The 254,219-nt window shown below is 51.9% G+C and overlaps 86 protein-coding genes and 3 non-coding genes across 89 annotated transcripts in view; 43 read left to right on the top strand and 46 right to left on the bottom strand.

Moving 5' to 3' along the window:
- K460DRAFT_393537 (leucine carboxyl methyltransferase 1) overlaps positions 1-217 on the bottom strand; it is a gene marked incomplete at its 5' end in the record, with an annotated part of 1,302 nt that extends 1,085 nt beyond the window's left edge. Inside the window, one exon of the mRNA XM_040935941.1 lies at positions 1-217. This exon is cut by the window's left edge and continues 51 nt beyond it. Within this exon, the coding sequence (XP_040791024.1) occupies positions 1-217 (217 nt within the window).
- Positions 218-350: 133 nt separating this feature from the next.
- K460DRAFT_415015 (RPB5 subunit of DNA-directed RNA polymerase) lies at positions 351-1,503 on the top strand. Its single transcript, XM_040937713.1, has 3 exons — positions 351-502; positions 558-640; positions 694-1,503. The coding sequence occupies exons 1-3, from the start codon at positions 422-424 to the stop codon at positions 1,232-1,234; spliced, it is 705 nt and encodes a 234-aa protein (XP_040791025.1). The 5' UTR covers positions 351-421; the 3' UTR covers positions 1,235-1,503.
- A 1,149-nt stretch (positions 1,504-2,652) lies between these two features.
- Positions 2,653-10,406, bottom strand: K460DRAFT_308788 (uncharacterized protein). Its single transcript, XM_040930113.1, has 5 exons — positions 10,144-10,406; positions 8,642-10,075; positions 7,840-8,590; positions 7,412-7,779; positions 2,653-7,346 (listed from the first exon to the last, which is right to left on the bottom strand). Exons 1-5 carry the CDS (start codon positions 10,298-10,300, stop codon positions 2,848-2,850), a joined length of 7,209 nt encoding a protein of 2,402 aa, XP_040791026.1. The 5' UTR covers positions 10,301-10,406; the 3' UTR covers positions 2,653-2,847.
- A 335-nt stretch (positions 10,407-10,741) lies between these two features.
- K460DRAFT_277991 (AAA-domain-containing protein) lies at positions 10,742-15,004 on the top strand (the record flags this gene model as incomplete). Its single annotated transcript, XM_040928217.1, has 6 exons — positions 10,742-10,864; positions 10,914-11,157; positions 11,207-11,790; positions 12,355-12,674; positions 12,726-14,583; positions 14,669-15,004. The coding sequence occupies 6 exons, from the start codon at positions 10,742-10,744 to the stop codon at positions 15,002-15,004; spliced, it is 3,465 nt and encodes a 1,154-aa protein (XP_040791027.1).
- Positions 15,005-16,868: 1,864 nt separating this feature from the next.
- On the top strand, positions 16,869-17,561 carry K460DRAFT_403748 (uncharacterized protein; the record flags this gene model as incomplete). Its single annotated transcript, XM_040936661.1, has 3 exons — positions 16,869-17,191; positions 17,268-17,420; positions 17,477-17,561. 3 exons carry the CDS (start codon positions 16,869-16,871, stop codon positions 17,559-17,561), a joined length of 561 nt encoding a protein of 186 aa, XP_040791028.1.
- A 1,679-nt stretch (positions 17,562-19,240) lies between these two features.
- On the bottom strand, positions 19,241-20,255 carry K460DRAFT_75073 (uncharacterized protein). Its single transcript, XM_040938656.1, has 2 exons — positions 19,681-20,255; positions 19,241-19,630 (listed from the first exon to the last, which is right to left on the bottom strand). The coding sequence occupies exon 1, from the start codon at positions 20,208-20,210 to the stop codon at positions 19,683-19,685; it is 528 nt and encodes a 175-aa protein (XP_040791029.1). The 5' UTR covers positions 20,211-20,255; the 3' UTR covers positions 19,241-19,630; positions 19,681-19,682.
- Positions 20,256-20,430: 175 nt separating this feature from the next.
- Positions 20,431-24,244, top strand: K460DRAFT_393544 (uncharacterized protein). Its single transcript, XM_040935942.1, has 7 exons — positions 20,431-20,750; positions 20,805-22,199; positions 22,246-22,645; positions 22,693-22,997; positions 23,053-23,830; positions 23,881-24,042; positions 24,101-24,244. Exons 1-7 carry the CDS (start codon positions 20,697-20,699, stop codon positions 24,199-24,201), a joined length of 3,195 nt encoding a protein of 1,064 aa, XP_040791030.1. The 5' UTR covers positions 20,431-20,696; the 3' UTR covers positions 24,202-24,244.
- A 590-nt stretch (positions 24,245-24,834) lies between these two features.
- On the top strand, positions 24,835-25,742 carry K460DRAFT_353445 (60S ribosomal protein L19; the record flags this gene model as incomplete). Its single annotated transcript, XM_040931716.1, has 4 exons — positions 24,835-24,872; positions 25,008-25,277; positions 25,380-25,530; positions 25,596-25,742. The coding sequence occupies 4 exons, from the start codon at positions 24,835-24,837 to the stop codon at positions 25,740-25,742; spliced, it is 606 nt and encodes a 201-aa protein (XP_040791031.1).
- Positions 25,743-26,041: 299 nt separating this feature from the next.
- On the bottom strand, positions 26,042-27,949 carry K460DRAFT_415023 (TFIID-18kDa-domain-containing protein; the record flags this gene model as incomplete). Its single annotated transcript, XM_040937714.1, has 3 exons — positions 27,810-27,949; positions 26,276-27,737; positions 26,042-26,226 (listed from the first exon to the last, which is right to left on the bottom strand). The coding sequence occupies exons 2-3, from the start codon at positions 27,639-27,641 to the stop codon at positions 26,042-26,044; spliced, it is 1,551 nt and encodes a 516-aa protein (XP_040791032.1). The 5' UTR covers positions 27,642-27,737; positions 27,810-27,949.
- Positions 27,950-28,099: 150 nt separating this feature from the next.
- On the top strand, positions 28,100-29,384 carry K460DRAFT_384587 (diphthine synthase). Its single transcript, XM_040935502.1, has 3 exons — positions 28,100-28,300; positions 28,359-28,483; positions 28,534-29,384. Exons 1-3 carry the CDS (start codon positions 28,166-28,168, stop codon positions 29,132-29,134), a joined length of 861 nt encoding a protein of 286 aa, XP_040791033.1. The 5' UTR covers positions 28,100-28,165; the 3' UTR covers positions 29,135-29,384.
- A 284-nt stretch (positions 29,385-29,668) lies between these two features.
- On the top strand, positions 29,669-31,013 carry K460DRAFT_75210 (uncharacterized protein). Its single transcript, XM_040938657.1, has one exon. The coding sequence runs from the start codon at positions 29,812-29,814 to the stop codon at positions 30,892-30,894; it is 1,083 nt and encodes a 360-aa protein (XP_040791034.1). The 5' UTR covers positions 29,669-29,811; the 3' UTR covers positions 30,895-31,013.
- A 115-nt stretch (positions 31,014-31,128) lies between these two features.
- K460DRAFT_276298 (NAD(P)-binding protein) lies at positions 31,129-32,418 on the bottom strand (the record flags this gene model as incomplete). The annotated part of the gene is made up of 3 exons (XM_040928104.1): positions 31,129-31,865; positions 31,942-32,298; positions 32,382-32,418. 3 exons carry the CDS (start codon positions 32,416-32,418, stop codon positions 31,129-31,131), a joined length of 1,131 nt encoding a protein of 376 aa, XP_040791035.1.
- Positions 32,419-33,244: 826 nt separating this feature from the next.
- On the bottom strand, positions 33,245-35,005 carry K460DRAFT_275733 (uncharacterized protein; the record flags this gene model as incomplete). The annotated part of the gene is made up of 2 exons (XM_040928064.1): positions 33,245-33,876; positions 33,928-35,005. 2 exons carry the CDS (start codon positions 35,003-35,005, stop codon positions 33,245-33,247), a joined length of 1,710 nt encoding a protein of 569 aa, XP_040791036.1.
- Positions 35,006-52,022: 17,017 nt separating this feature from the next.
- K460DRAFT_75248 (uncharacterized protein) lies at positions 52,023-63,530 on the bottom strand. Its single transcript, XM_040938658.1, has 2 exons — positions 57,293-63,530; positions 52,023-52,444 (listed from the first exon to the last, which is right to left on the bottom strand). The coding sequence occupies exons 1-2, from the start codon at positions 63,414-63,416 to the stop codon at positions 52,428-52,430; spliced, it is 6,141 nt and encodes a 2,046-aa protein (XP_040791037.1). The 5' UTR covers positions 63,417-63,530; the 3' UTR covers positions 52,023-52,427.
- Positions 63,531-64,809: 1,279 nt separating this feature from the next.
- Positions 64,810-65,787, bottom strand: K460DRAFT_280968 (uncharacterized protein; the record flags this gene model as incomplete). The annotated part of the gene is made up of 2 exons (XM_040928453.1): positions 64,810-65,681; positions 65,733-65,787. 2 exons carry the CDS (start codon positions 65,785-65,787, stop codon positions 64,810-64,812), a joined length of 927 nt encoding a protein of 308 aa, XP_040791038.1.
- A 307-nt stretch (positions 65,788-66,094) lies between these two features.
- On the bottom strand, positions 66,095-68,280 carry K460DRAFT_278773 (uncharacterized protein; the record flags this gene model as incomplete). The annotated part of the gene is made up of 3 exons (XM_040928282.1): positions 66,095-66,291; positions 66,345-67,953; positions 68,008-68,280. The coding sequence occupies 3 exons, from the start codon at positions 68,278-68,280 to the stop codon at positions 66,095-66,097; spliced, it is 2,079 nt and encodes a 692-aa protein (XP_040791039.1).
- A 1,562-nt stretch (positions 68,281-69,842) lies between these two features.
- Positions 69,843-70,615, top strand: K460DRAFT_278132 (lytic polysaccharide monooxygenase; the record flags this gene model as incomplete). The annotated part of the gene is made up of 3 exons (XM_040928226.1): positions 69,843-69,906; positions 69,957-70,292; positions 70,347-70,615. 3 exons carry the CDS (start codon positions 69,843-69,845, stop codon positions 70,613-70,615), a joined length of 669 nt encoding a protein of 222 aa, XP_040791040.1.
- An 842-nt stretch (positions 70,616-71,457) lies between these two features.
- Positions 71,458-72,528, top strand: K460DRAFT_403759 (uncharacterized protein; the record flags this gene model as incomplete). Its single annotated transcript, XM_040936662.1, has 1 exon — positions 71,458-72,528. The coding sequence occupies one exon, from the start codon at positions 71,458-71,460 to the stop codon at positions 72,526-72,528; it is 1,071 nt and encodes a 356-aa protein (XP_040791041.1).
- A 209-nt stretch (positions 72,529-72,737) lies between these two features.
- Positions 72,738-76,796, bottom strand: K460DRAFT_278495 (ABC transporter-like protein; the record flags this gene model as incomplete). The annotated part of the gene is made up of 2 exons (XM_040928260.1): positions 72,738-73,447; positions 73,499-76,796. The coding sequence occupies 2 exons, from the start codon at positions 76,794-76,796 to the stop codon at positions 72,738-72,740; spliced, it is 4,008 nt and encodes a 1,335-aa protein (XP_040791042.1).
- Positions 76,797-80,731: 3,935 nt separating this feature from the next.
- On the bottom strand, positions 80,732-82,456 carry K460DRAFT_403761 (uncharacterized protein; the record flags this gene model as incomplete). Its single annotated transcript, XM_040936663.1, has 3 exons — positions 80,732-81,915; positions 81,967-82,053; positions 82,105-82,456. The coding sequence occupies 3 exons, from the start codon at positions 82,454-82,456 to the stop codon at positions 80,732-80,734; spliced, it is 1,623 nt and encodes a 540-aa protein (XP_040791043.1).
- A 3,589-nt stretch (positions 82,457-86,045) lies between these two features.
- On the top strand, positions 86,046-89,308 carry K460DRAFT_308827 (uncharacterized protein). Its single transcript, XM_040930114.1, has 2 exons — positions 86,046-86,264; positions 86,412-89,308. Exons 1-2 carry the CDS (start codon positions 86,119-86,121, stop codon positions 89,134-89,136), a joined length of 2,871 nt encoding a protein of 956 aa, XP_040791044.1. The 5' UTR covers positions 86,046-86,118; the 3' UTR covers positions 89,137-89,308.
- A 567-nt stretch (positions 89,309-89,875) lies between these two features.
- K460DRAFT_334625 (uncharacterized protein) lies at positions 89,876-91,430 on the top strand (the record flags this gene model as incomplete). Its single annotated transcript, XM_040930919.1, has 1 exon — positions 89,876-91,430. Exon 1 carries the CDS (start codon positions 89,898-89,900, stop codon positions 91,428-91,430), a length of 1,533 nt encoding a protein of 510 aa, XP_040791045.1. The 5' UTR covers positions 89,876-89,897.
- Positions 91,431-91,455: 25 nt separating this feature from the next.
- K460DRAFT_427622 (RING finger domain-containing protein) lies at positions 91,456-99,764 on the bottom strand (the record flags this gene model as incomplete). The annotated part of the gene is made up of 5 exons (XM_040938274.1): positions 91,456-92,163; positions 92,252-98,814; positions 99,220-99,268; positions 99,335-99,400; positions 99,532-99,764. The coding sequence occupies 5 exons, from the start codon at positions 99,762-99,764 to the stop codon at positions 91,896-91,898; spliced, it is 7,179 nt and encodes a 2,392-aa protein (XP_040791046.1). The 3' UTR covers positions 91,456-91,895.
- A 138-nt stretch (positions 99,765-99,902) lies between these two features.
- Positions 99,903-100,505, top strand: K460DRAFT_278020 (RNA binding protein-like protein Pym; the record flags this gene model as incomplete). The annotated part of the gene is made up of 1 exon (XM_040928219.1): positions 99,903-100,505. One exon carries the CDS (start codon positions 99,903-99,905, stop codon positions 100,503-100,505), a length of 603 nt encoding a protein of 200 aa, XP_040791047.1.
- A 356-nt stretch (positions 100,506-100,861) lies between these two features.
- Positions 100,862-101,140, bottom strand: K460DRAFT_280964 (uncharacterized protein; the record flags this gene model as incomplete). Its single annotated transcript, XM_040928452.1, has 1 exon — positions 100,862-101,140. A coding segment is annotated over one exon (279 nt), but the record flags the coding sequence as incomplete, so codon positions are not given.
- A 958-nt stretch (positions 101,141-102,098) lies between these two features.
- Positions 102,099-103,375, top strand: K460DRAFT_403767 (uncharacterized protein; the record flags this gene model as incomplete). The annotated part of the gene is made up of 2 exons (XM_040936664.1): positions 102,099-102,390; positions 102,444-103,375. 2 exons carry the CDS (start codon positions 102,099-102,101, stop codon positions 103,373-103,375), a joined length of 1,224 nt encoding a protein of 407 aa, XP_040791049.1.
- Positions 103,376-104,720: 1,345 nt separating this feature from the next.
- Positions 104,721-106,520, bottom strand: K460DRAFT_278380 (uncharacterized protein; the record flags this gene model as incomplete). Its single annotated transcript, XM_040928248.1, has 5 exons — positions 104,721-105,730; positions 105,794-105,836; positions 105,903-105,906; positions 105,988-106,388; positions 106,440-106,520. The coding sequence occupies 5 exons, from the start codon at positions 106,518-106,520 to the stop codon at positions 104,721-104,723; spliced, it is 1,539 nt and encodes a 512-aa protein (XP_040791050.1).
- Positions 106,521-107,709: 1,189 nt separating this feature from the next.
- Positions 107,710-108,432, top strand: K460DRAFT_375365 (uncharacterized protein; the record flags this gene model as incomplete). The annotated part of the gene is made up of 1 exon (XM_040934757.1): positions 107,710-108,432. One exon carries the CDS (start codon positions 107,710-107,712, stop codon positions 108,430-108,432), a length of 723 nt encoding a protein of 240 aa, XP_040791051.1.
- A 263-nt stretch (positions 108,433-108,695) lies between these two features.
- On the bottom strand, positions 108,696-108,784 carry K460DRAFT_t30. The gene has a single exon. It is a non-coding gene; the product is annotated as a tRNA-Asn (tRNA).
- A 114-nt stretch (positions 108,785-108,898) lies between these two features.
- Positions 108,899-110,413, bottom strand: K460DRAFT_334651 (NGG1p interacting factor 3). The gene is made up of 2 exons (XM_040930920.1): positions 110,271-110,413; positions 108,899-110,166 (listed from the first exon to the last, which is right to left on the bottom strand). Exons 1-2 carry the CDS (start codon positions 110,360-110,362, stop codon positions 109,119-109,121), a joined length of 1,140 nt encoding a protein of 379 aa, XP_040791052.1. The 5' UTR covers positions 110,363-110,413; the 3' UTR covers positions 108,899-109,118.
- Positions 110,414-110,582: 169 nt separating this feature from the next.
- K460DRAFT_280891 (bola domain-containing protein) lies at positions 110,583-111,271 on the top strand (the record flags this gene model as incomplete). The annotated part of the gene is made up of 2 exons (XM_040928444.1): positions 110,583-110,778; positions 111,096-111,271. 2 exons carry the CDS (start codon positions 110,583-110,585, stop codon positions 111,269-111,271), a joined length of 372 nt encoding a protein of 123 aa, XP_040791053.1.
- A 168-nt stretch (positions 111,272-111,439) lies between these two features.
- Positions 111,440-113,570, bottom strand: K460DRAFT_275521 (oligomeric Golgi complex subunit 6; the record flags this gene model as incomplete). Its single annotated transcript, XM_040928048.1, has 2 exons — positions 111,440-113,230; positions 113,277-113,570. The coding sequence occupies 2 exons, from the start codon at positions 113,568-113,570 to the stop codon at positions 111,440-111,442; spliced, it is 2,085 nt and encodes a 694-aa protein (XP_040791054.1).
- Positions 113,571-113,703: 133 nt separating this feature from the next.
- Positions 113,704-116,992, top strand: K460DRAFT_75765 (APG9-domain-containing protein). The gene is made up of 2 exons (XM_040938659.1): positions 113,704-114,706; positions 114,757-116,992. The coding sequence occupies exons 1-2, from the start codon at positions 113,904-113,906 to the stop codon at positions 116,663-116,665; spliced, it is 2,712 nt and encodes a 903-aa protein (XP_040791055.1). The 5' UTR covers positions 113,704-113,903; the 3' UTR covers positions 116,666-116,992.
- Positions 116,993-117,111: 119 nt separating this feature from the next.
- K460DRAFT_279945 (ribosomal protein L10e) lies at positions 117,112-117,886 on the bottom strand (the record flags this gene model as incomplete). Its single annotated transcript, XM_040928369.1, has 3 exons — positions 117,112-117,303; positions 117,355-117,780; positions 117,839-117,886. 3 exons carry the CDS (start codon positions 117,884-117,886, stop codon positions 117,112-117,114), a joined length of 666 nt encoding a protein of 221 aa, XP_040791056.1.
- On the top strand, positions 117,843-118,537 carry K460DRAFT_364487 (uncharacterized protein). The gene is made up of 2 exons (XM_040933016.1): positions 117,843-117,962; positions 118,018-118,537. The coding sequence occupies exon 2, from the start codon at positions 118,271-118,273 to the stop codon at positions 118,469-118,471; it is 201 nt and encodes a 66-aa protein (XP_040791057.1). The 5' UTR covers positions 117,843-117,962; positions 118,018-118,270; the 3' UTR covers positions 118,472-118,537.
- A 27-nt stretch (positions 118,538-118,564) lies between these two features.
- On the bottom strand, positions 118,565-119,143 carry K460DRAFT_275639 (L30e-like protein; the record flags this gene model as incomplete). Its single annotated transcript, XM_040928059.1, has 4 exons — positions 118,565-118,602; positions 118,658-118,721; positions 118,861-118,910; positions 118,963-119,143. 4 exons carry the CDS (start codon positions 119,141-119,143, stop codon positions 118,565-118,567), a joined length of 333 nt encoding a protein of 110 aa, XP_040791058.1.
- Positions 119,144-119,446: 303 nt separating this feature from the next.
- K460DRAFT_308875 (DNA replication licensing factor mcm2) lies at positions 119,447-122,554 on the bottom strand. Its single transcript, XM_040930115.1, has 4 exons — positions 122,462-122,554; positions 122,243-122,364; positions 119,959-122,192; positions 119,447-119,908 (listed from the first exon to the last, which is right to left on the bottom strand). Exons 1-4 carry the CDS (start codon positions 122,464-122,466, stop codon positions 119,663-119,665), a joined length of 2,607 nt encoding a protein of 868 aa, XP_040791059.1. The 5' UTR covers positions 122,467-122,554; the 3' UTR covers positions 119,447-119,662.
- A 106-nt stretch (positions 122,555-122,660) lies between these two features.
- On the top strand, positions 122,661-124,774 carry K460DRAFT_334673 (uncharacterized protein). The gene is made up of 3 exons (XM_040930921.1): positions 122,661-122,893; positions 122,947-123,001; positions 123,053-124,774. The coding sequence occupies exons 1-3, from the start codon at positions 122,805-122,807 to the stop codon at positions 124,619-124,621; spliced, it is 1,713 nt and encodes a 570-aa protein (XP_040791060.1). The 5' UTR covers positions 122,661-122,804; the 3' UTR covers positions 124,622-124,774.
- A 177-nt stretch (positions 124,775-124,951) lies between these two features.
- K460DRAFT_415046 (uncharacterized protein) lies at positions 124,952-127,200 on the bottom strand. Its single transcript, XM_040937715.1, has 2 exons — positions 126,692-127,200; positions 124,952-126,642 (listed from the first exon to the last, which is right to left on the bottom strand). The coding sequence occupies exons 1-2, from the start codon at positions 126,778-126,780 to the stop codon at positions 125,109-125,111; spliced, it is 1,623 nt and encodes a 540-aa protein (XP_040791061.1). The 5' UTR covers positions 126,781-127,200; the 3' UTR covers positions 124,952-125,108.
- A 594-nt stretch (positions 127,201-127,794) lies between these two features.
- Positions 127,795-130,115, top strand: K460DRAFT_276868 (kinesin family protein-like protein; the record flags this gene model as incomplete). Its single annotated transcript, XM_040928145.1, has 3 exons — positions 127,795-128,005; positions 128,055-128,464; positions 128,514-130,115. The coding sequence occupies 3 exons, from the start codon at positions 127,795-127,797 to the stop codon at positions 130,113-130,115; spliced, it is 2,223 nt and encodes a 740-aa protein (XP_040791062.1).
- A 59-nt stretch (positions 130,116-130,174) lies between these two features.
- K460DRAFT_427626 (NAD(P)-binding protein) lies at positions 130,175-131,731 on the bottom strand (the record flags this gene model as incomplete). Its single annotated transcript, XM_040938275.1, has 3 exons — positions 130,175-130,778; positions 130,833-131,406; positions 131,700-131,731. The coding sequence occupies 3 exons, from the start codon at positions 131,729-131,731 to the stop codon at positions 130,548-130,550; spliced, it is 837 nt and encodes a 278-aa protein (XP_040791063.1). The 3' UTR covers positions 130,175-130,547.
- Positions 131,732-131,835: 104 nt separating this feature from the next.
- Positions 131,836-133,905, top strand: K460DRAFT_415048 (4-coumarate-CoA ligase 2). The gene is made up of 2 exons (XM_040937716.1): positions 131,836-132,073; positions 132,129-133,905. Exons 1-2 carry the CDS (start codon positions 132,037-132,039, stop codon positions 133,772-133,774), a joined length of 1,683 nt encoding a protein of 560 aa, XP_040791064.1. The 5' UTR covers positions 131,836-132,036; the 3' UTR covers positions 133,775-133,905.
- Positions 133,906-133,994: 89 nt separating this feature from the next.
- K460DRAFT_t23 lies at positions 133,995-134,080 on the top strand. Its single transcript has one exon. It is a non-coding gene; the product is annotated as a tRNA-Gln (tRNA).
- A 358-nt stretch (positions 134,081-134,438) lies between these two features.
- K460DRAFT_t29 lies at positions 134,439-134,525 on the bottom strand. Its single transcript has one exon. It is a non-coding gene; the product is annotated as a tRNA-Val (tRNA).
- A 556-nt stretch (positions 134,526-135,081) lies between these two features.
- On the bottom strand, positions 135,082-139,483 carry K460DRAFT_75833 (uncharacterized protein). The gene is made up of 2 exons (XM_040938660.1): positions 136,266-139,483; positions 135,082-136,215 (listed from the first exon to the last, which is right to left on the bottom strand). The coding sequence occupies exons 1-2, from the start codon at positions 139,354-139,356 to the stop codon at positions 135,362-135,364; spliced, it is 3,945 nt and encodes a 1,314-aa protein (XP_040791065.1). The 5' UTR covers positions 139,357-139,483; the 3' UTR covers positions 135,082-135,361.
- A 2,616-nt stretch (positions 139,484-142,099) lies between these two features.
- Positions 142,100-144,057, top strand: K460DRAFT_75850 (TPR repeat protein-like protein). Its single transcript, XM_040938661.1, has 2 exons — positions 142,100-142,678; positions 142,881-144,057. Exons 1-2 carry the CDS (start codon positions 142,219-142,221, stop codon positions 143,612-143,614), a joined length of 1,194 nt encoding a protein of 397 aa, XP_040791066.1. The 5' UTR covers positions 142,100-142,218; the 3' UTR covers positions 143,615-144,057.
- A 649-nt stretch (positions 144,058-144,706) lies between these two features.
- Positions 144,707-145,954, bottom strand: K460DRAFT_353477 (uncharacterized protein; the record flags this gene model as incomplete). The annotated part of the gene is made up of 1 exon (XM_040931717.1): positions 144,707-145,954. One exon carries the CDS (start codon positions 145,952-145,954, stop codon positions 144,707-144,709), a length of 1,248 nt encoding a protein of 415 aa, XP_040791067.1.
- Positions 145,955-146,804: 850 nt separating this feature from the next.
- On the top strand, positions 146,805-148,598 carry K460DRAFT_403786 (SHMT-domain-containing protein; the record flags this gene model as incomplete). The annotated part of the gene is made up of 5 exons (XM_040936665.1): positions 146,805-146,945; positions 147,001-147,057; positions 147,121-147,214; positions 147,265-147,402; positions 147,454-148,598. 5 exons carry the CDS (start codon positions 146,805-146,807, stop codon positions 148,596-148,598), a joined length of 1,575 nt encoding a protein of 524 aa, XP_040791068.1.
- A 165-nt stretch (positions 148,599-148,763) lies between these two features.
- K460DRAFT_75922 (uncharacterized protein) lies at positions 148,764-149,549 on the top strand. The gene has a single exon (XM_040938662.1). The coding sequence runs from the start codon at positions 148,929-148,931 to the stop codon at positions 149,448-149,450; it is 522 nt and encodes a 173-aa protein (XP_040791069.1). The 5' UTR covers positions 148,764-148,928; the 3' UTR covers positions 149,451-149,549.
- A 98-nt stretch (positions 149,550-149,647) lies between these two features.
- On the bottom strand, positions 149,648-151,937 carry K460DRAFT_384618 (uncharacterized protein; the record flags this gene model as incomplete). Its single annotated transcript, XM_040935503.1, has 3 exons — positions 149,648-151,486; positions 151,537-151,827; positions 151,899-151,937. 3 exons carry the CDS (start codon positions 151,935-151,937, stop codon positions 149,648-149,650), a joined length of 2,169 nt encoding a protein of 722 aa, XP_040791070.1.
- Positions 151,938-152,350: 413 nt separating this feature from the next.
- K460DRAFT_375361 (uncharacterized protein) lies at positions 152,351-153,403 on the top strand (the record flags this gene model as incomplete). Its single annotated transcript, XM_040934756.1, has 2 exons — positions 152,351-152,701; positions 152,762-153,403. The coding sequence occupies 2 exons, from the start codon at positions 152,351-152,353 to the stop codon at positions 153,401-153,403; spliced, it is 993 nt and encodes a 330-aa protein (XP_040791071.1).
- Positions 153,404-153,793: 390 nt separating this feature from the next.
- K460DRAFT_384620 (uncharacterized protein) lies at positions 153,794-156,130 on the bottom strand (the record flags this gene model as incomplete). The annotated part of the gene is made up of 3 exons (XM_040935504.1): positions 153,794-155,598; positions 155,647-156,007; positions 156,065-156,130. 3 exons carry the CDS (start codon positions 156,128-156,130, stop codon positions 153,794-153,796), a joined length of 2,232 nt encoding a protein of 743 aa, XP_040791072.1.
- Positions 156,131-157,064: 934 nt separating this feature from the next.
- Positions 157,065-157,654, bottom strand: K460DRAFT_75983 (uncharacterized protein). The gene has a single exon (XM_040938663.1). The coding sequence runs from the start codon at positions 157,570-157,572 to the stop codon at positions 157,234-157,236; it is 339 nt and encodes a 112-aa protein (XP_040791073.1). The 5' UTR covers positions 157,573-157,654; the 3' UTR covers positions 157,065-157,233.
- Positions 157,655-158,099: 445 nt separating this feature from the next.
- K460DRAFT_364502 (uncharacterized protein) lies at positions 158,100-160,460 on the top strand. Its single transcript, XM_040933017.1, has 6 exons — positions 158,100-158,314; positions 158,366-158,472; positions 158,523-158,635; positions 158,688-159,112; positions 159,162-159,802; positions 159,856-160,460. Exons 1-6 carry the CDS (start codon positions 158,157-158,159, stop codon positions 160,278-160,280), a joined length of 1,869 nt encoding a protein of 622 aa, XP_040791074.1. The 5' UTR covers positions 158,100-158,156; the 3' UTR covers positions 160,281-160,460.
- A 1,146-nt stretch (positions 160,461-161,606) lies between these two features.
- K460DRAFT_250109 (uncharacterized protein) lies at positions 161,607-162,070 on the top strand (the record flags this gene model as incomplete). Its single annotated transcript, XM_040927377.1, has 3 exons — positions 161,607-161,624; positions 161,674-161,727; positions 161,786-162,070. Coding segments are annotated over 3 exons (357 nt in total), but the record flags the coding sequence as incomplete, so codon positions are not given.
- Positions 162,071-162,545: 475 nt separating this feature from the next.
- On the top strand, positions 162,546-163,209 carry K460DRAFT_415058 (uncharacterized protein). The gene is made up of 3 exons (XM_040937717.1): positions 162,546-162,625; positions 162,681-162,734; positions 162,789-163,209. The coding sequence occupies exons 1-3, from the start codon at positions 162,566-162,568 to the stop codon at positions 163,092-163,094; spliced, it is 420 nt and encodes a 139-aa protein (XP_040791076.1). The 5' UTR covers positions 162,546-162,565; the 3' UTR covers positions 163,095-163,209.
- Positions 163,210-163,386: 177 nt separating this feature from the next.
- Positions 163,387-165,951, bottom strand: K460DRAFT_364504 (FabD/lysophospholipase-like protein). The gene is made up of 3 exons (XM_040933018.1): positions 165,510-165,951; positions 164,890-165,457; positions 163,387-164,840 (listed from the first exon to the last, which is right to left on the bottom strand). The coding sequence occupies exons 1-3, from the start codon at positions 165,574-165,576 to the stop codon at positions 163,640-163,642; spliced, it is 1,836 nt and encodes a 611-aa protein (XP_040791077.1). The 5' UTR covers positions 165,577-165,951; the 3' UTR covers positions 163,387-163,639.
- A 930-nt stretch (positions 165,952-166,881) lies between these two features.
- On the bottom strand, positions 166,882-168,191 carry K460DRAFT_353486 (uncharacterized protein; the record flags this gene model as incomplete). Its single annotated transcript, XM_040931718.1, has 4 exons — positions 166,882-166,898; positions 166,964-167,854; positions 167,903-167,984; positions 168,033-168,191. 4 exons carry the CDS (start codon positions 168,189-168,191, stop codon positions 166,882-166,884), a joined length of 1,149 nt encoding a protein of 382 aa, XP_040791078.1.
- Positions 168,192-168,378: 187 nt separating this feature from the next.
- K460DRAFT_76095 (Allantoicase) lies at positions 168,379-170,037 on the bottom strand. The gene is made up of 2 exons (XM_040938664.1): positions 169,536-170,037; positions 168,379-169,471 (listed from the first exon to the last, which is right to left on the bottom strand). Exons 1-2 carry the CDS (start codon positions 169,642-169,644, stop codon positions 168,498-168,500), a joined length of 1,083 nt encoding a protein of 360 aa, XP_040791079.1. The 5' UTR covers positions 169,645-170,037; the 3' UTR covers positions 168,379-168,497.
- Positions 170,038-170,542: 505 nt separating this feature from the next.
- K460DRAFT_280924 (uncharacterized protein) lies at positions 170,543-173,077 on the bottom strand (the record flags this gene model as incomplete). The annotated part of the gene is made up of 3 exons (XM_040928445.1): positions 170,543-172,057; positions 172,103-172,875; positions 172,930-173,077. 3 exons carry the CDS (start codon positions 173,075-173,077, stop codon positions 170,543-170,545), a joined length of 2,436 nt encoding a protein of 811 aa, XP_040791080.1.
- Positions 173,078-173,773: 696 nt separating this feature from the next.
- On the top strand, positions 173,774-181,555 carry K460DRAFT_403798 (uncharacterized protein; the record flags this gene model as incomplete). The annotated part of the gene is made up of 6 exons (XM_040936666.1): positions 173,774-173,887; positions 173,962-174,425; positions 174,608-175,455; positions 175,659-180,743; positions 180,924-181,067; positions 181,137-181,555. The coding sequence occupies 6 exons, from the start codon at positions 173,774-173,776 to the stop codon at positions 181,553-181,555; spliced, it is 7,074 nt and encodes a 2,357-aa protein (XP_040791081.1).
- Positions 181,556-182,301: 746 nt separating this feature from the next.
- Positions 182,302-183,341, top strand: K460DRAFT_334723 (uncharacterized protein). Its single transcript, XM_040930922.1, has one exon. The coding sequence runs from the start codon at positions 182,479-182,481 to the stop codon at positions 183,250-183,252; it is 774 nt and encodes a 257-aa protein (XP_040791082.1). The 5' UTR covers positions 182,302-182,478; the 3' UTR covers positions 183,253-183,341.
- A 41-nt stretch (positions 183,342-183,382) lies between these two features.
- Positions 183,383-184,414, top strand: K460DRAFT_334725 (alpha/beta-hydrolase; the record flags this gene model as incomplete). Its single annotated transcript, XM_040930923.1, has 2 exons — positions 183,383-183,868; positions 183,922-184,414. Exons 1-2 carry the CDS (start codon positions 183,567-183,569, stop codon positions 184,412-184,414), a joined length of 795 nt encoding a protein of 264 aa, XP_040791083.1. The 5' UTR covers positions 183,383-183,566.
- Positions 184,415-185,603: 1,189 nt separating this feature from the next.
- K460DRAFT_76171 (uncharacterized protein) lies at positions 185,604-187,085 on the top strand. Its single transcript, XM_040938665.1, has 2 exons — positions 185,604-185,792; positions 185,858-187,085. Exon 2 carries the CDS (start codon positions 185,960-185,962, stop codon positions 186,854-186,856), a length of 897 nt encoding a protein of 298 aa, XP_040791084.1. The 5' UTR covers positions 185,604-185,792; positions 185,858-185,959; the 3' UTR covers positions 186,857-187,085.
- Positions 187,086-187,313: 228 nt separating this feature from the next.
- K460DRAFT_375375 (uncharacterized protein) lies at positions 187,314-188,338 on the bottom strand (the record flags this gene model as incomplete). Its single annotated transcript, XM_040934758.1, has 2 exons — positions 187,314-187,997; positions 188,054-188,338. The coding sequence occupies 2 exons, from the start codon at positions 188,336-188,338 to the stop codon at positions 187,314-187,316; spliced, it is 969 nt and encodes a 322-aa protein (XP_040791085.1).
- A 505-nt stretch (positions 188,339-188,843) lies between these two features.
- K460DRAFT_238274 (uncharacterized protein) lies at positions 188,844-190,091 on the bottom strand (the record flags this gene model as incomplete). Its single annotated transcript, XM_040927297.1, has 1 exon — positions 188,844-190,091. A coding segment is annotated over one exon (1,248 nt), but the record flags the coding sequence as incomplete, so codon positions are not given.
- Positions 190,092-190,648: 557 nt separating this feature from the next.
- K460DRAFT_384631 (uncharacterized protein) lies at positions 190,649-193,029 on the bottom strand. Its single transcript, XM_040935505.1, has 3 exons — positions 192,542-193,029; positions 191,432-192,492; positions 190,649-191,381 (listed from the first exon to the last, which is right to left on the bottom strand). The coding sequence occupies exons 1-3, from the start codon at positions 192,681-192,683 to the stop codon at positions 190,983-190,985; spliced, it is 1,602 nt and encodes a 533-aa protein (XP_040791087.1). The 5' UTR covers positions 192,684-193,029; the 3' UTR covers positions 190,649-190,982.
- A 149-nt stretch (positions 193,030-193,178) lies between these two features.
- Positions 193,179-195,449, top strand: K460DRAFT_308939 (SURF6-domain-containing protein). The gene is made up of 4 exons (XM_040930116.1): positions 193,179-193,304; positions 193,361-193,453; positions 193,510-193,928; positions 193,989-195,449. The coding sequence occupies exons 1-4, from the start codon at positions 193,287-193,289 to the stop codon at positions 195,022-195,024; spliced, it is 1,566 nt and encodes a 521-aa protein (XP_040791088.1). The 5' UTR covers positions 193,179-193,286; the 3' UTR covers positions 195,025-195,449.
- On the bottom strand, positions 195,390-196,780 carry K460DRAFT_308944 (NADH-quinone oxidoreductase). Its single transcript, XM_040930117.1, has 3 exons — positions 196,227-196,780; positions 195,890-196,155; positions 195,390-195,839 (listed from the first exon to the last, which is right to left on the bottom strand). The coding sequence occupies exons 1-3, from the start codon at positions 196,520-196,522 to the stop codon at positions 195,709-195,711; spliced, it is 693 nt and encodes a 230-aa protein (XP_040791089.1). The 5' UTR covers positions 196,523-196,780; the 3' UTR covers positions 195,390-195,708.
- Positions 196,781-196,925: 145 nt separating this feature from the next.
- K460DRAFT_353496 (acyl carrier protein) lies at positions 196,926-197,604 on the top strand (the record flags this gene model as incomplete). Its single annotated transcript, XM_040931719.1, has 6 exons — positions 196,926-197,150; positions 197,199-197,216; positions 197,271-197,351; positions 197,402-197,450; positions 197,502-197,540; positions 197,597-197,604. The coding sequence occupies 6 exons, from the start codon at positions 196,926-196,928 to the stop codon at positions 197,602-197,604; spliced, it is 420 nt and encodes a 139-aa protein (XP_040791090.1).
- Positions 197,605-198,070: 466 nt separating this feature from the next.
- Positions 198,071-199,303, top strand: K460DRAFT_281344 (vacuolar protein sorting-associated protein 74; the record flags this gene model as incomplete). Its single annotated transcript, XM_040928483.1, has 4 exons — positions 198,071-198,331; positions 198,389-198,635; positions 198,703-199,196; positions 199,253-199,303. 4 exons carry the CDS (start codon positions 198,071-198,073, stop codon positions 199,301-199,303), a joined length of 1,053 nt encoding a protein of 350 aa, XP_040791091.1.
- Positions 199,304-200,493: 1,190 nt separating this feature from the next.
- On the top strand, positions 200,494-203,350 carry K460DRAFT_427668 (SNF5-domain-containing protein; the record flags this gene model as incomplete). Its single annotated transcript, XM_040938276.1, has 3 exons — positions 200,494-202,272; positions 202,333-202,611; positions 202,662-203,350. The coding sequence occupies 3 exons, from the start codon at positions 200,494-200,496 to the stop codon at positions 203,010-203,012; spliced, it is 2,409 nt and encodes an 802-aa protein (XP_040791092.1). The 3' UTR covers positions 203,013-203,350.
- A 171-nt stretch (positions 203,351-203,521) lies between these two features.
- K460DRAFT_375382 (uncharacterized protein) lies at positions 203,522-211,561 on the top strand (the record flags this gene model as incomplete). Its single annotated transcript, XM_040934759.1, has 10 exons — positions 203,522-204,267; positions 205,157-205,248; positions 205,317-206,225; positions 206,350-206,566; positions 207,835-209,718; positions 209,897-209,990; positions 210,177-210,520; positions 210,572-211,126; positions 211,179-211,374; positions 211,439-211,561. The coding sequence occupies 10 exons, from the start codon at positions 203,522-203,524 to the stop codon at positions 211,559-211,561; spliced, it is 5,160 nt and encodes a 1,719-aa protein (XP_040791093.1).
- Positions 211,562-212,571: 1,010 nt separating this feature from the next.
- Positions 212,572-214,653, bottom strand: K460DRAFT_308959 (asparaginyl-tRNA synthetase). The gene is made up of 2 exons (XM_040930118.1): positions 212,935-214,653; positions 212,572-212,873 (listed from the first exon to the last, which is right to left on the bottom strand). The coding sequence occupies exons 1-2, from the start codon at positions 214,533-214,535 to the stop codon at positions 212,747-212,749; spliced, it is 1,728 nt and encodes a 575-aa protein (XP_040791094.1). The 5' UTR covers positions 214,536-214,653; the 3' UTR covers positions 212,572-212,746.
- A 377-nt stretch (positions 214,654-215,030) lies between these two features.
- On the top strand, positions 215,031-215,877 carry K460DRAFT_334759 (uncharacterized protein; the record flags this gene model as incomplete). The annotated part of the gene is made up of 5 exons (XM_040930924.1): positions 215,031-215,208; positions 215,291-215,401; positions 215,449-215,528; positions 215,578-215,664; positions 215,708-215,877. The coding sequence occupies exons 1-5, from the start codon at positions 215,138-215,140 to the stop codon at positions 215,875-215,877; spliced, it is 519 nt and encodes a 172-aa protein (XP_040791095.1). The 5' UTR covers positions 215,031-215,137.
- Positions 215,878-216,187: 310 nt separating this feature from the next.
- Positions 216,188-216,660, bottom strand: K460DRAFT_353504 (signal recognition particle, SRP9/SRP14 subunit; the record flags this gene model as incomplete). The annotated part of the gene is made up of 2 exons (XM_040931720.1): positions 216,188-216,583; positions 216,631-216,660. 2 exons carry the CDS (start codon positions 216,658-216,660, stop codon positions 216,188-216,190), a joined length of 426 nt encoding a protein of 141 aa, XP_040791096.1.
- Positions 216,661-216,798: 138 nt separating this feature from the next.
- On the top strand, positions 216,799-221,757 carry K460DRAFT_384640 (dihydrolipoyl dehydrogenase). Its single transcript, XM_040935506.1, has 9 exons — positions 216,799-216,880; positions 216,930-219,391; positions 219,683-219,795; positions 219,858-219,946; positions 220,002-220,081; positions 220,140-220,622; positions 220,670-220,891; positions 220,939-221,464; positions 221,516-221,757. Exons 1-9 carry the CDS (start codon positions 216,823-216,825, stop codon positions 221,605-221,607), a joined length of 4,125 nt encoding a protein of 1,374 aa, XP_040791097.1. The 5' UTR covers positions 216,799-216,822; the 3' UTR covers positions 221,608-221,757.
- Positions 221,758-221,919: 162 nt separating this feature from the next.
- K460DRAFT_375387 (uncharacterized protein) lies at positions 221,920-224,990 on the top strand (the record flags this gene model as incomplete). The annotated part of the gene is made up of 5 exons (XM_040934760.1): positions 221,920-222,052; positions 222,105-223,025; positions 223,074-223,413; positions 223,912-224,641; positions 224,718-224,990. 5 exons carry the CDS (start codon positions 221,920-221,922, stop codon positions 224,988-224,990), a joined length of 2,397 nt encoding a protein of 798 aa, XP_040791098.1.
- A 1,001-nt stretch (positions 224,991-225,991) lies between these two features.
- Positions 225,992-228,208, bottom strand: K460DRAFT_375388 (uncharacterized protein; the record flags this gene model as incomplete). The annotated part of the gene is made up of 1 exon (XM_040934761.1): positions 225,992-228,208. One exon carries the CDS (start codon positions 228,206-228,208, stop codon positions 225,992-225,994), a length of 2,217 nt encoding a protein of 738 aa, XP_040791099.1.
- A 1,917-nt stretch (positions 228,209-230,125) lies between these two features.
- K460DRAFT_364532 (protein transport protein Sec24) lies at positions 230,126-233,709 on the bottom strand. The gene is made up of 9 exons (XM_040933019.1): positions 232,929-233,709; positions 232,834-232,867; positions 232,752-232,779; positions 231,858-232,703; positions 231,199-231,809; positions 231,014-231,147; positions 230,829-230,959; positions 230,593-230,774; positions 230,126-230,498 (listed from the first exon to the last, which is right to left on the bottom strand). The coding sequence occupies exons 1-9, from the start codon at positions 233,600-233,602 to the stop codon at positions 230,487-230,489; spliced, it is 2,652 nt and encodes an 883-aa protein (XP_040791100.1). The 5' UTR covers positions 233,603-233,709; the 3' UTR covers positions 230,126-230,486.
- On the bottom strand, positions 230,191-230,470 carry K460DRAFT_364533 (uncharacterized protein). Its single transcript, XM_040933020.1, has one exon. The coding sequence runs from the start codon at positions 230,438-230,440 to the stop codon at positions 230,264-230,266; it is 177 nt and encodes a 58-aa protein (XP_040791101.1). The 5' UTR covers positions 230,441-230,470; the 3' UTR covers positions 230,191-230,263.
- Positions 233,710-234,029: 320 nt separating the features above from the next.
- On the bottom strand, positions 234,030-235,591 carry K460DRAFT_76691 (uncharacterized protein). Its single transcript, XM_040938667.1, has 4 exons — positions 235,410-235,591; positions 234,798-235,191; positions 234,623-234,748; positions 234,030-234,571 (listed from the first exon to the last, which is right to left on the bottom strand). Coding segments are annotated over exons 1-4 (999 nt in total). The 5' UTR covers positions 235,412-235,591; the 3' UTR covers positions 234,030-234,094.
- A 2,265-nt stretch (positions 235,592-237,856) lies between these two features.
- Positions 237,857-240,382, top strand: K460DRAFT_278312 (catalase-domain-containing protein; the record flags this gene model as incomplete). The annotated part of the gene is made up of 6 exons (XM_040928243.1): positions 237,857-238,166; positions 238,218-238,454; positions 238,529-238,944; positions 238,998-239,162; positions 239,212-239,386; positions 239,445-240,382. The coding sequence occupies 6 exons, from the start codon at positions 237,857-237,859 to the stop codon at positions 240,380-240,382; spliced, it is 2,241 nt and encodes a 746-aa protein (XP_040791103.1).
- A 566-nt stretch (positions 240,383-240,948) lies between these two features.
- On the top strand, positions 240,949-242,975 carry K460DRAFT_281012 (uncharacterized protein; the record flags this gene model as incomplete). Its single annotated transcript, XM_040928456.1, has 2 exons — positions 240,949-241,615; positions 241,666-242,975. The coding sequence occupies 2 exons, from the start codon at positions 240,949-240,951 to the stop codon at positions 242,973-242,975; spliced, it is 1,977 nt and encodes a 658-aa protein (XP_040791104.1).
- A 254-nt stretch (positions 242,976-243,229) lies between these two features.
- K460DRAFT_76644 (uncharacterized protein) lies at positions 243,230-243,932 on the bottom strand. Its single transcript, XM_040938666.1, has one exon. The coding sequence runs from the start codon at positions 243,670-243,672 to the stop codon at positions 243,268-243,270; it is 405 nt and encodes a 134-aa protein (XP_040791105.1). The 5' UTR covers positions 243,673-243,932; the 3' UTR covers positions 243,230-243,267.
- Position 243,933: 1 nt separating this feature from the next.
- K460DRAFT_76725 (uncharacterized protein) lies at positions 243,934-246,392 on the bottom strand. The gene is made up of 3 exons (XM_040938668.1): positions 246,325-246,392; positions 244,305-246,274; positions 243,934-244,145 (listed from the first exon to the last, which is right to left on the bottom strand). Exons 2-3 carry the CDS (start codon positions 246,140-246,142, stop codon positions 244,073-244,075), a joined length of 1,911 nt encoding a protein of 636 aa, XP_040791106.1. The 5' UTR covers positions 246,143-246,274; positions 246,325-246,392; the 3' UTR covers positions 243,934-244,072.
- Positions 246,393-247,290: 898 nt separating this feature from the next.
- On the top strand, positions 247,291-247,653 carry K460DRAFT_375393 (cytochrome b5; the record flags this gene model as incomplete). Its single annotated transcript, XM_040934762.1, has 2 exons — positions 247,291-247,467; positions 247,576-247,653. The coding sequence occupies 2 exons, from the start codon at positions 247,291-247,293 to the stop codon at positions 247,651-247,653; spliced, it is 255 nt and encodes an 84-aa protein (XP_040791107.1).
- A 2,820-nt stretch (positions 247,654-250,473) lies between these two features.
- K460DRAFT_76813 (uncharacterized protein) lies at positions 250,474-253,196 on the bottom strand. Its single transcript, XM_040938669.1, has 2 exons — positions 251,868-253,196; positions 250,474-250,850 (listed from the first exon to the last, which is right to left on the bottom strand). Exons 1-2 carry the CDS (start codon positions 252,805-252,807, stop codon positions 250,600-250,602), a joined length of 1,191 nt encoding a protein of 396 aa, XP_040791108.1. The 5' UTR covers positions 252,808-253,196; the 3' UTR covers positions 250,474-250,599.
- Positions 253,197-253,867: 671 nt separating this feature from the next.
- Positions 253,868-254,219, bottom strand: part of K460DRAFT_334779 (uncharacterized protein) — a 2,320-nt gene continuing 1,968 nt past the window's right edge. Inside the window, exon 5 of the mRNA XM_040930925.1 lies at positions 253,868-254,219. This exon is cut by the window's right edge and continues 487 nt beyond it. The gene's annotated coding sequence lies outside the window, so the exon portion shown is untranslated.

Below are 254,219 nucleotides of genomic sequence, written 5' to 3' on the forward strand. Positions count from 1 at the left end.
TCGCATATGGATCATGAAGATAGCCAAGCTCTACACAGCTCACCCTGCTCCCCGCAGCGTCTTGATCAGTACTCTTGACTGCATTGTCTTTGGCTTGGTCTCTTTCTTCGCTAGAGCTTCCCAGTCCACCTCTTCCACGTCCCCTCCCTCTTGGTGCTCCTCCGCGACGGTTCCCAAGGAGTGTTTTGAGGTTTGGGATTTCGTTTGAGGAGGCCATGGACTCACATTGTTGATGCACACAGCGGACCTCAGCTTAGGCGGGGCGCTAGTCTGTGAAAGCGCTAGCACAATCATGCATGCCAAGAGCTATCTGCGAGGCTCTGGACAATTTCTTTGACGCGACGCTTCTCATTCAACCTGCGCGACGACGAATCCTGTGGCCGTTTCTTTACCCGTATTTTCAAAGGCATCGGCAGCGAACATGGAGGGCGAGAAATATCAACCGAGTTTGATCCGCATGTGGAGAGTCTGGCGCACAGCGAAGGAGATGATGAATGATAGGGTTTGTTGCGCCTACGCTCTTTGAATCATGAACGAGCGCGCTTACTCTGTTAAAGGGCTATCTGGTCATAGAGGACGACATGACTTTGTCGCTCGAGGATTTCGCGCAGAAATATGCGCGCGAGGATGGAGAACCAGAGTGTGTACCTTTGGCACCTCCCACCTGGTTATTGTACACTGACCTTTTTCCAGCCGCTCGCGCCTTAACTTCTCCTGTCAACCTTCCGAAGAAATGCTACTCAAATACACCCCGGCCCCTACCAAGAAAGAACCCAACCCAACACCTGAAATCGGCACAATATGGATCGAGTTCAACAGCGACGAGAACGTGGGCTTGAAACAACTTCGCGACTACATGGGTCATTTGCTAAATGGCTCCTTCTACTCCGGCATCATGGTCACTGTAAAGCCTATGACAGGCATGGCGATCCGACTCCTGCGAGGCGCTACGGGAATGAGCGACGGACCAAAGGGCGGCGTCGAGGTCTTTGTTGAGCAGGATTTGTTGGTCAACATTACGAAGCACGAGCTGGTGCCTAAGCATGTACTGCTGAGCGCCGAGGAGAAGGATCAGCTACTTCAGCGTTATCGACTGAAGCAGACACAATTGCCCAGAATCCAGTCTACGGATCCGGTCGCGAAATACTTGGGGCTGAGGAGAGGAGCGGTGGTCAAAATCATTCGAAAGTCCGAGACGGCGGGAAGATATGCGAGTTATCGATGGGTTATATGAGGTCGTACAGATTAGGAAATCTTCACGCTTGAGGAAGGGAACGAGGCAGCCCTGCAACAAAGAGAACGGGTTAGACGCGGCGGAGATTGATCGGAAGCTTCGAATTCGCTGTGTCTGAAATGCGAAGTCCAGGGCTGTACTTCATTTGGCAAGGCGTTTGGCGAACAGAAAGGTCTCTCGAGACATGCAATTGCGAAAAGCAGGCAGGGATTTGTAGAAGCTTGAATCCACATATATGTATACCAGTCACAAAGCGCTTTGATTCCACCTAAACCACTGTGTATATGTCTGAAGCTCGGAGCGTGGTATTTGTCACACATGCGTTCCTTTGCACTGATGTACCCCTCTACCTACGACTATGACGACCGAAAGGCTCGATTGTCCAAAACTGCTAACCCTAGCCCAACACTCACGCACTTCTGTTGACTCTCCTTCAGCAGGATATCCTTTGCGTCAGTAATGCTCGTATGAAGACATAATCGCACCCAAGATAGCGTCATATTCTAATATAATTCAAGTCAAGTTCGACGAGTTGTAGGTCGTGAATGTGTGTCACCATGCCACCCATACCCATGCCCATCAGCCTGATCCCGCACACACCTTTCGCCTGAGTACCACATAGTAACGACTAAATCTGCTCGGGCAAGTCTCTACACCTCAACCTGCCTGATACAGTATCTACTCATGAAACCTGTTGAAAACTGCGCTCCAGCATTTACCTGATCAGTAAAAAGTCGCAGGATCATGTCAAGCACACAACAACTACCTCTTTCCTCGATAGCAATAGCATATGCAGCATCGTATACCATTCAGCGAGCAATGCCCTATTCGAGACTGTGGCATTGCTGGATTGGGCCAAGTGACGATGCACACCGATTAGTCTGTGGGGACGAGGGGGTGGTGTACTCGATCGGTTAAAGGGGCCGCGCCGCTCATGGGGCGTTTTCTCATTTATTGAAATCCTGTGGGAGCAAACATGTATCGTTTAGGAGAAGAAAAAATGGGCCAGTACATGAGTATAGCATGCAGTAAGACGTAAGACGTAAGATCTCGGTGCTCCGTATGCTACATCTGTCGTCGGATAGATGATTACGTCGCTTTCTCCGGGAGCTGAACTTGGCGTGTGCTGCTTATCGCTTGCTTCGCTCCGAGAATCAAGATTAGCGTGTGCTGCTTATGGCAATGTTTATGTCTTTCTGTGTTAGTCCAGCCTCACTGTTAAAACCTGCTGTAACCTGCTATGTGTCTAACTTCACAGAACCAGAGATAGCTCAGCAGGTAACACTAAGGGCATAGGCGCTTTTGAAATATTCTTAAGGAAAGTCACATATCATTTACGTCGGTTTTAGGGGAGCTAGGGAATTAGTCGTTAGGGAGGAGGGATGGCAGATGCAGTTCGAGTTATGATAATGAATGATCGCGCTGTATTGGGTATTATGCTAGCTAAACAGAGCGCCACGATTCAAGCAAAAATGTTGTACAGATATAAGCATGGCGCAAATGTTTAGTAACCGGTACAACTCCTACCTTGGATAGCCCACAGTCTACCCAAAGAGCAAGACCCACAGTATGGTAATAGAGTGAAACCAGTCGTCGGAACCGGTGATAGTAATCTAGTCGTCTTCATTCTCAAACGCCTCAGAAAGACTAATCAAAGAAGTGAAGCTGTCGGGATTCTCCTTCACGTTCAGAAGCCGTCGCTTGGGCTCGTCAAGGAGCCATGAAGCAGGAACTGATGCCATCTGACGGGCATTGTTCTTGATCAACTTGGTTTTCTCTTTGTCCGTCGAACTCGCCTCAGGCAACTTGATTGCCGACCTCGACGCGGTGATGCCGTCGCTGCGCCTGTGGCGATGCTCGAATACGTCCACGTCAATGGTATGTAGCGCTAGGACATGATATATGTGAACCTTCTTCTTTTGTCCATATCGGCGACTGCGAGCAATGGCTTGCACCATGGCCGATTCATACTCATACCGGGTCTTGGCCAACAGAGGGGAGACGAAAATGACATGGTTCGCATTAACCAAATTCACACCAGCTGCAGATTCACTGCCCAGATCCAGGATAAGGACCTTTTTCCGCTCATGAGGATCCTCGTTGGTCTTGAAGTCCTCCATCATCTCTGCCGCAGATCTGCCGTAGCTAGGAGAATGGTAGGAGATGTTGTAGGACTTAAAGACGTTTTCAAGGATGCCGATCGTCTCCTCATTTGGTGCGAAGACGAGGCCTTGATCTTCTTTCGGAATTCGTTTGATGATGTGAGCAATGCCTTCAAGCTTTTCGCCAAATCTTCCCTCGGAAGTGTGCTTTACGGTAGATCCAAGACGAGAGACCTTGATCAAGTTGCGGCTTATGCAAATACTGCACATTGGACTCACGCAACAGTCCTCATTAAGCCGTGCATTGAGACAATCCTCACAGGCCGTGTGACCACAACATGGGACAAAGTAAAGATGCTCCAAGTTAGCCGTTCCTTTACATTCTGGAGCGCTACACGTGTGCAATTGATTCTCTGCGAGGTGCGACGATGGGTCAACGAAGCTTTTAATTGTGGAAATGAAGCGCTCCGACCTCATTCTCATGAGCAATTCGGTGGCAGTTAGACGGAGTTCTGACAGTAGTCTCTTGGTCTCTTGCTTGGCTTTCATGCTCGACAGAGGTGTCAGCTCGGGAAACCCTTTTGGGTTTGGGGTTTTCGCAGCTTTTGCGAGTAGACCGCGAACGCGTTGCCTGGTATCCTGGTCTCCAAGCCAGCTGGTTTTGGCATCCTGCTTAAAGCAGTCGTATAGTTCTGTAAGTTCTTCGTCTTTCTTTAACCCTTCAAAACCGGCCATAAGTTTGAACAGGGCCTTCTCTGTTTGGCGACGCTGGTCTGATCGTTTTTCCATCATTGTATCTAGGCCTGACTCCCCATCCGACGTCTCAAAAAGAAGAGCAGATTTCAGGAGAGCCTCTTCAGCTGTTGCCGAGTGGTTCAGGCTGGCAATCAACCTCTCTATTTTGTCCGAACTCGATCTGTTGTTTAGCCTTTTAATCTGCATGTTCTGCGACTTCAAATGCTGTGAAAGTTCCAAGTAAATGGCACGATGGGCATTGTCTAGTTCAATCGGTACAAGCTTCTCGGAGCAGGCAATGTGCTGGAGTTCTGCTTCGTTTTGTCGGACGAATAGGTCCAAGAACTCCTGTGCGCGCTGGTGGCGTGCTTGGTGCCACTCTCGAGACATGACATTAGTTTGTGAGAGGAAATCTTCGACCAGGGTCTGGTCGCTCTTGCGTATCCTCTCCAGCGAAGCGGAGACCATGCCGTCGCCCATGAAGTACCGACCTAACGTGATACCAAGATATGACGCAGCTTGAGCCACATCGGTGAAATTGGCTAATGCAGGCGTCCCCGAAAGAACCCAACGCTTGTGTGCGGCAATCCTCTTGACACTCACCGAAGCCAACATGTTACTAGTCTTATTGTCGTCATTGAGATAATGATACTCGTCAACAACTATCCTGTTGAACCGGAACATATGCATCAAAGGCACAGGATGGCTTTCGGCCGCAAGGCCTGATGTTTTTCGTTTGAGCAGAGTTCTGCTCTTCGTTTTCGAGCCGTTCGCGTTGCGTGAAGCTGTTTGAGCCGAATCAAACGATTGGTAGGCACTGCCGTGTTGAATTTTGATAGGCAGAGCCGCTTGAAAGTCCTCATGCTGCAACCGCTCCTTCAGTTTGTTCCGTGTACATTTTTGGAAGTCCTCGAAGTTAGTCTTTTGAAGTGCACCGAGCTGACCAGAAATCTCGTCGGCAACACGGCTAAACCATGCATCAAATGCACGACGATTCGTGGCAGTCGGCTCTGGCATACCAGTGAATCGTGCGAGAGACGAAATGTACTCTTCTGAAGCGAAAACATTCCAGGAGAAAATAATAACCCTACTCTCCTGTATCTCCTCGATTGTGAGACCACGTAGCCTAGCGAAGCTATCCACTAGTAGGATATCGTAGCTATTGTACGTCTCTTCGCCCAGAAATTTCGCCAACTCGGTCAGCCATTGCGATGCAATGTGCGGAGGGCAGACGATCAAGGTTGCAGCTGAGTCAATGAGGGCGGGCAGCCCTTCGGTATGATATTTGTTCTGGCGAAGAAGTGCATCGGGCGTGTGTCGCTCAAATTCGCTCTGGATAAGGCCTATGATTGTCACAGTCTTTCCAAACGAAGGATGATCCGCAAGCATGCCTCCGCGAACCGAAAGAGTTATCTGTGCCCGAGCTTCCACCCTCCAGCCTAAGTCGGGGTGAATTGCCTCTTCCTGTTCGGTTATCGCAATGTTCATTCCAAGTTCTTGTTTCGTCATCCATAATAGTGACCGTAGTTGTGCACCACGTAAATATTTTGGGGTGGAGCATAGTGTAGTCGGAGTGTCTTTTGTGTTGCTCAGTAGGCGAAATCGAGGGAAAGGCACATGTGGTAATGCTTCATGACCTGTGACAAGTCTCCATGAGGTGATCACAGACCCGAGTTGAGCGAGTCTGCCGTGGGCACGGTGGACCAAAGATGATATGTTGATGCCTACCTGAATTTGTATTCCGCGTAAACTGTTGACAGGCTGGATCTGAAAGATCGGTGGTCGTGTTTTCATGGCACGTTCGAACTTGGCTGCAGCCTTACGGTCTTCGTGCGGTGTAGCCATGCCCTTCTCATTGACATTCCAGAGTATGCGTGGATATGTGGGTGCGCAAGAGCACTGCTCAAAGGAGCTCGTACCAAAATGCTGCCACGAGAATGAGGGAAGACGTTTTGCTTGCTCAAAAGCCCAGGAGTAGTCAGCGAAGTCATTCACAGGAAGGCTTCCGGGTAACTGAACATTCAGAACTATGACCGATTGCGAGCAGTCTTCTTGCGAGTGTTTGAACTGGGTTTCTGAGAGCACACTAGCTTTCACTGGAGGACAAGCCGATTTCAATTTCAAAGTAGCAGGCATCCAAGCGCCCGGAAGCGTAGCTCTGACGCCGCACGGAACGTTGGTTTCAAGATCCCATGGTCGCCATGAAGGTTCCAAGTGGGCCATAGATATCCGAGTGTCCCCGGAGTACTTTCGGGTGCAATCGTGACTGAACACAAAGCTATCGTTGTCGGGTGAACCTATTGGGTCGGGGTCGAGGAACATATAAAGAGCAGGAGTAGTCGATCTCTTGTACAGACTGCCGCATGCTGTTCCACAGTGCGCCAAGAAGTCGTACTCTCCGACGAGAACTTTTGCCCACTTAGCATTGCTGTGGATCTTGATTGTTTTTGGGACGGTTTCTGCTTTATGTTTTACTAGGCCAAGCCGGCTTTTCCAGGAACTACTCCGCTCAGCTGAGCCACTCATCTGAAGCGTGCAGTGTTCGATGGAAGGCTTGAATAGCTGCCATTGGGCGTCCAGTAGCGATTCGGTAACATAGGCGCGAGCAACCGGGCCTTTGAGCAATTTGCGCAAAGAGCTATTACCGGGAACGTCTTGACTGCAAGTGACGAATAACAGCCACTGAATATCATGACCACCAATGATAAGTTCTAGGCGGGCCTGAGGAGAGTTGTATGTGGCTTTCCAAGTGTTATCTTGTCTCGACAAGTCGTGAAGGCAGAAGTACTGCGATTCGATATTAGCTTCTACGATTCGATCCACGAACGCCCGCACTGTCTGGTCCCTTGTCCCCGTCTCATGAACAAATTGCTCTATGTCAGGAAATGCGTCAAACTTTAGTCGCGCTGGTAACTTAGGTCGCCATTCGTTGATGAACTTGAATGGGGTTTGTGATCGGCCGCCCTTTGCATACGCGGTGCCGTATTCGTGTTTTGGATTACCAGCGCAGTCTCCACAGGCTGTGTGACCACAGGCTGAACATCTCTGCACCGACGCTTTGCATATGCTCTTATCCCCTTCGCAATTGCATAATCGCGCGCTCAGTACCGCGTCCTGCTTCAAGTCATGTAAGTTTAGCTGCCCCAACTCTTTTGGATGAAGGGTCATTTGCTTCATGGTATGAGTCGTGGATATGACCGCTCGATTCGTCTCCTTGGCGGTTAGCTGAGGGGCGGATACGCTCTTCGGTCGGAAAGATTTCCATCCGCTGATGACTAAAGGTTGAGGTACGAAGTTAGTATGTTTCGTATGTAGTTCGTATGAGATTTTTTTAACGTACTTGCTGAAATAAGAGATGCACCAATAACAGTCGTGGACATAGCATTTCCTGCCAAGTCTTGACATTCCCTTTGAGTTTCTCCGGCAAACAAAAGCTTCTCCATGGGCATGCCTTGCAACATGAGCAGCTGCTTGCCATTAAGCGATTGGTGGCGATTGGTGGTGAACATGACTCCGTCTGGTGAGATACATGAGGAAATACCTAGGCTCGCTTTGAACCGGTCGGCATTTTGGCTAACATCCCAGATGAACATCTTGTGCGTAGAGTCGGCGTCGTTTTGCGCAGCCTGGAGATGAGCGACTTCAATAGCGTCGTAAACTCTGGATGATTGCGAATAGTAGAATTTCCGATCCGCAAAGTCGGGGAGCCTACATTCAAGACGTTAGTTTAAATACAATCCCAGGATAGGGCGTTCTGCGCAAACGTACCGATTCGATCCACTCTCGCTCCATCCTGTGAGTGTCCTCGAATGGCCGAGTCCTCCTATAGTACGCATTTTATCGTATCTCAGCCTAGACAGCGCCCAATCTGACTCAGACGCTACAACGCTATGCACACTAGACTCCTGCATCATATCGCTGGAGAGAAACTCCTCGTATGTGATACTGCACTGTCGTTGGAGTCCCTTTATGAGCTCCTTCCATTCGCCCACGGCTTTGATGGCAGCGTTCTTGCCTAAGCGACTTCGCTCCACGGCTATCATATACATGCGCTCTCTTGTCTGAGGAAGGTAGTGTTGCTTGCTATCTCGATATACCCAGCCCGCTTCATACCCTATCTTCGCCCAGCGAGACACAACATCTTCCCAAGTTGATATCTTGGCCTTAACATTTTCTAGGAGAACGATGCCTGGGCGAAATCGGTTTACATATGTGTACACGGCACGCCACGTATCGCCAGATTCACCATTGCTGTCGAGATCTTTTCCATTGTTGTTCATTCTCGAGAGATCTTTGCACACAAAGCCAGCAATGAGAATGTCGATGCCGCTCGGAATTGAAACTTCAGCGCCATAGGCGGTGGTTGCAGTCGTGACACCCTCAGGAATGAACTCTCGGATATCTCTAAACAGTATATCTGGCTGAAAGTTTCGCTCGATGAATGCCTGTTTAAAAACTTCTATTTCCGCAGAAAAGTGGTGCTTGAAGTGGATCGGGGAATTTCCGGTCTGCTCGAGAGCTGCGTGACAATTTAGTTGCAAATCCTTATGAAGTTGAAATGAAGACCAACCTTTGGACAAGAGCTCTAGTGCTATAAGGGGTGATTCGGTGCCAGAGCACATGGTAGCAACATTAATAACTTGCCCTTTCAGATTCTTTAGAGCTTCGCACAGACCAAGCTCTACAGCTCTAGCGGTCATATCTGCGAAGACGTCGTTGATGTTATTGATGGGTGGAAGATTTAGGTCAATTCCCTTGCCCGCCGTCTTTTGTGATGATTTAGCAATCGTTACTGGCTTGCGCGGCTTCGCGGAGGTCTTGGTCGGCTCCTCCTCGATGAGATCACCCTCCTCGGACATGTTCTCTTCTAATGTGTCCGCATCACTAGCGGTCAATGCTTCATCCCCAGAACCCACCAGCTCCAAGTCTGAATCCGCTTCACTCTCGTCGTCGTCTTCAGGGGCAGCATATACGTCACTGTCGTCGTCTTCGTTTTGGGGCCTTTGCTCTAGTAGATCATCTTCTAAATCAACGTATGACACCCTTCCACGGCTGCGGCGTGGGCGCGTGGTAGACCTGGATGGAGGAGAACAATCGCGGCCATGTATAGCTAGTTTGATGGTCGTTTCCGCTGTAGATTCGTCGGATGCAGGAGGGGATGGGAGTGTATCGCAGTCTACTATTGCGATATTATGCTCGTACTCATCCTTGTCATTGTCTCTAGCTGGGCCTTCGAAGCAGCCTTTGCTGTCCGCATCTGAAGCTACCTCCGGGTAATGAGTCTTTCCTACAGAAATTGTCTCCGACGTTGTGTCCTCCTCAGATGATCTGACGAATCCTTCATCGAGACGGTCATAGGAATGAGTAGCACCTCGGTTGTTGCGGAGATTGGCCGCGCGATGTTCGTTGGTAAGCAGATCTTGTATATCGCGTTCCTTTCGCAAAACCTTGCTCGCGCTCCCGGTAACAAGTGTCCGCGCAGGCACCGTCGCAATACTCACCTCCGCATTGCCATCTAGCTCATAGTCCATGCTCCCGTCTTCAGGAAAGTCTGACTGCTCAATCTGCTCATTCGGCCCAGCAGCGGTCGTCTCGTCGTTCTGAACTAGACGGTTGCTGTTGCTGTTTCTCCTGCGCGGACGCAGGCTCTGGCGCTGGTCCATGGTTCTCTTTTTGGGCTGTCTGCATTTGTCGGGGGTTTCATTCCGCACACAAGTATCACATGGGCTCCCCCCGTTGCAGTTCTTGAAACCTCTTCGTGTACATTGCGGACAGCGTGCCGCTATTGAGGCTGCCTCCTCATCAGTGGGCATGCGGCATTTCCCCTTTTTATCCCTAATGCAGCGCGTGCAGCGGTCATCGTGCTCCGCTTTGAAGCACTCGTATGCAGCGTTGCCTCCTCGTGTACGGCAGTGATAGCAACAGTCGGGTGGTACAGTATTGTCAGACACTTCCGTCGAAGCTAGGGAAGGGATCAACGTTGGCTTGAGGGCTCGAGGAGTAGCTAAAGTTTCAAGTCTAATTAGTCATTGATTCTGTTGTAGAGTAGGGCCATGGACGTGGACAACATACTCTGACTACGCGTCGCGTCGCGCTCTCGATTTGACAAATTGCACTGGGACCGTGTATCGATAGTCTTCTCGGGTAGAACGACCTCATAAGTATCGCTGTCTAAGGCGGGTAATGCAATGTCCGATTGGCGCTTTCGCTTTCGCAGTAATGGTGCCATTGGACAACTGAACAATTCGTACACCAAAACGCAACAAGTGCAACGCACGACGGAAGGGTTAGTATTACAATGAGATATGAGACAATATGGAAAAGCCAAAAGATCGAAGTGCGGCAAGGCAAGCTAGGGTATTGGAGTGAGACGCGTCAAGTTGTGGTCGCGCAGGGGCCAGAAAACACGCTAAGGATCGTAAAAGGAAGTAACAGTGCGTCGGACTAATAACTGACAGGGCATGCATAGCCGAGGCGAGCGGTTGAGATACCATATAAAGTAAGGTGTGTTTCTAGCAGAGCGCTACCTGTCCGTATATGCACGCCCATCGAATGTACTTGGTGGTGCCGTTGAGGATCCTCCTCGACCCGTCTTTGATATAAATACCACTGCAGAGAGTCCACTCCAAGCCAATTGTACCAAACCTTTCACCAGCGAGCAACACGCATAATGTTCAACAGGGAACCGATTCCGGTCCACACAAACAATGCCTTCGAAGACCTTAGCGGTGTGTCGACTTCAGCCTTCAGCAATCCATATGATGCGTTGATATCAGTATGCGGAGACGACTTGGTGAGAATTTCTAGCTCGGCACATAACCCACACTGAGTGAGCAATGCAGGTGCAGATCCAGTCCAAGTATAACGTCCATCGGGCCACTAGAAACTCCCAGCAGAAAGCCAAGTTGCTCGATGCGAACTTTGCAGGCGTCAGCATCGACCCCATTTTGTCGAGACTGAGCGACCCGACGATTGAGCCAGGATACGTAGACCCTCGACATTGTCTGGTCCTCTGGGGGCGGCCCACGGAGAAGATCAAAGCCCTAATCAATCGAGTACAGCAAGACTTGTTGACAGTGGCACCGAGTGAGTATCAACTTCTCCGCCTGGAGCAGTAGGGGCTAAGTTGAAGCAGATCTCTGGATCATGCCCCAGGATTGCCTACACATTACGGCACTGGAAGTCACACATTCCAAGACAGCGGAAGAAATACAAAAGCTAGTCAATCAAATAAAAGACAACGTCTCAGCTATCACAGAGTACACCTACAACCACCGTACACGTCTCATCAAGCCGCTCATTGGTTACGACGCGTCAGCACTCGCGCTGAGCTTCGTACCCGCAGCTGGCGAAGCGCTTCGTTCGGGTCGGACCAGCGAGGACGACAAGTTCACCTACCACCATCTTCGTCGAGATCTCTTCGGCCTTTGCCGCGATGCAGGCGTCCAAGTCGACTCACGATATGTAGTACCCTCAAGTCATCTGACCATTGGCCGCTTCATCGATCCCAAGGATCTTGCGGATGGAAATGGCTCACCAGATCCGCAGAAGATGCAGGCGTTCATAGCGAAGATTGAGGAGATCAATGGCTGGCTCGAGAAAGAATTCTGGCCAGAGAATAATGGCGGGACGATACCCGATGGGGGCGAGTTCAATGTTGGCGAGGAGGAAGGCTTGATCTGCCGAATGGGAAGACTATGGTACGGAGGTGGGGAGGCAGTGCATCGAGGAAAGGGCTATTGAAAGCTCATCTGGTAGTGTGGTAGATATTGACCTCGGAACTTGTGACTGGAAGTACCAGTATAGACATTCGACACTAGACACTGAAGACATTTGAAACAACTTGCGATTGTCCAACGTCACAGCTGGTCGTTTTGGGGAGCTGCGGTCCGGGGCTGTATTATAGATGGATAAATCCTTCGGGTCAATTTTGAGCCCAGGTAACTCCAGGGCTCTGCCGTTGGTTGTCGTGGCGCATGGTCGTGTCTCGAGGGAGGCAACATGCGGAGCGGAGGTCGCCCTGCATAGCGCGATGACATGTGGCTTGGCCTAAGCTCAACTTCGAGCTCACAAGTGATTCAGAAACAGCTTCGAAACAGCAACAACCTCGCTTTGTCTTGGTGATTCTATATCACTGTCTGTCGAACAGCATTCAACAATAATTACGCTACATTCCACCTGATTAGATTCCTCGTAACGTGTCCAGAAGACGTCCACGACCGCAAAAGTACACTAGCGGGGTACCGGTACTGCTGCCTCCTCAGTGTGAATACGTGGCAGAAGCTTCTGTCCCTAATTAAACATTCCTCTCTGCGGACTACGGCCTGTCCACCAAACATGTTCAACCGAGACCGTCTTCCAGGTCTTCCTGGAAGCTCCCCGCGACCTCCGCAGCGCAACGACGGCTATGCTAGACCACCGCAACAGCAACAACCACCGCCGCAGCGATCGCCCGATACGAGAATGGGAGGTTACGACGATAGACAGCCACCACCAGGGGGTCGATTGCCTGCAAGAGGGCCACAGGGCGGGGGTGGAGGGTCTGCCAGACAGCTACGACCCATCAAGAGCCCTGGAGGCAACGTCTACGCCTTCGGCAATCTGTGCGTACCTCAGGATACTTGACAAAGCGCATGAAATCTGACAGTAGCTAGTGTCGCCGTCTCACCACAAGACTTCCCACCCACACCCGATGGGTCCGACATCTACATACTCCTGAACGGCAACTACGTCCTCTCCGCACGGCCTACCCAAGGTTGTCAGCCAGGCGAGATCGGTCTCACAGACGCACAGCGAACATGGGCGGGCATCTCGCTTGGCCCCCAGGATATTGTCACGGTACAGCCATACGATGCGTTCAGCCAAAGTGGCGGGCAGTCGTATTTAGGTGCGGTGGAGGTGGAAGTCGGATTCGCCGCCAGAAAAACGACGGACGCGCCGTACGACCAGGATGAGCTAGCGACACAATTCAAGAAGAACTTTGAGAATCAGCTCCTCGCGCCAGGCCAACAGCTTCTCTTGGACGTCAAAAACATACCACTGAGGATGTCAATCAGGACCGTACAGCTAGTGGACCTTTCTATGGAAAAGTCAGACACTTCTGCGCCTCCTCAAACCGACCCACGAGCGCGAGGTATCCTCACGCGACATACACAGATTGACTTCTTCAAGGATGCTCGGACAGACATCAAGTTAAAATCGTCTAACAGGCGGCCTGCTGCAAATTCGATCATCCAACCTGGGTTCAAGTTCGAAGATATGGGCATTGGTGGCCTGGACAACGAGTTTAGCGCGATTTTTCGAAGAGCATTTGCTTCACGTATCTTTCCCCCGGGCCTGGTGGAGAAGCTGGGTATTCAACACGTTCGTGGTATACTTTTATACGGCCCTCCAGGGACTGGAAAGACTTTGATCGCGCGCCAGATTGGCAAGATGCTGAACGCTAGAGAACCCAAGGTCATCAATGGGCCTGAAGTATTGAACAAGTATGTTGGTCAGTCGGAAGAGAACATCCGAAAGCTCTTCGCAGACGCTGAGAAGGAATACAAAGAGAAGGGCGATGAGAGTGGTCTTCATATCATCATCTTCGACGAACTTGATGCCGTCTGCAAACAGAGAGGATCTGGCGCAGGTGGTGGCACTGGCGTGGGTGACAGTGTAGTCAACCAGCTTCTATCCAAATTGGACGGTGTGGACCAGCTGAACAACATTTTGCTCATCGGAATGACCAATCGAATGGATATGATTGATGAGGCGCTGTTGCGTGCTGGACGTCTCGAGGTGCACATGGAGATCTCTCTTCCTGACGAGTCAGGCCGAGCCCAGATCCTCAAGATCCACACCACCAAGATGCGCAAGAATGATGTTCTCGAAACGGACGTCAACGTCGAAGAGCTTGCTAAGCTTACGAAGAACTTTTCGGGGGCTGAACTTAGTGGTCTGGTCAAGGCAGCATCGTCATATGCTTTCAGCCGCCACATCAAGGTCGGTACAATGGCAGCCATCAACCCGGATGTCGAGAATATGAAAGTCAACCGGCAGGATTTTATGAGTGCTCTTGAAGAGGTAAAGCCGCTTTTTGGTGTTGCCGAGGAGGAACTGGGGAAGCGCTTACTACGCGGCATTGTCCACTTCTCGCCGTTTATCAACGACATTCTCGAGGAAGGCCGTCTCTATATCAACCAGGTTAGGAAGCCAGACTCGACGCCGATCCTTTCTGTTGCGTTGCATGGCCCGCCCGGCAGCGGTAAAACTGCGTTAGCAGCAAAAATGGCCATTGACTCGGGCTACCCGTTCATCAAGCTGATCTCACCTGAGGACATGGTTGGGTTTAGCGAAATGCAGAAGGTTCAGCAGCTCGACAAGACGTTCCGAGACGCGTACAAGAGCCCTCTTAGCGTCATCGTCATCGACAACATCGAGATGCTGGTTGATTGGGTACCGATTGGCCCTCGTTTCAGCAACAGCGTATTGGTCGCGTTGAAGGTTCTACTCGAGAAGCAACCGCCAAAGGTCAGTCTACATATCTTTAGCTCGAACCGCATTCTCGGACTACGACCTGGTTGCAATTCTAGATTTCGAAGCTGACGTGTACTAGGATCGCCGCCTGCTAATTTTCGCAACCACGACGGAGCGCTCTGTACTCACGCAGCTGGATCTTTTCAGCCGCTTCGACGCCGAGATTGCAGTACCAAACGTCAACACACAGGCCGAGCTCGCACACATCCTTCGGGAATCCGGGGCCTTCTCAGACAGTGACCAGCAACGTGCTATCGGCGAGATTCAGGAAATTACCGGTAGCGCAGAGGTAGGGGTCGGGATCAAGAAGATCTTGACCGGCATCGAGACGGCGAAGCAGGATCAGGACGTACCTGGCCGGTTTGCTAGAGTCATGTCGCGGGCTATTGCAGCGAACAGGGGCCTGCATACGTAAGGGCACAGCATCGGAGAAGTGGGCATGGAAAAGTGGGCCAAGGTAAGAGGTGCGTAGATGGACGGGATTGAAGCATGTTCAACATTCTTTCCGGGCCACACGCTTACCGACCTATGGAAGATGAGCAAGAGGGCAGCAAGACATGTGTACTAAAAGCATAGCGCCATCAGCCCTGTGGAGCTCGTTCGGCGCATAGTTTCTACGTAGGGTAGGCCCAATAGACTGTTCTGGCTTCCCATTCGGAGTAGACTTGGAATCTGGCTGACGCCTCCAGCTCGGGCGCTTTGTACAACGGCGCTTCCAGTAGCCTACCACTCCCACGCGCTTTTCGCATGGCTGCTCCTGACAGCTGTGACACCGGACCGGCTCGAGCAACGCCAGGTGAACGGCAATGCAACGGTGTTCTTACTGTACATGCTCGTTAGTTCTTACGTGCTTGCCGTGGCGTCGGAACAGCCTTCTGTTGGGATCCTGTGTTTCCTGAAGGACCACAAAGCATGGGAGATGGGTGTAGCCAACTGAGATGGAATCGCACGACACTAACTAGACGACTCGGTGTAGATAGTACAAGCAAGGCCAGTGTCAGAGGTTGAATCGCAGTCATGTCAGGAGATTGCGTGCATGGAAGAAGTGATCACATGGAGAAAGGTCGAGCTAGAGCAGCTCCTTCACCGCCACGCACTTCTGCAACTATGGTTGTATGCGTGGGTGTAATTGGGGACGTCTAGGTACGCCAGTGAATGTGGTGCGAGGTTACGCAGGTAGGCATCCAGACGCATGCCAAGTAGACTTCGCCAACACAGCCAATTGATTCCCCATCTACCCTGCCCCCAGAGGGCTGCCCGTGAGCATGACGCACTGGGGCCCATGGAGGGGCAGGAGCTGGCGGGGCGCTCGCCGGACCGAAACATTTCTCGACGACCCCCCGTCCACCATCATCATCATCATCACCACCACCACCACCACCCAGCAGACACGAGAAATATGTCGTCCTCTCTCACCCCCAAGCGCACTGCATGTCCCAGGTCCGGGGCCTTCTCCTCCCTCGGATACAAGCCGTGTCCGCCACCCCGTCTAATGCGCCCGGGCCAACTGCACTGCTCCTGTCTATGCCTAGGTCCCAGATTGCATGTTCAAAGGCGCGGGCGTGCTGTCGAGCCAACGCATCAACTTGACAACACTTAGCATGTCCGTCAGGCAGACTACCCATGCAGCTGCAGAAGCACCCTCGCTGCTTTTGCAAGACATTGGCGTCCGCGTCTGCTGCGCTTACCTTGTCTTGCTGCCTTTACCAAACGCCTTGATGCCGGCCATGGATGGCACTGCTCCAAGAACCGTACCCTTTGCCATTGCGTGCCAATTCGCCCCACTAGACCCTTCCTGCTGATCCGAGCTGAATATTTCCTCTCGCTAGCTTCTTGTTCCCGGCCAATTATCTTGCTTTGGCATTCACTGTCCCGCCGAGGCATCGTGGATCGGCTGCGGCCTATGCTCTGGGACATTCATCCAGCCCAGTCTAAATGACGCTTTCACGGCCGGCTCGAGCGGGAAAAGACCTCAGTGGACGTAATTTGATGCAGCTTCATCACCACCTGGGCGGGGTTACAAGCAGGAGCCGGCATGATGGGGTCAAGGCCATGCCCCGTTGCCCAGCATGCTCCCCGTCTCTCTGCCGCCAAAAGGTATAAAAGGAGGCCGTGATGCGGTTCAGCCAAGTTTCGTTTCTGATTCTCTTTCCTCCATCCATTTGCAGGCTCAACATCTTTACTCAATTACACCCATAACATCTTCGACCTTGAGTCAAACAAACCTCAGTCCACTCCTCACTTACTCAGCCACTAACCCATTCACCCCCAACATCATCATGGCTACACATGCCTTCTATCACTACCCCCAGGCCTCTTATCCTATCAACATGCCACAGAAGCCTGGCTACTACTATCCACCCCAGCACAGCTACGGACGCGTCTCAGCATCACCACCCGAGGCCCCGGATAGCGCCACCACTTCCGGCGTCCCGTCGTACGAACCATCAGCAACCTCTAGCAACTATGCTGGCAGTGCGAGCGATTACGAATCCACCAGCGGTGCCGCCAGCGTGGATCTTCTAGATTACATGGGCAACCGCCTGAACGGCTCATTTGATCCGGTGCCACTAGATCGTAGCCTGGCAAAGCAAGCGCAAACGTAAGTTCCGAACCCTTGAGCTTCTGATCTCGATCGCTCAAGAGGAGCTACGACATCAAAACTAACTTGCACGCAGATCCGGCGAATTGAACGCCAAACACCGCGAACTCCTCGAATTGCAAGCACTCGCCCAGCGAAGATTGGCTGGTGCACGATCAAGCTTCGCGGATGGTATGAGAGCCGCAAAAGAAGTGCAGAAGGACCTGCAGTGGACGCAGAAACGCGTAGAGTAAGTTTTGATTGAACGAATAGCCACCAAAAATCCAGAGGCTAATCCACTTGTAGTTCACTGAACGAACGGGCAGCACGCAAATATCCCGAGCAATACCAGTCTGCCCAGCGACGGTACCCAGCTCCTATCGACTACTAATGCTCAACGCCGTCAAACCCGCCTAACGGCATTGTGGATGATCACTATATATAAAAATCTCGGTCTTTCTCAAAATTCTGGGCGGTACACTTTCGCTTTACGATTCCCTGAACTAGTATCAAGTTTCCTACTGTCGCCATGCTTGCAGGATTCAATCATTCTCAAAGTCCGCTCTTACGATCTTGAACTGTCGTTCACGGTTTCCGCTCCACTCCGCTCCACCCTCGGCACATCGCCTCGCTGCTTTAGCGCCCACAAGCCAGCTTTCTTTTTCCAGCTATGTGACGCTTCGGCCCGCCGCCTGAAGCAGGCGCCGCGCGCTTGTAGGTGTCTAGCGAGCGAATAGCAGCTTTTATTGACGTCCAGGACTCGAAGCGTTGTGGCGGCAGGCGTAGCCCTTGGTCAGCGACTGAGTGCCAATGCGCGAGCTGGGTATCACTGAACTCCTGTGATTCGTCTGTAGGACGATGGGGCGTGGAATCGGAGATCTGGTCCTAGCACGTCGCGTGGTCTACATATCGTTTCCTCTGTTGTCCTCTTGGTTTGGGAACAGAATGGTTTGGGACTGGTGTTAAATTAGTAAGGGGTCTCGTGGCTGGTGACTTGCTGGTCCTTTGGTGTGGCTTTCTTGTACTTACCCATTTGTTGATATAACGGCCTATATTTTTGAGCACCGAAGTGACGGCTTCTTCTAGTGGAGTAGGTCTGTTCACGCGTAAATACTTCCGTAATGCAACTGTTCTAGCTCCACATTCACGTGGGATGCCAATAAAACCACTCGTGCTTGAACTTTGACTAAGCGTGCTGCTGTGATACCACCCTTATGCTGTGTTCCACAATCGGGTGCTAAAACGATGTCATGTGATCATTTGATCGGAACCTCGAACCCGCTTCAAGGTTTGAAATCAAGATTTTTCACTCACTGCGAAGTCGATGTAGTCAACTTACCCGTGCCGTGGAATATCAAGTACGACCGCAAAGTGCAGATACGAGAATATCATTCTTGACTAGGCATCGTGTTTGAAGCGAGTGAGTGAGACCAAGTACAACATTGACTCGGAATTAAGCATGGGGCAATTCAACAGTCTCTATCTGTGGTAAGCGAATCCAGGCAACCGAGTACACAGCATGCATTTAGAGTTTCAGGTAGCGAGATCAACGTGTGAGACGTACGTTTTCATAGGAAGATTTACTTCCAGCACAACACAACACGACACGACAGGAATTTGCTGCTGCATCTCCAATGTCCCTAGCAACCCCACCCACACCCATAGATGTACGTTGCATCCACGACAATCTTCCTATTCTCGCTTCCGTTTTCCCAACATCTCGGGTGTCGGAAGTCGTCGTCGCAGCCCAAGTGCGACTTTCGGGATACGGCGAGTGCACGCCGCGGAGCGAAGCGGTGAGTTCCTGTTGGTGTGTTTTCGTGGGACTACTTGGATGATCGTGGTAGTTCTGCAGCTAACACGGGCAAGGTGTGGGCCGGGGCGCGGGAACTGGGTGTCAATGTGAGGTTATTGAGATGCGGTCTGACATTGACAGATTGGTGGCGGGAACGGTGTGGGAGCGGAGAGCTGTGTAACATTGAGCGTCGGGATGTTTGCGAGCATCGGAAACGCTGTTGAGGCGGGGGTTCGCCTGATCTTTTTAGGCGCTTTGAATGCATTGCGTAGCACGTCGGGTTGAATTAACGTCGGCGATCATTGTTAGAGCTTGCATGGGGAAAAATTCGGCGGGATGGTGTTTGGAATAAGGTTACCCTGCGTGATTGCCACTGCAAGTAGCTATAGGCTGTGGTATCTTTGGGTGGCCGCTTCTCCCCCAATTCCAGTACATATTCTGACTCGGCTCTGAGTCTTTATTCCATCATTGCCTTGTGAGACTGCCTGCTTTAGGCGATAGCGTTTAGTTTATGAACCGTCAGACGGCACATCCACTTAGGCAAACCCAACCTCAAATGCTCCCCGAGCGCAGCTGGTAGGTACCTGTAGTAGATACATAGCAATTGTTAGAAATTTCGTGAGTAATTCGCAGGCCTCTGGTAGCAATGCTGGCTGTGGTACGTTCTTCTGTCACCAATTAGCTAAGCAAAGGGCGATTCAAGCTGAGAGCATACCTTCAGGTGCCATCGCTATTCTTGAGTCTCTCCCATGGATCCTCAACGAAGCTTGGGAGGAAATAAGCCGTGTCTCCATTCTCGGTTTGGACACCAAATCGCAGTGCATTCAGCTCCGCCCTTGAGATGGAAGGTCCACCGAATGAGACCATGTCCGTGGCTGATGAATCATGTTGAAGCGGCGTCATGATAGTATTTTGGGCAACAGGAGGCCTATCTGGAAGTGTCTGGGCACGAGCTAGAAAAGCGGCGAGACCTGGGGTTGCTGCTGCCTCTTGAGTGGTCTTCGCAATGGAAACAGGTGGATGCGATTGGGATTGCGCCGCTTGTTCCGTGATTGAGTCTTCGAAGGTCTCCTCTCCAGAATTTGCCATCTTTTTCGTCCTCATTCCTAGTTTGGTAGTGTTGGCGCCGCTTGACTCAACCTTGGCTTTGGGTGAGTTCGTGTGATCGAATTTCCTCTTCTTAGTGCCGCCAAAGGACGCGAAGCCCATGGCAGCTGCGATGTCGAGGTCTTCTTCTTCCTCCATGAAAAATGATTTTGAGCAATTCGTCTCGTGGGTTGCTTTATAGAGATATTCAATGTCGTTGATACGAGCAATTGAGGTATTCGAGGATGAGACACAGTAAAGTTATGTAAGCCAACGCTAACGGCTCAGAAACCAATCAACGGGTAAAATTACGTACATGGAGTGTCGTATTCCCTACGTCTGCGGACTTCTTACCTCATACGCTTCGTAGAGACGTCTGCTTGCTTGCTGTCTTCGCAATGACCAAATCTTCACATCACCACCTTCAGCCAATCTATAGCGACCCTCAAGCCTGTGATCAGGATGAGAGTTCCACGAATGTGGCTGAAGCTTGGCCCTAGCGCGCCCCATGTCATCACTTGCGGCGCATGTGCAGGGTTCACGACCGTGAGACCTTGAAGGGACGCTTCCGTGGCGCGTCGATCATCCTCACCTCGCCATGTCCTAGGTCGTCAACTAGATTCCGCTATCGTCGAGTACCTCACGATGAGTATTGACTCTCCGCAGACTCCGGCGGAGCGCCGCTTTCTGCGGCCTAGCGTAAGCCTGGCCCTCGAGCAGTGTATGTAGAATAGAGCTTACAATGAACCACAGCTACGGTCGGCAACAATGATACAGCCCAAGACTGGCGAGCGTGTCAAGAGAACCTTTACGCTACGGAGATCCTCCGCCCACCGCGCGACCGAATCTTCCGAGTTCCTACTTGCGCCCGGCCACTTTGATCCTGAACGACACCAGGAGTTGGGAAGGGTTGGATGGCTCATGGATAGCTGCAAGTACAGATGCCGACAAGTCTACGCATACACTAGCAGTCCGACTGGCATCGGTATACTCAAGTGCTCAATGGCTTATATACTTGGGTCACTGGCCACATTTGTTCCACAGATTGCTGGGCTGTTAGGCAAAAATGATGGAAAGCATATTGTGGCTACCGTTACTGTATACTTCCATCCAGCACGGTCAGCCGGCAGCATGATCGAGGCAGTGATATTGGCTTTCGCTGCGTTCCTCTATGCGGCCTTCATCTCGTTCTCTTCTATGGGTGTATCCGCATATTTTGGGAACCATCACCTACTAGTCCTTGGACATGTAATAGTGCTCATTGTCTTCTGCGGCGGCGGCCTGGGACTTGTGGGATGGACGAAACACAAGCTTGGGAGCCCACTCGTCAACGTGGCCTGCTCACTGACTTCGCTGGCGCTAATTACGGTACTGACTAAGGAGGGGGCCGTCCAGGCTGCTATGTTCTCATACAACAAAGTCTGGCAGGTTTTGAAGATGATCATCATGGGCTGTACAGCATCGGCAGCCGTCTCACTTCTAGTGCGGCCAACGTCGGCGCGAAATGAGTTCCGCAATACTTTCATCCAGTCGACTGATGCGATGGCTGAAATCCTTAATGGTATCACGCGTAGCTTCCTCTCGGGGGCTGAGCAAGATCTCAAGAGCGACTCATTTGTCAAGGCCTCAAACGAGAGCAAGTCGACGTTCAAAACACTCGTTAAAAACTTAGCAGAAGCAAAGTTTGAGCACTATGCTCTTGGTACCGAGGAAGAGTACAAGATCAACTCACGGCTCGTCAAGTGCCTTGAAAAACTTATGCAAAGCATTGGTGGATTACGGAGCGCTGCAGAGACGCAATTCACGCTACTTGCTCAATCGAACACGAACATAACACCATCGGAAAACGTACCTGGCAATGGCACCGTCACTTCATCCGTTTTCTCCGAACACACAATATCCCAAAGCCCTCCACAACTTCTCTCTCCATCTCTCAGTCATATGGAGAGGCGGACTAGTATCCTTGCCTCCATTGATGAGGTGCCAGAGGGTTCTGCTGAGGCATCCGCGTACGCTTCGGCAGACGTGTCTGATGACGAAAGCAGCCAGCATCACGACAGTTCTCACAAAGTTCCGAACTTTTTGCAGTCTAGTCTTACACCTGCTGATATGTTCTCCGTTTTTATTGCCCATTTGGGTCCACCGATGGTAAGACCAAAACATCTACATCCAAGCAATGTACTAAAGATGCTAGAAATCTCTCGCTTACACTCTTCGTGAGGTGCTCTCTGAGCTCCCATTTGGGCCTGGACCTGAATACCACATGGCTATAAACGAGCACTTCCGTCACAGCCTTGTTGACGCGAAGGTTCTGTTTGCAAATGCTAGGGGAGAGGCTCTTTCTGCCGTTTACATGAACAAGATACCGACGAGGACCAGCTCCGCCGCCGTGGCAGCTGATTTCGAAGAGGTCGCAGCAAGTTGCGGTTATTTCAGCTCATCGTTGCAAGATTTTGCCGAGGACATGGTGTCCTTCTTAGATATCCTTGAGGAGTTGAAGACAAATGTGAACCATTACCCGCGGCGAAGGACTTACACCTGGTTAAAGTTCTGGCAAAGTGGGCACAAGAAGAGGCAATCAGTTGATGATGCTGGTAGGTGTAGCTCCTTAAGCCCCATTCCTCATATTGACGATTATTAGAGGAAGGAAGCTTTAACGACGAAGGTGCAAACCAAACACCCGGTGGCTCGCATGAGATTCATAATCCCATTTATCGAAGATCCACTCGCGGCGATCCGTACAAGCCTGAAAATGAACAGCCGCTATCATACCGCGTCTGGGTGTCTTTGGCAGCTTTCAGGAGAGATGATCTGAAGTATGCTGTGAAGGTCGGCATTGGCGCTGTCCTCTATGCTATGTGGTCCTTCATAGAGCCAACGCGGGAACTCTATGGTCATTGGCGTGGCGAGTGGGGTCTTTTGTCTTACATGTTGGTGTGCTCCATGGTACGTATACAACTGGACGTTGCTCGCCGGTTCGATTGCTAACGTCCTATCTTAGACCATAGGTGCTTCTAACACGACTGGATTTCATCGATTCGCTGGTACTTGTCTCGGCGCCATATTTGCGATTGCTGCTTGGATTGCAGCCGACGAACATGCCTTCGTACTCGGCTTCTTTGGCTGGCTCGTATCCCTCTTCTGCTTTTACATCATCGTTGGCCAGGGCAAGGGGCCCATGGGACGATTCATACTACTGACGTACAACCTCTCCGCACTTTACGCCTACTCACTGTCCGTCAAAGACGATGAAGATGATGACGATGAAGGCGGCGTATCACCTGAGATCTGGGAAATTGTGTTGCATCGTGTCGTTGCTGTCATGGTCGGTTGTCTTTGGGGCATCCTCGTGACAAGAGTCATCTGGCCTATCTCAGCGCGTCGCAAAGTTAGGAAAGGAACATCCTTATTGTGGCTCAAAATGGGCCTCATTTGGAAGCGCGGCCCTCTCAAAACCTTGATGGAGTCAGACCAAAGCAATGCGGGCCGGATGTACTCGTACATGACCGAGCGCGAGGAGCTCGAGCTTCGGCGCTTCCTGAATCACTTGGAGACACTACGTGCCTCGGCTGCAGCAGAATTCGAGCTCAGAGGTCCCTTCCCAGATAAGAGCTTCAAGCTTATTTTGGGCGCGACGAGTCGTATATTGGACAGCTTCCACGCTATGAATGTAATCATCTTGAAAGATCTAAGGGCGACTGAGGGCGAGAAGGAGGTTCTGAAGTATACGAAGAAGGAATGGACAGAGCTGAGTTGGCGAATTAGTCACTTATTTTCTGGCAAGTCGCAATCACCCATCCGACAATGGCACTATGCTAACAATCCGTAGTTATGGCATCCTCTATGAAGCTAGCCTACCCGCTCAACGACGTCTTGCCAAACGTCGAACACACGAGAGATCGATTGTTAGCAAAGGTGTTTGAGTTCAGGCAGACCGGGCTTGGAAAAGTCATTGCCAAGGACGAAGATTACGAGTTACTGTACGCTTACGGTGAGTCACAAAACATTCTCATCTCATTGAATTAAGCAAGACACTAACATCAGTGTAGCTTTGGTGTCTGGGCAGTTGGCGCATGATCTTGGAATCATCGGACAAGAAATTGAGAAGCTATATGGCGTTCTTAGCGAGGAGGACCTAAAATTGCAGTAGAAGGTGAGTAAGAAGCTATAATAAACATCCGTGACTTCCCATCTACCATAATAAACCGTTCATGCCTGTGTTTACTGAATGTTTTGTGTCAATTGCGTAACTTGGGCGCATGTTTTGCCACACATTAGCCCGCGGTGCCTCTCGAGACGAGGGGTTTAGCCTGCGATGATCTCGAATGACTCACACTGAGACATCACATCGCAGCAAGATAGTGCTGCCGGTCACAAGATGATGAATTGTTTTACCAGCGATGCTATGAAATGCAGCAGTACAGTGCGGTTCTTTTTGCTGCAGCTCATTGACGTGCAGAGTTGCAGCGTGGGTTCAATCAAGTGTCCAGGTGGCACTAAAAGACGAACAAAAACAGTCCACGATACAATGCGACATAGGCTGCGTAAATGCGTATACCGATGAATCCCAAAGATTGTATCGAAATTCAGATGTCACGGGCGCGATGGTGTTGCGGAAGAACTGGGGTTGCTCGCACTAGCCCTAATCAGGACTAACGGCTTGGCCATCGCTTACGATCGCACCTGCACCTTCTGATTTTCAACACTCGTCAACGGTAAGTCACGACAACCACCCACGACCACGGACGACAACAACATCGAAAATGTAAGACATACCGGTTGCATGCACTCCAGCCCCTCGTCGAAGAGCAATCCCGCATCGTCAGCAACCTCCCCGACTTGCGGTCGTGCTCGAAAGCGACTCGAGACGTGGCGAGCCCCTCCTTGTCCGATATCTTATCCCGACGCCCACAACCTCACGTTTGATCAAAAATACTGACAACTACCGTCTCGCAGGGTCAATCTCCGTACACAGAAGCGCCTCGCGGCCTCCGTGGTCGGCTGCGGAAAGCGCAAGATTTGGCTTGACCCCAACGAGGTCAGCGAAATCGCCAACGCCAACTCCCGCCAGACCATCCGCAAGCTCGTCCAGGATGGCCTCATCATCCGCAAGCCCGTCACCATGCACTCGCGTGCCCGTGCCCGAGCCCTGACTGCCGCCCGACGAATTGGCAGACACCGTGGTTTCGGTAAGAGGAAGGGTACTGCCGATGCTCGTATGCCTAGGTACGCAATCACGACACCATCCCCACAATAGCGATGGAGAAGAAGCCATAACGGAATGTGGTTGGTTGATGTTCTGAGAACGTTCGCTAATTGATTCCATAGCCAAATCCTTTGGATGCGCCGCCTCCGAGTCCTCCGCCGTCTCCTCGTCAAGTACCGTGCCGCAGGAAAGATCGACAAGCACCTCTACCACGAGCTCTACCATCTCTCCAAGGGTAACACCTTCAAGCACAAGCGTGCTCTCGTTGAACACGTACGTTGGCCATGACATCATTATATGAAACCTAGCTCGTAGTTTGTAACTAACATGCATCGCAGATCCACAAGGCCAAGGCCGAGAAGGCTCGCGAGAGGGTCATCAAGGAGGAGATGGACGCCAAGCGTGCGAAGACCAAGGCGGCGAGGGAGAGGAGGCAGGAGCGTGTGGAGCAGAAGCGTGTTGCACAGCTCGGCGACGAGGAGTAGGGAATGGATGGCATGACAAACGTCTGGCGTGGATCTTTTCAAGGTTAAAGGAGGGCGTCAATCTCCTTTCTATCTGGGCACATTATGCGGTCATGTTTCATGTACGTCTGTGAAAGACTCTTCTCTCATGCATACTCGACCGACGGCTGCCCTCTATGAACAGTTCGATGCTGTGAATGTCCACTGAAACAGGGATATAGACGCATCGGTATGGTAGAAACGAGTAGTCTATCTTGCAACTGGTCTGTTTCTACTTCTGGTAATGAAGTGCACTACGTGATGATGAACATGAATTGACGCTACTGCACAAGCTGCATACTACAATTGAGCTCCCTCATTGATGAATCTTCATGTACACAGGTCGCCGCTTGACAAATACGCCGTAGCCCATGATGCCAGCCGTCCATGGGTATCGAAAAACCGTAAACGCCATATCCCAACTCCTTACGACCACGGATTCCAATCATGATGGCGGCTTTCAAATCTACTTGAGGTCAGCACTCACTCTCTTGTATCTCGATGATTTATCCAACTCACCAATTTCAGCGCCGCCCGATGCACATTCCTCGTGAAGTTCAACATGGCCCTACTCTTATTCCCACCCCTCTGCAGCCTCCTATACCCCTCCTGCACATGACTCGGCTGCACCGGCTCCCTCGCCTCCTCGGGCGGATCAAACAGGCCCCTCTCCCGCTTCCTCTTCAAACGATTCTGCTCTCCGCCGTGATTTTTTTTGTACAGATCCTCTGCATCCTTGACTTTCAACGCCTCTTCCGTGAGTGTCTGCACGATTTCAAAGGTTAGGAAGCCGAGGATATCGATGATGTCGTCAGAGGGCTTGGAGTCAGTGATGAGGCCGAAGCCAGCCCATTCCTTAAACCGCTTGCCTTTACGGTAGGTGAATGAGGCTTGGCGGCAATCAGACCAGTGGACGTATTCCTCACGCGTCATGTTCTTTGTACGTTCGTCTGCGTTTTTCAGGCGTTTTAGAGTTGCGTAGTTCATTTCTTCTTCCTCTTCGTCCTCGACATCATCCATCAAGGGAGGGAACTCGGAGAAGAACGAGTGCACGTCCCAGACTAGGTCGACTTTGGCGCGTTTGGCTTTCTTGCCAGCGTCGGGTCCGCCTGAGGGGCCTGATCCTGCTCCTACTACTCCGGCAGCAATGTCGGCGTCACCAGCACCTACATCAGCGCCGGCGTCTCCTCCCTTGTCGTCGCTGTCTTTTACGGAGCGGCGGACGTCTTTCCACTGCAGGAAATGCCGTAAGCGCGAGATCTTTGCACGATCGTGTCGAATGAGCATGAACAGATCGTCTGTGGAAATTGATTTGCTACCACGACGGGTGGCGAGGGCAGTGCATTCGCGGAGCATGTGTTGCACCTGGTCTTGCACGATGGATTCTATGAGAGTCGTGGTTTCGGGGGAGGGTTCGCCAGTCTCGCCGGACACGAACATCATCTGCGGGATTGTAAGGTCAAGTCCAATGTCAAATGGTAACAGTTGCTCCGGCGATGAGGAGCGAGACCGAGGTGGCGACAACGGTTTTGAAAATACCATTATGGCCGAGCAGTATGAAGGTAGATTTGAAAAGATGCCGGGTGTGTGATTGAGGAAATAGGTTGGTAGGACAGAATGAGCAATGGGCAACTTGTGCAAAAGCTTTTGGGGAGAAGCTCGGATGTTGACAATACTCAGGTAAACAGATGATAAGGTGAAGGTGAAGGAGAGTACAGCCACGAGATTGCTGATATATGTAAAAGAGGGGACTATGCTGGGAATGAAGGTATTGAGCCAACAGCTGGTGTACGCTGAGAGTTTCGAACAAGACATGGATGTCCAAACCATAATGAAAGTGAACCTGCTGAAAGCGACAGGTCGAATCTTAAAGACTTGCATATGCAGGTCGTCGCCGAAGAGGAAACGGATGCAATGATCGGACCATCGTAGACGCAGAGGAAAACCATCCACATTAAAAGATCTTCATATCCTTCTCTTTTGAATGCGTTAATTGAAAGAATGAGATTTAGAAGAAACCGATGTGAAGGAAACGTGACAGCTACTCACCTGCTGGATCTCCGTCCGGTACTTCGCCATCTTGTCTTTGTCCGCCATGATGCTCTACTTCGTCTTCGTACAACAACACCCCCTGTAGTTCCTCTATGGCGTCGTGGTCCTATTCGTACAGTTGTTTTCGTGCTGGGGGGAATAGAGAAGAAAAGGCGTTGATGTTCGCGATGGGCGTGAACAATAGCCTGACTGGCGCGCTCACTAGCGCGCGTTCGAGACGCCTGCTACTTCCTTGGCTCTTCAGACCCGCCCTACCAAAGAGTCCGCCCCACCAATTATTTTGTGAATTTCCCCAAGTCCCCCGCACCAATACAACCACATCTTCACTGCTCACGCACAATTTCACAGCAAACATGCTGTACCTCGTGGGACTTGGTCTAGCGGATGAGAAGGACATTACGGTCAAAGGCTTGGAGATTGTGAAGAAGGCCGAGCGCGTATATCTCGAAGCATACACGGCGGTTTTGCTCGTGGAGAAGGATGTACTTGTGAGTCGCAATATGAATTCGCAATGTATAATCGCGATACTAATTGTCACCATAGTAGGAAGCCTTCTATGGCCGCGAAGTCATCATAGCCGACCGTGAAATGGTCGAATCAGCCAGCGACGACATACTCAAAGATGCCAACAAAGTTGATGTCGCATTCCTGGTCGTAGGAGACCCATTTGGGTATGTGCCCTCCCTCCACGTCCTTTATCATGTCTCTAATGGTACAATAGAGCGACAACACACACCGACCTCGTCCTCCGCGCCCGCGAGCTTTCCATCCCTACGCGCTCTATCCCCAACGCCAGCATCCTGACCTCAATCGGCACAACCGGTCTACAACTCTACAACTTCGGGCAAACTGTGTCCATGGTCTTCTTCCTTGACAACTGGAAGCCTGCCTCCTTCTACGACCGTATCAAAGAGAACGTATCCATCGGCTTGCACACGCTCGTCCTGCTCGATATCAAGGTCAAGGAGCAGAGCTTAGAGAATATGGCGAGAGGACGCAAGATCTATGAGCCACCGCGGTATATGACAGTCGCGCAGTGTGCGCAGCAGATGCTCGAGATCGAAGCAGATGTCAAGCAGGAGGGCGTGTATACAAGGGACAGTCTCGCGGTGGGTGTCGCAAGGGTGGGCGCCGAGGATCAAGGGATTGTTGCAGGCACATTAGCACAGCTATGTGATGCTGACCTAGGGAAGCCGCTGCATAGTCTGGTGCTGTTGGGAAGCAGGACGCACGATCTTGAGCGGGATTTCCTCGAAGAGTTTGCCGTGGATAAGGAGAGTTTCAGGGCGGTGTGGAAGAGAGACTATGAAGGGAAGGCATGAGTGCAGAAGCGCTTTCTGAATGCGACTCAAGCTGATTGTTGGGCACCTGAATGCTCAAGCAGCTGTTTAGTACGGCTAGCTAGCGTCGTTGCGTTTACGGCCCCGCGCCGCAACAAATTAGAGGCAAATAATTCTCTCCATCCAAAGTGTCACATGAATGCCAAGCACGGATGGTCCGTGCTGGGTTATCTATATCATTCACTCAGCTGTTAGTTTAGATCGAACCTTACAATACATGCATCACACCCCCATACTTCCTACAAAAGGCATATCTTCGCAAGCTTATTCCTCTTCTTCTTGCTCGTTTTGGGTCAACAACCTGCATTACGTTCGCAAATAATGCATGTCCGACCGCGGCGCACAGGGACAATTTGCCCATTCTTCGAAACATAACGACAATCTCCAAATAGAATGATGGGACTGAGTTTGCGACCCTTGGTTGCTTGATTGACAAACGATTCTATACATTAATGGGCGTATGAAGAGCATGGACTTCTAGCTCCTAAGCCCTTTTCACTCTTTAACACTGGATTTTTTGATTTTTTTTCATCTTGCATCAAGTCGCTGCACTATACGCTCGTCATCGCGGGAAGCAGCAGGTAACAAGATCATCGAACGTTTTGCGCATTGAAGCTACACACCTTATCATCCAACGCAAGCAGACGCGCACAACAACCATGGAGGAGACGACATCTACAACCGAATTATCTGATTCTGATAATATCCCGCGGCTTAGCGAGGCGCTCGCAGACCCCGAGCTAGAGTTGGTATATCGCGAGGCGAAACTTCAGTTTGAGAGTTTCCTCTGCGATCACACTGCCCTGGGCGAAAGAGTAGATCTGATGTTGCACTATCGAAATCTATTCGAAGCTGCAACCCATCATTTGGGAGAGGACTACCAACTCATGCTTCTCCATCTATGCTTTGGCTACAAAAGGCAACGAACTATCGTAATGTTTCTGGATTACCTGGACGAAAAGGCTTTTACATGGGCGAGCACGTTGAAAACAGTTGTCAAAGAAAGAGGGAGAGATTCACTCTTCGATGAGCTCGCGGCGAAGGAGAAAGAACTTGAGCAACAGGTCTCTCAGCCACAAACGCGAGGGCAATCAGTGGCTGAACGAGACATTACTACCGAAGCGACACCAAAGAAGCAACAAGGCCCTTACTTCGTTATCCCAACACTCTGTCTAGCATACCCAGCCGACTTCTGCACTGCTTTTGCATCCCAAGCGCCTATTGAACGACTTACTGTTCCGAATCTCCTCGCCTGTCCGGCTATGCTACTCATCGATTTCTCTCCCCTGACCAAGAACAAACTCCGCGCCGAGCTTCTTAATGAAGAGAAGTTGATTGCTGAAGTAAAACAGAGAGAGTCATGGGTATCCTTCTTTGATCACTTACTTAAAGGACAGGAAAGACTTCTTGACCATTACTTCAGACGTCCGGCTCTAAAAGAAGAAAGTGCATATGAAGAGGAAGATTTGGATATGTGGCTTATGAAATGGTTGGGGAATAGGCAGATGAGCGGGCTGAAGGAGAAAGGGGAGCAGGTGGAGAAGGGGGTGAAAAAGAGGTCAAGTGGCAGAGTCGCAAAGAGAAATGGCACCACGGCAGGATCTGATAAAGAAGTCCAGGTGACAGCAGATGCGGTGCAAGTAGAGCAAACGATTGGCGTAGTTGAAGACGCCGGAAAACGCAGGAAGAGAGTGAACTGGCCTGCTGACGAAGAGTTGGAAAGCAGCAAGGATTTCCATTGACAGCGAGAGAGAAGAAGAAAGCACGGGAGAAGGGGAATTGATGAGGGCTAATTGCCGTAGCACGATCACAATTTGGTTCACCGTCTCCACAATGCCTTCAAGACAAGTTGCCCAACTCTCCTCCCACGAAACCTAGTACCCGTTGTTATTGCGGATAAGACCAAGAAGTCGACCTGATCTTGATCTAGCCAGGCAAATCTAGAAAATGATAAGATCAAACAATCAACCAATCGTTCAATGCGAATCACCATCGACCAAGACAGTGCTATCGCTAACCTTCTTGTCCTCCGCCAAACTGTCCCCCTCCCCCTCGACCTCACTCGGCTGCACAACCTGTCTCCCTTTCCACACTCTCATCAAATGATCCATCCTCTTCCTCATCCCATACTGCATCCAAAGCGGGAATCCTCTAACCCTCGGCGCAAAAGCCCACGCCGCCTCAGGCAACGTCAAATGCTTCGACTTCCCGCTCAGAACCGCCTTGACGATTTCCTCGGCAACCGTCTCCGGGAACAGAGCCCTGCCGCCGAAGCCTTCGAATAGCGCGGTGCGCGTGTAGCCCTGGCACATGAGCACAGTGCGCACTTTGGGCGCTTTATAGTGCGTGATGAGCTCCGCGGCGAGGCCTTCATGGAAAGATACTGCTGCGGATTTGGATGCAGCGTAGTCGACTAGTGAGGAGGCTGTGATGTATCCCGCTAGAGAAGCCACCGTGACTACCATGCCGTGGTTTTTCTCTACCATGGAAGGCAAGAATTCCTGCGCGAGGTAGTAGTGAGCAAAGGTGTTGACCTTGAACGTGAGGTTGATGTCCTTTTCGGTGGTGTCGAGTATGGTTTTTCCGCGCGCGACGCCGGCGTTGTTGATTAGCACAGTGGGATTTCCAAGGGACGAGCGGATAGAAGATGCGGCGCTTGCGATGGAGGAAGGCGAAGAAAGATCGCATTTGAAGAAGTGGACCGACGGCGGTGCTATAGTATGTCAGTAGCTAATTTTCATCAAGTTTTTTTTCTCGATTCTTTGAATCCAAGACACGGTCAGACATACCTTCGTAAGTCAATTCCTGCACGTCCAACACGGCAACCTTAATCCCCTTCTCGGCCAACAACCTCACCACAATCTTGCCAATACCATCACTGCCCCCCGTCACAACAACCACCTCGCGACTCCATACGTACACATCATTTGTCCAATTGTTTGTGACCGCGTCGTTCAGCCAGGAGTTGATACTACTGAGCAATCCAAGTCCCAGCAGCTTCTTCAGGCACTTGAATGCCGTGCCATGCTGTTCGGAGAGAATGTTACCGCTCGTCGTGTATTTTGCGGCGAGTAGGAGAGGGAGCGTGATGACTGGGTTGAGCACGGTAAGTTTGAGCAAGCGGGCGATAGTATCGCCAGTCACGCCTATCCTCTACGTTAGCTATATTTTTACTCCATCATACGGTGTGTATCCCCTGGCTATTATAGCCACGGGAGCTCAAGGTTACCTTCACGCGCAAGGGTCCATTCGCTTCGGATAGGCATCACGACGTCTTTGAAGCCAGATGTCTTAGGGGGCAGTAGAATTAATATACGGAGAATCTGCGCACCCAACAGCACCGTGCGCGCCAATCCCCCTAATCCAGGTCTAACTTGCTGGACGTGCGATGCGATACCCCAGGATGCGGGGTCACCGCCATCCCGCCCAGCAATAACCGAGGAACTATTTGAGCAACTCGCAAGGGAATAGTAGCAGGACCATACATCTTTTGGCGATGGTTGTGAATTCTGAAATGATCATGTTTTCTCGGACTGGAGTTGGGCGGCCGGGATGTATGTGACCTAGTACCTTGGACGTGCGACTGCCCGGTCCCATGAGGTGGATACCTCATAGAATGCTACTCAGGGGCCGGCCGAGAGCGGAAGCTAATCCTTCCCGCAAAGAGACTATTATCCTTCGCTATACTAATCCCACATTGGAACTAGGGACGAAGCGGCGGCGTTATACTTGTTAGTTTGAATGATCTCACCGAACAGAAAGGCATCAGATGTTCCGACGTTTGCTGGGCTACACTGGAGCATAATGGACTGGTAGAAAGACCGACCGCAGCTTAGCGACATTTCAAGAAGCACAAGTTGATATATAGCGATGCGCAAACATTTAAACGCTTAAACGGGTGAGTTCTTCTCACAATTAAATATACAACTGCAAATATGCATGCTACAAGCGATCCCCAATAAACAAAACTCCATCCAGTCCAATACGCAAGGAAATTCGTCAGGTATGCCATCCTTAACGCCATATGCAGAATCCACCCATGCTAATACAAAAACCGAAATGAGAATAAGTTAACTCCTTTTCCAAATGCCGCTATATCACATTGCTCCCAGCACCACTTAGATCCATGACCGAGCTCTCAGGCGCAACACTCGTCATGCGGCTCATACGGCTCGCTCTTGAGCTCGGGCGATCGATGGACATTGCTCCACTCATTACGCGTACCACCTTCTTCTTCTGTGGTTTTGCAATCAGGACCTGCGCAGGGCAGACTACTATCTCGTCCTCGCCTTCGCCAAAATCGTCGCCCTTCTTGACGACTAGTGGGAACAGTACGATCTTGACTATTGCTGCACGTGCTTCCAGTTCGTCATTGGATGTGGTCTCCCCAGACCGCTCGTTCATCAGGGAGGCGTTGAATGTTACTTTCGCGACTAGGTCGCCGTTGGTGTCATACTCTGGTTGTAGCGGTGGGAGCATGATGTATTCTGCGCGCTGTGTGCGCATTTCGATTGATAGTTCAACAGCTAAGCGCATTACGTTGCGCAAGGACTCCTGGATTTGTCGTTGTAGGTGGGATGGCGGCGAAAGAAGCGTGGAGAGAGTGCTGTAGATTTCATGGACAACAGCTTCAGTATCTTGGGCGCGCTGTTGCATGAAGGGCTCCCGCTTCGATAAAAGTGTAAGTGTAATCGCTCGCCATTGAGCCACGGCGCGAGTTGGACCTAGTGATGGGTTAGCTTTGGTTGGAATACCTGAGGATTCCTTGTACTTACCAACTTCTGACAAGGTCTTCTCTAGCGACTTGAGCTTCTGTCGCTGTTCTCTGTCCATACCGAAGAGGTATCTTGTAAAGACATACTCCCAGATCATCGTCATGACGACCGACATGAATACGTCTCGCCGCTTCACACGATCTGCTAGAAGCGAATCGACATCGGAGCCATCAAGAACGGCGTTGTCTAAGCGAGTGTCAATCTTCTGGCGCGTTGCAGTATCGAGCCTTGTATCAGCAGAGACCTCAGACGATAGACGACAAGGTCTGGTGTCCGAAAACTTGGAGAAGCGTAGCACCCATTGCTGGACATGCTGACAGAGTTGTTGGCATGCGCTGTCGAAGTAGTCCTCATCACGAATGGTGAGAAAGCTTTCGCCGGGTTTCTTGGACGCCAGGATCTGCTTCTGTAAGGTCTTGACCTGCTCCCGCGCGCTGGCTAGCTCTGTGTTCAAACGGCTGATTTCGGCATTACGGTCGTCGAGAGCAGCACCAATCTCGTCTCGAACCACATCCTCGACGCCTCTCGTCATCTGGGTGTGTTTTGTGCGAAGCTCTTCCAACTCCCTTTGCGATGATTGCCATTGTTGATGGACAAGTTGGCCTTCTGACTGAAGCTGGGCATATCGTTCGTTGGCATCATTGGTGAGGTTGCGGTTAGCCTCGGTGAGTGTGTTGTTGAGCACGGTTAGCCTCGCAATCTCTTCTTGCAGTCTCTGGAGCGTGTCCTTGAGCTGCGCAATGTCGATGTCTCTCTGGTGGATCTCACGATCACGTGCTTCTACCGCCTCGGCTACTAGCTGCTCGTCGACTTGGCGCTGGTGCTGTGCAGCCTGCAGGGTCGCCTCAGCCTTAGTCCTTGCATCTTCGAGCGACGTGTTTTGCGCAGCAAGCTGGTCCAGTTGCGATTGCAAGTCCATGATCTGCATGCTTTGACGTTTGCGCACGCTGGGTGGGCGCGTTGGTGACATTGGCGAGCCTTGTGCCTCGCCCCATGCTTCCTGCAAATCACGGTCAGCATTCCACGGAGCAATCGTCGCATCCACCTCGAGAGGACTTACATAAGTTTCGGCGGCCATGCTGGCCCGGCGACCCTTGCCTTCGCCTCGGACTGGATCGTATTTTGACGCGGCTGCGATGGCCGCGATGGCTGCTGTCGCTCCGGCCGCGAGCCCAATGCCTGAGAGCCCAGGTTGCGCGTTCTTAGCGTCTGGCGCACTGTCCTCGCCAAGCCTCGACGCTGCCCTCAGGTCACCTGATGCGCTGCGGTCTATCCGTCGCAGAGATTGCGAAGATCGATTGCTGGCTGAACTCAAAGACCGCTCTTGGTCTGGAGTCCGGAGTTTGGCAATGTTGCTCATGGAGCGCTCGCTACGGACACTAGGAGACCGCTGTTCCGCCATGTGTTGCTTGATCGGATCTGTGCTGGGAGAAGCGCGTGGCATTCGACGCGCAGGACTGAGTGTCATAGTCCGGTCGACGCTCTCGTGAACTTGATGCCATGGGTCCCTCGATGGCGTCTTCCTGCCACCAGATATATCAAGTGCGGCAGGCAAAGCCTTGCGGCCTGAGGGCGTTGGTGTGACTGGCGGAGGCGACTTCAAACGATCGGAGAATGGCCTCGGGCTTTCAGTCTGACGAGCTGACTTGACCCCTCGATCTGGCGCTCCTACGTCGGTGATCGGTCGTCCCTTTTTGAGTAGTGGAGAGTCGTCCGGACTAGACTCCTTGATAGTATCAAGCTGTTGATTGCTGGGCGTGCGGGCCTGCTGCCCTGAGGTTGGCGTTGAGAGCAGGGCAGTCTTCCCAGATTTCTTCTCACTCGGGTCGCCAAAAAGGGACTGATGTGGCTCCTTCTGCTTGACCTCCTTCGTAACCGAAATTTGGTCATGTTGCGACTGCTTGACTTGTCTTGAGAGATCACTGCTGTCCTTCGATGGAGTCTGCACTGTCTTGGGGGCGGGCGTTGTTGTCGCAACCGCTGGTGATGTACCGTATGCGCGCGTTGAAGGTGAAGAGTCGAACAGGTACGACGTTCGTTCTTTGGTCGCATAATCTGTCCCGGAGGGAGTTGATGCACCAGTGAAGGTTGCGTATTCTGGAAGCGACGGGCTACTTTCCACATCTTGATACTCTTCAAGCGACCGCGCAGACTCCTTGAGTGGTGTCTTCGGATCCTTCGATCGTCGCTTCTTTTCCCGTGTTGATGTCTCTGCAAGCTTGAATTGATCCTGTTGAACTACGGGGCTGACACCCGTGTCGTGGTAGCCACTGTCGCGTGTGCTCTCTGGGAATTGCTGGGTGGGAGCTTGGACCGGAGAGTCTGACACGTGCACTCCGCTATCCCGGACCCCACCAAAGGACCACGTCGGTTCGATGGCTGTGGATGATGCTTCGGGCGCGTTCGCCATTGGAACATCGAGTGCTGAGCGTTCTGTTGCACTTGGAATTTGTGGTAGCGATGCCGTTTCTTGCGCCATGACTGGAAGATCTGAAGGAGTCTCTACAATGTGCAAACGCTTCCCGTCAGGTTGCTCCTCGGCAAAGGATACTGGGTGCGTTCGTCGTTTATGCGGCTGGTCTTCGACTACGACTCTTGATTGATCCTGCGGTAGCAGCTCCCTTTCGCGGCTTTCGTTGGCTAGTCCCGCTTGTTGTTCATTTGAGTCGAACCCGACCTCGAGCTTTTCTTTTCCCTTCCTACTCTTCTTGACTTTCTCTTGAACCGGTGAGGTCCATTTGTCCGTTTCCATCTCTTTCTCTTTGCGATCTCTTCCTGTCTCTTCGATTGGTTGTTGTGAAGCCTGTTCCGGCACTGCCACTTGCGGAAAGGGGTATTCGTTGCCTTCGTTACCAGTTATCGACCTCGGCCCTTGGTTGAATGTTGCAGGTTGATTCAAAGCATCCTCTTCAATCACCGCCTTATCGCTCTTGCCCACCTTCACAGCCTTGTCCTTCGTTGTTTTCTTACCCTTCTTCTTTGATGGGTTGTCCCAGATATCGTCAGTCGTCTCCGCTACCTGCCTTTTTGTTTTAGTTTTTGTTTGGCTTTCTAGCGGATCCAAGGTGTCCGTTGGTAGAGAAGCTGGAGGCAAGGACGTCTCGAGCTCAACTTCGCGGATTGTGGAGGAGGCCGGAGTCTCAACAGCAAGAGGCAACTCTGTGAGAGCCTCGATCGCCGGAGTCTCAGAAGCCGTGTACTCAACACTCTCCTGCGCAAGCAAAGCTTGTTTCTTGTCCTTCTTTGACTTTTTACCTCTCTTCAATGTCGTAGCGGACCATGGATCATCCGCCTCTTCTATAGGCGTGGCTTGCGGGCCCTCTACTGGCGCAGTACGTGCTTCAGCAGGTATGATGGCGGTAGTCTTAACCTCATGAGGGACTTCTGCCTCGGATTCTAGATCTTTACCCGTGTAGACTGTTGGGTCGTCCTGGAGGATGGTTGAAGTGGGTGCGTTAACTTTGGTTTCAACTGACGTCTCTGGAAGAGATGTACGCTTCTTCTTCCCCTTTGTCTTCTTCGTCTTGGAAGCCGAATAAAGTTCCTCGGGATCAGCCTCCTCAAGTACACCAGGAGGTGTCTTCCGTCTCGAGAAAGTCGGGTCATTGAGGACATCTAGTGGGTCGAAAGATGCGACGTCTGTTGCTGCTATGGCAACCTCAATAGGTGGTAGGACCTCAGATTCGACGTTCTTGGTAGGTTGTAACTTGGGTGAACCCGAGAATGAGGAAGAGCGGCTGAGGCTACCAAGCCTTGAAGTACTTGCTTTCTTCCTTGCAGCGGCTATCTCTTCCTCGGGGGCAATGTCACGAACACCCTGTGCAGAGGAAGAACGATGAAACGAGGGGTCGTTGATAGCGTAGCTAGGGTCGAAGCCTGACTCTTTCAAACTAGCCGCAACTGTCGCTGCAAAGCCAAAGTCCTGCTCGGGAGATCTTGAGTGATGTTGGTCGTCAGATTGGACACGTGCTACAGTTCGCTTCTCGGCTGTTGGGGGCAGAATAGGTGTTACTGATCGGGATTGATGCTCGTACTGCTCGGCGAGGTTTTTGACGCTTCCGGTTCCTTCCTTGCGCAGGCCCCGCTCAGCTGCATGGCCCTCCTCAGAAGCACCACGCTCAAATAGGGCCGCTAGTTTGTGTTTCTTGGAGCTCTTCTTTGACAGCGTTGGCGGTAGAGGTGTTTCAGGAGTCTCGGTGGTTATTGGAAGGGCGGTAGAACGAGGAGTGTCGCTGGATTTGCTGGATTTGTGTGCGACACCGTCATCAGTACCTAGAGTCACAATATTGGGTTGTTCTTGCACTCTTTCAGTAACCTCATCAATCGTGGCTTGTGGCTCGGTCGGGATAGGATTTTCCTCTTTGAGAGGGGTAGCGACCTTTTTCGACTTGCTCTTCTCCTTTTTGGATTTTTTGGAAGGAACCTCGACTTCAAGCTCAGGCTCTGTTGCTGCCACCGGAATGTCCTCGACTACCTTCTGGCTTGGTATGGGATCAGGTTGGGTTGAGACTACATCTTGTGGTGTAGAGGTAGATTCATCCAGGATTGATTCGTCAATTCCAGTAGCTAGACCTTTGGACGTGCGTTTCTCTTTTTTGCTCTGCTTCGAAGGCATCGCCCATTCATCCTGTGTCGTAGCTTCAGGTTGATCGACCACCAACGGCTCCGGGATACTTGGCTCAATCATGTTGATCGGCTCTTCCTGTGGTGCAGTAGTGGCCTTTGACTTGCGCTTCTGCTTCTTGCCTTTCTTGGAGCTCGACCCCAACTCGGCTTCAGCTTCGTTGGTAGGCATATCGGTCGATAGAGGTTCACTAATGGCCCTTGATGGTGTCTCGATTGTCTGAGGCTTAGCGTCGAAAGATTCGTTACGGTCAATGTCTTCCAGGACTACGGCAAGGGGATCAGTTCGCATGGTTTCGCCGGATGTATCCGGGGTTGTTGTCGATACTTCCACAAGTGCATCAAACTCAACAGGGGTTTCGACGAGTTGAACGTCCTCCATTGTCTCCACATCTTCAGTCTTCTCGGGCTCAGTCCAATTGGAAGCCACTCCCTTCTTGCTCTTCTTGTCTTTCTTACTCTGTTTACGCGTCAAAGCAGGTACGTCGGGTGTTTGCACATCGTCGGCGGTAGGTATACTGTGCTCTTCCGTGATGCTGCTTTGTGTGTCCATTGCCGAAGACCGCTCCGCTTCCGTGATCAGCAATCCAGGATCGATGGTGGTAGACTTTGAATCGATAGTTGATCGCGGTGCTGCAGTAGAGTTAGGCTCCGCTTCTTCCGTCCTCGTGTTGAGATCAGTAGCGAAAGCAGTGGGAGCTGGAATGTTGGCGTCTCGATGATCAGGAGTAGAGATATGCTGTTGCTTGAGCTCTTCTGTAGACAAGCCTCGGACCATATTGGTAGCCTTTTCTTTGTTTGGTGCGACTGGTTCGATAATTGCTTCGTCTACGTATGAAGGAGGTGATGAATCGATCATGGCGACATCCGGAATTGTGGGGACTATGTCGTCCTTGATAGTCTCTTGAGTATCGAGCGTAGGCGTGGGATCAGTGACTGGCTCGTTATACTCGTCCGATACCAGATCAGTCTGCTTAGCTTTCTTCTTGTCTTTCTTGCTAAGCTTGCGTGATAAAGTAGGCGGCTCTTCGGAAAGCACATCTTCTTGCTCAGTGACCGGTAGCAATGTATCATCTCGAGTGTGTTCTTCGAACGTAGACGTTGGTACTGGTTCAATGGATTCCGGAAGTAATTCGTTTTGAGCGAGTGCAGCGCCCTTGGCCTGCTTCTTCTTGTCCTTTTTACTTGCCTTGCGTGATAATGTAGGGCGCTCGTCGAGAATCGTGTCTTGCGCTTCTGGGATATTGCTAGGCAGGGTCTCTTCAATGACAGGAGCGGCTTCCGGGGTCTCGTCAATGATAGGAGCGGCTTCCGGGGGGGTCTGTTCGACCACAGGCTCAGAGAGATCAGGGACTTCGTTGGAGGCCGTAGGTAGAACGATATCAGGCTGAGATATCGGATCGTCCTCCACTAGAGCACCTTGCTTGGCTTTCTTCTTACCCTTCTTGCTAAGCTTCTTTGACAGTACTGGCGGCTCATGAGTCTCTGTTACAAGGGCGGCTGGAGCGTCGACCGCAGCTGATTCAGTGAAGATAATTGGCTCGACATCCGTATTTGCAGTATCCCGTGCCGCAAAGCCAGGACTTTGCTCACTTGTTGACGGTCCGGGAGCAAGGGGAGCGTGTTCCATCGTCTGCTCAATAACTGGTTCTTGAAGCTCCTTGACCGGCGTGCTCAGTTCGGTTGGTGTCTCGGAAGGCTCCTCAAAGCTGAACGCAGTCTGTTTCGCCTGTTTGTTCTCTTTCTTACTCAGCTTTTGTGAAGAGGCGTCGATTGGGGCAGAATCCTCTTCCAGGAGAGGTGTTTCGACTACTTCCTTCGTCTCAACCGCAACCTCAGGTTCGGCTGCAGGAGTCGTCGGTTCGGAGTCGAACGTACTATTCTTACCCTTCTTCGCCTTCTTCTTGTCTTTCTTGCTAAGTTTGGAAACGACGTCAAACATTGACGTGGGCTCTACAGTAGTTGGTTCATCAAGCTTTTCTTGAGCTGCGAAGGCATCGTCGAGTGATTCAGATCGCAGCTTCAGATCGACGACCTCATCTTGTAACGCTTTGATTGATGGCGAGAGCTCGCTAGGTGGGGAATAACCCGCGTGGGTCTCCTTCTCAACCTCCTTAGATGTTGCAGTTGGCTCAAAAGGCTGGTCGACGATATCGCGAGTGACTTCCTGTGATGGAAGATAGGACGGAAGAGGTAAGGGTTCTTCCGGTTGCTTGGCTTCTTGTATGCTTTCCGGGAGGATTGATGTAGGTGGTTCAGCTTCAATCTTGACCTCGTCGATCGTCGGTAAGACTTCCAGCTGCTGGAGAGGCTCCTCCTGTAGTATCTCAAGTGGAGTCTCACTGATCGGCGTTGCAGGTGTGGATGGCTCGCTGTCAATGTCATCAATGATTTTCTGTCCTTTCTTGCCTTTCTTCTTTTTGCCCTTTTTGGACGCAGATTGAGATAGCGGGACCTCCAAATCACCTGCTTCGGTTGGCTTCTGTTCGTTGTCTTCAATTGGTGCTGAAACGGGAACTGTGTCTTGCGTGACTGCTTCAGTAACAGGTACATCTAGGGTCCGAGGCGCTTGCTGCTCATCTGTTGACAACGCAACAACGGGTTCATGCTGAACAACAGGATGACTAGCGCTTGAATGGTCTTCCAGAGGGGCTGAAGGCTCATCGATGCCGATGCTCTTCTCATCAGTAAGAGTTGGTTCCGTGAGGACTTCCACAGGAGTTGCATCCTCAGAAATCGACTTGCTTTTCTTGCCTTTCTTCTTGTCTTTCTTTGACTTCTTTGACGATGCGAAAGCCCCTTCATCTTCTGCTCCCTCCATTGCGACATCCTGAGGCGCCTGTGGTTCGACGATGGTTTTGGTAGCGGGTTCAAGGGCTGATGGCTCGGGTGCTTGCTCAATCTCCACGGGCTGAGTGACAGGTTCGATGATCGTCTCGTCGACAGGCATGGCAACCGAAGGGGGCTCTATAGGCAGGTCTCGCTCTGCGGATGCATTGAGGATCGAATTCTCAAGTTGCTCACTCTGATTAGCCGACTCAGGCAGGTTGTCTTTGGCCTTCTTTCCCTTCTTGCTCTTCTTCGAAGCCTTGCGGTTGAGTGGCACGGAAGTATCGTCATCTTCAGGCGCTCGTACTTGAACATCGACCGTGGGCACGCTCTCGGGTAGAATAGCTGCTTCTGGCCCTTCAACTACAATATCTGGGTCGCGTGGTGGTTCAGCAAAGTCTCGAGCGTCGCTGGCGAGCGTAGGGAGTCGATCGTCTGTCCGTGTAGGCTCTGTCAGATGCTCCTCAGCATCATCGTTCTTCGAATATGAAGACTGCTCTACGCCATGGGTCTCGCTGGTTTGAGTTACCAGATCAGGAAGCGGGGCTGGCTCGGCGATGATTGGCTCAGAGTGTGGTTCATTGGCATTTTGAGGTTGAGCGAAGACGTCGGTGGGTTGGATCTGGGCGGTATCGGTCACATCCAATGACACAGATTGTTTCTTGGCCTTTTTGTCTTTCTTCGCTTTCTTGCCCTTCTTCGAGGTAGATATTGGCTCATCTTCTGGGGTAGCTTCGAGGTTTTGCTTGTCGATTGGTGCGGTGGCTACGTCTTCAACCTTTGGAGGCGATTGCTGCATGCTGTCGCGCGACGTCTCCGACTCAATTGGAGGCTCTTGCAGTGGCGGCTGGTCATCTTGGGTGATTTGCTGAATATCGTCGACGTGTGTAGATTCCGTAAATGGAGCTGCAGGCACTTCTTCCACGGTATCTTGTTCGATCACTGGCTTACTCTTGGCAATTGGTGCCTCGTCGATAGGAATTGCAGACGCCTGTTTCTCGGCCTTCTTCTTCTCCTTCTTGCTAAGCTTGCGGCCGAGAACAGGCTTCTCGACGTCGGCCTGTTCTTTGATCTCTTCCAATAGCACCGTCTCTTTCATCGCTGTGGCCTTCAGGTCTTCTACACTCGGTTCTGGCGCGGTGACGGGTGTCTGAAGCGCACTGTCAAAGACTGCAGGAGCTTCTAAAATGATAGGGTCGACAGCTTCAGCTGTAAGAGTCTGTGGTCCCGATTCCTTGCCTTTGCCCTTCTCCTCCTCCTTCTTAGGCGATGGAAGCGCCCAGTCGTTGTCTGTAGGCTCGGCTTCCATTGCAGGTGCAGTTGCAAGTGAAACCTCCTTAAGTGTTGGCTGCGGATTGGCAGTGGACTCAACCGGGTCTGGGACAGCAGCTGTGGATGATATGACATCTTCAGAGGGAGTAGAAAGAACATCGGTTGCAGCGACAGGCGAGTCATCAATGATTGGCGTGGCAGTGCCAGACTTCTTCCCCTTCTTTTTGCTCTTCTTTTTCGAAACTGACGGCGAAGCCAATTCGTCAATTGACGGCTCGGAGTCCGCGACAGGTGGGATAGTCGTATCTTTCTGCTCGACTTCACGCTTCTCTTCGACAAGATGGACATCTTGGGGGGTTTCGAGTGGTACGTTGTCGAAAACAATTTCCTTCTCCAACTCCGCTGCCACGGGTTCATGGGTAACCTCGGCCTGTAGATCTGGGATGTCCTCGGTGAGCGGCGTTGCAGTACCAGATTGCTTCGCCTTCTTCTTGCTTTTCTTCTTGGGAGTAGAAGGAGAGGTCAACTCAGCAGTTGCAGTTTCCTGTGCAGCCGTAGGTGCGAAAGTCGAGTCGACCTTGACGTCTTCGGACTTGACTTCTACCAAAGGCTCCTCGCGGGGTATGGACACCGGGACATCCTCTATAGTAATCTGCTTGTCAATGGGTTCAATGGGAACGTCTTGAGCGGTGTCAGCTTGAGTTTCCGGGACGTCTTCAGTAATTGGTGTAGCTGGACCCGAGGGCTTTGCCTTGGCTTTCTTCGCTTTCTTCTTTTCTTTTTTGGTAGTAGAAGCTGGAATATCCTCCACAAGCAGGACCTCTGCCTCAAGCGGGATCTCAGCTTCAGGCTCAGCTGCTTGTGTTGGAAGAGGTTCGGTTTCGACGACTTCTAAGGGTGGAGTATCCAAGATAGGCTCGGAGCTAATCGTCTTCTCAGGCTCCACCCTCGCCTCTGACTCGGCCACAGTACCTGGCTCATCTTGCTGCACCTGAACTTCTGGGATGACTTCGACGACTGGTATGGCGGTACCCGACTTCTTTCCTTTCTTGGCCTTCTTTTTGTCCTTCTTGGGCGTAAGATTACCCCAGTCGTCGTCGATGATTTGTGCAGGCTCGGTGCGTGCTTCGGACGCAGGTTGAACTACTTCCTGTTTCGAGATATCCAAGGGGTAGTCCGCGGCAGGTGGCTGAATGTTTTCAGATTGCGAAAGCTCAATATCTTTGTCGAGAACAGTAGAGGGCTGATCATCTACCTGCTGCGACGGAATTGTATCCTGCTCGACTCGCTCAGGCTCAGGAACGGTTTCAATAGTACTTGGAACATATTCAGCAGGTACTTCATGTTCGAGTTCCTTCTCTTGTACGCCGGGAACGATCTCATCAGTAGGCGTTGCAGTTCCAGATTGTCTCTTCGCCTTCTTACCCTTCTTTTTGTCTTTGCTTGAAGGTGTGAAACTCTGCTCCTCAGTAAGATGCTCGAGCTCGACGGGAGTTGTTTCGGCGGGCTGGTCAACCTGAGGCGGCTCAGGCAAGACTTCTGCGACTTGAGGAGGTGCCTCGCGTTCTATTATCGGTGCAGGCTGCACTTCTTCGATTTGAGATGGTGCTGGCTCCTCAGCTTGGGAGGCTTGAGGTTCAGGAACAGCTTCGATGGGGGTGGCGGTACCAGATTGTTTCTTGCTCTTCTTGCCCTTCTTCTTGTCTTTCTTGGAAAGCAATGAGCTCACATCATCCTTAGTAGGTTCTTCTGGTTGTTGAAGCTCCGTATGAGTAACAACGGGTAGTTCAGCAACATCGTTTGCACGCTGGATGTCTGCCGTAACAGGCCCAGTGACTGCTTCTTCGTTTCGGGCTTCGACGACTTCTGCGTTGATTGTAGCGTCCTCTGACTGTGTGATGACTTCTGTAGGCGTCTCGGTCTCGATCGGGACCGGCGTGGGCTCTTCCGTTTGGATAGCTGGGGCGTCTTCCGCAAGCTCGACGCTACTGCTGATGTCACGGATAGGTTCCGTAATAGTGGTCTCTAGCACCGGTTCCTCAAACGTAGACACGCGTTTGTCCTTCTTTCCTTTTTTCTTTTTCTTAGACGACGAAGACCTGTCTCCCCCATCTTCGCCCACCTCTTCTGTTTTTGTGATCGCCGTCGCAGGCTCGTCGATGATCGTCTTACTTTCCTCAACAGATTGAATTTCTGACGGTTGAACTTCAGATGCTTCGACAGGTCGCTCTTGAGGTACATCTTGCGAAGGAGAAGACTCTGGTTCAACAACTGAGTCCAGCTGCATAACGACACTGGGATCTGTAGTGGACGCCTCTGCTTCGATGGCGGTAGTAGAAGCCTCAGGTATTGGCTCCTCGACAATCGATCCTTGTTTCTTCCCCTTCTTCGATGAACTGCTCACCACATCTGCTGTAGGCTCTTGCAGTTCGCTCCCCAAAGTTGGCTGCTCCACATCCAACTCTTTCTCTTGCTCCACATCCAATCCTCTCGCCTGCGCAGCATCCGCAGGCTCTTTTGTGCTATCAGTTTGCACATTTGTACTAGGAAAAACATTAAAATCATTAGCGCTAATGGGAAGGGGATAGGAGGTCGGTATCCCCGAGAATGGAAGAGGTGTGTCCGAAGGTATAGATTGCAACGGAGACGGCTGAGTATCGGAAACATTGGCTTCCTCAGGCGTCTCATGCGCTAAAAAAGGCACGCTCGTCTTGGATTGTTTTTTAGCTTTCTTTTTGTCCTTCTTCGGTGTTGACGACCCCGCGTTGTCGTTAACGACTGGCTGCTGTTCTTTCTGCGACTCGTCGATTGCCTGGGAAGCGGATAATGGCTCTTCGTCCGGCTTCGTTTCGCTTGTCGGGTGGTCGATCGGTTGAGGCGTGGGAACTTGCTCTTGTAGAATGAGCTCCTTGGGAAGCTCCTCCGCTGGAGTGGCGGGCTGAGATGGTTCACCATCGGCAACAGATACTCGCTTGGCCTTCTTCAGCTTCTTCTTCTGTGCCTTTGACAGCGTAGCCCCTTCCTCCGGTTCAGCTTGCTCATCTTTCTTGTCGTTGGCAGTTGAGATGGCAGTATCAATCGTCTCGTCGTTAGCGGGCTTCTCCAACAACGGCTGCGGTGCTTCTGCTGCGGGAGCCAAAGACGTAGCCGGATCGTAAGACTTGGACTCTTTTGGCGTTTCTTCGATAAGCGTGATTGGCTGCTGTAGGCCTCCACTTTCAACGGCGTCTTGGATAACCTGCACATCAGCAAGTGGCGGTGGAGGCTCATCGGTAGGCTCAGCAGCAACAGATGGAGGCGGCACTTCTTCTACCACAAACTCAGGAACGTCTTCGGTAGCTGGCGTAGCGGTGCCTGAAGCTCTCTTGGCCTTCTTTGCCTTTTTCTTGTCTTTCTTAGACACCGGAGTATCCTCCTCTGGTACTGGGCTATCCAACTGTTCTATGGTACTGGTGAGATTGAGCGCGGGCTGCTCACCAAGAGGAGCTACAACAACTTCCTTGTCGAGACCCAGTGGCGTGGCTATCTGTGCGTCTTCAATGGGGATGTCTTTCGCTTCCTCGATTGGCTGATCAACAGGAGTGATGGGCTCAGAGGACTCAGGCTCTGCGACGGAACCACGCTTAGCAGCTTTCTTTGCTTTTTTCTTGTCTTTCTTAGATGCTGTAGTAGGAGTCTCCGGCTGATTGTCATCCTGTGGAGATTGCTCGGATGCCGCGGGTGCGGAAGCTACTGCCTCATCCAGAGGAGCCGCGACGATTTCCTCGTTCAACTCCATAGGGGCGGTAGGGGCATCAATTTGCTCGTCAGCGATTGGGGCGACGATTTTCTCTTCTACAAGCTGCTTGTTCGCTTCTTCGATAGGAGTGGACGGGGTCGAGGCCTCAGCCTCTATGACAGAACCGCGTTTGGACGCTTTTTTCGCTTTCTTCTTATCTGCCTTCGACATGGGCACAACTTCTTGCTCTTGGGTGTTCTCTTTCGCCGGCTCATCGACAATTGGTTGACTGGAAGTGAGTTGCTCAGCAGGTAGAGCTTCGGATGACTGCTCCTCTGTGGCTGTAATCGTTGAAAGTTGTTCCTCAACAGGTGCGATTTCAAGTTGCTCCTCTGGAATAGTGGGGGGTTCCGTTGTGTCGAGTGGGCTTTCCTTCTTCTCTTCGACCGGCGTTTCGACCGGAGTGGAAGGCTCGCTCTCCGCGATAGAACCACGCTTAGACTTCTTCGCCTTCTTCTTGTCCTTCTTTGACACCGGTGCGGAGTCCTCTTGACCAATATCCCTCGCCACTTCTTCAGTCACGGGTGTAGCAGAAGTAGATTCCTCAATCGGCAAGGCTTCAGCAACCGGCTGTCCAATAACCGGGGGTGCTAGGTTTCCCGACTCGTCCACTAACACGTTCTCCTTTTCTTCAATCGGTGTGGTTGGGACAGAAGCTTCATCCTCGACAAGGGAAACACGCTTGCCCTTCTTAGCTTTCTTCTTATCCTTCTTGGACAAGGGCGCTGTGTCATCTTCCTGTGTCTCGCGCTGTGTAGCTCCCTCAGCGACAGGGTCAACAACAGGAGCGATAGGCTCGATGGCAGTAGCGACAGGCTCACTGACTGAAGCAACAGGTTCGATAACAGAGGCAGGAGCTTCAGTAGGATGGGTTTCCGCTACCGGCTCTGCAATGACCGGAGGTGATGAGAGTGGCTGCTGCTCGAGAAGTGGGACCTCTTCCTTCTCTTCGACGGGTGTAGCTGGAATGGAAGTGGGCTCCTCAGTAATGGAAACCTGCTTGTTCTTTTTAGCTTTCTTCTTGTCCTTCTTGGACAAGGAAGCCCCATCATCTGTCCCAGCCGGCTCTATCGTAGCCGGTTCTTCGGTGGCGGTGGGAGTAGGGAGTGTTTGTTCCTCAGGCAGAACATCGGCGGACCGATCTTTCGGTTCCTCGGATGGTTGAGCAATGGAGAGGGACGGATCATCTAGAGGGGCGTCTTTGAGCTCTAGCGTTGGTGTCTCTAGCGGGGTAGATGGCTCGCTCTCAGCGGTGGAAACGCCTTTACCTTTCTTTCCCTTCTTTTTGCTCTTCTTAGCTGTGGTGACTTCCGTATCGATTTCCTGTTTCTGCTCTAGAGCAACGGGTGGGCTCTCAATTTGCGAGATGGGGGCTGGCAGGTCGGTAGCGATGGGCACAGTCTCCAAATCGATGGTAGTCGACAAAGCTGTGTTGGCGTCCAAGGATGCGGTAGGTAGCACGACTTCCGGCTCGATGGCGTCGATCGGGGTGGTCTTTGGCGAAGTAGGCTCAGGTACAATTTGATTATCAAGAACGGGCTCTTGCGTAGGAGCATTTTCAGCGTCAGGTACAGCTTGCGACTCGCTAGCTGGCTGTTCAAGCGTCTTCGTGACCTCCTCAATAGGTGTAGATGGAACGTCGGGCGTCTCGCTCCCGGTGAGACCCTTCTTCGTAGCTTTCTTGGCCTTCTTTTTGTCCTTCTTGGATAGCGTTGTAGTCGAAATTTGCTCCTCAAGCTGATCGGGAACTGGCTCTACAATAGTAGATCGACTAGCAGTTTCCAGCGATGTGTCTTCAGGCAACAGGACAGACTCTACGGGAACTGTTGTAACCCGTTCCATTGTCTGGACTTCGTTTGGCTCTGATATCGCTAGAGGAACAGCTTCGGAAGAAGCGTCTTGAGTAGTAGGATCCTCTGGAAGAGCAGAAACAGGCTCGATATGCTCTTGAACGACTGCATCAGGGGTAATTGGCTCGGCTTCAGTAGTTGGAGTCTGAGGCTCAGAGATTGATGTCCCCTTCTTGCCTTTCTTCTTCTTGCTCTTCTTGGAAGTAGGTGTCGCCTCTTCGATCTCAGTTGGCTTCTCAGGCTGCGGTGTCTCCAGCTGCGGTGTCTCCGGCACGAGCTGATCATCGAGAGTAGTATTTTCAAGCGGTACTTCGAGGGTAACAGGCTCTGCTAGCTGATCAATCTCAAGCGGAAGCTCCTTTTCGACAGGTAGCTCTGCGGTGGGCCCCGGCACTGGCTCGTCAACTATAACGGTGTTTTCGGCTGTTGTCTCCAGTGGAGGAGTATCGCTAGGCTGCGCACTGACTTCGAGTGTCTTCGCTTCAGGTAGGGTGTCAGTGACAGTATCAGAAGGGACCGCTTCGGGAAGTTGCTCGGGCTCGATATCCTGACTAGCCTTTCCCTTCTTTCCCTTCTTCTTCTTGCTTTTCTTCGAAGTCTGTTCAGCCGGTTCGTCATCAGCAGGCTGTTCGATGGGAGAAGCAGTTGGCGCAGTAACTTGACTGGGTTCGTCCTGCGCAAGTGCTGGAGCATCAACCACTTTCGTCTCGGTTGAAGTGGGTTCAAGTGAGGATTGAAGATCAGTCGAAATGTTAGACGCGTCCTGTAGAGGCTGTACGATATCATCAATGCTCTTCTCGACCTGGGCTGACTCTAAAGGAACGTCAAGCTGGGCTGGAGGCTCCTCACTGATAGGTGTGCTTGGCTCGGTGTCCATGGCTTTGCCCTTCTTGCCCTTCTTCTTTTTACCTTTCTTGGACGCAGGTTCAGCGGATGCTTCATCTGCAGCTGCTTCGGCAGGCGCGGATGGGGAATTGCTGTCTTGGACGGACTCATTCTGCACAGTTGCGGACTCGTCGTGCACAGCCTTGTCTGCCTCGACCTGAGGGAGGGCTTGGGGGTCGGCAGGTGGCCTTGTTTCCTCCTTTGAAGACGTATCTTGCACGGGTAGTGAAGTGTCATCCAATTCCGTGCCGGTTGTAGCCTCGGGAAGGATTTGAGTTTCAATTACGGGTGCCAAAGGGTCGGCTTTACTAGGCTCTTCCTGCACGGGCAACAGAGTGTCGTCCACGGCCATGGCGCTAGCCTCGGGAAGAGTTTGAGATGCAGCAGGCAGCTCTGTCCCCGCTTTGATTGTCTCATCTTGCACAGGCAGTGAGATGTTATCCAGTTCCTTATTAACTGTGACGTCGGGAAGGAGTGCAGCTTCATCGGATACTACCGGGACGTTTGCGACACTGGGCTCGGTTTGTCCGGATAGTGTAGCCTCGTTCGCACTTGTTATGGTCTCGGTGGGTGCAGAGCCAGGTTCAAAGTTGATCGCAGGCTCCTCGTTTACAGGCGTACTTGGCTCCGTGTCAATAGCTTTACCCTTCTTGCCCTTCTTCTTTTTGCTCTTTTTGGGAGTCACAGAAGGCTCATCTTGCGTCGTCGGGTCCGGGTTGACGGATACTGGCTCGACTGAGGTGGATGTTGCCTCGTACTTGATGTCCTTTTCCTCTGGCACAGACTCAGGAGGAATTTCCTCAACTGGTACCGGTTGCATGGCAATCTCCTGAACAGCTTCGATGGGTACTATAGGCGTAACATCAGCCTCGGGCTCAGCTTGGATGCGCTCAGTAGAATGTTCAGGCTCAGTGGTGGCGTCGAGAGCGTCCGCGATGCTTGGCTGAATGTCAACGGACTTGTCCTTCTTGTTTTTCTTCTTCTTTGCCTTCTTTGATGAAGATGTCGTGGGTTCCTCTTCCATCGGCGTGGAGGGCTGTGATGGCTCTTCAACCAATACATCTTGCGCAGGAACAGCGCTTGTGACGAAAGGATCGAGTTGGACGGGCTTCTGTAATGGCTGCTCCTCGACGGGAAGTACAGTATCAGTCACGCGCTCAGATTGGGCTGCTATTTCGACAGGCTTGACTTCCGGCAGCTGCTCTTGAGTAGGAGCGGCGGTGTCGGCTTCAAGCTCGGGCTGTACGGTCTCAGCAGGGATCTCCAATTCACGTTGTACTTCGGAAACAGGGGTGCTTGGCTCCTCCACGGACGCCTTGCCCTTCTTGCCCTTCTTCTTTTTCTTGTCTTTCTTCGACGAAGTAGGCAATGACCCCTCATCTTCAGCTACTGGTGCTGCGGTTTGGGTTGGCTCCAGCGATGGCTGCTCGTCGGCTAGAGTAGGGACAGCAACCCGTGGCTCGGTTTCTAGAGGTTCAGAAGGCAGTGAAGGTTCAATCGTTGTCTCGATGACATCTTTGGTGGATGGCTCAATTGGGAGGGCATCAGGCTGTGGTTGGACTTGTACATCTCCAAGAGAAGTCTCGCTGGTCTTCTCGTTGACCACGTCGTGCGTGCGCGAATCAGGTTCGACAGGCTTCTCGTCTTCAACGACTTCCTGGGGCTTGATATCAGCCTGCGCAATGCTCTCAATGTCGACAGGCTTCTCTCCCTGTAAACTCTCTTCCACTGGCGTCTCAGTGCCCTTGCCCTTCTTCCCCTTCTTTTTCTTCTTATCCTTCTTCGAGATCGGCGCGGCCTGCACATCTTCAGCAGTCTGCTCCACTGGGGTCGAGACCTCTCCTAGCAGCTTCTCCTGGTCTTGAACTATCGAGATATCTTCGTCGGGCATCTCCTTTGGCAAAGGAATATCAGCAGCATCGAGTGGCGTGGATGTGATTTGTTCATCGATATCTTTCGCTAGATCAGAGACGTTTTGTTCAAGTACCAAGGGTTCTGCACTTGGCTCGTCATCGGGAAGAGGAACATCAGCAGCATCAAGCTGAGTTGGCTGGAGAGGTTCATGAACATCTTTCGATATCTCGGAAACTTTCTGTTCCACCTCAAAAACTTCGGCATTTGGCTCATCCACCGGAAGAGGAACATTAGCAGCATCGAGCTGGGTTGGCTGAACCGATTGATCAGGAGCATTCGATCGTGTATCGGAGGCATCCCGAGGCGTTGTCAAAGGCTCAGTGATGGGCGTAGAAGACTCAGCAACTATTTCAGCTTCAGGTAGGGGCGTCGAAGTACCACTCTTTCTCTTGTTCTTCTTACCCTTCTTCGTCTTGGGTGTGACTCCTCCATCATCCGTCGTAACTGAAGCTGTAGGCTCAGAAGGCTGCTGCTGCTCGGCAACAGGTGGCTCAGATGGGATCTCCTGAACGATGGCAAGATCCTCATGCTGGGCATCATCTCGAGCGGTAGATGAGATTTCAGGCAGAACAGTTTGCGCAGCGGACGACGTTTCGGATAAGATCTCAGGGACTTCCTGTATCTTCTCTGCAGTCTCGGTCGGCTGAGGCTCACTGGCGCTGACCTCCTCAACGATGTTGTCGCGCTCCGTGACAGGGAAGTCCAGTTCGCGTTCAACCACAGGCGTGTTGGGCTCCGTATCGACTGGTGTTTCTAGCTGAGTACTTCCGCGCTTAGCCTTCTTGCCCTTCTTACCCTTCTTCTTGCTTACAGATGGTGTCGCATCCTCCTGAGCGGGCGTGGATAGCGCGATAGCTTCTTGTTCAATGACGATAGGTTCTTCAACGACTGCGCTCTCCTGTGGCAATTCCGTTACCGGTTGATTGATTTGTTCTTCAGGTAAAGCGACGTCTTGAGGTTTGACGGAAGTGTCTGCTTCGAGAACAGGCACAGTAGGCTCTTGAACAATGGTTGCATCTTTGGAGATATCGTCGACCAGCTGTTCTCCCCATGCTTCAGTTGCTACCTCAAGTGGTGTATCGATGGTGCGTTCAGCCTCAAGCTCGCGTTCAGCTAGCTCAGAAACTTGAACACTGCCTCGCTTGGCCTTCTTGTCTTTCTTGCCCTTCTTCTTCTTTGAAGACGATGGCTGAGACACATCGTCCTCGTGGGTGGGGATAGAGCTTTCAAGCGCGGCAGGTACGATAGCTTCTTCGATAGGCTCCAGCTTGTCGACGGCAGAGATGTCCTGAGAGACTTCTTCCACGTTGAGTGAGGTAGGCTTCGAAATCCCAACTTCCTTGTTGACTTCAGACAGGGGAATGTCCTTAGAGACATCAGCGTGCTCCTCTCTCGGTGCGAATGATACTGGTGGGAATACAAAGGAAGGTTTCCCATCATCAGTGAAGAATGCGGTGTGGGGCGTAACGTCTGCGGAGCTCTTCTTTTCCTCAGTTACAGGAATATTGTCGCTCAACCTCTCAGTCGTGTGTGATAGCTCTTCCTTGTCTTCGGTCTCGAGCTGCAACTGTGGCTTCAGCTGCGACTCCTCTTCTGGTCCCTCAGTTGGTTCGCTGACTTCGATGGGCTTGATATCGGTTGTCATGGGGATTTCAAGCTCAGGGTCTACGCTCTTCTCCTCAATGGATGAGATTGGAGGATGCGGCACAAACTTCTCTTCGACCACTGGTGCAGAGGTAGGTGCTTGGAGCTCAGGTATAGGCGTCGGCGAGGGAGCCCTCTTCTTTCCCCAGCCGATGGCACCCAATAGGCTCGTGCCCCAACCTGACTTGGCTGACTCGGATTCTGATGCGGAGGGTGCTTCTTCGGCCATGTTCTTGGGTGCGTCTGATATTTTTGCAATACTTGAGGATTCCTCTTGCACGACTTCCGTGGGTTGCGCAACAATTTCTTCTAGCACCAACTCCCTGGGCTCATCAACAGCTGGAACGGTGGCGGCCTCTGGCACAGAATCTTGCGAGTGTTCCTCCCGGATAGCGGCAGGTGAGTCATTGTCCTTGACCAAGAAGTCCATAACGTCGACCGTCTTCTCATCACGAGCATCCGTGAAAGCTGGCTCGAGGATCTCACGTTCGATCTGTGCTTCTTGCGACTCTGGCGGCGGCAGGATTTTCTCTTCGTGAGCTGGGACTTCAGGGAGAGTAGATGGCTCGGCCTCGAGCTGTTGATTACCTCGTTTGCCTTTCTTACCCTTTTTGGCCTTCTTGCCCTTTGGACCAAGTTCCAGTTCTGACTCCGCGACGGGTTTGGGGGTTTGAGCTTCGAGTATAGCGTCGACAGCGGGTGTCTGCTGAATCGTGGTAGACTTGGGCGTCGTAGCAGCCCAGAGATCAACAGGTCTCTCCGCCTCTTGCTTTGGCTCCTCCAAGTTCCCTAGCTTCCTCTCCATGAGATCCTGAAGCTCATTGCTACCCTCTGTCTCGAATATGGCACGCCTGACCTCGGCATCCTGGTCACCCTGTGGCGCCGTGCTCTCAAGAATCTTTTCTCGCTGCAGCTCCTTCGAAGCGGATGGACCAGCAGCTGGCTCACCGACAAGTGTAGCGTCGTCCGTAACAATTGACTCCGACTTGTTCTTCGCCCAATCCTCTTCGTTCTCAACGAATGTGGGAATATACTGCGTGGGCTCAGACTGCTCCTCGGTCGCAGTAGGAAGCATGGATCCGGATATAGAGTCCTTCTTGCCCTTGGCTTTCTTCTTCGCTTTACTTTTGCCCTTGCTATCGCGACGAAGGAGACTTGGATCAGGTTCGGCTGGTGTCTGGATAATCTCGGACTTGGTCTTCTCCTCATCAACGACAGGTTTGGGCTCTTCCATGGGGTCTTCGAACCATCCTTCAACAGCCATTGCGGTGTCCTTTTCTTGTCTTCTCTGAAGCTCCTCGGGGGTGACATCTTTTGAAGATTCGCCAATCAAGTCAAGACTCTGATCCTTAGAACCCTTCTTGCCTTTTTTGCCCTTCTTTGTACTTATAGAGGGAGCGCGATTGAGGTTTGGTTGTTCGGGCTCAGCATCTAGGTTTGGCAATGACTGTGCAGCAGATTTGATAGTGTCTTTGTCGAGATCACCACCCATAAAGTCGTCGGACTTGTAGCCAGCAGGAGATGGAGATCGGCGTCGTAGTGCGGCAGCCATAAGGCCTCCTACTGCTGTGCCCAGAGCAGCGTCTTGAAGTCGTGAAGATGTCCTGGAAGGCGACGAGTCTCCACTGCGAGCAGCGCCAATGTTGAGCATTTTCGAATCATCAAGAGGTGCACTTGGGGCAAGAGGACTAGCAAGCTGTGGTGTTGTCGACCTTGGCACAGAGGTTGCGTCCCTAGCCGCGTCCGATCCTTCTGCCTTTGCATGCTCAAGAGCTGCCGCAAGTACATCACGATCCGGACCACCAAACTGGACATGAGCTTGCGGAATACCAGCAGGGAAATCAGAAGCCTTCGGTGTCGCTTGTCCAGAATCATCGGCATCCTCCATCTCCTGGTCTGCAAACTCGGGATGTTGCAGCTCATGTCTAGGTAGCGGTGACACGAGATCGGAAAGGCTGCTTAGAGGATCGAAGAAAGGGTCGTCAGACACTAGACTGGCACTCATCTGAGGCGATTCGAGCGCAGACTCATACTCCGCGTCCGTCTCGGTCGTAGACGAAGCATATGAGGGGCTGCCGCTGGATGGCAAAGCTGGCAATTCTTCCTCGATTTCATCGGACTTGCGGTTTCGTTCCACGAGGTACAGTGGCCGAAACTCGCGAGAATTCTTGAACTCAGCAGAGTTGGACACAGAATGACGAGGACGTAGAGGCGAGCTTCCAACAAGGGGGCTTGATACCGGCTCTGGTTCAGCAGCAAGATCACGCTGCACGTTGGGAGAGCCAGGTGGTTTGCGGAAGCGTATTGGCACCGCAGTCGAAGATAATCGGCGTTGGGTGAGTTGCGATGTAGGGCGACTGACCTCTGGCGTTCGCAAAGGAGAGCTTGGCCTTGATAGGGGAAGAGGAGGGAGCTCGTCTGGGAAAGCTTCCAGCTGCCATGGCTGCAATCCCGTGAGGCGTGTCAACAACGCACGGCTGTCCCCAAAGGACAACTCAGGTGGCGTCCTCGGACGCTCAGGTCCTCCAGGTGTTGTAAGGAAACCATGATTATTGTCGAGGGTCGGAAGGGGAAAATCAGGGCGATCTCCCGGGATGATGCCACTACCCTCATGGGCCTGATCGACAGGCTCACTTGCGGGCAGTGGAGCTGGAGTGGCTGCGGCCACTGCCCGATCGCCTAAAAAAGACTGTTGTTCTTGGCTTTGTTGATCATCGGCATGCGAGGGCGGGGTTCGAGGGTATGAACGGTCCTATAAACACAACATCAACATTCATTCTAATTACATGCAGACAACGATGCTATCGCGAATAGGAAGAGCGATGTACCTTGTCATCGTATGATTCCCTCCTGTCTCCGTCCCCTCTGTCGGAGCGACTACTCCGCTTCTCGCGGCGACTACTAGATGAGATGGTAGAACGCGTGTCATCGTCATCTGAGCCATATGTTGAACCGTGATCTGACCGGTGTTTCCTTCTACGATGCTTCCTTTCTTCATCGTCACCGTCCTTTGATTTGGAAGACTTGCTTGAAGTATCGACCAAGCTCTCCTTTGACTTGCTAAACAGCCCAAACAGTCCACTTGACCGCTTCTCTTTCTCCTTCTCCTTCTCCTTTTTGGAGCTCCTATCCTCGTCGTAGCGCGAAGAAGAGGAGATCATGGAAGCATTGTCGTCATCTCCATCTCGCTTTGATCGTCTCCGGGAGGACTTTCGCTCGTCGTAGAGATCGCCTGGTTCAGATGCTGCGGACGAACGAGACCTAACCTTGCTGTCAGGCGAGCCATCTCTTTCGCTCTCCCGTCGTCTGTGCTTGTGCCTTCGCTCGCCATTAGCTTCGGAGCGAGCTTCCGAGATTGTAGACCTTGTATCCCAGTCGTCGGAGCGCTCATCAGTCCCACGGCGACGATGATGCCTTCTCTTCCGTTCACCACCTTCGTCGAGATCATAGCCTCGATCACGGCTTTGCTCGCGGCTCCCAGACTTCGCTTCGTGACGTCGACGGCGTCTTTCTTCGCGCTCTGGGTCGTCGTATTTGCTGCTAGAGGATACGACTGATCTCGTGTCGTCGTCGTCGTACTTATTCCGCGATTTTGTGTCATCATCATCGTATTTCGTTTGTGGCTTCGCATCGTCGTCATTGTGTTTGGGCGATTCGGGGAGTTTTCCTTTCAACTTCTCTCTCTCTTCTGAACCCGCCGAAAAGAACTCGTCAGAGTCTCGCTCAGCAGGTTCCTTGCGCGGCAAATCATCGGGTGCGTAGTAACCCGAGTCATATACATCTCGAGACATCGACGATTCGGGAGCAGTCGTGAAGGAGGACTGGGTAGGCACCTTCGGAGCCTCGACAGGTGGTTGCTCATCAAATGCAAGGTTCCTGTTCTTGGCTCCCATATAATCCTCCTGCTTCATCTCAGTCCGAAGCGGTGATCCAATGGTTGGCGACCAATTGCCACTACTATGTCTTGTCTCCTTCTTCCGCTTGGGCGTCTTCACATCGCCGAGTTCATCGGCATCCTGAAATGCTGCGCTAAGGTTCGAATACGCCTTTTCGCTATCATCGAGCGTGCGGGTGCCGTTTGGCGGAGATTTTGGGGCGTCGCGAATGCGATACTTTTCCGTAGAAGCCAAGTTCTGTCGAGCGTGTTCAAGATCCGACGCCATTCTGTCTTGATCCTGCTTCATAGCGCTGCCTACAAGAGCAGCGAAACCGCCAGCCATGGTAGCAGCCGCTACGTTGCTATTGCTGGTACTCTGACTAGATCGAGGGTCACTTTTAGCAACAGTGCTATCGCGAGGAAGTTCGGAGGGTCGCGAAGGTTCGATGTCCCTAATATCGCGCTCGACAGTCGGGCTAGACAGCGAACTTATAGTACTCTCCTCCCAGCTATCCACACTACCTCGCTTCGCCGCCTTCGCCTTCTTCTTGTTCTTCTTGCTCAGTTTGGCTTCTGGCTCGGGCAATATTTCTTTGATGGTCTCAGGAACATAGGCAGGAGCAGAGGGTGGTTCGACGCGCCTCGGAGCATCTTGGGCTACTATGTAATCATCAGTAATCTCAGACTTCTTACCTTTGTTGCCCTTCTTTGTTGGAACTTCCCAATCCTCCTTGGTAGGTTTGTCAACCGAAGGCAGTTCGTCGAAGCTCCCAGGTATATGCATCGATGATGGCTCTGCAGTGACCTCACTCTCCACAAAGCCCGGACGCTTCGTCTGATCTGTTCCCTTCCGTAGGTCAGGATCCGACGTAGATTGATAGTGGGGCGACTGGTAGACGGTGCTTGTTGAAGGGACAGAAGACGCTACTGTTGATGATGCAATTGTTGAAGCCGCGGCATGAGAATCGGAGAACGGATTACTTATGGTCGACGCAGTATCTCGCCTATAGTCTCGGTCGATTTCATCATCTCGGGAAAGAGCAGCAGCGGCAGCGGCAGCGGTAGCGGCAGCGGCAGCCTTCTTCTTTTCCTTCTTGCTACTCTTCTTCGAAGCAGCACCAACGACACTATCCCAAGATGAGTCATCCTCGTCTCGGACGTACTGCGTGCTGGAAGCGATTTCCTTTGGCTCGGGTGCTTTGGACGTCTCCTCTAAACGATAAGGCTGGTAGACCGAAGTCTTTTGGCCAGACTTGGGCGAATCATGCTCCACTGTGACTGCATCGTTCGAGTACTTCTTCTCTTGATCCCGCATGTCACCGTCGGAGACGAACTGTTCCCGGTAAGACTCAGGGGTCGGTACCTCAAAATGATGGAACTGGTTCTCGCCCCAGCTGACTCTGGATCTTGCCCGATTCGCATCTTCCTGCCTTGGCTCCTCCTTCGGCCCTTCCTTGACTGGTTCAATGTGTGGCGATGGAGGTAGGGATACGCTACGAACAGAAGGTGCACGACTTCCAGGAGGCGTAGGCTGAATGAGGTTCAGAGAAGGAACAGGCCAAATTTGATCTGACATAGAACGGCCATCTTTGGTGGCGGTGAATGAGTAGGAACGAGGATATGGTGGGGCCATCGGTTGACTGATACCAAAATCATCATGAGCTTGGTAAACATGGAGGTCCGTGGCACCTTCATTGGGGTCTACCGGATGAACCTTGGGCAGGTTGTCGTTTTTCAGGAGTTCCTTGGGCGCAAAGAATTCAGCTTGAGATACTGGCTTTTCGTTGTATCTATCTTCCCAGTCTTGGTATACTTCGGTCGTCTTCTTAAAGATGTCGGGGTTGAAGATCTCATCGTCGAAATAGTCCTGTTCGATCTTGCTTGGCTCGAAGGTTACAACGCTACTTGGCTCGTAAGTTTTGACTTTGCTAGGCTCGTAGGTCTTGGTAGTGTTGGGCTCGTAAGTCTTAACAGTGCTGGGTCCGTAGGTCTTGACAGTGCTGGGTTCGTATGTTTTAACGCCGGCTGGGGCATATGACTGGATGTAGCTTGGTTGAACAGGCTTCACGATGCTTGGCTCGACCGGCTTCACTGAAGAGGAATCACGCTTGCGGTCACGGTCCTTGCCTTTTCCCTTGTCCTTGCTTTTGCTTTTGTCTTTGTCTTGGTAAGACGAGATCGCTGCGCTCGTAATTGCTGCGGCCGCACCGGCTGCGGCAGCACCAGCAATGGTGGACTTCCGGGTATCCGGTTGAAGGATATTACGCTCGCGTTCCTCCAGTTCCTTCTCCTTGCGATGCACAACAGTAGCAACGGAGCTGGCTGAGTCTCCCGTCCGCTGACGCTCCAGCTTATGGTGGGTCTCGTGTCGATCGGTATACTCTTGCGCCTCACGTTCCCTTCGTCGGCGCTCGGTGTCTTCGCGAATCTCTGTTTCACGCCTTGCGGCTTCCATACGTTCGACATACTCTTGCGCCTCATGTTTTCGTCGGCGCTCGGTGTCTTCTCTGATCTCTGCTTCGCGCCTTGCGGTTTCAATGCGTTCGGCTTCTCGCCGCTCGGTCTCACGACGCTCCCGTCGCATCTGCTCAGCGTCCGCCTCGAGATCTGCTCTGCGCTTAGCTTCCACTCGAGCTTCGCGCTGTTGACGCTCATGCTCTTCCGCCTCTCGAGCCTCGCGGATACGCATCTCTTCTTGCTGACGGCGCCGCTCATCCATGCGTCGATCGGCCTCAATCTTGGCCAGGCGCTCAGCCTCCATGCGTCGATCGATATCAATCTTGGCTAGGCGTTCCGCCTCCATGCGTTGTTCGGTCTCAATCTTAGCCAGACGCTCGGCATCCATGTACTTGCGAGCCTCTTCCTGTTGGCGTTGTAGCTCCCATCGGCGACGGTCGTCTTCCTGGCGGGCTTCAATTTCACGGCGAAGCTGCTCTCGGCGACGGTCGTCTTCTGCTTTCTGGGCTTCTTCATCTCGCCGTTGCTGCTCCTGTCGGGCATGCTCCTCTTCTGCTTTCCGTGCCTCGTCGTCTCGCCGTTGCTGCTCTCGTCGGACAAGCTCCTCCTCCTCCCTACGAGCATCGTCATCTCGCCTCTGCTGATCACGCCTGCGACGATCTTCCTCGTCTTGTCGGTCTTGCTCCTTTAGCCGGTCGCGCTCAACCTTGGCGACTTGCTCCTTGGTCAGGTCAAAGCGTACGTTGCTCGGACTGTCTCGGCCTTTGGTAGCAGCGATAGCAGCGGCGCCGGCTGTGGCTGCAAGCCCTAGGAGGGCTGCATCACGCCTGAAAGAGCTCTGGATAGGTGACGAATTTGTGCGACGAAGTGCTGAGGGAATTGCAGGATGATGAGGAGCCTGCACAACGACGTTCTGAGTTTGGTATTGTGCTTGGCTAGGAGGCTGGATAGGTACTTGTGAGAAGACGGGAGGTCCTGCGGGTGCAACGTAACTGGGTTGGGATGACGGCTGGGTGGAGTAGATTGCTCCAGGAACCTGATACTTTGGCTGGGGTTGTTGTATGCTGATCGTGCCTGGTCCTGAGGTGAGAAGAGGTTGGGGCGTCGGAACGGAGCTCGTTCGCCTGGCATCAATGACTGCGTTGGGGTCATATGAAGCGACAGGGTAAACTGTTTGCAGCGTGTGCACACTACTCGATTCGCTTTCGGGGCGTACAAGGACGCCAGTTCCAGTAGCTGCCCCAGTAAGTGCTCCTCCAGCTGCAACAGGCCCGATGAGCGAGGTGCTAGCAATGTTGTCGTAGAGGTTTTCCGATGACCTTCTCTTCTTCTTGCCAAAGCCCCAACGCCAGCCCCATTTGTTCGTGCCGGAGCCATTAGAGGCTAGAGACTCCTGGCTCTTGCCCTTCCGCCAATCGTAGTCGCCATAGACAAGGCCAGCGTCACTCGACGAATCCGAAGTTCCATCATCAGGCAGGTCCTCCCACTCATCGTCGCCGTATCGGGAGCCATGTCGGGAGCCGGGTCGGGGACGGTCGCTGCTCTTCCGGCCATGGCGATGCTCTTTTACTGCCACCACCTCACTATGGCGCTTGCTTGCAGACTTTCCAGCTCTGGCGGCTGCAATGGCTGCTGCGGTAGCGCCTAACCCAGCGAGAGTAGCCTTGATGTGGTCATCCGAGTTCCTTCTCTTGGGTGATGTTCGCCTGCGCCTCCTCACATATCCTGTGCCGAAAGCCATCTCAGAGTCAGATGAGGATGTCGAGGCATTGCCGAAGTTGAAGAAACCCTTCTTCTTCTTCTTGTGACTGATTGGCTTTGGTCGCTTCTCCTTCGGTGGAGGTGCAGCAAAAAAGCCTCCTAAGAAGCCGCCCTGGGACTGGTGGTTTTGTCCAATCTCAACAACGGAAGCTCCAGAGACCGAGCTTCGAGAAGACTTGCGACGTAATTGCTGAGATCGTCTCCTCCTGAGCTCATCGGCACTACTATCCCTTCGAGGATGCTGCATGACGACCTTCTTTGCAGATCTAGAGCTGCTGCGACTTCGATGCTTCTTCTTGGTCGCGGCTCCAAATACAGCTCCGGCTAGACCTGCACCAATTGCTGTGCCAATCAAGCCTGGCCTTCCGTCCCGAGAGCTGGAGCTGGAGCTTGATCGTGATTGTGACCGCGGGCGTCGAATGATCTTGTAGTCCTTCTTGTCCTTCATTACCCCCACAGACATCTGAGATGTTCGATCCCGTGAGCGACTCCGACGGCGGATGTCAGTATGGCCGTAACTATAGCTCTTCCGGTCGCGGGAGTGAGACCGGCTCCGGCTTCGTCGAGAAATTCTTGAGCGAGCGTCACGCCCAGATTTGATGCTATAGGTATCATCAAAATCGTCCCGCCCTGCGGCCCACACGGCTTTGCCAGCTTTTGCGAGACCAATGCCTCCAAGCCCTGCAGCAACCCAACCTGCAGCACTGGTGCTGTTTCTCTTACGCCTCTCATCACCGGATGATAACGAGCTGTGAGATTTCTTCTCTTTCAACGAATATCGAGACTGTTTCTCGATACCGCCAGAGGGCCGCATGTATTCGCTAGATCGCCTCTTATTGTAGTGGTGCTTGCGTGGCGCATCGTAGACGGAGGATCGAGGGTCAAAGCAGCCTTTGCAGACGCCGATATACTCGCTGTACTCCTCCATCTTTTGGATATCTTCATGATCCTTCCACCAGTCAACTAACCGGGATACAGGGCCTGTGTGCTGGTGTCTCTGGGTCATGCCACCAGCCGTGAAGGGGATGGAGGAGGGATCCACACCGTTGCCATTATAGTGTTGGATAGGAAAGGCCCCGGGTGTTGAAGAAGAGTAGTTGTGCGAGGTGTGATGAGAGTGTGAGTGTGAATTATGTTCATGCAGGCCATAAGCTGCGAGGCCAGCAGCTCCAGCGGCATAGAGTCCGGCATTGCTGCCAGACGATTGCTTCTCAGGCTTCCCGGGGCGGGGGGGCTTTGGAGGGGGCACACCTTCTGGGCCATAGGCAGCTCCAGAGTAAGGTGGCGGGTAGTTGCTACCGTCAGTAGCAGTATTAGAGGGAATTTCACCCTGGTAGTACAAGGGCGCGGATGCACTTGGACCACCATTGGTATAGGATGTCGGATTATAACTATTCGAAGCACCCGGGGTGCCGTTATTATAGGATGTAGAATGTTGGATATTAGAAGAGCTATAGCTTGTAGAGGTGTGTTGTGCGCTAGGCGAGCTGTGGCCCATGGCATATCCAAGAGCAGCTCCGCCAGCCAGAGTAGCAGCAGGGCCAAACTTGCTTGGCTTACTGGTTGAACTGGGCTTCGACGAGGGTCGCGGTGGTTTCTGCGGCGCGGGACCCTCTTCAATAAAAGTGCCAGGCATAGTCGAGCTTGAGGGTCGTGAGGGCTTTGGGGGCTTCGACGAAGGCTTGGAGGTGGAGGTGTTTATGCTGCCACCGTAAAAGTCAGCAGCAGCGCCCGACCCAGTGTCGGCGACAGGCATGGGTTGTGGTGCGGCAGGCATGAGGTGAGGGGTGTCTTGGCCTATGATAACAGAGGGTGCTTGAGGCCTAATACCAGGCTGCTGGTAAACAGAGGCACCTTGGTCGTTGTAGTAATCGGCTGCTGCGCCAAACGGATTCCCGCCAGGCAACGTACTCGGGGCATACTGTGCCGGGTCCTGGCCAGGGAACTGGTCCTGGACATGGCTCGACATGTTGCTTGTATGCGGGGGCAGGCTTCCTGCTGGCAGAGCACCAGACATCATGGGCGCTCCTGCTTGGCCTGGAAACTGCGAGAAGCCCTCGCCGGCAATCTGGCCGCTGAAGCTGCGCTGGACTGGCTTTGGGGTTTCGACAATGTCGCCCTTGTAGCCGCCAGCCTGCGACAAGCTCCCCGACCGCTCTGAGCGCGTCGGCCGTCGCCACTCGCCCTTCCTGTCCTTTTCCTTGTCCTTGGTCTTTTTCCGGTCCTTGTCGTCACGGTCTCTGCTGCGTGATCGGTCGCGCCGTGTTGTTGATGCCGAGGAGGCTGCATAGCTGATGGGCCGGTCATCGCGCCTGCGGGCACTGCGTTCATCGCTGGGGCCGTCGTACAGGTCCTCGTTGGCCCGCGAGCGTGGCATTTCGTCAAAGGCCGTCGCAAACGAGGCAATCGAGGAAGGCGCAGTGTCGCGTCGTGAGGGCCTGCGTGTAGAAGTTGAAGAAACGACTGATCGTGTGTCGGAATCTCTATCGCGCCTCGAACGCGTGGATTCGCTGGTGCGGCGGCGGCGGGCCTCGTCGTCTCTGTCTCTGCTGGAGACGGCCGAGCCGCTGTCGCTCTTGCCCGTAAGCCTGCTCCACATGATGACTGCTGGATCGAGGTGGGCGGGGGCAGGGAAGTATTAGGTGGTGGTGTTGGCAATGGGGTGGGCGCAAATGAAGTGATGGATGGACGTGCGAGATGCTGGGTATATCGCTGCAAGTAATGCAAGTAATACAAGAGAGAGAGAGAAAGCGGTTCAAGTCGTCATATCGTGATGATGCTGTGTACAGTAGCTTGATGCAGTGTAGCTAGGGAAGAAGTGCGCGCAATGCCAAAGGACGGAGATGGAGCAGCCTCTCAGCGGTCCTCGTCGCAACAATTGGTGTGTAGATGGATGGATGGAAGCTGTTTCTACTACTACCACTATACGGTGCTCGGGCTGGGCTGGGCTGGGCTTGCAGGTGGACCAGCAGCCGAACAACTCACTCGTCCCATGTCGCTAGCGCAGCCAACATGGGGACGGGGGGTTGGGTGGCTGGGCCAATGGCTACCTAGCTGACGCTGCCCAAACATCGCCTCCAAGATCCATGCTCAGCTGAAGCGGGAAAAAAATAATACATACAACGACACGACTCATCAGTGAGCAGGGCCAGCAGGAAGCCCGTGTTATGGGTCTTTTTGTTTTGCTACGACACGTCTTGGTCTGTTTACCCAAGCTCTCCACTGTTACCCGGCAACCTTGGATCCAGGGTCTTTCTCCCACGCACCCCCCTGACAGATTAACTGAGACGCTTATGTAATACAATTTTGTGCCAAGCTGTGGCACAGTCACTAAGCCACAGTAAACTACCTATTCCTATTGGCCCGCTTATTGATGGATTACGTCACTGTCTCATTCTTTTTGTCAGGGGGGTGCACGCTGTTCCCGGAACTAGGGTCGCATTCCAACTGTCAAAGTGCTTGATGAGCAAATTAAAACTAGTAGTAGACGTAGTAGCGGTTGCAATGATGATGTTTATATTTGCTTCAGTGCCATGTGACACCAAGGACGTGAGGGTGTAGATCTAAATCCTCAGCCAAGTAGCCACCCGCCAAGCTCCAGTATGATTGCAGCCCTCCCTCAACCTTATTCCACCTCCACTAGTCTACACAGTATCCTCCTCCGACTCAGCTGCTTCATCCTCGGCCGCGGTATCCTGCTCCAAATGCAAATCCGCCAGCCATTGCCAAATCTCCGCCTCCTCTGGGAAACAGGTTGGACTCGTGAGGCCCGCATCCCACATGAATACTTTTACAAAGTGCGCTCTGTCCTTGTGGCAAAGTAGCCACAAGGCCTTCAGGACCCTATCCGCAACATACTTGTAGTGTGGGTCATAGTTGCGCCTCTCAGATAGCATGTGCTCAAGCAGCCAGTTGCACCTCTTCTGGAAATTGCCGTCTCTGATCTGTACATGGAGGCAACCACGTATGCGCCTCCATCCCCTGGGACCACACTACGGCCGTCCGCCAGACATTAACATCTGTCGAATCTGCATAATCTGCGCGCGGTACTCGGGCGTCAACTGGTCAATCTGCTGGGGCGTCAAAGCCATGACCTGGGCATACAAAGCTGACTGGTCCATAGCAGGCGGCTGCTGTTGCTGTTGTGGAGGAGCTTGTGCGTATGGCTGCGGTGTGGATTGTTGGACCTGCTGCGGTGTAGGGACAGGCTGCGGTGGGTATACGGGGTAGTTTACCGGCGGTCGGGCAACTGGCGGAAGTTGCTGTTGTACCGGCGGGGCTTGCGCGACCGGAGCAGGAGCAGCCGATGTCTCGACGAGCGAACCGAGAATCTGCGGGTCGACAAGCTGCAGAAGAAGGAGCGACTGAAAGATGGCGTAGGCAAGCTGGGGGGCCTGTCGCAGCAGCTCCGTGGCCTTGGAGGGATCCGTCATGACCAGGCCCTTCATCTGGGAGAGAATGTCGAGGAGCTGCTCTGGAGGCAGTGTAGAGAGCGTGCGCGAAATGGCGTCGGGGCAGGTGAGCGTGGGTGGCAGTTCGACGCCAGGCGGGAGAGGGCCCAGGGCACTCGACTGTTGCGCCGGTGCTGGGGCTGGTGCTTGTCCGTTCATGGGTGGTTGGGCGTCTCGAGTCGAGGGCGCGTTGTCACCAGAACCGCTCTCGTTTGACCAGTCGACCCTCAGTTTCCTTCCCATCAGATCATAATCGTTAAGGTTGCGCACGGCGGAGGCTGCTGCGTCGGCATCGGCGAATTCTGCGAAACCAAAGCCCTTGGGTCGGCCTGTTTCCTTGTCGTAGACCAAGCGAAAGTTATTGACCTGTCCGACGCGCCCCAGTGTTTCGATAATGAGCTCCTCAGTGCCGCCTAAGTAAATGTATTAGCAATGCGCCTGGCGCAGGGAAAGACGTCGCATACCGTAGGGAATGTTCCCGATGAAAACAACCCGGCCCGCTTTGTCGTTGGGCGCCATAATGGACAATGTAGATGACACGGGGAGCCTTGTGGAAGGGGAAACCGTGAGAGAAAGGTTGGAGAGGAGGAGGTTGGTTGGGGACGATGTCTCTCTTTGAGCTTTGAGCTCTGAACTTCGGAAAGGGCACGCGAGGCTTGGCGCCAGTGTCCTTCATTGATAGGCAACGTCTCGCAGCAGCTTCACTACCTGACATCAAAAAATCTCGACTTTGTAATTACAATGATTTCCTTCCTAAACTGGTCTTTCATTGCATCTCTGGTATATCTCGCAAACCACTGTTCTTCGTTACTCCAAGACCACTCCCTCACAGCTTCGGCACACAACACGTCCCATCCTCGCCAACGACCGCCTCAACACTAGGCTGCTGGTGCTGCTCGCTCAGTAAGCTGCTCTTGTTGAAGCTCTGCTCGGATGGTGGTACATCAAGTGCCGGGTTCTTGTCAAAGAAATTGACTGGTTTCATGTGGATCTTCAGGATCTCGCATGGCATGACCGGAAAGTCTACACCAAGTCAGCCAAGGCTCGCAATAGTTTCTCATTGGCATGCTTCTCACCTTCAAGTCTCGGGACATGGTTGATACCCGCCTGGATATAGACCACAAAATCGTCGTCCTTGACATTCTCATTCCTCTCGGCCCACGACCTGACACCAGTCCCACCTCGCGACTGATTCGTATACAGCCCACCCGCGAACAGCTCGCCATCCCTGTGCTTGACCACATAGATATTGTGGTCCGAGAACTCTGCACGCTTGTAGTTGAAGCTGTCCTTGTCTGATAATATCTTTTGAAACGGCGGTGCCTGAATCTTGTATGACACAGGCTTGCCATTCACTGGGTTCCTCACATTTGGGTTTTGAATCTTGAAAGTCCGGTTGTTCTCGTAGGCAATGTCGTAGCCGCCGGATTTCTCAACGATGGTTTCTTGCACATAGTAGCCTGTACCGTGTGGGTTCCAGTCTGATCGTGGCATGGGGAAGGCTTCGTCGTAGACGAGGCGGTTGGAGTAGCCATCGAGCATGGGATCGACACGCAGACTGAAAATATGCTGGTGGTGGACTGCGAGGACGCCAGGATGTACAACAGTCCCAAAGGGTACTTCAACGCCTTCATCCACAGGCTGTGTGCTTAGGATACCGGTAGCGCGAATCTCGTAGTCGATTTCTCCGGCCTGATTGAAAATGAAGGCAAGGATGTATTCGTAGTTCGACACTGTGATGATCGATTGCAAGACTAGCTCTCGAGATCGTACGACTGCTGCGCGGCCAGTTCGGTAGTTGGTGTGTTTCCAGCCAATCCCGGCGTCTTGCTCATGTATACAGACGACGTTGGGCATATCAACCACCCCGCCCTTGTCGTCCGAGAGTACCGCGCTCAGGTAGTAAATCGAGCCCAAGCAATCACAGCCCAACTTCAAATTGTTCGCCATGATACCTGCACCAACATCGCCGAGATCGAAGGCGGACTTCTTGTGGAACGGGTGCCTAGGGTCAGCATACGGAATGTTCATATCGCTCAAACTCAGGCGGTAGAACAGACTGCGGTTGTCGTACCGCACATCATACAGCACCATACCCTCACGCTGATTGAAGCCGACCCTGAACTTCCACTTCTGCCAAGACAGCACGCTCGATGTGCCTTGTTGCTGGACTTGGAAGCTAGCACCCTCCGGCTGAACAACATTCAATGGCTTCAAGTCTGTTCGTAGAGTCTGCGCTTCTGGGATGTACTCGTTCGGCGGCTGAATCTTATACTTCTCAACAGGCTTGATCGTGTTATCAGCGCCGGTAGGAAGGAGGTCCACTCGAATAACCGTCATAGTCTCGCTACTGATGACCGGTGATATCGGTAGTGGCAGGGCATAATGATTCGAGTCAGCTTCCGATTGGTTCATGGGGTCTCTGAGGTAGAGGAAACACTGGAATAGTCGGTCCTCGTCGCCAATGCCATCGGAGCCGTAGATCCAGGGGTCGCTGATGATTACCGTGCCTTCGGGGAGCTGTAACTTGGCAATCTCAGCTTGGACTTTCTCGTCAGCGAGTGCGATCTTCTCGATGGCGACAATTTCATCGGCGTCTCCATTTGCGTGGACGAATGGGCCAAGTAGAACATTGTGTTCTACCCGCCCTGACGTCACATCAACGATTGCTTCGTGGAATTTGTTCTGGAGTTTACAATCAGCTCTAGCCACGTCTCGCTGACAGAAATGCAAACTCACGGTGTTTCTGATATAGTAGTTGATGAAAGCCTTCCTACTGAGCGCTGGCAATGGCTTCTGGCTATGCTCGGCCTCCAGATACTTCAACACCTCGACCTTGGGTGGCTCCTCCAAAGTGACGACTTTGAAGTGCAAGTCCGTGTGCGCTGGCCATGAAGCTTTGATTATAGCTGCTGCAGCTTGAAGTTCCGAGGCTGATAGTGGCGCAAGTGGATGCGAAGACCCTGTTTTTGCGTTCTGCGGCGTTGGGTCGGTAGCGAGTTCTGTCGACATATTTACGAACTTTGATAAGACACCAGGATGAAATCTCGATCGCAAGTGGGAGTAAGGATCTCGAGATGGTAGATGGTTTTAAGGGCACCCGGGAGCTCACGTCCGTTACCTGGCTCGTCCTTTTGTGTGATTCAACCTTCGCCGCCTCGATAAGAAAGTGGGACTACCGTATCTTCGGACTTGGAGTCGTCGCAAGGACCTACCGCGTTCGAGTTAGCGGCTTTCGACTTGGTGAATGTGCCGCATCTCGGCGTGAGGGGTGGGATGCAGTCACGTGATGCTGATGCAAGAGTACCCCGCTCTTTTGCTGGCTTTGTCACCACACTCTACATATGTCGTGTACAAAACGATACCATGTCAGCATATCTTGAGACACTACAATATTTTCATAGATGCTCAGGCACATCCGGCCATGTGCTGACCCTGCCTAAAATGCCTGTAGGCTCATAGGAAGCACAACCACGAAAGCGATTCATGAATTTGCCAGGACTTACTGCCTCTCAACTCCGCCCGGGCAAATAGCTTCAAATCACCTCTTTGGCTCTCTACTGTCGTCTCCTTCAAGGTTTTAGCCATCGCCCATTGTTTGCGCAGGCCATTATCCTTATTTTATCTTTTAGATATGACGAGTGAACAACTCTAGCCGCTCTTTAGCCGCTACGAATTTTCGAATGTTCAAAACTTCGTCGGGAATCCAGGCTATGCGCTCCTGACAATCTGTCACGAAGCTGTCTGTCGTGTTTCGAGGAAGGTTGTTGATGACGGTCATTGCTGCGTTGTCATGTTTCCAGCTTATCCCGGCCAAGGCTGGAACTTCTGTACTTGACCGATGCATTCCTCCGCAATCATTTGCGAACCCTCCTCTCATTTTACCGCAGCTTATGACCCTAGTAGAGTATGAGACCTAGTCTTGTTTCCACTTCTCTTCGAAAACTCCGTGTTCCGCCTTAGTCTTCCGCAAGGCAATTTACTATATTGCCACAGATATTAATCTACCTGTCGCGAATCCTGTTCCACCAGGCACCAACCTTACAGTGCCCACTGTAAGCGCACGGCGAATACCCTACTCTTGCATTGTTTCCGGCTCCTTGATCGCCATAGGAGAATGTTTTCAACTCCTCTGATCACGCTTGGGGCACAAAAGGCCATTCGCGGAGGGTAAACATCGCACGTCTCGATATTACCTATCCTATCATAGTACGCGAACCTTGCCTCTTGGGCACCACATCAATTCCAGAGCCGATACTCAATTAAACACACTAGCAAAGGGTATATGCAGTTTGTCTCATGATCCGGTTCGTCTACCGACATGGAGACCCCAGAGTACCCAATGTGACGTGCTTTCATTTCAATATTCATGCCTAGCCCAATCAAGGCCGGACGTTTAGTTTACTTGGAGAAGCACTAGGTGCCGTAATATGGGAATGGATGCGTCCCTCGGCCGTCAAGTCATGGAGAAAGGATATAAAGGTTGCGGAACGCCTCTCGTATTGTGTACTACGATCTTCAGCACTCTTAAAATCCAAACATCAGTATCAGCACTCTCTCACTCATCAGTAATCATGAGGTGTGTCGCTGTCGCCACTGTCGCTTTTGCGGCCCTCGCTGAGGTTGCGCAAGCTCATTGTATGTTCACTCATCCACGATCTACATGCCCAATACTAACAGTCTCTAAGATATGTTCCAGTTCTTAACCGCGAACGGCGCAAAAGGATCCCAATATCAGAACATAAGGCCCGTACCGAACAACTCTCCGGTGACCAGCCTTTCCAGCAACGACCTACGCTGCAATGTAAATGGTGGAAGCGGAGGTTCGACCACCACCGTCGCAGTAGCTGCTGGATCAACCGTCTCCTTCACCGCCGATCAAGCCGTTTATCATCAAGGCCCCGTGTCCTTCTACATGAGCAAAGCCGCAACGGCAGCGACATCTGATGGCTCTGGTGACTGGTTCAAGATCAAGGAGATCGGCCCTACCTTCTCCGGTGGTCAGGCGAAGTGGGATATGAGTGGTAAGTGCGATCTCACACATTGCTATGAACAATCAATTAACGTTCTTCTCGCAGCCACCTACTCCGTTCCCATCCCATCCCAAATTCCCGCTGGAGAATACCTTCTGCGCATCGAGCAGCTAGGCATCCACAACCCCGGCAGCCCACCTCAGTTCTACATCTCCTGCGCTCAGCTTAAGGTCACTGGCGGCGGCAGCGGTAACCCCTCTCCTACCGTCAAGATCCCCGGACACGTCAAATCGACCGATTCTGGATACACCGCCAACATCTACAATAACTTCAACAGCTATGTTGTTCCCGGGCCCAAGGTTGCGACATACTAAATGCTCCTGAACTGACGGTGAGCGATTCATCGATCAAAGTCGCTTTTCGAAAGTAGTATCCAGCACCGCGTTCAAGTCTTTCTCTTTTCTTTGTACATACCTCTATATTGCATACCAATTTCAACATTTGATACAGCTGCGTTCAACTTCGGTTTTCATTTTCAGGTTTGTCTATTGAATGCATGCATCACCCACTGTTGTCTCACTTTGAGCCTGCCATGAAGCTTCGTGTGAGTAGAATGCACTAGTCAAACGAACAGCATTGCTTAGCTAGGTTGGATGGCCCTGTCGTTAACTACTACCACTAGTTATCGGTGTCATACTCGACATCGCAATTCCAAGTAGGCACCCTTATGTGAACATTTTAGGGATTCACTAACGTATGACAGGTGCCTTCTAGTGTTCCTCTGTTACGCTCCTTATCTTTAACGAAGGCACTTCAATGCTTCGACCTGCCGTTTGCCTAGCCTGAACGGATTCGACACATTGACGTGTTCGTCCTTCAAACATCGCCTTCATTCTACTAACGCTTCGCCTTGAATTATCAATTTATGAACTTCTGCTGTTCGTATTGGCATATCTTCATACCAACACCCTCAGCCTTCACGCTTCGTAATTATGGCCAACGCCTCTCCACTGCTGTCCCACAGAGATAAAGGGCGAGTCGTCCACTGTTCTGCATACACATCATTATCCTCGTCTTCTTTCGCCCTTTCATATTTATTGATAATCAGAAGCTCTTGCGTACAAGTCACAGCAATCCTTGCGTCAGCTACTACGCCCTACTCCTGAAAATCAACCCTTCTTCTCCCGTCTCCCACTCTCCGTCTTCCCCACGATCAATGGCTGGCGGTCCTCCACTAGGTCAACCCTGGCTCGCAAACGTCGGCAACAACCCCAACATCAACCGCGAGCCTCCACCCCCTCCCCTTAACGCTATCCCGGGCGCTCAAGCACCTCCTCCCCCTGGTGCCGGTGGTCAGCACCAAGTCGTCGTCGAGCAGCATCAAGCACCAGTCTACGGTCCTCCAGTCCCCATCGGCATCGGAGGCCCGCCAATCGGCTTTGGTGCTCCACCATTCGGTGTTGGCCTAGGCATAGGTGCGTTCCCACCTTTCGTTCCACCCATTGGCGTCGGCATGATGGACCCTTTCATGTTCGGTGGCTACTATGGTGGGGGTGGGGGTCCTCTCGCGCCTATCCGCGCTGGCAACTTTTTACCTGGCGCTCATAGCGGAATAGGCTTCGGGCTGCATGCTGCCGGCGTGCCGTTTCCGCCCCCGCCTCCGGGTACTATTGCAGGCGTAGTCCCTCCTTTCGCTCCTGCTGCACCGCTGTGGGCGCCGGGCGGCGGTCTTGCATTCGGGAATGTGCCTGCTATGGGCGTTGGAGGTGTGTATGCGGGAGGAATGATGGCTCCCATGATGGGTGTTGGTGGTATGGGTGCTGCGGCGCCGATGCATGCTCGACCTGCCCCCATGGTGATTGACGGCAACATGGGCTTTCCAGCGCAGCCTGAACAGCAGGAAATCACGCAGATTGCGGGTGGAATACCGCCTGGCGTCGCGCTCATTGAGCCCAATGAGCATACCATCATCATTCAGATCAAGGGGAACGTCTGTCCTTGGCTTTCTCCTGGCGCGCAGTTCCAGGTCGAGCCGCTGGCCATGGCAAGTACGACTGGTCTGAATCGTTTAATCCAGATCTGCAGCAATGGTGCGAGTCCAGAGGATTGCGAGAATATGGCCGTCACCGAGTGTATTGAGCTGGGCAATGGACTCTGGGAGAAGGGCCAGACGTTTAAGTTCAATGATGCGGTGTCGAGGGTGCTGACTATGAAAGATGCTGGTTGGGACAATACCAGGAACAGGACCAACGGGAACAGTCTGCACCTGTGGGCTCATCAACTCTAGATAATATTTGTAGTTATCTTGGTAGTTATTTCCAGGTGTTCGTGTGATTTGCGTATTGGGCTGGATAACGAGGTGGTCGGCGTTGTGCGGCCAATGATGTATATTAAAGCGTCATGAGGGTATCTAGAGTCTAAAACAATAACGACATGCCTGTGCTTCATCAACGAACGAATATCTAGAAATTTTGTTACAAATACGTCTTGCTCCTTTCACCCGTTTTCAGCTGCTGTTGCATTCAATGTCTGGGATGTCACCTTCGCCTTCTCCCCGCCTCCCACTTTCTTCCACAATCTTCCCAGCCATCTCTCCTTTACCGCCTTCAAGACAACATAGGCGAAAAAGCGATACGCTATAGCACATATTCCCAAAGCCATGAGATTCATCTCCGGATTCTTATTGAGTTTGTAGAGGTTTAGCGCTTCCTCGCCAGTAGTGATCGGACACCGCCCGTTGATCTTCTGCCAGTCTTCGCAGGTGAAGTGGAGGCCGCGAAGGGTATATGGTGCCAAATTTCCAATGGCCCATTTGATAGGAGATAGATGATTCCAGGCTTGCAGAAACTTTGGAACATCGAGGGACAATACGCCACCCATGACTTGCGCAACACTGAGAAAGACCGACATGCAGTTGACCGAGAAGCCAGTATGCGTGAAGAGGGTATTGAAGGCAATACCCAGACTCTCGCCACAACTGGTGATGCAGAACGCGTTGAAGGTGACAATGAAGAACGTCGTCGCGTCGCGCTCTAGGCCGCAAGCTAGAACGGCGAGAATAGAGAAGATGATGCAACTAATAATTTCGAATGGTGTTGTAATGGAGATATAGGTGAGGTAAAAGGCTTCAACTCCGTAGATGCGGTCATCGTAGTCGCGGTAGAACACGTCTCTCTCAACGGGGTATACGGCGATGTTGTTTAGCACTGTTGCTGATTAGTACAGGTATTCCAAGTTGCACAAAGAACAGAACTTACTGCCAACGAAGTAAAGTGGCGCAATCTCAACTATAAATCCTAGCCTGTTTTGAATCGCAAAATAATTGTTCTTGAGCGGTGCAAAATACAAGGCTAGAACAAGACCCAGGCCTACGACTTGCATAATCCTCGCAATGAGGATCTCTGGCTGACGAAACATATTCTTTGTAGCACGTCTGATCAGGATCGAGTACGCAGAAGAAAACGAGGCTGGCTCTCTCGCCAAACTTCCAAGTTCGGCTGGTGTAGCTATAGAGCCAGTTTGCGCGAGAGGAAACATGTCAGAGCTCCATGATTCGATCAATTTGAGCACTTTCGCTCGGCTGGCTGCTTCGCGCGTTTCGTGCTGAAGGTCGACAGTGATGAGATCGAGAGCAAAGTCAGCGGGATTGACATGCTGAGGGCATGCGTAGTCTTGGGTGGCAAAATGGCGGAGCATGTTGGCTGCGGGGCCAGCATACACAGGATAGCCACCACGGGCCAGGAGTAATATGCTGCCGAAGTGAGCGAAAAGATCCGATCGTGGTTGGTGGATGGTCACGATCAGTGTGCGTCCCTCACTAGCTAAACCTCTCAGCACGTCCATGATTGATAGAGCTGTAAAGGCATCCAGCCCAGACAACGGCTCATCTAGCAGTAAAATGCGCGGTTCGGTGAGAATTTGTACCGCAATGGTTACTCTTCGCTTCTCACCCCCACTGATACCCTTAACGATGTCATTTCCAATCAGGTTGTCCGCGCAGTCTTTGAGGCCCATTTTCAGGAGGATCTCTTCAGCTCGCTGAACTTTTTGCTCCTTGGACATCCATTTCGGTAGCCGAAGACCCGCAGCATAACGTAGAGTTTCGCGGACTGTTAGAGAAGCCAGAAGCGCGTCATCGTCCTGAGTAACAAAGGAACAGATGGAGTGAACAACATCCAGAGAGGGCGCAAGCCCGTTGTAGCTCATTGTACCATACTGCTTATATCTCGTTGACATGTCGTCTTTGAGTCTTCCGGCCATACTGTTCAACAAAGACGTCTTCCCAGATCCAGAGGGACCCATGATTACGTTCAGCGATCCGGGCTGAAATTCCGTAGTGAGTGGCTTGAGAATAGCTTTGGTCCACTGTTTGCGCAAAGACCGCTTTTCAATGTCCATACCATAGCCCTCGAGCCTGATATTGATTGTTCTGACATCGCCCGCAGCACGCTCGCCCATTTTCTCCTTGCCAGCTGAGGCATCCATATTCGAAGGTCTTGCGCGAGCCATTGCGATCTCAGCAGCCCGAAAGTTGAGCAAAATGCCTGCACCGATATAGAAGGCAATGACAAAGCCGAGGAGCGCGAGGATGGGTCTCCAAACCCAGTTGTCGGGGAAACCAAGCGAATCCAGAATGAACTCTCCCGTGTACTCCTTGCAAGCTGGATTCGAAGGACCACCCTCAAGTGGACAGTCATAAAATTTACCGGTAAACTCGTTGGCGCACAAGGCCCCGAAAGCATAGAATACGTAGGCGATCCACTTGGTCCAGCGAACATAAATCGGTATAGTGTTGGACTGGATGAAGTAACCACACGCCATCGACTGCAACGTATATGCAAGATTGGCGACCAAGCTCGCCCCGGCAAAGTTTCTGGAGACAGCGATGCAGGTCATAGCAAAGCATACGGCGATATACTGATGTAATAAAATTATTCCGAAGAAAGTAAGGAACTGGCCTCCGTCCGCGCGGAAGCCGCAAAAGAAATAGTAGATGAGCGAAAAGACCAACGGTACCGGAATATCTTCGATGAATACTCGAGCTAATCTCCTTGATATTAGGAATGCCGGAATGCTGACCACACCTTGGCGTGCTTCTTCATCGAACAATTGTATATCGGTAGTAAGTCGATACGTCTCGTAAAGAAGGATGAGATAGCCTTGGAGCGCGGCTGCGTTGTAGAGTGCGCCTTGCCGAGAGCGGATGCCTGAGAGTGAGCCGTCAAGCTGCAGGAAGATCCAGCCTGTGATGATCGCCATCCCAATCGCCTCAACGAGACTGCCAAACATACCCATAGGGTCTCTTATTGTTACTGTCCAAGTCCGCGCGGTGAGTACCCGGATCTGTTGCACGAGCGAGGTGTGTCTCCGTCCTTGATTCGATTTTGACTGAGCCCTCGTGACTGGGGCGAGAGGTGAGCCTGATCCATCCTTTTCGTCAACAGTGCCGTTGACGTGTGCTCTCCATGCTTCGATGATGTGGCCAACACGTTCTTGAGCAGCGCTCTCGGCCTCTTCGCTCCTGTTGTCCACGCTGACCAAGTCGATTAGATATTCTGCAGGATTTGTGAACAATGGCATGTCATGGCCAAGCTTTGCAAAATGTGGGAGGCAGTCTTTGGCGCTGCCAGCGTAAGCAGGATTGCCCCTCGTCAAGAGGATGACGTTGTCGAAAAGATTCCATATTTCCGATCGTGGCTGGTGGATGGTGACGATGATTGTCCGCCCTTTTCGGGCGAGGGTTTGCAAGGTTTTGACGACCTGATAGGCGCTGGTAGAGTCCAGACCTGTTGTAGGTTCATCCAGGTATAGAAGACTTGGGTTCGACAGGAGTTGAACACCAATGCTTGTCCGTCTCTTTTCACCACCACTACATCCTTTATGTGCGTGGTTCCCAATCCGAGTTTCTGCTGCTTCCTTGAGACCCAGCTCTAATATAACTTCTTCCACTAGTTGCTTCCTCTCTATTTGGCTGACGGATGACGGCAGTCGTAACTGCGCAGCGTATGTCAATGTCTCGCGGACTGTTAGAGTGGGAAGAAGGATGTCTTGTTGGATGACATAAGCGCTGCGTGACTTTGACGTATCTTGGGTGCCGTTGAACAGCGTGCGACCAGAGGTAGCAAGGCGTTTTCCTTTCATGCGGCCGCTCATTTGATTCAGCAACGACGTCTTGCCACTTCCACTCCCGCCTATGATGGCTGTAAGAGTCCCACATGGCATATCCGCCGAGATGTCATCGAGGATAGACTTCACATGGCTGCCGCTGGGGGGTGTTTTTCGCTTTGAGAAAGCTCGCGCAAAAGCATTTGGCGATTCGTCGACAGACACGGAGAGATGTTCGAGTCGCACTGAAACAGGGTCGACTTCGCGCAAGGAGATGGCATTTCGGTGGTCGTGGGACGTGTTGGTCGCAAAGCGGAGCATGGAAGCTGGAGGTGTGGGCTGCTCGCGGTCGTGATCCTTCAGCCTCGGCGCAGCTGCCTCTTCCGACCCATGCCTTTCGTCGCGTCCCACGACGCCTGCTTCGGCCTGGCGCTGCTCTGGCGACTCCATGGTGGATGATTTCACAATGGCAAGTCCATGTCCGGGTGATTGAGAAGAGGAAACGCCAACAAAGAGCTGCCTCGCCATCGGCAAGTCATCTTACGGGCGGCTCTGTCCCCTTTCACGCGTATGCGCAATTTGGTGTTAGCAGCCCGCCGCCTCGCTTACCAGCCGAAGTGGGTTGCAGGCTCGGCTGGGGGAGATCAGCGAGGGCAGCTGTTGGAAGCGCGTTAATGAACAGGACCATCGTCAAACTTCGTGACGTTTTACCACGAGGATCCAAGACAGGACAACAACAACAATGCTATTGTCCAACTAGCCACGGCGGCTGAGAGGATAGCAAGAGTCAGTGGTTAAAGCCAGACACTACAGCCGTTGCGCTTCCAAGCTGTCGGGCGGAAGCGAAACCCAGCACCCTCCCGCCACAACTCTTCCACCTGCCCAACTGGGCCCGTCGTGACAAGGCTAACGGCTCGCGTAAGGTTCGGATTGCGTCTTGTCCGACTTGTGCTTCTTCGTTGCTGCATGCCAATTGAGGGGGTGCGGCCCCGCATAGATCGTTTGGCTGGGGGTTGAGATTTGTACCAAAATACGGGACAACGACAACGACTCCTCGAGGATTGTATATTCAGCAGAAGCAAACGCGAGCACTCCATCTCCTACACGGTAAATCGAATTACCGTCGCTTCTTTCGTCCTTGATGCTATACTTGGAGAGGCTGCGATTCAGTCTCTACGAGACTACCAAGCGAGACTTTGACGCTGCGTCTTCTATTGAACGCACTGTCAACTGTCGTTAATAGCACAGTATCATCCCAACGAAGCAAATCGCCACTTCACGATGACCTCGACCACCTGCAAACTACTAGGAGAGTATTGGCCAATTTATATACATGTTCTGCTCGCTCCTGGTCAGAACAATTAGCCATAGAAGCAAGGCTTTCGGCCCTTCAAAGAGCGGAAAAGTCCAACCGATGGAGCACGCACTTGAGCCGGGAATTATGCTACCTGAAATCTGAAATCTATACTACAGCACGTGTCATCGGACAATGTCCCCTGTGTACATTTCGAGAACTATTTCTAGAAAGATTCCTGGCCGATAGGTCGGGAACACTTCCCCGTGTCTCAACTCTAAGAACTCGGCCAACCACCGAAAACATCAAGTCTTGACAACATGATTTAATGACCTGCCAAAGCCTAGCCGGTAGTGTATGCAAGATGGAAATAAAGTTATGTTTGACAGCCTTGGTCCTTGCATTAGCAGCACATGGGAACGCGGGAGAATGTGCAACCTGATAGATCTTGCAGTTTGCATATGCACTAAGGTTGAGACTACGGCCTTGAAAGCCGGACCGTAGGACTGAGTACCCATCATATGCTGCTAGATCTCAGACTCCAAGATCCTCACGCTGCAATCCTCTACGCTGAACTCGTCTAGACATTCACCGAACAGCATTCCACGGTCTTCCCACAATTTACCGTCCTTCTGATTAAGCATATGGTCGTCCAAGGCAGCATGCTAGTGCTTCACTACTTACTATCTCATGCAAGTGAAGCACACCGCACTCTGCTATGGCGCTTTTGTGGCTGAACAAGCGCACCGCCATGATCATCTTTCACCCTGGACCTCGTCCCCGGTATACAGCTTTCGCAATGCTCATACTTTACATACCACCACACTTCCACATCGATTGACCTCGACGCCAGGGTCAGCCCTACTATGTATCTGACACCGTTCATCGACGGCTAATCAAAGCGAAAAGCCACTTACCCTACCCTAGACCGCTGACAAGTGCCTTGAATCTTGAGTCAGCTGCAGGTCCATTAGAGCATCAGCCCAACAGCGTGCCCTGCTTCATCACATCAAACGCCTCCACTTGGCCCTTAGGGCCTACCGTTCGCATTAACAACTGATCACGTTTGCACCGAGGTAGGGTTAGGGGGACTGGGCTGGACTGGGGTCCTTTGCTTGCGCCTTTCTCTCGTGGACCTAAGCGATTTAGCCTTGTGCTGACATCGGTGTGATACTTCGTATGGCCACCACACACACACACCGTAAGGTTCCCACTATCGATTTGGCGTCATGACCTGCGTTAACCTGGTAGACCGTCCTTCTTGCGACAGCCATTCCATGCAGACTGAATATGCAGGCACCGCAGGCAGATCGATCGGTACGTACTGCTGGAGTTTTGAGGGCGGACTGCTCCCTCTTTCGGATGATGACCATGCACGGCACTACTTTTGGAAAGTATCACAACAGATACGGGTAGGCATATGGCGAAGCATGTGGTGCGTGTGGTTGCGGGAATAATTACTAATTAGGTCATGGTAGTGTATATGCGAACGGTGTGATGGTTCGAGGCCCTTAGTTCGATGATTGCTGCTGCCTTGTAAGCCTTCTTATCGGGTCATCCGGAAACTACGAACATCTCTACGACCGACAGGATGAGGGACTGGAACGGTCGGAGATATGGCACCGGATACTCATTTCTAACGAGGACGCGTACATTTGCGATCTGCTGAACTAGCGAAAGGTGTCGGATGGTGGTGTGACGACAACGTCATATGGGAGATGATGGACCTAGCGACTGATGCCTGCGATAATGTTTCGGAATTATGTGTAGGATTATGCTCCTCTTATCGCCAATTCACTAGCTAGTGCTAGGTACGCGATGTACCCAAGTACTTTCAGGCTATATGTACCCTTTCACCGGGACATATAACCCCCAAATTGCCTCATGCGTGGGGGGAGCCTCTTCAAATGGCCAAAAGCTATCCTGAAAGTCCTTCCATCATTCCTGTCCGACGAAAGCTTGTAACTCGCTGACAATGAGCCCATCAATCTAAGGGGCAACTCTTCCGAGCGCATCAAGGATAGCCGCGAGAGCCAAGCCATGTCCCGTCCAATGCGACGACCGTGCAACAAACTTGGAACACCCCACGCTCGCCGGAACCTCAACCATGGGCCGATCTCCAGTCGGCACATCTCGCTCGGTGCTCCTGACGAGCATTGCCCGGGTGATGTCCACGAGTCTTGACGCGCACGTATGCTCTGCTGGCCGCTGCATGAAGTTGTTCGCAACTGTCGCCGGCTGAATGCAAAAAGAACGGATTCAGACGCGGCTGCATGAGACTTGCCAAGCGCAGCCCACGCCTCCCACGCTATGGAATCTTCCAACGGGATTTGCAACCGTTGCGACACGAGCTGGCTGGATGGTCTGGACGACTAGGATTGGGATTGGAGGAAACGTCTGCCCCGGACGAGGCAGAGTCGAGACGCGGGAGCACGGGCGGGCTAACTAATGGTAGTGCACGCTGCTCCTCACCTGTCGCCGAGGCATTGTGGTAGATCGCTATGCAGTGCATTCTCAGGAGTTGGATTTAAAGCGAGCAGAGTGGAGACTAGCATGCATTTCCGTCTGCACCATGAGCTACCGCCTAATGCGTACATACGTGTCGTCAGAATAAGATGCTAGCCAACCGTTGTGCTGTCATTCCACGCGTCCACAACTGCCGCCATGCCATGTGTACGAGCATGCCTCGCCAATGCAAGTGTTATGTGCTGTCGGATCGACGCATACAGCCCAGGAACCCAAGCGCTGCATGTGCGGAACGGCGGAACGCAGCATCGCGACTCAAAACATGCATGAGAAGGAAGCGAAGTAAAGCGAAGCAAAGGAAATGCCACCAAGAGCAGAACTCAACCCCAATCCTTTTCCGAACACAGTATACCGACTGTGACAGGATGTGTGCCCACCCAATGCAGTCCACGGCCGTAGCGAATCGTTGCTAAAGAAATCACAAATGTCAACCCAAACAAGACTCCTTATTTGCACCCCATGTAAAAACCGCTCAACGAAATATGAAAGAGGCAAAGTACAGAACCGAAAGTGGCGTTTCGCGTTACTCGGTGGGCCAGCGTTTACTGTAGCCAGGGGAAGACCCTCACGTTACCAAGAAATCCCAACCTCGGGCGTATACCCTTTTCTCCCAATCCCATGACTCTGGATCCCCAGCATCCATGAGCATCCAAATCTCGTCGACCACCTCTTTTGCAAACCCAATGTTGCCTAGCCCAGTGCAGGCCATCAGGCCATTGAATGCTCTGTTGATCTCGACACGTTGCTCCTCTTCGAACGCTGCGCAACCGATGAGAAACAAGGGAAGTAGAACATTGCTCTGAATCCAGCCTTCTGCAGGTAGCTCGTTGATGTAGCGTATGCCCGCATCAACGGCGCTTTTAATGAAAGGATGAGGTTGGGAATCCTTCGTCGTGCGATATAGATACACCCACGTTGCTTGGCGATATAGCATGGAGATTGTGTAGCGAGGTGATCCGGGTTCCTGTGGACATACCCACCCGCGCAAGCCAGTGTCGATAGCGTGGGCAGCAAGCAGAGCCTCGTAGTCCATGGTCGGCTCTTGCTTGTTGTCTATTCGCGTACGAAGCCTTCGTCGTAGGTTGCTGGTCTTGGAAATGAAACCGAACAGGCCGTCCGATACACCAATCAGTGCAGCTGTCTCTGGATTTATTTCGAAGGGAAGATTGAAGTTGTCCATCATAGGCACTTCAGCGCCATCAAGGGACGTGATTTGACTTGCGATCCAGTGATAGTAGAAGAACTCGTCGAAGAGCGACTGAAACTCCGGGTTGGCGGACTTTTGGTTCATCGCAATCTGCTTGGCAGCAATCATGTGCATTCTATACTCGCCGGACGTGTTGCCATCGCAGATGGAATGAAGAAGATGTATCAAGATCTGGGCAACGTTAGAGTCCTCATAGACCATAACGCCGCCTTCCCCAGCCTTTTGCCGTTCGAGATCGTGCTTGAGCAGTTGTAGCGCTTTGCCTCGATGGAAGGCTTGTCTGTCTTCATACTCTTGTGACGGATGCACAGAGTACATGTGCGACGCTGATAAGCACAGCACAGAGTGCATCAGGCCCTCATGTTGTAGAGCCATCGGCAACAATATTCTAGTGAAAGGGTTCGTTGATTTCTCTCCGTGCAAAGTCAGGACAGCGCTGGCCCTGCTGGCGAAGTGTTGCAAGAGATCGCGATCAAGGTCGTTTTCGACGCCTTCCATGAGGGGTGGAAGCTCGAACTTGATGTCTAGGCTGCGTTTTCGGGCTACGTCTGGCTTAGCTTGACCCGGATTTAAAAAGCAAATAAGATGTTTACCTTCTGCTGCCCTCTCTTTTCCACTCTTCCATATTTCAACAGGCTTGTAGCCTTCACAATGAATATTGTTCTTCTGACACGACAGACCTGGAGTACGTTAGTCGTTGTTTAGTCAGAGGAAGTTAGAGGCGCAAATACAAAAAGGCTTAGTCTCGTCACACTTCTTTTTTCGTTTTCTACATGTTGTGCAACCTGTCTTCGATCTTTTGGCCCCCGCGGCCCCCGCGGTCGGAGAGCGAGGCGGATGTATTCGCGGCCGGCCACGAGCGCGTCGTATCCGTACAGGTTCTGTTGGGGAGATTGGTTCGTCTTCTGCCAACGGCTCTTCCTTCACGTCTGCTAATTGGAGCTCCGCTTCCTCAACCTTTGGTATTATCTCATTAGAGCCTGTTCGTTTCTCTGACCACTCTTCCGGTTGTGTTTCTGAGGGACTGAATATATTCGTGTCAAAGTTGGGCGTAGTCAAAGGAGATTCGCTGGTGGACGACATGGAGGGTTGTGGAGAAGAGCTGGTACTCAAACGAACGTGCGCACCGGGCGGCGGTTGGCCGAAGGAGACGGTCGAGATCATTCGGGCAAGCGATGAAGCAACCTGGGGGACTATTGGCGGGGAGAAGTATGCATTGGACGTACAATCCGTCCTAGGTATAAATGATGGTAACAGCGAAGAGATATGCTTCTAACACGTCTAAACCGTGCACAAATGACGCACAAGGGTGCAGACAGGGGCTGTCCTGTACTCTTGTTGCTCAATGCTAAGCAGAACTGAACCGGTCGTGGAACGAGGCCGTCGGACTTCCAACGGGGGAATCGGTTGGAATGTCACAAGAGGGTCCAGGCGGTCCGCTTCTAAAGCCTCGAGCGATCGCACGGTACGTTGCGCGAGAGCGGGGGAATGCGACTTTAGCGAGTCGTGGGCGCCGAGCAACGTCCAATAAGACTTGGTGGAACTAACGGCAAAACTACGTCTCCCGAGATGAACGCTTGAGCTGAACACAGACTCGAAGCAGACAGGGGCGGGCGATAACCAGTTATGCGGGTCGATAGTGGTTGCGGTTGGTGAGTGGAAGATGTTGATGATAGAAGAGAGAAGAAGGATTTGAGCAGCGCGACCGTGCGGAGAAGACAGAGGTAGAGGTGTGGGAGGGTGATCTACTGGGCGGGGATGTATTTATCGACTAGGTCCAGGATTAAAGGGTGTTGCAGAAAAGCGCCAGGTCGCACAACAAGGTAGAGGAGAGGATATTGTGAGTTAAAGTAGCGTCGCAGCAATAACGACCAATTCGCCTCCAATACAGGGATGCGGATAACCCTGGAACAGTGGTTCCCCTCTGACGGGCCGCGGGCTACTTAAAGCAGGGAGCAGGCCGAAGCTTGCAGGAAAGCACTGAGCACGCAAAGGACTGTGTTGACGATAGCTTGATGGCTTCGTAAAGAGTTGCCGGCGTGAGCGCTAGGTAGTAGGGAGGCTGCAAACCCTCGTGGAGAATCGAAACATGCAGGTCGTACTGTATGCGTTCGAGCGGTGTCGTATCTTGGGCTGCATAGTAGTCCGCTTCTCTAATACCGTTGGGTGGACAAACCTCAGCGCCGATGCCAGAGTCCAGGATAAACAGCGGGGACGGATGCTGCTGTGTGAACGCCGCGGCAGCTCTTTGCAGCATCGGGGAACCTGATTAGCCAGTGATGACGGCCAAGGTCGGCTCACGAAGATTGATCGCTGCTGCTTATTATCATAACATAAACGCCATTCACGGCCGCGCACGCAAATGGTTAGTGACTGCGTGATCCTCCTGTCGGTTTCGAAGCGTCCTTAGTCGACAATCAGCCCCACATCAGAACGAGAGCCAGCAACTCGTGCCACACCTCCGTTCAATTACTCGTGTATAACCTGACGACAATCTACCCGTGATCGATCTGGTCAAATGGTATGAAGTGTTCTACTACGCTTGAGCGGGCGTCGGGGCCATGGTTTAAAACAAGTGTAACGTATTAAGAGATGACGAAGCTCGGTAATAACTAGGCCGTGCTGAGCGTTTCCAGCATCAAGCCACAGTACAAGGGTAGCAGGGCCTGTAGATCCTAACAATGTCCACTGGCCCTGGTCGGTGCAGCGAACGGCCGGCCAAAGTTTGTTTGAAGAGGCATAGGCATCCCCGCAACTCGCTTGCACTCCGTCAGCAAGAAGCAATAAAAGTCGTATTTGTAGAGTCTGACGGGCAAATTTTATCCATAAAGGGTGTCTTGTTGTGTAAATCAGGCCTTAGCATGTCTAGATGTCGAGAATGGTGTGCGATGCGAAAACCAAATTTGATCTCCACAGTCAGTGTCGGAGCTCTCGGTTCCAGCCGAAATCAGGGTGCTTTGGAGACTCGTCTGGAGCCAGCTCCCCGTCTTCCCGTTTCCGCTCCGCCCGCACCGAACCAGAATCTCATTTCACAATGGAAATGCTCCACCCAGCGCAACAGGAGCGGTCGTTAACATGCCAAACGTGCGTGTTCGAAAAGCTGTTCGAAAAGCCGATGTCTTCCGCGTTGTCAGACACGTGTCCCTGAAGGGCAATTTCTTATGATGGGCAGCAATTGGAGCCCACCAGCTGACCGTGAATCAGACCATCAAGGCCAACGATCTATGATGATTCGGTAGGTGGCATCACCTCTGGGTCCCGTCTCATCGCGATGTGGAGCTAGCTGCGCTATCTCGACCAGGGCCGACTCCATTAGTAGTGCCACGGCTCCCGTCATCGATAGCAAACGTGAAAATCTTTGAAGGTATCCAGAAGGCTCCCGTAATTCAGATAGGTACCACCACATGTGCCCTACTACACTGTAGGTTTCTCAGCACGCAGTGGATGACCGATTACTTTGGAATGTGTTTTTACTAGCTGTGGGACATCGTGACGCATTTGATATTGATATAGAGGCTTTGCTCAATGCCTAAAATGTGATAATATGGAGAAACCTGACCGAGTGTCCCTGCAGCGTATTGACGGTGGCTGGTGGCATCATCATCGGTGGATGACGGGCATTAGCTCGTTATTGTGTATGGAACCCAACGGACAAATGCAGCCGAAAGTGGAGAGCACAGACGAAGCGGAAGTGTGACTTGCATATTTTAGCGGCACAGGCTAGCTGCGGGGTTGCCTAGGGGTTTAGATCTTTCTTATTCGTCAACATGCGACGCCAGGTGCAGTCGCCTGCATGAGTAGTTTGTTGAGCGGTTCCGAAAGATGCCTCTAGAAAAGCTGCTCTTGAGCCTTAGAAGCCTTGAAGTCGACAGTTCACCGGAAAATGGACCGCCAAATCGATTCGAGGCCTTTGCCTCAGAACGAGCTAGGGGGGGAATGGCGTTTCGTCGTTCTGAGCCAGCCGTGTCTATTACGCACGGGGCAGGGATGGACATTGTTGAGTCCGTAGCACGAGTGCTGCATGTCTGTGGCGGGGTAGAAAGCTTGTTGTGCGATGTCCTGCTTTCTCCGGCATCCTACCTTTGAGCACAAGCAACCTATTCAAATGGAAGGTATCCCCACTCTTACTTTGGCACTTGTAAATGAACAAGTCAATAATACTATGCTCGTGTATATTCAGTCGCAATTGTTGGATCTTAACTTGGTGGAAGCCTCAAGTCGTTGCGCAAGCTGACGGATGTGGGCCATCACGTGCTCGAAGTCCTCTAGGCTTGAGTTGATGCATACTGCATACACGAATGGACGATCTTCTTCAGACGATCGGACGGAGAGATGCAAAAGTACTTCCAGATGCAGGGAGTGATAGCCCGGCCCCTACAGTGGCTGGCGAAGTAGCAGCAATCCTACGGTTAGGTTTGAGGATGACAAAATCTCGTCTATCCTCAATAAGTCTAGCAAAGGCGGTAATGTAGCCAATAGCCCGGGGGCTGGCGTATCCAGGGTTCGAATCACATACGCCCCGTGCGGTGAGGTTGCTGCTTGTCGTGTTATGAGTAATGCTGTGAATTGCAAGGGTATATGACGTTAGCTCCGGATCAATATTCCGCCAAAGCTCCGGCGCTTTGACGGTTTGGTTCACCTCTCCATCAAAGAGTTCCATCAAGAGGTTACTCGACTCTATCCGTAAATACCATGCGCTCACAACCGACGTGTCGCCTCTACTAGATTGACTAGCGATTACCGTAATGTTCAACTTCACGCCTCTGCTAGGCGCACAGTCATCGTCACCCGCGTCTCAGTCGCTCTTAGAGTTCGATGGAGGGATCCAAGTACTCATAGATGTCGGTTGGGACGAGAGCTTTGATGTTGAGAAGCTAAAAGAGATTGAGAGGTAGGTTTCGAATTGGAGAGCCGAATGGACTCGCGCGGTACTGGACTGTCTGGCCCATACATCGTCTTGCGCCGCAATGTTAGCAAGCAATCGATACTTTATAGACACGCGCTTTATATAGAATACAAGCTGATATTGACCTCCCAGACATGTCCCAACGCTCTCATTCATCCTACTCACTCATGCCACAACGGCGCATCTCGGCGCTTACGTGCATTGCTGCAAGAACTTCCCTTTGTTCTCTCGAATACCCGTCTACGCGACAAACCCGGTGATATCGCTCGGCCGGACCCTATTGCAAGATTTATACGCGTCTACACCTCTTGCATCCTCCATAATACCTACGGAAGCTCTCAATGAGTCCGCATACTCGTTTCCCTCTACGCTGAAGGGCGGCAACAACCCTAGCATACTGCTACAAGCGCCGACTCCAGAGGAAATCGCCGACTATTTTGCCCGCATAAATCCTCTCAGATACTCGCAACCACATCAGCCTATCCCATCGCCCCATTCCCCCCCGCTTAATGGCCTTACGATCACGGCATACAGCGCTGGACACACATTAGGAGGTTCGATATGGCATATTCAGCATGGCATGGAGTCAGTGGTATATGCTGTCGATTGGAATCAAGCTAGAGAACATGTGCTTTCAGGAGCTGCCTGGCTTGGTGGGCCTGGTACTGGCGGCTCCGAGGTCCTGGAGCAGCTGCGTCGCCCTACAGCTTTGATTTGCAGCAGTAAAGGCACGGGCTTGGTCAAAGTTGCTAGGTCACCCAACAAACGAGATGAAGCTCTCCTCGCGATTGTTCGAGAAACAGTAGCCAACGGTGGATCTGTCTTGATTCCGACCGATTCTAGTGCTCGCATCTTAGAATTAGCATATCTCCTGGAAGAGACATGGCAACGTGAGACTTCAAAAGCGGATAGCAACAGCCCCTTGAAGAGCGCAAAGATCTACCTTGCTAGCCGAACTGGAGGGGCTACGATGCGATATGTACGAAGCATGCTTGAGTGGATGGAGGAGGGTATTGTGAAGAAGTTCGAAGCCGCAAGCGGCGCAGCAGATCCGGATCGAAGAAACCGAAATGGAAAAGACGACGACAAAGGCCCTAGAGTACCCTTCGACTTCAAGCACATCACACTACTTGAACGCAAAACACGCGTAGCTCGCATGCTTAGCGCTACCGGGCCGCGCGTGATATTAGCAAGTGACGCGACTCTCGAATGGGGTTTTTCAAAGGATGCTATCAAGAGTTTGGCAGCAGATGAGAAGAATCTGATCATCCTCACCGAAAGAGTTGGCGAGCTCGGTGCGCACGGAAAGGGCCTTGGAAGATATCTTTGGGACCTATGGAACGAGCGCATCACGTCTCCTGTGGATGCACCTTCTGCTGCTATAGTAGACGCTTCTGGTGATCAAGCCCCTCTACGCAGTATACGAGCAGTGGCCCTCGAGGGCGATGAGGTTCCACTATACCAGCAATTCCTCGCTAGCCAACGACAGCGACAAACTACTATTGGTGGAGATGCGGCTGCAATGCTGGAGACCTCTGCGGACATAGTCGACGATCGATCGTCCACAGAATCCGAAAGTTCAGAAGGCTCAGGCGATGGATATCGAGGAAAAGCCCTGAATGCAACTGTCGCCCTACAACATGCACGGAATAAGCTTGGTATGACAGACGCAGAACTGGGTGTGAACGTGCTCATTCGTCGCAAAAACGTGTACGATTATGAGGTCCAAGGGAAGAAGGGTAAAGAGAAGGTCTTCCCCTTCCAATTCAAGAAAAGGCGAGCAGATGATTTTGGAGACCTCATTCGACCCGAGGATTTCGCTCGAGCGGAAGAAGAGGACAACGTCGCTGGAGAGGCTCTTCGCGGCGAGGGGTCGAAAAAGGAGAATGCTGTTGGTCAGAAGAGGAGATGGGATGGTTTGATCGACGTAGCCGACAGCTCCAAGGCAAAAGGCAACGAGAAGCGGCGGAGAGCTGACGGAGAAGATGGAGGACGTGCTGATGGAGCAGAGTCAGACAGCGAGGCAGAGGAAGACGCGGACAAGGTGGAGGGTCCATCAAAAGTCATCATCGAGTGGGAAACTTTAGAAGTTCAGTGCCGGATAGCATTTGTCGACTTCTCGGGCCTACACGACCGTCGCACCATCCAGCAACTCCTGCCTCTCATTAAGCCCCGAAAACTCATCTTCGTAGGCGGAGAAGAAGTCGAAACCACGGAGCTCGCAGACGCCATCCGAGAATCACTCAACGCAAACACCGACTCGGCGAACGCCATCGACGTCTTCACTCCTGCAGTCGGCATGATGATTGACGCCAGCGTAGACACAAACGCCTGGACTGTCAAGCTTAGCCGCAACATGGTGCGCAACCTTCGCTGGCAGAATGTGCGCGGCATGGGCGTTGTGGCCATCACTGGCCGACTCGCAGCTGCGACTCTTAACTCTTCACCCGAAGTCGAACTCGAAGAAGCCCCGGCAAAGAAAAAGGCACGCCTCGACGCCCCCGCCGTCCCCGTCTCCTCTCTCGACAAGTCAGATACCACACCCATCCTCGATGTTGTGCCAGCGAATATGGCTACGGCGGTGCGCTCCGTTGCCCAACCTTTCCATGTCGGTGACTTGAGGCTTGCTGATCTTAGAAAACTCATGAACAACATGGCTGGTATGCAAGCAGAGTTTAGGGGTGAGGGTGTGCTGGTCGTCAATGGGACGGTAGCAGTGCGGAAGACGGCTACAGGGCAGATTGAGGTGGATGGCGGTGCGTATGGAAATGTAGATTCAAGAAATAGTGATGCGGCGACATTTTACAAGGTTAAGAGGCAAATCTATGAAGGGTTGGCGGTGGTGGCTGAAGGATAAGTGGGCGACATGGGCTGTATGGCATTTCAAGGGGAGTTTGGTGCGAGTGGTTTCCTTTTTCATATAAGTGGTTGTCTCCTACGAGAGGCAGTAGCTCAGGGCATCTTTAACCTCGACAAAGTATATCGTGCTATCTAATAACTGTACAACAATAACAACAACATGGGACACTATTTTGCACGTTATTTTCCTGATCTTGCTCACCTTCTAGGACTGTCGATGTGGACTGGGAGTATAGTGAGATGTGACCAATGAGGATGCGCCTTTGAGCCAGTAATCCAGAAATGCAGTCGTCAATGCCGTAGCCAATAAGGCCACTCCCTTTGGACAGGAAGAGCAGAAAAGAGCAACATGTGCCGATTTCGACGGTTTTCACGATAGTTGCCTAATAGAGTAAGCTAGAAATTGACCAATAAGGCCGCTCCCTTTGGACAGGAAAAGCAGAAACTGAGCAGGTGTGCAGTTTTCGACGGTTTTTCACAATAGTTGCCCGATAAGGGAGGCCAAGATGTGACCAATAAGGGTGCTCATTTGGGACGTGGTTTCCAGAAAAGACAGGCTTCAATTCTTCTCACGGATAGTTACTCGATAGGGTATGTTGAGCTCGGACCCGCGCTACCCACGCCGCGGCGATGTCGAAAGTTTTGGGACCAGTATTGTCAGGCTCGAGCCTCCTTTTTCCCACTTCATTCTTTATTTACTTAACTATATCGATTGTTTCAAACTCGTCGTCTTGTGCGTAGCCTGGGCCGTCTCTGTCCATGTCTATATGCTCGTCTACAATCCGAGCAATATCGCGCTCCCGCATCCAATCTAAGACGCTTCTCCCATTCCTATACCAAACAACTACTATCCAGCAATGGAGACCACTTGCTCGCCGCAACATTGCCTCGCGATCGAACAACGGAGATGACATCCCCTTCGAAGACGAGAGTCTGCCCCCAGCTATCGATCAACCAGAGCCAGCGCGTAAGACTACCATAACAGGATCAGAGCGCGCAGCTTTCGAGAAACTCTACAGGACCTTCAACACCGAAGGACGGCCGAAAAATGACAAGGAGCATGTCGTGGAGCTCGATCAGATAGCTGACGAGTACTATGAGGACGAAGAAGAGGGTCCATCGCAGTCGCTGGACAAGGTCTTCGACGAAGTTTTCAAGGGCCAGCCGCGTTTGCGCGGGTCGCGTAACAGCCATGTGAGGCCAAAGTTGGAGAAGACAAAATTGGGACAGGAGGTGCAAGCCTCAACCGAGGATGCGTCAAGCAAGAGGACAAGCAAGGCGCAAGATAAGGAGGATGCCAAAGCGGAAGTAGCAAGGCTCAGAGAGCTCAAACTCACCGAGCGAGCGAGGATCGACAAGCTCCTCAAGGATTCACAGACTGACCGAGAGCTCTGGCAAATCCTCAAACGCGAAGTACTTAGCCAGGTTCGCAAGCTAAATCTAGACGGGACGATAAAGGGCAAAGAAACTCAAGGCAGCAAGAACGGCGGCACTTCTGACCTACGCATCCTGTTCCAGAACTACCCGCACCACCTTATTACCGCCGTCCAGACCCTCCGCAAAACGTTCCCTTCTTCGCCCCTCCCCCTCTCCATCCTACCTACCATCAAGTCCCTCGGGCGCTCGGCCTACGCCCTCGGTGCCACCACAACTCTATACAAACACCTCCTCCGCACAGCATGGCTCCAACAATCATCATACACATACATCGACACGCTGCTCGTGGACATGGACAACGGCGCCATCGAATTTGATAGCGACATTCTCACTCTTCTCGATTCCGTCATCAAAGAGCACGAAATGGCACGGGGTGGCAGATTAGGCAGGGAGATGCAGATGGTGTATGGCATGGAGCAGTTCCTAGGGGGTATCAGAAAACTCCAACAGTGGAGGGATGTGGTAGCAGATCGATTAGGCGTAGCGCCTGAGGAGAGGAGGGTGCCACAGCAAAGAATTGTCAGGAAGGTGGATTACGAGAACAAAGGCGTGGATGCGGAGAGGTTTAGAAGACCAGGACCTAACTCAGGTATCACTGACGGGAGCTTAGCAACGAACCGTGTCCAGGAAGATATACCGCTTGTCGAGGGACTCGATGATGCGGATCAAGGCGCGCAGGAATCTCAGGTGGAACACGTCCACACACAAGAGCTGCGTGATGCGGAACTCCTCATTCAAGACATGGGCCTGGCCGATGCGAAACAGGGCAGAATAAACGAGCCGCTCCACAAGCACCACCAGCATACTGAGAAGGACACCAGGGATACCGACAAGGCCGCAAAGATCTTTCTCTAGATAGCCACTACTTCCAACTACGTCGTGGTCTATCATATACCTCATTGTACCCTACTGCGGGGCTGTACGGCACACATACCGCAGGAGTTTTATCACATTGGAACTTTTAAGCATTTCCACTCCGCGTCGAAACCATACTGTAAACATATAGTGCAGCATTAAGCACAATTGTATCAAATACGTGAACACATATAGCCTTAACTCGTATCCTTTCATCCACCTCACGCCAAAAACAAGGAGTCGCCAAATCAAAACAAAAAGAAAGCTCAATACACGTTCAAGATTTCGTACATGGCCCTGAAGCACACGCTCAATGTGATAGAATATGAAAAGAGAAGAATCATTACTTGATACGCTCTCAAATCATACACCTGTACCGTGGTCGCCCGTTGCAATGCACTTAGTTAGGCCTACTTGCAATCCATTCGCTCGATACCCCGCGTGAAACTAAAAGGCTACATGGCTCTACAAACTCTCCCAACCCCCGTTGTTGAGGTCTCCCTCCAACCTTCTTGCAATCAGGCTTTGAATCCCGCCCTCAAGCCACACCTTCCTCAGTAGCGCATCATATCTCTTCTGATTCAAGAATAGCTGATGATGTCTTCTGAGCGCTGGATCAACCTCACCATGCTTATCAAGGTACGGAGCTACGGCCCAGGTACCGTGGTCGAGGTTCAGGAAGAGGACCATGCATTTCCGGATGTGGATGAAGAGGCCAACGTTGCCGCCACACCTAATAATTGTTAGCAGAGACACGTTAGAGTGGGAAAATGGGAAAGTGAGATATTCAACGGCATCATGGTAAGCGAGGAGCAACTTACTTCGCCAAATGCTGACTGCAACCACCTCGATGTCTGTCCGTCATACAGCACACCGCCTGAGAGCACATAATCTCTCCGCAGAACAAACACAGTGCCGGATCTGTCAACTCCTTCCCCGTCGTCGGACACCTCCGTCTAATCGCCTCATCAGTCAATGTATCGTAGTTCTTTGGCAACCCCACTAGCTCAAAGATAGCCGGGTGGCTCAACGAGATGGTAGGCTTCAAGGGCACGTTGCCGGCCTGCACCCAGAGTAGGTGACGGATCCAGCCACCGACTACGGAGCGCGTGGTATGTCCTGATGATGAGCGAGCTGAGAACGACGCGAAGATTTCGTCAAGGGAAGGAAGTTTGAGGAGCGAGGAGAGGCGTGTGAGTTCTGGTTCGTCGACGCACTCGAAGGCTGTGTGTGACAATTCGACGCCATACGTGACATGCATTAGGATAGCAGCTTTTCGGACGAATGGCAAAGCGTAGGTGGATACCATGGTGTAAATGAAGTAGAGGAATTTTGGATCCTTGAAGCGTGCAGGGATAGGCATGTTGTCTATGTCTAGCGAAGCGGGAGAGTCGCCCATGTTTGCTACGTTAAACACGACGCAGATTGAGAAGAGAAGATTGTTCAGCTGGTCTGGTGAGGATAAGCCGTTGTTCACTTTATCGGCGTTGATGAATTGCTCGGGGTGTTGGAAACGGAGCTGAGAGTTGAGCGCCATGTCTTCTGGTGCTTGTCCTCTAACGGCCGATGCGAATGTAAACACCACGCGAACAATCTCCGCTAGGTAGCACAAGCGTAGGATGTGATGGATGTCGAGGTTCATTGCTGGCACAACGCCTACTGCACACTCAGACAGGAAGATGAAAGGGTCCTGGCAAAGTAGAGGGGTAATGCCCTTCAGATCAAAGCTTAAAATCTCGGGGTCGAAGATCCCTGGATGACCAACGAACAGCTGGCGAAATTGGCGGCGCTGACTCTGAGAGAATTCCTCCATAGTTTTGTTTGAACTCTGATTGCGAAGGCTTCCGATCGCGATATATGAAGAAACGGTCTCTGAAAACACGCGAAGGTGGGTTATCGTCTGCGGTGAGATCTTTTCTATCAGGGTGCCTTTCACAAGGATGGATTGTACCCCACGTTGGGCGATCTCAGCAGCCGCGATGGAGTAGCCAAGTGCTTGTGCAAGCACATCGGTATGCGTGAGGTCCTCAACAGCCGTTGCTGGCGAATGTTGATAGGCGAAGGTGGAGTGAATGCCGTTTACATGTAGAGTTTCGTTAAGTCTTTGATATATCTTGATCAGCTCTGCCATTGGGAAGTTCTGAGTCAAAGCTGGACTGTTCTCGGAAGACAGAATGACAGCTTCGCCTGGTTCGGGGGGCTGTACACCTAGAAAAGCCGGGATCTGAAATCGGGGTGGGAGCTGCGTTGACGGTTGAGGAATCGGCATGCTCAACGGGGGTGGCGGTGGCTTGAGGAGATCTGGAAGATGGCTTGCTACCGGCTGAATGAAGTCTCGCTCCGCATAGTCGTAAAGTACCCTTTGATCCTGAGAAAGATCTGCAGGAGCCTTGCCAGTACTCCGCTCCGCACTTTTGTAGGCGGCGACAAGCTGTAATTCGAGCCAGTCGTCAAAAGCTGACTCTGTCTCCAACACGCCTGGGTTAGAGACCTTCTTCGGCTTCCAAATGATTGGTAAAAACATGTTACCCAAGGCTTTGCATAGTGGACACATGAACTCCTTATAATCGGGTCGCTCAGGGTGGTTCCTAGCAATCTGACTGACGTGCCGCCTCTGCGTAGCTTGAAGATAGACCTCGAAACAAGCATAATGCGTGATGTGACCGCAGCCAGTAGTGACTGGACCTGGCTTCACTTGAAGGCGAGGATACCCTTTGCCTAGATCTTGCCTCTCACTGGCGATACGATCGCCTGTGGAGGCGAACTTCTCAACCATTCGTCGATTTTTGCCCGCCACACCAAAAGGTCGAAGCTCGTCCGCCGACCTATCAAGGCTGACTGGAGTTTGTGCGACCTCGTCCACCCAGTCGTCCTCCTGTAGATCAGTTTGCCGAAGTATCCTGCTCTCAGAGACATACCCAAACGATCCATAAAGCCGCTGTTCGTTGCAGTCTTCTTGGCACAATATGCAAGTACCGGCCGGATACTTTAATGTCCTCTCTTGCTCAACCAGCCCACCGGTCTCATCTTCCAGATCGCTGAAGTCATCCTCACCCCAGTCGAAATCCTGGTTAGCCATGAACTTTTCCTGCTCTCCCTTGAACGCTGCCATGACCCTTGCTTGTCGCTCTAACGCCTGCTTCTTCTTCAACTCTTTGTCTTGGAGTGCAAAACTCGCCGGTGAAGCATTGTCTATCCTGTCGGTTGGTATATTGAGTGCTGCCGCAGCGATTATGAAGGTGTTCTGCTGTCGTTGTTTGAGCCTGTGCAGTATCAAATTGATCTTCGGCTCGCAAGCTTTGAAGGCTTCCTTCTCTTGCAGGGCTTTCAAAAGAGAGAGAACAGTGGGATAATCACGTATGCCCATATTTGCATGTTTGGTCAGCACTGATGTGACAAAAGAGTCGGGGGCATCCTGAGACCATTCGTGCTCTTCCGTCTTATCCTCAAGAATAGCGACTAGAAGGAGCTGCAGGACAAATTGTATGTATGTCTCCACGCGCGTGACGGGAATATTCGGCGTGGCCACTGTCGCTCTTAAACCATAGCCCAGGAGATAGTATATGATCTGTGTAAAGAGGGCTGTTCGGGTAAAGGCCGACAGGTTCTGGAAAAGGCCTGACGGGATTGGTCGTAGCTTCGGCTCATACACGATGTCGTTGGCTTGTTTTCCAGTATTCTTAGCCATGTAGGCCTTGAACGTATTCTCCGCCTCTTCTCTCTGGTTGCGATTGTATTGATGGAGATAGGGGTCAATCAAATCCAAATACTGTTCCTTAAGCTCGAATGTTCCGCTATCGGACAATCCTTCAGGTGCCCTGAAACTTGTCATTTCCGAAAGAATTGCAGGGAACTCATCCATATTCTGTATCCTGTCTGATAGACGTGCGGTCATGTCGGAGAAAGAGAGTGGCTTGAAACATAATACGTGGGCGATGTCTCTGCGCATCGAAGCAAGATGGGACTCCTTGTTGTCTTCAGCTGGCACCAGCGATGTGCGTTCGCTCAAGATGATAATGAGAAGGTGCACAAAATCTTCAACCACATCAATCGCTTGACTATCCTCAAATCCATGTTGGCTAGCTTCGTACTTTCCCGTCATCCAGCCAGTCAGTCCAAAACGGTCGATCATTGACGCAAGGAAAACCGAAGGGTTGCATAAGACGAGGGCGGTCTGAAGTAGGAATACATCCCTTTGATGAGAGACATCCCTTTGAGACACGCTTCGATACTGCGTCATCTGATGTCGCAGTGTGATGCCATTCCTGACCCATATGCCGGCTCGCATTTGGGCCAGCCATGCGGAGACTCGGAGAGGGAAATCAAACATTGCTAGTAGATATTCTTCAGGTTGGTGGGAAGGGATTGACCCTACGGTCGGATTGAAATCCTCTTGTAATTCGTCGTGGGAAAACAAAAGCAGCTGAAGCAGGACTTCCCGAGGCATACTTCGCGCTCGATCGATGAGCCAGGACAAGGTGTAGTGAAGGGCGTGGTGAAAACTCATCGGTTCTTTCGCGACCACGTAGTCGACAATTTTATATGAGGGTCCGAAGAAAGTAGAAGGCTCGGCATCAAACTCGAGAACTTCTAAAGTCTTGAACTTCGTCTCATTTTTGAGCTCGGCTTGATCGAAGCGTTTCCGCTCAGCACCAAGGGAGTTTACGGTTACTACCTTTGCCGCCGCTCGTATCGCACGGCGAATGGTCGTAGGATCATCATCACGGTTCCACGTGAAAGATTCAGCGAAATGTCTGCAGAGCTTGTTGATCTCGCGAGTGATTAACGAAGCGCTGATCCAGGCTTCGGATTCAAATTCCAGATGCTCGCCAACCGCACGAACGTTGGGACAGATGCCTTGATGGAGTTTGACAAGATCCAAGAATTGTAACAAATACCGCTCCTCTTCACGAATCCTCTCCTGGACAAAGTCTGAGCCCAAAAGATACTTCATGTCAAGGAAGAAGTGGTACATGCGTCTATTGGTTACAGCACCTTGCTCGAAGGCTAGAGTCGCCTTCGGGTCGACATTGGATGGATAGCCGACTTGACGGGTGGTCAAAAACGTATAGAGGATGGCCATGAGGTTTGTGAGGAAGTTGCCACGCTCAACGACCTCGGAAGTGATGGACGGTGTTGTCAGCATCTGAAGAGAGAGATTGATGATCGAATGATCTGGTTCACGATCCGCAATGAGGTACAGCTGGGCTAGAGCGGTGTATACTCCCGCGAAGCGAAGGCCCAATAAACGCTTGAATTGTGGTATCGTGACCACTGTGCTGATGAAGACGTCACGTACACCGATGCGTAGTTGCTTCCACATGCGCAAGTCATACAGTATCAGATGGTCAAGACGTAGGCGTTGCCAGAGGTCCTCGTGAGCAGGCGTCCCAGGCTTTCTGCCATAGCTTTCCGGTTTCTCTAGCCAATACTTGGCTGGCCGCGATGGTCGCAGCGGCAGGGATCGTGTCAAAGGAGTCTCTGGAACTGGCATAAAGGGTTCAGCATGAGTGAGGGACGGTGCGCCCACCATAGGCTCACTGTCTGATTCAGCTGGTGTGACACTTTGCTCTGTGTGCCCTCGTTGGGGAGGCGGCGGCGGTGGCGGCGGTGGAGGAGGGGGATATCCTGCAATGGTCGCCTCTGATACTTCGAGTGCTTCGTCGGCGCTCTCGTAAGCCTCCATTTCAACGTCGCCGTCATTGTCTTGTGCACCAACTTCATCGATATCCATGTCATCTCCAGCATTTGCTGCACCTTCGCCCTCTTCCTCGTCATCGTCGTCCGAAGCTGTGGTATCATCATTCGCATCGGCCGCTCGTCGTCGCTGAATCCTGACTATTCGAGTCTGCCGCTGGATAGGTAAGAGTCCATGATAGAAGCCATCGATCTCAGCCTCCCTGTCCTCCATCTCATGATCATCAAGACCACTCTTTCCAATGTTTTGATTCGATGCCTCGCTTCCAACACGCCACGGCTTCAGAAGCTCCTCACAAACAGTATGTCGGAGTATTTGGTTGTCTTCGCCCACACTACAGCCAGCAATGTCTGAGATCCACTCGATAATAGCACCGGCCATGTACTCGCGAAACGTGTCTCGCGCTGATCGGATAGTCACCGTCAACTTGATTTCCTCAATGATCTTGGCCATTCGAAGGAGTTCCTTGAGCTCTGTTCTGTACACAACAGCGCTACGGCCGACGTCGGAGATCTCGTAGGCTTTCGCTAGACCAAATGCCAATTTTTGTTTGCATGCGCGCGCGACTTGGTCCCTGACGTCGTTGACGGTATGCTTCTCGTCGTTCCATAGCACTAAGCAATACTCCTGGCACTCTTCTGGTTGATCTCCTGGGTCATACCATCTGGATGTGAGGCGCGAGTTCCGCTCGTCTTGGGTGATGGATTCTTCGGTTTTGGGCAGCCGGAGCTGTTCGGGCGAGCAGGAAAAGACATCAATGAGGTAGTCTAGAGTCCTGGAAACCGTGATACGTATGCTCTCCAACAACTCATCTGGCAGCATAGACCCTTCTTTTGCTTTGCCTGACGCCTTGGACTCGGGCTCTGGGTCCGCTGAGTGAATGTTGCAATGTACCGGCCGTACCCAGGCCTCGTCGTCTCCGCAATCACAGCATCCTGAATTGCCAGGTGATACGCTGACAAAGACTTGGTGTCCGTCATGGTCCGATGCATCGAAGCAGCGCGCGCAAAGAACGCATGTGTCGTCGGCCGTACACGTCTTGCACCGGTACGTAGCTTCGCCATTCTTGAATATGTGTCCGCACGGCTTTCCTCGTGCCGCAGCTGTATATTCTGCGCCCTCTACTGCGCCCTGGGCGTTGCGTAGGCTCCATGGCTTGTCCGCATCGGTTGGTGGTCCACGCGGGAAGAGGAGCGGAAGGTAATCGCCACGGCAAGCGAGGGAGCGGAACAGGATCTCGCGCAGCTCTCGGTCAGCTGCGAGCTCGAATCTATAGTTGTGTCGCCGTGGTAGTTCGCGGAGGTGCCGGCATAACTCCTGCTCTAACAGGGATATGTACATGGTGTAGCTTGTTTGGTGGGATGGCGGGGTCGATTCGTGGATGAGAAAGAGGGGTGGAAACGGTGATGTTTGTCGTGAGTTGTTATGTGGGCCAGCCACCTGTGGGTGACATGGAACGTTTGCTGGTGGTGGTTGAGGGGCAGTGGTGATGATGTTGGAGGACAGGGTTAGAGCTATGTCATATATCACTTGCGAGTGGGTGGAAGTCCGAACCCAAGCAAGTGCAACACGATGGGAAGTAATCACCCCCAACGCCTCGAGGTGGACTTCACAGTATTTACAGAACATAATTGTAGATGGTATAATCAGTTGCATGGCTTTATGAGTCACTTTACAGAACATGATCTAGATGGTATAATGCGTTGTATGCCCTCAAGGGGTCGCTGTTAAAACGACGAAACCAACAAACCACCGAGCCTAGAATTGGCCGTGAAAGACCGACTAATGTAGAGTTTCATGCAGGTGAGATTGTTTGCGAGCATCAAGTCAACACACAGAACGTGAAAGAAGCATTCAAAGGTCAGCACTTCGCCTTGATATTCCGCATGCTGTAGATTACACCTCAATGTACAGTACACTGTCCGCCTCCAAAAACCGTAAAAAATTGCCTATATCATGTTTGCTCGCTTGCCCCGTGGCGTCCCTACTCGTCATCCTCGGCCTGCTCCAAGTATCGCGTTTTGATGTCCTTCCATTGTCGCTGCCAATCAGATTAGCCCCTATCATCGTGAGGGTTCCATATGTACGTACGCCCCTGTTTACAGCGTCCCAGATCTTGTCTGATGAGGAGTCGAAAGCCCTGGTTCCTTGTTCAGTATACTGCTAATCCGGGGACGGACTCGAGCTGGGGTTCGGCGTAACATACAGCTGCAGACCAAAGGCGGCGCCGAAGACGGTGAACAACAAAGTGGTGTTCCTGCGGAAGACCGCGCTGAAGTCGATGGTCAGTGGTGCTCGATCGTAGGGCTTGCGCGCAGGAAGGGTTACTTGTAGAGGTTGGAGGCCAGCTGCGTAGAGCCGTTAGCAAAGTTCTCTGATATGCGAGCCGACCAATTGACCTACAGAAGACATTTCGAGGAGTATGGGTGGCGTGGGAACTGCGGCGGCGGACGTGGTGGTGCTGTCGCTGGGATGTCGAAAGGTTGAGGTTCGTCGACAGAATCGAAGCTGCCCGGGTCACGGCGATCATGAAAGCCGTGATTGGCCAGTCGCGCCTTCCGCTTTGACTGTGACATGTCCCACGTTACTTTGGAACCCCCACCACAACATTTCGTACACACATAACGACCCTGCATACCGACTCAACGCCGGTCAATCGATGCTTAGGCGCTGTATCCTGAGGGAAGCCACTTATACGCCCTAATTGGCGGACAATCCACCCTCGCGACAGCCTACATCGATCTGGCGCAGTCCTAGCGAGCGCAGCAGGCACCATGCCCACCGTAGAAACTCCTACTATCTCAAAAGCTGGCATCACAACCTCTGCAACTGGCGAGCGCCACATCCCGTCATCCGTTCGATCCGATGGCTCTGTGCGCAAACAGATCCGAGTCCGCCCAGGCTACCGCCCACCCGAAGATGTCGAAGTCTACAAGAACAGGACTGCCGAGGGCTTTCGAAATCGAGGCAAAGCAGGCGTGCCTGGAGCGGAAGGACTAAACGCCAAAGACGACACTACTAAAGCGAGTGTGGCAGCGAACAAGAACGCCAAACGGAGAGAAGCTAGGAAGAAGGCGGCAGCGGCAGCGGGCGACGAGAAAGAGGAGGATAAGACTGTTGAGAGCCAGCAGGACACCAAGGAGGGCATCAAGGCTGCTGAGCCGGAGAAAATTGTGGATCCCGAAGCGGAGAAAGAGAAGGAAGCGAAGAAGCTGACGAAGAAGCTAAGACAGGCTCGGGAATTGAAGGACAAGAAAGAAAAGGGCGATAAGCTGCTGCCGGAGCAGTTCGAGAAGGTCATCAAGATCAATGAGCTTATCCGTCAGTTGGAGACGCTTGGTTTCGATCCACAGGGCGAGAAGAAAACTGAGACCTGAAGTGCAGGCTTAAAGTGTTTTTACGACAACATTACACGACTAGAGACCGAGCGCGCATGTGTCTCAAGGCATCACCATGATACCAAGCGACAGTCTGCTGCCAAGTCACGCACCCAGCGACGAGTGTACAACACATCTCATCATGACTTTTAGCACCTTCTCAAACGTCTTAATCGATTCGGGGCTTCCACACGTCAACACCCGTCCCTCAGTACCAGTGGGCAGCTTATGCGACCCCGCCTACAAGTGTTGGAGTTCACGCGCTTCCTGGTGTCGCTGCATCCATGGTATTCAAGACCAGCGCCAAAAACGGAGTCCTATAGCCGAAGAGTATCCTTTGGATTTAGTTCCTCAATTTAATAGCCTATGACGAATGCAAAAGATTGCATCCAACCCTGGACCTCAATGTGCTCTCCGTGACTGCCAAAGATATACATACATTCAGCTTGGACCCAGCGTCTATGGGCTCCTTCCAAGGTCCTTCGTTCAGTGGAAGCAAAAACAATAGCAAAAACATACAACAGCGGGGATTCGCTAGTGGTCACCCACCTAACTACTAATCCGCCGGTATCCTGCTTAAGTACCGCTGAGCGAACGGGAAGCGCTGAATTCAGGATCCTATGGTCGTATGTATCGGTTTGTTTGCGTTGTCAATATTGTATAGACGTGTTAAATAGACTTACACACAACTTGGGTTCTAGGGGCGGCAAATATCGTTCTTAGTAGGTAAATAAACGCAGATCAGTATTATAACAGACGGCGGATTGGACGAAAGATTCCGTCAACTCCTGACTGTTTACTACAAGAGTCTATATTCTACTATCTAGTACTGACTTTTGGGCGTGTCACTGTCATTTGCTTAGTTAAATCATAACGCTAACTTCTTGCTGCCTAGATTAGCTACCAGTCAACTTGTACCGTCGACATCACCCCATCTTCTTTCTCCCCCTGTTCCAAGTGTCTCTTTTCAGTGAAAACACCAATTGTTCCTACGATGCAGAGGATCCGATGCATTCTTAAACGGCCTTGTTCCCTTTCGTTCCCCTTATTTAGCCTTCGGCAAGATCTTTCAACAACCCGGCACTTGGCTTCCTCGGCAACACATACACCAGTGGACATCAAAGCGTCAACGAACATCAGCAATCCAGACCATCCATTCTATAACTACACATCTGGTAGATGGCTGTAAGTTTTTCCTGGGTGGCTCTAAAACGTAAATACTCTCGTTCCAGACTAATAGCATTACTCCACTGTAGGTACAATGAATATTTGCGCCTTTCCGAAAGACGACGTTATTTCAACATCCATGAGCTGTGCCAGGTCGTTGCCAAGTCTGTCGGCCATTCTACGGACGATATCACTACCTTCACAAAAGTTGCTGAAGGCGGTTCTTATCGTGTCTTTGAAGCTACATTCCAAGATGGGATGAAGGTGATTGTGCGCCTTCCATACCCGTCGACGATACCTCGAAAATATGGTATCGTCAGCGAGGTTGCTACGATGCAATTCCTACGACTGCATGGAATTCCAATTCCGAAGGTCTTCGATTGGAGCTCCTCAACATCTAATCAAGTTGGGTCTGAATATATCATCATGGAGAGAGTTCCGGGTAAAGAGTTGGAACATACTTGGTATACCATGACATTAGAAGAGAGGAAGGATGTGGTGGAAAAGATCGTGAATATTGAAAAGATACTCTTTGCTATCCGATTCCCTGCTAGTGGCAGCCTATATTTCAAAGAGTCCTTGAGCGACAATATCACGACAGTAGATATGTCACCGGATGTCAGTTGCGGGGAAACTGATAAGTTTTGCATCGGTCCTTCAACTGAACTACTCTGGTGGTATCAAAGGCGAGATGAATTAACCGTCAATCGAGGACCCTGTAAGAGACCCGTACTTCACACCATCTAGAGATGTCTAACCGGTGAGATGCAGGGGAAACTTCTGAAGACCTATTGACAGCGGTCGGTCAGAGAGAGTTGATCTGGCTTCAAAGATTCGGCGAGCGACGTTTTCCCCGTGAACCACTTTACAGAGAGTTCTATGGACGTCAAAAGGTGGACCCGCAGGTACAAATAGACAACTTGTTGGACTATCTGAAAGCCGCTCCGCACATCGTTCCCGAAAGAGAGGAATTGAATCGACCTACCATCCGTCACCCAGATCTCTCACCTAACAACGTCTTCATCTCTGAATCTGGCGACATCACGGGTGTCATCGACTGGCAGCACAGCACGATTCTCCCCATTTTCCTGCAAGCCAAGATTCTGAAGCATTTTCAGAACTATGGCGACGATGATTCGGAGAATTTTCGACCTCCAAAGCTTCCCGAGAATTTCGACTCATTGACAGAGAGTGAGAAGGAAAGGGAGGAGGAACTCTACCGCCGACGACAGCTCCACTATTTCTATCTGGGGTTTACCAGTCGCAACAACAAGCCTCATTTTAACGCGATGGGAACATATGACCTTTTTGTAAAGAATCGGCTCTATGATACTGTTGGCAGGCCGTGGGAAGGCGATAATACTTCACTTAAGGCGGAACTGGTACATACATCGATCTACTGGTCTGACGTTGCCACTTCGGTGATGAAACAAGCTGGGTTCCCTGCTAAATTCTCCGAAACAGAAGTTACAAAATGCGTCGACATTGATGCGAAGCAGAAGAACGTAGATGCACAAATGCAGCGACTGCGCGACTTCATTGGCGTCAACATCGAGGGTTGGGTGCCGACTGAATCATATGAAGAAGCGAGGGAGAAAGAACGATATATCAAACATCAAATGCTGGAAGCTGCTGAAACAGAGGATGAAAGGAGGGAGCTGGACGAAAATTGGCCATTCCAGGATCACGAGGAGTTAGACTAGCTTATTCATGGGCATAGAGGCTAGGCCCGGGGACTTGAAAATCTTTATGTCAAAATTATGAACTTAGGAGCTCTGGCAAGAGGTTTTAAAAGTGTGATATAGTCGTACGGATTTATTATGTTTCGTTGGTATTACATAAACGCTCAAAGTCCTTTTCTATCGGTATCCAATTAATCTAGCGCGAAGATACCACCTCCCAGACTGTACGAGGGAAACTAATAGGTTTTGTTGATGATGTCGAACATATGGCATTAGCTGATGAGGGGCTCTTGTTTGAAGTGATTTGTTCGTCGTTTCTTCTAACCTCATGTCGGCTGCCTTCGTGGGTGCCAGACCTACGCCATCAGAGTGTATTTGCTACGGGTTACATGTGCTTTGCTCGTCGCGGAATTACAGAATATTTCAATAATGGGGAGTCTTGGAAGTAGCTCAAAACCTAATGTGGTCGGGAAACAGTCGCGAACGCACTCTCATTTCGAGGCAAAATACTCGATGAAGTTCTTTTTATAAACTCCGAAGTTCTCCAGCTCAACGATAGCGTTGAATATTATAAGGAAGATGATGTGTACGAACACTGGTTCATTAGCCTGGTCCAATGGTAGGACAAGGTGGCGAGTGCCGTTCTACGCGACTAGGCTGGCGAAGACAGGGTCTGCGAGAGCAACAGTCTAGAGGACTGTCTTCTTCAGTTAAAATCAGATCGTGCTAATTTTTAAAACTCCTAGATTAGCTGCGAAGGTCTCTGGGTCCGGCTCGGTGATATGGTCTGCGTCTTCAACGGTGCACCAGAGCCCCACGCTTTGAGGAGGGCGGAGGATCAAGAGAACGAGGCCATCAGGCTAGCTAGGGATGAATATGTACAGGACCGAATGCACGAAGAAGCGGATGCCTTGAATATTGAGGAACAGGAATTTATTATTGTGTGAATTCCGAATGTAGACGTTCCACTGAGATGGGATTAGTTTTGAATTTGTGCGGAAGGCAGCATGAGAGCAGATTGCTGCCGTCTAAGATCGACGCCAGACAATAGGGGGTATAAGCCCTCATCATTCTTATTAGGTCCACTTTGAATCACTCCCGGAATATAAAGTGGAAGGTGGAGGGAAATAGATTCAGTCTAGTAGTCTATTGAAGTAAAGGCAAAATAAGTAACGTACACAGTTGTGAAGAACAATTATAGACAATGACAAACGACCACAAACGCCCGTCATATGGTCATCGCTTGGGTATTGGAAACTAGTGATGCAAATATAGGAAACGTTTGAGTCATTCAAAGGCCACCGATTGTAACCTCCCCATCCACCTCCACGTCAGTCGATCCGTCGACACTGTTGCTGCAAATTACTTACGAAGAGACGTCGCTCCCATTCCTCAACTGAAACTTCTTCATATCAACATTCTCCTGCTGCGGCATCTGCGCCAACCATGTGGGCGGTGACATGCCTGTCTGATCATGAATAGTGCTAAGAAGAGGCGGTAGAGATTGGAACAAGTTTCGAATAGGCGCCGTCGGGTCCGCCGTGCCCTCACCACTATTCGATCCAGTATTCCAGACATTGATCTTAGGCTGCAGTCCCTTGATGGCGTTTCCATTCGCCTCAGCAAGACGCTCATAGACACCGTTGGTGAGCATAAGATATTGCATGAGACCCTGGGGTCCGCCCAGGACGTTTGCCATGTCGCCGTAGGCTTTCGCCATCGCAGAGAGACCTTCTGCTTCGCGCTGTTGGGCGATGAGTTGAGCTTGGGCGGCGCGTTCTTTGGCAAAGTATTCGGCCTCTGCTTGGCGCTTGGAGACAAGGTAGTTGGCCTCTGCTTCACGCTCTTTGGCTTGATAGTCTGCTTCTGCGTCGCGCAGACGGCGGAAAGCGGCTGCTTCGGCATCGGCCTGCTCGCCGTACTTTTTGCCTTCGGCGGCTTTCTCTTGGGCATATAATTCTGCATCAGCTCTCTGTTGCGAGGACTCCTTTTCGATCTTGGCTTGCACGACTTTGGTAGCGCGAAGGCGTTCGAGCTCCATCAAGGCTTTCTTCTTCTCGACTTCGGTGTTGAGTTCGGCATCGCGACGTTCAGCCTCACGCTTTGCATTGATCCTGGCGACATTGAGATCAGCTCCGATTCGAATTTCCTTATCCGTCAGTTTAGCATCGGCAGCAGCCTTCTCTGCTTTACGTTCGGTCTCGAGGACAGCAGTGGCGGCGTGGATCTTTGCGACTTCTTGCTTGGTCTTGCCTTGCTTCTCGGCTTCCCCGACTTCACCGCGCATGCGAGCGTCGGCGACATCGACCTTGGCTTGGTTGAGAGCTCCTTCATGAGCTTTTCGAGAGAGAAGTTGGAAGTACTCGGATCCTGGGGCTAAAAGGAGAAACATCGACGTCAGTTAATGTTTCACATACAGTCAGACGAAAGGACACTTACTATCTTGCAATTCCTTAACGTTTGCGTTATAAATATGTTGGATCTAGCAGCTTCCATCCCATGTACAATCAGTTTGTATGTGCTTGCTGTCTTAGATAGTAGCAAGCACCTGTCTCTGCCTGCCCATATTAGGATGGCCAGGCACCTCGTAGATAGATTATATCCATCTCATCTTATTTCTCACCTAGTTCTACAAAATACACAGACCAAATTGATCAAGCTCTGACTGGACTTGCAGGATAACCTTGTCCTTGAACACTTTGCGCTCGCGGAATAGCTCTTCCATGGTCATGGTGGAGACAATACTTCGCGTCTCGCCCTCGATAATTCCTTTGACAATGTCTTGGACATGACTGCGTCCCTCAGCAACGGTAACAACGCCCTTGGATACAGTCTGAGTGGGACGACCATCGGATTCCCCGGTGAGTAAGACGGCATATTTTTCAAGAGCTTCAGGGCTATCTGCAGGGCCAATAGTGAAGACTGCTGGCAGAGAAAACTTGAGCTTCTCGATCGTCATAGCCTGCAAGGCCATGGAGAAGTCGAACGGCGTGATACTAATCTTAGATACTTTCTGGAAGGGGTATACGAATGCCTAGCGATGTTATTATTGTATTTTTAGTGCCTGGGGTGTAACGTGTATTACCTTCTTCTTGATGACGACCTTCTCAATCCCTACACCCGTCACTACGAGGTAGGAATTAGGTTCAGCAACATGGTACCACATTTTTGCGGCTATTGTGTTGTTTGAATGATACGGTGATAGACTGAGGGTTGCTATCAAGCGATGGTCGATAACGAAGTCGGTGCGATAGACGATGGATGGAGTCGTTTACTATAAGGACAGCGTGTTTTAGAGGCAGGAACGAATTCCAAGTATGCTGTGGAAATGAAGCCAAAATTGGAACTGGCTAGTCGAAACGCAGGTACTGTACCAGAACCTGAGGCAGTCGTGAGGATACGTGTATGCAAATAAGGCAGGATGAGCGCCATGGTTGCACCTTTATACTGCAACCGATTGGTAGACCCAATCTTACTCGTTGTATCTATCGCAAAACTCGGCATGCACACGTTTGCACCGGTGAACGCCTCTGGCTGGCTGTGGTTGGAGTGAATGCACTGGCCAGTTTGCTAAGCCCAAAGGAGCTAGTGATTGACCAGAAGTCAGCCTTGCGCCCCCTCAGCCACTGCATGTGATCTCTGTCCCCATAACCGAACCTTGGCCTGCATAGAAGCTCTTTCTTCTAGAAAGCGGGCCTCGAGGGGTTCGGTGAGAGAATTGGTGATCGTTGAGCTGTGGCTTACCGTGTCTTATTCCCACCAAAGAGAAGGGTGCATTCAGGCATACATTAGGAAGAAAACAGGCACAGACAGCAAGAACAGACACCTCACAGCCTCCACCCTGCCTTTGAACTCATGTTCTCCCTCTTTATCTCACACCATCTGCAAGACATCTTCGTAACCCGAGCCAAGCCATCCGGCCCGGTGTGCATCACGACCCTACTTATAAGCCCCTACTATTGGCCTGATTATAAGACCCGACTTCTGGTTCTCCTCGCGCCCAAGACACAACATCACGAGACCCTGCTCTGTACCGTTAGAACTTACTTATGACCTCAGTCATACGAGGCTAAGTAAGCAAGTAGGCAGACTATTGCTGTTGTTCAAGTACCCGTCTGCCGTGTTCCGTGATTGAACCGAATATTGAGTTATTAACTTTCGCAACTTGCCACTTGGGCCGGACATCGGGGCCTAAGAACGAAGCCACAGATCGAACCTTGGAAAGCAATTATTGGAGCAATTCATCTCAACATCCTTCGCAGGTGATCTCACTTGGTGATTATATTGTCCTGTTAGGCTTGCGAATATCTTCAACAAACTCAATATCTCTGCGATATACCCTCAACACCGTAGAGATGTCACGAAATGAAGAGAACAGCCGACCACCGCCCTACTCAGAAACCTACACAACACGCGCCGTGTCCCCCTCGCGTGGCCAGAATATCCTTGACCAACTAAGTCTCACCCGCGCACACCATATCCAATCTGTAATCGACACACACATCATTCCCCTCGTGGAAACCCAAGCAACCTACGGCATCGCCCAAACCACCATTGCAATGCTACCGTCGGATATCCCCTTACCCACACCAGAAGAAAAATCCGAGTTCAGCTTCGATACCGGTGACTTCAAGGCCGCCGAGGTGATTGGCTTCTCGTCACAAGAAGAGCCAAAAGTAGTGCGGTTGGAGGGCCAGATGAACCGAACAGAGTTTTGGCGGCCACAGTCTGTTATAGAGGAGTTGGAGAGAGTGTTGAGGGAGAGTCTGAATGCGAGTCCGCGGTTACAGAAGAATTCGATGACGAGTGCAACGCGGTCAGTTGCGAGGAGTGAGGTTGAGATGCCACTACCGCAGCCGAGACGGAACTTTCTTAGCAGATTGGTTCCCTCGTTGGGCCCAGAAGAGCGATCGCCGAGTGGAAATCCGGAAGTTGGCTCGAGGAAGGTGGATGCTGTTGGACTGGTACTTGTCAAGGTTAGGCTAGAAGAGATATGCCTCAGGACTGTAAATGAGTTTGGACTGTATGACACCATGTCAAAACAGTGTATCATTATTCGCGTGGATGCGCGGTGTTAGTGTAGACCTTAGTGACGATGGCATAAGAAGACAAAACAATGTTCATCTTCTCTACAGTACAGATACCGCACTCTACTAAGAACTAAAGCTCGGCGTAGTAGACATTCCGCAAATTGTTATACAGACAGAGATAAAGAATGTCAAATTGCTAAAATGGGGCCGTCGTGATGGGTCCTATAGCGTGGGGCACCAGACCGTTGCACACGACTGAGGGATATAGATATAGACAGGCCAAAAGAACGCCGCAAGGGCAAAAAAAGTAGCTCCCCCGGAAAGGCTCGAACTTTCAACCTCTCGATTTGCTATGCTATGCTTAACAGTCGAACGCGCTAGCCAATTGCGCCACGGAGGATGGAGCGCTCTAGGAGCGCCGTGGAATTGACTTTCGATGGAGCAATAGAAAATTGAAGAGTATCTATCCTAGTTAGCAAAGAAGTAATAAGAGAGTTTGGCGTAGTGAGACTCGGGAGTTGACTGGGTGGTGTTTCACATGGGTCGGCTAAAAAGAATTTGCTTTGTTGGGTGGAGCCAGAGCGGGGCAGTGCTCCGACGGTGAGCGGACTACCGCGTGTATCTATATTGCCGAGACCAACGCGGAGTTCTCGACTTGCTCTCCTTGGTAAGATGCTCGTCGATACCTTAGACCTCTCGTAATTCCCTGGGATCGTGTTCTGCGCAGCTAACGCCTATTCCGCCTCGCTCTTCAACACTACGATTCCGTACGGGTCCCGATCCACCTCACTGACCGCAATCTCGAAGTCTTCCTCGGCAAACGCCTCTTTCAACTCCTCGTTGCCTTTCTCCTCTTCTCTCACCTTTGACCACTCTTCCCGCACAGTATCCTCCAATTGCCCGAGCAGTACTTCCGCCAAGAACCCTCGCTCAGAATTGCTATGGAACAAGCTAATAACCACCTGCCCCTTCTCGATCGCCGCAAGCGCTTCGTGGTGGCCCATCTCCCCCGTAAACAGTAGATCAACATCCAAGTTGCCGAGTAGCGATGCGCCTGAGCCTGCACAGATACCCACACTTCGTATGCTTATATCGGAGATGCTCTGGTCTTGTGGGATGGCGATCGGGAAGCCTTTAGGATTATTGAGGCCTTTGCCTACGCGATCTAGTAAGATAGGTAGCGGCTGAGGTTGGTTGAACTGCACGATCCGGCCCATGCCTGCGCCAGGATGCGATGCCAGTTCTGGCGACTGCGGAACGACTGGACGGCGCGTGTGCGGGACCGTAGTGGTGGAAGGTAGCTTTTCGAGTCGTAGCGTGGTTTGACTGGGGTGGTGGTTCAATGTGTAGGTTGGGCGCTTCTTCTCGACGAAGGGGTCCTCCTCGCGCTCCTTCCTGACATCTTCGGGTTCGGATGCTGACCTCGACTTATCGTAGCTCGTATTGGTACCTGTGACTATGTCTGCTAACCAGTCTCCAAGTCCTCCTGGCGCTGCATCAACAGCTGTGTGGGGACTGTATACACTGATGCCGTGGCTAGCAAGGCGCAGTAGCGTTTGTTGCTGTGTGTTCGCAAACGTGAGGGACTTCAAGCCCCTGAATATGATCGGGTGGTATGCGATTATAATTGAAGAGTTGAACGCAATTGCTTCATCTGCAACGGCCTTCGTGAGGTCGATTGTGAGAAGGACGTTGTTCGACTGGCGACGGGACGGGACAAACGGTGCTTCCAAGAGCAACCCAGTGTTATCCCACGAGTTGTCTGCAAGAGCCTTCGGGTAGCTAGTCATTTGTTAGCTGTGCCCTAGATAGCCTCAGTCTTCTTTCCAATTGCTGTTCGGAACCCATGAAGCTCGCAAAAGCCTCTACTCAGGTCGTGTACGTACAGCTTTTGCATGGCCCTCACGACCGCCCTAGAGAACGGAGCAGACGTAGTAGTTGCACTCATTGCAGACCGTCGTATCGATTGTAGGAACATACAATTCTAGTCACGTCCACTATAGAGGTTCTTGCAGCTCTCTGGTGCCCGGGCACACCCCAAAACTAAGCTATGCCCTGCAGCTACAACTCCCCCGCACAGACCCCTCCCGCACGTCATCGCATTTTCCTCGTGCGATCTCCGACATCTTCCCCATTCGGCAAGCAATCTAATCAGATCCGAAGATAGGACCACCAAAACCAATATCCGTCACCCATCAATGGACCCTCGACACAAACTATACAAAACCCTCGACAAGCTTACGGTAGATTCTGAAACCGCTAACACGATGAGTGCGACGACAAACGACGTAGCGATGCAGGACGCAGCTAGCTCCGGCGTTACGCCGGACGCGATCAAGAGGAAATTGGAGACTGAGCTGGGCGCGACGTGGGTGGAAATTGAGGATATGAGCGGTACGTATATAGCCTTTCCTTGTCTGTTAATTTGAAGAATTAATCTGTCGAATCACTTGTTGTCTTTGATCTTGTGTTTCTAAGGGGAAAGGGCCCGAGGTTGTCGAGAGGCCTGGATAGAGTCAGCTGCGCCTGCGCTTTCACGTCAAGAACTGGAATGTTTGTCGACATTTTCGCTTCGCTTTGTTGCTTGTAGAGCTTGCCTAGCTTGCCTAACTGTGGAAGAAGGCATGGTATATCTGGGTTATTCAAGCTTCTTGAGAGGCGCTGGAAGGTCGGAATCCTAGGTCACGAGAGTAAGCTGATATCGTATGCAGGCGGATGCGGGCAAATGTTCGAGGCTATCATCGTATCACCACATTTCACCAAGAAGACGACATTGGCACGGCATCGACTAGTCAACTCGACATTGAAAGAGGAGATTGCAGCAATACATGCCTGGACACCGAAATGTCATACGCCAGAAGAGTGGGAGAAGAAAAGGCCGCAGTAGTAGGCCGCTATGGATGATTCATGAATCACGATATTTGGGTGTATCTAGGAAAGATTTACGACGGCATCGATGTCCCATATCACGGCAGCATATAGCATAGGCGGGAACGCATGGGGATGGCCAGTTGGGGTTTAGGGTATTTGTGTGTACTCTACGTTCAGAGTCCATCTAGCTGAGCAGCACTCTAATCTCTCCGCTAGTCCTCGGGAACAGATCCCTCAACCCCGGTTCCTGTTCGTCGTCTTCCTTTGACTCATCATAGGTCAGATCATCAGATGCTACCATTTTACCTTCTACCAATTCAAAGTCTTCGCAAAAGTGGCCCGCCGCTTCCTCCGTGATATCTTGTATCATCTTCCTATTGCGCAGCCTTTTGAGGTTCTCTGAAGCGTCAATCAGAGCGGATGGTAGGAATTCATCCAATTGCTGGCTAGCTGCTACGAGTGCATCTGATTTGAAGGGTTCGAGGTCGGGTATCGTTTTGAGACTCTCCTCTGAGTCGGTGATTGTTGATAGGGCGTCAAGAAGGGTGATGAGACCAGATTCGTGGATGAAGTATTGGTGTTGATACTCGATCAGCTTTGCGACGTGTTCATCGATCGTGTCGTCTATTTCGCTGATGCGTTCGCTTGCAAAGGTGTACAATGCAAGCACTTCCTTGGTCGCAGAGAGGCAGTTGATTGCAAACACAGCACTGTCCGGCTGCTGCATTCCCTTCTGTAGATTTTCGCAGCCGTTTAGGAAAGGATCCAAGGCTTCTGCGAGTACAGTCTGGAATCCTTGGTCCTGATCGTCCGTTACTGCGACTGACGTATCGTAGCTCTTCGCGAGCACTCCAAGCATCTTCAATGCGTCATCTAGGAAGTGAGGAGGTGATAGGTCTGCAGGCGCTACGGCGAGGTCGCTTTGCACGTTGGCGACATAGTCCCTCACATTGGCGCGGAATTGTCTCATTGCAGAGGTGTTCAATGTGTTGAACATTTCCAGAACTTCGGAATCTGACCCCAGCAACTTGACGAATGTCCCTCTGTAGAAACCAATCAAGTTGGCAATCTTGTAGGCCAGAGTGGCATCGTCATGACTTTGAATGACTTGCTCGGTGCGTTGACGCAACAGACGTGCAACTCCTGTCAAATCGCGACTGACAAGCTGGTTGAGAGCTTTCCTGCCGTCGAACACTTCTTCATCCCCATCGCCTCGTAGCCACGGTTCGCTCTCTAAGCCTTCCTGGATGGAACGCTTGATCTCATCGCCATCAGAAATGAAGAGATTCTCGAGTGCTTCTCTCTCTGACACGGTAGTCGAGTGCGCCCAAGCCAGCATATCGCCGACATAGCGTAATGGATCATGGGCGTGAAACTCGATTGGCTTGGTGGCTATATGCTCTTCTGAGTTGGATCCCGTTAAGGCGGCGTGGAATGAATCAGACAAGATAGTTTCGCGAGCTTCAGCGAAAGAGTCTAGGCAGCTTTGGAACAATGTAGGTCGTTCTGCTAGCACACGCAGAGAGCGCCTGACAGATGCGCTGATTTGTGGATTCTCCAGATCCAAGGTCTTGAATTCTCGCTGTATCCAGCGATACAATTTTTGGAAGGCAGCATTCAGCTGCTTTGAGCTTTGCTCGAGTACTTCTAAGCCTAATCGTTGGTCTTCAGTACCAAGTAGTACCTGACAATCGTGGTGTATCTTCTTGACTCGTGTCAGGCTTTGGAAGAACGCTTCGTTCACAGGCTCGACAGTAGACGTCAACACTGTTGCCTCTTCCTCAGAGATGAGGAAATGCGAGGTGAAGGCGTGCAAAATCTGCTGCTTGGATTCGACCTGTTTCTTCTGAGTGATGAGACTTGTGGCTTCTTCTAAGACGGGTCCAGTCTCTCGATTTGCAGCCGCAATATGGCTTCTCATGTCAGCACAATAGTTGTTCAAGCTACTGATGGCTGTGCCGATACGCTTCAGTTGCTGCCTACATTTAGTAAATTGAGACATGGAGGTTTGTAATACACACCTCCGCCACTTCTCCAAAGTCTTTAACGATCTCGCCATTGCATTGAATGACCTCTTTCTGAACGGCTAATCGGAGTTGTCGTCTAGTCTCCGCCGAGTTGTGTACCCCGCGAGAATCAAGCGTCTCCAGCGCATCTCGAATTTCCAGGTCCGCATACGAAGCAGACAAGACGCTGGTGATCCGATTGGAGAGGGCATTGGTGCCTCTGGAAGCCGGCCCTACCGAAGGCGAAGCTGGTGACAACCCATTCTGAGAAACAGGAGTCGCTCGCTCCTGGAAGTAAGTTGCCGACATTTTATGAGGGGTATCGTGACTCTCGACGGAAAGGTGTACATAAGAGGCAATCGAGGAAGGAAGGACTAGCCGAGCTCTTATCGATATCGGGCGCGTCACCTGCATCCATCCGTCAAAGAGCCAGACCCCATGACAGCTCCATTCACCACTTCTCTTTAGTATTACGCCGATATGGTCACTGACTAGGTTTCGCCAGTGTCCATGGAGGATCGTCTGAACTTTTGGGGATCACGCCTTGGGTCCTCTGACTACAACATCCTCAAACGCTCAGGCACAGCTCACCACACGGCCACGCGCCCCGCCGTTGCCTGAGCGCCTCCTAGGAACACGGCCATGATGGCCTCCAATCTGCTCTCCAAACTTCTTCCTTCTGCCTCCGACGAACCTTTCGAAACAGAAGCGTTGAATACTGAGCATCGCCGCCACTCTTCCTCTACCGATGAACGACACGAGATGGATATAGACGAGGAGAACTTTGGAGCTCGATTCGAAGAGCAGGACCTGGCACACTTGCTTGCTGAAGCCTCCTCAAGTCAAATGACAACGGAGAGTCGTGCAGTCTCTCCAGACGCCAAACGCAACGCACCCCCAGGAACCCACACGGCGAGCCGAGCACCAGCATGGAGACAGCCTCCTCCAGCCCGTCCAGTTCCTCTCGATGATGACGACGACGTACCACAGTCACTACTTCTAGAAGGAGGTCTTGACCCGGGACCCAGTTCGAACCAGCGTACGCAAGGCCTGCCGCCACCAGTACCCGGCCCTGCGACGCGACAGACACGAGCACAGTGGGAAGCTACTAGACAACAGCAGCGCTTACACGAAGAGGATAGGCGCCCTCGTCCAGCGCGTGGCTGGGGAAATACAAGCAGACCAGGTCATTTCTCTGCAGACCCGAAAGAGAAAGCGTTGTGGCTGTGGGTGAACCAGACGGATCTTGATACTTACATGAAAGAGGTCTACGAGTACTATGTTGGCTGCGGTATATATTCTATGCTCCTGCGAAGAATTCTGACGCTAGCACAATCCGCCTTTGTAGTCGGATTCATGACATTTCTTGGATGGTGTATTGACTACTCTAAGTTATCGGAAAGCCACAAGATGAGTCAAGTCATAGTGCCGAAATGCACAAAGAGGTGAGTTGTTCTCTGTTCTTGTGTTTCTCTGTCGTACTGATGTGTAATAGAATACATGGCTTCTGGATCTTTGGCATCTGGGTATTTACCATCTACTGGCTGTATTCCTTCTACTCGATGATTACGGACCTACCGCGATTACGAGCCATGCACGACTTCTACCACCATCTCCTCGATATCCCGGATCGTGATATCCAAACCATACAGTGGCAGCAGGTTGTGAGTCGGATCATGGCTTTGCGGGACTTGAACTTGGCTACCGCATCGAATTTATCTCCCGAAACACGTAAGCTCCTCGACTCGAAAAGCCGACAACGACTGGACGCTGTCGATATCGCGAGCCGGCTTATGCGACGCGATAACTATCTCATAGCGCTCTTCAATAAGGAGGTATTGGACGTGACAGTTCCACTCCCAATACTTGGAAACAGGTACATATTCTCCGAAACTACCAGATGGCACGTCAACCTCGCTGTCATGGATTTTGTCTTTAGTGGTCCAAACGGCCAGTTCAATCAGGACTTTCTGAAAGAGCGAAATCGACGAGAGCTGGTAAGGAAGTTAAGAACGCGCTTTTTCTGGACAGGCATCATCAGCATCATCTGTGCTCCATTCGCTGTACTTTTTGTTCTGGCCTCTTACCTATTCAAATACTTCACGGAATATCACAAGGATCCTGGACAACTGAGCAATCGCGATTTCACGACGTTTGCTCAGTGGAAGTTCCGTGAGTTCAACGAACTACCTCATCTTTTCGCACGTCGCCGTAATATGGCATATCCCTACGCAAACCTTTACCTCGCACAGTTTCCAAAAGACAAGACAGAGCAAATCTCATCATTTGTAGCCTTCGTCGCAGGGGCTTTCGCATTCGCCCTTGTCGTCTTTACGCTTCTCGACTCTGAACTCTTTCTCACATTCGAAATTACGCCTGGCAAAACGGCAATTTTCTGGATAGGTGTCTTGTCCACCATCTACCGCGTCGCTCGTGGAAGTAGCCCCCAGGAAGATCAAGTAACTGATCCATCGTACTACCTCAACCATGTCATTTACCACACGCGCTATGAGCCAGATTCCTGGCAAGACCGGCTGCATACTGATGAGGTCCGCGCGGAGTTTGCGAAGCTATATCAGCCAAAGATCTTGATATTCGCTGAAGAGATTCTGAGTATGGTCATCACACCGTTTTTACTAATGTTCCGCTTGCCGCAATGTAGTGAGCGCATTGTTGACTTTTTCCGCGAGTTCTCTATCGTCGTCGATGGATTGGGTGTGACTTGCTCGTACTCTATGTTTCCTTTCAATAAAGGGACTCGGAATGCGAACAACATCCCTGCGAACCAAAACGGCGCTCGTAGGGAGGACTCTGACCTCAGAGAGGATTACTTCATGGCCAAGGACAACAAGATGCTAGCTTCGTACTACGGATTTCTCGACACATACGCAACTTCAGGACGTGGCTATAATGGCCGCCTGCAAGGAAGAGGAAACTTCCACCCTCCTCCACAGTTCCCGAATAACTTCGGTGCAATGTCGCAAACAGCACAGCCGATGGACATAGGCGTCCGTGGAACAAGCAAAGGGCCAGCTGGTCGGCAGAACCTGCAGCGGCGAACGCCTCGACACGGTCCTACCACGCGAGATGAACCCATCAACTCCATCCTCCTCGATCCACACCACCAGCCTTCTGCTTCCGCCGCACTCCGAAGCTCACCACGACAAGTGCCACATGGTAGATACAGGACGCCTCTGCAGCCCGTTTCCGATTCACCGGGGCCGTCAAATACACGCATCGAAGAAGAAAGCACGATTGGCGATTCGTGGCGGACGAGTCGGCTTGCTCAGGACGATGAGGAGGAGGAGGAAGCACCCGGTGCAAACCGAGGAGGAGTTTTGCAGCTGTTGCAGCAGTTTTCTAGGGCGCAGGCTGAAGGAAGGGGAGCGGGTGTCGGTGTTTGATTGTCTGGATAACATTGCATGAGCTTTGGTGGTCGCGGGCGTTTACTTGATCAAATAGGATTTAGATTATACCATGATTGGGATACATGATTAGTAGTTGAGTAGGAATCATCAAGCATAGTGTAAACAACATTGATAAATGACCTGGTGGTAAACATACCAGACGCAGCCCAGGCTTGGAAAAAAGGGTCCGCTTCGACTTGTCGGTCACTCACACGATTTGAGCTTCAAAGGATCAATCTGGGACGGCATATCACATTATATAGAGCGTTGATGTATATCATTGTCATTGTCCGGTTGTACTTGGTCGTTCTCTACGGTTACATTCCGCAGATGTTCATCCTCCAACCCTCATCCATGACTGAGGACGAAAGCAAATCACGCCATAACCGGTATTCCATGTGACCCATGATCATCACTTGCAGCTCTCATCTCAGAACCAAAACCTAAGCCTCCTGTGAGAAAGCCTCAGGGAAGCGGCGGATGTTGCTGGCAAGGTTGCCCTTGTTGCGGAGGAACTGGACGTAGGCACCATCGATCTTGATCTTGCCCTCCTGGCGCTTCTCGACGTACTCCTCGCGGCGGAGAGGGGTGAAACCCCAGTTCCTGGAGACGATGATCTTCTGGCGACCGGGGAACTAAACAAAGTTAGAATGTATCCAAACAGGACCTGTGTCGCTTTGGCGTACCTTGTACTGGCATCGCCTCAGAGCCTCAAGCGCGGTAGCGCGGTGGCTGTCCCTGGTTCGGACGGACATGAGGATCTGACCGATGTTGACACGAGCGACGAGGCCGTTGGGCTTGCCGAAAGCGCCACGCATACCCGTCTGCAATCTATCGGCACCAGCGCACGACAACATCTTGTTGATACGGACGACATGGTAGGGGTGGACGCGGACACGGAGATGGAAACCTTCCTTTCCGGCAACCTTGACGAGGTACTTGTTGGCGCAAATGCGGGCGGCTTCGAGAGCCTCGGAGGACAGCTGCTCGTACTCGTTGGAGACAAGGTGAATGCAGAGCGGGAAATCGTCTACATTGGCGCGCTTGCGACCGAGATCGAAGATGCGGATCTTGGCATCAGGGACACCACGGTTGAACCTGCTCTTGGGGTACTGGAACCGGTCAGTCTGCCATTCCTATCCTCGTCGCAGTCTTCTCATTATCACGTACGGGCTTGTTCTTGCAGTAGCGGTAGCAACGGGCGGGACGGCGGGCCATTGTGACGGTTATAACCTGATTTCAAATCAGTGAGCGGGAGTCCGAAGGTCGTGGGGAGCGAGGGCGAGGGCGCAAACTGCTCGGGTTGTCAGAATAACGTCGACGAGCAAGATAGATTTCGATAGCCGTACCTTACCCTGTATTTAAGTGTTAGTGGTGTGGGAGGTCAAGTCAGAGATCGAAGCCGAGAAAGACGTCGTCGTCGGTTTGTAATCTGGGAAGTGGGCAGCCCACACGCTAACGCCTCGCTAAGCGAGTGCAACTTGGATTTCAAAGCGGGAAGGCGCCACCGAGGCAGTGCTGCTGAGCCTCATGTAGGAAAGCTCTGAGCATGCTTTGCGCGAATTCTGGTCAGATGGGCTTGAGCTATTCAGGTGATGAATAATGAACATTTACTTCACAGTGCATCTGAAAACAAAATGTGTAGTACTGCGCAAACTGTTCACGCTCATCGTCGAAGCAGAACCCAAGCCCTCGCAATTTCAGGGGCGTTTCACGTCACTTGCTGTCGCGCGCATAGTGCAGTACGAGTCACACATGGCACAGTGCAAAAATACGAGCATTGGCAGGCCTGATGGCTCATGAGTCTTGTCATTCATTGGTTGTCATCAGACGGCCGTGTACGCCATGCCTGGGTATCATGTCTATCTGCCCCCATATCTGCACAATGCGTCCTTTTTAGTTCTCGGTGTTGGTGGTCAGGATATCCGAGTCACCTGCACAATGTCAGCGCTCCATTCAGGTTACGCAGCGGTTCAGACAGAGACTTACCAGCATCGAGAATGGCCATGGCGGAGCAACGGAAGAGCTTACCGCAAGCAGTGCCCAACTCAATCTGTTTTACCGACATGTTAGTGGATAGCCCTCCGAAGTCATGTTCAGACCTCTTCTCAGGGCCAGCCCTCAGAGAATACCAGTATGTCAAACCGTATCTCGTCGTTAGGCCATGAGAATGGATCGGGTAGGATACGTACGTTGTTACCGGAGAAGTGGTGGACGGAGGTCTTGGACAACATGGCGTAGTCTGAAACTTTATTAGTATGTGAAGGTGAATTCAGTGACAGAGTGCTACTTACACTCGAGCTCAGACTTCCTCAGAGGGGGAGTGTTGCCGGAGATGATGACGAGCTTGGCCTTGCCAGATCGCAGAGTCTTGAGAACCGACTTGTATCCCAGTGTGACCTTGCCAGACTTCATCACAAGCGCGAGGCGCGAGTTGATGGAGTCGGCGGTTCTCTTGTTCTTCTTAGGGGCCATCTTTGCGCTCAGGAAGTGTCGTTGTTGGTTCCTGGGATGTGTTGTTGCGCTCCGGTAGAGTTGAGTTTGTCGTGGTGGGATGGCAGCGCGCCAGAGTTTGTGTGGATCAAAATTAATTAGCGACGCCAAGATTTGCACTAGCTGGCCGCCTCAACAGCGGACTGCACGTGATCCGTCGTGCCAATGGCAACCCCGAACTTCAGCGACGTTACTTTATTAGCTATGAGTAGTCGACGGCCAATTTTCAGGTCTTTACGCAGGCAGGAAACGGCAGCAAGTTTCAACACTAAGCAAAGTCGATTGATGACATTCATTTCGTTCATGTGCAAGATTCGCACACATGATGTAAAGGTATATATTGAACTCCGGACGCCAGTGGCTTCCTATGCAACCCGTCCATGACCCTTCTCACACTGCGCTTCCTGGCCTGGTGTATCAATGCGTTTATTTCGTCCAGTATACAAGAAGGTGACAGTCAACTCCGCCATGTCATCGTTTCGTTATTCACATATCATCTACTCAAGCGGCCGCCCTTTGCGCTTGCCGACCACCCCGAGCAGGTGCTCGAACCGCACCAGGCCTATTGAGTGTATACTTGGCGAAAGCCCTTGCCAGAGCCTTCTTCGCGCTGACCTTTTGTGAGCCAACGAAGGAATCTATCGTGACAGCAATCGCGCGATCAATGTCGAGCGGGGAGCAGTGTTCTGATAAACGCATCTTGCAGAAGGATTCTGCGATACGCATGATAGCTTCAAGATGACGGACCTACTATTGTTAGCTAACACTCAGTTGGCTGACGTGAGGCATATACTTACGGTGATGGGATAAGCTCCAGTGGCCATGGACTCGCGGCGCATGTCTGCGAAGAGACGAGCAACCTTGTCTTGGTCGATCTGGTACAGCTTCGGGCTGTATTTCTCCCTCGCATATAAAATATACTTTCTCAACAACTCTTGTGGGATCTCGCCGTCCTTAACTGGAGCAGCCCTGTCCACTTCCATACCCTCTTCATCATCGCCGTTCTGGAGTGCCTTTGACTTGTCTGAGTAACCATATGCCGAGTTGACTAAGGGGTGTGCTCGGCCATGAGAGTTCACGACGAACTTAGCCAGTCGCTCATCTTCGATCGGGTCAACAGTATCGCGGACTACGCAGAGGATGTCGAAACGGGACAAAATGGGCTCCGTGAGTTCGACGTTTTGTGAGAATGGAATGGTCGAGTTGTAGCGGCCACCGATTGGATTAGCAGCTGCCACAATCGAACATCGAGCCTGGAGAGTTGTGACTATGCCAGCCTTCGAAATGGAGATTGTTTGCTGTTCCATGGCTTCGTGAATAGAAGTTCGATCCTGGTCGTTCATCTTGTCGAACTCATCAATCAAGCAGGTGCCCTTGTCAGCGAGCACCAATGCTCCACCTTCTAGAGTCCACTCGCTCGTCATTGGGTCGCGGCGAACTGAGGCTGTTAGACCAACAGCGGATGCACCTTGACCCGTCGCGAAAACAGCACGATGAGCTGTCTTTTCAACATACTTCAAGATCTGAGATTTGGCGGTACCGGGGTCTCCGAGGAGCAATACGTTAATGTCGCCACGAATGGAATGGCGTCCAGGCGCTACCTTGCTGACACCCCCAAATAAAGACAGGGCGACGGCAGTCTTGATATCAGTGTGTCCATAAATACTAGGTGCAATCGAGTTGATGATCTTGTCCACAATGCGGGGATCCTTAGCTAGTCGTTGAATCTCTTTCTCATCTTCGTCCGTCAGCCGGAAGCCAGCCAGCTGATCATGAGACTTGACAACGTAGTTGGCCTCGAGGATCGTAGCAAAAACGGGGAAGCCGTTCTTGTTATTCAACGCAGCATCGTAGTTGTTTCGATAGATACCAGTGACCTCAATCTCTTCACCAGGCTTTGCAGAATCGATCAAATCCCAAAGAAGGATGACTTCGCGATGCCGAGGTAGACGACCAGCAGGAACAGTTCCGGGAGACTCCTGCAAGGTGAGTTTTTGATAGTTGCGGTAGACTGTCCGCTCAGAGTTGACAGTGAACGGCCCGCGTGACTGACAGTTTTGGCAAAAGGAGATCTTGACCTCGACGTTCGAATCCTGGTGGAACGGACCAAGTGTCACACCACACTTTGTGCAGTCGAACTTGACGTACTTGAGCTGGGGAAAGACTCCGCTTCGGCGTGTAACGACTCCGCTGACGCGGACTAGGCTGTTTAGGTGGGACTGGCGAAGCTGGCGGAGAGTATACTGAACAGGTACATCAGTGATGCGAACGTGAATCTCCGAGTGTATACGCTCGTAATCTTGGTAGTGAATGAGCACGACTTCCATTGCCACTTGGTCAAAGATCTTCAACATCTCAGTTGGCGTGTTGGCGAGCCAGTACGCTAGTGTAGCTTTCTGTTCGGCGAGATGGTCGAAAGACACCTCCAGTGACTCGGCATTAATCTCACCAAGCGTTCGAATGCGGGTTCCGTAGACGGAATGGCCCTGTTCATCTGTGTACTCTGTGAGGAATGACTTGAACTCGCGGGCAATCGTTCTGGCAACTTGGGGCTGGGCGACCCAATCGGTCAATGTGTTTGCTTTCACATCGGTGAGTGCCTCCAGCGACAATTCCTCGTTCATTATATCGTCGGCCATGTCCATGTCATCCTCTTCGTCGTAACGATGTCTTCGTACACGTCGGCGCCCCATGAGATCGGCCAAACCATCCTGCTCATCCTCATCTGGCAAGAAGGCGGCAGGCATACGACGCCGTGCTTCCCTATCACGGGCGTTGAGGCGCGCGTCAAGCTCTCGCCTTTGTGAAAGGCTGAGCTCTTCGTAATCTCCTTCATCGTCAATACCTTGACCTTCGTAGGCATCGTTCTCTCGCGTTCTGTAGTCGTTCTCGAAGTCGTCAGCGAAGAGGTCGATTCCCTCAGCTTCTTCGGCATCTTCGTCTAAATCGTCGACGTCACGGATGATGTCGTCATCATCAAGCATGTCTGCGTCGTCGTCTTGAGGCAGCATGGGCGGAGAGGAAGCCATTGCTATGCGCTATGAGTTGTTTACTCCTTCCTTGTTTTCTCACTAGACTCACGGCTCGAAGGCGGATGCGCCGCAGACGATGGGAGGTCTCCATCATCCCTCGCACGCTTGTTTCTTCTGCTGCTAGGTCCCACGCCACGATTCGCGGAAGACATGTTGGGGTGGAGTGGTGAACTGGGTCTTGTTAGGAGGTCGAACTGGCGATAAGGAGGGGCAGGGGCAGGAGCTTGGTCGTTGCTGCCACGACCATCCGAAAAACGCAGATACATACCTCATCGTGATCAAGATGGGAATACTTCGCTGTGCATAAGCTAACGAGGCAGACCGAAGGATAGTGAGGTCGTTGCGTTGTGGTGTGAAAGAGAGGGGGGTTGAAGTTCACGAAATTAACGCGTTGTCCAAGGTCGCGCCGACGCGTAAAGTGGTTTTCTGGCAGCCAATCACCAGCCTGGCGCATCGTGCCTCTTCTTCTCCAGCTCCAGCGACACATAACATGGGTGCAACCTAATGAGCGACGGTAATACTGGCTAGCTTCAGTATCTTTTGGCGCCGCATTACGGCTCTACTCAACTTTCAGCTCCCCTCACAGCGCATACATTGCGCCTACTGCGACTATGGCTGAATCACAACCTACGACCCTGTCATCGAAGCCGCGCACCAGCAGCATGTCGCAAGCTTCAGAAAGCTCTCAAACAGCAGCAGAGTATGTGCTATCACAGCTCGTTACTCGCTTCCCTACTCACTCACCTACTCTAGATTCATCAAGGAGCAGCTCAGCCTCGAGGCAGAAGCACGCGAGGCTCTGCCATATGTGAGTACACCATACGCACGACCTGCTACAGGCTTCTACTGACACTGATAGCAATTCGATACATGCACACGCGATCTCGGCCCTCTTCGTCAAAGCCTTTACGCATGTCTCACTTGTAACCCACCTCCCGCGTCGCCCGCCCAAGTGTACACCCCCGCAGCCGTTTGCTATTCTTGCTCCATCTCGTGCCATGGCGAGCATACTCTTGTCGAGCTCTTCAACAAGCGCAACTTCATATGCGACTGCGGAACGACTCGAACACCAGACACGATACCCTGTACGCTCCGTATCAACTCCACAACCGGCCAGAAGGGCGACGTGACTGGGGAAGAGCCGGCAGAGACCAACAAGTATAACCAGAACTTTAAAAACAGGTTCTGTGGCTGCGGCGAAGACTATGATGCGAATCAAGAGAAAGGAACAATGTTCCAGTGTCTTGGGCTCGGGACTTATGAAGAGGGCGGATGTGGTGAGGATTGGTGGCATCCAGAATGTCTGGTCGGCTACACACGAGAGGAGTACAGCAAGACGATCGAGAAGCCCAAAGTTGAAGAAACGACTGGCGCGGCAGACATCATCATGACCGAGAACCCTACGACAGAAGAGGTTTTGGCCAGCGAACGCACAGAGGAGACTACGCCGCTGAACTCTACAGTTATAGCCACCTCGGTCGCCAATGGCGACGGTATCGATGGGAATGACGTTATAGCAGACGTTGAAAACGAGGAGGTCGAGGACGATGATCTGCCGTTGCCTCCAGGCTTTCCTGCAGAGGAAGACTTCGATCACTTCATCTGCTACAAGTGCGTGCAGGCCAATCCCTGGATCAAGAAGTACGCAGGCTCGCCCGGTTTCCTCGCACCAGTGTATTTCGACAAAACGCTCAACACCACTCAGACGACAGAGACTACTACGTCAACATCAGAGCTCGTGAACAGTGAATCCAAGAAGCGGAAAGCTTCCGATGAAGATGAAGACGTATCCACCAAAGCGACTCTAACGGCTCCAGCTCCAGCTAAGCGCCAGAAATCTGAAGACCCCAGCAGCGCGCTTTCCAGTATCCCTGAAGATACCATGACGCTCCCGATAACACCGAAAAAGCAAGAAGACCCATCGGCCCCCAAACATACAACTCTACCTGCACTACCTTCAGCTGCCGTGACAACACCCTTCTCCCTCTTCCTCAAGCCCGACTTCCGCGATCATCTCTGCCGCTGCCCATCATGCTTCCCCGAACTGAAAGCACATCCCCAACTTCTGGAAGAAGAAGACACCTACGAGCCTCCGGTATCCGAGTCCGGCGACGAAGGCGCACAATCCGTGGGCACAGGCAGTATCTTAGACCGTGGCGAAGCAGCGTTCAACAATATGGACAGGGTTCGCGCAATTCAAGGTGCAATGGCATATGCGCATCTCAAGGATAAGGTGGCGGCGTTCTTGAAGCCGTTTGCGGAGTCGGGTCAAGCTGTCGGAGCGGAAGATGTTAAAGCTTACTTTGAGAAGCTGAGAGGTGACGAAAAGGGCATTGAGGAGGCTGCCGGCGCGGCCAAAGGAAGTAAGGAGGATGGGGATGATGGCGGCAGTGGTGGGGATAGCAGGAGGGAGCAGAGTGGATATTGAGTGTCGCAACTATTTAATTGCTTACCGCTCTTCAGGCTCTGATAATTCGATCTTACACACCTTTTGAGTACCGAGACATGTGGCAGATAGCTAGGTCGTGGCGTCTAGTATGAGCAATTCTATACCTTGCGACGCATATATTGCATCACGTTCAAACCATTTTCATTGTTAGGCTCAGCTCATCCGATGCTCTCATCTCACATAATCAATGTCACTATGCGTGGTTTATGAGAAGTCGATAGCACGGTAGGTTATCATCTACACCTAGTAGATACATAGATGATTACGCGAGGAACCTTACGCCCCCCAAAGATAGTTGGCTATAATTTGCAAGAGAATGTCGTCTAAATATAAAATTGATTATCTAACTATGTACCGGACGGGCTGCTATCAGTTTGGTTTGCCTTGGTATTCTACTTCGAATTAATTACAGTTAGCCCGGCGGCCCCTTCGTCATACACTTCCTTCTGCATAACGGTATATTAAGCTAAGCCGTCACAGTTACGGTCGTAGTCTCTCTAACAGTCTCCTTCTCCGTCGTAGTAACAGTCACGGTAAATATCTGACTCGGAGCAATCGGCGTGATGATAAGCGGACCTTCTGATGTCGAGGAGGGTACGGGCTCAGGCACGGGTGCAGGAGGTTTCTCAGTGGGTGCTGGCGGTGGTTGAGCGGCCTTTGTAGTGGATGAAGAGTTTACGGCGGGTGGGGATGAATTGGTGGTAGAGGAAGGCTGTGCTGGAGCGTTTGGTGGGCTCGATGAAGCAGTTGGCTTAGCAGATGGGGATTCTATAGGAGGACTAGGTATAGGCTCCGCTATTCTTGATGACGACGATGGAACTGCGTGTAATGATGACGACGATGACGCTGGAACACTGAGCTGAGTCTGAGGTGTCGGCGTGACCGTAGTATACTGCGTAACAATTACAACAGGTGGTAGCTCTAACGGTGTTGTTGGAAGAGCTGCAGCCGCGGAACTGGAAGAACGCGCGGCTGGACCTCCAGATTTAGTCGATTGTGTAGGTATAGCATCGACTTTTGAGCTGGATTGTTGCGCTGACAGACTGTTCTGGGCTTCTGTTGGCACGGCTGAATCCAGAGGGGATGCGTGTGGTACAGATGGCGTACTTGATCGGTGGATAGTGGTATATTCGGTCTTTGTGACGAAAATCCGTGTAGTTGAGTTTGCTTTTGCCGATGTAAACACTGGAGTAGGGCTTGCCGTTGGTGAGGCACTTGAGCTCGACGGCGAAATTGGTTGTGCTGAGCTCTTAGGGATAGTGATAGCAGAGCTGCTTGCGATCGTTGAGTTGGCAGCAATGCTTGTAGCTTGTACGCTTCGAGATGCAGAGCCAGGGTGGTTGAATCCTGGCAGGTTTCCGGAGCTGGGTCCGGGTTTCTTACTTGTCGTAGAGGCTGAGGAAGATATGAGTGTTGGAGACGCGAGCGGTGCTCCTGTCTCCTCTCCTTCAGGTGAGTACGTGAACAATGGTGCCCGCTGGCTTGTTCCGCTCGCTGTGCCATTTTCGACCGCTGCGACTGAGCTTGACAATGCTACTGGGATGCTGTTACTCGAAAATGGGATCGTGCTGCTCCCAGTAGATGTCGTTGTTGGGCTTGGTGTCGTTGAGGGCGTGAGCGCTGTCGCTGAGCTCTTTTCTGTTGTAGGTGCAGGTGTAGGCGTAATGTAAGAGGTAGACAAGACGGTTTGGGGATCCTCGGTGACGAGTGGTTCCCCGGCTGGGTTCTGAAACGTAATAGCTGGTATTATATGCGTGAAGACTGTTTGCTGTATAGGTTCAACAACGAGTGCAGTGTTTGCTTCAACGGACTGCCCGGTTGAAACAGGTGGCTCAGGGCTCGACAATGATAGTGAAGATGCTTTTGCAAGGAGCGTGGACAGCGTCACTTTGCTCGCAGAAAAGGTGGGCACTGTGGAGATGTGTACAGCCGAATTGGAGGCTTGAATGACTTCGGTGGTCGAAGAAGTTGTCGACGAAGTATTGAAATAGCTAGTGAAGCTACTCAGGATCAGCCAATGTCATTCATCTGTAGCAAGATGCCACTCACAGTTGCCTTCTAATATTTTGAGGGACCGGCCCTGCGATTACGGAAGTGGAGCAAGCTGCCAGCAGCAAATACATGGAAAAGATAGCCATCGTTGAGACAGCTATGGAATCAAAGAAACGAAAATTTTGAAAGAAGGACGGTCAAAGAAGACGCGCTCTTGCACGTTGGAACGAGAGTAGTAAATGTTTGACACGGAGAAAGAGGGTATGAATGAATATGAGAGAAACGATCGACAGCAGGAAATAGACTCTAGGAAAAGACAGCAAGGAAAAACCGAAAGAATCGTTCGTCTCAAGCAAACGACAGTCTAGACGTGCAAATGGCTATCGTGGAAGACCCATGGCTTCCCGGGCTTCCATCTGGTTTTGAAGCTGCATTAGGCGCCTTGAGCACGGTTTGACATCAGAATAGAACGCGAAACGGCACTGGCCTAGCATTGTCGCTGCAGCCTGCAATTTGGACGTGTTCCTAGGTGTCTCTAAAAATGTATGGCCAGTGGTTGAAGGAGTGGTGGATGTTGCTCCGAAGAAGTCGGGTCGATGTTTCATCTTTGAGCCAATGAGACGAGATAACGCGTGTTTGAAGACGGCAATGCCTGGCGCTTCCACACGAATGATCACGACAACACGCAGGCTACTGACACGCAAGGAATAGGCTCTCTGCAGGATGAGGCTCATCGGCAGCATCCGCTCCGTGATGCCGCCTCCAAAGCGGCCAAGCCAGCCCTGAGGTCGGCTTCAAAAGCGCGGGAGGTCGTATCACCATCCGGATGACTCCTCCGAAGATTGAGCGACGGAGACACGGCTATTTCTACCAGCGCCTAAAGCCTCGAGGAGGCGACAGGGTCGGATTACATGTAACTGATTCAGAGGGAAGGCTGTAGTGAGGTTGGAGGCCATGCACGTACCACCTCTTCTTTCGTCTAGGCGTGAATGGGTTGCTTAGGAAACAAGCGAGAGCGACAAGGAAAGCAAACACGGTCCGCTGGGATAGGTCTTTGCACTACAGAGCTTCGACGTCACGGTAGGGTTCATCCGTTTTTCCCTGTAGACTTTAGACTTTCGTTCTCTTCGACCTCCTTCCTCAATCCTCGGCCCCCCACGATGAGCGTCCGTGTCGTCGCGCGAATTCGCCCGTTGCTCAAGCAGGAGCTCGACAAGGATACCATTGTCACAGCAGAGACGATTGAAGGCGACACGACTCCTGCAGTTGTACGGATACCAAGCCCAAAGAATGATGCCGAGTCTTTCAGCTTCCAGTTCAGCTCTGTTTACGAGCAGGATGCAACGCAGCAACAACTTTTCGATGCCGAAAGTGAGTCGAAAGCTTGACAGCACCCAGACTGAAGCTGACGTATAGCTAGTCTCGCCGACAGTAAAGCAGCTCTTCAATGGCCTCGATCTTTCCATCTTCGCGCACGGCTGCACCGGTACTGGAAAGACGCATACAATGCGAGGAGGGAAAACACTGGCAGATCGAGGTGTCATCCCGAGGTTATTGAGCTCGATATACCGAAGATGTAAGAAGATTGAAAAGGACACGGGCGGTGCGACGCAAGTTGATGTCGCCTTGGAATACTTCGAAATCTATTGCGACAGGGTCTACGATCTGTTCGAACCACCAGAAAAGCGCACACCATCTGGCCTGCCTATTCGGGACAACCATGGCAAGACCGTGGTTGTTGGTTTGACCGAAAAGCCATGTACGACTCTGAAAGAGTTCGAGCAACTCTACGATCAAGCGAATTTGAATCGGTCAACATCAGCTACTAAGGTAAAGCGATGCACTCTAATTCATCTAGACTAGCACTAATTATGGACAGCTCAATGCGCACTCCTCGCGGTCCCATGCCATTCTTTGCGTAAAGATTACTCAAACCAACGAGACCACCGTTCGCGTAAGCCGAGCTTCCTGTATTGATCTTGCAGGATCAGAAGACAACCGCCGAACAGACAACAACAAGGAACGCCTGGTTGAAAGCTCTGCTATCAACAAGTCGCTATTTGTACTGGCACAATGTGTGGAGGCTATGAATAAGAAGCAAAACCGAATACCATATCGCGAATCTAAAATGACGAGAATATTGTCTCTGGGTCAAAACAAGGGCCTTACCGTCATGATCCTCAATCTTGCACCAACTCGCGCATACCACCTCGACACGCTTAGTTCGTTGAATTTTGCGAGTCGGACCAAGAAGATTGAGGTCGCTGAGGTCGAGAATGATCCCGTCTATCGATCAATGGTCAAACCTTTGGCAGCAACTACCAGCATCGGAGGTGCAACCATTACACGACAACCGCTACGGCCTTTGACTTCAGCACTCAACGCGAACGTGCAAGAACCAGAGAAGCCGAAAAAGGGGGACAAGCCTGCTAAAGCCTTCTCTGTATACTCAGATACCCGCAAATCTGCCATTCGCACTTCTAATCTTCCTTCACAGAATCAAGGTGTTCGACGGATGGAAGGTCACAAACGAGCGGCTGAACCCAGCAGTACATTCGCATCGCGGCCAGCAAAGACATTCAGAACGGCAGACAATGCCTCACGGGCACGCAATGCCGAGCCTGCTATGACGAAGGCATCCATCGAAGCGCTTATAGCTCAGAGGGTTGACGAGAAGCTTGCAGAGAAGGCATTGCAGGATGCTGGGTCTGCTACTCCAGCGCTATCGGTGGAACTACAGAAGCGACTTGACGACCTCGAACATCGTATCGATGCAAAAGACGAGGATGGAAAGTCACAAGGTCTCCAGTTCCTGCTGATGGCGAAGCAACATCACATGCGCGGGGAAGACGTAAGCGCGCTAAGGATGTATCAGTTGGCTGAGCCATTCTTTCCTGGCAATACGAAGCTTCAGGCCAAAATGAAGAGCCTCGATGATCGGATACGAGCAAGGAAGGATGAAGCTAAACACATTCCTGCACCCGCCCCGTCGACCTCACTATCCGCACCAATCTCGAGCCTTATGGCCCCTCTAAAGAAAGCAGCGAAGCCGAAGCTGGGCTACAAAGATGAGCGAGAACACGAGGATGAATTCGCACCTCCGCCAGCATCTGACCATGATGAGTCTTATGCCTCGGACGACAGCTTCAAGTTCAGATCTAAAGCCGCACGCAAACCGAAAAAGACCAGCAAAAAGCTTCCCATCTTTCGAGATTACGCCGACACATCTCTAAATCCGGGAGAGCAAACACCGCGGACAACGCATCTCCTAAAGATCATCAACTCACGAGATATTAATCAGATCAAGGCTTTAAAAGGTGTTGGTGCAAAGAAGGCAGACAACATTGTCAATTGCTTAGTTGAGATGAATGATGAAGAAGTCCATGATCTAGAGTCTTTAGCAATGCTTAAGGGCGTAGGGGGGAAGACAGTAGACAATATGAGGATGGGGATTACGGTGAATGTTGCTTATGAATTCTAAGCTTCGGCTCTCTTCTGTTTTTCAAGCATGGCGTTTGGGGTGCTTTACAGCATTGGCGTTTATGGACTATGCTCAGAGTTGAGCACTGAACATTTTGGTTGCATGGTCGGCGTTTTGATTAGAAGCATGGTGGTGCTCTAACTTTTGATTGCTGAGTGCAGTTATGGCTTATAACTTCTTTTCTTATTTCAATCAATCTATATTGTTGTTCTACTCCGACATCGTCCAGATCTTTGGACAAGCTTGGGGTTATGCAAAGGTGTGATAGCCTCAAACCTCCCTGATATAATTCTAGAGTGGTTCCACAAGTCTCCAATGCAACATTGAAGGCGCGTTCAACCGACTTGAGGTCGATCCATAGTTTCATCACCTCCCAGCGCACGACTACAGAATGTTCAAAGCCCGTCGCCTCATCTTCTCCTAGAAAGACAATCAGCTAGAAGTCTTGGACTTCTCTTCCGCCAACACTTCCAGCAGCCGTCGAGTTATCCGATCCCTTTCTTCAATATCGACTACCCCGTACGCTTGCTTTGCCTGCTGAAACACCCCCTCTTCCCACTCATCCCCAACATTCACGCGCCCTGCATCATTCCAGCAATCTTGCACTGTGCCACCGATGTTTTTGAAGAAGCCCTCGAGTCCAGCTGGTCCACCGCCCGCATGCTAACTTTTGAAAGGGCCTGCGACTATCCACCTAGGGCCCATACTTGATTGTACGATTTCATCAAGCTCGGAGACTGACACAACGCCCTCCTTCACAAGGTGGATCGCCTCTCTCAGTAGTGCGAAAGCTAGTCTGTTCGCCACAAAGCCCGTCGTCTCCTGCTTGATGTGAATTGGGACTCTACCTCGCGCGGTCCAAAAGGCCTGTGTGCGCTTGATCACCTCGTCTGAGGTATCTCGTGATGGAACAAGCTCTAGTAAAGGCATTATATGCGGTGGATTGTACGGATGTACCACCAGCAACCTTGTCTTATCTTGCATACCCGCTGCCTGTTGGGATGCAGGGATGCCGGATGTGCTACTCCATAATAAAGCATCTACTGGTGCGTGCTGCTCGACTTTGGTCCATAGTGTTTGCTTGAATGAAAGGTTTTCGGGCCCAGATTCTTGGATAATGTGTACGCCTTCAACAGCATTTTCGATGGTGGCAGCAAATCTTATGTCGGCGATTGATATTGATGAAGTCTGGTGTGTGAAGAACTTGGGTAGATTTTCTTGGACATATTGGGAGAGGTTTGGTCGAGTGTCGAAGATTGTGAGATGAGAGAGATGAGGCAGGTGGGAGAGGCTGCGAAGGAGAGGCCGATTGTGCCGGTACCTATTAGCGCAATTCGTACATCTTGTTTGGAGTCTGCCCCTAGCTTTCGACTCTCAACATTCTCCTGGGATTGTTTTGACATTCTGGCTGCCACGCCTTGGAGCGCAGCAATGCTGGTGTGAAGATTACTGGAAAGCTCTCGATAACGCAGTCCGAACTCCTACCAGGATGATCTCCAACTCCGGGCTCAGGTAACTTTTCAACTTTGTAAATACTATCCTTCTTGCTAGATAAGGTTAGAGATAGCTGCCCTGCACACTGACGGATGCATGTACTTGTATGTGGGCGTTGTCATGAATGTTGATCACGTCCGAGTTAGGATGGCTCGGGAAGCTCCTAAACCCCGCGTCTCCACGCTATCATCCCCGCTCTATGATCGACTCGAACACTGCGAATCCATTGGAAATTGCCGCGCCGAGGAAGAATGATGGCATTATCAATTTACAATGACGTGCCGGCATGTCTTCTCCAACCTTTAGCCTATCGCCGAGACGATTACGATCCGGATGAAATAGTCAATTGGGACTCGACTCTCATTCCATCACCGGAGATAACTTATGCAGCTGACACTTGCCTCTGGCTATCCTTGAAACCGGCACGATGGTCATCTTCAAGTCAAGACAGCCGCCTATTGACCGTGAGCTGCTTCTTTACCCTGTTCGCTCCAAGCTTCAGCAACTGACCTTATCCAGTTCCCACCAGGCTCACAGACTGGGACTGGCTATTCGATTCCTCATACTCCCCTATCAACAAATACCCAGCAAGCGAGCTCGCTGGCTTTCAGAATGCCATAACGAAGGAACGCATTGATTGGGCGGACGTTAAAAAGTACTCCACTTACATCTCCACTGCTTTAGTAAAAGATTATGGCCTCAAGACGGGTGAAACAGTGGCACTTTTCAGTCAAAACACAGTATGGTATCCAGTCGCTATGTTTTCAGGACTCCGAGTAGGAGCCAAGATCAGCGGCGCAAGTCCGGCGTATAATGTCGAGGAGATGACATTTGCCCTGAAAACAGCAGATGCAAAGTTTCTCATGACGACACCCGGCAGTATGGAGATTGCGGCTGCGAGTGCTAAGGCCGCTGGCTTACCACAGTCGAACGTGTTTCTGCTTGAAGGTGAATTACCGGGATACACAACGGTTCAAGATCTAATCCGCGTGGGCGAAGCGTATGGCGAGTCAGGACAGACACCTGCGTACAAACATCCGCCAGGGACAAAAAATAAGGACGTCTGCGGCTTCCTATCATTCTCATCTGGCACTACAGGGCTTCCGAAGGCTGTTCAGATTTCACATCAGAACGTAATAGCGCAATGTCTCCAAATTCAGCAGATTACACCAACAACACAGAAGAAGATCATGGCAGTTCTCCCGCTTTTCCACATCACAGGTCTCGTCCACCAAATGCACCTCCCAGTCTTACTGAATGCCGAAGTCATTATGCTACCGCAATTCACAATGGAGAAGATGCTGGAAACCATCTGCGAATACAAGCTGAGCGAGCTTCTGCTTGTACCACCAATCTTGATCAGACTGGTCCGCGATCCGATAGTGGACAAGTACGACCTCAGCCATGTCACTCGATTCTCATCTGGCGCAGCTCCCTTGTCGGAAGAGATAATCCAACAGCTGCAAAAGAAGTTCCCGAATACAGGCTTCAAGCAAGGCTACGGCATGACAGAGTCATGCAGCTGCATCACAGCCCATCCACCTGATAAGTTTTCCTACAAATACGCGCATACCGGTGGGGCTATCGTGGCCTCCACAGAGGTCAAAATCGTCAAGGACGATGGCACAGAAGGCGATATCGGCGAAGATGGCGAGGTGTTGGCCCGCGGCCCGCAAGTCGTAATGGGCTACCTGAACAACGAAACGGCTACCAGGGATACCTTTGACGAAAATGGTTGGCTTCACACGGGCGACCGCGGCGCTATAGACGACGAGGGCATGATACACATTACCGATCGCATCAAGGAGCTCATTAAAGTCAAAGGGATCGGCGTCGCACCCGCTGAGCTAGAAGATCTCCTCTTGGGCCACCCGAAAGTCGAGGACGTAGCTGTGATGAGCGTCAAAGACGACTATTCTGGCGAGCTACCAAAGGCGTACATTGTGCTGAAGCCTGGGATCGAGGAGAATACAGCGGTCGGCAGGGAGATCATTGCCCATGTCAAGGAAAAAAAGGTTAGGTATAAGTGGGTCAAGGAGGTTGAGTTTATCGACGAAATTCCGAAGTCTGGATCTGGTAAGATTCTGCGGCGCATCTTGAGGGACAAGGAGAAGACTGGAAAGTTTGGCTTGGTGGTCAAAGACGATGCGAAAGCGAAGTTGTAGGTGTAGATGTTGGTATTAGTGTTGTGAAGACCCCCCAGCTAGACTATGTGAGTTAGTGCGCAACCAAGTGGAGTTGCAAGAGTTTTCCGCCCAACTCACAACCCCGCTGTTGCTTCTCTCGTCTACTCCACCTGCACACCATAATTTAGATATCTGTTTGGTATATAGTATTCATTGTTTACAAATTGCTACAATAACAGCCAATCAGCGCTATTAAGTCGGTTTTGTAGTGTAGTTGGTTATCACTTCGGATTCTGATTTCTTCAGTGTCTTCCGGTGACCCCGGTTCGAATCCGGGCAAGACCTGTTTTCTTTTTGCTCCTTTTTGTGTTCTTTCTTGTGCTGTTGATACGTCAACTGGGTTTCGAGGGGTACATTTTTGGCTGTGTGGCACTAACGGATTTTGATCTTGGCCCGCGCGACAACCCTCAGAACAGAAAATGATGTGCTATCACGTATGAAGCAGAAGTAGATATTTTTTGGCATCTCTTCAAGTGCTCTATCTTTGTCTTGATGTTCCTAGTTAAACCCTGCTTCTTGGATGATATGTGTGCTGACGTGGCGCTTTCGTTGTAGCTCCATCAGCACCATCCCTCCACCAGCTATCAAAGAAGCAAAAAAGAAGACATACTTACACTGCTTTACAACAAGAAGCAAAAAAACATGACTCAGCCGTGGCTTGAACACGGGACCTTCAGTGAAGCTAACTTTGATGTTAGACTGACGTGATAACCAACTACACCACCGAGCCGGCTTGAAGTGCGCATGAAGGTATCTATGTAGTTAGGTTGTATATATTGTAGCAGTTAAACAAGTAGTTGATGAAGACTGACTGTACCTGAACCTAGAGCACGTCTCATAGTGCAGATAGCGAAATGAGAGCGGGTCGACCCACCCACAAGGAATTTTCTGCCCGCTAGGCAACGTCTAGTAGATGGCCCATAACCGTTGAGTGAGGACAGTATGCATGTCAAGTCGCGGCCTATAGTGTAAAAATATGGTATTTGGTGTGGTCCAATGCATTGCATTGTAGTACTTGGACTAAGCCTCGCCCTTTCCTTTCTCACACCAGTCCAACCCCAGTACCCCTTACCGTCGTATCAAAACAGATTGCCCCCAGAATAATAATAAAACAGCGAGGCAGTATGGCCATCGCGGACAAAATGAAATAGCGCGCAAAAAATAATCGCCTATACAACCGACTAATGCTAGCTAGGAGTGATAGGCTTTGGGTATCGAGAGTGCGCAGCTCGTTCGGAGCTGGCATAGAAACATTACAAGTAACTCGGTATGGGTAGGTGTGTGTGCGCTTGCGCGCGACCGCTTCTAGCAAGGCCCCTAAGATGCTGGGAGAGAGTGTGAGAATACAAGAATGTAGAAGAGAAGAATGAAAGATAGGAAAGATGTTGCCCGACATGTGTGCCGTGGCAGTGAACATGGGATGCATCTGTGCAAACAAAGGAGAGGTATTCAAGAATGATGGAAATGGTCCGAAGATTGAAATAGCTAGCAAGGCGCTGGTCAAATAGGTTCGGCCGTTAGGCATGCCCGTCACACATGAACGATTCGTTAATGCTGTGCGTTCGTCTAGAAGCCGCGGAAGGGATCATTAGCGTCGAAGTCCTCGAAGAGGCCACCAGACCGATTCGATTGGTCCCTGGTGCTGGCACTCCACTGGCTGCTGCCACGACGACGATTGACTCGTGCTCGCCCAGGTTGACCGCCGAGCTGCTTAGCGTCACCCAGAGCATTGTCGATGAAGGCCTCCATCCGCACGGTGCCCATGGTATCGAAGAAGGTTCGGCGAGTGGAAGCACTAGCCTCAGATGTCCTGGAGCTTAGAGCACCGCCGTTATACACTGAAGAGGGGACTGATGGTGGCGCTGCAGCGCTGTACATGTCTGATGAACCGTTGGAATAGACTGATGGAACGTGCTGATGAGAGAAGCTGCGGAAGGGAACATTGGGCGGTGGAGCGCTAGGTCCAGTTGAGCTCCTCTTCCTGCCGTGTTGTGGAACACGAGGGATGGAGGGAGGACTGGCAGAATCTGGCACTGGTTTATCGAATCCAGCAAGTGAAGGTAGACCGGGTACAGGCTCGTTTTGGGATGCATATCGGGCCATGACTGGGTTCGCCCTGCCTTTAGCGAGACGCACCGAATCCTGGACACGACTACGACGAAGTGTTGCCCCTTGTGAACGTGGCTCTTGCTCCTCAACTGGTGGTGGGACTGGTGGCATTGATGTTACGTCTGGCATCGGAGAGGTCGAGTGGGCTAAGAAGGACAGTGCTGTCAACCACAGGTAATGGCGCTCTCTTGACATGGTGGTGAATTTGAGCGCACGTGCAGGGGTAAGAATCAATATGGATCGGTTGAAGAGTGTTTCGTTCTTAGGAGCAGGGCTGGTGTCGGCAACGTCGAGGACAGATTGAATGATTACTGGTAGGATGTTAGCAAAGAAACTTGGTGTAAAGGAACAAGACGCTTACGTTTGCGACCACTCTTGCCCATAAGTGCTGAGCCAGACGTTGGCTGCTTGCTACTCCACAAGATTGCCCGTTCATACGGCGAAATCCAGACCCAACGCTTATGTCGTACACCATTGTGAGCAAGAGAAGCCTCCTCGGCTGCGCGAGCAACATCTGCGGGCGTCTCTGGGCCACCAAATGCCTTCCTCTTGCGAACGTACTTCCACATGAACTCGCCGATCATAGACGCGGCAATGGCATCGACAACACTAGTCTGAGTTGCAGAACTGTTGATAGAGCCATTAGCTGTGTACGCAGTCGCGGTTGACGGTTGGTGCCGATGACCAAAGCCACTAGCACTGACGATGTCGCTCGGCAGAGGCGGAATCGAAGAAGTGTCTGCTATGCTAGGGGTAGCAGGAAGAGTCGGTGATCTGCTACGAGAGCGTCCAACCTTTGAAACGGGAGCCGCTGACCGCACCTTTCGCAGGCTATCCTTGCGCTGATGATTCATACCATACGGACGGCGACCGGCATGCGAACCACTATTTCGAGGCGTTGGGCTTTGAGAGCCTTCACTCTTGCTCATGGGCTTGTTCCGTGAACTTGATCGGGTGGGTACCGGGAAAGGTGGTTTCGGCATGTAGTTGCTAGAGCCAAGGCTGCCGATACTAGGACTACGAGAACGTATATGTGCGGCAGTGCCACTCTGAATCATGGCAGACCGTCGGATGCTAGGCTGACGGCCGATAGAATTACGCGATGGTTTGCCAACCTTGGCTGGTTTCTCGACTGAGCTTCGCTTCGAATGAACGTTGATGGAGTCTTCAGACGGCCTAGTCGTCGGTGCTGATTCCTTGTCTTCTGGAACGGGTGTCGGAGGGTTTACTGGGCGTCCACTCTTCGCATTACGCGAGGATAGCATCGGAGTCGAGTACAGTGGTTTTCTGTAATCATCGTCACTGGCTTCGGCATCGGAATCGTCATCTTCATCAGATGATGGACCATCAAACCCAGCGAATAGACTACTGGTCCGGAATGGTCTGCTAAGAATATCAGCCTGATGTTGTCGAGACAATGGGCCATTGTCGTTGTTCCCAGGATATCGGTTTTCCACTTTCTTGTCTGCAGCCTTCTCAAGTAATGCGATGAGGTCTTGACGAGCGTTCGGCTTTGTGGCAGATGGCTCCGTATCGCTAGAAGTAGGATGCTGCGAGGATTTCCTGGAAGCCTTGTTTAGGGCCTGGCGATCAGGTTTCGGTTCGGGGGTGCCGGGTTTAGAGGATATGGCAGAGGGAAGAAGGTTTGGTGGAAGTTTGACAGGGCGGTTGTCGATTCTTATAGGCTCAGTCTGCATGCCTGAAGAGCGCATGGACACCGCAGGGTCACCTGTTGTCTGTGTCGACACAGTCTTGGTCCCCGGCGGCAGGATAGGTTCTCTGGGTGATGGAGGAGCTGAGGTTGGAGCATGGATCGCGATCGATGGCACTAAAATTGAAGCTGGTGGCGGTGCTCTCTTGCTCACCAATGGTGTATCCTTCGGCTCTGCTAATGGGTCTGTCTGAGTTGACGTGGAAACAACATCAGCTTGATAGACAGGCGATAAAGGAGGCTGGTCCATGGGAATGATGATCTTCGGGGTATCTGGAGGACTCAACGGCTGGTCTACTGTTTGTACTGAGCTGGATGTCATCAAGCAGGGTGCATGGCTGACACCGGGCGGGGGACTAGGGCTCAGTGGTACAGAAACACGCTTTCGACTTTGGTTCGCCTCGGCGACTGTTGAAGAGTTTTCGTTGGATTTCATCTGAACCGTGGCTTCCAATGTCTGTGATGATGCCTCTATCATAACAAGTCGTGTAGGCGACGGCGGAGGAGACGGTTGTACGCCTGTATCAACATATATCGGTCGTGTTGGCGGGAATATCAAAGTAATATCTCGCGGAGTAAGTGTAACTGATGAGTGAGCAGTTTCATGTGACGTCTTCCGAGGCTCAATTTCCTCTGTAGCAGAATTGTCCCGATTTTGTACATGGTCGATGCTCAAGCCTAGAATGCGTTTCGCCTTCTCGTCTGGGTACATCGATTGTCGCGATTCGAGCGTTCGTCTTGCCCGCATCTCATTTTCCGGGAAATCATCAGAATCGAGCTCCAACTCGTCTAGGTCCTCCTCTTCTTCATCAAATATGAGTTCATCCGCTAAGCTTATTCCATGGCCGCGACCATGCCCGTCAGTGCTCATCAGAGACAAACGATAGTTGCGCCCGATACTTCTGTAGCTGCTGTTGCTCCGGTTTCGCGAATGACGTCCAATTCTAGTAGATGACCTTCGTTGTGGCGACGAGCGTATGCTAGCTGTATCGCTTTCAGTACCCGCGCCATTGTCCCGCATGACGTCCTCACCCTCGCTCTCCAGACCAGCTTCTTCGTGAGCAGCCTCTTGCAACGCAATTTCATCTAGAAGCAGTTTCAATCGGGCTTCGGAAATATGCACTCGTCGCTCCAGTGTCCGTTTCTCTCCCGCCCACGCCTCCTTTTCGCGAGCCCACATATCGTGTACTCTTGTGGAATCATCCTCCTGACTGCGCGTTTTTTTCTCTGCTGCCTCGAGTTTCTCCCTTAGATCTGCATTGGCTTCTTTAGTCTTGTCCCTCTCGCCAGCTATCTCCTCTATGGCCGCAAGAGTTTCATTTTCGAAGTGTTGAAGCTGACGTCTTGCCGCTTTGCCTTCTTTTGTAGATGATGACAACTGCTTTGATAGCGAGTCATTCTCGATCCGTACCGTGTAAAGATCCGTTTCCAGGTCTTCAATGAACCGATGTTTCGAATCTAATTCTCGCCGGAGATTGAGGATCTCGGAAACTAGGTTCGCGTGCAAGGTGGGAGTGAACCGACGGGGGTCAAGAATTGAGATGTTTTCATCGTTGGCGGCATCTTCGGGGCCATTTCGTGGGTCCGGTGGGAGAGGAGCCGGTGAGCTTGCGATCTCACTTGCTGGTGTACCGTATCTCGAAGTTCGTCGGGATAACGAGTGATATGGCGTTCCTGCGGGAGAAGGAAGTGGCTGGTTGGTGATGTAGTCTTCTTGGTCAGAGAAGTAATCGTTTGCCATCCTGTAAACGACACAGGTGGTGTCGGTAGATGTATAGCAGGCTAATGCAAGTATTCCAGAACCACAGTGAAGTGGTGCTGCAGACGATTGTGATCTAACACATGCCTATGGTAGAATCAATATATGTTTCATAATGATCCAACGCGGGTTATGTGACGTGAGAGGACGAGCTCCTGTTATGGCTGAACAATCTTTGAATTGTATAGCAAAGGGAAGGCCGCGCTTCTCAACCTGCGATCGATTCAAACATATGACGCTTTGATCAACGTACCGATCAAACCCTCCGTGATACGGTCGCGTGTGGACGCTCGTATGTCTGCGAGCCGTATGATATAATGGATGGGTACAGGATGCTCGAGGATATTGCGTGAGATGGCGTGTCGAAAGAGAGGGGCAACGTTCGGGTAGTTCTAGAGTACAACAAGGGTCAGTACTAGGTAATGTCAAAAGTGTATGCGCTTGATGAGTAACAGGTAAAAGAGGACCGTGGGAGCGGAACGGTACAACGGCGCAAGACTCACATTGCGAATATATGACGTGTGTACTTGTCCGACAAGGCGTTTTGCCTATATGCTGAAGCAATTGGCCTCTTGCTGATCCTCAATGGTAGATGCCGAAGAAGTAACAAGGATAAAAGCGACCAATGACGCGGATAATTCACTTTTGAGAAGAAGGAGAGAAAAAAGTGCTATTGAACAAGGAGAAATGCGCTCATCAGAATGGACACCAGCGTGTCGTCAACTGCACGGAGCGTGGGAAGGAAGAAGAGGATGAGGTACGAGAAACGGCGCTGGGCATGAATTTGCTGATCGCCCATGCAGCAGCTTTGGTTCCGGAAGTCAGGCACAAGTACGCACAGTCCTCTGGGGAGACGGGACTGTGGAAAAGTAACGAATAGAAATCATGGGATCAATCCACCCCGTCTGTGCATTGTCAAATTTGTTTTGTCCCCCGAGTCCATTTGTTATTATGCACGCTCTCAACTAGTGAGCACACAAGATTCCCTGTGTCCCTGCATGCATGCAGGCTGTGTCCGCCGGCCCCTTACCCTGCATGCTCTTGATTGGTACAAAGTCACCCGCTTTTTGCTAGTGGCCCTGCTCTATTGGCCGAGCAGGGGTATCCAACGTTCAAAAGACAATGCATCCCGCAACGTAGCGAGGATACGAAATGACAGACCAGGGGTATATGGTAACGAGCTCGTACCGTACCGTCGCCCTTGGAAAATGTGATCTGGCAAAAGTGTCTAGGAGACGTGACGACGCGTGATGAAGTTTGTTGTGAACGAAGAGTGCCTGCTCCTGCAGCACGGCTGGGCTTCTAGCAGGCGTTGGGTGCAGCCTGCGAACTGAATTCCGCCGCCAATGATAGCTCCGCGACAGCCTCACCCTATCGTTAGGTCTAGGGCCACGCCTGGCTCTGGTGATTATATGAGCTGTGATCCAGAGCTTCAGCCTCTCTTGACCGCGCCGCGTGTGAAAGCTTAGGGCAGCAGGCGTGATGTGTCCGAGTTGTGATCCAAGCACCCGCCATTCGTGATGCCGCCCAACGATCCTGCATGATACCGTTGACTTTTAGTCTCGATTCAACGATCCCTAGGCGTAGACCTCCTGAGGATCATAGTTTTGGAATGGGGTATAGGGGCTGTGCATAAAGACTGTGCTTTGAAAAGGAGGCTGATCATCGGATCCGTAGAATAGGAGGTAGTCGCATGAATGTGGAGCATCGTCCTTGTATTTCTGAGCCGTATGGGGCAAAGCCGTCATGGGGACCCCCCACTTTGGTTCGAGGAACTGACCCGTCTTGGCGATGGCGGACTCGACTCGACTCGAGATCGACAGCTTTGATACCCAAGTGTGGGATGCCGGGGACTTGAGCCATGAGCATTGCTTCAGAGGTTGCTTGGGTGCGCGTTGCCGAGGTGGACTGTTCCCGCGCATGATGGAATCAAACTGTCAAACTACGGCCAGCAAGTGCGTCCGGACGAGGAGCCGAATCGCGGATTGCCAGACTAGTCTATTTGGTCGGGGACTCCGACTCGTACAATGATGCCCAGAAAACGTGAATGGATTATTCAAGCCCAACTCGATCAACCACCCGGACGTACACTCTGGGCGCTGCAGAGGGGCGGGATGGTTCTGGCTGGTAGAGAGGCGTCTCGTACCGATGTCGCGTAAACAACGCGGTCAACCCGTCCTAGCCGAACGCCTCCAATTTGCCTCGCAGAGGTGGAAATATCAGGGACCATCATTCGCGAACTCGACGGACAAGATGTCAGTTTTGTTGTCCAGATAGGACCTAATTTGCATGGGTCCCGGTCTCATCATGCTGTTCAGCGGAGAGTGGGCCCAGTGTGCGGACAGCTGCATATGCATCTGCAGGGCGCCATGCAGTGGCCCGGAATCTTAGGATGATAGCACCCGGAGTGGGATGTTTCGTTGATGAACAGTTTGACATGTGGCTACTAGGTATAGGTGCGAGTCTTGGTCGCTTGCGTCGCAGTTCTACTCAAAAGATGATGAGCAGGAGGAGGATTTGCGTCGTGGTCTGAGGGTCGCGTTCGAATTGTCAAGCATATCCTTGTTCGCCTCATCGGCAGCAACGTCGCCCGTCTTGCTGCCATCGAGTGCCCCTCTAGTTGTCTGCATCAGGACCCCCCCTTGACCTTTGCTGCCGTGTGATGTGCCTCCATGCAGTTCACAGCAGTTTGCCCTGTCAGGGTGAGGCGGGCTAGACTGGAGCACCCCACCATCTGCATGACTAAGCGACCATTCACGAAAAATTCAATGTTGGGCTCCATGGGAAGGCGAGACGCAAAGAGGTATTGAGTTTTGAACGGCAGACGGTCGCCCTCTAGGAAACATGGCACAGCAGTCGAATCCAAATGGTGCGCAACAGGCCTCCGCAGACATGCCGCCGGCCATGGCTGAGGTCAAGTCGCAGAGCGTCGACGAGTTGCTGAAAGAGATGAACCGTATGCCGCTCTTCATGACACAGCTCGACGAGACGGATGGCGAAGGAGGCGAGAACTTGGCTCTTGAGGCGCTGAAAGCGATGGCGTATGAGGGCACCCGTGCCGAGGTCGCAGAGAATTTCCGGCAACAGGGGAACGAGTGTGCAAGAGCGAAGCAATGGGTAGATGCCAAAGAGTTCTACAATAAAGCCATTGCTGCGCTCAAGGGGCCCCAAAATCACCGAGATCCTGACGCGGCAGGTCCCGACGTAATAGAAGTCGAGTTGGACGAGGAAGAGGAGGCGAAGAAGGAGAAGGTCATTGAAGAGGCATGCTATGTCAATAGGGCGCTGTGCAATTTGGAAAAGAGTAAGTATTCAAATCCTGTGTTTGCCTCGTGTGGGATTCTGTCCAGGGAATGAACGAGGGTTGTGAAGGACCGTGCGATCTCAACAAGTACCAAGAACTCCAACTCTCGCCCTTGGAATCTTCTATCACGAATTGTTTGCTTGCCAGTGTGGTTATACGGTTCCACCTTTTTCAAACTCACCAAAACGCTAACATAACATAGAAAACTACCGCTCCTGTATTCTAGACTGCGCAGCAACACTCCGAGTCAATCCCTCCAACATAAAAGCCTTCTACCGGTCAGGCACTGCATGCTTAGCGCTCGACAAGCTGCTTGAAGCAACATGGGCTTGTGGCCGAGGACTCGCTATCGACTCCAACAACGCCCCTCTAATCGCTCTGCACACTAAGATTGCTGCTCGGAAAGCGTACATAGAATCCGTCGAGAAGGCCCGTCGAGCGCGAGAAGAGAAAGCTGCCTCCGAGCGCGCCACGCTCAATCTTGCGTTGAAGAGTAGGAACATCCTCACAAGGATGAGCGGACAGCCACCAGATCTCGAGGATGCAGCTATCAAGCTGGAGGACGTTATGGATCCTTCTTCGACACTCACATTCCCTGTCATCCTGCTGTACCCCACACACTCACAATCAGACTTCATCAAAGCCTTCTCGGAGAGAGAAAAGCTAGATCAACATCTCGACTACATCTTCCCCCTACCCTGGGACGAGCAGCACGTGTACACGATTGAAAATGTGGAGGCGTACATGGAGACGGCAGCCGGTGGCTTAATCAAGGTCGGCAAAAAGATGAGCTTAGGCAAGGTGCTGGGAAGCGGGAAAACAGAAATCGTCGACGGGCTGGTTAGGATCAGTGTTCTGCCAAAGGACAAGGCGGCGGATTGGATTGAAGAGTTCAAGAAGAGGAGGGGAAAAGCCATTTCGTACAACAAGAGCTAATTGCAATGGCATGTTGTAACGACGTACTATACAGGACCAAATAGCAAGAGTCCGCAGCACATGTCGCAACATACGGACACCCTTACGGCTGAGAAACAACACCTTGATTCCATCCTCCATCAAGGCAGCGTACTATATGTTTCGTTTAACTCGTCGAGCCCATATTTCCAAGGATATACCTGTAATCCAGCATTCAACGGAAGAAAATATATGTAGCGGGAACGCAGAATTTCTCGAACATGCGAGGGTGACAAGCAAGCTATACCCTAGGGTAAGCGACTAGCTCAACCCTCAGCCTCATGAATTAGGATATTTAGCGGGCCCAGTTTGCCGGAAAGGATACGAACGCGCTATATAAGTGGTACTATAGTTCCAACAAGAATCCTATATAGCCCCCCGTCGTTAGTCAATAGAGCCTAAACACACATACCCGCCCTCCCCACCTCAGCACCTTTTATAGATCGTTCCAAAATCCCGGTTCGAGGGCACCTAGGTTACTGCAGCACGGCATATGTGACAGCTTGCTCGTATGCCGCACGTGGTACAGTGGGGCTGCGATGCAATGCGTGGTGTAGACTTGTCTGCTTATGTGCAACTTCCTGCAATGTTGTACGGGCCATGATTAATAAGACAGTGATTACAAGGTTGAGTTTTTATTATATCTATATCTGCAAGGAAAGAAAAATCGACATGCCTTACGAGGTCCCGACGTCAAACCGCCAGGATGAACAGCAAAGGTACAGTACCATGTCGGTCCCAGATCCGAATCCGAATTCGGCCCTTAACCCGTCTCTTAGTCTATAGCCGTGATATTTTGACGCCTAGGAGTGGCTATGATGGAGATTCCAAGAGGTCATAACCAGACGTTGTCCGTTGATCATGTTGGAAAGGCATAGAATAATGAATGTGAAGCTAGCAACATGAAATTAGGAGAGATCGGTAGGATATCCACAAGAGATATGGCGCGCAGAACCGAAACGTAAGCGTACATGAGGGGTACAACGGTGTGTGTCATGGTAATGCTTGTTGTTGTCGGGGTGATATGGTGAGGATGGTCGTTCTTGGGGCGCTATTTAGTCGCCGATGGCTGATTCAGTCCTTCTCATACAATTTCTTCTTGCGTGTCATCATCTCCTTTAGATCATCCCAGACGTAGTCGCTGATCTTCTGTGGCGGGTAGTGCCAGGAATCGAAGAATTTGTCCACTTCATCAGCCTTGATCTGCTCCAGATAGCCAAGGAACTTGACATCAGATTTGACTATGTGCCGGCGACCGATGAATCGCATGCGAAACGTCCGCAACTTTGCCGCTCGAAGGACACGTAGACAGTTCATCAAGTACTCGTCGTTGAGGTAGCGGCGCTTCTCGTGGGAGCTGAGATAAGGAGTGTCCCGCGGACAGGCGTCGTCAAACTTGAATTTGACATCCCGTAGATATTGTAGGTTTTCGGGGCCAATCATCTTGAGGAAGTGGAGCGCGTCTTGATAGCCGATCTCCTTGGGCACTTGCTCCCAGAAAGGGCCCCGGGTGGAGTAGTACCGAGTGAACAAGAACGTGTTCTCGCCGTACAGTATGGAGCATCCCTCATCATGGACCAGCTTGCAGGTCCTCAGAAATTGGGCCGATCTACACAGACCGGGACCCTCCTTTGTGGGCGGGATTCTCAGATCATTGTCCTTGCGCGCGAACAAAGACCGATATACGGTGTTTCGTAATTCGGGCGGCAGATCTTTAAAGCTTTTGCAACGCACTTGGACTGCTGACTGTGTAGGTGGCGGGCTGGCTACGCGAGGCTTCTTCGTCTTGCCTGGCTGCATCTCATGGAGCGAAGCTTCGTCATTGGTGTGCAGCAGAGTACTGTCCAGCTTGACAAAGAGCGGGCCGTGGAAGCCCAGGGGCACGTTGAACTGCAAAGTGATGGGCGGCTTCTTTGGGGTATGGCGGTGAAATGCCCCGCCCAGCTCGTTGTCGGTCAATTGGTCCAGCTCCTGGTCGTAAAGGATGGGTTCTAGATGTGGAGAGGGTGGCGATAGGCTTCGCTTACGCTTGCGCTGCGTCTTATCAGCACGGCGGCGCTGCTCCATGACCTCGTCGTCGTCGCTCGCGTCCGAGGTCAATGGCTCATAGTCGTCTTCTTCGATCATGCCAGAATCAACGTAGCCGGCCGCTTTCCTCGCCTTGCCTGCGCTTTTGCGTATCGGCCGACCGGTCTGCTTGTTGTATTGAGTGAACTTTGAAGGGCTGCCGAGCTCTAGACTGGTGTCTCGGTTTATGGTGGAGGGTGGTGGAGGAGGAACTAGTGTTGGTATTTTGGGTATTTTGGGCACCTTAGGCGCCATCTTGAAAGCGAGGGACTAGCGGTGTAGTATACGCGTGGACTGCGTGATAGATTGATCTGCTGACGAGAGGTTGAGGGCCAAGTCGAAGTCGAAGTCGAAGTCGAAGTCGAGGTTGAGGTTGAGGTTGAGGTTGAGGCTACGGCGGGCAGGCAGGTGTGGGGAAGAGCAAGAACAAGAGCGCGCAAAGAAGGCGTTCAAGGGACGCAGAGGGCATACTCGTGGACGCGTGCTTTCCAGAATCGTCGACTGTGAGGCCTTGGCAGTCGCTATCACGGCAAGAGGCAGGGATGTTAATGGAGGTGAAGGAAGGTGGGAAGCAGACTGGACGCTGGGATTAACTGGCTTCTTGGAATTGCTACCTACTAATTCACGGCGTGGTGGAGTTAACAGCGAACAAGAGTCAACGCAAAAGCACCATGAACCCCAAGATGCGTTGCGAAAAATCACACTTGCTTGTATCACCAGCTGCCGACAATGCCATCCTCTTCCAATGCATCAGAAATACAACATAGGCCAATCATGTAGTCTTTCGTCTCCTCTGGGTGGTAGGGTGCCCGGAGCGTGTCAGCAGCTCCCACGTCAACCAGCTTGCGCCGGCCAAGTGAGGATACAACTGAATGGTAGAAGCGTTGAATCATCTTGGTTTTAGTTGTAAGGGAGCAGAAGAGGGACGTGAGACGGAAGCGAGTAATATTGGCCGTCGGAAAAACACATCGCCGCTGCCAGCTCCGTCGATAAGCGGAGTCCGTCGTTTCGTTGCCTCATCGAGACTACAGGTCCGGCCGTCGCATCAGGACTTGTTGATTAAAAGGTTGCAGCACGCTTTTGGCTTTCGCACCACACTTTGGCCATGGCGACACTCAGATCTCTCGGCCGGGCGTCTTTGCGCCAGCTTTCTGCGCGTTCTTCTGCTTCAATTGCCACAAATCACGCCAGAATACTGCACCAACAATGGCGGGGCTACGCAACCACCTTGGAGGCACAACAGAAGGTACTTTGGCCTGAAACAAGATAGGAGTGGAATAATTGGCTAAGAAAGGCTTCAGGTGCTCTCTCAGGACCTCGAGCAAGCAGATCCCACCGTATACAACATCATTGAGAGGGTTAGTTGTGACTTGTAACAGCTCCAGACGCATGGACGAAGCTCATCATATTCGCTGTTGTAGGAGAAGAACCGACAGAAACACTTTATAAACCTTATTCCCTCGGAGAACTTCACATCGCAAGCTGTTCTCGATGCTCTCGGCAGTGTCATGCAGAGTAGGTTTCGCGCATCTGTCACCCCACCCCAAGCTTACACTAGAGCATAGACAAGTACTCGGAAGGATACCCAGGCGCACGATACTACGGAGGAAACGAGTTCATCGACCAGGCCGAGCGCCTCTGCCAGGAACGAGCGCTCAAAGCATTCGGTCTAAGCTCCTCAGAGTGGGGAGTCAATGTTCAGCGTGAGTCAAGTCATAACTATCTGGATGGCTGAAGCTTACGCTCTTTTCAAGCTCTCTCCGGCTCTCCTGCGAACCTCTATGCCTACTCCGCCGTCCTCAATACTCACGACCGTATCCTCAGTCTCGACCTACCGCACGGCGGCCACTTGTCGCATGGCTACCAGACACCAACCAAGAAGATTTCCGCCGTCTCCAAATACTACGAAACCCTTCCTTACAGACTTGACGAGAAGACTGGCCTCATCGACTACGAGAAGATGGCCGAGCTGGCGCGTTTGTATAGACCCAAAGTTATTGTGGCTGGAACATCAGCCTACAGCCGGCTGATTGAGTATGAGCGTATGCGCAAGGTCGCAGACGAGGTTGGAGCGTACCTCCTCTCGGACATGGCTCATATTTCCGGTCTCGTCGCAGCAGGCGTCATTCCCTCTCCATTCCCGTATTCCGATATCGTCACTACCACAACCCACAAGTCGTTGCGCGGCCCTCGAGGTGCCATGATCTTCTACCGCAAGGGGACAAGGAAAGTGGATAAGAAGGGCAACGAGGAGAAGTACGACTTGGAGGGACCCATCAATGCTTCGGTGTTCCCAGGTCACCAGGGAGGCCCTCACAACCATACCATTACTGCATTGGCTGTAGCCCTGCAACAGGCGCAAAGCAAAGAGTTCAAGGACTACCAGCAGCAAGTGCTCGACAATGCCAAGGCTCTTTCACGCCGTCTGGGGGACACGAAAGAGAACGGCGGTCTAGGCTACAACATCGTCAGCGGCGGCACTGACAACCATCTGGTGCTCGTTGACCTCAAGGATCGAGGTGTAGACGGAGCGCGGGTAGAGCGCATTCTCGAGCTGGTTGGCGTTGCATCCAACAAGAACACGGTGCCTGGTGACAAGTCAGCCATGAAGCCCGGTGGTCTGCGTATAGGCACCCCCGCCATGACTACCCGCGGCTTCCAGCCAGAGGATTTTAAGCGCGTCGCTGATGTCGTGCACCGCGCTGTCGGCATCACGCAGAAGCTCGACAAAGAGGCCAAGAAGAAGGCAGAGGAAAACGCCCGCAAGAACCCTGGCAGTGTAGCCGCGTTCAAGGAGTATGTGGGAGAAGGCGAAGACATCACAGATATTGTACAGTTACGAAAGGAAGTTGAGGATTGGGTATCTACATTCGCTTTGCCTTGGGACAAGGCGCAATAAGCGACATGACTAAAACGGAATGCATTAATTACAGCGACTTGGAGTTCAGCGGTTAAAACTACGCTTGGTGGTTTGTACATAGGGTTTTCTATTCCACCGCTATTGTTCGCCTTTCACCGCACCGTCCCCGATCTATTGTCCACTTCTTCCTATTATCACCCACGTCTACAATACCGTGATGGATTTATACAACCATGCCTCCGTACTCCCCAGTGTTTCTAGCCCCCATCATCGAGGTTTTAATTCCCCATTAGCATCCCCTCGTCGCCAAACCGCTCCCACCAGGCCTCGCAAGCTACGTTAAAAGCACCGCCTAAAACCTAATTACTCATGATGCTTCTCCTCCCCCTAGCCGCATCCCTCGTCTTCATCAACTTGGGCTTTGCGCTGCCGGTCAGCGTTGGCCTTGAGCTTGAAGAAATTAACACCACCAACACCACCACAACGCTGCCGGAATTCACGTTCCCACCCTGTAGTCCTATTTCTATTACTATACTACCAGGCCCCACCCTCAGAGCCGAAAGCGACCAAGAAGCGCTACCTCCAAACGTGGAGGAGCAATCAAACACGCTCCCCACCACACCCAACGCAAACGAGAGAGAGGAGAGCGTTTCATGGATCAATCCGGTTACCTATACTATCATCTGCTACGACTTCTTCATCGCTAGTGTCTTCGTTTGGTGTTGGATCCAAGGTTGTTTCTGGTGGTGGAGGAAAGAGAATGTCAGTGGGTTGGAGGGGGGGTATGAGATGGAGGACTTGGGTACGAGAGGTGGTGGTGGTGGTAGGAGGGCCAGAAGCGAGCGGGAGCGGGAGATTGAGAGAGAGATGAGGAGGTTGGGTATGATTTAGAAGTGTGTGTGTGTGAGGTACATTAGGCCAATGTTTCAGAAAGGTTCAGAGAGAGATTGTAGATGGAATTAAAGATAGCCTGCCTAGACATCTGACGAAGGTGCAAAGTAATGTAAGTGTACTGAAGGGATACAGGGTGTGTACCTTTTGGGAAGAGTGATGATAGCTTTAGAATGGCTGACGTTGTCAGGTGACACCTACTTCAGTATGCTAGCCTGTCTCCTATCCTTCTTCAACGGAGAGAACGAGAAAGCTTCCTCACTCAACATACCAAACCCACCCGAGATTGGCCTCTGCTGCCCCAATGCCCCCTTGCCCAGAGCATTCTTCCCCAGTGCCCTCGCTGCAAAAAGCCCCTTACTGCTGCCAACGGGCTTCAAAGGTGCAGCATCTTCGGCATCCTCAGCATCGAACAGCGTCTTACCCGTGGTAGCACCAAGCTTGCGCTTCTTTTTCTTCTCGGCAGCAGGTTCTTCGGCAAACGCGGCGAAGGACATGAGCGACTTACGAGGCTTCAACTTGGGCACGCTGGGTTTGGACTTTGTGGAGGCACCGTCGTCGACATCTTTAAGCGGGATGGCAACGGGGGCGTTTTCCGAGTTGTCCTTGGAAACGTTGCTTGAGAGTTCGGAGGCCTCTTCATTGACGATCTCCAGAACCGCAGCAGCAGCTTTCTTGCGAGGCTTCGCGTTGGCCTTATTTGACGCCGCTGGAGCCAGCGGTTTCACCTTGGACTGAGCAGTCTTCTTGGGAGCTTTCTTGGGAAGGGCGGTAGGAGTGGGTGCGTGCTCAACTGCTTCTTCCTCTTCCTCCTCCTCCTCCTCCTCCTCTTCGGCAATAGGACTACCAGGTGCAATAATAGTAGTGCGGTTTAGGAATGGCGTCAGGGAGAAAGTAGATGTATCTCCGACTGCGGAAACAGAATGGCCACGCTTCGTCTTCTTTGCAGGGAAGCCGTCACCTGGCGTGCCTAGATTGGTCTCTGGTTCTGCAGTAATAGCCGTGCGCTTCCGAGCATTCTTTGCTGCAGGCTTCGTACTGTTAGCAAATGCAGCTTTTGTAGGTGGTGCGTTCTGTGCCCTATCTGCCTTCTCAAGCTCTGCTTCCTTCGCCTTGAGTTTCTCCTTTGTGGACCGCAACTTCTCGCGGAAGGCAGTGAGCTTGTCGTCGAGGACCGTGTTGCGGCCCTGCAGCTCAGCTAAAGTCTTGGTGTACTCCTTCTCCAGCAGCTTTCGCTCGCGCTTTTCTTGTTCCAGCTCTTTCCCAATAGCTTCCGTTTGAGAATCGCTCTGCGGTGTACTCTTCTTCAAAGCCTTCTCTGCCTTCTGGCGCTGGAGCTTCTCTTGCTCAAACTCTTCACGAAGTTGATCGATGTCCGCATCTCGGCTGCTGGAGTTCTTATTTGCCTTCTCTGCTTTTTGACGCCGGAGTTTCTCCTGCTCGAACTCTTCACGGAGCTGGTCGAGCTCCGCATCCCGGCTGCTGGTGTCCTTGCTTGCCTTCTCTGCTGCTAGGCGAGCGGCCTTCTCCAACGCCAGTTCTTCACGAAGTTCTTCTAATGCCTCCTCGCGCTTGGCCGCCTTGTCAGCTTCCTTCTTCGACATCTTCTCGACCTTCGATTGCAGACGTTCCGTTGCATGCTGTTGTGATTCTAGGTCCGCCTGCACTTTTTCCACAGCCTTCTCTGCCGTTGTGAGTCCCGCTTCAGCCTTCATGCGGTCCTTCTTCTCCTGTGCTAGCGCCTTGCGCACTTCCTCGAGTTCGTTGCGGATCTCTTCGTCCTGCTCCATTTTCTTTCCTTGTTTTGCTACTATGCGAGCGGCGGATCGCTTCTCGTTCTCTAGCTCCACTTGTAGTGTAGTCAATTGGCGTTGTAACGCAAGCTTCTCGGTGAGCAGGCCTTGATTGGATTCAACTTGGGCGCGTAGGTGTTCGACTTCTGGGCGTAATGATGAAATTTCGCGGGAAAGAGCGAGCTTGTCAGAGAGGATCTTGTTCGAGTCAGAGGTGACGTTCTCCATAGCCTTCAGCTCGGCCTAGTGAGTGTCAGTACTGTTTTGGTTGAGGTTGAGCCGGATGCGCCTACCCTAAGGTTCGCGATTTCACGCGCCTGTGTGCGGATCTGGTTCTGAGCTGCTTCGCCCTCGGCTTTTTGTTCGTCGAGCTGAGTGAGTGCTTCCTCTAGCGCGCTCTCTAGCTCGTCTGAGCGAGCTTGTTCCTCTTCGAGCTGTTCGTGGAGGTCGCTATTGTCGTCTTGCAGGAGGCACTGGCTGACTCGCAGTTTCCTAATTTCCTCGTCCTTGGCAACGACCTCGACGGAATGTTTACTTCGCTCGAGGTTGAGTTCAAGGGTCGCGTTGCGCAGCGAATGTTGGAGCTGGTAGGGTCAGTTGTGTTGTAGATGTCATGGTCTCCACCTGCCGCGCTTTCACTTTCACTTTCACTTACATCTTTCATCCCATAATTGGTATCTAAATCCGACCCCATAGTTGCAACCACTTTGTTATGTCTGTTCAATGATGTGTATAGGCGTAGGTGCTAGAGTAAAGTTTGGAGGGGTTGGAGGTGGACGCGACGTTGGTAAACAAACACAACGAATGAAGCTTGCCAAGCGGCACCACGAGTATAGAGTAGGCTTTTGTGGTTTCTTGACCGTTCAACAGCAATAAAGTGTAGTAGAGACACGAACCAGCATCAAGCACTACAAGAGTCTCATCGAATAGATTCAAGGAAACACGGGCAGTCTTCATGATGCTCATTGCGCCAGCATCCCTGCGTCTTGGCAATTACGCACGCAACCCCCGACCGCCGAAGCTCACTGAAGGCCACGTTCACCAAGCTTGACCAAGTTCTCCCACCAAAGCTCGAACACATCCACACACCACCCTCGACCCGACACAATGCGGTGGCTCCAGCTCCTCACAGCGTCCCTGCTCCCCTTTGCAGCACTTGCCGCGAAGAAATCGACAGGCGACCGCTTCAAAGATGCCCGTGCCAAGTCACTGTCCGCCGGCCACCCACTCAAGCTTGACGACGCAACCTATGCGCAATTGACCAAAGCCCCGAGGGACTACTCGGTCGCTGTGCTGTTGACGGCGCTGGAGACGCGGTTCGGATGCCAGCTCTGTAGGGACTTTCAGCCAGAGTGGGATATATTGGGCAAGAGTTGGGTGAAGGGTGATAAGGATGCGAAATCGAGGCTGGTCTTTGGAACGTTAGATTTCGTCGATGGAAAGAACACCTTCCAGTCGGTGAGTCGGGAGTTTAATTATGAGGGAAAGGGAGAGCGTTCAAGCTAATGTGATACCTAGATGATGCTCCAAACTGCACCCGTTCTACTGTATTTCCACCCCACAATCGGCCCCAACGCAAAGGTTGACACGCAACCCGTACGATTCGACTTTACGTCTGGTCCTCAGTCCGCCGAACAGATCCACGCCTGGATCTCGCGCCAGGTCCCCGATGGTCTACCGAAGCCCTCCGTCTCTCGACCCATTAATTGGATCAAGATCATCTCCGTCACCGTCATCGTTCTCGGACTCGTCACAGTCGTCGCCGTCCTCGCCCCATACATCGTCCCCATCCTTCAAAACCGCAATCTCTGGGCTGCGTTCAGTTTGATTGCCGTTCTACTCTTCACCAGTGGCCACATGTTCAACCATATCAGGAAGACACCGTATGTTTCCGGCGATGGGAAGGGCGGGATCAGCTATTTTGCCGGAGGGTTCAGCAACCAGTTTGGGCTTGAGAGTCAAATTGTTGCTGCCATCTATGGCGTCTTGGCTTTCGCGACAATTTCACTGGCGCTCAAGGTGCCGAGGATTGCTGATGCGAGGGCACAGCAGTTTGCTGTGTTCCTATGGAGCGGTGTGTTGCTATGCATGTACAGCTTCCTCTTGAGTGTCTTCAGGACGAAGAATGCTGGCTACCAGTTCTGGCTACCTCCATTCTAGATATACTCATGCGTGGGCGCGGAGATGCGCTGTGACCACATTCAAAAGACTTAGAAACAAGGTCAAATCATTATGGGAAGGCCGCAGGCTTGAGCCTTTCGTGCGCTGTATCATAGAGCCGCTTTGGCCTTTTGGTCATGGTTTACGTTGGCAGGCGTTATTGGACTGCAAAGGGGAATCAAAATAAAGGCATTTCTTGTCATATTCATGCAGACATTATGTATACATGCCTGAAATACTACTAGTTGAAATACTGTGTACAGAAACCTAGAATGAAGCGCCTGGACCCCTCGCAAACCCTTTTGTGCTGATATACTGACTAAAAACAGACTTCGTGATGACAAGAATATAAAAAAAAAAGCCGAACGAATCGCACAGAATACTACGCACTTAGGTCAGTGCTATAGCGTGAAGGTCGAACACGTCATTACGCCAGCCACCCTCATCCCAATCATCGATACGTTCAGTCGCACGACGACCCTCCTCCTCCCACAGCTTGACTACGCTGCCAGGTGCATACTTGCCAGCAAAGACACCCTTACCCGGCGCAGCAACACCGACGCGGGTGTATAGATCCGGATCGTCCTCCGGTGTCAAACGTGTGAGTACAGCCTTGAAGAACGTCTTCAGGTCATCTGGATCCGAAATCCTTGTTGCCCTTAGCCTCTCGCGAGCAAACAGAAGTTCGCGGTTCGCAGCGTGAATAGCGTCTGCGATACCTTTGGCCATTTGTCTTTCCATCACTTTGCGGATGATAGGGCGAAGGAGGGGCTTGAATAGCCAGCCGAGTAGGCTGAACTTTGATTTGCGGAGGGTGTAAGAGAGCTTGTGGATGTGCACTCTCACAGCCTTCAAGGTTAGAATTTGCTCCAGCTTTTCCTTCGCAATCTCGACGTCGAGGTGGATGTCAATACCACGCTCATCGAGTTGGAAAGATGCGATACCTTCATCTGCGAGGCGGAGTAAACCAGAGTGTGCACGTAGGAGAAAGCCAATCTCATCGGCACGGAAGGAGAGACCATCAATCTTTATAGTGAGGTTGGATGTAACCTTTGATGCAACACGGAATCGGGCTTTGCGGAGCTCGAAATCGTTGTATGTTTCGACGCGGAAGCGGAAGGGGAGGAAGGAGGTGTGGTTGACTGTCTTTCCTGGCTCGATGATAAGGTTCTCCAGGAGCATATCGACTTCGGGGGTCGAGACCTCGAGGCGCGGAATGGGGATATACTGAATAGCCTGGATACCGAGAGGGACGAAAACGTTGATAGCATCTTGGATCAAATCGCTGTTGGTCAAGGCATGCTTGGGAGACAGGATGTTCCAAATCCTCGTTGTTGATTTGATCAACTTCGCGATGTCCTGATCGCGTGTGACAGCTACGAAGGTCCCCTGAGCCTGTGCAAAGAAGACATCAACGTCCTGGCGAAGAGATGATTCGCTGCCCACTCCCTTGGCCTTCTTGCGAAGCTCTTGAAACTTCTCGTCCACGTGGTCGAAGAAGTCGGGATCAGTCAGAAGCTTCTGAAGCGAGTTTCCAACGTCTATGAGCAGGTCCTCGAACTCGGGGTCTTTCTTGGAATGCTCCAGCACTTTGTGGAAAGAGTCTTCGAGCTTCTTCCATTCTTGTTCATCTCCGAAGGAGCTTATGAATGTCCAGAAGTTAGTGACTGCCTTCTCCATCTCTGGGTTTGGTTCGACATCATTCTGCACTGTTCCCATCGCGTCCTCAACTGTGCGGGAGTATGCCAGAGCATATCGTTTCAAGAGCAAGGCTAGCACGGAGACCGAGTCGTTGTAATCCCGCTTCTGTCTCAGGTTCGTGACCGTCTTCTTCAGTCGGAACAACAGAGAGTCGCCCTCATCACCTTGGAGTTTATTCGCTAAGCTCTTGTCTGCCTCTTTGGCCACCTCGATAATACCTGACCCGACGACTTTAGCAACCTCGGCGACTTCGCCGTTGAGGTCCTCAGCAGATGGTGCAGGTCCACCGTTTGCATCTGCACCCGGCTCTTTCAATGCCTTTTGTTCTGCCTCGGAAGGTTCGATTTGTTCTCCAGCTTGTTTCGCCACTTCGGATAGCGTAAATGCAGTGTCCTTGAATACTTCGCGACCAACGGTGTTGAGATCGGATAGGAAGACGCGGAAGTCTGAGTTGGTAAGCAATAGCGTTCCGACCGTTTGCAGACTCTGATAGGCTTTTGACGTATTAGCATTGTCAATCTGATGATATGGTAGGTACTAACCAGCTGTAGCATCTGCCTTGGCCTTTGATCTCGTCGTCCGTCGTGCCATATCCGTTACATCCACCGAGAGTCTAGCCTTTGAAAGATACCAGAGGAAATCTTGTATCTGGTCTTTGCTGTTCTTGTGGTTCAAGGTTTCGATAAAGTCATGGAGCCATTGCTTGGTGAACTTGACGAGCAGGCGACCAGAGTCGCTCAGGTCGGGGTTTTCGGGGTTCAAGAGGTCTGCAGACAACAAGCTTCGAAGGTTGATGATGACCTGTTCGTTCGATGGCATGAACCCCAAGGAAAGAGCCCTCAGCATCTGATACGAGTGGAGCTTCTGGTGAACCTCCCTCTGCAGGACCGTATCATCGCGGTACTACGATTCAATGTGAGCCAGTGCTATTGTCAGCTTGTACAGAATGCGGGAGCTCACCTGTGGGAGCAGCGGTTGCCGGTCATCGTCGCGTTTGCGAGACCCGAAACACGAAGACAAAGACATGGTGATGTATTGAGTTCAGTGTTGTGTTGCTAAGGACCTGGAGGTATGTGAAATTGCTTTTGGGTATAGAGCAACAGCTCAGTTCAAGGCAGAGCGTCGTGGTTCTCACATGCAACACTACGCGTCCAGGTAATAGTGACGAGGGTAGCTGGAGGTCTAGCGCGTCCACTTAGCTACCAGGTACGTCATATGCGCCAAGTCGCGCGAGGCTCCCCGCGGAGACCCACCCCCATCACCAAAGCTTGTCAGTTTGAAATTGGGACTGTTTTTATACTGTAGTATATTGCTTGGATGCAACGGATTACTACACTACCTGGCTCCAGGAACGCCTGCAATGGCTTCTGAAAATCTTCAGCGCTTCGTTCTCGGGACTATGCAATTTGACCATGGGATTTTAAGCATTATAGGAGTTGGAATGCCCTAGGGTAGTACCCTTTGTGACTCGTTGCTTGAAGGGGTGTAGTACTTGAATAGTTTAATCTTGGAATAAGACAACATCAGACGTTGGCTTGATGAAAAAGTGATGTGAAAGAATTTTGGTCTCCTCGTTGCGCAATGGCACTAAACGGTCGCGTGCTCCGTGCTAAAGTGGACGAGGATAATGCGGATGCGTCTCCAAAGCAATCAAGCTCTCCCCGCATTTCGGACCGAAGTGCTGTGGCGATCTTGGTAGGGAGGTCGGAACGAACCGTTCTCTCCAGGTCTTGGATGCTAAGTTAGCCTCCTGCATGTTGCATGCTGCAAGCTACAACGCCCCAGTCCTAAGGCATTATCCTTCTGCCATGCTCGGAACGCAGAACGAGTACAATTCATTATATGCTGTATACACAATGGCTGTGTCTCGGGTTTTTACGGACAACAACGCCTGGACCCCGACTAGTATCCACCCCCATTTTTGCCTGTGGATACTGGTAACTCCAAGTCCAAGGCTGGTGCGGTCGTAGATCTAAGTAAGCATCGAACGGCTCCTAAGCGAGTCAGCATGGGCACATCACAACCCAACTACGAGAGCAGCCTAAATCTCCGTTGAATAGCATTTCATCTAGACTGGCGTGGACACGTATAGGCAAAGCATCGAGGCTTGAGGCTTGAAGATCTTGTTGCTACATTGTCGTCAGGGGAAGGCCATTGTCTCTCGCCATGGACTGTGCGGACCCGCGTGTGTGGACGGAGTCAGCAATTGCCTGACGCTGATGATACTCGGAACGTGTGATGAAGCTTTGCTGCCGCTCGATACTTCCGATGCACGTCCACAGAAACGGGAATAGGAGATTGCGACACCCATTAATAATAGCACTGATTCGCGTCGCAGAAGGCCGCCATAAGCTTGGGCGTTTCCAAAAAAATCCCTCTCTTGATGCCTGACCTCGAGGCGATGGCCATTTTCCAGGTGCTGGACTCCAGGGATGAATGCACTGCAAGTCGCGATGCATGCCAGGCATCTTTCCCAGGCTTTTGAGTTCTAGATGCTCCGTGGCCAGCGTGTCGGAGGCACTCAGTATGCGGAATAATCGGTGGGGAGCCATCCAACAGCTTTCGTGGCTAGGGCTCATGGGCTTTGGAGTGAGTGCTCCGAACTTTCCCGATGATCGTGCACGTCCATCGCCCCTGCCTGGTAGGGCTGCCCAAGGGCAAACTTCACAACTTGCTACTACGCCTTTGTACGAAACACTTGCGAGGAATTGTGTGGTTAAATCCTATAGACAGTCCTAAAGAGCCTCAATGGCACTGTAGAATGCTTGATAATTTCTGCAACGTACTGGACAAGATATTCAGGCCGAGTTGTGAGGACTACCCTGGGTTGCATGCCACCATGAGTCGCGGAGAAGCTGGCTGGTCTATGCCTCTGTTACAGGACTACTTTGGCGGCGGTAACGGAGTGGTATTACGGGAGTTTACATACTTCCGATAGGCTAATTCAGCTTGTCATCCCCAAAAAAAAGTCACCCAATTCCCAATCCCCCATGCGGCCCTGCTTCCTGTTTCTTTTGTCGACCGCGGCAATTGACTCCGTCTCAGCTCCTCAATGCAGCGACTTGGTTCCTTAAAAACCGCGCTTCCTTCCCTTAAGCTCCAGCCTTCTTTTCGCAACCCCAGATTCCTTCGATTCATGGCCTCTATTGCAGCAGAAACCATGTCTTCAGCAACTCGACCTACCCAGCCTTCACGGCAATTAAGCACAACGTTCGCCACCTCCCCCCTTCTACGACTGTGCGGCAGCTAATCGCCCTCTAGGAGCGGTGACTTCTCCTCGTCAAATTCCCCAAATGTCCGCAAGTACCTGGGAACGTATGGCCTCACTCCTCCGGCCGTTGAGAGCTACGAGGTGCAGAGTCAGCGCTGTAAGTGACTCAATGGACCCCCAAGCACCGTCGGCTGACGACTGTATTAGGCCTCAGGCTCCTGGCCATGAAAACCGCGCCAATCGAGAAATTCCAGTACCTTGTCCACCTCAAGGCCACAAACGTGCACCTTTTCTACAGACTGCTAGGAGAGAACATCCAGGTGTGCAATGGCGTCCCATCATCAGAAGCGCCTTCAGCTCACATTTGCTTAGGATCTGACTCCTCTTATTTACACCCCGACCGTCGGCGAAGCCTGCGTACGATGGCACGAAATCTGGACACAACCCGAGGGCATGTACCTCTCATGGAGCGATCGTGGCAATCTTCGCCAGATCCTCGACAACTGGCCCCACGACGTCGATATCACCGTTCTCACGGACGGCTCACGTATCTTGGGTCTTGGAGATCTGGGTGTAAACGGCATGGGCATTCCTGTCGGCAAGCTGTCACTATACACTGCTTGCGCTGGTATCAGGCCAGATGCCACTCTGCCACTCTGCCTTGATTTGGGAACAAGCAACAAGGCGCTGCGAGAGGACCCACTATACATGGGCTCCAGGACGCCCAAGGTCTCCGCCGAGGAGGAGAAGGAGTTCCTGGATGAGCTCATGGCCGCCCTCACTGATAAGTGGCCAAGGTACGTTTTCTGCACCCCCTACCTCTTCAGGAAACTGATCGTGTGACAGTATCGTCATCCAGTTTGAAGACTTCAAGAACCCCTTCCCTGCCATCGAACGTTACCAAAACAAATATACCATGTTCAATGACGACGTGCAGGGAACTGGCGCTGTGATTGTTGGCGGTTTCATCAACGCTATCAAAGCCTCTGGCGTTCCCGCCAAGGATCATAAAGCAGTCTTCCTCGGCGCCGGCAGCGCTGGTGTTGGTGTTGCCAAGCAGATCGTTGAATACTTCATCAAGGAAGGTGTGCCAGAAGAGGAGGCCCGCCGCAAATTTTGGTTCGTCGACACGAAGGGCCTCGTTACCCAGGACCGCGGCGATAAGCTGGCTGAGCACAAGGTCTACTTCGCTCGCGACGATAACAACGGCCGCCAGTATCAGTCTCTCAGTCGCTTGATTGACTATGTACAGCCCACAATTCTTATGGGTTTGTCGACAATTGGTGGCGCTTTCAACCAGGACATTCTCAAAAAGATGGCCAAGCTGAATGACAGGCCCATCATCTTCCCTCTCTCCAACCCCTCAAGCAAGTCCGAGTGCACGTTCGAAGAGGCCGTGCTCCACACAGAAGGACGCTGTCTCTTTGCTTCCGGCTCTCCATTCCCGGTAGCGGAGTGGGATGGCAAGCTTCTCACCCCCGGTCAAGGTAAGCTCGTACCTGTATTACCCGGTCTCAATACCCGACTAATAGTAATATAGGAAATAACATGTATGTTTTCCCTGGTATCGGACTCGGTGCTATCATTTCCAAGGCTGTGTCAGTCACTCAAGACATGATCTACGCCTCTGCAGAGTCGCTCTCGACCTCTTTAAATAAGCAGGAGGTCGCTGATGGCTGGCTCTACCCTGATATCCGCCGCATCCGCGAAGTCTCCGTCGTCGTGACTCGTGGCGTCATCCGCGCCGCACAAAAGAATGGCGTCGATCGTGCTACTGAGCTGCGAGACTTGACTGATGCGCAGCTCGACTCGTACATCAAGGAGCGGATGTACAACCCTTACAACGAGCGCGACAACATCGGTAACATTGGCGAAGAGGTCAATCAACTACTCGCTCAGGCCACTGGCCTGAGTGGCCAGACTGACGGTGCCAAGGGCATCACCAATGGTGTCGCCCATTTGTAATGTTTCACTTGTTTGATCACGGCGCTATTGGTTATTACAGAAGGTTTCTTCTTTTCTAACTACCAAAATGTTTAGACTGGACATTGGGGCATGGAAAAGTGTATCTTCGGAACGGATGGACTCAATACCCTACGACGAGTCTTTCCCACGCGACACACTTGTCGCACAGATAGAGCGGCTCGGACCGCACTGAGCATTGAGCACTTAGCTGCAAGCGAGGAATTTAAAACTATTCGGGATGAAGTGGAGACTTTATGTTTCGCCTCATGGTAAAGATACTGAGCCTTCTCACCAGAGCCTGTGTACAGTGATTTCGCTCCTGTGACGCCTTTGAACGATTATACCAATGATGCATCCTGATGTCAAGAAAGTGTCCAGTGCCAATTCCGGGCTCAATACCGTCAATTATTGCAATTCGATGAAATAATATTCGGATCCCCGTCCCGCTTCGGACCCGCAATCCATCCGCATCTCAACAGTTCCAGCAAGCCTATTAATCCGGTAGAGATAGCCATCGACGATAACGGAGCAGTGACTTCAGGACAAGCTTTACGACCCGGTTTCTTCCATCACGCAGCATGCAGCATGCACGTCACACGCAGCTCCAGGTTCTTGGGTCTGGGGTAGCGGGACCCACAGCCGTGGCTTCACATGCAAGCTGGTGGTCGGAGCGGCCGATCGATCGGTTTGAGAAGATGAGCTAGGGTATATACTTCGGATAGAACTAAGAAATGTATGCTGGTTAGAATAAGATGTGTTCACAACTGCTGTTTATGAACGTCACTGAAGCTATGCAGGCTGCTGTACTATGAATCGACATAGCGAATTGCTCGATGTGAATATGATTGCTCTCCTTAAATAGTCTAAAAGGCCTATAGGAGCGAGATAGGAACTGTTTGAACCATGCAGCTTTTGGTGCGCTCCTAATTGCATATTGAGAAGTGCATTGAGCGCTGAGGCTATCTAGGCTGAGCTGTGTCAATGTCAGTAACTCGTCTTTACTGCTACAAAAAATAGTCTTATTCTCTTGTACCCTTGTTTCTCACCTTCATCTCACACTACATCATCTGCCTACGAAACTTCATGGTGAACTCAGCGTTGTCCTGAGACGTCCCGGCCACTCACTTGCAACAGATTCCTACATCATCTCACTTTCTTGCAATCTCCCAACAAACTACAACCACCTTCTTACCCACAATCGCACTGCACTTGGTCTGCATTCAGTACCTACAAACAAAATCTACAACCATCTACCAACTACTACACACTATGTCTGACAATGACAACGGCGACATGGCCAAGGCCAAGGGCGGCAAGACTATGAGTTGGACCGAACATGAAGTCGTAAGTGCAACCAGCCACTCAAGCAGTACCCGTACTAACAGTCCAAAAGCTCGTGTACCTGCTCAGCGCAATGGAACACTCCAGCCTCAAGATCGACTTTGCGGTACGCCCAACAACACTCCACACACTCCCCCAAGCTCAAGCACTGACAACACAACTAGACTGCTCCCGTCCCCTTTGGTCGTAATGCCAGCGGCTGCATGCAGAAGATCGGCAAGATGAAGACCGCTCTCCGAGCTGAGATCGATGCTCTCAAGGCCGGCGAACCGATTCCTGCTGCGGAGGGCACGCCCAAGAAGAAGGCTACTCCTCGTAAGCGCAAGGCCAAGGGTGAGGATGAGAACGGCAACGGTAGCGCGAATGGCAGTCCCAAGAAGCGGGGCCGTGCTAAGAAGACCGCGAAAGTCGAGGAGGAGGAAGAAGACCTGCTGGTCAAAAGCGAGATGAAAAGCGAGGGCGAGCAGGTCGAGGACGAAATCTGAGGCACGAGACTGTGATGGTCACGGTCTGAAATTCGGGGATTATGGTTATTTGGCCAAGTGGGTCTGCCGTTCTGAGAACGGTCTCACGGAATCAACTCTGCATTTGCTTTGGTCTGCGTATTGCCTTCGAGAGCACTGAAAAGCTCTTTTGCGGAGAGATGCTCATAGTGGAAAGCATAGCATTGCACTTTTCAAAACAGTACGGAAAATGATGCACGAATCTGATCTCAGTCATGACACAACTGGTAGGGACGTGAAGTCTTCTCGTATCATTGTGACTTCACCTTCACCTGCACGTTGTGCTTCTCGACATATGGTGAGGCAGTGAGTTCATCGTACCCATCCCACAGGTGCCCAAGTTAAGAACATTCCCTTCTACTTACTTTCTTCGTACAAACATCTACCTCGCACACTCAAACTCTATTAAACTGCGACTAATCCCACACAACTCAAGCCAACATGTCCGACAACGAGGGCAACAAGGCCGGTGCCGGCAAGGGCTGGACTGACCGTCAGCGTGTACGTGAACCTCACATTTCAACACCTCCTATAGCCACACTAACATACAACACAGCTCGCATACTACTTCAACCTCGTCGAGTTCACTAAAGTGAAGCTTGATTTCGCCGTAAGTCAATCTACTCCTCCCACCAAGTGTGCAACACTAACAACACACAAATAGAATGCCCCGCGCCCTGACGGCAAGTCTGTAGGCGCCTGTCGTATCATGGTCGACCGCCTTAAAAATACTCTCAAGGACGAGCTGATGGTGCTTCGCGCGGGTCAGCCGATGGAGGACGGTACGCCCAAGAAGGCTGCTGGTATGCCACGTAAGCGTAAAGCCAAGGGCGATGATGATGAGTCCAACAGCACCCCAGCCAAGCGCGGACGCAAGAAGAAAGTCGAGGTCGAGGTTGAGACTGAAGTCGGTGATGACGACTACGAGCAGCAGTTCCAAGTCAAGGCTGAGCCTCGAGACGAAGAGTAGGATACTGGAGTTGAGGTATAAGCTTCAGCAATATTGAGGGGTTTGGTGGGGTTGGCGGCCGTTTCAGGGTTCGTTGACCATCTTTGCTGATGGTTCTTTGGTATGACTTTTTTCTACTCGCGAGGCAATACGGCCTTGTGAGGTATGGTTGCGCTGGTAAATGCTTGGCGTTCTTTCTTCTGTTATTGGAGCTTCTCTCCCTCGACGGTGCGAACGACGCTTAGCAGCGTGGAGCGCTTCACAACACGTTCAGAAGCTGATGGACGGAATACGAAGTGGAGAAATGGGGCATGAGGACATGGAAAAGCTCGTTTGATTGACGAAGAAGGAAATTGAAAGGGTATCTAAGCTATCTCGACTTCAAACCTTCATCACTTCACACCCACACTCTTATATATGGCCGTTATAACCTGATCGTGACAGTGACAAGTGTCCCCCGGGAAAAATCCAATTCAAAATCCAGGCTTATAAATATGCAAGAAATCGTGGCTCCTGGCCTCGTTGGGTATGCGGAACTTCGTTGATACACCCTGGTATGTCGTGGCTTACCGTGTATATTCCGGCTTTGTTGCCTTATTTACCACAGGTGGTGGCCCATCCGTATCTGGGTATGGTAACGGTGCACCTGGCGGTGGCCGCGAAAATGCCGAGCCAGCAGGTGGCGATAGGCGAGGGGATCCTGATGAACCTGGTGGCCTTGTTCCATCTTGCAATGGTGTCTTGGGAGGCCTTGGGGGTCCATTCTGCAATCGGTCTTCGAAACTCAGGCGGGCAGAGCTATGCATCGAATCCGGCCGTCCTGATGAAAATTGCTCGTCAGAGCGACGTCCTGGAGACACAAGTTCACCAGAATGACGGGGTGGAAGATCGTTCACTGACTGAGGGTACTCGTCCGAGGAGACTACTAGGTATTTGTCGTTTTCGGAAGGCTGGCGCTGAGTCGGGGGAGGGCGATAGGCGGGATGAATAGTCGAGTAGTACTCTGGTGCTAATTCCTCTGCTGGTAACTCAACGGCGAGAGGCGATGGGTCTGGGACGGTAGAAAGAGGCTTATGCGGGGCCTGGAGGCCAGCATACGGCGAATCTCCCCTTTGTGCTCGTTCCCATCTTACTTTCGCAAAGTGTATCCGTGCAATCTTTGCCGCTGAATCGAGCGTCATGCTCTGCACGGATTTTTCTGCCAGGTACATGCGCGTGCTGGTGCTGATATCAGCTAAAGCATTCCACTCGTTCATGCCAAACTCTCCAACTCCGACGGTGACGTTGAGGCGATAGTAGTTCTCGGGGTTGACATGGCGTTTTGCCAGGTGGTCCTTCATTTCCTTGTGCGTTTTCTCACAGTCTTCGATCTTCTGTATCAGCCTGCGTCTGGCTTCTGCGAAATCGCCTATGCCGCCTGACACAAAACCCTCCCACCAAAGATGTTGTTGGTTGTTAGTCCCTTCGGGTCGCTTTCCGGTACCAATACTGAGAAAGACGCCGACATCACGTCCGGGCCACTCGTTGCAGACGGCCTCCTCGAGCGCCATAGGAGCAGGATTGTATTTGCCGGAACCTTCGTCGAGGAAAACAGATTGACCAATCTGAATAGGTTTGAAGGCTAGTTGTGTGGCGGCTGTCGCTCGTCCAGCTTGCCAGATGGTCGCACTGGGTTCAACTGGGGGTTCTTTGCGCGAGTCGTAGGAGCGGAGAAAGATTTGGCCAGAGCCAGACTTTTTTGTGCCTTTATAGACAGCCGTGACGGCGCTGTAAAAGGTGAGCATATACAACGCGATATAAGCTTGGGTTAATTTACGTCTTAGTGCGCTCCTCGCGGTTATCGTAAAGTAAAGCATGAGGGTTGCCCCACTTCATCGCAGCCATTCGCATGCTCACTGGTGTTGAACCGATCTGGCTATATCTGCTGGCGTTGCTCGCGCTCCTTTGCATGCGACCTTGCATAGCGCTTCCAGGCGTCATAGGTGTGCGAAGGTCTGCTGAGGATGACAACCCGTCATGGTTGTCGTTCCCCTCGTCATCGTATATAGTATGCTCGCGCACGCATTCCATGATAGCCTCCTCCAGCTTGGACGCCTTGAACAAGGTCGATCGGTAGGGTATACCAGCAAACGTCTTGTCCGTCTCAAAAACTCTCCTCGTCATGCGCACGTATACATCTTTGCATGTCTCCACATCCATCCTCAGCCGTCCCAGCATTATGGCGATCAGGCCTCCGGTGCCCGTGCCCGCGATTAGGTCGAAGTGATCGCATGGCTTCGGTACTTCGTGTCGTTTTGGTGCTCTGCCTTCAGTCTCGACGAATGCTCGGTGCATGAGTTCTTGGAGGATGATGAGCATCGAGTAGCCCCGCACGCCCCCGCCATCTGCCACGTGTATCAGTGCCTGGCGTTGTAGAGAAGTGTCTGGAGGACGTACCTAGCGATAGAATGCGTAGCGGTGGGCCCTTCGTTGTGTCCTTCCGCCGTACTCCGCTATTTGCCATGTTGCTTGAATGTCCGGCGCGCCAGGCGCGACTGTGTGGAGTAGTTTGCGAGCCTGTTCTCAACCCTGCCGTTGCAGGGCGTGACTAGATTGTCCCGGAGTTTTTGCGCGATCGAGTCAAGTCGCTGATGCCTAATGTATGAAGTGTCCAGCCGCGGCGTGGTTGGGCTGCGTAGTCCTGTAGTTTCGGTGTGTACTAAGCAATGGACGGGTGGCTATGTAAAATCGTAGCCTCGGCGCGCGCCTGAAAGCGCTCAACAACGACGAGTTATTTTGAGAAACCCTTGGAGTGGGTTTCAGAAGCAAAGAAGTGTGCAGCGGAAAAGTCGCAGGAGGTGCAGATGGTACTAAAGTAGCTTGTACATGGACCCAGGAGATTGATTGACTGTTAGTCTTCTTGGGTGTTCACAAGACGTCACATCTCCACCTCAAGCCACACTACACAGCCACCCGCTAGACACGGAAAATCAGGCTTCATCCTGGCATCCTGGCTTCTGACACTTTCGAGCGTCCTGACCTTCTACCGTTATTCGATCTTGTTTCTATGGATCTGCCGCCCTTGCAGCGGCAACCTGCTGACCCGCTTGCCCTCAGGAACATCCCTTCGTACCACCTTGGCGAACTCACGTTGGCCCAATCGCTTGCAGTTTGATGGTGTCTCGGATGGTCATGCTCCCAGCGCTTTCGCCTTCACCGAACGAAAATAGTCTGCCACTAATGATGCCATCACGATAGACTATAATATTCAATGGTGCCCAAAGTCCGAATTTTCGCCTGTCTTGCGCAGCCAAATCATTGATGGTTCAGCTACAAGCTTTCCCTCCTACTAGCTTACTGAAGTATGTGTATCTTGGAGAAGAGACTTCAGAATATCGACATTATTTGCATAACCCCTTGCACGTTGCATTTTGCCACATCTATCAAGCAATCATCTTTCGTTGTCAGATAAAATCCAAATCTTCTCGAGTAAACGAGAATGATCCATGTATAGCCGCAACAAACCGCATATCTGTCATAAGCCGGTGGTTTAGACAATCGGCATCATTATAATTAGACTCCCCACAATATTTGTTTGGTTCATGTAGAGTTCTCGACGGCCATCTGCTATGGCCGACAGGCGGAATTATTCGAACCCATAGGCCTCAATCTTATTGTGATCGGCGATGTTCTCCACTTGAACGAAACTATCTTGTTTTTAACAGAATGCTCCCTTCCCACCAGGAATAGATATCAAAGGTGTTGAATTATGATCAGTGCCCCGAGAATGAGTGACTCTAGTTGTTCTATAGTTATCCTCTAACTACTATCAAAGGCCAGGCCAACCTAGAAACGAGTTAACAGTGTACTTCATGCAAATGTTTTGCGAGAACAAAAATGGCAGAACTTACTCCACACAGTCAATCCCTCATTGACCTTGGACACGTTGACCCTGTCTCCAACCTTGATCGCCTGAGTCGGATATTTTGGATCCCAGAAAGTGTATCTCCCGAATACTGGACTCCACTTCGAACCAATGTCGATTCTTCGATCCTTCTGCAGCTTCTTCAAGACCTCTCCGGTTGGACCAGTGCCCGCCTTCCCCGTTTCATAATCGACATTAACACTCTTACACCTCACGCAATTATGCGCCATAATCATCTCCGCCTTGTTGTTGATCTTGATCTTGCCCCAATAGTCCTCTTGATACGCTTCAAAGGCACCTTTGATAACGATGTTGGGCCGGAACTTTGTAATGTCCATCTCTACACCCTCCGGAAGCCGCGAGGAGACATCTTCAAGCGATGTCTGAGACGCAATGAGATACGGGGCACAATCGGCGAACCCAATCTTCCATTGGTCTTGCTGATGAAGGCCCATGATCTTATCTACGTACGAGCCTGCAAAGGGAATATGTTTCTTCAGGAAGCGAGTCATTGGGTCGGGCTCGACGGGCTGCATGTTTTGAAACAGCACGGCTCGCTTGCTGTCGCCTAGATATACGAGGACAACCTCGTAGCCGAAGCATTCGGAAAACCATGCGCTGTACTTTTCCGGCATTTTGAATCCAGACGTGGCACTAGAGTGCAGTGTGACCTCGAATCGCTCCAGTTTTTCGGCATCGGGTACAAGTGGTATCGTTAATGACTTTGCCTTGTCGGCATCTCCAAAAGCTCGGTACTTGATAGTCAAAGTGCCGTTGTCGTTGTCCATCTCTTGCAGAAATTGCGTCATTTCTGGAACACGAGAAACCAGCATGTTTTTGTAACCATCGGCCGTTTTCTCCAGAAGAATGAAGGAACCTGTGAGAATTAGTATCCAAGTATAAATCACAGATCAACAGCATATACGGTCGTATTTAAAGCCATATTTGGTCGCAGCGGCCTCGTTGACTTTGACTGCTCTCAACGATTTGATCGGATATACATAAATCTAGTTTTTCATCAGCAACCGTACGCACTAAGCCAACTAGAATCATACCTCAGATATCGTCATAGCCGTCAATCTGTGAACGAGTGGGCTCAGAAAATTTAATAGATAGTAGACTCCGAACGGAACTACGCAGAGAGCCGTGATAAGCCATATCGGCGACACCTTTTCTATTTGGAATGTATGCTCCTCCTCAAAATCGAGAGCCATGATGAAGGTGCGATTGTGAGGACGCCTGTGAAAATTGACGTGAAAGGTCTCTTGGAGGGAAAGTTGTGCAGAGTGAGTAGGTAGGTACTAGGACCCCACGTGGTAGGGACTCGGCCTGTGCACCTTACCAAGCCACTAACCAAGAGGTATAACCTCGGCGGTGGCAATCTCGGCGGCACTTCCGTGTCAGCTTTTCTGGCACGCCCTACCTTGCCTCGATCAGTGTTATTAGAGTGGAGTCGAAAGTCAAGTAAGCTTAAGTGTTTTGGTATTTCTTTGTATCAATACCAGTAATCTCCAGGATCCTCACACCCTTTTCCCAAATACCCTAAACCTCTTCACTCCACCATCGGGGATAATGACCAACTTCACATGGCTATAACCCCTCCCCTTGACATCCTTCAACTCCTCCTTATAAATATGCTCCTTATCTGGCCCACTCTTCTGCGGCTCCAGCACTTCTGCCCACCCCGCATCCGCATGCCCGGGATTCTTGTCGAAGCTTCCTGCAAATACCTGTACTTTCTGCGGAAAGTTACCTCTAAAGTGCGCTGTGTCGATAACAATGTGATCGATCTCCCCCTTAGCACCGAGTCGAACTATGGCCCAATCTACGTGTTCACCACGCGTGCGCTTCGTTTCCCACCCATCGCCCATATCTTTTCCACGGCCAGGAAGCAAGAGATTGTCTTTTGTGCCGAAGTGCTGATCTGAACAGGACGTTGCAACGCCGCCCATCACCGTGGCACTGAGCTCAATGATAGCGCTGGTGTCGCTGGGGAAGACGGGGACCGCGACGCCGTAGAGGCGGAAACGTGCTATTCCGCCGTCGGGGTACATGAGGAGTCGAACGTGGGTATATGCTTTCTCAGTAATCTCGTTGAGGAGCCAGCCATGTCTTTGGCTGGGTCCGCACTCCTGTTTCGCTAATATCGTTTCCCAGCCATCGTAATTGGCTTTTTTGACCTCCTCCTCTTCCTTTTCGTCTGTGATAAAAGCCCCCTCGACAGCTATCTCGGGCGCGTGGTTCCCGTTGAAGAACGCAGTATCGATCTCCACTCCCGCTACCTTCCCACTCGCCGTACCCAATCGAATGACGACCCAATCTGCGGGCTCAGTATTGTGACGCCGTGTTTCCCAGCCATCATACCATGCCCCAGCATGCGTGAAGACACCTGGTCTGCGGATGGGTGGGGTGGGTGTTGTGAGGTTCTCAGCGGCAGCGAACCATTCATCGCTAAAGGAGAGGATTTTGGAACCGAGAGGGGCAGATATGAGGTCTGTGATACTTGTTAGCTGACGCACAGAATATCGGGGGGCCATGTTGGGTTATAGTAGACGTGCCTGTGTATTGCGACTTGAAAGTACTATCTATATCATCTGTTGGTATAACGCGAGATGTGTTAGTCGCGACATCTTTGATATCATTTAGAGAGACAGTGTGAATCTCCATAACGATTGAAAGGTAAACTAAGTTATGTCTCGTTCGGATTGGATGAATCAGTGAAGTTGAAAGAAAAATAGGAATTAAGAGAAGTGGTCGAGGACAGTTGCGAAGCTATGGCGGGGATGCTGTCGAATTAGCGTGGGGTAGACCCTGGCCTGGCCCTGCAATATCCGAATTCAAAGTCCTCGAGGATCGGAGAACGCCGACAACGAAGTATGTTGTTGAAAGTACGCCGATCGCGGAGTAGTCTATCTAGGATCGTTGAGTAATTCCAAGGGTTCCCCAAACCATGAGTTCTACAAGCATTACGATGGATTGTGATGGCAAAGTTTAATCTGAGGATGACATGCTCACATTTCTGTGTCGTTTGATCCTATGAAGACATAATGTGGATCGGGGCTTTTTAGCTTTAGATAGTCTAACATAGAGATATTACGTTTGAAAACATACGAAAGGATGCCCCCGCTTTTGATGCAATCGCTCTAAACAAATATAGGACAGAAATGCGCGCTCGATGTTACTGTCAAGATATCCAACGTTTCCTTCACTTCTTATGACCGTGTATATCCTCTGACGACTTGCATCCTGTATAGCCAACGTATAAAGTGCTGAGTGCTTGGTGGTCGCCGCGTGTGTGAGGGCTCTGCGATCCACCTGGATATCCATCCAGGTCTTAACGCAATATTCACTAATCGTCTAGTAGGACGGGTGATTGTGATCCCAACGCAGTCGCCAGGATCCCAAGGAAGCACGTAATTGGTAGCCCTAGTAAGATCATTGCCTACGCGAAGTCTCAAGGCTTAGGGTTGAAAAGGTCCGATCTCCGTCTTAGCCACCTTGAGTGAATATACCTGCGGCCAAGCCTGGATTAGCAGTAGCACATAAGTTCAATGGTGTTTCGCCTTCACCCGTAGCTTGGATCATTCCACTGAGTATCCTGATAGTACCCTCCGCCGCCGTTCTTGTTGCCGCCGTTGAGATCTAATTTGGCCATGAATTCAGGAGGGACGGTCGGGATGTATTTCCGCTCTCGTTCTCTGTTCATACCTCCGAAACCAGCGCCATAGCTGACAAGCATGTCGGTCGAGGTTGGCAATGAAAACGGCAACATGTACGAAGGGTCTAGCAGGAGTTCGTCAGGCGGATCATCTTTCTCTTCGTCGTCAGATAAACGCATGTGCGCGGGGGAAGGCGAAGTCATCTTTTGTGATGTGGGCCTGACAGGTGTGGAAGGTGTAGAGTCTAATGACTTTTGCGGTGGATTAGGTGACCTTGCGCGCGCAGCTTTCCGGTCCGCAGCGGCCTTCTGTAGGTGCATGATGTACTTCGATGCGCTCTTCGAAAGACTCTTCTCACCGACTTCTGGCCTGTAGTATTTGGCCGTGTGCAGAAGTTGTTGAGGCGAGAGTCGCGTCAGCTGCTGCAATGTTCCCACAAGCGACTCCAAATCCTCGCCCAGTGAAGAGAAACACTGAAGCCATTGAAGAAGTTGTACTAGGGGCTCAAGATGGCGTTTCGTAGACTCTACGGTGTTCTCACCGGTTGAGGTCATGGATCCGTTTTCAAAGTGCTCCGGTTGTCGGTTGTTCGAGCGGGCCCAATCCTCAAGCGTCGATATGTTCATGCGTATCTGCATGGCCTTTGTCCGAGCCAAATACTTCCGGTTCGACATGATGCGGTTGAAGATCTCTGTGGAGAGCCAGTATATTAACTGTGACAGTACTTGAGCTGTGATGACAGAGTGCACATCGTATAGATCGAGGACGAATAGTGTCGAGGAGAGAAGGGAGGTGATATTTCGGGGCGACGGGAGTGCTCTGCGTTTTGGTGACGGCGGACGGAAGCGTTTCTCAATCGGCTCCAGGGGTTTCGCTTTTGGCTTCGAGCGGAAAATCTTCCACTCGTGCTGAAAATGCACATCCTCAAAGCCAGGCATCGGTTCATGATCGAGCATAGCCTGGTCTAAATTCTTGTCCATCCTGCGTTCTGCATCTCGGATAATCAAGATGAAAATTTCATTGATGAGTTCCGCCATTTGCAGTTGGAACTCGTTGGTTGCTCTCATTGTTCCAGGGTCTTTCTTGAGATAATGCAGGAGTAAAGTAGCATTCGACATCCAAAAGGCCAACACTGTCATGTCCCACTGATATCTTTCGACAACATCGTTAATCTTATTCATCGCAGATACGAGTAAGGTCTCCAAGAGCTCCGGGTTGGCATGATAATGCGCGTAGCGAGCGCTGAGAAATAGTATGTTTGCAGGAACCGGTTTTTGCGACGGAGAGCGCTGTGGCGTCATATTTGTGATGATTATGTCGAGTATACGTTCCAGTTCGCTTTCTTGAAAGACAAACATCTGATCATGCAGACAACGGTCCCAGACGAATTCTTGAGCTTCCTCTTCTGGCTCATCGGGTGGCTGGGTCTGTCAGCGATATATTCTATCATCGGTCAGAGTACGTACCTCTGGCTGTTCGTCGAGACCCAGATTCCCAATATCGACCTCCAAGTTGAAGGCACTCTCCATCATCATTCGGCGCTTCATGTCGTTCTCTTGCATTTCCTGCTCGAAGCGATCTTGTGACAAGCCTGAATTGTACCAGTCGTCTCCTACGCCTGCGTTGCCGATGGCGTAGCCACTTTCGTGCAGATAGTCGGAGATCTCGCTGTTGGGCTCAACAAAATCAAAGGCCGTCCTACCGCCTGATGATTTGACATCTGTCGAGGCCCCATGATCTAGCAGGAGTTTGACGATGCCCTTGTGTCTATTTGTCATCGCCCACATTAACGGTGTCCAGCGATTCTTATCTTGCATGTCCACTGTAGCGCCCTGCTGGATCAGTGCCGCAGCGACATCCTCATGCCCAAAACAGCTTGCGTAGACTAGTGGCGGCGTCCCTTCTGCGTCGACGCCATTTATGTTGATGTACTCCTTGGCGTTCCCGTCCAGCAGCCGTTTGACGCGCTCCAGCTCGCCGTTGGATGCTGCCAGTGTGAATAAGCCCTGCAACGCCTCTTTCTTCTCCTCGTGGGATAGTTTGTCGTCGGCGACTACTTTCGCTTCATCGCCTGCGTTGTCGTTCTTCAACCGCGCCTGGTGGGCAAGCATCTGCACTAAGCGACTGTCGCTGTCCTCGAGCTGCTGCATGTCCTCGTCGGCGAAGGCCGCGTCGTCGAGCGAGAGGTTGAAGCTGAGAGGGCGAGCTGGCATGGGTGTAGTGAGAAACTGCGACGAGCCTACACGCCATATTAGACGTCCGCATCACACATGCTTCTTTGGGCACAACTCACCCTGCCATGCATCGTAGATCTCCATCTCATCGTTCCTAATGTGGACACTTCTTCGGTCATCTAGTGAAGTAGGAAGGTCGGAAGGCAGTGGTCGAGGCTGCTTCGGCAAGTCTCCAAGGTCGCCTGTGTCGTGGTCGGGAGATTCCATGGTCTGACATTGAACGTGCCTTTGGTCGCGGCTATTTTCGTGGGAAGTGCATGTGTATCGGACTGTCGAGGGTTTCCTGGTTGTTCAGACGTTGGTGGGGGAGAAGAAGGAGTGGTAGTAGGAGGTACGCAACAGTCGCAGCTACGTAATGTCACGGACACTATATCATGGATGTCTTCGATGCATCAAGAAGCGACAACCAGTGCTTGTGTTCAGCGCCTCTTCTTGGACTCTGCAAAGTAAAAATGTTATTGACTCCAGAGTTACTGGCTACCTCGACCCATGACGATGCGGGACCAGTTGGCGCGAGAGGGCGACGGGCTCCCGGCGTGCACCATGCCGAATGGAGTGGCCCGCCAGCCAGTGTGCGGTGTGAGGGCCTTCGCCGAAACACTGTCCGCGGCATGCTTGCTTACATCGTTGAGCTTGGGAGTGAAGGGCGCTCAGTCAGCAACACTCTACATGCGCATGGGCATAGAGGCCCTCAAAAAAGCCAGCCTGCGATTTATGTCTTAGCAAACCTGGCCCCTCGTCCTAACACCGGCCGCACCTCCTCCGCCCTCACCATGCTCGTCGCGACCGCTTTCACCCCGTAATCTAGCGACATTTTATATACACGGACAACTTGTGGACTTTCGCATTTTGCCTGATTAGAGCATGCCTGGATCCTAGCTACGCACTGGGACTACGAGGAAAATGCCGTTTACTGATGGAGAGGCCGGGAGGGCTGCGCGCCTCTCGCACATCTTCACGCGGTTGCAGGAGCTCCCGAATTATGTCTGGGACCCGGAGATTGAACCATTCCACTCTGTGAGCTTTCAACGCTAGAAGTCGGGAAGCCGTCGGGTAGCTGTCCTGTTATACATGCAACTAACCGTACATAGTCGTATGACAACTGGCACTTCTTCGGATACCAAAAGGCCCCTCGACAGGAGCGCCCATCGTCAAGAGGGAGAAGCACCGTAGCATCGCCCACCCTTTCGCATTTTCCCGACTCGAGCCGCCCGTCCCTTATACGAAGCCACAGGAGCTCAGGGAGTGATGCGAGTGGAGCGACTGCTCATACGGTGACCGACCCACATCGAGAAGGTCGACCTGTCGTCTGCAGAGTGTCACGCCAGACCTTGCGTCTAGAGCGCGAGTTCCAGCTCTCCAAGCTTGTAGTGAACAAGTCTGACCCTAAGGGCGAGCACTTTGCCCGCACCATAGAGTTCGCGAGACTGCCCGCCAAGGCCGGAGAAGAGCCCCTCGTCGCCAGCATATTCGAAGCCCCTGGCCCGAACTACCTCAAAGACCTGGTCACTTTTGGCCCTAATTGGTACAGGTTCACTAACAACGATAACAACTGGTAAGTCAGGTTGCCGTATACATAGTAAGCTATCTTGGGTAGCTGTAGAGCACTTTACGGGACCTTGATTTTGCCTTTAGGCTATTGCAATGCTTCCCGAAGTAGTCTCAGAGTGCCCAAGATATGTTCTCGCCCCAGTGTATCTACTTCATGCATTCCACTGACTGTACGCCTGCCTTTAGGCAATCCCATACACTGCAGCCAGCCCGTGGAGTGCCTCTCCTCACCTTCTTGGACTTTGCAGTGGGCGCAACGCAATGTCTGGAAATCCTTCACCATGGCCACGAAATCGTTCATGGCGAGCTGCGAGGCGATGCCTTCCATTTCGCAGAGAATGGCTCTGTTAAAATGATCAACTTTGGTAGTGGCGCCAGATCGTTCGAAAATGGCCTTACATCTGCAGGCTGGAATTCGTTGAGCCGTGAAGTGGGCATCGAACTGAAACTTGCCTTCATAGCTCCAGAACAAACAGGGCGTATGCCTGCTGAGCCGGATAGTCGTACTGATATCTACAGCCTTGGGATTCTCTTCTATACCATGTTATGTGGAGATACGCCTTTCGATGGCCCCTCGGCCCTGGACGTCATGCAGAATGTCATTAGCAAGCGTATAGTCCCGGTTTCCTCGAGGCGCATAGACATTCCGGAAGTTTTGTCTCAAGTCATTCAGCGTATGACACAGCGAAACATTGAAGACAGATATCACTCGACATCAGGGCTAAAATTTGATCTGATTGGGATTCGCGAACTCCTTTGTGAAGGTGATGGAGAAGGACTAAAAACTTTCCAAGTCGGTTCAAAAGACATCAGCTGTTTCTTCAACCTTCCGCTCAAGCAAATTGGACGCGAGAAAGAGCGCCAGACGATAATCAATGTCATAGAGCGCGTGTCAAAGCATCGAAGGAGTAATGTAAAATCACTCAATAGCTTGAGCTCAAACTCGTCCTACTCGGATCAGCGACTGGAACTGATCGACGACCTCGTCTCCGATAGTGGCAGCTCTAGAGGCTCGGAGAGCAGATTAAATAGCGGTACGTAAGGTTGCGTTACCTATAGTGGTATGTCTTAGATACCTCTGAAGTAATTCGCATGACTTTCAACCATCGAGTAAGGCTTGAAAGTTATCTAAATTACTTCAGAAGTATGTAGGACATGTACTATTATTAATCCCCCCACTCTTGTATTCCTCTCATCTCTCATACATGTGCTTTACTGACTGTGCCGAAACTCCCAGTATCATCAACTGGCCCAGTATTCATGGAGACGGCTCGATCGGTACATCAACGCTCACAAGACAGCGTGGTACAGTCGGAAGGCTCTACCGCCGAAGGGAATTCCGAGAATCGACCACAGCTGCAGTCTACTAGTCGCGGCCAATCGAACCACAGCATTGAAAGCTCCGTAACGCACTCTCGCTCTAATCAGTCTAATGATGGCTCACTTTTCCGCACGATGTCTAATACGCGGAGGTTGAGACGCAAAGTTCGCTGTGAAGTAGTGGCGATTGCAGGAGCGACAGGGCTGGGTAAGTCACGTCTAGTGCAAAGTGTACAAAGCACGGCAAGGAGCACGGGATACTTCGCTATGGCGAAATTCGACCCTGCGAAGAAAGCGCCTTTTGACCCTATCTTGAAGCTCATGTCTTCCTTATTTCGGCAAATATTCAGCGAGGCGGACGTCACGACCGATTTTCACAACAGCTTGCGTAATTTCCTGAAGAATACAGGTGTTTGGGCAGTACTCCGCACCTATCTGAATCTCCCTGAATGGCTCCTGAACACCGGAGGCGCTCCCAAAACTCCGCAGCAGAAAGATCTAGACTTCACCATAGAGATGCATCGGCGAGCGTCATCCCCTGCAATTCATTGTGGAGGTGGTGGACATACTGCGGAAGCCTGGCTCAGAAGCGGGGGGAACTCCAAGTCATCCAGGTTCATGAACGTCTTTATTGACGTATTGCGCCTTCTTGCCATGCAAAAACTCTGTATCTGGATCTTGGAGGACGTTCAGAACGCCGATCCAGAGAGTGCGGAACTCATCCATCATATTGTTCAGGCCAAGATTCCGCTTGTGTTAATGATCACCTACGTTGACGAGGACACCCTACCCAAAGAACTCAGTCCTTTGCTACGTAGTGCAACAAAGATTCAACTGCATCCGTTCACTGAGGCACAAACAGCCGATTACGTTGCCGAAACTCTACACCGCGACCACCAATACACACTGCCGCTAGTCGCCGTCGTCCAAGAAAAGAGTCGAGGAAACGTCTTCTACATTCGAGAAATTCTCGACACCTGCCATAGAAAAAAGTGCGTCTTTTACTCGTGGCGGGAAAACAACTGGCTTTTCGACCTTGACAAAGTTTTCGAAGTTTTTGAGAGCCCGGAGTCTGGATCTTCAGTCACTACCGACTTCATTACAAAGCGACTGTCCGAATTACCCCCTGCTACTAAAAAGCTCCTTGCCTGGGCTTCGTTACTGGGCGGCACGTTCTCCTTTGACCTAGTCCAACGGCTGTTGCTCCTGAAGAACAGTATAACGGCCGACGCAAGACTACCGCTCCTAGACGACAACGAGTGTGCCATAACTGCGCTTAACGGTGCGCTGGATGCTTACATATTGATGCCTGCGGAACAGGATGCTAGGTTCCGTTTCTCGCATGACCGATATCTCACGGCAGTTGCAAACTCTCTGGAGAAAGAGTGGGACACGCAAATGATGCATTTCAAGCTTGCGAAACGTATAACGTCGGACGATGAATATCAAGACGACTCAACAATAGGTTCGAAGGCTCTGTACATGCGCAGTCGGCATATTTGTCTTGCCGCCGAGATCATCAAAGCCAAGGAAAGTCATCGGGCGCCGTTCCGAAACGTCTTATATCAGGCTGGAGAAACGGCATGCGAATCAGGCGCGAAATCGACTGGCATATACTACTTTGCGCACTGCCTAATGCTTCTACAAGATGATCCGTGGGACGACAACCTCCCCGATGTCTCGTACCAAGAGACCTTGCAGCTCTTTGTACGTTCAGCCGAGTGCTACTGGAATCAAAATATGCTCGATGAGGCCCTCAGCTTGATTCAGACAACGTTTACGAATGCTCGCGATCCATGCGATATGGCAAGCTCGTTCATTCTACAATCTCGAGTCTTGGCTGTCCGTGGCGACAGTTTCGGGGCGCTACAAGCACTAAAAGACTGCCTGTCTCTGCTCGGATCCCCCATCCCTTCTACTACATGGGAAGAGTGCGACGCTGAGTTCCAGAAGATTTATACTACCCTCAAGGACACCAACAAGGATGAATTGCTCTCACGTCGGCCACCCACGGATGATCGCGTTCTTATGACAATGGGCCCTATCTTCATCGAGTTTCTTAGCGCTGCTTTCTGGACAAACAGTCTGCTGTTCTACCAAGGCACGCTCAAATTGATCAACCTACATCTTCAAAGAGGCACAATGTCGCAGATCGCGTTGGCATATGTTCATTTGGGAAGCATTGCTGGAGGCCGCTTCAACATGATCACCTTTGCGGCTGACATGGGAGGAATCGCCAAGCGAATTTTCGAGATGTTTCCTGAAGACTACTATACGCTGGGGCGAGGTCAAACTCTGCAACCCATGTTCCTCGGTCATTTGGAAGCACCCATCGGCGACCTAATCCCCAGCCTCGAAGTTGCATTGCACGCATCTCTCACGGCTGGCGATCGCATTCTCACGCTTCTAAACCTCGGTGTGCAAGCCCACTTCAGGGTCATGGCGTCTTATGACGTTGCAGAGCTAGAGGCATGGATTGAAGAAACGACTCTAGATTTGACGAACTGGCAGCAAGATCTCCGAGGAGGCGTGTTTTTGATAGCATGTCGTCAATACTCAAGAGCGCTTCAAGGCAAGACAGGCACAGGCGATGTTTTTTCAGATGAAGAGCATAATGACGCCAGCTATATTGACTATCTGGAGAAGACTGCAAGCAACCCGAAGCGGCCGAAGTCCTTCTATCTTGCCACCAAACTTCCTGTCTTAGTACTATTCGGGTTCATTTCCGAAGCAGTTGCTCTTGGTGAAATGTTGTTGCCTATGCTAAGTAGTCTGTGGTCCGAAAGACTAAACTACTCTGTCCGGTACTTCCTATCCCTGGCGTATATGGCCATCCTCCGGGATGAGCCTGAGCATGCACGAAAGAAAGCCATGATTCAACATACCCAGGATACGCTTCAATTACTGGAAGCTTGTTGCGCAATCACAGATGTCAACTACCGAGGCTGGTTATACCTGCTCACTGCAGTACTCGCGGAAGTCAACAGTGATCCGCCATCAGCTTTGCAAAACTACGAGGCGGCGATGGATCACAACGAAAATAATAACTTTGTCTTAGACGTAGCCTTCTCACACGAACTTTATGCAGAGTGGCTGATTCGCAAGAGGGCGCATAGGGCCGCTCGACATTCCCTAAAGGATTGTATTTCAACGTATAAAAGGATCTCGGCATTCGGCAAAGCGAATCATGTTGCGTCTAAATATGAGTGGCTTCTGCGCGGTAGCGCATCCTTCACCACAGTGGACGTGGCTGTGCAGGCTACAGTTATTGACACCAGTAATACTCCGTTTAGATTCGAACAAAATGAGGACCAGGAACAATATCTCGGAGCCGAGTCTGCGGTCGACCGAACGCAGAACTGGATCGTTCCAGAGACCGGAAGACGTCATGGGTCAACACAGGATCTAAACAATGGGTTTTCAGCCGTGGGTCTCGACATGCTGGATTTATCGAGCATCCTTGAATCGTCGCAGGTGCTCTCGAGTGAATTGGTAGTTGATAAGCTCATGGCTAAGATGGCTTCAATGATCCTGGAGTCGACAGGTGCCACACTTTGCGGTATCGTTATTGAGGATGCTCAGATCGAGTGGAGTATTGCTTGCGTTGCAACCAATGAACCAGACAACGATAGTGGGTTCTCTGCTGGCGTCACGTCCTTCCCCACTGGTCAACCCCTAGATACAGTGGACGACGTTGTAGCGCGACAAGTCACACTGTATACGCTCCGCTTCCGAGAAACTGTCTTCGTCCAGAATTTACTGGAAGACGACCGGTTTTCCAACGTATCGGAGGCGTACCTGAGTCGCAACCCGGAAGGCAAAGCAGTGATCTGTATACCGATTGTGCACTCTGACAACCTCCTGGGTTCTATATACGTTGAAGGCCCGCCAAACTCGTTCACGGAACGGAATACGCAGCTCCTCGGACTTCTTACCAATCAAATCTCAATCTCTCTGGCCAATGCACTTCTGTTCAAGGAGATTGAGCGAGTTAGCGCAAGTAACGAGGCGATGCTTGAGATGCAAAAACGTGCTCTTGCTCAAGCCAGGGCTGCAGAAATCAAGGCCAAAGAAGCAGAAGCTATAGCTATCCGGAACATGAAGCTCAAGGAAGAGGCAGCAAAGGCCAAGAGTCTTTTCCTCGCCAACGTATCCCACGAACTGCGGACACCTCTCAATGGTGTCATCGGCATGTCCGAACTCTTGAAAGCAAGCATACTGAATCAAGAGCAAGCAGGCTATGCCGATTCAATCCGAGTATGCGCTGACACGCTCTTATCCATCATCAACGACCTCCTCGACTACTCAAAGCTCGAAGCCGGAAAGATGAACGTTAATGAGATGCCTCTATCCTTGAACGAGACCATTACAGAGGTTGTGCGTGCTCTGGCGTATACAAACGCTGAGCGTGGGCTCAAAACGGTTGAACAGCTGGAGCTAGACCCAGAGATGCTCGTCATGGGTGATCCAGTCCGACTCCATCAAATCTTAATGAACCTGCTTTCCAACAGCTACAAGTTCACCCCGAAGGGCTCCGTGACCGTACGGTGTGTTGTTGATAAAGAGGCCGTTGACTGGATAGACGTGACCTGTAGCGTCATCGATACAGGCATCGGTATCCCAGATGAGCAAAAGAAGAAACTGTTCCTACCTTTCTCACAGATCGAATCGTCGTCATCACGCAGCTACGGCGGCACAGGACTTGGTCTCAGCATCTGCAAAGCCCTGATCGAAAACGTCATGCAGGGAAAGATTTGGCTGGAGTCCTCGCCTGGATTCGGAACAACAGTATCCTTCTCACTTCGCTTCCGCAAGGTACCCAAAGCGCAAGCGCTCAGCCGACTGACTCGTGATCATGATCCAATGGCCAAGTTCTCGAGTCAGGACAACAACGGCCACGAACAGTCTTCCGGATCCTGCATTGATCTATCGACGATTCCACGCAGCGAATTGAGAATATGTATAGCAGAAGATAACGCCATAAATTCAAGAATTGCGATCAGTTGGTACGAAGGTCCTACGAAGAATTACTATTCGAAATGTTTTGCTAACATACGGATAGTAAGTAATTAGCTGTGTTCATAAGACACTCTTTAGAACGTCGTATACATCTACTAGAGTCATGTTACACGGTATTCGTATCCCCTCCTTAGAAACATGCTAATCGTGTCGCTACTTTTAGTTGTGCAAAAGCTGGGTTTCAAGTGCGACGCGTATCTCGATGGATTCAAGACAATCGATGCACTTGAACGAGCTAGTGACAACGGTCGACCATTCCACCTCGTGCTCATGGATGTACAAATGCCGCACTGTGATGGGTATGAAGGTAGGTAGCATTCTGCCCTCTTTGCCCTCTCTACCTTTTCTTCAAGTACAAATACTAAGAAGCAACCAGCTACGCGCCTCATACGCAAGCACTCCAATCCCGAAATCCGCAACGTACTCATCATCGCTATGACCGCTTCCGCCATCGAAGGCGACCGCGAAAAATGCCTTGAGTCAGGAATGAACAACTACCTTGCCAAGCCCGTACGCGCGCAGACACTTAAAGCGCTTCTTGAGTCATATCTGAACAAAGAACACGATGGAAATGAGGTCCCTAACATACAGGCTGAGGCAAGGAAGCTGGTTAAGTTGGCGTTGAGTGAAGCGGAACAGGGAAGTGTGACCAACGCGGCGAGGAAAAACTTGAACATTGACGAGGAGGGTGGGGTGCAAATAAGGAGTAGACCGCCGAGTGTAAGGATGAGTACCGCACGGCGGATACCGCTGCATGAGCCAACTGGGGAGAAGGAGTCACCGCCACCATCTTGAGCGGTCATCGGGTGGCCAAATCTGTTAGTCTTTCCATCTATCGTAACGCTTCAATCTTTTTTACATGGATACTTTGGAACTGGTGTCAACAGCATCGCACGGTGTCACAGGCAAAATTTCCCTGGGCTGGAGTGGAGATGAGGACTAGACAAAGGGGGGTTTGGGTTGCATATACAGCTAGGTGGACGTTCACACAGAGGGGTCTTGCAAGCAGGCTAAGAAAGCTCGATCAAGCGCACAAGCCTTTACTTCTACGTTATGAAAGCTTCCAGTGCACGTGGCTCAAATGACTCGATGAAACAGTTGTTGAGGATCGTCAGCCTTGTGTGCGCCTATCTGTCCCGGCAAGTTCCAGGCCTCGAATGCACCGAAAGAATACCGCGAAACACGTCGCTGTACCCTAAACTCAAGCTCTGGGGAAGGCATCCTAGACTATTTCTTTGGTGGATCGAATGCCGGATCAGAGTGCCGGGTCAGATGCTTGTTGACGGTAAGTGGTTCTCAGCCACGATGGAGGCCGCGGAACCCTTCTGGCGGCCGCGTCGCCTTGTTGCCCTGCCCCGCACATTGCGCAGTGACTGAACCACACCATATCGAAAGTGGCTCAAGTGGCTTGAGTGGCTCAGTCACCATGCCCAATGTGAATGACCAAAAACACTGAGTCGACTGTATCCGTGAGGGTAATACGTGCATTGTACAAATAAAGGCCCGAAATAATTTACGTGGGTAAGCCTACCTACATGTCAGAGCGGCTTGCGTCACCCTTTCGGGTACCGGCATGGAGACATAAGAACCTGCTGTTGCGATCTTCCTGCCGTCTATCGTATATTCCCTCCAAGTTTCCTTGACGGTTTCCTTGACGCTCCCATAACATATCCACGCACACAGAAGCAATCTTTCGACGATTCTTCGCAGACTTCGAGATGGCGGCCGACTTACTGCCGAAGCGTCATGTTTCGGCCATCTTCCACCGCCATAACAGCACCCGCCGTAAAGCAAGATCAACAAGATCCGCGAGCCCACCAGAGCATAGAAAACTAAATCTATTCGAGGGAACCGACACTGTAGCACACAACCGTAAAGTCGCCGTCCAACGCATTGCCGAAATACACGATGCCCTTGACCTCAAATACCGCACTGAGTCTGCCACATCTGACGGATCCACGTCACCTTCATCGAGCTCAAGCGATCCCTTCACCGCCGAATTCAGCGCATTGAACATTCCTGGGGCTGAAGATGAAGTAGGCGCCTTCAGGTACCCTGCAGCGGAAGTCCGAGCTTTCAAATACCTTCTCCGCAAGTGGGACAGCAGCGCAACACCGGATGCCGACTTCGACAACGCCGTGGAGCCGTTCAAGCTTCACTTTGAGGAAGCAGCTGTCAAATACTTCATCTGGCGAATAGCATTGTGGGACAAGAACGAAGAGGCACTGAAAGAAGGGACGGGTAAGAAGGCAAAGGACAGGAAGTGGATGAGGAAGGAGAAAGAGAATAACAGCGCGCTGGGCCAGATGTGGACGACTGAACTGGGATTCGAGGACTACGATTTGAGGGATGGATTGAAGGAGGTTACTACGCGAGAGGGGCTGGCGCAGCTGTTGTGTACGTTGTTCCAAGATAAAGAGGAGCCATTAACTCCGGAATTTTTTAGGGGGTGTAGAGAGGCTGTCAAGAAGACGTATGGCATCCAGAGCTGAACATATGGTGGTGGTGGTGGAGAACGAGGAATGTGTCTCGATAGCTTGTTAGTGCCTCTTGTGTAATTCAATAACTATATGCACCTACGAAAATGGTTCAAGGCTTCGTTGAGCTTTATTATGGTGATTTCCCCTCGTATCGGCGTTGAAGTTCTGAGTCGCCAAACCGCTCCTGCCATCTCCCACGAGCTTATTCAGCGCAAGTGACATCAGCGCGTCTACAGTCTCCGACCGTTCTCCGTTCGGAACGGCTCCACGCTTATACTCCAGAGCTCTCCACGCACAACTCTCGCCGTCAACTAGTTTCATCCACAATGCCATTCTTGCGACTCGGGTATAAACAAATCCACTATGCGGATCTTCGTCCGGACAAGGAGGTCAAGGAGACGTTAATCTTCATGCACGGTCTTGGATCTTCAGGAGGGTATTACTATGCCGTAACCCAAGGGTTGCTCGCACACGGTTTCCGATGCATAATCTTCGATAATACGGGCGCAGGTCAATCACCATATACCTTTGTGGAGCAAAGTATTGAGACTCTGGGAGATGACATCATTGGCATCTTGGACGCGTTGGAGGTGTCTAAGGCTGTCGTTGTTGGGCATAGTATGGGCGGGTGCGTCTATTCTCGTGATGGAGACATTGGAGCGGTGACTGAGTCTAACACAGCATTGTCGGCGCACACCTCGCCGCAGAACGAAACGATCGGATTGTGGCTGCTATTTTGATAGGACCCGTATACCCAAACGCAAATATGGTCCCTATATTCGAGAAGCGTATAGAGACCGTCGAAAAGAACGGCATGCAACTGATGGCGGATACCATTCCGCATGCTGCTGTCGGCAACAAAGCTTCACCTCTAGCCAAGGCATTTATTCGCGAGCTGCTGCTTGGGCAAGATCCTGCCGGATATGTCTCCAACTGCCGCGTTATTGTGAATGCGAAGCCACCAAACTACAGCAAGATCAACATCCCAGTTCTCATTTTGGCAGGAGAAGACGATAAGAGTGCGCCACTCGAAGGCTGCACGAAAATGTTCGAGGAGATCGGAACGAGTGAGAAGAAGTTGGAAATCATGCCAGGCGTGGGTCACTGGCACTGCCTCGAGGCGGTGGACGAAGTCGTGCAACTAATCCAGGCATTTTATCACGAGATTCAATAAGCCTTGTCTCCGTGCATAGTTCCAAGTATGACGGTAGAGGCATGTCTGTATAGCTTGGCAGTTCCAGTCGAAGGGCACAAAAGTTTGGTGGATAGAGGCATGTAGCCGTGACTCGGCGAGTCCATCATGTTATCGTGCTGCTCCACGATAACACTTCATGCAAGCAGCCTTGCCCGAATGACTAGCACAGACGGCTTGTTCGCCACTGGGTGTGGACGCGAGACCGTGGTGTGGTAGTGGACTGCCACATGACATGGTCATTGGCGGTGTCTTTCCCCGATCAGATGTATTGGAGGCCTTGGCGCATATGTCCAACACCATCCGGCGTTTGCAGCGGATACATTGTAAGCAGTAAGGCAGGTCCCAAACACATGCAGCCCGACAGTTGCAGCCTTTCATAGTCTTTCTTTTCGCTGGGGAGGTAAGCCAGGGTCCTCCAGGGTCCTCCAGGGTCCTTTCAGGGTCTGCGTCGTGTATGTGTATAACTTGTCAAGTCACCTCTCGGGTGTGTCCACCATGTCTTGTGTAGCGCTTCATCATTTGGTCCCTCATCTTGAGCCTTGCCCTGTCCCGCTGAAGCTTGCCCGTATCAAGTCTGGTGACGCTTTAGCCCATGTCGCTCCCACACTACTCTCGCACTTGATTCGGTCGTGTCCGCCGTCCGTGCAGCCGTGTGCCGCATCGTCCTTTCATATGGTAGACGAGGCTCCCCCTTCGTTATTCGACATCGTCCTCCCATCACAGGCCAAGCCAAGTGATCATCGTTTCTACATTTAGCTTCATTATCGCTGGCTGGCGCCACATTCGCTGACATGTGAAGATGGCCGACATCATACCGCAGCCTTTCAACAAAACGTGTGCGGCCGTGACTGCGACATGTGTAGAGAGCATTTATCATCCGTCTTTCGACTCGACTAGAGCAAGCTACTAACCATCTCCTTCTCCAGTTTTATTGCCCCACTAGTCCCCTATTCCCCTTAGCTTCACAGGCCCCGGAAATCGAATTGAAGCGGTGAACTCGACCTTTCAGAGCCGCCCACACGTCCGGGCTTAGATTCGCCAAACATCGTGCATATTCCGCTGCGTCTTTTTCCACGCTGGCTGAGTCTGGGCCAACCATAGGCCAAGATCCGCGGTTCTGTTGTCTGATCGCGCTTTATAAACTCACGGACGGACCTAGGTTTTAGTTGCCTCCTGCAACTGACCGCGTGGGTTGATTGACTAGTACTGCGGGTCTCGCTCGTGCATCATTTGATTTACTGCAGTGCTGGCGCCCCATAAACTCCCTGCATCTCCATCGTTTCTTCACTTCATTTCTTTCGGTTCGGACCTCAGCAGGATTCGAACGTTTTCATTTCGGCCCTCGCACTGGTTGCTGGTAAGCCTCAACGCCCCTTTAGTGGCGTACCTTCCTATTCGAGCATGCACTGACAAGACGTCTAGACGATGCCGAGATAAGTACCAATCAACAACTCAACAACTGTGACGAATCTACCACGAAAATCACGACCTCAAAACCGTCAACCACTCTTCCATGGACCAACAATGAATCGAATCGATAGTGGTTTCGTAGATTCCTATCTTTCGAAAGCAAACAACGAGAAACCACCGCCCATGCATAGGAGCAACACCGCACCCACTCATCGTCGCAAACCTAAAAAGGCTCCCTCAGAGTTGATCTCGTCTTTACAGTCAACGACCAAAGACTCTCAACGTCCGTCTTCAGAGAGGCGACCTAGACCATCAAGGCAAAAGTCCACTACCTCGTCATCGGACAATTCCGTGACTCGATCCAAAGGCCGTGGCTATGGCTCAAAACCCTCGTCCGGTCGCACTTCCTGTACCATTGTGGATCCCTCAAGACCAGGCCGCCACTACAGGATGAAGAGTTCCCAGACATTTTCCGCCGCAAACAACCAAGACATCGACGATGTTCTCGCCCTTCACTTCCGCAGCTGCAGTATCTTCACAAACCCCTCGTACCACTCCCATTCCGGATTGCCAAGTCCCACGCTGTCTCAAGGCGAAGCATTCGCTATCCCCGGTGCAACGTCACGATTCAACTCTGTCGACATTGATGTCGCCGAAGAAACCGAAATACCAAAACAGAGCGAAGACTCAATTCCACCCGTCGAAAAAACAAACACCACCATGCACTGGACGTCACCCAGCACGCGACAACGTGATTACAAGCGGATCGACAAAGCGAATAGCGGTATCCGAGGTCTTGTGCGAAGAGCAATGCCAAGATGCGTTTCAGGCCCACAGGAAAAGTTCTACGACATGGATCAGTCGGACGCAGGATCTGTTCGACGCTACAGGTTGGACGATATGGATCATCATGATGTAAATGAAAAGGATGATTTGCGACTCCATACAACAAACACCACGGAGAAGTCAATGACTCGGCCAGGCTCGAAGAAGAAATGGACCTGCTTTTGAAGGTAGGCCAGATGGAGTGTCTGTGACTTGTCAAGAGATAGAGAGATGATTTTGCATATATTCGCGCGGCATCATGAAGGCGTTTTGACACGATACCCACGGCAAGCAACTGCGCTGATTGTTCTTGGTTTTACGCATTATACCTATATCTATAGTATGGAGAGGGCCACTTAATCTTTATCGCGTAAGCATAGCATTTTCATTTAATGAGAGCTGTTTTAAACCCTCTTTTCACTGCAAACTAGACGTCTCAGTTAATACCGAGCTTGCCCAACTGCTCAAGTCCTGTTGGAAAAGTCAAAGGTCTACGTGCAATTGGAAAAGCGAGAAAGATCACACCAAAGGCAAATGAGTAACTCTCGAAACGAGAACCTCCAGAATGTATTATTTTGCGAGAGAAGAGCTATCAAGTAGACCGATTGCGAAACTAGGTCGAAGAGAGGAAAAGAAGACCACTTCAAGCAACGTAAGGTCGCTCCACTCTGGCATGTTCGGCAATCCACGCACGTTGCTCCTCTCGCCGGACGATAGCATCGCTCCACCTTGGTTTCCCTTCCTTCGACTGCCTAGCCTTTAGCTCATCTCTTCCCCAGAGCTCCTTGTGTGTGTAGTGTCTTCCCTCCGCACTTGGTGGCCTCGTCGAAGTCCCCGCTCTCTTCTTGATACCAACCGGATTCACATCATCACTGCCACCAGTATCGCCCCCAGGGCTACTCACGCGTCCGGGCAAGTTGAGGAATCGACTCCATGCCTGCTGTGCGTCTTCGAGTGAACCGCTCGCGCGGATCGTACGTATGATGGCCTGACTGCTGATCAACTCGCTCTGTAGTATCGTAGATTGGAACGCTGAGATACTTTGCTGGAGAGCGTCGATTGCTTGGTAAATAGGGGCGTTCATCTCTTTGTGATACGATCGGCCGAGCGTTGTGAGGCCGGAGCTAAGATTGGGAATCGAGGAAATGTAGTCGATGTAGGATGCTGAGAGGTCTTTGGTGATGTTACCGAGAGTTGGAGTGGCTGTTGGGGCTGCCGGAGCTGTCGGGGGGAGGAGTATACTAGAAGTCAAGGGGAGTGTGGGTGGTAATGGGACTTTGCTGGGACCAGTGGCGTTTGTTGTGTTGTCTGGAAGGAGCCAGGACGTCTGTCCTGCATTAGTCACAATAGTCCTCAGAAGACAAGTCAGAAGCAAAGGCGTACCTTATTCGTGTTGAGCTGGAATTTGGATCGCAAAATCGTCGTTGTGATATTGTTGATGAGATCGGCGGTACCCATTTGATTGCCACCTCCACCAAGCAACCCAAACCCCCAACCTCTGTTCGGGTTGTTCGGGTTTCCGATAGTGTTCGCTGCCACATTGATGATAGTCCTCAGATCAACGAGGTCCTGCACGGCGGGTGTAGCGAAGGCGGTAGGAGCGAGGATGATGCCGGTGACGAGCATTATGGTAAACCGTGAGTGGACCTTGAGGTAGGATGAGGACATGCTAAGCTTGGTAATCCGGCTGGCGAACGTAATCGTTGCTAGGCCGCTAGGTGAGAGATGTTGAACGAAAGCCGGATATGGTGCTAGTTGCTAGGTCTAATCAAGGTAAGGTTGTTGGCGGATGATGTTTGGAGGTTGAAGAGTGAGCGAGGTGAAGCCGCTTGGAAGACATCTTATAAGCAGGTCCTGAGAAGCAGATGAGGCAGGCGGCCACGACGATCTGTTGCACAGGGAAAGAGCATCGGAGCGTTCTACGGCTGGTCCTCCAAACAAGCAGTTACCGATAAGACTACGCAGGAGCATTCGAACTTAGTGAGCCTCCTAATACCTATGTAGCACCCGTGCGAAGAATACTGTCATAAATAGTTAATCGACAATTGTCGATAGTGGGAGTGGAATGCATGTAATTTTGGCAACCTGCCATCACGTACGAGTAGGTACCGCACTTCCTAATAAACGATTCGAACCCGGTAGTCATAAGAGGTTAAGACACTTCAACTCATCCAACATGCGGCAGGAAGTTGCTCCACTCCGGGGTCTTGTAAACTCCCATTGGCGATGCTCGTAGCCCCATGAAAACCTCCACGAGTAGGTATAGCCTCGCAAGACTATACAATGTCACTGCAAACCCTTGTATGGCCATGCTGATCCATCGCACAGTTCGGAACTCTTCGAGCGTATCCTTGCCTTCCAAGCCGTCCCACCATTGATCAGTAGTTACGCGCAGCAGCACAGCCGTCAAGAGCCAGGAGATAGGAACGATGGTTGCAATAACAATTGAACACACTCTCCATGCCCAGCACTCGAACAAGGATGGAAATTCAAAGTTCCAGGCCGCCAGATGTATTGCGCCGACAACAAGAAAGACTACTGCCGATGAGAATCCGAATATGCCAACGGGGAGGAGTGACAAACGGATGACCTCGATGCATTGCCTTGTTGTTTCGTAAGTGCGGTACTTCTGGGTTCTAAATAGTTGGTGCCTTTGCAATAATGTGCGTGTTGCTATATGTCTCGAGTGTTTGCAATGCTGTGCGATAGGCTCCTGACACGGAGTGATCGTCTCTTTATAGTCAAGGTCTAGATTTGCGACCCCAGTTTGCTTGAAACGAAGTAGTGTTGGAACACTCACTTCATATGGCTTGTCCCACCAAAGAGCGTAAGCGAAGATGGCGCATGGAATGTACGCCAACGTGCTGATCTCGAGAGTCGTAAGCGGGAGATGCTGAATAGTACGGGCAACACTCTGTACCAGTACCCAGACGATCTGCGTAATGGTTAAGGCCCTGACCATTCCATCAGCCTTGCCCTTGGCTTTAACATCTTTCTCCAGCGGAAATCCGGCTAGATCAATTTGGCTCATGAGTAGGCGATTGACCGGATATGCAGTCAGATATTCAAAGCACTCATGGCCCCTTGCATCCACTTCGTTTGTAGTTCGTTTGTAGGCAAATCCGCCCATATTTGCATAGAATGCATGTGTGACGGTCCATCGCTCATCGAGTACATCGGACGAAATTTGCATTGTTGATCTGGCATCCAATCGCTCAAAGAAGGCCATATAGAGGAAGACCTCGGGGTATATGACTCCAATAAGAAGCCCAACCGTACGGTCAATATATTGCTGTACCCAGGTTGAGTTTGGTTGTGAGATGTCGGGATGAAAAGCTGACCAACAACAAAGAAAGACAGTCAACAAGCACAGCCAGAGTACTTCTAGAGTGCTGCGGTAGTTTGGGGCGGAATACCAGCCTTGTATTTCGCTCAGCTCGGAACCTTGGGTAGACTCGCTGAATACGGGCGCTGCGATGATGATGAGATGGACAGTAAGAACGAAGAAGTGATTGAAGATCTTGTTGAAATCCATCCTGGCGTAGGTCTTGCGATTCAGTCTTTCCTAGCGTTGAGTGCCTAGCGCTCTTTTGTTACAGGAGGCCCTTTTTAAACGAAAGATCTCCTTTATGATACATAAGATCCTCAAGAAGCCGATCAATGAGTGTAAAGAGGGAAGAGAGTGGTCTTCGATTAGGCTGTGATGCACGGGGGTGTTTCCAGATTGCCGCCGTTGAGGAGCTCGCATACGCTCTAAAGAAAATTCGATTAGCTGTGTATTTAGCAGAGGACTGATCTTAATCGTTGTTTTGGAATTGCGCAGGACGATAGAAGGCTGACCGTTGTGTCGGTGCCCAGGTGGTCTATTTTAGGAAATGACGACACAGCCACGCTAAGCCAGCCAGAGAGCCCTGGAGGAAGGACTCCAGGCTTCCTCCTAATCCGAGGTCGCCCATATTTGGACAGCATATTAGAAATCCATGACTAAATGATTTGATAAACCTCTAATTTAATTCCAGAGCTAAGTGGGTTGGGTATATACTTGAGGAGGATGAAGTGAATGCGAAACTTAAGCTAGCCAAGCCTGCTCATATACCTTTCAATCGGCTAATCAACAGACTGTACACATGACTTCTTGAATATATCTCCTGGACAACATTCAGGTAGCGGTGATCAAGAGCCGAGGTACTTCAGGCAATAACTGTGCAAGTGACTGTCTTTCTTCGCTTGGTAACCACTGTTTGGTGTTACTATCAAGAGGTCTAGAATCATCTGTCCTTGTCTGGGCCCTCCACCGTCACCCTGGTCAGACCTAGCGTGAAGTCGCGCTTGCTTTCTCATAGGCTCTCCACCACAGTCCTAGATTGGCAGCCACTAATAAATCCATCATCTTCAGGCCTTCATCTTCAAGGATGATCTTCCCTAGCTTCGCCTGTTTACCACCGAAGCCACCTCCAGCAAACTCCTGCCCTAGTGATAGATCTAGACGGTCTAGGGAGTTCCTAACATCCCCGGTGTTTTCGTCGGGGTTGACTGACACTGAAGAGTTGTTACGACTGTGGCGACCTCGATGGAAAATAGAAGATCGTTTTGATGATTCTTCCGCTCGAGGTGTAACTGCCTTAGAGCTGCTCGGAAGGTTGAATCTCAGCTCACTGACTTGCATAGCAGCAGGCGGTGCTCCTTGAAGCCCGGGGACGATATGGCGACACTACAGGCAGTGTTAGCAAGGTCCAACTTTAGGTGAGGATATGTAAACACCTTTAAAGAGCCTCCGCCCGCACCGGTGGTGAACTCGCATCGACCATTCCATGGGCTTGTAAACACGTAGCCGCGGAAGGTTGTCTGCCTGTCGGAGACCTGGATGGTGCTGTACGTCTGATCCTCGCGAGTTAAGAATGCGGGTGATGGCTGAGGATGTAGATCCGTTGAAGTCCTCTCAGCTTGACCACTGTAACTCCCTCTCGAACCAGGACGTCCAGTATTGTAATCATACGAGTCATTCTTTCGATGCCCAAAGCCGCCGTTGGTGTATTGTGATCCTTCCATCCACAAGCGTCGACGGAAAGTGTTTTCGCTTGCAGTTGATTGACTGCTTAGCGGTGGTCCTGATTGCCGAGGTTGTGATAGCATCCCTGTATGATCAGCTCGAACAGACATCTCACTATTATAGCTTGAAAAAGCAGGTTTGTCTGTAACGTCCGAATGTAGAAATTTCGAGTAGCCCGGATTCAACACGTCGATGTACATTGGCGCCCCAGCCCTCCTCTTTGCTGTAGCGTTATTTAGCGTTGAAGATGAAACTTCGACGATGGTCGGATCTTCAATTCGCGCAACATTCCATTGAGCGCCAGACGCTGGATCTCGTCGAATAAGAGTAAGCGAAGTGCTAGCAGGTGGCGGCCTCTCGGAGGATCTGCGCGGAGAAGCTGTTGGTCTCTCATTCTCCTGTCGATGTTGACTTGAATCGTAAGAGCGACGTAGACTGTGATCCGAACCTAGGGTTCCGGGCCTTTGGGAATAGCTTCCTGCACTAGCATTCTGTCTGCTTTCGAAGTTACTGATGAGTGCGAGGGTTCCAGGCACAGGCTTTCGCATAGGAGCAGGTGCTACCCCTGCGACTGCCTTACGTTGGACTGGTGGCGCTGGTAATCGATGAGGAGAGGTCTGGCGTAGCTCTGAGTAGTCGGGATGCTGGAAATCAGGAAAATCGCTGAGGTGAACATCTTCAGGTTGTTCAACGTGAACGAAGTAGAGGGAGCTTTGGATATCCTCGGCAGTGACCACCTTCTCTCGAGGTTTCATGGGAGATAAAAATACATCTAAAGCATTGTTAGGTCACATGAACCAGGCTTGGTATAAGAGCCGTACCTCTACTACCGGGAACGCGGGCAATGTAAAGCGCCAGCGGCTCATGCTTCACGTGGGTTGGATTTCTTGGATACGCTGGCGGATTGGAAGCAAGTGTTGTAAGCGACGATAGAGATTTGGCCTCAATAGCCGGTGAAGTCATTGGAGCGATAGACCGAGACAGCGGAAAGCTTGCGGGTTGATAAAAAAGAGATGGGCTACTTAAGCTGGGTTGACAGGCGCTACAAATATGCCTCAGTTTCCCAAGCGGTCCTCTGAACACATATAATAAGAGGTTGTGCTTGCGTCTCGGTGGCTGTGCGTACGCGTCTCCACCAATTACTGGCTTGTACAGCAAATGCGTCACCTTGGCCTATTATATCTTTACTGCACTGCGTAGTAGAGGGAAGTATCAGCGAATCTGACAGCTGAGCATCATTCGCAGAGCCCTAGCAATAAACGAGGCTGATGCTTGTGGATGAGCTCGGGCGGCACAAACAGAGCGCGGTGGTGGTGGTTGTGGTGGTTGTGGTGGTTGGGGTCGCGACAGCCCATTGGCCCACTTAAAAGCGGTGCTGGACTTCTGAGGGTCCTCCTTGTTAGCGTGAAAGTCTGCGAAATCTTGGCCCGTCGTGCATTTTGACCTCGATTTTCTCGACCCGCACACGACACGCCCGCTGCAGCCTCCCCCGCCCCCTCTACGGTCTGTAGCTTCCAAAAGAAGTCGACAACATCGTCGAGAACCCAGGCCTTGACTGATTTTGCAATGGGCGACACTCTCGAGGTATGCAGCACCGACGGCCCTGCGCTGTCGCTCCTGTCGCTAACTGAGACCTCCAGGAGCGATTGAAGAGCCATGCTCGGGCTTTTGAGGGGCTGATGTCCCTCATCCCAGCCGAAACATACTACGGAAAAGATGAGAGCATCACCAGCGTACGCATCACCCCCACCTGCAGCGCCGAGGCTCCATGCTGACCCAGGCTCCACAGACGCAATGGCAAAAGAAGAAGAAGCAGACCCTCGAAGAGCGACAGGCCGCCAAGCGAGCCAAGCTAGATCCCGCCTCTCACAAGTCCGCCAAAGACGTCATGGACGAGAACGCGCGAAAGCGGAAGCGCGAGCTGGAGGGCGAGGTGTCGGATGCCGCGTCGTCAGACCTCGACATGGATATCGAAAAGGAGAAACCGCTAGAGGGCATCAAGAGTAAAGCCAAGAAGCAGAAAACCAAAGTCGACAAGCCAGCCGTGACCGAAGACGAGGACGCCGGCGAGACACGTGCTCTCTCAAAGGCTGAGGTAAAGGCCGAGGAAAGGGCTGAGAAGAGAAGGGAGAAGAAGAAGGCGAAGGCGACACAGAAGAAACAGAAGCAAGAAGCGAAGAAGGCCCAAGGAGCCGAGTTCAGCAAAAGGTAACAAATATTCCTGATCATGTAGTAAAAAGACACATCCTCTAACTCTGTCTTCCTTAGTCTCACGGCCACGCAAGAACCTGATGAGGACGAAGTCGATGAAGACGATGAAGATGATACCAACGAACTCGAGCATCCCGACGATCGTATACAAGCGTTGGACGTTAGCGGGCTCATCGAAGAGGGTCAGTCTACTGTTCCCTCAACTGCTGCAAATTCCAATTCCTCCGCAGCTTCCATCGTGTCAGCCGCCTCCTCATCGTCATCGTTGCCCCCGTCCGGCGAGGAAGTACAAGAGAAAAAGATAAAGAAGCCTTACAAGATCGACGAACAAAGTCACGACAATTTTCGAACGCGATTGAATGCAAAGCTAGAGGCTATGCGTGCAGCGCGCAAGGCTGATGGACCCGACGGGCGACCAGCCAAAAACCGTGCTGAACTCATAGAGCAACGACGGAAAAAGGAGGCTGAGCGCAAGGCGACAAAGAAAGTGAGCCGACAAGAGGCCAAGGACGACGAGGCACGGCAGAAGGCAGAAGAGCAGCTCGCACGGATACGAGGCGGTTCAGGTTCGCCTTCAATATTCCCGCCACGGTCACCGGAAAACGAGCGGAGTTTCAATTTCGGTAGAGTAGCATGGGACGGGCAACAGCTTGAAGGCAATCTCTCCGGCTTCCTAGAGTCAAGAAAGAAGAAGGGCAAGTCGGATGCGAAGACAGCCCTTGATGCCGCGCAAAAGAAACAGGCGCGGATCAACGGACTTGACGAAGAGAAGCGAAAGGACATCCAAGAGAAGGACCTCTGGCTCGCTGCGAAGAAGAGAGCGCAGGGCGAGAAAGTCTTCGATGACGTAGGTTTGCTGAAGAAGAGCTTGAAGCGACAACAAAAGCAAAAGGAAAAGAGCAAGCAGGAGTGGAAGGAGAGGCTCACGAATGTCGAGCACGGCAAAGAAAAGAAGCAGAAGCAGAGGGAGGAGAATCTAAAGAAGAGGAGAGACGAGAAGGGCCAGAAGCAGAAAGGAGGAAAGAAGAAAGCCAAAAAGCCTGGTAAGAAGGTGAAGCGACCGGGGTTTGAGGGTACCATGAAGGCAAGATAATCTTTGCAAGACACTCGAGCAAACGAACAGAGAGGGAATGATCTTACAAGATCGTCTTGGACATGTGAGGGAGTTTCTTCCAGGGCTAGCGTATCGAGTTTCGGTATGCAAAAATATTGGGAAAGCATTTGGCGTTTGATACCATATCATGGCGGCATCATCTGAGCGTTAGGAGTATATATGGCCGTTGAATATCATGACGTCTTTTGATGAAAAATCCCCATTGGTCCTTACCGTGATGTATGTGTCTTTTTGTCTTGTATAATTGATAGAAAGGTGCTGTACGTGCATGAGAAGTAGCAGTAGCTCGTATATGCTCTGCGGGTGTCAACAATCGCCCGAGTAGCGACAACTTCCCTTCCAATAACGTCGCACCTTGACGTCTCTCGTCGTTACCGCACATCGATGGCGCTCCACAATCCATGGCTGTATACCGGGTTCATCTCTTCCATGCTCGCTCGTGAGATGGGGAGACTACCTAACACACTTCAACGTACGCTGAATCATAGTCTGTGTCAAATCATTTCTTCCTGCAAGTGTAAATCGAGAATTTTTGAGCAGTGTAAAAGCCATATAGAAGAACTTGAACTGGCTTCTTGTACATTGACAAAGGAGATCTGAATCGCTGTGTCAGACATGGGCTGCACCATTATATTTACATTTTGGCATCCTCTACGCCTCCCATTATCTGTATGGCGCATCCGCGCGAGCGGCCGCTGCAATTTCTGGCTCCCACTTGTCTCCGTTTGAAAGCAACTTCTCCTTGTTATACAAAAGCTCTTCTCTTGTCTCAGTCGCGTATTCAGCGTTTGGTCCTAAGCGTTGTCAGTATCATATGCACATTGCGCGAGTTGCTATAACATACCCTCAACAATCGCATCGACAGGGCAGCTCTCCTGGCAGAGACCGCAGTAGATGCACTTGGTCATATCGATATCATAGCGAGTCGTCCTCCTGCTACCATCCATTCGCTCTTCAGCCTCGATTGTGATAGCCTGCGCAGGGCAGATGGCTTCGCAGAGCTTGCAAGCAATGCAGCGCTCCTCCCCCGTAGGATACCGCCGTAAAGCGTGCTCGCCTCGGAAGCGGGGTGAGATGGGGCCTTTTTCGAAGGGGTAGAAGATAGTGTACCTGCGGCTTCATCAGAACACAAGTTCCCAGCATTTCACAAGTCAACAGCTCGCGAATTGAGAGGTACGTACGGTGGTCGGAAAAACTGCTCCATCGACACATACATGCCGCGAAACATCTCCAGGAGCAAGAAGTACTTGCCCGCGCGGTCCAATGCACCTTCTCCCTCATCCCATCGCTTTGGCCTGGGTAACCGGAAGCCCGGCGGCGGTGGTCCTGCTGGGGTGGCGGCTCGAGAGAGCGTGGTGGAGAAGAAGGCGACAGTAGCCGGCGATGGGAGGCGTCCTGACGCGAATTGCGACTGTCTGAGCAGTGTCGCAGCTGGTCGGCCGCGTACCAGCATCGTCATTGGCTTTGTGCTGGCCATCGTGGGCGCTAGAGGTCGCTGGCAAGGTGGGTGGTGCTGTCGAGTAAGGTGGCTGTTGTCGAGCTTGGAATTCTGGGTTTGGAGGTTGCTTGTCAAACGGATACGCTGCGATTGGCCAAGACTTCAATGACGGCGGCGACGATGGGAAGTAGCTTTCGAGTCTTCAAATTATCGGCAGAAGGCCTTTCGAGCTGCTCTATCGAACTGTAGGCTCCGTTAATAGCTATCTAGTCATCTCTGGTGGTTATTGCAGGTACGCGAGACGGTCGTCAACTTCGTCTTGCTGGCTGACTAACGTAATGTAACTTTTAGTTCGAAGTTCTCCGACTCTCTGATACAGCATCAACATCACCACCTCCACCGCCTCTCCATCCCGCCCCGCCACCCCTCAAACATATCCACCATGTTCCGAACAGCCCTCCTCAGGTCCGCAAGGTCAGCCGTCCGCGCTGCACCCCGATGCCAGGCCGCAATGGCTCGCCCGGTCGCGCGAACCTCTTTCTTCCAGCCGAAGCAAGCTACTCCCTCGGTATACTTCCAGGCCGTACGATGCTATGCCGCGAGCGCCGGTCTGTCACAAGACGAGGTCACTGGCAGGATAATGGATCTGTTGAAGAACTTTGACAAGGTAATGGGAATGCGATAAAAGATGAAGCTATTGCTAACTCAAAAGCAGGTCCAAGACACCTCAAAGGTAGCTATATATGATCCATAGCGGCTCGATGAGGCACATGCTCACATTCCGTAGCTCAACGCTGAATCGCACTTCCACAACGACCTCGGTCTTGACAGTCTCGATACCGTAGAGGTGGTTATGGCGATTGAGGAGGTTAGTTGTGGTGGATGAATATACACAAGGCAATTCTGACAATACCGTAGGAGTTCAGCATCGAGATCCCCGACAAGGAGGCCGACGCTATCCACAGTGGTACGTCCTTCGTAGCAATATTACACTCGTCATATACTGATACTATCACAGTCAAGCAAGCAGTGGACTACATCCTGGCCCAGCCTGATGGTAAGAACGCGACGTCAATATTCCTTACACCAGTTACAAAGCTAATTGATGTGTAGCGCACTAAGCAACTTTTGAGAGCGGGGAGCTAGGGCTGGAGACTATGGATGCGGATTGGGTAGTCGGTTCTACCGGCGTTGTTATATATTTGCCTCCTTGTAAAACAGTCGCCTGGGACGACGGCACCATGTACTTTCGATAGAAATGAAGCTATCCACCTCCTGATGCGTCGGTTCGCTGTAGCGTCGTGGTAGCCCTATTATTTGAGGATCTCTTGGCATAACCGAGCACCCTTTCCGCTGATGGCTGTGGCACGAGGAACATCCCCAACTCGTAATTGTACAAGCGACTTGCGACACCCCCTTATCTCTACGCCGCCGAGCCTGCTACCCTCACCTATATCGTCCGCATCCAACTTGCCACGAGAATCGTCGTGCGCGTATGCGCAGCCCAAGCGTCCTTATCCCTGCGCTCGCTGAGGAGCAACACCTGTAATTTCGACAAGGCCCAACCAGTTCCACAACCACCCCCCGATGGCTTCAAGCTCTGGTTTGACGCGCCGGAGAGGAGGAGGAGGCGCCGCAGGCACTGGCGAGGACGAAGGCAGCCGGGTTGGCTCGCCAGCACCCAGGCGCAACGACGACCGTGCCCCCGAAACTTCCTACGAGAGCTCGGAGAATGGCCACAAGATTGCATTCGACCCGCGGGATATCAGTGAGAGCGCAGAAAGGAGCAAACAGCCCAAGCTGACGCTCATGGAGGAGATCATTCTCATGGGGCTGAAAGACAAGCAGGTGCGTGTACTGCAAGGGGAGGATGCCTACGAGCTACAGGCTAATAAGTCACAATAGGGATATCTTTCATTTTGGAACGACAACATCTCATATGCATTGCGAGGATGTATCGTCATAGAACTGGCGTTCCGAGGCCGCGTGAGCATGCAGAAGGACTCGTCGCGGCGGCGGTTCCCTCTGGCAGACCGGGTCATTGAGGTTGTTGACGACACGCTGACAGGGGAGGTACTGTTGGACGAGGCATTGAAGATGATGAAATCGAGCGAGAAGATGAGCGTCAATTCGTGGATCGATCTCATGAGTGGTACGCCTCTTTCTCTTACACAGGACCAGAATCTAGACTAGACTCTGACAGCTGACACTACCAATAGGAGAAACATGGAATCTTATGAAGATTGGCTACCAACTGAAGCAAGTACGCGAACGACTATGCAAGGGCCTTGTGGACAAGGGCATCCTGCGCACCGAGAAGAAGAACTTCCTCCTCTTCGACATGGCCACACATCCCATGGCCGATGGCGGCGCAAAGGAAGAGATTAGACGCCGAGTCCGGAACGTCCTCACAAACCGCACGGTGGTCCTCCCAGGCACCCAGTTCCTCCCCGAAGAGCTCGAGTTCAGATACATCCGAACGATTACCATGGTCTGCGCCGCGTATGCCGCGAACGTACTTGAGAACGCCTTGACGACGCTGGGACATGAAGCACGAGAGCGTGCTTTTGCTCAGGTGGACGAATTGCTGGCAGAGTACTCACAGTGGCCGTTTGCAAGGAGACAGGGGGGCTCGCAAGGAGTGGGAGCCAATTTGGGCCAGGTCATCACTGACGAAGTCAATGGTTCCAAGGATAAGGAACTGTCACTTGAGGTGAGTTGCACTAGGCACGAACTGAGTCTGGGCAGTGGGCTAACACATGAGCACAGGTGGTCGCGGCGTGCCTCAGCGTGTTCACGCGGCTCGATTCACTGCTTTAATATAATAACGCCAGCTAGACATGTCAGGACGAGGTCTATGTCGAGACGTGTCGCGCATGATGGTAAGAGGTTGAAACTTGGGAGTTTTACGGCCAGCAAAACCAATGAATATAGCGGCGAGTTCGTAGGCGGCTTCATGTTAGAGCCAAATTTGAAATGCGGTTAGTGTCTTCTTCTGTGCTGTCCAGAGCGTCCCTGGTTGCCTCGAGTGAGCCCAGGCGTGGTCGGACCCGTGCGTGAGAGGGTGTTCCTATTACTAGGCCACTTTTCCTCTTCCTTCTACTTGGGCGAGTCCGCGCCTCTGAATACAAACTTGATTCGGCATGTCTTCAGGAGCATCAACTCGGTGCCCATCACTAATAAGCGTTATTCCTGGATGCCTTGGCGTCACGTGTGATGACTGGCAGTGAAGTGAACGAACATGTCGTGAGGGGGCGCGCAGCATGGGGCAGAGAGGGCCTAGGGTAAAGGTGTTCTTCTCCCCAGGTCCAGGAAAAGAAACCCACATCAAAGTGCCCCCAGCTGTGGACTCTGCTGCTGCGGTTGTGGATGCCGCGACGCGCCGCTTCAGTGTTCGCCATGGGCAGTCTCGGCGCCTTGCAAGCGGGAACGAGGCGGCAAATCCATCGAAGCCTCTGCCTGACTGACACACACAACACATCATTCCGAGCTTATCCTCCGCGCGAACCCCCCCGACCCCTCACTAAGGCACCGCAGCCAGTGTTTCGCCGATTCGGGAGAGAGTGCCAATACTTCTCGCCTGTGAAAGCCTTGCGGACGGGCTGCTGTTACTGCTGCTGCTGCGCGCTTGACATACCCGATCGGCAGTTCCTGCCTGGACAGCCAAACAGACGCCCAGCCCAGCCCTGTGACCTGTGACGACGCGCAAATTGCATGCTTCCTAAAGGTATGTGGTTTTTATTTATTATTCCTCGTCGGCCGTAGATTTCTCGAGCCCCGTGTCGCCATGGCCGTCGTTCCCTGAGATGGCGGCGCTGCTGCTGCTGATGCTGCCGTCGCTCACCCGCCCCCTTCTCCGGGACGTCGCGACGACCGCACCCACCCAACCCAACGTCCATTGACCACACGAGCAGCCTCCATCACGTCCGTCCATGCCTCGGCCCTCCACAACAGAGGCACGTCTCTAGCAGGTCGCTCCTGCTGCGCGCGATAGATATTCTCTCTCCGCCATGCCCTCTCCCTCCTCCGCCGACCCCCAGTCCCTCGCATCCGCGCAAGCCCAGAACGGCGCGTCCCAAAACGGCGTCAACGGTGACGGTGCCGTCCAACCCGCCCATGCCTCTGCAAGCATCAATGGACCTGACACGGCGCCAAACGAGCTCAACGCGATCCGTGACGGGAAACAAAAGGCCAAGGCGGTGCTAGCGGCCTCCGGGGTAAACATGACAGACGCAAAAGCAGACACGGCATCGCCAGCGCCAACAGAAGCCATCAATGGCGCGTCGCCGAGTCGAAAGCGATCGCGTTCAGGAACCCGAAAGCCTTCGCAGACACCCAGCCAGCCCGGCGAATCCACGGCCGCGCAGGCCCACCTTCTGAACCGCTACATTGCGCGCGACCTCTTGGACAGTGTCAACAAGTACGAGCGAAACAAGCACTCGGAGAAGGTCTATGGCGAGCTGAACGACCTGCGCCACTTCTACCGCGACGAAGTGTACCCTGTGCGGCGCCAGAATCCAGGCGCAATCTTCGGATTTGGATATGCTGGCTATGGCAATGGCCTGACGGACGTCCCTCCTCCTAGAGATCCTCGCGCCGCCGTACAACCGCAGTTACTCTACCCCGAGAACGCCAGGCGCGCCGGTCGTCGGCTCGCGCCCCAGCTCAAAGTTCCGAGAGAAAAGGGGGCGCAGCAAGCAGAGCAGATCGAGGAGCTTGTACCTGTGCGATTGGACATTGAGTTGGACAGGCTGAAGCTCCGAGACACGTTCACCTGGAACTTGCACGACCGCGTTACCAACCCTATATTGTTCGCCCAGACCCTTGTTGAGGATTTTCAGATACCTCCAGAGCTGCGACAAAACGTAATGCACCAGATCGATCGTGAGATACACGAACAGATCCAGGATTATTACCCACATGCCTTTTTCGACGACGAGCCGCTCGATCCACATCAGCCATATTCAGCATACAAGAACGATGAAATGCGCATATTGATCAAGCTCAATATTACGATTGGCCAACATACACTGGTCGACCAGTTTGAATGGGAAATCAATAATGCTTTGAATGCGCCCGAGGAATTTGCCTCGCAAATGGCCGCTGATCTTTCGTTATCCGGAGAGTTTACCACGGCCATTGCCCATTCAATACGAGAGCAATGTCAGATGTTCACCAAGAGTCTCTACATAACAGGCCATCCCTTTGATGGACGGCCCGTCGAGGATGCAGACATTCAAGATAACTTCTTAGCTTCGCCGCTACCCTCCGTGTTCCGACCTATGCAGTCAACGAAAGATTACCAACCCTACCTATACGAGCTAAGCCACACTGATCTGGAACGCGCTGAACTATCCATCATGCGAGAACAACGGCGGCAGAAACGCTCTGTTAACCGACGCGGAGGCCCTGCTCTTCCGGACCTCAAAGACCGCCAACGAACCGTTCGAACCTTGGTAGTCTCGTCTGTTCTTCCTGGCGCCGCTGACACGGTTGAGGAGAGCCATCTTTTCAAAGCGACGCGGAAAGCAAGAGAAGGTCGCCGTCGCGTCGGTGACGGTAGTTCGGACGAGTCTGACAGCGATGATTCTGTGCTCGAGTCTCCGGCCCCAGCCCAGCTGACCGGGGGCACCGCTCGAACCAGAGGTATGCGTGGTGCTGCGACTGCTGCTCAAGCCGCTATGCGATCAGCTATTGGGCGATCAGCAACACCGGAGATTTCTACTCTCCAAAGCCTCCACGAAACTAGGACAACAAGGCAATTGAGGTACGAGGCGCGTGACGAAAGCGTCCCCGAACCCACCACATTGATAGTCAAGCTACGCATATCACCTGCAAAGTTAAGAGAGTGGCAAAGAAATCCGAGAGCGTTTGCAAAGCCTGCCTCTACACCCATGATGGCACCTGCAGCTCCTCCAGCACGAAGCACACCCACCGCGAATTCAATGCCTCCTCCTCCCTCGCCTGCTATGCCCCCTCGCTCCACACCTGGGGCTCCCGCGTCTGTCGAGGCCTCACCGAGGCCGCCAACGACGCCTACACCAACCTCACAACCGCAGAAGCAGTGGCAGTACAAGTCTGATGGCTCGATGGATGCGCCGTGGCCGACGCCTGCTACATCTCAACACGTAAGAGGTCCCAAATTTACCCTGTTCGTGCATCATCTAATCTCGTATAGCCTCCACCTCCGCCGTGGCTTCAGCAAGCTTTGCAAGATCTACGCGATCGAAACCCCGGCGAGCTATTCGAGTCCACGATGCGTTATGTCGTCATGAATGAGGCACATGAAAATCCAGAAACGAAAAAGATGGAATCGAAGACTGTCAAGTTAGACCACCTATCAACGAGCGTCCCACTACCACCAAACCACAAAGCGTACTTCCTACCGCGGATACGGTGCATGGACTGCCCAGGGAAGCTCTACAACGCAGGTCCCGAACGCACAGTCAATAATTTCGAACTACATCTCAGGAATCGCGGACACATGAACAACGTGGCGAAACGGACAGGTCAACCGGTACAGTCCTAGCGGATGATGGCGTGTTCAATGATCAGCATGAATCGTAAGAGAGCATTAAGAGTGGATGTTTTCATGTACGCAAGCGCATTTAGGGAACTGTCCAATTTCCGTTGTACAAAATAAGTAGACCACTCTTGGCGTAAGGAGTAGCACGTGGGCACAGCGTGCTGGTGCATTGGCGTTCTTGTTTGACGGCTACAATTTGCAAAGTAGTAGCCCTTGTGTCATGTATCATTTCATTTAACCGGACTCACCCGAACAGTGGAGCAATTGCAATTCATAGTCTCTCATACCAGTCAATTTTCATCCTCATTCTAGCACCTGGTGTCACATATATATATATAGGGTTGAGATGGCAGCTTGTCAGTAGAATCATCGCATACTTGTTCATGATCAGTATCCAAGTCACCTCTTGCTTTGTTTATGACCGTTGCCAATCAATCCCTCCCTAAACATTCCCATCGAATCAGTACAATCACGTGTTCGGCTCCGACCACGGTCGACTCTTCCATCTCAACATGCTCCGCTCAACCCTTCAGACAAGCTTGCTTGTCATCGCTCTTCTGACCCTGGTCATGAAAGCTCACGCCACCCTCCCAGTCCGTGTCCTTACCCACAATATCCGCTACGCATCCAGCCCTCCCTATGATGGAGGCGAGAAGCCCTGGTCCATCCGAAAGTCCAAGATTGTCGATGAATTGAAGTACAACACGCTGCACAATGCTGAGGCGTTTGTGTGTCTTCAGGAAGTGTTACATGAACAACTTGTTGATATTATGAGCGGGTTGAACAGCGACAGCTCAAGCCAAGACGGAGATGAGTGGGCCTACATAGGCGTAGGCCGCGATGACGGCAAGCAAGCTGGCGAGTACAGTCCTATCATCTACCGCAAATCCGTCTGGAGACTCGATAAATGGCAGACGGTGTGGTTGAATGAAGACGGCGCTGTTGGCAAGAAAGGCTGGGATGCTGGAAGTATCAGGATTGTTACCGTCGGCAAGCTCAAGCACATTGCCAGCAAGAAGAAGGTGGTGGTCATGGGCACGCATTTCGACAATTCGGGCGAAGTGAGCCGGAGGGAGAGTGCAAAGATCATCATCCGACTTGTCGACTCGGTCACGAGTAACAAGAAGATCCCCTTCTTGCTCGCTGGTGACCTCAACTCGGAAGTTACTGGGGAGGCGCACCAGATCCTCAATTCGCCCTCCTCGCCGTTCCAGGATACGAAGCAATTGGCCAAGTGGCAGTACGGCAATCATAATACGTGGACAGACTTTAATGACACTGACTTGCAGGTGATTGACTTTGTGTTTGTTGGGCGGGGAGAGGACTGGAGTGTCGAGGGGTATAGTGTACTCGCCAACCGATTTGAGGATGGAATCTACAATTCTGATCATCGAGCCGTAGTCGCTGATGTGGTATTGAACATCTAAGAAGGCTTTCTAAGGAGGCCTTTTTAGAAACATATCGGGTACACCAGGACTATGGGTGATTGAAGGAAGCAATTGTATGGGCTGAGATGGTAGATGGTCCCATATATGTTTGAATTTAGCTTCAAGTCGAGTGCTTGTAGCCGCAAAGAAAATGAAATGCCTTGCATATAGCATAGGCTGAATAGTTTAGATGCTGTGCAGCTTCTTTGAACCTCCGCTTATACAGTTCACCTGGTGTCCAACAGTTGGATTTCGATAGTACAATCCGATCTGTGCTAGCATGTCGTACCGGCGACTTAGTGTGATGAAACGTCTCGAGCTCTCACGGCACCCTAGGTACAAAGATCAATGAATGTTATAGACACAGTTTTAAATTTGTCACAAGCCACATTGCCGGATGCGATTGGACTTATTCACCTGTTGGTGAAAACGGACGTGGTCGCTGTGAAGCATTGCCGTCATTGGGTTTTAAGCGAGGAAGCAACCCCTCTTAGTGGGGCACAAGTCTCAAAACACCAGGTACGGCCTCGACTCACCATTCTCATTCTGGCCTCTAGACCAACTTGAACATACGCAACTACCTTCAAGATGGCCGAAGCAACAGCTGTTGGTATGCAAAAACTACTCCTTCCATCAGTTTTAAGCTCCGTTGAAGCTCCCCGCGCAAGAACAGAGCTTGGCCTCGAGTCCTATATTCAGTCGTCACACAAGCTAATAGAGATTGACAGACTACACTCTCGCGAACCCGGACACCATAACCAAGTACAAGGTTGCTGCCGAGATCTCCCAGAAAGTCCTCAAGGAAGTTTCAGGTGCGTTCTTTCCCCAACTCGCGCCTACCCCGCCACAACCACAAAGCAACTCGAACTGACAGCTACAGGATGGATCAAGGCGGACGCCAGCATCGTCGAGCTTTGTGAGCGCGGCGACCAGCTGCTAGCCGAGGAGGTTGGCAAAGTCTACAAGGGCAAGAAGGTCCTCAAGGGCATTGGACACTGCACCACCATCTCGCCGAGCGCCTACGTCACCCCATATACGCCGCTCAAGACTGACGCTGAGGAAGCTGCTGCGGCCACACTGAAGGAGGGAGAAGTCGTTAAAATCCAATTGGGCGCTCAGATTGATGGCTTCTGCACAATCGTCTGTGACAACGTAATTGTTGGCAACGATGGAGAGGTCACTGGACGAGAGGCAGATCTCTTACTCGCGACACACTACGCAAACGAGCTGCTATTGAGACTGATGGTGCCACCGGGTCTGGTTGCTCACGGTGACGAGGAGGAACAGAAGAAGGCCGCATCCAAGAAGGCCTATACACAAAGCCAGATCACCAACATGCTAGAGAAGGTCGTCAAGGCGTACGGCTGCAATGTCGTCGAGAGCACAACCATCTGGCAATTCGAGCACAACGAGATCGAGTCCAAGAAGAAGATCATATTGGCGCCTGGTGAGGGCGTCAGAGGTGAGGGTCTTCCTGAAGTCGGCGAGGTGTGGGGTGTCGAGATTGGTGTCAGTCTGGGCAGCGGCAAGGTCAAGAACAATGGCAACAGGACGACCCTTCACCGACGTACGGCTACCACTTACCAGCTCAAGCGTCCCACCTCGAGGTCGCTCTTGTCTGAAGTTGTTAAGAAGTTCGGCACTTTCCCTTTCAGTCTGCGACAGCTTGAGGATGAGAAGAGCGCCAAGGTTGGTGTGGTGGAGTGTGTCCGAGCTGGCGTGCTTCGTCAGTACGAGGTCGTTATCGACAAGGAGAGCCAGCCTGTGGCTAGGTTGTTCAGCACTGTTGGTAAGTCAAGGATCCATGCTCCCCCCTGATGCGCCGGTTGCCTAGTCTTGACCGAGACATTGATAGAGATGCATTTGGTCGTGAAATGAAAATTGTCTGAGATGATCTACTAACAACATTACAGCAATCACCAAGAACGGCATACAGCGCCTCGCTCAGCCAGCTGAATTCGATACTTCCAAGTACAAGTCGGACAAGAAAATCGAGGATGAGGAGATTCTCAAGATTCTTGAACAGCCTATTGGTAAGACGTCGACTAAGAAGAACAAGAAGAAGAAGAAGAAGCCTACCAAGAAGGCTGCTGAAGGCGGCGCTGCCGAGGAGGAGGGAAGCGACGAGGAGTAAACGTCACACCAAAAGATGAATCTGGACGCTTCTAGTACTTTCTATTTATGAGGGTGCCATTCGGACCATACACGCCACCACAGCCATCAAGAACAAGGCGGCACACCGGGGACACCGTAGTGTATGATCGAACTTGGTGCACATGGAATTGCTCCCAAAAGCGGGTGAAAGGATGGTCAACTAGCAGTGATAGCAACCTCAAAGATATCTCCTATCCGGCATCCTCATCCAGTCTCTTTCTTGCCATGACACTGATCCAAGTTTGTGTCACGCACCCGAGATGCAGGTCAACGATCTACAGCATGTGACCACCGATACGTTTCAGGCCATCAATCATTTTAGCATCATATTAACTACGTCTATTCAGATTGTCCACCTCCATTCTATTACTCGACAAGACTATCCACTTTCCTTATGATGGATTTGGCACACTGTGTGAAGCCGCTGTACACGGCCATACGCCCGGGTTCCTCGCCAAGCTCATGGATGCATGTCTACACCCTTCTTGCTTATGCGAGCTGAGCTACTAATCTAATCATCAAGTCTATGGCAATTTTGAACTGCATCATAGAGTGTTTCCTCACCCCTTTTCTTGAGATAGATGCTTAATTAGTAGCTTCTCTTCCACACATAACCTAGACTTATTGCAACCACTGTCTCTGCCTGGATCCAATTCAACTGGCTCACGAATAGGCATTGCCCTAGTACACAGACTGCGGTGGGAAAGCGAAAGCCAAATATTGAATGCCAGCCCCTGACTCTGCAGTACTCAGTCAAGAGAAGCGCAAATCTTGCCTCTTGGTCTGAAGTGCTAGTTTTATTGATCTGGGCAAACTCCTTGCGTAACTGTCACCTGTGCGCTTATTGTTCTTGAATCGGTGAAGGTGAAGGTATTGTTCTCAAGAAGCGGGTGATGAGGTTAACACACTCTTCCCCTCCCCGTGATAAGGAGCAACACCTCCTTGACACGTCGAACTTGATTTCGCTCAATATACAATTGAGTTCGATTAGCGCCTTCTGCCTATTGAACAGTTGTTTCTCCAGGCTTCCACGACGCCCCGCGATAGTTGTGGTCGTGTAGGGGGCTGACATAAGAAGGTGCCCGTCCAAAGCTCGGCCTCCCTCGAAATTCATCCTCCTAGCAACCTCCACTACCGACCCACGAACAACGGGCACGGCCTAGGGGCGCGTAGAATTCTCGGATAGCACGTGAAGTACAAGTGAATCAATTCCATTTCACTACAGCGCGCTAACCAATCTGCAGTTTCGCCATGCCGGCCCTCCGCAAGTCTGCCCGGGAGCGCGACTTTCGCTCGCAACAGCACAGGTCCAGCACCACGCCCTACGCCTCCCCTACCGGCACGCCAAGCGAACCAACCTACGAGAAGAAGCAACGATCAATCACCGAGTGGACTGAGCCACAACCTCAGACTTTGGCACCCTCATTTGAAGAGCACGGTTTTGCGCGGCACGGCGTGCTAGAGAACATGGCCCCCCTCGGCGTACCACCAAAAGCAAAGGACAAGCAGCGCGCGCGTGCTTTGGGCGAGCCGGCTCCCCGACATGCGTTCTTGGGCAAGGGCAATGCGCTCTTCGGGGACGAGGTTGGGTCGACGCCAGAGGTGACTCCGGCTCCTGAGCTCGAGCCTGATGATTCAGAGCGGCACGAGGAGGACGAGATGCAGGCTGACTTTCCGGTTCTTGAGGAAGAGGAGGATGATGACTACGAGCCAGCCAAGACGAAGAAGAAAGGGAGGCTGTCCAAAACTCCCATCAGGGGCAAGACACCTGTCTACGGCAAGTCGCCTGTTAAAAATGGCCACAGCAAGACGGTGTCAGTCTCCGCAAGCCCGGCAGTACAGGCAGCTCAGACACTGGAACCTGCAGACGCGGGCACACAGCGCTTGCTTATCGCGGTCAACGATGCCATCTCGAGAGCTAATAAGGATGGCCGACGCGGTGTCGGCGTAGCTTTGAAAGAGATATTCGAGCATAGCAGAACAAATACCTTTGTCGCGGCTGTTCTAGACTCTATCATGCATCGAAACTCAACGGATGAGCAGTGGGATGAATTTCGCATGCGCGTCAAGAGCATCCGCAAGCGAATAAGGAATGAGGCCAAACGACAGCGGGCACAAGAGGAGCGTTATGGCCGACGAAGTGCGGATAATCATGGAACAGCGCGCTTTTCTCAACAGCTTTCACCGAGGGCTAGCAGCGAAGTTGTGCCTGATGATTCGGTCTCCGCTGTACATGACACCGAGGATCACAAGCTCACTATTCCGAAAACCTCAACCACTATGGAAGCGGCAACGAAAGCCACGCATCGAGCGCTACATTCAGCTCTTGAAAAGGAAGTCGCGCAACCTTCGCCTCATCCCTTTAGTACAGCTCCGGCCCTTCCGGTAGCCGATACCTCAGCGGAGTCAACGCCGAGGAGGCCTTCGAAATCACCGCGAAAGCGTGCTACAGCAAATGGTCATCTTGTGCCAGACGCTGAAATGGATATCGATGGCGGCGCATCGACCACGGCACCAACTCCAGCAGCAAAGACACCCGATACAGGTGCAAGTGATTCCGAGCTTTCCGACGTCAACGAAGAGATCGTTCAAAAGGGTCCACCAGAGCCCGTACAGGCCAACGGCAAAAGTGTCACAGCTGTTTCTACTACAGGACCGAAAAAGGGGAAGAATCCTGCACATGCGCGCGCTGCGAAGAAAGCAAAGGGCAACATGGGAAAGCTGTTCGGCAAGCATGCCTACAAGCACCAGCCGCCAACCGCGGAGCAACAAGCGGAAGACGAGCGTATAGTAGAGGTGCGAAAGGCATTGGTAGAGCAGCAGCCGATGCGTCACTTCGAGCACATCCCTCCTCCAGTGTCCGACGTTCGCTTTGACGACGAGATCCTCGAAACTGAGTCTCTGACCGATTCCCAAATCGCGGTAGGACCGCCTGTTGGCTTTGATCAACCGCGACGTGCTGGCCGAATACCACACCACGGTACAAAGCGATTGCGAGAGGATCGTTCCCGGTTTTCCTCACCTCAGCTTGAGTCGGCTGCAGCGACGCGACCTTCAACGCCAGTAGTCGGTCCAGCTCCTAAGCGGCTCAAGCTCACCAACGGCCAGGCTGCTAGAACAAAGCGATCGTAAGTCTTCTTCATTACAAGTTTCCCTTTTCCTGCCACTGTTGGTAAGAGCGTTGGTTCACGGCAATACCCGTTTCAGTACGGGCTCGGCGGTCGACCGAGCACGCTCTACGTGTTAGAATCGTACATGTCCGTAAGTCTCATCAAATGGTCACAAGACTAACTGTTACATGCACAGGCCAGTCAAAAATCGAGACGGAGGACCTATTGCTGGTGTAGCATTTAATGGCGGTGGCGGTTCGAGACAGCTGGGGCCTGATGACAATGACCCTGTAAGTGCCACTCAAATTCCCGAAGCATCCAACCACACCATTCCTCTTCCACCACACAACCCATCAACAACACTCACTCTTTTTCATCCCCCAACACAAATGCTGCTCACAACAAATTTCACTCCAATCAAATTCCCCTTTTCACCTCCACTTTCAGTTCTTTCTTCCCCTCTAACAGAATGCCAGAACTCGCCACAATCAGAAAGCGACGATTTCTGCTCTGCTTGTAGAGGGCCGGGCGAGTTTGTTTGCTGCGAAGGCTGCCCACGCGTTTTTCATCTTCTCTGCTGCGATCCGCCTCGTACCGAAGTGCCTGACGGCGCATTTTATTGTTACGAATGCAATGCGAAGCTGGGTGCGTGCGATGAATCCGCTGCGGACTCTTACACAAGCCTTGGACCACTTTTCAAGTCGCTCGAGCGTACCAACCCTCGCGCGTTTGCATTGCCTCAAGAAGTTCAAACCATCTTTGAAGGCATCTCTGCACGAGCTGATGGTTCCTACTTTGAAGAGGTCAAGAAGTTCCCATTGTAAGTGTGACGCGTCCTCTCGCGCGAATTTTGACACTAACACGACAACAGAGCAAAAAACAGTGGTTATGGCTACCAGAAGCCAGACTACACCAGATTACTCGATGGCGACCACAAACCCATCTTGTGCACGCAGTGTGGTGTTTCGAGCGGCCACAAGCGTCAAATGCTCAAGTGCGACTTTTGTCACGCGTACTGGCACTTGGACTGCGTTGATCCGCCTCTCGCTAACCCGCCACAAATCAACCTTGAGGCATCTCAGCGAGACGCATGGAGGTGCCCGCGTCACATTGAACATGATCTTCGTAGTGTGATACAGAAAGATTTGAATGAGCCGGATCACGATGTTAAGATGGTCGACGCGGCGCCGGTCATCCGGGTTGCACGTAGACTTCGGATGCGCAGGGAACCCGAGGTCATCGAGCCAACCTTCTCGCGTGGCATGCGCAACAACGGCTTGATCGAAATAATGAACGATCCCGACGACGATACTGATGAGGAAGGCAACTACGTCTTCAGTCCTGATGACCCGAAGGATCTCAACTCCAAGATCTTCCGTGTTCCCGAAAAAGGCCTCATCCTTGACTTCGTCAGCAAGGTTAAGAGGTACGTGCATTCATCTTACCCTTATCATTCTAGTCACTAACGCATCGTCCAGTGGCCGTGTTATGAAGGAGTACGAGGCGCGAAGAGCCGCAGAGGCTGCAGCGCAACGCAAGGCGTCTATGCAAAACTTCTTTGCACATTCCGTTCAAACACAACAAGCGGCACTCAATCTCGCAATTGTAGCAAAGAAAGACTCAGACATCGCTTTGGGCGAGGGCAAGATCTCCGCGCTCATCCTCAGTCTCACTGTAAGACTTCTCCCTGTGCCCCACTTGCGTTGTTTCGATATTGGCGCTAATTCACGTGAAACAGTCCGAAGCTCCTCCGGATGTCATCACTGCCTTTGACAACGCTGCTGCTCCGCCGCTCACCGAGGACGAGCGCACGCATTTGTTGAAGCTTGAGGAGCTCATCCAGCGTCGTCTCAAGGCTTGAGCGTGATTCAACCGAATCCGAATTTAACTTTCAGCCTAGTCTTTGCGTACGCCACCCACACCCTTTGGCATGAGTCTGGACCATCATAATTCCCTCATGAGCTCAACAATTCACATCTCCCGACATGCGCTCCTGGACTTCGGCCCTGAAACTTTCGGCATCAAACTATGTGCCCAAAGTCCGGGGCTGGCTGAAAGGCCAAGCTCAGCTCTCGTCCAACTTCCCAAATCGAACAATAATTTGTTCGCTTCACAAACGTGCGGCACGGTCCTCGCCAACGCACACCTCCCCTAACCTCACCGAAAAGCTTTTCATCCATCTCTTCCAGCACTAGATACATCTCTGTATTGTTGGCGGACTTTTGTACACGACTGGCCAGATTCGGCGGTCAAACGCTCGGCTTTGTCCGAGCTTTTTCATACGTCTGCAAGTCTACTACAGCTCTTGCTTTTATCAAGCAGAGCTTTCCGCTGTACCAAACTGCATAGCGAGGAGTTCTACATTAGCATTTTGTACATTCTTAGCTCTCGGTGTGGAGCTTCTCATCTGGCGTTTCTGCTCTAATGAGCATGAAGGGGGCTTCGAATCTTCAACCTCCGAGCACAAAGAGTCTCTGTAATTTGACCGCGCAGCACTATTCTGGCTGTCTTTTCCTATTTTGCGAAGCTTGCATATCACTTTCTTGAGGGGATATTTACTGGCTATTTTAGCAGGGGTATGTAAGTTTAGCAAGCTACAAATGGGACAATAGTGTATCTGATAGTGTTGATGTTTGTCCTTGATTCGCGTGGTGACAAGCAGATTCCCCGTTTAGGTGACGATAGTATTCCTGCGGACAGTGAGGCTATCAATCGTAAGCTGGGAGCCTTGGGCCGACCGTGCTCCACACCGGTCTGACACGTTGCACACGTCATTCCATAACAAGGCAAGGGGTACGTAGACAAACTGCCTTAGCAAGATGCACTTCTAAGGTATCGACGGACCAAGATCTGCACACATTGAACATATGATTGGATAGGATTCGTCTATTGGGGGTGCATTGTGCGACATGAGAAACCTTCGTTGGCAAAGCAAAAGCCTGTCCGATACAGACCGTGTCACGCAAATGCGCCTATCTATATCCGAATCTGCTCGCGGAGTCGCAGAAAGGGAGAAGTGGAAGGAAGTGAAGTTTGAAACACCTGCTCAGGGCTTGCAGCGGCCAAAGTAGCGTGGGTACAGGCAGCAGTCACGTACGGTGTGTTGCTTGCAGAGCCAGGCGAGGAAGCGCTCCAGACCGAGGCCGTAGCCGCCGTGAGGAGACGAGCCGTACCTGTCATATCGTGTTAGCACGTTGAGAACCAGGATTTTGCTGTTAGAACGGGAATACTGACTTTCGTTGATCAGTGTACCAAAAGTATGCACTTGGGTCGATGCCTTCTCTCGCGAATGCACCCATCAACTCATCAAAGTTGTCCATCCTCATACTTCCTCCCACAATCTCTCCAACACCCGGCATCAAGCAGTCCACGCTCTCCGTCACCCTCGGATCGTCCTTGTCTTTCAGCATGTAGAAGGCCTTGATCGCAGTGGGGAAGTGTGTCAAGAAGATGGGCCGGTTGATGATATCCGTCATCCTGCGCTCCGCAGCTTCAGCAATATCGTCGCCAAACTTGTGCGGCTCGCCATCTTCGTTGGGAATGTTGTGCTCGACGAGCCAGTCAATGGCATCTTGGTACTTCATGCGCTTGAATGGGCGCTCTGGCACCTGGAATTCAGGGTTGAGGTCCATGATGTACTGCTTGACGATGGGGTCAGACATGGTGACTTCAAGGACGCGGCACATGACTTCTTCAAGATGCGTGAGTAGGTCGTCGAAGTTGATGTAGTCGAGTTCGGCTTCAACGTGCGTGTACTCAGCCAAATGGCGGCGGGTTAGAGACTTTTCCGCACGGAAGGATTTCTCGATACAGTATACGTCGCCCAGGGATGGTAGGCATGTCTCAAGGTAGAGCTGGGATGATTGCGTGAGGTAGGCTTCCTCGTTGTAGTAGCCGAATTTGAAGAGCGTGGCACCACCTTCGACCTGCGTCTGTACGAGCGCTGGTGGGCTGACCTTGCGTAGTCGGAGTTCTTTGTAGACTTGGTTGAAAGCAAATTCGACGGCGTCGCGGACGATCATGACCTTGGACGCTGTCTCTCCTCGCAGAGTAAGATGTCGCAAGTCCAGCAATGTCGCGTGCTCAGTGTCCTTGGACACCCTGTTAGTGATGGCGTCGTCGCCACCAGCCGCCTTCCACCCATCGTGAATCTTGTAGTAGTCTGCATGGAGTTCGCGGTCGTTGGGAGCATGCGCGCCAGCTGGAATCTGCCTCAGCTCTCCGAGAATCTCCATGCTCGTCTCGCGCGTCAATGTGAGGGCATCGTATGTCTTCGCAAGGTTGCCGGTCAAGATGACCTGCATATAGCCATAGCCGTCTCTTAACGTCACAAACATGACATCTTTCTGTCTTCGCTCACGATGTACCCTTCCAAACACCCTCACTCGTGTGCCCTTGACGTCCTTGCCATCGCCCAGTGTGATCTTCTTCGCATCCGTGTCATCGAGCTTGATTTTGGTCGCCTGCGGCAGGCTTGTATCTTCCTCAAGCACAATCGTCTTGGCCTCGTCCAGGACTTTGTTGCGGGCAGCCTCCTCTTTCGTGCGCATCGCAAGCTGTTCTTGCTCCTTCTCCGCCTTCTTCTTTTGTGTCTTCGCATAGTTGACCGCCTTCTTCAAGCCGGCTTTCGCAACGGGCTTCCACTCTAACCTTGCTGTCGCATCTGCACCTTCGGCAAGCTCGCCAGTGACACTTTTTCGAGTGAGGAATTTGGCAGACTCGCCGCGGGTGAGGACAGCGTATCCGAGCGACTTGTAAGGTAAGTCTTCCTGGCCGGTTTGTTCTGCAGTATCGTGACCGACATCTTCGTCGATGTAGTAGGTAGGTTCCGCCATGGCGACTGCAATTGGAGCGCAAAGGTGTGGTGGAGTGTGTCTGTTTGCCTGTCCCCGAAATTATACTAAAGTGGGCGCGGGGTGAGTCAAGACCCCTCTACCCCCGAATCAGTGGCCGTGCACGCGCATATGAAGCACTTCAAGTATCGATAAGACTTGTAATAATAACTTCCCTTATCTGTCGGTGAACAGTTATTCTAGTCTGATCGTGACATGGCACAAGCTCTGGTTCAGCAAAATCCTGTCTACAATGCCGTTTCGTTGCTATGAGCGTAGAGTAGCATAATCGTAATACGCAGATTCATCTACTCGTTGACTCTCAATCGGATGCCTTGACGTGCACCATAAATATGGACTAAAGATGCCGGATGCATGCAATTGACCCATGTGTGATTGTCAGGGGCTCTTTGTAGGAGAACGAGCCTGCGCATGAGCTTACCCAGCGAGATGATAGTTGAGGTTGATCTAGTTCCGCGCTGACAAACGAAACGACGACGTTCCGCGGCTCGATTGTACAAGTCTGCTTCCAAACACATAGCAGTGTCGTTCGAAGTTCTTCAAGTTTGCTATACCGAACCAGCTCTCCCTTGATTCAAAAAAAAATGGCAGATCCATCTCTCTACACATATCCTTCACCTCTCGAAGGCTATCAAGGCCTCGAGCCGCTACCGAAGTAAGTCTTGCATCCTTGGCTGCATGAAATTTCTACCCATGAACATACAAAAGGTTCATATCTGTCCTAACCATGAATTCAGTGAGAAAGCCTCAGATGGAAAATCTTTTGTCAATCCACCTGCCGAGAAGAAGAGTGAAGCATACAATTCCTTCGTAGCTCCAATATCAAACGGAATCCGCGGAGGATTTGAGTGAGTTATCCGTCAAGAGCCTCACACCAGTAACTAAGTTCGTTTAGCGTACATATATACTTCCTCCAGGTAGATGCTGAAGAGGTCAAGTTCGCTGCCGAGCTATGGGAGCGCATACGGCGAGAATGTATGTATGTCCCTACCAAATACCTATGCTCTAGCTTAGTATTGTCTAGTTCCCGAACTACGCATCTACAAAGTTTGGGATAGGCCCATTGGCCCTCATCCTCTTGCCATGTTCGAGGTCAACCTCTTCACGCCAGGTGAGTCTAACCCAAGCAAGCGCCTAACTATCCTGACCGTTAGTAGAACAATTTGGCGCTTTCATTCCCTGGCTTGTTGTAAACAGGGGGCCATTATCAGCATTGATTCATCCCAACACGGATGACGAGGGCAGAGATCACACCCAGAGGGCGACTTGGATGGGTCAGCCACTGCCTTTGAATCTGAAACTGTTCAAGCAGAGTCGCGCATAAACAACCAGTAATAAACGCAAAGGAGAAAGACCAAGACATGCAATGCAGTGACAGTCAAATGTGAAGAATTTGAATATATTATATCGCTTGGGTATAATTGCCCGATAGGGCCATTCCAGCGCCGCACAATATTCCGGAATGATATAGTCTTCCTACAGAGCGCCCGTTTTAGCAGCTCTGAGTCCTACACCTAGGTCCGTCTCTTTCAGGCTCGTGCGTAGCTCTGGACCAGAGTTCACGCTCCCAATGTGGCCAGTAATGTTCACAAGTTGGCGCAGAGTTTCTACTCATTCGTAACTTCTGAATGCACTCATACTTTCGCCTCCCCACCCTTCTTCTTCTTCCTGACCTTCTTGGCCTTTTTCTTATCCCGCTTCTTCAAGCCCGACATTCCCGCCTTACACGCCTCAGCGTACCGCGCGTAAAAGACATCTAATTCATCTGGCTTTACAATTGTGCTCAGCTTGACTTTCTCAACATCTTTCCTGTCTGTGCCCGGTCGCTTGTCGCTCTTGTTGTTTGATACGCGGATCAAAATGGGTAATGGCTGCTCAGGATGTGTGTCCCAGAGTGGATCATCGGCGAGTTTGGTAGGTGTTGGCGGTGTAGAGGACGATTCAAACGTCAAGCGTTTTTGGGTGAGGTAGACACTGCCGTGGCCTTTTGTGCGGGTGTGCTCGAAGAGGTTGTTTAGCTGAGCGAAGAACTGCACGCAGTTAGTGTGCTGTTGTCAATGTCGAGTAGTTGGCATACCTCGTCATTGCTCAAGTGATCTCGACCCATTATGTGTTGCGTGCTATGACATTTGCGCCATACGTGAGCTTGCTGAGCGAATTGGTGGGATGTTCGCAGTCGTTAGTGCGGAGCGGAGAGGCGGGGAAATGTCACCAAAACCTCCGACTCTCTCAACTTTTTTGCGCCAACTTATCACTTTGCTTCGACAATATGCGCCAAGCTTACGGAGGGCCCAAATTGCCCGTAGAGCTACGGAATCAGTTTGGAGGTGTGTAGCGCGGCACTTTTCGATATTTTCAGGGCACTGACTGAGGTAGATCCCGCGAATAGCAATAAGAAGAGCGGTGCGCGTAATGGGCAATTAAACCGTAAAGACAAGCGCAAGGCCGACCGGGTGGAGAAGAAGCGCCAGAACAAACAAATAAGGAAGCCACATCCACTATCAATTCAATCTCAAAGCAACAGGCGCCATGCTCCTGTTCAGCCCGAGTCAGAGGACGAGGAGGAGGTCGAGGTAGATTGGGACAACATCGAGGAGGACTCAACTCCGCCGCCAGTGACCAAGAAGGACCCACCAAAAAGTATCTTGAAGAAGATGTTACCGCCAAACGAAGAGAACTCGCCGCCGCCGCCTGCCAAAGTATCGCGTGCTGTGAAAGACAAGCTTGCGCAAGATGATGCGGAAATTGCTGCGCTAGAGAAGAGGCTCGGCGTGAAGGGTAAAAAGAAATCAAAGGCCCAAAATGATGGGGGGCTAGATGATATCTTTGGCGACCTTGGCGACTTCAGCGACGAAGACGGGCTAGACAATCAGCCTTCGAAAAGGAAGAGGGATGAGGATAATGACTGGCTTGCGAGTAAGAGGCGCAAAGCCCTCGGCAACACCCAAGAATCGAGTGAAGAGGACACCGAGTTGGAAGGCTTCGACTCCGAAGACCTAGAGAGTGACGACCAGAGCCTGGACGAGGCAGACTTCGACGAGGCCGACGACCTGGAGGGCCAAAACGATGGATCTGACCTTGAAGACTTCAATTCTGAAGGAGACGGAGAGAGCGAAGATGAGGTAGAACCTACGCAAACTCGGACACGTGAAAACCCATATGTTGCGCCGGTAGCTCCTGGGTCTACACAGCCGACGAAATATATCCCGCCAGCTCTACGAGCGCCACCTTCCTCAGACGCCGAAGCCTTATCGCGCCTCAAAAGACAGATTCAGGGCCTCTTCAATCGACTTTCGGAGGCTAATATCTTGACAATCTTGCGCGACATCGAAACGATTTATCAAAATAATCCTCGAGGTTATGTCACCACCACTCTTGTTGATCTGCTCATTGGAATGCTCTCAGATCCCTCGGCTCTTCTGGACACCTTTTTAAATCTACATGCCGGATTCATTGCTGCCATATACAAAGTCATCGGGCCCGATTTTGGCGCACAGATGGTGGAGCGTATCGTCTCAGAGATCGATCAGCATTATCAGACGAACAAGGAGGGTGCTGGAAAGCAAACTACCAACCTGATATCCGCAGTAGCGGAGCTGTACACATTTCAAGTTATCGGTAGCAATATCGTTTTCGATTACATTCGGTTCTTCCTTGATGAGCTCACAGAGATCAACACCGAACTTCTCCTGAGGATAGTCCGCGCAGCTGGCCCACAACTTCGACAGGATGACCCTACAGCATTGAAGGATATCGTCATCCTACTGCAAAAGTCTGTGGCTAAGATTGGTCAGGACAACTTACCAGTTCGGACGAAGTTCATGATCGAGACCATCAATGACCTCAAGAACAATAAAATGAAGACTGGTATAGCCGCCTCGGCTATATCTAGAGAGCACACAACACGAATGAAGAAGCAACTGGGCACGCTGAACACGCGAAATCTCAAGGCGACCGAGCCACTACGGGTGGGTCTAAGCGATATAAGAGATACGGAGAAAAAAGGCAAATGGTGGTTAGTGGGCGCGAGTTGGCGAAACGAGCCCGGCACCGAAGCCTCCGTCGAAGAGAGCAAAGGGACAAGCCGCAAGAAGATCGATACCGATGTCGAGGAAGACGATAGCGAAGTCGATCTTGTTCAGCTTGCTCGGGAGCACCGCATGAACACCGACATTCGTCGAGCCATCTTCATCTCCATCATGTCCGCCACTGATTTCAAAGACGCCCAAATACGACTCAGCAAGCTCAACCTAAAGAAATCACAAGAAACCGAGATTCCCAGGGTCATCGTCCATTGTGCGGGTGCCGAGAAGACATATAACCCGTACTACACTGTTCTCGCACGGAAGACTTGCTCCGACCACAAAGCTCGAAAAAGCTACCAGTTTGCGCTCTGGGATTTATTCAAGAGCCTGGGTGAGAGACAAGATGGAGCTGAAGATTCAGATGGTGATGAAGAGAGCAAGGGCAATGATGTGTCCTTGAGAAAACTTGTCAATCAAGGCAAGCTCTATGGGACGTTGATAGCCAAGAAAGCTCTGCCCATTACCAGCCTCAAGAACCTCAACTTCCCATACCTACAGCCTAAAACCAAGACCTTTGTAGAGGTCCTCCTCGTAACAACGATTCTGGAGTCGTTGAAGGCATCCAGGACGAAGGATAAGCGAGATGAACGGGCAGTACGGGAGGTTTTTGTCGAGGTAGATTCAGCCCCCGAGATGATCGCTGGGTTGCAATTCTTCTTGAAAAAGACAGTGAGCAAAAGCGATATCGTTGAGGGCGCCGAAAAGGAGACTGTTCGATGGGCTTGCAAGTCAATCATAGACATGTTGAACCGCGTATTGGCAACGACGACGATGCAAGAAGATTGAGAGACACAAGGGGTCTAAGAAGCTTTGCGCCCGGTATTGGATTACATGCATGGGGTGCCGAGGGCCTTCATGCCTTGCCGTACACCGAGGCTAATACTATTGTATGTAATAGAAATGCCACCACCAGAATCTTCTTCTGCCTAGTACAAATAAAAACGAGAGAAAAAATCGGGTGACTGTTCCTATCTCGCCCCTGGGCTATTTGACATGTTGGATGGCAACTTGGTAAGCTTAGCGCCACTCTTAACCCTACGGAAGCCGCATGGACCAAGCAGCCGAGCTCTCCGCAAAAAGCTCAACAGCCATCTCCCGTCCCACCACCCATCCATTGACGCTTGTCATCCCAGCCGTACACTTGACGGCTTCTCTTGGTTTCGATTTCGTCTCAGTCCTCCATCATGTTTCGGTCACTGGCTCCCCGCGCCGTTCACAGGGCGACGCGGCCCGTCTCTCAAAGCACCTTCTGCGCATCCAACATCTACTTCCAGAGCCGGTTACGACGAGGTTATGCGTCAGAAGCGGGTAAGTCGCATCGGCGTAGAGTTTCAAGAGCGAACTTGCGCTAACTGCAAGACAGAGGAGAAGGACTTGGTCATCATCGGCGGCGGCGTTGCGGGCTATGTCGCAGCGATCAAAGCTGGGCAGGCCGGCTTGAAGGTCAGCTAAACAAGGTGGCACGTCGTATCGAACGAACGGAAACTGATGCAGAAAACAGGTCTCATGTATCGAGAAGCGTGGCACTCTCGGTGGAACTTGCCTAAACGTTGGCTGCATCCCCTCGAAATCGCTCCTTAACAACTCACACCTCTACCACACGGTCCTCCACGACACCAAGGGCCGTGGTATCGATGTTGGCGAGGTCAAGCTCAACCTGGCCGCCATGATGAAGGCCAAGGATACCTCTGTAGCTGGTCTGACAAAGGGCATCGAGTTCTTGTTGAAGAAGAACAACGTCGAGTACATCAAGGGCACCGGCGCCTTCCAGGACGAGCACACTGTTGCCGTCAACCTTGTCGAGGGTGGTGAGACGACGGTCCGCGCCAAGAACATCCTCATTGCCACTGGTTCCGAGGCTACACCTTTCCCCGGCTTGACGATTGATGAACAGAAAGTTATCACAAGCACTGGCGCTATCGCGTTGCAGGAGGTGCCGAAGAAGATGACCGTCATTGGTGGTGGTATCATTGGGCTCGAGATGGTACGTTGGTCTTGTAAATCAATGCGGGCTCCTCTAATTTGGAATAGGCTTCCGTTTGGTCGCGTCTCGGCTCCGAAGTCACTGTTGTTGAGTTTTTGGGTCAAATCGGTGGCCCTGGCATGGATAACGAAATCGCAAAGGCTTCCCAGAAGCTGCTCGCAAAGCAAGGCCTGAAGTTCAAGCTCAACACCAAGGTCACTGCTGGCGAGGTCCACGACGCTGGTGTGAAGGTCAGCGTTGAAGCCGCAAAAGGCGGGAAGGAAGAGACTGTAAGTTGCCACAGGAAACAGTCGTGACGTAGTATTAACAAGTATAGCTTGATGCCGACGTTGTTCTCGTCGCTATCGGTCGCCGTCCGTACACCTCTGGCCTGGGTCTCGACAACATCAGTCTTGAGACCGACGACAGAGGCCGCTTGATCATCGACCAGGAATATCGCACCAAGATCCCCCACATCCGCGCAATCGGAGACTGCACATTTGGACCTATGCTTGCCCATAAGGCCGAGGAGGAGGCCGTCGCTGCCATCGAGTACATTACCAAGGGCCACGGCCACGTCAATTACGGTGCCATTCCCTCCGTCATGTATACCCACCCTGAAGTTGCTTGGGTCGGACAGAATGAGCAGGAGCTCAAGGCTGCGGGCGTCAAGTACAAGACTGGAACATTCCCCTTCTCCGCCAATTCAAGAGCCAAGACTAACCTCGACACCGACGGTATGGTGAAATTCCTGTCAGATGCCCAGACGGATCGGATATTGGGCATTCATATCATCGGTCCCAACGCTGGTGAGATGATTGCTGAGGGCACCCTTGCTCTTGAATACGGTGCAAGCTCAGAGGGTAAGTTGATCATTTCATTTTCTCCAAGTAGGAAAGCTGACGATAATTTAGATGTTGCACGAACATGTCACGCCCATCCTACGCTCGCTGAGGCGTTCAAGGAGGCTGCCATGGCTACCTACGACAAGGCTGTCCACTACTAGATTCCGTTTTCTTGGTTTAGGCTTTTCCTTTTGCATCAGCGGCATGATCTTCGAGCTCTCGAACGAGCGGGGAGTTTGTGAATAGTATTCTGTAAAATATATCTGATGCCTCATGCTCGTCGAATAAATGGTTGGATGCTGATCAAGTACTATTTTCCCACCTGATCCAATGTGAATTTCCCCACTGGTCTGAAGCTGGTAGGGCTGACACCCTTGTCTAGCGTCCTTTAGTCGCGTGCACGTTTACGCGCAACGCGTACCGCGATCTTCAATTCCCGGACTTTCGTCTAGACACCTCCCACACAACTCATGATGAGCATCAGTGAAATGGAACAGCGCTGCAATGTGCTACGACAGGATCTGAAAGTATGGGAGAAGCACTTCGCCGCCGCGAATCATGGTCAGAAGGCTGGGCGCGACGACATCAAGGCGGATGCTGAGATCTGTATGCACACGACATGTCGGAATTTCTCAAAGCCCTAGCTAACAACACCCAGCACAAAAGTACAAAGAGTACAACAAGCTCCGAGCTCGCCTCTCAACCACACCAGCACCACAGACCCCCTCGAAACGAGCGGCAAGCCGCAAACCAACTCTCGACGTTGAGCGCACACCGAAAGGACCACCCAAGGCGCTCACGTCTACGCCGATGAAGAGGAAGAGAGGAGAGGAAGTCTTGTCAGAGAACGCAGATCAGGCGGCCGAGATTCTCTCCCCACAAGGACCTACTGTGATCGGACCTACCCCACAACGCGATGGCATAGTCCTGGGCTTATTCGATCTTCTTCCCGTGGGGACGCCGAGCAAGAAGAGAGCCATACTGGGAGACGTAGAACCTAATGTCCTTCAGACACCGAGTCGGAGGCCTCAAGAGGCGGCAAGCGAGACATCACTGGAGTCTAGGGCAAGGGGAGAGAGAACACCGCTGTCATCTGGGAAGCGCTTTCTTCTGAATCAATTCGTCACACCGAAGAAGAGGAAACTAGAGGAGGAGGGTACTCCAACGTCTACATTACGAGGGCTCGCAACACCTGCGTTCTTACGGAGAAACAATGCCCTCAGTGCGATTGACGAAGCAGACGAGACTACGCCACGTCCCGCACCATGGAAACGGCGCGGTCTAGGAAGGAGCTTGAGTGCTATGATACAGGCTATGAAGAAAGACGAGGACGACCGACTAGACGAAGAGGCAGATATCATGAGGGAATTGGAGATGGAAGAGGAGGGCATACCGGTGCCGAAAAAGCCTAGGCTCCCTGAGATCCTAGTTGAGGACAGTCAGGCAATGCCTTTGGGTCCTGATCGAGGTCTCGAGTCTGACGAGGACAGCGAGGACGAGCCAGAGCTTGGTCGCGATGGCAAGCCGATGAAGGTGTGGAAGAAGAAGGGCTTGAAGAGGCAGACGAGGCGTATTATTAGTAGGTTTCGTATCCCTTCAGAAAGTCATTTTGCTAACTCTGTTCTAGTGCGGCCCAACTTCGTTAAACCCAAGCCTCAACCAGCACTACAAGGAGGTCCGGACGATTCGGATAATGTTGAAGAGACTGGAGTGCCAGAAACCCAAGCACAAGCAGATAGTGCAACAGGCGAACACGTCTCGGACAACGACGAATCCGACTACGCAAGTGACGCCTCCCACACACCGAAGAAGCGCAAGACGCTATCGAAGAAGCCAGAGGACCCAAAGGAAGGCGTAGTTAAGACAGCTGCGCGGAAGATCAAAGCTACGGCGAATGCGAACTTTCGACGACTCAAAATCAAGGGTAAAGGGGGCACCGGCGGAAAGGGGAAGTTTAGTAAGAGGAGGTAGCTTCAAGAGTGGCAGTGGCAAGGCAGCATTCTGTATATTGCCCAAATCCTTGCACCGGTCAAGGAGGACCAGAGTTGTGTGTCCCTCAATCTTGTACATAGTTAGGACAGGAGCTGTTCCTGGCTAGCCGTAGGCTTCAGCGTAGCACTGCTTACGCGGAGTGGCAGGCTACACACCCAATCGGGTTATACAAAGCAACACGGTGTATAGTCGGGTTGCAGATCAGCCATAATATGGCAACCCTGTAGTATTTGAGGGCCAAAGAGCAATACAATCGCCAATGACATGTTCTGGGGCTTTGAGACACTGTGACCTGTCAGGTCATCTGAGCCAATGATGCCCGGCCTGTTTATCAGTATGAGTGGCCTCTATGTGCATTATATGATGCCTGTATCTTTCTGAAAGGGATGCAACAAGTTTCTTGACTGCGAGAAGATGGTATACGTACGACATCGAACGTTTGAGGGTTATGAGATGCCGTGGCGGTCGGAGAGGGCATGGACGCCAAGCCCAGTAGCAGCTCCGCCGTCGATTGCCTCCGGCGCACGTCAAGCTCCGACTAAGCTTCCGCTCGCCGCAACAAACACGACAACGACGGCATCTACAGCTTCTTACTCAACACCACAAACTAGCCCATCCTGCCAAGCCGACTATACGACTACCGAAGCACCGCATAGAATGGCCGAAAAAGAGCTCCAAACGGCGCTCCAGCAGCTCCGCCAGACGCTCCAATCCCACAACTACCAACAATCGACCTCATTACTTTCCAAAGCAAAGATCGCCCTCCTCAACCTCAACGCCCTCATCCCACAAGAGAAGTCGCCGCGAAAGCACCTCCAGCTCGCCCGCGAAACCCTCGAGCTTGGCGCCATCATCTCCATTCGCCTCAAAGACACCGTCTCCTTCACCCGCTACTTCCAGCAACTACAGCCCTTCTACTCTCTCCCTGAGTCCGTCTTACCAAAAGACGGCAGCCACGCTAGTAAAGTCACCGGTCTCTATCTGCTGCTCCTGTTGAGCGACGGCGACTATGCGGGGTTCCACACGCTGCTCGAGACGCTCGAGGTAGCGGCTGCGCAGGCGGGGATAAAACTCGAGGACGACCAGTGCATTCAGTATCCGATAAGATTGGAGCAAGCGCTTATGGAGGGCAGCTATGACAAGGTGTGGGGCGAGACTAAGCGGGAGAAGGTGCCGAGTGAGGAGTTTGGCCTGTTTTCCGAGGTGCGTCACTATACCTTTCCACTACACCTATCTTCTTCTCCATACGCATTACGTATCTGTGCTAACGCTTTACTAGATTCTCATCGGCACTATCCGCAAAGAAATAGCCTCGTGCAGCGAGCGCGCTTACCCCTCTATCCCCATCTCGGACGCCAAATCTCTCCTCTTCCTCGACTCGGAAGGCAGCGTCGTCAACTTCGCCAAGGAGTCTGGCTGGGTGGTTCGCGACGGCAGGATATACTTCCCGCAGCAGGAGGATGACTACCTGAGCAAAGATATTCTGGTCACAAGCGACCAGGTGATTGAGAATACGCTGGGGTACGCGCGGGAGTTGGAGACGATTGTTTGAGAGGGGCATGTTCGTCAGGGGTTGTGGGAAACGGGAGAAGAGAAAGTGCAGATCACTGTACGATATATGCATTGAGCCCAGAAGCGAACGGTCGACTGGAAGCGTTGGCTGCAGCCTAGCATACATTATAGACTCATGCACGATGTTTAGGAGCATCAATGATATAGGGAAGTAACGATTATGAATTCCTCGAGTCCACTCTCTATCGTTCTTTCTATATTATAACTTAACGGGCTGTTCAAGAGTTGTCTTTCCGTGTCTTTTATATTCTCCATCTTTCCATCTTTGGTGGAGAAGATACGACGGCTTGAAGTCACATATCATTGTTGAAAGAAGATTCACGTTGAGGTAAGGTGTCTTGACTCAAAAAGGATATACAAGTAGGTTAAAAAGGTTCAAAGACCACTACTGACGGGGCTAGGAAACAGCTTCCGGCCATTACCCTACCAAAATTCTCCGGAAAAGCCAAAAGCGATCACGTAAGAATTAAAAGCAAGTACAGAACGAAGACATAGGAAAGGACGAGCTACAACGAAAAAAAAAGTCAAAACGCCCGCTGTCGTACGATTTGGTATATCCCTAACGAATTCAAGCGAAAGAAGAGTGACGTTGAACAAAGCAACGAGACAAAAGAGAATCCATCATGCGCATGCGATAAAACGTAAACGATTGCGTCGTAACAGGAACAAAATGCCGAATTGGGGGTATTTCGAGGAAGTCGAGCAGCGTGCTCGGATGGGTATCATCGAAAGCGATAACAGGAGCCCTCTCCATCGGCGGAACAAAAAGCGAAGCAGAACAAAAGGTCATACGGTACTGAACCAAAATCATTGTATAGCGTTGCATCTGAATGAATAAGATTCGTGATATATTTCGTGGTCGTAACGTCGTGTGCGCATTTGGCGGAGTCGGAACGAGGGATATGGGTTGTGTCGAAGTGGTAGAAGGTGATGGATGTGATGTGACTGGTTGGTACCTATATATGGGTAGTTGGCATACGTCTAAGAGCGGTTCTCAACCGCTTGCTGTTCACCAGTAGCAACAGCAACAAGCGCTTCCAGCCGTCTCATATCGTTTGCGCCTGGTTGAGGCAAAGGCTGACCGAAGGTGACTGGTCCTCTTTCCGGCTCGCGCTGCGGACGGTAGCTTGAGTTTGACAGGCTATGGCTGTGGTACGGCTGGTATTGCTGCGAGTGCAACGGATGAGGTCTGTCCATTATGGACGCCGCAGGGCCAGTTTTGTACTCTTCTAGAGGAGCCCCGGGGGCGATGGCCTCGACGTGGCCGTTACTATGCATGATTGCAGGATGATATTCAGCCATAGTTCCAGGCGTTGGGACGCCCTCACTACTGCTTGAGTCCTCGGGAGACGTGCGCTGCAGGGCTTGTTGCGATTGGGCGAGAGGGCCATTGTACCAAGCTTGTCGTTTGTTCTTCCGAGGCGTTACGGGCTGCTCTTGTGAGGTTCTGGGTGATGACGCCGCCTGAGGAATTTGTATTGGTTGAGGAACATTCGGAGATTGGCGCTGACTAAAGTAGCCGTGTGGTGCAGTCGTGGGCCGTCCAGTGCTCGCTTGTCCAGAGTTGCCGGAATAGCGGCCCCACTGCTCTCGCGGAGGATTATGGCTGGCAATTTTCAGGCGGTCAATGTCCCAAGAAATACTCGTGCGTTTCTCGTGACCTCTACTCGGCGTATGGTCAATTGGTGCGTGATAGGTGAGAGGACGGGCTGGAGCGTCGACTTGCATGGGGCTTGGCTGGCGGCGAGGGAGGGACGGTGGAGGAGGCGCATAGTCGAAGCTTTCGATGCCAGGAAGTCTTGTGGCCTGCGAGGCGGCAGGCTGTGAGGTATACGACGGGCGTGGGGCATCGGGCGTCTGATGGTAGCCAAGACCACTGGTGGCTGGTCGAGGGCCTGTATACGTTCCTGGATGCCATGTACGTCTCCGCCAATCTGCATCTGCGTTGGACTCTCTTCTCGATTCTGGGAAATGGGATCCTGTGGGACTAGCATATATGCTGCTTTGACCCGAGAAGGTCGAGGCGGTAGAGGATTGTAGAGGCGTCATGTAGGCAGGGGGGCCTTGTCCTGGTGGCCCCGAGAATGGATTACTGGTGGAGGAAATGGACATGCGACGTCCTGGGGGTGGTGGCCCAGCCCAAGACACGGGCCTGGATGACGATACGGGAGACTGCATAGCGGACCCAAACCGGGCTGGGCTGCCTGTGGTGGTGGAGAAGGTAGCGGAAATGGGAGTGGTGGGTGCGTTAGACTGCGTGTCGTAGTCGACGATTTGTGGCCCAGGGCTGCCCATCAGCGGCGGGTTGTAGGCATCCATGGTGTTGAGCGATAAGCGCGCCCTTGCACTTGGACCGCCGTCGCTCGCTATGGCAAGGGGTGGGGGCCGTCGGCGTATATCTGGAGACTGGGCTACGCTCATACTCGAGATGGTGGAGGTTATGCTGGATGCCGACAGGTTCCTGCTATGGCCCCTACTGTGTCCTGACGTGCTGCCCAGTGTGTTGGCCCTGGAGCGGTTCCCTGGTGGTCGTACGCGATCGGTCCGTATCTGCCTCTGAAACCTGGTGCCAGTAGCAGCCAGCGATTCAGCCGGAATGTCCTCGTTGACGTGAACGGTCTGCGCATGTTGTCGAAGGTTGTCGAGGCGGGAGAACCGTCGAGAGCAGTGGCACTGAAAAGGCCGCTCGCCGGTGTGCTTACGGATATGCCTCGCTAGATGCTCGCTTCTCGTGAAGCTTAGGTTACAGGGCGGAAACTCGGTACAGAAGAAGCGTTGGCCCTTTTTCTTCTTCGAGGGTCTGTTTGTATCGCTCGTCACGCTCTCGTTGTCGGAGCCATCCTTGTCGTCCTCGTCGCCGTCACCCATTTGCACGTCTTGCTGCGAGGCGCTCGACTGTGTGGAGCGATGCGAGTTCTCCCTGCTCAGATCGCTTTTGTTCGACGGGGTTTCACTCAGTTCCCGGGAGGACGTAAAGGGCGACGAAGGCAGTGGTCGTTGACCCGCCATACCGGCGAAGCTATTGCGCGTGGGCGTCTTTGCCGAGGGGTCTTCAGCGCGAACCTCGTCGACGGGCTTTGGGTCTGTGAAGAACCTGCTGTTGGGTCGAGGCGTGGTGGGCGTCGTCTCGTCGCCAGCACGTCCTAGTGGCGGGTCTGGGACCGACAGCGTCGTGTTGACTGCCTGGAAGGTAGACATGTTGGCAGAGAGTCTACTGGGCAGGACAGGCTCACCAGGCCGAGTGAGGCGGCGGCGGTAGTAGGTGTTTGGTTAATGGGGGCACAGGAAGACGGGCGCACTCTGAATGATACTGGGGGTGGCTGCTTCCTTGACGCGGGTGTAAGAAGGCTGAAACCGATATGATGACGAATAGCACGCGGCGTTGCAACAACATCCGGACGCAGCACCCCAACGAGGGAACAGCCACAAGGAATGGTGGACCAAGTGAGGAGACCAAGAGTTGGATGTCGAAGTCGTGTCGTCGTCGCCGTCGTCTCAACCCAGACCAGCCGCGGTGGTTGACGAGCGACGGAGGCTCGGACTTGGGGATGGTGGAGGGATGATGATGATGATGGATTGCTATTGATAAGGCAAGGCGCGGCGCGGGCGTGTGTGTGCCTCAGGTGGCGGGGGGGAGGTTAAGCAGCGCCCCTCCTTTCTCTTCTCTTCTCTTCTCTGCCTCTGCTACTGGTTAAGAGAGAGAGAGAGAGAGAGAGAGAGTGTGTGTGTGTGTGTGTGTGTGTCTGTCTTTGTGAGAGATATAGAGTGAGAGAGTGATGATGCGGCTCTGGAGATGCAGCTAGACGGTGCAAGGAATGGCCAGACCAGAGAACAGAACAGGACAGGAAGTCAAGTCAAGTCAAGTCAAGTCAGGTCAAGCCAAAGTCACGAATGCGAGGAGGGGTTGGTCAAGGGCACTTGCGGCATGTTTAGCGGCCTTTGTCGTGTCGAGCGCCCTGAAAGATGGGCTGGCTGACGGCTGGGCCGGGGTTAGAGTGGTATTAGAGTCCCAGTTCCGGATCCACCCTGGGAACAAGAGACCGTCTGCTTGCAGATCCGTTCCGTCTCTACAGGACTCGTAGCCTGATACGCGCCCTGTCCCAACAAGCAGCAGCCGGCGTAAGCGGGCATAAGCAGCTAGAGAGCGTAGAGCGTGGGCAAGCGCTGATGCATGCAAGGGGAGGACTCGAACATGGTCCACCGCCGCCAGCTCTTCTTGTACCTTTGTACCTTGCCGAAGCGAACGACTAGCATCCATGCTGCACGGCTTCTCGCCGTCCAATGTGTGCATTCTATCCACTCAACTGATAGTCGGTGTGTGTCTTTGAGAGGGGGAGAAAGAAAAGAAGAGGGGGCCAGGAACAAAACCTGGCTCAACCAGTTCCTGGCGTCCAGAGTTTGAGTAAAGTGGAACACGGGCACGCGGGACCAAAATATGCATCCCATCGCTAATCCGCCGTCATCTGATGGGCCTACTACCGCGCCTCGTTGCCTTCCTTGCATCTTCGGTTCCGCACTGCCCTCATTCCCAAGGGACATGTCTCATCAACCGCAAGATTGGACACGTCTCGGGCCTACACCGTCCCCACGAGGGTAGACGTCCCTGTTGAAGCCACGAAACATTGGGTCCATGTGCGACCCATGGTATCTAGGCATCGGCTGCAGCCTTGCTTGTGGGCTTGCGCACGTTGGCGAGACAGGTCCGTGGTGGCCATGGCTGCATGGTGTTGAGGGGCAAGCCTGGGCGCCATTCCAAGGTTACTTGTGCAAACCTATGATATGTGCCTGATCTACTACTAGTTGTTAGAAACACAAAAAAGCATTGCCGACGACCCAGTTTTGCAATCAATCGTGAGTCTCAGATAACATGATTATTATAAATCAAATTCCTAAATGTGAGGCAAACCATAGGTGGGGCAATCGCTAACCCGAGTATTCACGGACGAACAACGTGAACGGCCATGGAAATCACGTGAAAAAGCATCTCGTTTCAATAGTGGAGCCCAAAAACAATGTTGAATCCCTGCATTCAACAAACAATTACCCAAGTAACGTGTGCACAGTCCAAAGCGTAAACGACTTCATCACCACTTTTGTGACCAGCAAGTCTATTTTCAGCCGCACGAGCACAGAGCTGCACATCTCCGAGCCTGTAATACTAGCATTATCGTCGGCGTCACAACACCGGGTCCGATAATACAACACACGGAAAGCTGCTACATTAGGGCATTCATGCTTCATGTCATCTTGTAGTTATACATTGCAAGGTGGTAGGATTGCAACGTCATGTTCTATCATGGTCTTTCGCAAAGGCCGATATAGCTTGGCTAATACCGTAATCCCACCCACGCTTATAGCATTCATCAACCACCCTCTAAACCAGGCACTACTGCGCAACTCGCTTTCTGCGCCTTTAGATGCTATATTCATCCAATGCTTATGTGTGAAACACAGCACCCACCAATGATTGCAAGGCTTACTGCACAACCTAGCCAACAAGTCAGCAACTCAGGTCCATACCAACATCATCAGTCCGGCCACGTGGACAGTATCAACGGCACATCATGCACACTCGGACATACCTTCTCTCTCAGCTTGCTTATCCATTGAACAATGCTCTCGCCCTGGTCCGCTCGGTCTTCGACTAGTAATGTCTGTGCCCAGAGCTTGAGACTGGGGTCTCCGTCTTCCTTCACTAGGTACAGACTCGGGTATTGAATGCTTCCTACGCCCTTGGACTTGTGGTCTCTCGATTTTTCAACCACTGTGCACGTTGATCAGCTTGGGCAACATTTGACATGGGATTGGACAAACTCACCAGCTCGCACTCGCTCCGAGTACTCGTTGTCTAGGACGGGTAGAGAAGTCTTGCCTTGCTTGAGCTGCGTACGGTCTTCAACGCCGAACACGTCCGCGAGGAGTGCAGGGACAGTATCGCGGCCAATCCACCTGATGGCATTAGTTCACATCTTCACACCTGCTTGTGCGCCCTCGTCTACTTACAGGAACTGGTTGACGCCATCGTCCAAAAGATACAAACCATAAGGCACAATGGCGGCAGATGAGAGGTTTAGCGCTGGAGGCATCGTGACCTGACCCGTAGTGGGTTCTGGCACACCCGCATCATCAGGCATATCCTACCCTATTGTCAGTCCACGAATCATGTCAGATAAATAAGGACTACATACGTGCAGGCTGTAAAAGCTGGGGTAAATGTACTGAACTAGCAATCGCAGCGGGAGCGTAGAAAGGAGGTCAAGGGCCGCTGATCGAAGATCCGAAGGAATTTGGGCGCTCTTCCTGAGACCAACGTGCTTAATGAGACCCAAGAACAGGAGAGGAAGGGCTCGGAGGTTCTGAGGAAGCTGGAGGCCACCACCTCCCATACTACCGCCTGCCAATTCCTTCCTGTATGTCGATAGTATCTCGATGATTTTCGCCTGTAGGGCATCTCGAGCAGCATCAAGACCGCTCGACAAGGTGCGCTCCACAGCTTTGTGGGTAAAGTAGGCAGTGATGGCCTGCGCGTCCGCCGATGCATACACCGAAGCCAGGCTCTCGGTAGTAGGTACAGCAAGTGTAAGAACCCTGATTCGACGCTGCCCACTTGAAGTGGTGTGCAAAACGGCAGCTTGGAGACACGCAAACGGTTTGCTTATGGTCTCATCGATAGCGACCTCGATGACAACCGCCTGGTCCCTGGGATAAGCGGGGAAAGCGCAAAGGTCAGAGGAGCGGTTGAAAAAGTTTCCGTAGAACGCAGACATTCTTAGTCCGGTTGTAGCGCGCACTCGAAGCACTAATGGAAGTCAGTACATGTCTCATATGCAGTCCGAACACTACTTGCCGGCTTCCAATCCAAGCTCAACGCTTAAATAATCTCCCAGCTCCGTTGCGATCTTGACCACGTCCTCTTGTCTCGCAGCGTTCCATCCGGGGTAAAAATTCGTCTGCCCGGCCGTAAAACGTGGTAGACAACTCAGTGTTGCTACATCCTGATATTGTGAGGAAAATAGGAACATATCAACCGAGACCTGGTTTTTAGAGCACTCCACGGCAAATGCTTTCCACCAGTTGCTTTCAGGCTGCAGCAGATTACCCTCCTTGCTGGTGCCGAGAAGGGATTTGTCTTCGCGTGGTTTTAAAGCCGCGTGGCCTACATTAGGTAACGATGCGGCTATTACGGTAAGCTTGCCTCCAAGCGGCGAGATAAGTTTATGGGCTGATCGGAGAGCGGACCCAAGCGCAAATCCCTGGACATGTGTATTTGCAAACATGGAGGGGAGTAGGTCGAGGAAGTTCTCAATGTTGTTGCGGCACTGGCTCAGGCTAACGAGGAGCGAGGAAGGCGTGGGCAGATACGGTTCTTCCAGGTCAGTTACCACCATCTGTGTGGGATTGTTGTTCTCGCTGTTGTCTTGTGGTATGCCGAAGAAATGCAAGCCCGAATCAACTGCCATAAAACCGATCCGTGTCCTCCCATCTGCGTTGGGTATCCGGCCGAGAGACTCCTTGATGACTCGTGAAACGACTGCGAGAAGCCCGCTGTTGACCGCTGCTAGAGTGCAGTCTAGGAGGATGTAGTAGCACAGAGGCTGTGGAGGTCGGACCATGTACTCTTGTGGCGCAACAAACTCGGTAACAGCATAGTTTAGCTCTGCTCTCTGCCAGCGGTCCACGCTCTTCTGTTCCGCTGTAAACATGTTAGTTTCACCTTGATTAGTTTGCAACGGGAAGGTACCTTGACTCCAATCAAACGATTGCGGTATCTATGCCAAGTCAGGATACGTCTCAAATACAATTCGCATATGAACAATACGTACGTCATTTGTAAGGTTGCACATATTACACCTCCACCTAATGTGAAGACGAAGTCAGTATAGGTCTCACATGCATGTCCGACACGAATTTTCCTCACCTGTGGCCATGATCCAGGAACGTGACGAAAGGATTGATGTAAGCCCGACAGCGCCTACAACGGCTAATGATCTGGTCATGCACAACCGGCACCGGATCCTCCGAATCGTGCAAGCTGGCATACGGGCTGATGATCAGCGCAAACGGCAGCTTGCTTTTCTTGAGTAGTGAATGGTTGGTGGGGATTGTGTTCAATGTGCATCGCAGGTATTTGCTCGACTCGTTCGCGAACTCGGAGGGCGTAGCAGCGGCGTTCGAAGGAAGATTGATAGGTGGCGGCGGGTTGTAGAGCTCCGAGACGTGGAACGGCTGGGCGATGAGGTCTGAGGGGAACAATTGGTTCTGTTGTGTAGCAGCGGTGGGTTGCTGTGCTTGCGGAGCAGCCTGTCCGGGCTGTGGCCCCAGATTCATCTGCCCAAACTGCTGGTTGAGGGCATTTGGATCTTGAGCGGGTGGCTGTCCGTATCCTGGCGCTGGGGCACCGTATCCAGGAGAAGGAGCTCCATAGCCTGGTGCTGGTGCCCCATATGAAGGTGCGGGTGCTCCATATGCTGGCGCTCCATAGCCTGGAGCTGCTGGTGGGGGGACAGCTGCGCCAGCTTGACCGCCAGCATTGGCACCGAATTCGTACGCTGCGCCCGCATATCGGTCCCTCTTCTTGCGGTGGTCCGCCATGGCGAGAGCGTCGGGGTTTCGGGTAGCTGGTGGGGAGTCGGGAGAGGTGGCAGTCGAGGGTATTTGGTGTTGGCGAGACTGCTTGGGAATTTAGAGGTGAGGTTGGAGCTCGATGTGTCTTCTTGGAAAGCGGCACATTCCGCGCTAATGTACACCTCCGCTAAACGTGCACAGACGCGTTCTTGGGCCTCGATACTCTGAACACCTTGCTCTTCCACTCTTGATGACACTGTCCTGTTTTCCAGGCACCAGCTTTCTCACTGAAGCTATTCGTTGATGCATTATTAGACGCTACATATTGCACACGTAGCAACTCATTTGAGCAGACTACTGTCAAGGGAAGCAAAGTAGGGCCTCGGTAGGAAATATTACACATTCATTAACATCAGTAGAGTCATTATGAAGCCATTTAGTACAGGTAGTCATGTAAAGCATGAACCGGATACACTCTGTGCGCACCGCTTTCCTCCAACAATGACAGATGGTCGGCCCTTAAACGACATTCGTAGCATGCTGTCCCGGGATCTGCTCCTGCCTCTCGACTCTCTCCGCGTCCGTTAGCGAAGAAGCACTCTGGAAATCGTCGCCGTCTCTCTGTGGGCCCAAGGTATTGTATTGCCTCTCGACACTTGGGCTCTCGCTTCTAGTCGTACCCTCGTAGGCGGTAGTCCCAGGAACCGAATTGGTTACGCTTCCAGGCATTGCGCCTACGCCAAGGTTTCCAGAATACGAATGGATTGGCTCAACGTGCAGCTCGTAGCGGCGAAGATCTTCCTCGGCGTCAGTGAGGACTTGACGAGCTGCTTCCACCTCGGCGAAAGCAGGGTGTACGTCGCCAGGGACGATGGGAGTGTCGTCGACAAGATTCAGGAGTCGGCGTGCGTGTTTGGCTAAGATGATTTGCTTCTCGGCGCGCTCAATCGTGGCCGCAAAGTGGTGGTCATATGCCTCCTTGAACTTCTGACGCGTCTACGAAAGGTCAGCGAGCGCTCTGGAAAGAGGATTTCTAGTGAGCCATACGACGTTGCTCAATTGGGCCTCGGCGACCAAGCTCTGGGCTTCGGCTCGGACGAGCTCCTGCTCAAGCTGGACGATCTTAGTGCTCTGAGGCTCCTTGTACTTCAGTTTGGCAATCTCATCTGACACCTATAACGTTATTAGTATCAACTACGCTGACTACTGCGAGGGAGCGTACCTTGGACTTGTGGTCTCGGCTAGGCTGTACCGAACTCTCCGTATTACGGATATGCTTCAGGATGCCCCTGTACTCCTCTAGTGCCTGTGCATAGAGATCCTCTTGCTCTCCGATCTCTGCGAGCAGGACACCTAGTTTGTCCGAGATCTCTGAGACTGTCTCGTCCTCGGTCGCTTCACCCCACTCAGAAAGCTGCTGGGCGATGCCGACCCGTTCACGGGCTGCGGCTTCGTAGGCACCAATGGCATGATTCTCCGATTTGATAATCTTGAAGAGCTTCTTGGAGAGGTCTGGCTGCTGCGTGCCGCGTAGAGATGCCATTGTGAAGCGGTGCTTCGGTGCCGTCTTCTCGCCCGCACCGCCCTTCTTCGAGCGGACAGATAGTGATCGATTCCTGGTGCGGAAAGGCTTGGTCAGCCAAGGAGCCCGAGTAGGATTGTGCGATACATGCTCTGGGTTACCCATTCGAGTGTGTGATGCAGAAGGGGTAAGATGTTTGAACATGGCCACTGCACTGTCGGCAGAGTGTGATGTAACCCCAAGGAAGGCTGGAAACGCAGAGGCAATGCAAGCAGGACTCTCGAAAGATGAGGAATTTGAAGAGTAGCTTACATGGTGAAGGTGATCTGCTACAGGTTCTCCTATGACTACGTGGTGTGCTGCTCACAGTCATGGTCAGCACTGTCTATCTCGTGCTGGACGTTGCGCGCTCGCGCAGACAGTCGCGAAGACTGTGCGCTGCGATAGATCAAGCACACACCTTTTCTGGGAGTCCAAGGCAGATTGTTCTGGAACCCGTAACGCTCTGGGATCAGGGTGCTTGGGCCGGGGAGAGTGCTGTTTGAGGTTGGGGGGGTAGCGGGGGTGCAGCGTAGGGTTCTGATGGAAGTCGCGCAAGCCCGGTGATGTCATTGCGAATACTCTCCGGAAGGTGCGCACGAGAGGTCTAGTAGTCAGCCACACCCGTCGACACACATGGGGCGCGACGCTGGTGTGGCTCTGGCATCCATCCCAAACATTGCCGGCTCGTCCGCGACGACTCGTCCTCGAGGCCGTCTGCCATATTCTCTTCCCGAGGTTATTCTTGTATTAGACCGAACAGAACCTTGCCAACATGGCCGTGATTTTGTCTCCTTCCCCATTGCACCCGTTTGCAGTACGCGCAGGTGTCGCAGAGACTTGGCTGCAGTCATGGGTTACACGAGGCTGGCAGAAGATGCGTGACGGAACTGACTGTCACTCGAAAGCATTGGCACCAATGCCTTGCTGTGTGGTACAGTCACAATTACCTGTACGAACCTTGACAGTAGCAGCACACACACACACACACACACACGCGCGCGCGCGTTGGGCCCCATAGATCAAAAGCAAACGGCTCTTTAAATTATGTCCACGTGTGCGAATGCTCCTCCAGATGGAGCCCTGTTGCCCAGCATCTGAGTACTCGCCCTCGTACAATAACGGCACGAGATTCGTCGGAGCAAATGCTCCGAGCTGGAGACAAAGACGGCATGAGAAAGCCCGTGGCTCGTTACTGGACGCGACAGGTCCTTTGGGTTTGCGAAAGGGAACAAGGCGAAGGCGTTTAGAAAGACTATTCTCTATTGTTAGACGATATTGCAGGCATGATGCGTGACAGTTAATCAACCTACAGCTAACGTCACCTGCATTAGCGAGCCCGTCGTGCCGATCTCAGCCTCCCCGGGCCGCGTCGGTCTCTTTCTCCACTTCGCACTCCTCCTCAATCTTGAATCACCACGTCGTCCACATGTCCCCGCTCATCTCTGCTAGTTGTGCACACTCAAATCAATGCCTCGTGCCTTTATACAATCCACAAACTATACGCGTCGTTTACTGTCGTCCGAGTTTGGTGGGACATGTGACGACTCCTGCAGTGGGGACTTGGCGGCGGATCGACAACCTTGCCTGCTATGTATCGCGTTGTTTCCTTCCATGTGCATCCCAAGCAGCTGCATGCGATCGTTCCAACTGCAAGGGTGGCAAGGCTAACCAGGTTAACAGAATAGTAGGGCCTTTGCTAGGTACACTGTTGGCTCCGCCTTGGCGAAATGGACCATTGTAAGCTTATGGATTACCAACGCTGAGTATCTATGCCACGGCTCATCCCATAATCAACCACTCTGCCTCTTGCAATGCCATATTTTCGGAGATTTCGACCTCAATGCCAAGGCGTAGAGCCGCGTCAGAGGAGCCACTGAGGAGCTACTGAGGAGCCACTGCCGTGCCCAGTGCCGTTGTGCTCGGAGGGACGACATCAAGTCCCGCCGTTCATCACGCCTTTGTGGTCCATTCAACATTAGCTCCACTGCCGAATGGCAGCGCATTGGCTCGACAACCCTTCTCGTCGACGGCCACTATGGCTGTGACAAAAGAGGCCTTTGCTCGAGTAGACGGGTAAGCCGGAGTCTGCTCCGTTCACTCCTTCCGCAAGTGGATCCAGTACCGTGAGATACACTCAGCTACACCAGCCATCCATGTCGAGCCGAAGCAACTGCAATTCCTTTAGGAAAATGTCGTCTACCGGTGTGGCATCAAGTCCTCCAAAGCAGTGCCAGCTTGATCAAGCCGGATAAACCCGCGTCCACGCCTCATTCGCATTCTCCAACAAAGCCTCTGCGTCGTTTGGAGTTCATGCTTCCCAGGGACGGCGTTTTGGCCTATTGCGGAAACTTTGGGTGCATTTGCCTAGACGCCGTACGGCACCCCACGCTCTTTGATCAACCTACGACGCCTTGGCGCTGCTCATCACCTCAAACCGGCCGTTCTCAGTCTACCACCCCAGTCCATCAACAAGTGGAGCCGGGGCGAAAAGACACTCGCATAGGTACGTGGACCTAGGACGTTGTACGGACCGATCAAATGCACTCGTTTCTATTGGGCAAAGAAGGTGTTTCCCGCGCCAATTTCCAAGCCAGCAACATGTCAAGTGCTAGCTATCGATGACACATGATCGTTATACTATACAGGCTTCTACCGAGTATAAAGTAGCGCCATCCTGTTCATCAGCCGTGTGTTACTTCACCACAACGACCAGCAACATGGTGAAATCCGATCTTTTCATAGCATTTGCTACTCTCTGTCATGTTGCTCAGGCAGGATGTCCCTACATGGACAACGATGCCCGTGACCTGCCGGCCAGCCACCCTGCAGTCCGACGAGATGAGTCTACTGGTGCCCCCCCGGCGTCTACCGACGAGTTCCTGGCCAAATATGAGATCAAAGATACCGATGTATACTTGACCAACAACTTCGGAGGACAGATCGAAGACCAGGAAAGCCTAAGTGCCGGCGAAAGAGGACCTACGCTACTCGAGGATTTTACCTTCCGGGAGAAGATCACCCACTTTGGTATGATTGTGCTGAGACTGGCTACAAACTGCTCCTAACATGACTTTTAAGATCACGAACGCGTCCCAGAACGAGCAGTGCATGCCCGAGGAGCGGGAGCGCATGGTGTATTCACATCTTACGGTGATTGGGCAAACATCACTGGTGCCTCCTTTCTGAAGGCACCGGGCAAGGAAACACCAGTCTTCATCCGTTTTTCCACTGTTGCTGGAAGTCGTGGATCTGCAGATACTGTACGAGACGTCCATGGGTTTGCGGTCAGATTCTACACCGACGAAGGAAACTTTGGTAAGTACGGCTTGAGGACGTTAACACGCCCCAACACACCTCATAGATCATGCTTTGGTACTAACTATCTTTAGACGTGGTAGGAAACAACGTTCCTGTCTTCTTTATCCAAGATGCCATCAAGTTCCCAGATCTCATACACGCCGTTAAGCCAAGGCCAGACAACGAGATCCCACAAGCTGCTACCGGACACGACAGCGCTTGGGATTTCTTCAGTCAGCAGCCTTCATCTTTGCATACTCTTTTCTGGGCCATGAGCGGGCATGGCACTATCCGCTCATACAGACACACTGATGGCTGGGGCGTCCACACATTCCGTTTCGTCACGGATGAGGGGAAGACCAAGCTCGTCAAATTTCGGTTCAGAACTCAGCAGGGCAAAGCATCTTTGCTATGGGAGGAAGCGCAGATTACTGCAGGAAAGAACGCGGACGCTCATCGTCAGGACTTGTTCGAAAGCATCGAGAAGGGTTACTTTCCGGAGTGGGTCGTAAGTTCGAATGCTGTCCACCTTTCCCGCCATTCACTAACGTGATTCAACAGTTCGAAGCACAAATCATGGAGGAGGAAGACCAGCTACGGTTTGGCTTCGACCTACTTGATCCTACCAAGATCGTTCCTGAGGATATTGTTCCATTTACGCCTCTTGGCAAGCTCACCCTGAATCGCAATCCTCGCAATTATTTCGCCGAAACAGAACAGATCATGGTATGTACCGCAATGTTATCGCATGTTCCTACCGCTGACATGCTTCAAGTATCAAGTTGGCCACGTAGTCCGCGGTATCGACCTCACTGAGGACCCGTTGTTGCAAGGACGTCTCTTTTCCTACTTGGATACCCAGCTCAACCGCCACAACGGCCCGAACTTTGAGCAACTTCCAATCAACCAGCCTCGTGTGCCTGTCCATACGAATACACGCGACGGTGCTGGTAAGTCATGTTGAACTTGTGCTACAGTCTGCGGAATACGGTTACTAACCTTGGGCAGGGCAAATGTACATTCCACTCAACGTCGCCGCTTACTCTCCAAACACCCTCAACGGAGGCTCTCCACGACAAGCCAACCAGACCCATGGGCGTGGCTTCTTCACGGCGCCCAACCGCTCAGTAGGCGGACGCTTCACGCGCGCAGTCTCTTCGACGTTTGCCGACGTCTGGTCGCAACCTCGCCTCTTCTTCAACTCCCTGCTTCCTGTGGAACAACAGTTTCTCATCAACGCCATTCGCTTCGAGGTAGCGCAGCTCACAAGCGATGTGGTCAAGAATAATGTGCTCATTCAGCTCAATCGAGTGAGTCACGATGTTGCCGTGCGCGTGGCCGAAGCAATCAACTTGAAAGCCCCTGATGCGGATGCAAAGTACTACCACAGCAACACCACCACTGGAGTTAGCGCTTCGGGAGAGCCTTTGCTGAAAATCGACGGCCTTAAAGTTGGCTATTTGACTTCGAGCTCGGTGTCTGGCGACAGAGCTGCGGCTCTTAAGTCGGCGCTTGGGGATCTGAATGTTGGATTGGTTGTTGTCGCTGAGCGTCTCGGTCGTGGAATCGATCAGATATACCAGGCTACCTTCGCGGGTCAATTCGACGCTGTAGTTGTGGATGGTAGTGCAAATGCGCTTTTCGCACCAGCTGGAAGTCTGGCACATTCAAACGCAACATCGCCTGGCAATAGGACTGGAAGTGCACATTCAACCCTGTACCCTGCTGGCCGTCCGCTACAGATCCTACAAGATGGATACCAATGGGGCAAGCCTGTTGCCGTGGTTGGCGAGGGCAGCAAAGCTTTCGAGGCTGCAGGTATTGAAGCCGGTACGCCTGGTGTGTTTGAGTTTGGCAACTCGAGTGATGCGTCATCGATTGTGAAGCAGCTGTCCAAGGGATTGTACACATACAAGTTCTTGGACCGATATCCTTTGGATCAGTAGATTAGAGCGCAGGCTTGTGGGATTGTGGGATATCGACCTTGAGCGAAGAAGCGTAGTTGTTGCGACGGTCGATTAATCAGAAATCCAAACTTCAGTTCCTAGTTAATAATAAGCAACCTCACAGGCGGTGTTGATTGATACCCTCGTCAGACTTTCACGTGTATATGCATGTCATCTACGTGGTTTCCCGGTCTACGGCAAATCACCGCACAATGGCTTGGCAGCTCATGCAGGGAAACGCGATTAGGAGAGATTAACCCTACTCTAAGTGCGGAACCCCATCAATGCTGCTCCCAGTGAACTCCCTATTTACTTTTTGTCTCTGGAACACACGCAGACGCACATTGCAAAGCTCATAATCACGGCCCACCCTTCTTTACAAGTGCACCCGCACCGTTAGCACAGCCACGACGATCCCGCGCACGCTGGGCGCAGCATAGCTCGTCGATCTTGCTCTATATTTGGCCGATTGGTGCCACTCCACGCATCTCTGAGCGCTGTTGCGACCACAAAGGCGGCGGACCTGTTTCACCAACAAACGAACAAACAAACAAAGACTAGATACAATGTCGACAGCAGCAGCAGCAAACAAAGCACCGTCTACGGGCACGCCTCGGCGCGAAGTCACGTCCAGGACCGCGTCCTCCTCCCCTGGAGCGGCGAATCGAACTCCTGTCCGACCTTCGACATCGACTACGAATGGCCCAGGCGGCGTTGCGAGAACACGATCTGTCCGGTCCAGCGTCAATGGCGCCCCTGTCTCTGCGCGCGCAGCTGCTAAGCGGCCCACGGCACCGTCAACTCTAAGCAACGGGGAATCGCAGGCCGATGCCACCGATGACGAGGCCAGAGATGAGCAGGCCGTCTTCCTACAGGGCCTCAAGGATCGGCTGCAGAAGGCGGAAACAGAAGCAGAGGAGCGCCAGAAGCAGGTCGAGGTTCTCAATGCTCGGCTAGACGAAGCGCTCCAGGAGCAGGCCAAGCTCGAAGAGCGCGCACACGAAGAAGAGGAGAAGGTCGAGTCGTTAGACAACGAGAAGCGCGAGCTGACACGCCAACACCGCGAGTTGGAGGCCATCTACGAAGCCGAGCGTGCACAAGCTATGAAGGAGAAAGAGGAGACCCATACCAGGGAAGATGAGTTGCAGGACACGATCCAGCGGTTGAAGGAGACAATGGCCTCAAAACACGGCCAGACAGCCGAAGGTGACGAGGAGCATTTGTCACGATCCTGTAAGTCATTTTCATTGCCGATGACCATGTCGATACTGACTGTTCTATAGCGAGCTTCCGCCACAATCCCTCTCGCACCAACTCCTCGCAGAATCTCGACAACGTTGCTTCCTTTGCACCGCCCTCGTCGATCCAACGCAGCAACTCGCGTAACAATTCGAAGCTCATCCATCAGAAGGATAAGATCATCGAGGACTTGCGCCTAGAACTTGCCGAATATCAAGTCAAGGTTCTTGAAGTAGAGAACGCCGGCGGAGGGCGTCTGCGAGAACTGGAGAAGCAGCTTCTTGAGACACGCATGACGAATGCTAGGCTCATGGAAGACAATGAGAGCTTCCAACTGCTGTTGGGTGAGAAGACGCTCAACGGCGATCTAAGTCGCGGCGACTTCCTGCGCGAGTCGTCGCACACTGAAGACCGCGCCCCATCGCGTAACGGCCCATCGACCAGCTTGGCCGACGAGCTTCAATCGGCAGAAGAGGCTGATGTAGAAGTGGTTCGCAAGCTCGAAGCCGAAATCAGCAATATGAAAGACCAGAACAAGGCCCTAACTCTCTACATCAACAAGATCATCGGCCGTCTCCTTACTTACCAAGGATTTGAATCGGTACTGGGTAATGACCTTGAAGCAGACAACGCGCAGGGCGCGCCGGACAAGAACAAAGAGCTCCCGCCACCTCCACCTCAGGAGAATGAACAGCCGCAAGGCTTTCTTCAGCGCGCAAAGTCTGTCGCCATGGGCGGGAACCGCAAGCCGCGACCGTCGAGCATGATGGGCCCGCCACCTATCGCACCTGCGACTAACCAGCAGAGTGTGAATGAAGATCCCGCGACCGCACCAAGCATTCCTCTCACACGCTCAACATCTAACCGCAAACCGAGTGGTGGCTACTCACATCGCCGCTCCACCTCTGAAATACCCCAGCCTGGCGCCGCGAATGTCGTCAATAACATGTACCGCCCGTCTTCTGTGTCAACGACCCCTGGTGCAGTCTCGCCTGGCATCGTCTCTCCACGCAACTCCTTCTTCGGCCTCCCCGTCAGCGGAGCCGGAAATAGCAACCCGACATCAAGAGTGCCTTCAGGCCAAGTTCCTATCCACGAAGAGAGGGAGTATGATGCGAAGACCGAGACATCTTCATCAACGGCCAGCCATGTGGATACACCGAGCCCGCCGCGACGTTTGGAGAGGGGCGACACCAGCACTGGTGTCATGACGGGTAAGGGTATGCGGCCATTACGGTTAGTGCAGAACGAAGAAGAGGCTGTGAAGGCGAGGAAGGCAGCCAACAGAGCGAGTTGGTTTGGTGGTCTGTTTGGACAGGCGCCACCACAACAGAATCAGGAGAATGGGCAGTAGAACTACTTTCGCCCTAGATTTCAATAGGCTTACCAAAGTTTGATGCTTGGTAGCTAATTGGATATATGCTCATGTCATGTACGAGAATGCGGGAACGACCGAGTATGTGTTATGGGAAATGCAGAAGGGCAGGAGGAACGCTGGACGACATTTTGTATACGACCGGTTCCGAATTTCTCCTTGCACTCTGGCTTTTGGATGGACTGTAGGCGTAATGAATTCATTTTTACCCCCTTGTAGTTGCATTTTCCTTCATCTTCTTCCTTTTCCCTTTTCTTCTCACTGTGCCTTCTCACTGTGCCTTCGCACCAGTCCGCCTCTGCTTCCGCCTCCTCTTCCTCTCCACACTCAAACTACACTCTACCTCACTTTGCACACCCACCCCTCCCCCATCACTCTCTACCTCCTCATGCCCGCCATCCTCCTCGGCACAACGAACCCCGCTCGTCCTCTTCCTTCCAGGCTGTCTTGCATCGTAGTTCCCTCCCCCTTCCACGTCCTGCGGCAGACAACTCAGACTCTCCCGTCGCGCAGCACACTTCCCGCATAGCTTGTTTTCGCTTTGTCGCCGTCTCTTCATGCGGTTCGGACACTTTGCTGGATCGAAGTTGTGCAACAGAGCGTGGCTGCAGCGCGTGTAGCGGATTCGTAGCGTCCAGGTGCATGTGCGGCAGGTGGAGAGGAGGATGTAGCACATCTTTGCTTGTCTTTCAGGGTGGCTTGGTGCTTGATGTTGACTGAACGTGGGGCTTATATTACGACTGGAAACTTGGGTGGCTGCCGGAGCGGTGGTTTTTGTCTGGAGCCAGTTGGAATTGTAGTCCGTTGTTATGGCGATGATATGGGTTTACGGCGAGTAATTTTGCGGGTTGTGTTGCTGATCATCTGTGTTCCTTGGGGTCCCTTCCGTGGTGGTAGGAGATATATATCGTAATTAGTGCTTGATGCAGGTGGTTTGTTGGACTTCGATTGCCATTTGTCTCAAGCCATATTCTTTGATTCATGCAGATAAGTTGCAAAACATTTCATGGCATTGTTCTTGTCTCCGAAGTGGGTGAGACTTTGTGTTCCATGTTTTGATCGTGTCTCGCTTCTGTCTAAACAGATACGCTCCGAAACAAACATGCCAATACCGAATGCGTGGCTGGTAGAGATCCCACGTAAGGGTATCTGGAAACCTTGTTAGGGCCAATATTAGCATCTCGCAATGGCTCTGGAGTAGATTTGGTCTCTTGAGGGTACTGGGCTTAACTAGAATGGAAAAAATTAAGGATAGTAACTTAAAACGAAACGTAAAAGAACGATCTAGCAGACTCAGCTCTACCTTACATCTTATTCTTGGCTGTCCATTTATCATACAGCGTGAACGTCGCATCTCCATACTTCTTCTCTAGAATTGCAATCTTATTGCGACGCGTGATCTCAATGATAATATCCACCCAATCATCATCAAGCTTCTTCATCTCACGGCTGTTTTGAACCCGATGGCCTATATCTATTAACGACCGCAGGGTCTGCTGCCTGTTTTTGAGTTCTCTCGATGACAGATTGGCGTATTTTTTGCGAGGTGAAATGTTGGGTTCGGGCTCCTGGCGCGTATTTCGTCTGGATATGACAATGTGTCCTGTTTTGGTCATATATAACCTCCAATCCGGATCGTGAATGTGGGATTCCATATTCTTGTAGTCGCGGACAAGCTTGAATTCTACAAGAAGCTTTTGTTTATGGCTGGGCTTTGCTTGTGCCGCAATGATAATCTGGAAGGCACCTCTGAAGTCTAAATCTTCGGCAGGGTGCCATCCGTTTTGATGCAACATGTCTACCAGAAAGTTGTCTAGGCCAGGCTGCATGGGCTGATGTACGTACAGCCTTAATCTCCTGACATTCTGGAAAGCTGCCAGCTGCCTAAGGACTTCGCGTGGCCAGAGATTATATAAAACGCAAATATCCAGCGTCAGATCCGTCAACGCAGGAGATTTTCCAGGAAAAAGACCAAGGTCGAAGAGATTCGGCATAGCAAAGCCTGGCCAGAAGACCTCGTAGGGTTGGTGCCATGAAGTATACTTGGTCAGTGTTCGCGCAGTTTTATCCAGGATGGACCAAGGCAGCGCGTGCATGATTCTTGCATTTGACTGATCGTCAGCATCCATGAAATGATTATACACCAGCGTTCTGACCCTGCCGAGAGGTGCGCCTGTGCACGGTTCGAGGTGCTCCGTGAGTTCTTCCATTCCTTCCCCTTTGTCTGCAAGGATATTCAGATAGGTGAGCCGTGGCACCCGAGAGATAAAAGGTATGAGATCCGTAGCGCGAGAAAGCATCAGGTACTGCAGCTTAGACCATCCATCTTGCACACCCCATGCATTAAGCTCCATTCTCGTGAAGATGACTGATCTGATTGTGAGGTAGAGCACCTCCAACTGCGGAAGACGAGGGGTTCTGAACCGTGATAACAGCTCAGGGAAGAACTTCCTTCCGTCATTTTCAACCGGCCCACGGTATATGCGCAAAACGCCCAAGTTCGGGGCACTTTTGAGGAGATCGACTAGGTCGCCTTTGAAGTCGTCGTACAAAAGGGCATTGCTCTGGGCAGAGAAATCAAATGATGTTAGATGTTCGAGGACCGGACTAGTAAAGAAGTACCGTGTGGGAGGCAATCGACTTGTACTTGCGATTTGCCCAGCAAACATCTGAGTCACCCTTGTCCTGATTCTAGATTTTGGGTGGTGGAAGTGTATACTGTCGAGCACGAACTCTGGGAGTGCTGCATAGTCATCCCAGGATAATTCCTGTAGTCTTGTAACCTGTGCCAAGGTTTTGTCCAGCAACCTCCATTCAGCTGTAGTGGCCTGGTCACAGCTCTTCAGTGCTATAGTTCGCACGAATACTGGTAAATTGGAATAAACCTTGGATAGCCGTTGGAGCAGGACGCGCCCTAGGTGATCTGAGAAATCGATCGTAATGATCCTGTAAATCCAGGGGATGCAAGCAAAGTATGCGACTATGCAGACTCGGCATAGCTTCAACAAGTCTCCTCGGTGACCAACAAAGACGTGATATACCACTTTATCCAGGACATCGTAGGGTATACTAATCTTGGTTTGACGCCGTGGCCTCGAATTCTGGGCCCACAGAAGAGACTTCTGTTTTTCTGGCCACCGTCTCATAGACGTATGCGACTCTTTTACCACGAAAGGGAGGACGATGAAGGCGTCTTGGGTCGGATGCAGGTCCCCTAATAGATCTGACTGCGTGTACCTCTGATGTATGCTGAGAGTGTATCGAGGGCATAACGCCACCGTATACATGTTAGCTTCACTACCAACATCTTCCTTAACCTTGTACATACCTTTTTAAAAATTCCAAAATTGTTGCAGCTATGTTTTCGGCCGGAGAAGCGGGAGGAAGGAGAAGGAGATCATGCTTCAAGATATGAAAGGAAGGCATCTAAATAAGGAAGTGGGGATGTTAATAATATAACCAAATGTTTGGCGTGATATCTCTTAATATTCACACATCTTGGTTCCTCGGTGGATCTCTACCGTGAACTCACTCTACTATGGCGCTTGAACACTTTTCAAGACTTTTCAAGCCATTCGGAACCATCTAATGCTGGGCTCAATGGAAACCCAGCTCTTCTAGAACCTCTGGGAGTAAAGAGTACTTCTTACAAATTCTATATCTGTGCGACATTTTGGTTAGGCTGTATTGTAGTAAGGGGTTATCCAGAGCCACAGCCCACAATCCACGGTGCACCTCGGTATAATTACGCGTTCGCGTAGCTTCCCTGGTCCGCGCGGCCATGCATGACACGATAGTATCTGAACCGACATAGAGGCAATATCTCCGTAGTTCGGTGTACTCCATGACTATAGGAGGTAGCTTGATTGGTAAGCCTTTTGGAAGGAGAGCTTCCATGCGAAAAGGGATGTAAAAGAAGTTGAAGAAAGACGGAGCCTGGGGGGGAACTGTGGACGATTTATAGGTTAAGAGCACACGGGTGCTTCCATTGGCCACCCAATCATTATCCCCGCGTTGACAGTGGTAAGCGCAACACGAAAGCGGTAAAGCGCGACATGAACAACCTCGGCAGCGGAGACGCCATCTCACGACCAAGCCGCGACTCGAGCAAACATTGGTTTAGAAGTACCCCATACCACCCCAGATTCCACCTTTCCGACCGTATATACACTCGAACCTCTCGACAAAAATACCCGACTAGCCTAGACGGCCTCTCAAAACTTCACCAGAGTATAGTGTACACGCTCGATACACCTCCGCTCCGTCGCTCAACCCCCGTCGCATCGCAATCACAATGTCCGAATCTCTCACAACGAAGCAAGTCGCCGAGCACAACACAGTCGAAAAGGGGCTATACATTATAATCGACAGCGACGTATACAAGATGGACACATTCGTAGAGGAGCACCCTGGCGGTGCAAAGATCTTGAAGAGAGTGGGAGGAAAGGATGCTAGCAAGCAGTTCTGGAAGGTGAGTTCGTTGGTATCCTAGAAGACAGAGCAGAGCGGACCGTCTTTCCCGCTTCTTTGTTGATTTTAAGGGAAGTGGATATTAGGCTGACAGTAAATGCACGAATAGTACCACAACGATGGCGTACTGAAGAAGTACGCGCCGAAGCTAAAAGTTGGCACCGTAAAGGAGGAGGCGAAATTATAAGATACTCCATTTGAATATAATCTTGATACAACGCGTGGTGCTACGCGACATCTTCTTCGGCTTGTCGATGCATTGATTCGTCTGGCCAACAACCTCTGGACAACCCCCAGCATCTAGTCTACATGTTTTGCTCCAACACCCAAAAGCCTACGTGATCTCATTCCTCGTGATTAGTAACATTATACATAGAGCCCACGTTTGTTTGTCTATGAACACTACAAACATCCTCTGAAACACCGCCCACACCCGCCTATATGCAATGTAATTTCCCAGACATGTCGCCAACTTCACAAAAGAGGCAGTGAAAAGAACCCTCTAGAAGAAAAGCCGTGACTCGAGTGAGAATGACATGGCTTGAATGCTTCGATAGGAATAACAAGTAGCTAAGATGGTGGGATATCTTGGACGGTAAGAAGCAGTATGCAACGCAATAGACGAGCAGAAAAGACGACAAGAAGAAGAAGAAGAAGAGAACAAACACCCCATGCGTGACCTCATGACGAACCAACACCCTCGTTAATGCCGTGAGCGAAATGCGAAAACCCCAATGCCAATTCCCCTCCTTCCTCCATGGAACAAAAGTAGACACGGGTGGAATAAAACGTGGTAACGAGCGTGGGTAGCGGTACAAACGTCGCTCATTACACCCATGACACACTACACTTTACGCTTCTCTTCATAAACTCGGATACAACATACACGCTCCGGTGTGTTCGTTTTATACCAGTACCCATTCACTTCCCCTCTTGATGAACTTATCCAGCATCATGGTAACATCCGTAAGCACAAAGCGGCAGATGTAGAAGCCGAAAAATTCCGCGGCGTGGCGAGCGGAGAGTTCGAGACCGACGTGTGTGGGGGATGAGTGCTTGAGGCCTGGGTCTTCGACTTGGCGAGCGATTTGGTCTACGAATACTGTCAGCATACATTCACACAAACTTTTCGCGTGATGTAGAATAGGTTGAATGGCGAGGGGGCTGTGAAGAAAGCAGAACGTACCCAAGATCTGAACCGAATCAAACAACCTCGCCAAACTGCTCATGTACCCCGAATTCGGCCCCTCAAACACCACACCGCTCACATCTCTCTTCGCAAACCTAATACTTGGCAAGTTTGTCATAGGCAAAGTCGTCATAACTAGCGAGTCCTTGGGGACTTCTGCACTCTTAATGTTAGCCATGCCGGCTAGATTCACACCAGAATTCTTGGAGCGCAGCTTCCGCCACGACGCGAGGTATGATTTGCCTTGCGCAACAGCACTCTTTGCCCCGTGGTCCTGAGACCCATGGGAACCTTTGTGTGAGCCATCTGTCGAGGTTGCACCGTCCCCTACGGTAGTTGCGTCTTTGAAAAGGGTTTGTACGCTGTGAACGCCGACTTCGTTCCCGAGTTTCTTGGCTAGTAGAGTCTGAACTTGATCGAGAACTACTTCTAGAGACTGCATCTCTTCCAAGATAGCGTCTGCATCGAAAGTGTCCACAGATGCCAGCTTCTGTAGTGCTGCTGTCAGGAGATCACAGTTCGCAATCTTGTCCTCGATATTCTTCAACTTGACGCCTTTCACTCGCCACACATCTCGCGGGATGAAGAGCTTTGTGGACAGATATCCACCGCGAGGGTGCGCAATGGTCTGGTAGAAACACCGCATCAGCCAGAACGGTCGTAGAAGATATGAATCTGGACATGGCTCTAAAGGTATCGGTGCGTTTGTCACATCTGGACTTGGTGAGCCGGGCGAAAAGGGTGAATGGATGTCGCTCTCGAACAAATGCATTCCGCCGCTCGGTAGCCCATCCACGTTGAATGTAGGGATACTGGGCGTTGGCAGCGGTAAACCGGCATTACTTGGCTTCCGTCCCGTGATAGAGAACGTGGTGCTGAGAGGTGTTCCCACTGAGCCATCCGAGCCATCTGGACTCGATATGGATAGATTTCGCGCCTTCAGACTAAGAGACGACTTGTTTTTCCTGATTCCCATTGCTGAACTCTTTCCAGTTCTCGGCGAACCAGGCACCAGACCAGACTCATTTGAGACAGCATTGAGGGCTGGTGTCGCTGGTGAAACTGTAGTAAAGGTGTCGGCTGGACTATATAAAGTCGGCTGCGGGGATGGAGCTGCAAGGCCAGTCTGTTGAGACACTTGTGGCAGAGCGGGTAGTTTGGATAAGGGCTCCAAAGGGGGCTGAGTACTACTAAATGGTGCAGACTTTGGCGGGGGTGGAACATCAGTCCGGGGGTCTTTGGCTGGTACCGGAGGCTTCTCCGTGTGAGGCGCCGGAGGGACAGGCGGCAGAGATGTTTCGATCTTCAACATTTTAGCGTTTTGTCCTGATAATCTTCGATTCCGGACTGAGGCGGCATCTTTTGTGGCGGTGGATGGTCGTGGCGTTTCTGCCGCAGCATCGTTTGCCTGGGACGTTTGCATCTCCGGAACAGGAGGCAACGCGGGTAATGCGCCAGACGGGGCTGGAACGGGTGGTGGAGAGTGCACGGGCGGTTGTTTGCTCGACGGGTGTAGTACTTCCACGACCGTCGAAAGCGACGTTCCACCCGTTGTTCTGTGCGAGGACACGGAACTGTTGTGTGTGCTTCCGTACGTGCTTCCAGAAAAGCCGCTCGAATCCGATTGCCGTGGCAAGGAGGATTTTGTTTGCAAGTCAAAATCGAAACCGTCCAGCATGTACTCCCGCGTCATCTCGTCTAATAACCGCTCCTCCTCTTCGACTTCATCACGGAAAGTGAGTTCCGCACTTTCACGGACATGTGGCAACGCCTCATTTCGAAGTTGAGTTTCCTTGTAGCGATACTTGGCAGCTGCTATCGCCTCTTCCCGCTCCGCCTCCCGTACCCGCTCTTTTGCTAGTTCCACATTTCTCAACTTGGCCGCGATCAGATCAGTTGAGGTGCCGTCTTCGTAAGGTTCATAACCGTCATCATAAGCTGCTTCTACAGCAGCGTCAAGAGCAGCGTCAAATTCGGCCTCTGTCCCTCCACTTGTACTTCGAATGTGTTTTCGCCGTAATCCGCCTGGAGATAAAGAGTGTACTGAAGAGGAACAGGATGACCCTCCAGACTCGTCGATAGTATCGAGCCATGAGGTGGACTCACTACTGTGGACTCGTTGATGGTTGGGTTGTGTTGCATGTTGTGGCTGCAACAAGCTCTTCGGTTCTTCTGGTTCTGGTTCTCGTTTTGCACTAAATAGTGGTGATTTGGACCGCCTGGGAGATAGTGGTGGAGGCATGTATACTCGGTCCATGGGAGTTTCTAGAGCGTTTTGGGGAGGGGGTCCAGGATTCGTAAGCCGTCCGGGAGGTGGTTGTAGGTGGAATTGTGAAGTCTGCATGCCTTTTTGGACATCGCGAATAGCCGTCGAAATGACCGACTCTCGTGCAGTTCCAATTTCAGCCTTGCGAAGTGGTAATTGATATGAGGATCGTGGTTCCTCTTCCGTTTTCGAGGGTAGGTTATCCACGGAGCGGTCATTGACTATGTGGGTCATGGTGGCCGTCTGGATTACGGCAGGCTCATCATCATCCATTAGTAGCATAGACCGATGCTCATCTAAAGACTCGCCACTCATAGGGCGAGCTGGTAATGACTTTCCACTGTGATTTGAATATCCGGGGTCCAATCGTCGGAGTTCTTCTATGCGATTGGTGTACGTTACTCGCTGTTGATGTTAGCACTTGTCGGAACTGATAAGCAGCCAAGAGTGGCTACGTGACTGCGTGACCAGCGGCAACTTACAATCGCATCCAGCTTGCGTCTATCTTCGTCCTGTGAGCTGCGGATCATGACCTGCTGTAGGAGCTTGCATGCATCCTCGTACGCCTCCATGGCGCCTTCGAAGTTCTGCGCATTGTCGAGTAAGACTGCAGTGTTTGCCTTTTGTAGCGCCCTTGAAAGCATCGTCTTCTTGTCCTTTTCTCTCCGCTCCCGCGTGCGGGGAGGAGTGCCTTGATAGCTGTCGTCTAGCCTGGCGCTGGAGGTGCTTTCGCTGCGAAGATGGTCTCTACTCGAGCTCCTGGTGTGGTCCTTGCTTTCACTACGAAGATGATCCCTGCTTTCACTTCGATATTGGTCCTTACTTTGACTCCTGGAATGGTCCCTCGAGGCAGGTCGCCTGTGCCCCGCGCTTTGTGGTGGCTTCTGCAATGTGTCCCTTGTTCCAGCAATTGAGGGTCGTCGTGCGGTCGTAGGCCGACTTGCACCCGAAGTGGAGTCGTGCCTTCGGTCTGACTCTTGAGCGCCAATGATGGCCGGCGACCCAAGAGGAGACTTTCCCAGTACTTTTTCGATTTGGCTGCGCGATGGCGGCCTTTGGTTTGGGGGCAGGGGGGAGAGTGGCTTCGAGTTGAAGTAGTCTCGTCGTTGGTTTCCGGTAAGCAGACTCGGAGTAATCAGACCAGACGTCGAGGGGGTATTGGTTGTCGAGGCGCTAGGCGGGGTATTGGGGTCGTATACGGTTGCAGGGAGAAGGATTGGGCCGAGTGAGTGCGTGTTGGGGGGTGCGATTACAGACGAAGGGGGCCCGTATATGGGGGAGCGCGCACGAGTGCGGCGGGGACTCGATGCCGGCGAGCGATTGGAAGTATATGCGTTGTGGTGGTTGGGTTTATTATTGTTGCTGTTGTTGCGCGACGGCGAGGAATTGCGGCGTGAGGGCGAGTTTGGGAGAGCAGCAGCTCCATTGGTGGTGTTTGTGGTAGTGGTCAGGGTAGAGAGGGGCGCGGTGGTGCTGATGCTCAGTTTGCGCGAGAAGCTGGGGTGGTGGGCGTGGCCTTTTTCCCGGTCCTTGACCTTGTCCTTGTCCCTGTCCTTTGGCGACGTGGTGCTGCTCGTGGTGCTCTGGGACCAGCGGTTGATGTTGGCTGCGCCTTCCGCAAAGGCCCCAGGGCCGCTCTCTGCTGGGGCGTTGGCTGCGCTGGAGCGCCGGCGGGCAGTTGGGGGCGGTGAGGCCGGGCGGTGGGGGGGTTGTGAATCAGGGTTCGGGGTCGCGTCCCTGAGCGAGAGCGGGAGCGAGGCTGGCGGCTTGACTGTGAGGACCGACGACGACGAGATGGAGGCGGAGCGCGACGACTGGCGGCGGTGCGAGGGCGCGGAGGGTTCTGCAGGCGGCGGCGTAGCTGTAGGCGGCCTATGGATATTCATGTTGGATGGGAGAGTCGAGCCGTAGCGTGCGAGTGTCTCAGGCCAAGCCAGTGGTTAATGCAATGCGGATGCAGGCATGGTTGCCGATGTAGGAACGCGCTTCAGCGGCAGCGAGGATGCGGCGATGGGATGCGAGGCGGGAGAGGGAGCTGTGGTGCAATGCTGCGAGTGCTGCGGTGTAGCTGGGCGTTCCGTTCTGTCGTACCTGGACTGGACTGGACTGGACTGGATTTGGACCCCTAAGACAAGACAGAGACGAGTCGAGCAGAGACGGGCGACAATGGCGCCAAGCTGGTCCCCTAAGCGTCCTAGAGCGAGGCCTTGGTATGGGATGGAACCTTGGAAGGTCCTTTGGAAGCAGGGGGAGCTGCTTAAACACACCAAAGCCCCCCTGATCAGACGATAACCGTCACAATCACAATCACAATAATAGTATTATACCCTCCTGGCCTACACCAACCACAGTACTTGGCCTGTAACAACAATAACAACAACTGCTGCTGCCTTTTTCTTTCCCAGGGGGGGCACGAAGACTCTGGCTAGCTGTAGCTGTAGGGGCCTGACCTACTAACTACAACGGAATGTACCCAAGCGCACACCCGCCCACATAGCTCGTTGGACATGGTGTTGATCTTCCAAATGCCAATGCCAAATACCTACGTCTCTTCTCTGCAGTACACGCCCGACTACATGACATGCACCATCCATCTACTCCACAAGGTAACACCGAGTCCACGCAGAGCCCGAGTCGCGCACATGAAAACAACCCCGTCATGTCATGGTCATCATCACCACTGTGACACCAAGAGAAGATCTGCCGACGCTGCTCATTTCCCTCTTCTTTTGGCCCAATCCTGGCCACTCGCAGCTACCAGCGCTGCCCATCCCAAACACACGGTCCCAAACTTCACCGCGTGTGGAACGGCTCCCACTTGCATCTTCTGACACGCAGGTGGGCTCTCCTCCTGAGTCGCGCTCCACCTCGCCCGTCAATCACGAAAACAGCCTCAAAACAATTCACTTCACACACTCACACACACACACACACACACACACACACACACACACAAGACCCGCATTGGGCGCACATTGGGCCATCATGATTCCATTGTTCCTCTATGCGTCCTCCACCTGGGCAAACACGACGACATCTATGGCATGACCTGCTTCTGTCATGTTTTTCGTCCTCTGCAAACGCTTGGGCTTGGTCCAACCATGCTCGGGCCTGCTGTTTGGGATCCACTGCAACGCGTTTCACCCATTACCGTTATCGCGCCCTCTTGCCGTCTTGATCGCCTTTGCTAACACTAGACGCTTTCCGTCCCGTCCGAATAGCCCGATTCCCAATCGGGTCGGCGTCCACCTAGCCCATCTATGCCTATGCCGTGTTGGAGACTTCGCTGTCGACGTCG

Source organism: Cucurbitaria berberidis (assembly GCF_010015615.1).
Source record: "Cucurbitaria berberidis CBS 394.84 unplaced genomic scaffold K460scaffold_2, whole genome shotgun sequence".
Lineage (NCBI taxonomy): Eukaryota > Fungi > Ascomycota > Dothideomycetes > Pleosporales > Cucurbitariaceae > Cucurbitaria > Cucurbitaria berberidis.

Coding starts and splice junctions, on each gene's coding strand:
- K460DRAFT_415015 (XM_040937713.1), top strand. CDS start 422: ATGGAGGGCGAGAAATATCAACCGAGTTTGATCCGCATGTGGAGAGTC. Junction 503..557: donor AGGAGATGATGAATGATAGG/GTTTGTTGCGCC, acceptor ACTCTGTTAAAG/GGCTATCTGGTCATAGAGGA. Junction 641..693: donor CGCGAGGATGGAGAACCAGA/GTGTGTACCTTT, acceptor ACCTTTTTCCAG/CCGCTCGCGCCTTAACTTCT.
- K460DRAFT_308788 (XM_040930113.1), bottom strand. CDS start 10,300: ATGGCACCATTACTGCGAAAGCGAAAGCGCCAATCGGACATTGCATTA. Junction 8,591..8,641: donor ACTAGAGCTCTTGTCCAAAG/GTTGGTCTTCAT, acceptor ATTGTCACGCAG/CTCTCGAGCAGACCGGAAAT. Junction 7,347..7,411: donor TGCATCTCTTATTTCAGCAA/GTACGTTAAAAA, acceptor CTCAACCTTTAG/TCATCAGCGGATGGAAATCT.
- K460DRAFT_75073 (XM_040938656.1), bottom strand. CDS start 20,210: ATGGAGGAAGAAGAAGACCTCGACATCGCAGCTGCCATGGGCTTCGCG.
- K460DRAFT_393544 (XM_040935942.1), top strand. CDS start 20,697: ATGAGTATTGACTCTCCGCAGACTCCGGCGGAGCGCCGCTTTCTGCGG. Junction 22,998..23,052: donor ACATGTTGGTGTGCTCCATG/GTACGTATACAA, acceptor GTCCTATCTTAG/ACCATAGGTGCTTCTAACAC. Junction 24,043..24,100: donor CGAGTTACTGTACGCTTACG/GTGAGTCACAAA, acceptor ACATCAGTGTAG/CTTTGGTGTCTGGGCAGTTG.
- K460DRAFT_384587 (XM_040935502.1), top strand. CDS start 28,166: ATGCTGTACCTCGTGGGACTTGGTCTAGCGGATGAGAAGGACATTACG. Junction 28,301..28,358: donor TCGTGGAGAAGGATGTACTT/GTGAGTCGCAAT, acceptor TCACCATAGTAG/GAAGCCTTCTATGGCCGCGA. Junction 28,484..28,533: donor GTCGTAGGAGACCCATTTGG/GTATGTGCCCTC, acceptor ATGGTACAATAG/AGCGACAACACACACCGACC.
- K460DRAFT_75210 (XM_040938657.1), top strand. CDS start 29,812: ATGGAGGAGACGACATCTACAACCGAATTATCTGATTCTGATAATATC.
- K460DRAFT_75248 (XM_040938658.1), bottom strand. CDS start 63,416: ATGTGGAGCAGGCTTACGGGCAAGAGCGACAGCGGCTCGGCCGTCTCC.
- K460DRAFT_308827 (XM_040930114.1), top strand. CDS start 86,119: ATGTTCAACTTCACGCCTCTGCTAGGCGCACAGTCATCGTCACCCGCG. Junction 86,265..86,411: donor AAGCTAAAAGAGATTGAGAG/GTAGGTTTCGAA, acceptor TTGACCTCCCAG/ACATGTCCCAACGCTCTCAT.
- K460DRAFT_334651 (XM_040930920.1), bottom strand. CDS start 110,362: ATGTTCCTACAATCGATACGACGGTCTGCAATGAGTGCAACTACTACG. Junction 110,167..110,270: donor GTGAGGGCCATGCAAAAGCT/GTACGTACACGA, acceptor ACAAATGACTAG/CTACCCGAAGGCTCTTGCAG.
- K460DRAFT_75765 (XM_040938659.1), top strand. CDS start 113,904: ATGATGGCCTCCAATCTGCTCTCCAAACTTCTTCCTTCTGCCTCCGAC. Junction 114,707..114,756: donor GTGCCGAAATGCACAAAGAG/GTGAGTTGTTCT, acceptor GATGTGTAATAG/AATACATGGCTTCTGGATCT.
- K460DRAFT_364487 (XM_040933016.1), top strand. CDS start 118,271: ATGAACATTTACTTCACAGTGCATCTGAAAACAAAATGTGTAGTACTG.
- K460DRAFT_308875 (XM_040930115.1), bottom strand. Junction 122,193..122,242: donor GGCGCATCCGCCTTCGAGCC/GTGAGTCTAGTG, acceptor CATAGCGCATAG/CAATGGCTTCCTCTCCGCCC. Junction 119,909..119,958: donor CTGGAGCTTATCCCATCACC/GTAAGTATATGC, acceptor TAACAATAGTAG/GTCCGTCATCTTGAAGCTAT.
- K460DRAFT_334673 (XM_040930921.1), top strand. CDS start 122,805: ATGGCTGAATCACAACCTACGACCCTGTCATCGAAGCCGCGCACCAGC. Junction 122,894..122,946: donor AGCTCTCAAACAGCAGCAGA/GTATGTGCTATC, acceptor CACCTACTCTAG/ATTCATCAAGGAGCAGCTCA. Junction 123,002..123,052: donor CACGCGAGGCTCTGCCATAT/GTGAGTACACCA, acceptor TGACACTGATAG/CAATTCGATACATGCACACG.
- K460DRAFT_415046 (XM_040937715.1), bottom strand. CDS start 126,780: ATGGCTATCTTTTCCATGTATTTGCTGCTGGCAGCTTGCTCCACTTCC. Junction 126,643..126,691: donor CAAAATATTAGAAGGCAACT/GTGAGTGGCATC, acceptor GATCCTGAGTAG/CTTCACTAGCTATTTCAATA.
- K460DRAFT_415048 (XM_040937716.1), top strand. CDS start 132,037: ATGGTCATCTTCAAGTCAAGACAGCCGCCTATTGACC. Junction 132,074..132,128: donor AAGACAGCCGCCTATTGACC/GTGAGCTGCTTC, acceptor GACCTTATCCAG/TTCCCACCAGGCTCACAGAC.
- K460DRAFT_75833 (XM_040938660.1), bottom strand. CDS start 139,356: ATGGCAAACGATTACTTCTCTGACCAAGAAGACTACATCACCAACCAG. Junction 136,216..136,265: donor GGGCAAGAGTGGTCGCAAAC/GTAAGCGTCTTG, acceptor ACATCCTACCAG/TAATCATTCAATCTGTCCTC.
- K460DRAFT_75850 (XM_040938661.1), top strand. CDS start 142,219: ATGGCACAGCAGTCGAATCCAAATGGTGCGCAACAGGCCTCCGCAGAC. Junction 142,679..142,880: donor GCTGTGCAATTTGGAAAAGA/GTAAGTATTCAA, acceptor AACATAACATAG/AAAACTACCGCTCCTGTATT.
- K460DRAFT_75922 (XM_040938662.1), top strand. CDS start 148,929: ATGATGCTTCTCCTCCCCCTAGCCGCATCCCTCGTCTTCATCAACTTG.
- K460DRAFT_75983 (XM_040938663.1), bottom strand. CDS start 157,572: ATGCCTGGCATGCATCGCGACTTGCAGTGCATTCATCCCTGGAGTCCA.
- K460DRAFT_364502 (XM_040933017.1), top strand. CDS start 158,157: ATGCAGCGACTTGGTTCCTTAAAAACCGCGCTTCCTTCCCTTAAGCTC. Junction 158,315..158,365: donor TCACGGCAATTAAGCACAAC/GTTCGCCACCTC, acceptor ATCGCCCTCTAG/GAGCGGTGACTTCTCCTCGT. Junction 159,803..159,855: donor GCTTCTCACCCCCGGTCAAG/GTAAGCTCGTAC, acceptor ATAGTAATATAG/GAAATAACATGTATGTTTTC.
- K460DRAFT_415058 (XM_040937717.1), top strand. CDS start 162,566: ATGTCCGACAACGAGGGCAACAAGGCCGGTGCCGGCAAGGGCTGGACT. Junction 162,626..162,680: donor GCTGGACTGACCGTCAGCGT/GTACGTGAACCT, acceptor CATACAACACAG/CTCGCATACTACTTCAACCT. Junction 162,735..162,788: donor AAGTGAAGCTTGATTTCGCC/GTAAGTCAATCT, acceptor ACACACAAATAG/AATGCCCCGCGCCCTGACGG.
- K460DRAFT_364504 (XM_040933018.1), bottom strand. CDS start 165,576: ATGGCAAATAGCGGAGTACGGCGGAAGGACACAACGAAGGGCCCACCG. Junction 165,458..165,509: donor GCTACGCATTCTATCGCTAG/GTACGTCCTCCA, acceptor TACACGTGGCAG/ATGGCGGGGGCGTGCGGGGC. Junction 164,841..164,889: donor CGCGAGGAGCGCACTAAGAC/GTAAATTAACCC, acceptor CACCTTTTACAG/CGCCGTCACGGCTGTCTATA.
- K460DRAFT_76095 (XM_040938664.1), bottom strand. CDS start 169,644: ATGGAGATTCACACTGTCTCTCTAAATGATATCAAAGATGTCGCGACT. Junction 169,472..169,535: donor TTTCAAGTCGCAATACACAG/GCACGTCTACTA, acceptor CAAGTATCACAG/ACCTCATATCTGCCCCTCTC.
- K460DRAFT_334723 (XM_040930922.1), top strand. CDS start 182,479: ATGGCGGCCGACTTACTGCCGAAGCGTCATGTTTCGGCCATCTTCCAC.
- K460DRAFT_76171 (XM_040938665.1), top strand. CDS start 185,960: ATGAATCGAATCGATAGTGGTTTCGTAGATTCCTATCTTTCGAAAGCA.
- K460DRAFT_384631 (XM_040935505.1), bottom strand. CDS start 192,683: ATGACTTCACCGGCTATTGAGGCCAAATCTCTATCGTCGCTTACAACA. Junction 192,493..192,541: donor CCGCGTTCCCGGTAGTAGAG/GTACGGCTCTTA, acceptor ACAATGCTTTAG/ATGTATTTTTATCTCCCATG. Junction 191,382..191,431: donor CGGGCGGAGGCTCTTTAAAG/GTGTTTACATAT, acceptor CACTGCCTGTAG/TGTCGCCATATCGTCCCCGG.
- K460DRAFT_308939 (XM_040930116.1), top strand. Junction 193,454..193,509: donor AAGATGAGAGCATCACCAGC/GTACGCATCACC, acceptor CAGGCTCCACAG/ACGCAATGGCAAAAGAAGAA. Junction 193,929..193,988: donor GGAGCCGAGTTCAGCAAAAG/GTAACAAATATT, acceptor TGTCTTCCTTAG/TCTCACGGCCACGCAAGAAC.
- K460DRAFT_308944 (XM_040930117.1), bottom strand. CDS start 196,522: ATGGCCAGCACAAAGCCAATGACGATGCTGGTACGCGGCCGACCAGCT. Junction 196,156..196,226: donor GAGCAGTTTTTCCGACCACC/GTACGTACCTCT, acceptor ATGAAGCCGCAG/GTACACTATCTTCTACCCCT. Junction 195,840..195,889: donor TGTCGATGCGATTGTTGAGG/GTATGTTATAGC, acceptor GACAACGCTTAG/GACCAAACGCTGAATACGCG.
- K460DRAFT_308959 (XM_040930118.1), bottom strand. CDS start 214,535: ATGGCGGAACCTACCTACTACATCGACGAAGATGTCGGTCACGATACT. Junction 212,874..212,934: donor TGGTACACTGATCAACGAAA/GTCAGTATTCCC, acceptor ACGATATGACAG/GTACGGCTCGTCTCCTCACG.
- K460DRAFT_384640 (XM_040935506.1), top strand. CDS start 216,823: ATGCGCCAAGCTTACGGAGGGCCCAAATTGCCCGTAGAGCTACGGAAT. Junction 219,947..220,001: donor AGGTTATGCGTCAGAAGCGG/GTAAGTCGCATC, acceptor ACTGCAAGACAG/AGGAGAAGGACTTGGTCATC. Junction 221,465..221,515: donor ATACGGTGCAAGCTCAGAGG/GTAAGTTGATCA, acceptor ACGATAATTTAG/ATGTTGCACGAACATGTCAC.
- K460DRAFT_364533 (XM_040933020.1), bottom strand. CDS start 230,440: ATGAATATAGCATCTAAAGGCGCAGAAAGCGAGTTGCGCAGTAGTGCC.
- K460DRAFT_364532 (XM_040933019.1), bottom strand. CDS start 233,602: ATGGCGGACCACCGCAAGAAGAGGGACCGATATGCGGGCGCAGCGTAC. Junction 231,148..231,198: donor CCAGCTTTTACAGCCTGCAC/GTATGTAGTCCT, acceptor ACAATAGGGTAG/GATATGCCTGATGATGCGGG. Junction 230,775..230,828: donor CTCGGAGCGAGTGCGAGCTG/GTGAGTTTGTCC, acceptor CAACGTGCACAG/TGGTTGAAAAATCGAGAGAC.
- K460DRAFT_76691 (XM_040938667.1), bottom strand. Junction 234,749..234,797: donor GCCGAGACCACAAGTCCAAG/GTACGCTCCCTC, acceptor ATAACGTTATAG/GTGTCAGATGAGATTGCCAA. Junction 234,572..234,622: donor AGGCCCAATTGAGCAACGTC/GTATGGCTCACT, acceptor GACCTTTCGTAG/ACGCGTCAGAAGTTCAAGGA.
- K460DRAFT_76644 (XM_040938666.1), bottom strand. CDS start 243,672: ATGTGCTACATCCTCCTCTCCACCTGCCGCACATGCACCTGGACGCTA.
- K460DRAFT_76725 (XM_040938668.1), bottom strand. CDS start 246,142: ATGAGACGGTGGCCAGAAAAACAGAAGTCTCTTCTGTGGGCCCAGAAT. Junction 244,146..244,304: donor TGGACAGCCAAGAATAAGAT/GTAAGGTAGAGC, acceptor CAAGGTTTCCAG/ATACCCTTACGTGGGATCTC.
- K460DRAFT_76813 (XM_040938669.1), bottom strand. CDS start 252,807: ATGAATATCCATAGGCCGCCTACAGCTACGCCGCCGCCTGCAGAACCC. Junction 250,851..251,867: donor AAGGCACGACTCCACTTCGG/GTGCAAGTCGGC, acceptor ACCACTATTTAG/TGCAAAACGAGAACCAGAAC.